The 249,591-nt window shown below is 50.1% G+C and overlaps 4 protein-coding genes, 2 long non-coding RNA genes and 2 pseudogenes across 6 annotated transcripts; 2 read left to right on the top strand and 6 right to left on the bottom strand.

The window, feature by feature from the left end:
• The first annotated feature begins 6,774 nt into the window (after window positions 1–6,774).
• LOC143695981 (uncharacterized) lies at window positions 6,775–7,923 on the top strand. The gene is made up of 2 exons (XR_013185450.1): window positions 6,775–6,867; window positions 7,590–7,923. It is a non-coding gene; the product is annotated as an uncharacterized LOC143695981 (long non-coding RNA).
• Window positions 7,924–19,363: 11,440 nt separating this feature from the next.
• Window positions 19,364–22,646, bottom strand: LOC143695890 (uncharacterized; annotated as a pseudogene).
• Window positions 22,647–36,203: 13,557 nt separating this feature from the next.
• LOC143691900 (uncharacterized) lies at window positions 36,204–185,684 on the bottom strand. Its single transcript, XM_077191095.1, is given in 8 exon segments — window positions 36,204–37,251; window positions 48,631–48,940; window positions 107,570–107,774; window positions 108,372–108,570; window positions 111,722–112,224; window positions 120,789–120,996; window positions 184,241–185,057; window positions 185,666–185,684. Coding segments are annotated over 8 exon segments (3,153 nt in total). The 3' UTR covers window positions 36,204–36,359.
• LOC129131998 (serine/threonine-protein kinase PAK 3-like) lies at window positions 132,164–149,066 on the bottom strand. The gene is made up of 11 exons (XM_077191048.1): window positions 148,950–149,066; window positions 139,071–139,108; window positions 138,486–138,667; window positions 137,755–137,818; window positions 136,876–136,924; window positions 135,727–135,836; window positions 134,853–134,970; window positions 134,360–134,459; window positions 133,746–133,942; window positions 132,701–132,838; window positions 132,164–132,253 (listed from the first exon to the last, which is right to left on the bottom strand). The coding sequence occupies exons 1-11, from the start codon at window positions 149,064–149,066 to the stop codon at window positions 132,164–132,166; spliced, it is 1,203 nt and encodes a 400-aa protein (XP_077047163.1).
• On the bottom strand, window positions 151,393–151,563 carry LOC143695995 (uncharacterized). Its single transcript, XR_013185466.1, has 2 exons — window positions 151,528–151,563; window positions 151,393–151,429 (listed from the first exon to the last, which is right to left on the bottom strand). It is a non-coding gene; the product is annotated as an uncharacterized LOC143695995 (long non-coding RNA).
• On the bottom strand, window positions 151,618–155,110 carry LOC143691888 (class I histocompatibility antigen, F10 alpha chain-like; the record flags this gene model as incomplete). The annotated part of the gene is made up of 5 exons (XM_077191049.1): window positions 155,014–155,110; window positions 153,929–154,124; window positions 153,858–153,868; window positions 152,246–152,521; window positions 151,618–151,967 (listed from the first exon to the last, which is right to left on the bottom strand). Coding segments are annotated over exons 1-5 (900 nt in total), but the record flags the coding sequence as incomplete, so codon positions are not given.
• A 10,423-nt stretch (window positions 185,685–196,107) lies between the features above and the next one.
• On the top strand, window positions 196,108–205,669 carry LOC129131993 (serine/threonine-protein kinase PAK 3-like). Its single transcript, XM_077191096.1, has 11 exons — window positions 196,108–196,116; window positions 198,756–198,793; window positions 199,197–199,378; window positions 200,046–200,109; window positions 200,940–200,988; window positions 201,995–202,104; window positions 202,862–202,979; window positions 203,373–203,472; window positions 203,890–204,086; window positions 204,996–205,133; window positions 205,580–205,669. Exons 1-11 carry the CDS (start codon window positions 196,108–196,110, stop codon window positions 205,667–205,669), a joined length of 1,095 nt encoding a protein of 364 aa, XP_077047211.1.
• A 29,100-nt stretch (window positions 205,670–234,769) lies between these two features.
• Window positions 234,770–239,278, bottom strand: LOC143695891 (uncharacterized; annotated as a pseudogene).
• Window positions 239,279–249,591: the final 10,313 nt, after the last annotated feature.

Genomic DNA, 249,591 nt, shown 5'->3' on the forward strand with positions numbered 1-249,591 from the left:
CGGCGGTGCTAGATGCAGAGATCCATGGGGATGCAGAGATCCCCCTGCAGATCCATGGGGATGCAGAGATCCCCCTGCAGCCCCCAGAGCAGCCACGCTGGAGCACGGAGGATATCCCGCCGAGGCTCGGTGGGAGTGTGGGCAGGGTCTGCTGCCGGAATCGCCAGAGGGGGATCTTCCCGTGGAGACCGAGCCGGAGCGTGGGCAGCCCCCACATGGCTTATGGCGGCTGATCCGGCAGCTCCCGGCAGAGAAAAGGCAGGTGGGAGACCCCGGCAGCAGCAGCGGCGGTGCCCAGCGCAGCTGGCACGGGCAGGGCAGCCGGGGATGGGATGGCTGGGACCCGCCCTCGGTGCGGTCGGCGCGGTGACCTCGGCCCACGCGGCAGGACAGAGCAACCCCCATCTTCCCCAGCATGGCCGGCAGAGCGGCCGCGGGCCGGGCAGTGGGAGCAGGGCACACAAATTCACCGCCAGCGCCGGGGCAGGTGGAGCTGCCCTGGGCAGTGAGCCCGCACCTGGGATGGAAACCGGGGCAGGCGGAGCTGAGGCGGGCAGCGAGCCGGGACCCGGGACAGGCGCCTCGGCCGCGAACGGAGGGGGCAAGAGCTGCAAAGGATCCCACTCTCTTTCTGACTTTTCCTCTTGTTCCCTTCCCTTTCATTTCCTCTTTTTCTTTTCTTGTTTTGTCTAGGGGCTTTCCGATACTTTAAAGATTTTTATTCTCCTAAAATCTACTGTCTAACCTATGGCATATTCTCTTTCTTCTAGATTAAATGGGTTTTTTTACAAATAAATCCAGAGCCTAACAAATCTAAACTTCTGCTTAGATACTTTGAAATGGTCGACGAGCTAACTCACAACCTCCTAATGTTGTTTTTCTCATCACCTTTTTATTTATCCTTTGGCAAATTAAGCATCTTTCAGTTTCTTGCTTTGCTACTCCAAAAATCCCAGTGCACCCATAGTTCCTTAAAAAATGATCACACAAAGCTTGAGTACCCCAGTGGGTTTTCTGATGCATGTCTTCTAATATTTTCCTAGTAAGCACATTTTATTAAGTAATTGTCTTCCATCAAGAAGTTTCCATTTCCCTGATTTATCTTGTTCACTTCCTGTCTTGTTTAATTCTTTTTTCTCGGCTTCCCTAAACTTTGGAATTTCCAGTTTTTCCTCGTTTGGAGTTAATATTAACATAACTCACTCAGCTCCACTTTCTGCTGCATCCTTGGCTTCGTCATCTGCCAAATTATTTCCTCTTATTTCTGGGGCCTTTCCCTTTTGGGGTTCCTCAATATGTACTATAGCTATGTCTTTTAGGTAATTTTAATGCCTCTAAAACCTCTGAAATAAGTTCCTCATGTACTAAACCTTTTCCTCTTGAATTAAGTAATCTTTTTCCTTTCCAAATTTTTAAAGGTATGTACTACGCTAAAGGCATACCTTCAATCAGTAGATATGGTTCCTTTATTTTGTGTTAAATATTCTAGTGCTCTTTTTAAAGTATATAATTCCCGAGTTTGAGCTTACTAGTTTAAGGTTAATTTCCCTTTTTCCATAGTTTGCATGTTGTTCCCATCAACTACTACATACCCTGTACTTTCTCCTTTTGCAAGGAGTTGTATCTCTGTTAGCTAACATAAGTGCCAAAGGCCTATTTTGGGGTATCTCTGCTAGTATGCTTGTATTCCCTCTTTTTTTTTCTTTTTTTTTCCCTGTAATCCAACTTACTGGTTTTCTGTCTCATTTTTCAAGATCTTATCTATTCATTATCTGCCTCTGTTTTTCACTTTCACTAACAACCTAAATACCACTTTTCTTTCAACTACACACTTAAAAATAAAAAACCTTTTCTCACACTACTTTCAGTGCAATCCACCTCTCTCCAAGGAGATATAGTGAAGCTTAAAATGCACAATCTACATTACATATACTTTCATTTGTCTACATTCACTCGCTTCTATTTCTCATTCACTTCCACACATTCTTTCACACGCTCAGGACACAAAGTGGATCCCTGTTGACAGAGAATCGCGGGTCCCTGTGGCCCCCTCCCCTTGGCGTTGGCCTCTGGGTCTCAGTATCTCCCAGCCTCCTGGGAGGGCCCTGACTCTGCTGCCTCCGGTGCCCGTTCACCTGTGAGGCTGATTTGTGTCACTCACACTCTTCAGCTACGGCCCCCTCACAGGCCCGGGGGGACAATGGCCCGTTTGCAGTCACACACATGCTCTGCCACAGCCCCCACCCACCCAAGGGACAATGGCTTATTTGTGGGTCACACACACCTCTTTCCACAGCCCCTCCTTCCCACCTGCCCGGGAAGCTGAGACTGATTTTGTGTGTGACTCACTCTCACACACACAACAACAATAAGGTACCTTTTACTTTCACATCGCCTATTACAATTTTAGGTATTTCTGGCCAGTCCTGGTGCTATTGGATTTTCCTCAACCCAGCTGTGTTGGCCAACCCCAGATGCTCTTGGGTGTAGGAGCGTCGGGGGGTAGGACGGTCGGGACGGACGGAGACAAGAGATCTCTGCAGCCAGGCCCTGGAACTTGCGGTTTATTGCAAAGGGCCCGGGTGCAGGGCCCTGCTTGGAGCTGCCAGGCACAGCTCGGAGCAGGCCCGAGAGAAGAGAGGGGTAGAGAGGATGAGAGGGTAAGAGAGTAAGAGGGTAAAAGTGTAAGAGAGTGAGGTTCCCATTACAATTCAATAAATCTTCTGTGTTGAATATTCTATTTCTCACTAGCCAATCTAGTACAAGATGCACGTCCTATAGCATTTACATACAGCCTCTAAGAATCATTACATTACCACACTGTGTTACATTTTAAACCATAAAAACTCCTCTTTGGACCCCTTCTGCCAAGCTGGCAGGATCTGCTCTGACCCTTGGATCTGTCTGCAAGCAGAGGGAATTGTTCCATCAAAAGGGGATTACCTTCAGCCAGCCATACCATTGTTTTCCAGTTGTTCACTAACTGAGGTATCTCAAAGCTTGCTTTGATTTCAATCTTGCTTATAGTTTCTATATTGTCAAAATCTTTTGCCAGACAATCATATTTATAAGGCTTTCCTGTTTCATCTTCCCCAACACTTTTTTTATTTCTCAATCCACCTGTGTTGTCCAATCCCAGATGCTCTTGAGCATATTCTCAATCCGGCAGAATTTTGCTTTACCCTGAATGCTCTTGGAATATTAATCCCTCAACCCAGCAGGTTTTTAGGAGCCCCTTTTGTCCCATTTGCTAGTGGATTGGGCTAGGAAACTCCTCTGCTCCCTTCCTCCGAGGGGTCCAGCCCCTCTCTGAGACCCAGTCCCAGTTACCCCGGGGGATTCTCTCACTCCTTTTAACATTCACTTTGTCTCTTTACTGGCCACTTGTGACTGTAGTCACAAGGGTTTTCAGGATGAAGAAGAGACGAGAATGTTGACTCCATGATCAGAAGGCTTGATTTATTATTTTATGATATATGTTACATTAGACTATACTAAAAAGCAATAGAAAGGAAAAGGTTTCTTGAGAAGCTAGCTAAGCTAAGAATAGAAAAGAATGAATAACAAAGATCTGTGTCTCAGACAGAGAGCAAGAGCCAGCTCTGCCATGAGTGGTCAAGAAATCCAAACACCCACAGGAGACCAATCACGGGTCCACCTGTTGCATTCCACAGCAGCAGATAAACATTGTTTACTTTGGTTGCTGAAACTGCAGCTTCTCACAAGGAAAAATCCTAAGAAAGGATTTTTTATGAAAGATGTCTGCGACAGCCACTTACCGTGGAAAGTCAGAAACGCAGCATGGGAGACTCCAGCACTCACTTGGCAGGTCTGGCACAACCAGCCCGCCTCTCATTCACTCACATTCATCCCCCCTGAGAAATACTTACCAATCCCTTTTCCTTCCCATGTTCTTCGTACACATTACTACTCTTAGGGGGCCAATTGCCGTGGTTGTAGGGAGCCTTTTTCCATTGTCTTTGTTTTATTGTCTCCTTTTGTCCACCATAACCTGCGTCTGTCGGTCACCCCAGGGCAAACAGAGCGAGGCTGCTGAAGAGGGCAGGGGGCACCTTCCCCACTCTGACTCTCCTAAAGCACCGGCAGTGAGGTGTTGGTAACCATCCTCTGCTACCAAATTGTGAAAAACGCCAATCACTTGTTTTTAAAATTTTAAAAGTTTAATAGTAATAAAATAATTATCATAATAGTAATACAATTAGAGTAATAAAAATTTGGACAATTTGAATTAGGACAATATGAGACAACAAATACAAAGTGTTATGGAGTCCGGGTACCTTTTTCTGGGCAGCACAAGCCCTAAAAAGGACACCTGTTAACAAAGGATTAACCCTTAAAAACAATAGCCTGTTGCATATTCGTACACTTCATACATGATGCATAAATTCCATTCAAACATGGGATTCTGGTCAGTGCCACCTTCTTCCTCTGAATCCTAACAGTGCCTTTGAGGAGGGAAGAAGTTCATTTCTTCTGATAAGAGGGCAATAAATTCTTTTTCTCTGAATGATTTAGGTGTCCCGGGGCTGCTATCTCGCTGCAAGTCCTTTCTTTAAAGAAAGTCTCTTACCAAGCATAGTTTCTATTTTAACATTATGTTATAACCTAAAACTGTATTTAACCCACTTCTTAAGAGAATTAATACAGCATTAGTTTCTAACACAAGATGTATAATATTCATTTTCATATTTGCGAAAACCCAATCACAAAATATGCACTTTTCACAATTATAATCCCACTTACTTCCAGTCTCTCCCAGCATGGTCCCAGCTGCCGCCAGCATGGTTCCAGTTGCTTCCTCAATCAACTCAGTGAGTCCCAGTATGATGCCATTTGCTCCCAGTGGCTCCCAGTCAGGCCCAGTATGGGGGATGCTGTGCAGGGTGTGTTCACTGTGACACACAGTCACTCCCAGTATTAGTCCAGTCACTCCCAGTGTGATCCAGATATGAGCCCAGTGTGCTCCCAGTCTCTGCCAGAATAAACCAGTTTTGCTCTACATGGTTCCAGTTGCTCTCTTTCACCCTCACTTTCCTTCCAGTCGCTCCCAGTATATCCCAGTGTACCCCAGTTATCTCCAGCATCTTTCCAGTTCCTTCCAGTATGATCCCATTTGCTCCCAAGCACTCCCAGTCAGCCTCAGTGTAGTGGCACTCACTGCCAGTATGATCCCAGTCACCTCCAGCCATGATCCCAGTTCATCCCCGTGTAAGCCCAGCAGTTTCCAATCACCCCCAGTATGCACCCAGTTCCTTTCAGTTGGTCCTAGTATGTTCCCAGTTGCTCACAGTGACTCCCAGTCACTCCCAGTATATCCCATTTGCCCCTAACATGGTCTCAGTTGCCCCCTGCAGGCTCCTACTCACTCCCAGTACAATCCCAGTATGATCCCACTCTCCATTAGTGCAATCACAGTGTGCCCTGGCATGGCAGTATGATCCCAGTATGATGTCAGTACAAGCCCAGTACAGTCCCAGTCACTCCCAGTATGATCCCAGTATGATGTCAGTACAAGCCCAGTACAGTCCCAGTCACTCCCAGTATGATCCCAGTATGATGTCAGTACAAGCCCAGTACAGCCCCAGTCACTCCCAGTACGGTCCCAGTGCAGCCCAGTCCCTGGCAGTGCTGCCACTGCTGGGATCCCCCAGCCCTGTGTGAGTTCCCCCCTGGCGGATGTGCCGGGAGGAGCCCCAGGGGCTGGCAGTGGCCAGGCAGGGTCCCCAGCAAGGCCCAGTTTGGATGTGCAGCCCCCAGTTTGCCCAGTTTGCCTCTCCTTTGGCCCGGGCCGGGTTCCCCCCGCCCGCAGCGGCTGGGAGCAGCCGAGAGCCCCGCGCTGCCCATCCCGACCCGTCCCGGCTCCATCCCCGCTCCTGCCGCGGGCTGCGAGGGCTGCGGGAACGGGCACCGAGGGTGTGGCTGCTGCTGGGGGAGGAGGAGGAGGCAGGGAAGGGCAGGGATGAAGGGGGAAAAGGAGGTGGGGCTAGGGGGGAGGAGCAGGCGGAGGAGGGATGGAAGAGGAGGAACAAAAGCGGATCGAGGCTGAACTGAGGGAACCACGCCTTCGATCCCTGCCTGAATTCGCAGCCCCCACCTGTGGGATCATCGCCCCCCCCATGGCTCCGGTGAGTGGGGAGGCGGAGCTCGGCCCAGATATCCAGAGGGTCCCTGGGTTGGGTTTTTGGGGGGATTTTGGAGAATGAAGAAGTCCAAGGCTGAGTGGAAAAGGCCCCTTGGGGGGACATCGGGGGGTGGCGGTGGCGGCTGCCGGCAGAGGCAGCCTGGAGGAGCAGAGCCCTGTGTGCCCCAGGAGCCCAAAGTGGGGAGCTCAGAGAGGGGGGAGCGCCGCCATTGGCGGGAGCCTCAAGAGCCTGGAGAGGGGCAGGGGGGACTCCTTGGAGCCGCTGCAGCCCAGAGCAGAGAATGAGGGGAGAAGGGAGCCTGGGAGCCCAAAAAGCCCCGGCATCCCGAAATGGGGAGAGCGAAGCGGGGGGAGCTTCTGGGATTGCTGGGACTGCCAGCAGCCTGGGCAGGGCGGGCACCGAGGAGAAGGGGGACCCCCAATCCAAGCGTGACCCCAGCAGCTGGGACAGGGGGGAACCCCCGAACACCAGAGGGGAGGGACCAGGGACAGGGAACTCCTGGGTGGCTTTTTCAGGGCTGAATCTTGGTGTTTGGGAGGTTTTTCTGGAGCCCAGATGGCCTCTGACTTGTAGAGATGGACTCGGGCAGAGGAACCATCAAACTCAACGTGCTCATCCCTTGTTTTCCCCAAACCAGGATTTCCCATTGCCAACACTTGGGAGGCTGCGAGGAAGAGGAAGATGCCCTGGGACACTGAGGCAGGTGAGGGGGAAATCAGTGTCTGTTGAATGCTTAAAATCACAGGGTTTTGGAAAAGCTTCAAAAGACAAGCCTCAGAGACAGTAGAACTGATTAGAGCTTTGCAGTAACCATAAGATTGGTCAGCAGAAAAGTTATATAAGAAGTAGAAAGTAGGGAGAGATAGAACAATGATCTGTGCATTAACACTTATCTAGAATAACTCCCGAACCTGCAGAAAAGTGTATCTAGAAAGATATTAGGAAGTTCCAAGCTTAATAATGGAGCTCTGTGCATTGTGTTTTAAGGCTTACAAGCAGGTATTGTATTTGAAATAAGGGAGCATTGTTTTAACCGTCAATGTGCTTATAGTGCTTGGATAGAACTACTGTCAGTATGGCTTTGCTTTGCGTGATTGGTCAAAAACCTTTTAAAGTAAGTTTGAACATGAAGTTCTTTGTCTGCTACCTGTGATGTGAGCTACTGGCAACTTACCATTGTCATAACCAAGTAATGAGACAGATGCTGGGAAATAAAACAGCTCAAGACACGTTCCTAGCAGTCCAGTCCTGTTTGTGATTTGTGCACAGCCCCGAGCTGGCAATGAGTGCCCCTTTCCCCTCTGTGCTGCTCCATCTCCCAGCCCAGCAGGGCCCCCGGCTGCAGCTCAGCCCTGGGGGGATCTCCTTGCCCTTGCCTGTGGCACGGAGGCAAATCCCATGCTGTCCTTGTCCTTCCTCCCCCAGAGCAGGAGCTGAGCATGGAGAGCCGGGAGGACAAATGCCCGCGGCAGAACCTGGTGGCAGAGGCCGTTTTGAGCGGCTCCACGGCGCAGGAAGCCAACGGGGAGGAAAAGCCCCGGAGCTGCCGCACGAGGAGGGGCTGCAAACGCAGATGGCGGGGATGTGAGGGGGAAAGAGCCAGCCTGGGCTGGGAAGGCGGCCGGAGATGGAGCCAGAGCTCGGAGCTGGTGCTCCATGAGCAGCTCCATGATGGGGAGAAGCCCCACACATGCGTGGAGATTGGGAAGAGCTTCAGGTGGAACTGCGACCTGATTGTGCACCAGAGGATCCACACTGGGGAACGGCCCTACGAGTGTGGGGAGTGTGGGAAGAGATTCAGACCAGCTCCCATCTCCTCCTGCACTATCGGATTCACACAGAGGAGAGGCCCTTCCAGTGCCCTGACTGTGGGAAGGGATTCAAGCACAACTCCACCCTCGTCACCCACCAGCGCATCCACACCGGGGAGAGGCCCTACGAGTGTCCCCAGTGTGGGAAGAGCTTCTCCAGGAGCTCTAACTTGACCCAACACCAACGGAGGCACCGGTAAGGGAAGCGCTGCGAGTGACCCGAGTGCGGGCAGAGCTTCGTGTGCTGCTCCAGCTCCATCCCCCACTGGAGGAGGCACTTTGGGCACAGCCCTGGTCACGCACATTCCCTGTGATCCATGTTGGGAACACACCTGGCTGCTTAGCCCTTTGGTTTGGCCTTAATTTTCCTCTGCTTTACCTTCATCCTTGAAAAACTCTCCAAACTGGGTTAGATGAAGGAAATTGATCGAATATATCTGCAGTTCCATAATTTCTCAGTTGTTTTAGAGGAAATTTAGGATTTAGGGACACGTTCTGTGTGGAATGCTGCTGTTGCTAAGAGGCAGGAATTTGATCTCATCCTTCTTGTGTTGCTAAGAACTCCTCCCCTGACCCAAACCCCAACTCCACCCTTGGGATACCCTATAAAAACCCCACTGCCCTGCCTTTGCCCTGTCTTTGGGGGGTAAGAAATGGATTCCCAGAGGATCAGCCATTTTCCCACTGGATTCCCAAAATTTCAGCTTTTCTTCTCCTTCTCCTTCTCCTTCTTCTTCTTCTTTTCTTCTTCTTCTTCTTCGTCTTCTAAGGGAGGAGGTTTACATTTTCCATTTCAGTGGAGGCTCCTGAAATGGGGAGACACTCCCAAAGACGGGACATGTAAAATAGTTCCTGAAATATGTAGATGAGTTTGTCGATATGCATGAGGGTCTATGAATATGCAACAGACTGATGGAATTAAAACCAGATTAATTAAGGGGTGTCCCCGGAAATAACTCGGAGGTCTCAGTGGCCATAACAACCTTTGCTGGATGGTCCTTGTCTCCCATGACATCAGCCTGTTGCATATTCATAGACTTTTTGCATATCCATAAACTATTTTACATATTCCAGGAGCAAAATTGGCTTCATCCTGTTTGGGGGTCCCACCCCCCTTCCAGCTCAATTTAGGGTGTCCCATCCCCTTCTCAGCTCAATTTGGGGGTCCCACCCCCCTCTTTTCCCCTCTCTCCTTCCCCTTTCCAATCGTTCCCCCAGTCCCCTCCCCTGTGTTTGGTTTTGGGGGCTCCAGGCCCCTCCTGCTCCGTTTTGGGGTCCCGACCCCGTTTTGGATTAATTTGGGGCCCCCAGCCCATCCTCAGGGTCACCTTCCCCCGCTCCCCAAATCCGCTCCTCGCAACTGATGAGTCATCAGCGAGACACGCTCTGATTGGCTGGAAATTACCCCGCGCAGTCTCTGATTATTGAACGCAGTGAGAGGCCTTGACTGTGCCTGGCAACTGATGAGTCAGAGTCGGGCCGGGCGCGGATTCGCTGAAAATCGCTGAGCGCGGCCAGTGCTCTGAGTTTCTGCCCAGCAACTGGATCGTCATCAGTGCCGCGCGTTCTGATTGGTCGGGATCTGTTATGGCGTGGGGACGGGAGGAACTGGGCTTACTTGGGGTTTGTTTGGGTTTATTTAGGGTTTGTTTGGGGTTTATTTATAGTATTTATGGACTATTTGGGGTTTATCTTGGGTTTTACTTGGTTTATTTCTATTTATTTGGGGTTCTTTGGAATTATTTTGGGTTATTTGGGTTAATTTGGGCTTATTTGGAATTATTTGGGGTTCTTGGGGTTTATGTTGGTGTATATGTTTTTTTTTTTGGTGTAATTGAAATCATTTGGGGGTTTTTATGTTTAATTTGAGGGGGTTTTTTTGTTTGTTTTTTGGGGTTATTTGGATTTGTTTAGGGTTATTTGGCAGACTTTTAGGTATTGTTTGGGGTTTTTTAGGGTTATTTGGGGTTTATTTCGAGTGTTTCGGGGTTATTTGGGTTATTTGGGGTCATGTGGCGTCAAAAAATTAGGGAATGTTTCTCCTTCAAAAAACGGGAATTTTTCCTTAATAATCTGAGAGGTTTTCCCCAGAAAACCGGGAATGTTCTCTTAAAAATCCCGGACTTTTCCCAGCCAATAGCGGACGCCCCGCCCCAAACCATCCAATCACCTCCCCTCAGGAACACCGGCCTCCCCATGCGCCAATCCAACCAATCACCGCACACCTCCCATCAGATACGCCCGCCTCTGATGTGCCGAACCAACCAATCACCGCAGGTCTCCCCTCAGCAATGCCCGCCTCTCTCGAGCTGAACTAACCAATCACCGCGCACCTCTCCTCGGCAAAGCCCACCTCTCCCGCCCCTCTCCTGTCAATCACCACGCCCTCTATGAAAACAACCAATCACCGGGCGTCTTTCCATTGCAACTCCTGCCTCCCCGCGCTGCTCCAGCCAATCAGAGCCGAGCCTGAAGCGGCGCCCCCTGACCCCGGGGCCGGGCATGGAGCGGTCGCCCCCCTTCCACCTCCTCCGCCCCCCGGGACCCCCTCGGGGACCCCCGGGAGCCACCCCGGGCTCGGGCGGGTCCTGCGGGAGGCGCTGGAGAGAGCAGGGGAGGCGCTGGGAGAGGACGGGGGGCTCCGGGAGCTGCTGAGGAGGCGCAGGAACAGGTGAGGGGTCCTGGAGGGGTCGTAAGGGGAATTTGGGGAGGGGTCTTGAGGACGTTTGGAGGGATTTGGGGAGGGTCTGGGGGGAACTTGAGGGGGTTTTAGCGGGGTCTGGGGGTGCTGGGGGGGCTTTGGGGGGGAATTTGGGGAGGGTTCTTCGGGGGGTGTCACGATCCGTCCTAACAGACGGGTTTCGTGATGGTTCGTGGATTTGATCTCAGGGTGCAAAAAGAACCAACACGGTACAAGGGGGTTTGCAATGATAATTGAAACAAATGCACCTTTATTGAATGACCACTGCAAAATGTGAGAGAGGGATTAAGGGAGAGAAAAAGATAGAGGAAGAGAGAGACAAAAGAGAGAGAGAGAGAAAGAGGGGGATAGAGCTACCAAACATAGAGACGAAGTCCTTTGGTCCAGTCCAGTCGAGGATCCGCCTGTTATGTCGGGGAGATCTTGAAATCTCTGGCTAACTCAGAGGTTTTATTATGATAACTCTATTGGAAATTGTGAGGGAGGGGGGGAAACAGATACAATAAAGAATAGATGTAACAGGTAGTCCATGTTCTCAGCAGTAAATGAGAGCCATTGTCTTCTTGGTCCAGCGGTCACAACCTGCAGGCAAACATCTCGCTTTGGTCAGCTTGCCTCCCCCACACACCTGCCCCGGGCTGGGGGTTTCAGTCCCAGTCCTTGGAAGGAGCAGAGGGGCCTTTTCACATGGGGGTTTCATGTCTCACTCCTTGATGGAGAGGCTCCTTACATCTCAGTCTGTCTGTCACGGTGGTTGTAAAACAGGTGAGGGTCTTCTGTGGGGGGACCACCCAGAACTCAGGAGAATCCAGCCAGGCCGAGAGGTGGGACAGCTTCCAAGGCTGTTGTTGCACAAAGGGCACGGTGCTTCCTTCTTCTTCTCATTGGGCTCAGTGTAGCATACAGCAAACAACACCTGTGAAAACAATAACCTAACATTGTGCTCTCAGGTCTCGAAGCCTTTGGCTTGTGTAACTTTCTCCTACAAAGCCCGAGATTTTCAGTGGTCCCCAATGACGACCGTGAGGCAGATGAGGGATATTTCAGACAGACTCTCACACGACCCCGTGACTCACAATTGTCTTGAAGGGATCGTCATCAGCAGGGCTCTGGAGTGTCGCTGATAGGTCTTCATGACTCGCTGTACGTTGGTAGTAGAACCCGGAAAAATAGGGACAGCATGACAGAGAGAGAGAGAGAGAAAGGAGGAAAAGAAAGGATAGGAAGAAGAGGGGAAAAAAAAGAGAGACAATAAACAAACATAATTAATATTGATCACAACAGTATCAATTTTATAACTATTTTCAAATGGTTAATTAATTAAAATAGTATTATTTTTATAACCATTCTCAAATGGTCAAAACAAATCACAAATATCAAAAGCAAAAGCAATAAACAAATCATAATATAAGCACTAACTTTAAAATGATTTTCTAAACCAATTCACTAAAAATCAAAAGTAATTCCCACAAAATCATAAATGGAAATTAGGATTATTCCAAAACACATATGCTTCATTCATAATTGCCTTGTGTCAAAGTCTTGGGGATGTTCACAGTGCATAGGACATCAGCCAAGTTGTGTGCATGAACTATAGATGTCAATCTTGTCAGCTGTTTCCTGCTCCAATTCATAACGAATGGGACTGCTGATAAAATAAAACCAAACAGATTTGGTATCAAAAGGATAACAATGGGATGACACAGACTGCTCAGGACACCCGTGGCAGTAGGAGACCACCTAAAAGAGTATCCCACCCCCTGTGCTGGGCATCTTTCTCCACCCTTTCCATGACACGGGGTATCTGTCTCACATTGTGATGAACAGTCACCAGGGCTTTCTGTGCGTTTTTCTCAATCTTCTCAAGGATTTCAACTAAGTCTCGATGGAGCAGCAGTTGTCTTACCAAAGTGAGATCCATCCCAATAGGAGTAGGCATCAGTTTGTGAATCAGTGGGTAGTTGGATTGCAATGGGTAGTGAGAGGTAACTGGAGCTTCATAAAAGAAATCACATCCTGTAATCTTGGTAAAGTTACAAGCACAAAAATTTGAATAATTTTTAGTATCTACTACAACATTCTCTACAAATACAAAATCACAAGCAGGTCTGAAGCATGCACATCTATTGCCTATATATATAAGGACTGTTTCAGAAGTCGCATTAGGATGAATTTCAAAATGACAGATATTTTGCTCTGTGTCTAAACAAATGTCTTGAGCTATGATTGCATTGCTTTCACAGATGAACCCTTGTTGTTCTCGGACAAGACAAGATTCTAAATTAACAGTTTGCCATTTCTCACCCATTTGACGTGCCCATTCCCAATGCTCATAAGGATAGAGAACAGCTCCATCATGATTCAGCCCTAATGCAATCATAGGAAATATCAAATGCACTGAGGCATTACGTATGGTTAACACAAAAGCCATGGCTATGTTTGTAATGGGATTGTAAGTAAAATTCACCAGGTTCCACCAGGATTGGAATTCTCTTTCAAAATCAGTGGCACTGTCCCTAATTATTTTCCCAATTTCAGTAGGAAAAGTGCCTTCTTCACCTTCTCTTATCATTGAGGCAGCAACTGACTGCATCCACAATTGTGCCTGGATACAGCTGAGAGCCAAAGAAATGTTGTTTTGTGTAGCACCGAGTGCATCATTTACCAATTTGTGGTCATTTACATTTACCTTTTCCCAATTTGTCAAAATGTTTGATAGCAGCCACTGGTGTGTTCCTAAAGCCAATGACTGTAGTGGTTGTTGTAACTTGGTCAAATCTCTAGTTGTAGCAGCCAATTCTATTCATTAATACTTCTGAATCAATACTCTTTAGAATTCCCAATCCTGTTCCCACAACACCGGTTATGTCTCTTAGCGTCCGTCTTTTAAAAGAGTTCCGCTTTTGCAACCAGGTCATCCAACCCTCAAAGGAAGTTTGCAAAAAAGGCGAACAGGCCGGCTGAATTTCTGAGACATTACTTTGCATCAGCAATTTGACTTGTTTAAGAGAACCATGCTGGATTGAACAGTATTTGTTGTTGTCCTGTTTTCCTAATTATATCTGGTCCATTTTCAAAAATTCTTGGGCTAAGCATAAGCGGTAGTTGGGCTGGAGTGGTGGTGGTGTAAATTGTAACCAGTTGGGCTATAGCATTTACTATAAACTTAAAATGTAGGCCCTACAGGCCTACATTTTTTGGACCAAAGACAAACCACTTCTATGGTTTGTGCTAATGTAAAATTGTGCCAACAATCCTGTAAGCTTGGGTGCGTACAAACCTTTTCATGCTTATTTGTTTGATCTGTCAAAACACCGATTGAGGTTGCGTTACTATGGGTAGTTCCGTTAATCATTTGGATCCCATACTAATTTTTTTCCCCACTATCCCTTGAAGCTGCCAGGCTTTTTGGTTTTCCCATCCCTGCCTAGTGTATATCTGATTTTCATGCATAATGACAGTTGATAGGTTTAAATCCCTCACGTTTCCTGTGGATCTGGAAAAATGAACAAAAGCCTGGGACCAAGGCCATTCAGTATCAAGCTGACTAAGGGTGCTCTCAGTCCTTTCTACCCACTGGGGTGTGACTACTGTACTCAGTGTGGACTTTGTTATAGCGTTTATCTTAAGTTTGTAAACTAGGCCTTTTAAAATTAATGGATTTGTCAAGTTATTTTGCCAACAGCGTGTCACATAAGTTGGTTTGGCTAAAGTAAAATTATGCCAGCAATCAGCTGATTAATTTCTACAATCCTTTGTAATTGCATTGTTGGTTCTGGGGCCTAAAGTGTAGTTACCAACGTACTCCTGCCAGCAGCACAGAGTGAGGGGAATTTGTTTGGTACACTCCCACTTTGTCGTAGGACACAGTTCTGTTGTAGGGATGTGCAAATAGTTTTTTCCATCTGGTGCTAAAACATTTCCAGCACCTGCAATGGAGGTGGCTTTCTCATAGAGAGATCCTTCCACTTTTCTGCACGCTACCACAATCGACTCACCAATTGTTCCAGTTAGGGCTCTAGTCCAGTCCTTCTGATCCCATCCCCACTCACTTGGGCGATATATCTCAGAGTCATGCAGCACTATAGGCTCTAGGTTCAGGTGGTGACCCTTGGGATATGATCCTAGAACATTAGTGTGATGGATGGTAGCTTCAGACCACGGCCACTCAGCAGGATTCTGTCCACGGAATTGTGGTAGGATGCAGAAAAGTATCACCAGTGTTATCATGGTTCAGATGATCCTCATGTCCCTCAGGGTTCTTCTGTAAAAGTAAACACAACAGAATCCTGCCACTAAGGGACAGAAAAAGTTAGAATGATGGAATTATCCAGTGTGTATTTATCCGATGCTCTCTCCCTAGAGCATCAGAGGCTACCCATGCATGTTTATTCAGAGGGGTTTTTAGCACTAGTGGTAGTTCCCCTACAGTAGGGAGGTCCACCAGAACAGGTTGTCCAGGGTAATATGCTGGAATCTTGAAATCATCTGGTCTCCCTAGAGAGGCAATTATGCTTGGAGCTCTGGGGCAAAAAACAGTGATTTTGGGACACCCATTTACCCCCCCATCTGTCATTCACACTTTTCACAGCTTCCCATAACTGAACATCCCAATTTCCCTCCTCTGGTTTCAAAAGTCATTCCAAAAGACCATTGGTCCTTTCCACGATCCCGTTAGCCTGAGGGTAGTAAGGGGTGTGAAAAGTCCATTTAATTCCTTCATTTTTTGCCTAATCCTGTACAATTCTAGCAGTGAATTGGGACCCATAATCAGATTGAATTTCCTGTGGTTTTGGGAAAATTCCAAACCATCCCTGCAATGCTTTAACAGTATTATCACCTGTAGGTCTTTTAAAAGCATTGGCCTGGACCATCCCAGATACAATTTCTACTCCTACTAGCACAAAGTGTTTAACTCCTGACTTCTTAAAGGGTCCAATATAGTCTACCTGCCACGCGTCCCATAAGCCTTTACCCTTTCTGAAATGCAGAGGGTCATCTTCCAAAGGATGTCTCTCCAGTCTCCAGTCTGCGATTGCTCACAGGTTGATACGCATGTTTTACACCTTTCCTTGGTGACAGGCCAACGCTGGGCAAGAGCTTCCTTGTACAAATCTTTCACACCTGTGTGCTGTCTTTTTACATGCAGCTATTCTAATAGTTTGTGGGAACTCAGCACATCGCTCCCGATGTCCAGAGATGCCAGGAGAACCCTTGGGGGGTCTCGGAAATCCTGGAATGTTGCCAAGAGTGTTTGGTGGCTTGATTTTGATCCATCCACAGAAGTGACAGCAGTTTGAGGACATGAGAATCACTTTAGAGTGAAGGGTGTAAAAGGGACACATTTATAGGGTGAAATATAAACTTTAAGGTTTTTGGTACAGGGGGGTTATGGAGACAAGATGGGGGGATCAGGGCGTGTCTCGTCCTTCTTCTTTCTTCTTCTTGTCTTCCATCTCCTGTGGTGATGTTGGCACTTGGGGATTGGTTTATGGTGAAGGTGTACTTGCTAATATGGGTGAAAAGTATTGGAAAATAAAAGTAAATATCATGTACGTAGATTTTAGTATAAAAAGACATGACCGCCCCATGGGTGGTCACGAGTGCCCTTGGCTGCCTTGCAGATCAGACCTCTGTTGGGCAGACAGAAAATTTTGTAGATAAGAAACAATAAACAATCTGAAGATCGAAAAGCTGAAGAGTCCAGACTCGTCCTTTGAAGTGCGTGCCACCCAAGAACCACCCTACCCGTGTCGGGGCAGAGACAGAGAGCCAAACCTGACAATAGTTGATCCCAGTCCTCTGTAATTTGTTCTTTTTCAGGGGACTTAGTCTTGCTAAATCATCAGCTTTATTGTTCCACTCTCCTGCTGGATTTCCATCTGTCTGGTGAAAGGCTGCCCACCCCAACAAAGTTCCCTTGGCTTGTGATGTTGAAAATTTCTTGCCACTTTTCCTTTTGCCATACTGGAATTCTGTTAACTTCCCAATCATTTTGCTGCCAAAAAGGAAGCCACTCAGTACATCCTTTATACACAGCATAGGAGTCCGTGTAGATGCAGACAGGAGAGGTATTCTGTACCTCATGTTGGAAAGCACTCCAAACAGCTCTCAGCTCCCCAACCTGGGCACTGCCTTCTCCCTCGGTAATGATTCGTTCACCAGAGGAAATGTGGAGGGCTGCTGCCCTGTATCTCCACACCTTCCCCTCCTGTTTAGCAGAGGCATCAGGGAACCAAGAATTTGCTGATCTTTTGGTGGAGAAAGGAGGGGATACTTTAATTACAGAGGCAGGTTTGTCATGGCTGCTGCCCAAGTTCTCAGTTTCTTGTAGCACTAAATTTTTTACAGCTCCTTCTGTTATTGAGAAAATGTTACAGTAATGTTCAGTCTGAGCATACCAGTTTGCAACTGAGGCCCTTTGGCCCACCCTGTCGGCGGGGGTGGGGTGGGGGGTCCCAGTAGTGACTGTCTTAATAACTTTGAAAGGGCCTCTCAAGACAACTGGTTGTTGTTGTGCAATTTTTCCCACTTCTATGAGAGCTAAGCTAACCACAAACAATCCTTTTTCCCAGGTAGTGTATCTTTTCTCAGCATCTTTGAAACCACAGGAATAGAAACCAACAGGCCTCCTCGGTGTTGCCACCACTTGGGGCGTGGCGTCCCGGGTCAAGGACGGCTCGGTGGCAGCACCTTTGCCACACAGACCAAGTACACACACTCACCAATGTGGTGGATGGTGAAATGGTAACTATTTCTAACTGGTTTTTAATAAACAATGCTAACTTCTTTGAAATATAAGGTCCAAGATCAATAATAGGGCCTAATAAGGTAGAACCAAGGGCAATCAGTCATGGGGGCTGACTGAACCATGACTTAGGATATCTTTGCAGGACTTCCTCAGTTTTTTGGCTGATAGTTGTTAACACAGTTGACGATTTGAAATCATACATTTACCACAGCACCGAACTATCCTCCCAGAGTCTGCGACAGCTGACCTTAAAAGAAGAGTGATGTTGAGAACTCATGTCTGGATTCACGTTTCTCCAAAACTCCCTTTGAACCTTTTGACGCAGAAAAACTCTGGGCTGATTGGCGGTCATTCCATTCAAGTAGAGCCAGAACCTGGCCAGAGTTGGAACTCTACTTGATGGATACCACTTAAAACAAGACTTTCAAAAACATTTATGTGAACCATGACTGATAACATTTTTGTTGAGCTTTTTTCCCCCAGTACTTCTCTGCGCCGGCCTCTCCTTTGGTTTGGTCACTGAGTTTTTCACGACCCCAGTATGGTCTGCCATCGGGCTGCTTGATGATTCGTCACAGCCTTTAGGAAGCGGAGTATACGGGCCATGGGGGCGTCTGAGGATTCAGTCCTGCAAAACAAGCTTTACAAATTTCATTAGTTTTTGCCCTGAAGGTCCAGTTTTATCGACTTAAGCGGGCACCATTTAATTTTACTATTTTTCTTGACGGCTGTGTACCCTCGCCCTGTGAGTACCAGCCTCCAACCCGTTTCCCATTCTCCTAACTAATTTTTAATCATGACTTGTGGGCCTTCCTCTAGTGCCCGGGTGGCCCAGTGCCTCTGGGCAGGACTTTTTGTTTTGTCTCCCCTGGGGAACTGATTTAAAGCCAGCAGGGCGGTTGCTAGGATGCGCACTTGATCTTTTGGCCGGATGGAATTGGTAAAACCCTCTGTCAGGCTTCGACCTCGCCCCTTTGTCTTAGCATTGGGCCGCTCCCTCCCTCTAGGCTTGCCCCGCCTCCTGCTGGGGGAGGCCAGTGCCTTGTAATGAGATTTCCACCCCATGCTTCAAGCGGCGTCAGCTCCCCCTCCGTGTCTTTTCCTTCCTTTTTGCCTGCGCGTGTCTGCGCTGTCCTGCAGACCTTCTCTGTCTCTGCCGATCACGCCCGTGTCCGCATCCCCCCCTTCTGGCGCCCACCACCCCGTGGCGCGTAAGGCGGAGGCCCCGCCCAGGCTCCCTCGGACTCTGAGTCAATGGCAGCGCCCCGCGCGTCCGAGTTAATGGCAGCGCCCCGTGCCTCTGAGTCAATGGCAGCACCCCATGTCTCTAAGTTAACGGCTGCACCTCGCGCTTGCTCTAGCAGCCCGTCCCAAATGACCACTTTTTCCCCTCAGCCAGCGTGCCTGAGCTTGGGAACTGCGAAGAGCGTCCCCGCGGCTGTAAATCCCCACACTCGGCAGACTCACGATCACCCGCAGTCTGTGCGGCCGCCCCCACACCCTGCCGGGGCCCCGCCTGCAAACAGTCCTGTGTGGTTTTCCACATTTCCTGCTCCTGCTGAACTTTTCACAGAGCCTGCGTGACTCTGCCCCATAATTTAAGATTTCGCCCCGAGCCTGAGGACAAAGCCTCCTCTGCTAGGGCCCCGGTACAACTATCCCACACTTCAAGGTGGAAAATATCCACCAGCTGCCCAATAACCCCAATCCGCAGGAGCCTCGACACTACGAGGATAAAATCTCCTGGCTCGCAGTCTACGCCCCACTGCCTATGAATTTTAAAAATGACCTTTGGGAGGTACTCCATTTTCTCCTTCGCCGGTCCTCGGCGCCAGACTTCCTCCTTTGCCGGTCCTAAGCGCGAGACTTTCCCCTCTCGCCGGTCCTCTGGGAGCGTCCTCCCTGCCGGGGACAGTCCTGCTGCTCCGGCTGCCGTTCACTCGCCCAGGCGGTTCCCACTTCCCAGATTGTCCCGGGTTCTGGCACCACATGTTGCCGACACTTGGGGCGTGGGGTCCTGGGTCAAGAACGGCTTGGTGGCAGCACCTTTGCCACACAGACCAAGTACACGCACACACCAATGTGGTGGACGGTAAAATGGCCTTGATTAACAGTTGAACCCGGTCATTTATAACCGGGGTTAACGGTAAAAGGTAACAGTAAAAGGGGAGGGGTTCTGCCTGACCGTAACATCGCAATATCTTAACCTCCCACACATCGGACCCTCAGGACCCTGCTGCCGTAGCTGTACTGACAGCCCTGAGGAGCCAAATCCCCATTCCACCTGAAAGGGATCTGTGGGATGGACAGGGTCCAGTGCTTGGTGAGCTGTTGCTTCAAAAAACAGCAATTGCAATGCTTCCTCCTGAGAAGGAGTCCAATCCCATTTCACCCCATTTGCTTAGCAAGTCATGAAGGGGCCTAGCAATTATTGAAAGATCTGGAATGTGTTTTCTCCAGAACACGAATAATCCTAGAGCTTGCTGGAGATCTTTCCTGGATTCAGGCATTTTGATCTGATCTAAAGAGGTTAGGATATCAGGTGGAATACATGTCATACCTCCTTTCCAGCAAATTCCCAAAAACTTCTCTTCCTGAGAAGATTTCTCAATTTTCTCTGGGGGCATCTGCAAATCAAGACTTTCTAAGTGAGAGATTATTTTCTGCTGATGTTTCCCTACTACCTCTATTTCACACACACACACCCCCCCCCAGCCCAGAATGTCATCAATGTATTGATAAACAGCTACGTTGTCAGGTTTGGGTATTTTTTCTAATTCCTGGGCTAAAGTAGGGTGGGCCAAAGTGGGGGAGTGTTTGTAGCCTTGGGGAAGCCTAGTGAAAGTGTATTGCTGTCCTTTCCATGTGAAGGAAAAACAGTCCATATCTTCTGGTTGTATGGGTATCATAAAAAACATGTCTTTGACATCTATAGTTCCCATGATTGAGTGAGCTTTTTCTTGAATTGATGTCATTAATTCAGCCAAATTTGGGACTGCTGCTGTAAGAGGGTCTGTGTTGGCATTAAGCCTGCAGAAGTCTACTGTCAGCCTCCACTTCTCATTGGGTTTCCAAACTGGCCACACTGGCAAGTTGAAAAGAGAATGGGTATTGACTATTATTCCTTGGTCTCACAAGTCCTGTATAACCAGTTGATGCCCTCTTTGGCACCAGAAGGTAGAGGGTATTGTTTTACATGAGTAATTTTGCTAGACAGTGAGGAGGATGCAGCTTGGAGTCTAATGTTAAGACGTGGCACGCCAAATGACCACAGGAATCCCTCAGAATCTTCCCACTGCCTCCCAGCAATAACATCCATCCCTAATAAATTGTTTGGAATATCCCCCATTTTGACAACTAATTGATTCTCCTCTCCATGGAGCATGAGTTTTACTAAGGCCACATTCATAGATTCTGTAGTTCCTAGGGCATTTAAAGCACAACATGGTTTCTTTGTAGGAACAATTCTACACTTCTGGGCATCCTTTTTGTTAGTGCAGAGATTTGTGCCCCAGTGTCAATCAGAAAGGTTACAAGTGCCTGTTTGAGGCCTGTGATAGCTGTGATCAATAAATCTCCTGATTTATGTTTAGTGAGCATTCTCAGATACATCCATGCTCCAGCCCTTCACTCACCTATAAGGGATGGAGAGCCTAGTTTCTCTGGTTCTGTGTTTGCTTTGGCTCACATCCTAAATTCTGAGGGAGAGGCTGGGAGAGGGTTTCTTTTGGCTCACTGGCTGGATTCTGAGAAGGGAGGGGTGCACTGGGTTGAACTGAAAAATTCGGTTTTCGATAGTGCCAATTCGTTATTATTTTCTGTAATTTATCAAGGGACAAACCATCCATCACCTCTCTGGGGACCCCCCTTTTAACTTCCAACAACCACCAACGGTGGCGGTTAGAGATCTGTTTTCCCTTCCCTAAATTTTCACCGTGAGGAGCCCTGATAAACCAAACGCTGTTTTTTTTTTCTGATTTCTCCTCCAGGGTTTTTACAGGTCCATATCATCTACTGTAATTAATCAAATCTACTGCAACCTCGCTCCATGTCCAAACTTTACGGCTACTGGCAGGTGAATCAGACTGAGAAGCTGGGGGCTGTGAGGGGATGGAGTATGGAGTGAAACCAGGATCAGTAGATCCAGTTTGGTCAGTGGGGTTACCAAGGAATCTATCTAGTCTCTCTACGGGACCCAAGGCCATTATGGTTTTCTGTAAAGTAATTGCTGTAGGTTTAGGCAGCCATCAAATTAAAGGAGTCATAATTTCAGGCTTTACAGGTAATTGCATTGGTGACTGAAAACCAGGAATCAACCTTTTTCATGAATCATTTGCAGGCAGGTGGCTTTGTGGGCGCCTTCCAAAAGCTGGTCGGGGGCACTGACTATAGCTAAAGGGTCTCCCCTTTCCAAAGGATTAATTCCCCTGGCCCAGAAAGGCACACATTGTGTCAGGGACCACGTGTCACGCTTATCTCCTGTTGTTAGGAAAACTCCATGTCCCCAGTACCCACTGGCCACCTGTTCAGTTAATTTAATTTGATCTTCACCAGTGAGGGACACTTGGAAGACATATTCTGTCTCCGATTCTTGTGGGAGGCGCCCAAATTCTTTCTTCACCTCAGCCAATTTGGTAGTGCTGAATGGTATTTGTTTAGTTGTGATATGTGGTTCAAAATCTTCATCATTAATATAATTATATTCTGTTTTAACCAGGGGTCTCAAATGAGGGCAGCAGTTTTCTCCACAGTTTTTTTACTGCCTCTAGTTCCTTATGGGGATAAATCTGTTTAATGTGAGGAGTTTCTTTTCCTCTTCCTGTGTTGAGGAATCAGCATTCAGTGAATTCTTAACATGTTCCTCTCTAAGGGCAGCTTGTAACAGATGGATCTCATTCCTTTCTTCATTTAATTTTTTTCCAAATTTCAACTAGGTTTTGAAGGGAGTCCATTATAGCTTTTTCCTCACTTCTTCACTTTAAGAGAGTTTTTATAGCTGCTGTGAGACAAGCTCCCAAAACTGAGCAGAGAATAGTTTTATTTTTACCCAGTTTAAATTTTGTTTCATGTTGTAAAGAACATACTCTATCAATAACATTTTCCAAATTAAATCAGTTACTTTGTGCCCGTTCTTCTCCTCCGGGAGAAGGTTTGGCATTGTGTTTGGCTAGTAGAGCATAAAATTCAGCTTTAACTTTTGCGCTGAGGTTTTCCGTCATTTTGTGAAGGGACCAAAACCATGACAGGGAGGTGTAGACTTAAGGCACACAACCACACAGCCTCTGCTGTGTTTCCCTTGCTTTCCTGGGTGGGTGAAGAGACTAAGTGTGCCTGGGAGGTTCTACTCAGTTACTTCAAATAGTCCCTTCACTTCCCAGACAGTCCAGATTCACACAAACACAAAAACAGTTTCCCTTTTTGCACTAAGAGATCTTTTGTGAAATTCTGAAGACAGAACCCTCAATTGAGTATGGGGGTGCTTTTCACCTAGGCATGTGCAGTTTGTGGGAAATTTGAGTCACTCCCTTTCCTTTTTAGACAACCGCTCACCCCTTTCAGGGTATCGGGCTCGGTGCGGCTGGAGAGAAACATCCTTCCCCTGTTACAGACTACACACAACCCTGCAAACCCCTCTGTCTGTCAGAATCCTGTCCATGACGCCAATTTAATGTCACGATCCGCTCGTACAAGTGGGGTTGTGATGGTTCATTAACTGATCTCAGAGTGCAAAAACAACAGAGAGGGGATTTCAGTCTTGATCAAAACAAATGCACCTTTTATTGAGTGCCCAGAGCAGAAGCAATAGAAGGATTAGAAAGGAGATAAAGGATAGAGGGAGAGAGAAGAAGACAGGGGTGGGAATAGCTACCAACGGAGAGACAAAATCCTCGTGGTCCAGCCAATAGATCCATCTTGTCACATTGGGGAGAATCTCAAATTCTTTGCATAACTCAGGGGTTTTGTATAGTCATCCACCAAGGGTAGAACAGATAAAAGACAATGGAGAATAAGTCTATTGAAAATGAGTAAGACAGTCCACGTTCCAAAACAGAACAAATCAATCTCAGCGGTGAGCGAGACCCATTGTTTTCAGGATTGGTGTCTATGAGAAACCAGTCTTGGTGCAGCAAACACACCTGCAGGCAACACTTGGCAAACATCCCACTTCAGTCAGGCCCACGCCCCTGTGTTAGAATTTTAAGGGTCTCAGTCTCAGTCCTTGGGAGGAGGCTTCCCTTACAGCACTTGTGAGGCAGATGAGGGATCTTCTATGGGGGGATCACCAGAGTTACCCCAGAAAGTTCATCTGGCCAAGAGGTGGGGAAATTCATGGGCCATTGTGATGAGCAGGGATGGTGAAGCAGGTGTAAGTGTACAGAGCAAGCCGCTCCCTGTCAGCCCCTGCTCAAAGCAGTTGTAACGTGGGGGCACAGCAAGCACAGCTGCAAACAATCACTTGGCGAGCATCCACCCCAACCAGGCCAGAACTCCAGCCAGGGTCCTCAGGGTCTTCCTCTCTGTCCTTGTGACGGTTGTGAGGCAAATGAGGGGAACTTCAGACCATCTCTTACAGCAGTTTACTTTATCTCTTCCTCAACAATCCCCCCCTCTGGGAGATATCTTCTGTTATTGGGCCATTGAGTGTCACTGCATGACTGATGAAAAATTCATCATCCCATTGTGAGATGCTCCGGCCAGAGGGAGGAGCCAAGCATTCCTACCTGGATATAATTTGACATTTGGAAGAAGAGAGACAGCCTTTTCCCACTGGATTCCCAGAGAAGCAGCTTTCTTTTCCACTGCATTCCCAGAGGAAGTCCAGGCCCATCTACGCCACCACTGGACCTTGAGAGGAAAACTCCACCCTTCTACAGGATCACTGCTTCAACAGAACCCCACCTGTCACTGCAGGAGCACTGCAGCCTCCATTTAATAGGACTGCTACCACCACTGTGACCCACAGGGTGTCAGGTCATATTCTGACTCTGCCAGTGGGGTTTTTTTGTTTGTACTGTGGCATTTGTATTTTTAGTTTTCCTTGTAAATAACTGTTATTCTTATTCCCATATCTTTGCTCGAGAGCTTTTTAATTTCAAAATTATAATAATTCAGAGGGAGGGGGTTTACATTTTCCATTTCACAGGAAGCTCCTGCCTTCCTTAGCAGACACCTGTCTTCAAACCAAGACAGAATGCCATCCATATAATGTAGGATAATGGCATCTGGGAGAGTCCTTTGGATGGGAGATAGGACAAGGGCCATGTACCACTGGCATATATAGGGGAGTTTTTCTCACTTTGGGGGAGGACTCACCGGTGGTACCGCTTCAGAGGTGCCTGTCTGTTCAGGGAGGGGATGGAAAAGGTGAATCTGGGAGCATCTTGAGGATGGAGGGGGATGTTGAAAAAGCAGTCTTTGATATCAACGACCACCAGTCTCGAGTCACAAGGAAGCAAGGACGGAGAAGGAAGGCTGCAAGGGACCCATGTCCTCAATGACCTTGTTAATTTTACAAAGGTCATGGAGGAGTGTCCACCTGTCCTTGCCAGGTTTTTTGAGAACAAAGACAGGGGAGTTCCAAGGGCTGTTGGTAGGTACAATGTGGCCCTTGGAGAGCTGCTCCTCCACAAGAAGCTCGAGGGTATGTAATTTCTCTGTTGAGAGGGGCCACTGATCCACCCACGGTGGGGTGTCAGTCTTCCAGGTGATGGTGGGGTGGTGCACTCTGCAGTGGCCCCAAATAGAAATCCCGGGACAGAGGTGGAATATCAAGTCAAGCTCCCCACTGGGACAACAGGTCCCTGGCCCACAGGGTGGTGGGTGCCCTGACTACAAATGGCCTGATGGTGGCAGTTTGGCCCTCCAGTCCCTCTGTTGTGATAATACGCTCGCTCCTCATGGAGATGGCAGCTCCTCCAATCACTGAGGTGACTCCAGTGACAGGAGTCAGCTCCTGGTTCAGGGGCCATTGAGGTTGTGTAATGATAGTAACATTGGCCCCTGTGTCCACCATCCCTTGTAGGTGGATGTCATTACCTTTATTCAACTGACTGCACTTTATAAGGGGCTTGTCTTGGCCCATGATTTCAACCCAGAATGCCATTGGGTGCTCTGGGATATTGTCTATGCTTAATGGCAATAAAAAGGCTTGGGCGATCACAGTCTCTCTGTGCAGGAAGTGTGGTGGTTTTGTGCAGCAGAAAGTGACTGTGATTTCGTCACTTGGCCCAACAGTTTGTACTTCCACTATAATATGTATTTCATTTGGTCCATGAATACATTACCTATTACCAGCACATCCCTCAGGCCCTCTAGGGGTCCATATTTTCTGGTGGGAATACGATAGAAAGCAGAGTCATCAAATTGTATAGACAAAGCACTCACCAGTTGGTGTCACGTCCTGACCTGAACTTGCTGGAAAGCCTTGGTCACTCTGGTCTGTTGTTCGGAGTATGAAGAGCTCCGCGGGAATTTCCCACGTATTGGACCTCCAGAATAGTGGGGAGGGTACAGTGAAACAGCTTTCCATTTGCTGTCTTCACACGGGGCCACCCTGCAGTCTGTTGGAAGTTTTTTGGCTGATAATGCTGCTGGTGGTGGTGAGGTTACTGGTGATAACACAACTGAGAACAGTTGTTAGAATGTCTGTTGCAATCCATACAGTGTGATGAATGGCACCTCTTTGGTGGCTGCTGGTCTTTAGGCATTTTGTATTCTGGACAGTCCTTCAAAAAAAGGCCCAGTTCCTCACAATTAAAACATTTTGCAGTGTCTTGGGATGTTAAAAAGGCCCTCTCCCGTAGAGATTGCCCTTGCCACGGTGTGTTCAGTGGAAGATAATTTGGTGCAGGACTCGTCCATCTGGTTGATTGTAGGTTCTGGGTCTTAATATTGTTTTGCACTCCTTGTTTGCCTTTGCCAAGGCCATTTTATTTAGCACTTCCTTCTTGGCCTCTGGGCCTTCTATTTGTCACTCAAATGCAACTTTAAGTCTGTCTACAAATTTCATGAAAATTTCACTTGCCCTTGTTTAATGTTAGTGAAGCTCTGTGTATGTAGGGTGTCGTCGAGAGTGAGGAGCAGGGATGTCTTTGCAGCAGTGGTGATGCCACTGAGTGCAGCTTCTTGTAAATCCTTTGCTTGGTCTTGTGGCTTCTGGAAGTCACCTTCTCCTGCCATTTATTCAAGGGTTAAATTTGGTTTGTTGGCATCTTTTGAATATGTGTCCGCCAGTGATTTGAGATGCCTTTTTTACTGCCTCTCCCACAGCATGTACTCGACCGGGGTGTGAGACTCTGTCCAAAGTTTCTCTCATCTGCCTCACAATCGTCATTGGGGACCACTGAAGAAAAGACCCTTGTCTGAAGTTTCTGGCCCTGTTGGAGAAAGTTACGTGCCAACGGCTCCGAGACCTGAGCACAGTGCTAAGCTATTGTTCACAGGTGTTGTTTGCTGTATGCTGCACTGAGCCCAATGAAAGAAGAAGGGGGCATCTTGCCTTTTTGCAGCAATAGCCTTGGAAGCTGTCCCACCTCTCAGCCTGGCTGGACTTCTTCTGAGTCTTGAGTGGTCCCCCCACAGAAGACCCTCACCTGTTTTACAACCACCGTGACAGACAGACTGAGATGTAAGGAGCCTCTCCATCAAGGAGTGAGACATGAAACCCCCATGTGAAAAGGCCCCTCTGCTCCTTCCAAGGACTGGGACTGAAACCCCCAGCCCGGGGCAGGTGTGTGGGGGAGGCAAGCTGACCAAAGCGAGATGTTTGCCTGCAGGTTGTGACCGCTGGACCAAGAAGACAATGGCTCTCGTTTGCTGCTGAGAACATGGACTACCTGTTACATCTATTCTTTATTGTATCTGTTTCCCCCCCTCCCTCACAATTTTCAATAGAGTTATCATAATAAAAGCTCTGAGTTAGCGAGAGATTTCAAGATCTCCCCAGACGTGACCTGGTGAACTCCATCGGCTGGACATCAAAGGACTTGGCTGTTCTATGTTTGGTAGCTATATACCTTCCTTTCTCTTCCTCCCTCTTTTCCTTATTTTTCCCTTTTTTCCCCAATTCCTCCCCAATGCATTTGGTTATTCAATAAAGGTGCATTTGTTTTGATTATCACTGCAAACCCCCCTGTGCCGTGTTGGTTTTTTGCACCCTGAGATCAAATCCACGAACAATCACAAAACCTGTTCGTAAGGATGGATTGTGACATGGGGAGAGTAGGCAATTCATGATATTTTTATTTTCATGCACGACCAAGACACGGTCAGAGAAGGTGGCTTCCAGAAATTTTTTTAAGAAATGCAACCCCCAACCATATTCCTTAGCCACTTTGCAGAGCTCCTTCAATTCCCCATAGGGGATCGGCTCCCAGGAATTGATTGCAGTCACCCTTCTGCTGTGTTTACATATAATTGGCAAGCCCACAATCTTTTTGGTGAGCTCTGAACCCTCCCAGTGGCTTCCCTCTGCAGCTTGGCCCAGTGATCCTCAGACTCAGGACCGGAATCCAAGTCTGGGAATCCCTACTCTCATCCTCCGAGGAGGATGGAGGGCACTTGATGCCTGCATGGAGCCTCTTGGGGCAGCCAGAATCTGCCTGTTTGTGGGCAGCTGTGGAAGCCAATATGGGCTCCTTCTGGTCGCTGTAATCACCACTTCTGGCTCCAATGTTGTGGGAATGGGAATGGGAGGGACCATCAGGAGGAGTCAAGAGAGGAAGGGGTAGGGTTGGTGTGCACAATGGGGAGGGGATTCCCAATAGAGAGGGGAAGTCCCAACATGGACACACTTCCTGACACAGAAGGGAGGGGCAGGGCGCGATTACAGGAATAGAGAAAGTGGGAGGAGGGTCAGAGGTGTCATTTTTGGCAGAACAGGGAGGTGACAAAATGGCCATTGCCTTTGTGGGGTCAGCACCATTTTGTGGAGAAAGGGCAGAAAAACTTGGAGAGGGAGAAGACAAGATGGCGGGGCTGGCCACATTCCTGGTACCGTCTGGGAGAACAACTGGGGGTGGTAGAACTGAGTACATGGGCATTGGTAAGAGGGTTAGGAGAGAGCCCAAGGCAGCATGGCCAGTGCTGCCCTGGAGAGGGGACAGAGGACACTGGGAGATGTCAGGGTGACGGTAGCAACCCTGCGCCTGCTGGCAGGATCCATCTCCCAATCCTCCCTGAGGCAGGGAAGAGAGTTTAGGGATGTGAGGGGAGGAACGGGGAGAAGGGGTGTTAAACTGGGGTCCCGAATGTTTCCCAACATTTTCTACAGACTTCGCAATAAGGCCAAAGGATAAAATTTCCCCACTGAAAGATCCCCTTTAATTCTAAGAACATAGAACCATTATCCTATATGGTCCCAGAACTCATTAGAATGAATTCCCTCTTAACATCAGGAAAATACTTGAACAACCAATGAAGAAAACATTTTAAATCTCCCTTTGAAAAATGAAAATTTTCTCCAACAAGGATTCCTCTAACTTGGGTATAAACTTCCCTGTGTGGGGGGATCAGTTTGGCTCCCATCCCCACACTTTCTCCCAACATCCAAGAGGAAAAGAAGGCAAAGGAAAGACAAAAAAGGGTGACCCCCAAATATAGTACTCACATGACAGTGGGTCAACAAAACCTCTCCAGGTTGTCTGTCAGCTTCAACCAATCTTCTCGCCTCAAGAAGGTTGCTGGTCGCCTGTATGATTCCCCCAATAAAACTTAGGAGTCTCCTCTGGGAATTGGCTGCTCCGAACACGGCTTAACTTCAGTAGTCAAAAAGCTACTGAAGACACCTCCAGGAATGCTCCGGACAGGTCCCTGTTCAGGCTGCCAGCTGTCACAAGCCGCAAGCCTGTTGGTGGTGGAGAGAGAGGCAGCGGAGCCGTGACCTTCCAGAAGTGTCTCCAGTAATGAAGCCGCTCGGTGGCACAGGCACACACACACACACACACACACACACACACACAATCACTGCAGCACACACTTCTCTTGTAGAATCACCAACGACAAAGAAACGGGAAGGGTCTTTGTATGGATGCCAGAGAAGGAGGTTTATTCCAGCCACGCACAAAGGGGTTCAGGGACAAAGACAAAAAGAACAGTGGAAGGTCTGGGTTTAAATACAGGGGACATGGGGGGGCAGAGCAGAGCATCAGGGCCAATGGGCTGAGGGCTCAGGGCAGTACAGAGGAGAGACAAGGGGTGGCAGCCAATAGGGTAAAGAGGGTGGGACACTGAGGCAATATGGGGCCAATGGATAAGCAGGGAAGGGAGAACATTCAAGGACATAAATATAAGGAAAAAGGGAGGGAGAGGCCAACAGTCCAACCAGGGAAGTAGAACTGGGTACATTTGCATATACAACAAAGCATCCTGGAAGAGGGTCTGCTCAATTGCCCTGAACAGGGGAGATTTCTCCAACATGGGGTCTGTCTGTCTGTCCAAAGGCCTATAATGGCCTTTGTTCTGTAGGCCCACCGGCCTCCACAGACACTCAGTGGAAAAAGGGGTTAGAAGCTTTGCTTGTGAAATTTGTGAGACATGCAAACCAGAATATTGCAGCCCTCATGACTGACCACCTGGCCAGAGAAGGAAGCCACTCAGACCCTGTTGGGCAAACCCACATTCCTAGTGAGGCCCTTGAGGGTATTACTGAAGCTGTGCATAGCACATTTTTAAAGGTTCCTGATGCTGTGAGACCCCAAAAAGTATTTACTTATGTAAAGCAAGGACTGGTGGAGCCTTATATGCAATTCAATGGCTGCTTGAAACAAGCTCTTAAAAGACAAATTGAGAATGACATTGCCAGACAGGTGTTGCTTTCAAAATTAGCTGCTGAAAATGCTAATGAGAATTGTAAAAAACTTCTGAAGTCCTTGTCTAAGGAGGAGCCCACCCTGCTGTAAATGATAGAGGCATGTAACTACCTGTGTGCCTTCAGCATAGGGCAACCGTTACTAATGAACCTTACTGTGGGGGCTGGTATAGCAAATGCCTTTGTGTGGAAGGGGCCAACAGCGGGCCTGTTAGCTAAAGGAGTGAGAAGAAAGGTAAGAAACAAGAAGTTGATAAGGATTCTCTCCAAGGCTGTAACTGAGGAGACCAAGAAAAGTAAGGAATTGAAGAAAGATAAGAAGAGAACTTTGCAGCTGGATGAAGTATTTTTAGAAAGTCAGTTGAAGTCACTGTAACTTATTACCAATGATGTTATGTTGATTTATGGTGCCCAATCGTTAGGGTAGAAGAAGTATAAACAATTAGAAAGTGTATAAAAGGTCAGCCATGTTCGATAATAAAGAGTTGCCATCTGAGACTGCTTGTGGTCTCTGCCTTGTGTCATGACTGGCCTGACAGTGACATCTGGTGACCCTGATGTGATTCAACACCCTTAAGAACATACTTGATCTGGACCCATACGGGCTCCTAGAGACTGGCAGCCATGACTCACTGGGACGTAGTGGGGGAGGCGGCGTTGGTGCAGCTGAGAATGGCGGGTGGAAGCCACAGGGAAGCCCAGACCTGATTTTCTCCTATCAAGACAACTGGAAGTAGGTGAGCCACCAACTAGTAATAATGGGAAATAATTTATCTAATGAAGAAGAGACTGTTTTGGCTACATGGAAAGTTTTGTTAAGAAATAAGGGAATTAATACTTCAGACTATGCCCTTCGTAGTATATTGCTGTGGGCTAAATCACAGGATTTTGGCACTGATCCCGACACAGCATTTAGTGTGAAAGCATGGGAAAAAGTCGGGGACAGACTGTAGGAAGTCATCTGAGTGGGAGATAAAACTGTTGTTGACCTAGCTGTTACCTGGGGATTGCTTTTTGAGGCATTAAAGGAATGGAAAACAGAGCGAGAACAAACAGAGCTGGATGTGGATGAAGAATCGGGGTTGATAACAGAAACTGATGAAGGGGATGAGGCAGAGGGGGCCTCTGATGGGGAACTTGGTGAATCTATCCTTGAAGAAGGTGCAGGTGCCATGCAAGTTACCAGGCAGGCTACCAAAGCTTCCAGGAAAGCTGCCAGAGCTTCTGGGCTGGATGCCAAAGCTTCTGGGAAAGCTGCCAAAGCTTCTGGGAAAACTGCCATAGTATCTCCTTCTCAGACTCCTAAACCTCTTTATGTCACAGCTGCACAGCAGCTCCTGATGGTGCCTGTATACACCACACCACTGCACCAGGTAGCTGAAATGTCTTTAGCAGAGAGAGAAACCCAGTCTTCTGCCCCCCTGCTTCCCTCTGCTCTAGCCCAGCCATCTGCCCCTTCGCTCCCCTCTGAGCTGCATGAACAATCTCCAAGGTCGTATCCTCCATTACCTGACAGTGACAGTGACAGCGAATCAAGTGATGAGTCGCCCGCAGTAACATCGGAGTTGGGGCAGGGAACTGTTGACAGTTCACCTTCTAATAGCTGTAGCCCTACTGCCCCATGGACTTTGCCCCCACGTCAAGTAACTGGGCTTCCTTGAGAGCCTCAGTGTCCTGGGTTGACTATATGATGCTTTTATCCCCAATTATGTTATGTTGAATAATAAGTTTTGCACCTTATATTATGTTGAATAATAAGTTTTGCACCTTTAAGAGTGTTCCAGAGAGTGAAGCAGCGGGAGAGAAGAAGCAGCAGGTTTTTTTCAGACACCGTACTCACTCCTCCACATTTCTGCCCCTGGACTGTTGTTGTCTGCGGATGGACTGACAGTGGGACAGAGCTCTCTTTTGCTTTTAGTTAGTTTTAGCTAGCTAAGGCAAAGAAGTTCCCTACTGTGGGGACTTTTGTTTTTTTCCCTTTTCCTTGGAGCTCTTGAAACCCGCTCTGGACTGAACACCCAGGGGAGCACGGGCAGCTGCATCTGTGGCCCACCAGGCCGGGCCTGGCCTGCAACATTTCCAGCACCGGAGGGACTGATCAGAGACAGAGTGAGCTGAGCCGCAACCCAGGGAGGGACTTTCTCAGTTTGTCATTTCTTTTGGAGTGGCAAGAGATTTTATTGTTTGATATTGTTAAGGTTTTGTTGTTTAATAGACAGGTTTTTTCCACCTTTCTCCAAGGAGGTATTTTCTCCCAGACCAGTTGGGGGGAGAAGAGCAGATTGGATCTGCTTTCCTACTGGAGCTCCTTTGGGGGATTCTCTCCCAAATTTGCTCTAAACCTGGACACTCAGGAGTTTTGGGAATTTGTTAGGAAGAAAGCAGCTGAAGAAAAGAATTGGGACCTGATAGAAAGATTAGGTGCTCCAAGAGTACCTCAGGAGAACAGTGCTAATGCAAATGTTGCCTGTGATAACCCTATGGCTTTTCCAGGTTTTAAAGCAGCTCCTGGAACAGGGCAGGATGACAGTCATCACGTCTTTGTCTGGAAGGTTGTGCAAGATCTCCAATCGAAAGTGGCTCAGTATGGCATTAATTCCTCAGAAGTAATGCAATTAATATGTGTAATTAATGCAGATATGCTTGCACCTTATGACATCATGCATATTGCTACTATTTCATTCCAGCCAGTACAATACGGTGTATTTCAAGAAACTTGGAGGCAAGTGGCTGAGCATACAGCTGTAACAAATATGCAGTTGCCTCAACACGACCCTCATCATGCTGTGGGTGTTGATGCCCTACTGGGCACTGGGCCTTTTGCTAACACAGATTCACAGGCAAGGTGGGATCCTTCAATTTTGGCACAAGCTCAGCAAATTGGCACGAGTGCTTTAATTAAATCAATGGAAATGGCAGCTCCAAAACAGAGATATGATACTATACAACAAGAGATGAGAGAACCATTTTTGCAATTTGTGGAAGAGCTTGCTGCAGCCATTGAAAAACAGGTAGATGATGAATCTTTGCGACACAAATTCTGTATACATTTGGCTAAAGAAAATGCAAACTCAGGCTGCAGAAAGATTATTGACACTTTACCTGGAGAACCCACATTGCCTCAAATGATTACTGCTTGCTTGAAAGTTGGTTCAGTAGACCATAAAATAGCAGCTCTTGCTGCAGTTCTAAGACCTTCATCGAAATGCTATAATTGTGGACAGCAAGGGCAAGTAATGGCACAGTGTAATACCCAGAAAATAACATCTAAATCAAATGCAAGCAGCAACGTTATGTGCAACCATTGTGCTAAATTTGGGCACTATGCTAAACAATGCAGGAGTAAATATCATGCAAATGGTCAGCTGTTGCAGGGAAACAGGAAGAAGAGCGCAAAGGGGCATGTGGGAAAACAAATACCCCAAGAACCACAGCAGCAAATGCGGGCCTCCCCAGCACTGCAAAGCTAAACATTTGTGAACAATACTCAGGCGCAACAAGTGGGTCTGCAGGGATTGATATACCCACCACTGACACAGTAACCATTCTGACAAAAGAAATGTGCAAAGTGCCCCTCGATGCCTATGGTCCAATAGGATGGGGATTGAGTGCGTTTTTGATGGGAAGATCAAGAACTACACTTAGAGGTATTCATGTGCATCTAGGACTTATTGATGCTAATTATTTAGGACAGATTCATGCTATGGTATCCATTGATGACCCTCCTGTCACTATTCAGAAAGGAACTTGCATTGCTCAACTCGTACCTATTGTGAGTTCTGTTCCAAATACAGTGGACCGAAGTCGTGGCACAGGAAGTTTTGGATCAACAGGGATACCTCAAGTGTTCTGGGCTGAGAAAGTTACGGAGAACCATTCAGAAAAGACATGCATCCTCACTGCCAGTGGATGTCATCCAGGAACCATATCAGTAACAGCCTTGATTGATACTGGAGCAGATGTCACAATACTCTCATGACTTTGCTGGCCTCAATCGTGGCCTCTCACTCATGCAAGTTTTGGACTTCTGGGGTTGGGTGGTGCTACAACAGGTGGCCTGTCAGCCATTGTAATTAATGTGAAACATCCTGATGGCCCACAAGCTAACATCAGACCCTATGTTGCCGATGCTCCTCAAAGTTTGTGGGGATGACATTGTTTATCTCAATGGGGTGTCAAAATTACTACGGATTTTTAATGGGGGCCACTGTGATGCAGGGCAATGAACGTCCAGTTGTAGCCTTGATATGCTTGACAGATAAACCTGTCTGGGTTGACCAGTGGCCCCTTTCTAGCGAAAAGCTTACTGCCCTGCAAGAATTAGTCACAGAACAATTTCAAGCAGGAAATATTGAAATATTCCTGGAATACCCCTGTTTTTGTAATAAAAAAGAAATCGGGAAAATGGAGACTTTTACATGATTTACGGCAGATAAATGCTGTAATGGCAACAATGGGAGCTTTACAACCAGGCCTTCCTACACCTACAATGATTCCACAGGAATGGCAAATAGTTGTCATTGATCTGAAAGATTGTTTCTTCACTATTCCATTGGCTGGGCAAGACAAAGAAAAATGTGCTTTTACTGTGCCTTCCATAATCATGCTGAACCCTGAACCCAATAAAAGATATCAATGGAGGGTACTTCCCCAAGACATGAAAAATTCGCCAACTATTTGTTAATGGTTTGTGGCACAGGTCTTGTCAAAAGTGCAGGAGCAATTTAATAACTGCTGCTGTTATCATTACATGGATGATATCTTGTTGGCATCTGATAACAAACAACAGTTATCAGCTCTTAAACAATGTGCTGTAACAAATTTGAAAGCTTTTGGTCTGATCATTGCCCCAGAGAAAGTGCAGGAACACATGCCTTGGAAATACTGGTATGTTAGTGACTAACACTCAAGTTATGCCTCAACCTGTGAAGTTAGACATTGATGTTAAAACTGCTACTGATGTACAGAAATTGGTTGGTTTAATAGGTTGGATTAGATCATATTTAGGCATAACTAATCATCAGATGCAACTATTGCATGATTTGCTGTCAGGCACCACCTCCTCTACTGATGAGAGGCAACTGACCCCAGCGGCAAAGACCCTAGAAGAAATTGAATTAGCCTTACCACACACATTTGTTAACAGATTAGATACCTATGTTGGTGTTCAAGTGTTTATTTTGAAGGATCATTAAATACCGTGTGGAATACCGTGTCAATGAAGTGATAACTGGGAAGATCAACTGCATATTCTGGAATGGATATTTTTATCTTTCAATAAAGATAACAAAACAGTAAAACCTCTTGCTGCTCTAAAAGAGAGACAAACTCACCAAGTCCCTCTGTGGGCTGTAGCTCACCTCACTCAGTCCCTTATCAGTCCCTCTGGTGCTGGAAATACCGCGGCCCAGGCCCGGCCCGGTGGGCCACAGGTGTGAGCTGCCCGTGCTCTTCTGGTGTTCAGGCCAGAGCAGGTTTAAACAGGTCCAAAGAAAAGGGAAAAAAACACCACAGTTCAGGAACTTGTTTGGCTCAGCTAGCTAAAACTAACTAAAAGCAAAGGAGAGCTCTGTCCCGCTGTCTGTCCATCCGCAGACAACACAGTCCCAGAGCAGGAATGTGGAGGAGCAAGTGCAGTTTCTGAAAACAAACTGCATGCTGCTTCTCTACCCCTTCACTCTCAGGACAGGTCTTGAAGGTGTAAAACTTATTATTCAGCATAAACAGAACAGACTGGGGATACAAGCACCAAATAGTCAACCCAGAATATACCTCAGGGACCATTCAGTACTCCTTGATGTCACCAGAAGATAGGATTGAATGCAAAAGATTTTATGGGGTTGAAATTCGACAAATCTGCTCTTCCCAAGGAATTCCCATTGTAGGCCTGCATCCTGATGGAGGTTCCTGCCTCTGGGTTTATCTAGGTATCCTCAGAGAACCAGGAAGATGTGGAGCCCCCCAGCCAGATGCCTTCCAACTTGGATCACCAGGACCACGGATCATCAGGGCTCTGCCCAATGGGGGTCACTGGGGATCATCCGATGCGGATCCTCTCATGGGGGATGGAGCTGGAGCAGCGCACAAAGCTCTTCCCACATTTGGGGCACTCACAGGGCTTCCCTTAGTGGCGCCTCCGTTGGTGTCGGGTGAAAGTTGAGCTCAATGAGAATCTCATCCCACACTCCCCACACTCGTAGGGCCTCTCCCCAGTGTGGATGCGCCGGTGCAGGGTGAGGGTGGAGTTTTGCTTGAAGCCCTTCCCACAGTCGGGGCAGCAGAAGGGCCTCTCCTCGGTGTGACTCCGCTGATGTTTGAGAAGATCGGAGCTCCTGTGAAACCTCTTCCCACATTGGGGACACTTGTAGGGCCTCTCCCCAGTGTGGGTGCCCTGGTGTTTTCTCAGGTCAAAGTGCCACCCATAGCTCTTCCCACATTCCAAGCAGGTGTAGGGCCGTTCCCCCGTGTGGATGACCTGGTGCCGAATCAATGCTGAGCTTCCTCTGAAGCTCCTCCCACATCCCCCACACTTGTAGGGCTTTTCCCCAGTGTGGATCTTCTGGTGTTCCGTCAGCTGGCACTTGATGCTGAAGCTCTTCCCACACTCCCCACACTCCCCACACTCATAGGGTTTTTCCCCAGTGTGGATCCTCTCATGTTTCCTCAGGCCAGAGCTGTATCTAAAGCTCTTCCCACATTCCACACACTCATAGGCCTTTCCCCCAGTGTGGATCCTGTGGTGTTGCATCAGGCTCCCCTTCTGGCAGAAGCTCATCCCACATTCCCCACACTCATAAGGCTGGTCTCCAGTGTGGATCATCTTGTGTTGCATCAGCTGGCCCCTCTGCCTGAAGCTCTTCCCACATTCCCCACACTCAAAGGGCCTCTCCCCAGTGTGGATCACCTGGTGCTGCCTCAAGCTGGAGCTCCAGCTGAAACGCTTCCCACATTCCTCACACTCATAGGGCTGCTCCCCAGTGTGGATCACCTGGTGCTGGATCAGATCTAAGCTCCGACTAAAACCCTTCCCACATTCCAAGCACTTATGGGGCTTCTCCCTGCCATGAGGCTTCTCCACCAACTCTGAGCTCTGGCTGGATCTCTGGCCGCCTTCCTGGCTCAGGGGGGCTCTTTCCTCCCTGCAGCTCCCTGGGCTGGGTTTGCAGCCCCTCCTCGTGCGGAATCTCCAGGGCTTTTCCTCCTCCTCCATCCAGACACGCCCTAGGAATGAAAAATCCTGGTTTGGAGAAAAAAACAAGATGAGAGTGCCTTGGACTGGGAGTTCCTCCTTGCCCAAGTTCATCTCATTAGGTCATTGGGCATCTTGTGTCTCTAAGAACCTCCAAAACACCACAATTCAGCACAAAAGTCCTCCAAACATCAAGACACAGATCAATAACTTCCAAAACATCAACATTCAGCAAAAGCCCCCTCCAAATATAAAGATTCAGCCCCCACAAAAAAACAAAGCACCAACAATTAGCCCAAGAAAGGTCAGAAACACCAAGATTCACCCCCGGGAAAATTGTGGATCCTAATCCCCGGTCACCTGCTGCATGTGGGGGGGGCAACGCTCCTGGGGCTGGGGTCAGAGGCTGCAGATACAGGGAGAGGTGGAACCTTGTGCTGCTTCCTCTTCCTGTTCCTCCTCCGGTGTCCCCACTCTTCCTCACACTCCTCTTCCTCCTGCTATTCCTCCTTCTCCTGCACAATCCCACCTTCTCCTCCCACGGGCATCGTTTGGCCCTTTTGTTCCTCAACCCTGCTTCTCCTTCCCTTCTCCTCCTGCCCCAGGCCCAGCACCCGCTGCCGGCTCCCTCTTGCCCCCAGACCCACAGCATCCCACGGCAGGGGCAGGGATGGAGCTGGGGCAGGTCGGGCTGGGGCAGCGCTGGGCTCCCGGCCGCTCCCGCCCGCACTCGGTCCCCACTGCAGCCGCTCCCGCCAGGACAGCGCGGGGGGGCCCGGCCTTGGCGCTGCCCCACTCCCACCTCCCCAAATTCCCCTCGCATTTGGAGAACAGGGCATGGATGGTGTTGGTGTGCTGCAAAGGGACTGGGTGAGGGGGAGTGTGCAGCAATATGCTTAAGGCAAAAAGCCGCAGGAGGAATCTTTGTGGGAAGGAAAAGGATGATGGAAAAGAGAAGGAAGAGAAAAATACTGAGGACTGGGATGTTTTTCAGCAGGGTCTTATCCTCAACATTTGCCAGCTGATCATTTGTATCCCCGGTTTCCAGGAGAGGAAAACAAGGAGGTCAGGGTTTCAGGGGGTTTCTCTGTGGGGGGCAGCGGCAGCACCGGGCGCAGAGGTGCGGGACCGGGAGCACGGGCTGGGGGCCTGGGGGGAGCTGCGGGGCCGGGCCGGGGCTGTGGGGCAGCCGGGGCTCAGCGCCGGGCGCTGCCTGACCCCACCAGCCCCGGGCAGGGCCGGCAGTGGCCCCCGGCCCCCAGGAGGCTGCGGGACGCCCCGGCCGCTGCCCGGCCCCGTGGAGCTGCCGGCCCTGCCCGCCGGGGGGCGCCTTTGGACACTGCGGCAGGACAGGGACCGGCTCTGGGATACGGGCTGGGGAGGGCACCCTGAGCACAGGGACGAGGAGCAAGGAACACCTGGGAAATACAGATTGTACATGGAAGGATCCAGATTTTCTTCTAAGGATTTGGTTTGGGTCCTTGGAGAAATTAATGATTTTGCAGAAAACTTAGCAGCTGTCAGAAGGTTAGGGTTAGGGTTGAGTTGCTGATGAGAGCTGATTGCTGGGTGCTTGGGACCTCTGTTTTTTTGGGAGTTTTCCCAGGAGCGGGGGAGGGGGGGGACGGGGGAAGGGTGCAGAGATGCCGGAGGATTCAGGCTGGGGGTAGGGGCTGGGCGCAGTTGCTGGCCCTCTCTCAGTTTTTTGTCCCTCTCTCAGGTTTTTGGAGGAAGGCAATTGGAGCTGCTGCTCTTAGGCTGCTCTTTCCACTGCTGCTGACAGAGCCCGTGTGAAAAATGTCTATGATTGGCTTTTCACAAACATTAAAATGAGTATTATACATGTTATGTTAGGAAGTTATGCTGTAACAATTTTTTTAAGTAGTGTGTTAAATGTAGTTTTAGGTTATAACATAATGTTAAAATAGAAACTTATGTATGTGGGATAGTTTTTTAAAAAAGGAATGAGGACTCACACCAGATAGCAGCCACAGGACACCTAAATCTTTCAGAGAAGAATATTTTATTGCTCAATTATCAGAAGAAATGAACTTGTTCCTGCCTTGCTCAGCCCTGAAGATGCCATCAGGATGAAGAGGAAGAAGCTGACACTGACCAGACAGAATCCTTTGTTGGAATGGAATTTATGTATCACGTATGAGATGTACAAATATGTAATGGGCTATGGTTTTTCACAGTTAATCCTCTATTAACGTGTGTCCTTTTTTGGGCTTACTTTGCCCAGGAAAAGGTACCCGAGCCGTTTGTAACTCTTTGTTTCCATTGTCTTGTATTGTCCTAAATCCTAATTGTCCAAATTTTTATTACTCTAATTGTATTACTATTTTTATAACCATTTTATTACTATTAAACCTTAAAAAGTTTAAAAACAAGTGATTGGCGTTTTTCACAATTATGATAGCAGAGGATGGTTACCAACACCTCACTGCCGGTGCTTTAGGAGAGTCAGAGTGGGGAAGGTGCCCCCTGCCCTCTTCAGCAGCCTCGCTCTGTTTGCCCTGGGGTGACCGACAGACGCAGGTTATGGTGGACAAAAGGAGACAATAAAACAAAGACAAGGGAAAAAGGCTCCCTACAACCATGGCAATTGGCCCCCTAAGAGTAGTAATGTACACGAAGAACATGGGAAGGAAAAGGGATTGGTAAGTATTTCTCAGGGGGGATGAATGTGAGTGAATGAGAGGCGGGCTGGTTGTGCCAGACCTGCCAAGTGAGTGCTGGAGTCTCCCATGCTGCGTTTCTGACTTTCCACGGTAAGTGGCCAGTAAAGAGACAAAGTGAATGTTAAAAGGAGTGAGAGAATCCCCCGGGGTAACTGGGACTGGGTCTCAGAGAGGGGCTGGACCCCTCGGAGGAAGGGAGCAGAGGAGTTTCCTAGCCCAATCCACTAGCAAATGGGACAAAAGGGGCTCCTAAAAACCTGCTGGGTTGAGGGATAAGAGTGCCCAAGATCATCCAGAATTGAAACCTGCTGGGCTGAGGGATTAATATTCCAAGAGCATTCAGGGTTAAGCAAAATTCTGCTGGATTGAGGATATGCTCAAGAGCATCTGGGATTGGACAACACAGGTGGATTGAGAAATAAAAAAATGCCCAAGTGTTGGGGAAGATGAAACAGGAAAGCCTTATAAATATGATTGTCTGGCAAAAGATTTTGACAATATAGAAACTATAAGCAAGATTGAAATCAAAGCAAGCTTTGAGATACCTCAGTTAGTGAACAACTGGAAAACAATGGTGTGGCCCAACTGAAGGTAATCCCCTTTTAATGAAACAATACCCTCTGCTTGCAGACAGATCCGAGGGTCAGAGCAGATCCTGCCAGCTTGGCAGAAGGGGTCCAAAGAGGAGTTTTTACGGTTTAAAATGTAACACAGTGTGGTAATGTAATGATTCTTACAGGCTGTATGTAAATGCTATAGGACGTGCATCTTGTACTAGATTGGCTAGTGAGAAATAGAACATTCGACACAAAAGAAGATGTATTGTGTTGTAATGGGAACCTTACTCTCTTACGCTTTTGCTCTCTTACGTTTTACTCTCTCACCCTCTCATCCTCTCTACCCCTCTCTTCTCTCGGGCCTGCTCCGAGCTGTGCCTGGCAGCTCCAAGCAGGGCCCTGCACCCGGGCCCTTTGCAATAAACCGCAAGTTCCAGGGCCTGGCTGCAGAGATCTCTCGTCTCCGTCCATCCTGACCGTCCTACCCCCCGACGCTCCTACACCCAAGAGCATCTGGGGTTGGACAACACAGCTGGGTTGAGGGATATCCAAGAGCACCGGGACTGACCAGAAACACCTAAACTTGTAATAGGTGATGTGAATGTAAAAGGTACCTTATTGTTGTCTTGTTTGTGTGTGAGAGTGAGTCACACACAAAATCAGCCTCAGCTTCCCGGGCAGGTGGGAAGGGGGGGCTGTGGAAAGAGGTGTGTGTGACCCACAAATAAGCCATTGTCCCTTGGGTGGGTGGGGGCTGTGGCAGAGCATGTGTGTGACTGCAAACGGGCCATTGTCCCCCCGGGCCTGTGAGGGGGCCGTAGCTGAAGAGTGTGAGTGACACAAATCAGCCTCACAGGTGAACGGGCACCGGAGGCAGCAGAGTCAGGGCCCTCCCAGGAGGCCGGGAGATACTGAGACCCAGAGGCCAACGCCAAGGGGAGGGGGCCACAGGGACCCGCGATTCTCTGTCAACAGGGATCCACTTTGTGTCCTGAGCGTGTGAAAGAATGTGTGGAAGTGAATGAGAAATAGAAGCGAGTGAATGTAGACAAATGAAAGTATATGTAATGTAGATTGTGTATTTTAAGCTTCACTATATCTCCTTGGAGGGAGGTGTATTGCACTGAAAGTAGTGTGAGAAAAAGGTTTTTTATTTTTAAGTGTGTAGTTGAAAGAAAAGTGGTATTTAGGTTGTTAGTGAAAGTGAAAAACAGAGGCAGATGATGAATAGATAAGATCTTGAAAAATGAGACAGAAAACCAGTAAGTTGGATTACAGGGGGAAAAAAAGAAAAAAAAATAGCCCTTTGGGAGTTATGTTAGGTAACAGAGATACAACTCCTTGCAAAAGGAGAAAGTACAGGGTATGTAGTAGTTGATGGGAACAACATGCAAACTATGGAAAAAGGGAAATTAACCTTAAACTAGTAAGCTCAAACTCGTGAATTATATACTTTAAAAAGAGCACTAGAATATTTAACACAAAATAAAGGAACCATATATACTGATTGAAGGTATGTCTTTAGCGTAGTACATACCTTTAAAAATTTGGAAAGGAAAAAGATTACTTAATTCAAGAGGAAAAGGTTTAGTACATGAGGAACTTATTTCAGAGGTTTTAGAGGCATTAAAATTACCTAAAAGACATAGCTATAGTACATATTAAGGAACCCCAAAAGGGAAAGACCCCAGAAATAAGAGGAAATAATTTGGCAGATGACGAAGCCAAGGATACAGCAGAAAGTGGAGCTGAGTGAGTTATGTTAATATTAACTCCAAACGAGGAAAAACTGGAAATTCCTAAGTTTAGGGAAGCCGAGAAAAAAGAATTAAACAAGACAGGAAGTGAACAAGATAAATCAGGGAAATGGAAACTTCTTGATGGAAGACAATTACTTAATAAAATGTGCTTACTAGGAAAATATTAGAAGACATGCATCAGAAAACCCACTGGGGTACTCAAGCTTTGTGTGATCATTTTTTAAGGAACTATGGGTGCACTGGGATTTTTGGAGTAGCAAAGCAAGAAACTGAAAGATGCTTAATTTGCCAAAGGATAAATTAAAAGGTGATGAGAAAAACAACATTAGGAGGTCGTGAGTTAGCTCGTCGACCATTTCAAAGTATCTAAGCAGAAGTTTAGATTTGTTAGGCTCTGGATTTATTTGTAAAAAAACCCATTTAATCTAGAAGAAAGAGAATATGCCATAGGTTAGACAGGAGATTTTAGGAGAATAAAAATCTTTAAAGCATGAGAAACACCCGAGACAAAACAGGAAGAGAACAAGGGGAAATGAAAGGGAGGGGAACAAGAGGAAAAGTCAGAAAGAGAGTGGGATCCTCTGCAGCTCTTGCCCCCTCCGTTCGCAGCCGAGGCGCCTGTCCCGGGTCCCGGCTCGCTGCCCGCCTCAGCTCCGCCTGCCCCGGTTTCCATCCCAGGTGCGGGCTCACTGCCCAGGGCAGCTCCACCTGCCCCGGCGCTGGCGGTGAATTTGTGTGCCCTGCTCCCACTGCCCGGCCCGCGGCCGCTCTGCCGGCCATGCTGGGGAAGATGGGGGTTGCTCTGTCCTGCCGCGTGGGCCGAGGTCACCGCGCCGACCGCACCGAGGGCGGGTCCCAGCCATCCCATCCCCGGCTGCCCTGCCCGTGCCAGCTGCGCTGGGCACCGCCGCTGCTGCTGCCGGGGTCTCCCACCTGCCTTTTCTCTGCCGGGAGCTGCCGGATCAGCCGCCATAAGTCATGTGGGGGCTGCCCACGCTCCGGCTCGGTCTCCACGGGAAGATCCCCCTCTGCCGATTCCGGCAGCAGACCCTGCCCACACTCCCACCAAGCCTCGCCGGGATATCCTCCCCTGACCCCGGCCTGCTCCGAGTTACATCCCCTTGGTAACCACAGCTCCAGCTGTTCAGGGAAACTCTCTCTCTACAGGAAGCACCTTATCTAAACACTAGGAGCTCTCTTAAAAGGCAGCCCTCTCCAAATTCTTTCTCAAAACACAGGAGAAAGGCTATAGAAGGTAAAAAAGTGAAAGAGTTAGATGAAGGGATTGCTCTATTTCCATTAAGAGAGGTTCCCATGGCAGGGATGCGCTGCCCTGCCCCGCGGGAGCCACCAGCGCCCCTGCCGGCCCTGCCCGGAACTGCACCCAACGGGAAAGCGCCGCTGCCGAAAGGCCGGGACTGGCTCCGGGCTCTGTTTGTTTGCACTGCCGGAGCTGTGGTTGTTTGTTTGCTTTATTATGCACACTAGTAAAGAACTGGTATTCCTATTCCCATAGCTTTGCCTGAGAGACCCTTGATTTCACTATTGTAAAAATTAAGAGGGAGGGGGTTTGCATTCTCCATTCCTAGAGAGGCTTTTTCTGCCTTCCCAAGCAGACACCTGTCTTGTAAAGCAAGACAAGCACCCACAGGCACTGAGGGGGGCTGCAGGAGGGGCAGAAGAAGGCCCTGCAGCACTTGGGCACAAAGGCCCAGCAGGTGAATGCAAGAAGGGAGCAGCAAAAGGCCAAGCTGAAGGCAAAGGCCAGGGCAGAGCTCCTACAGCCCCTGAGGGATCAACCCCAGGGCCCAAGGGGGCCCCAGCACCCAGGGCACGGGCTCGGCCACAAGCACCCGGCAGAGGCATTGCCCTCCTCGGCAGGGGACAGCCCACCCAAACAGCCCCTGGCAAGGAATCAGGGCTCCAGCTGCAGGGCACAAGGACACTGCAAGCACAGACAGCAGCACCCGCAGGACGAGCAAGTCCACCCCGTGATGGACATGGATTGGCAGGGCTGTCACAGCTCCCATCACACCAGGGACCCTCCTGGAGGGAGGAGCCCTTGAGAACATTCAGGTGGGTCTGCATTGAGAGGAGGCATTTTCAGATGGACACAGGGGCCTCTCAATCCACTCTGAATCTTAGGCCTAAGGGAGGGAAAAAAGGCCAAAATGTCTTTGATTATTCATGGCATAAGTGGGAAAGCTGTATGGTTTTATTCAACCACTATTAGTAGATCTGGGAGATGGATTTGAAATGCATGAAGTTTTATTTGCTCCTAATTGCTATCATGATTTACTGGGAAGGGATTTGATCGCTAAATTTGGAACACAAATTAATATTATAAAAGGTGATACAGAGGCCAGTTCTGTTGTACCTCTGTGTCAAATGTCTGGCCAGGCCTATGCTGAAGTGAACCCTGAAGTGTGGGCAGCCCCAGGGAAATAGGGAAAATTAGATATGGAGCCTCTCCAAAGTACTCTGAAGCAACCAGGACAAGTGGTGTCTAAAAGCAACAGCCTGTTCCAGGGGAGGGAAGGAAGGGGAATCAGACAAAGCGCAGGTCACCGCCCCATGCTCAGCTCAACCCAAGGAGCTCTGGGTGCTTGTAAGAGCCTGGCACTGAAATGCCCTGGGCAGGAAGGCTTCAATATCTTCTGCTGACGCCATGGCACCTAACAGGGCGGCAAAAGCAATTCTGACTGCTTCAGCAAGCACTGGATCAGAGATCAAGGTATATTCTCCCCCAGGAAGCTGGGCTGGCACAGAGCCTGCCCTGGGACTTTGCTGTTGCCAACACCCAGCCAGGACATCGGCTCCTGCCTAAGGAGTGCAAAGCAGCACCACTGGTGGCCAAGGGGCCCATGCCAAGTGTCCCTGAGGCCAGAAACAGCCGCCAGCACAGCTGAACACGGGGGGACCCCTCAGCCTGGCCTCAGGGGCTCTGAAGCCCCGGAGATTTGCACTTCCCGCCTGCAGCAGGACCATGGGAGCCGCCCCTGAGCCTGCCCTGAAGGCAACGCAGCAGCAGCCAGGGCTCCACAGCGGGCCAAGCCCCTGGGCCTGCCCACAGATCCTCTGCTCAAACCCTCGGAAATCCTGGCCACCCTCCTCTGGCACCTCCAGCCACTGCGGCCAAGCCTCGCTGCCACTGCTGCAGCTTCAGCGCTGGCTGGGCCTGCACTGCCACAGCTGCTGGGGAGCACCACGGCACAATTCCACTCTGGGGCTCACTCACACCCACACTCTGGGCTGCCTAGAATAAGATTACACCATGAGAATGTTTTTTCTAAATAATCCTACTTTCATATTGTCAGTTAGGTTTGGGGGTGAGAATCAGTTTTTATTCTCGGCAGAAGAAGTAGAAAATATCTTTATTGCTTTGGATTCTTTTTCAGTGTGTGTTTGCCTGGCTGGTGGAGATGGCAAAATTTTGGTCCGCGTTTTCTGGTGTTTACCTCCAGGCTGCGTTTAGAAGAGCTTTAAAGGTGACCCTTTAACTCACAAACCGTTAATAGAACACTCTTCAAAAAAACCCCCAAAAATTAAAAATACCCCAAACCCTGGCTTTTGGGGTGGGGCGCATGAGAGTCATGCTCTGGAAGAGAAGCTTCATTCCAGGCAGCCTGCAGAGGAGCTTTAGAAATGCAAATGAACACTGCTGGGCAAAGCCTGGACAATGGACCTGGGTCTCTTGCCTGGGGCAGGAATTGGGCTGATTCCCTCTGCCCCTCAGCCCAAGCTCTGCCTGCTTGCCCTGATGGAATTTGCACAGCTCAAGGCAGAGCCCAGGGTGAGGATATCTGACCCTGCAACAGAAACGGGTGAAGCTGCAAAGGGAAACAGCAAATGAAGAATGTTGGGAAAACTTCACTATAAATAAATGGGGGGGAATCATCCCTCTGCCCACTCCAACATGTGCTGTCGCTGTCAGTGTTATATAGGGTGTATTAGAGCACTGAAATGTTCTTGCTACCACAAGTTCAGGGAAATCAGTTGGGAATCCAAGTATTTGATGATTTAAGTAGAGAAAAGCATCAATTGATGCAGTCCTTGCTGGAGAGCGCGGCCAAAAATGGAGAAAAGATGAACGGCCAGCAGAACAAATCATATAACACCATGGACCAGCCCCTGGGAACCCAAACCAATTCATGTCAGGAGCCACAGAACCTATTTCTCATTTCAATGGCATCATTAGATTACAAGCTGCCCTGGGAATAACCAACCAGACAGCTCCAGCTCCTGACCTTCCTGCTGAGCAGTCCCTGAAATGAGGAACATTTCAGTGGATTGGTCAGCCGTCCGCGACTGACGGCACCGTCGCCCAATCGCAGCCAGGGGCGGGCTCTGCACACGGCACAGCCTCGCCCCGCGCTCTCAGGGCCCCCCGGGCTGCGTGAGGGCAGAGCCGGAGATGAGGAACAGCCCTGGAACGGGCCCGGGCCCGAGGGGATTGAGCTGAAAACACAAACAAACTTCTACGCACCTCCCTCCACGGCTTTCCCGAAGCACTGCGGCTTCTCTGGCTCCGGTCAGCGAGAAGCCCCGGAGACTCACTACTGCTACCTCTAATTAGGAGCATCAAGGAATGGCTTTGATTTCCCCCAAAAAGGGAAAATTGCCCCAACCCTGTGGATGAGTAGGCGAGGGGAGAGATTTCTGACAGAGAACTCCAAAAACTCAGAGCAGGATAATGAGAAGTGAGTGAAGACCCTTAAATCCAGCCTTCCCCCACGCCTCCCTCCTTCCAGCTGCACCTCCTACCCCGGCAGTGCCGGAGACAGGGAATGGGGCCGTGCTCACTTCATGCCCCGGGGCTTCTCCCTCTGCTCAGGGACAGGAGTCGTTCCCCTGCTGCACCCTGGGCTCTCTCCCACCGGAGACTTCTCAAGGAACTTCTCCAAGCTGAGTCCATCCTATGGGGCACAGCCCCCCTCCAAGTGCTGCAGCGTGGGTCACTGTGCCCCGGGGTCAGTCCTGCCAGGACAGGCTGCTCCAGCGGGGCCCCTCTGGCCACGGGGTCACAGCCTCCTCTCAGGCATCCCCGTGCTCCAGCGTGGCTGCTCCGGGACCTGCAGGGGGATCTCTGCATCCCCATGGATCTGCAGGGGGATCTCTGCATCCCCATGGATCTGCAGGGGGATCTCTGCATCCCCATGGATCTCTGCATGGAGCACCACCGTCTTTGGAGGCACCAGGAATAGGCTGAGCTCTGCCTGAAGCTCTTCTCACATTCCCCACACCCTTCCCGGCACAGGGAGGCTTTTACCTCCTCACAGCTCCCCAGGCTGGGTTGGCAGCCCCTCCTCATGTGGGATCTCTGGGGCTTTTCCTCCCCATTGGATTCCTGCGCCGTGGAGCTGTTCCAAATGGCCTCTTCCACGAGGTTCTGTGGCAGGGATTTGTTCTCCCTGGTCTCTGTCCGCAGCTCAGTGCGTGAGGGAGGAAGGACAAGGAGAGGAAGAGACAGGGAGAAGGGAAAAGGAAAAGGCAGGAGGAGAGGAAGGAGATGGGAAAGGAACATAGATGGATGTAGGACAGAATGAGGAGAAGAAGGAGGGTGGACAAGGAGAAGATGGGATTTGCCTCCATGCCAGAGGGAAGGGGAAGGAGATCCCCCCAGTCCATCCCTGGCAGGATGGCGTTGGCAGTGAGGCTGTCCTGCAGCAATGCTGGGCTGGGAGATGGAGCAGCAGGGAGGGGAAAGGGGCAGTGATTCCTCCTGCCCTGCCTGGCTGTCCCAGTCTGGAGCGTCCTGGCGCTGCCGAGGCCCTTGGAGCGTCCGGCACTCAGGAGCCCGGAGCTCATGGCTGCTTTATAAAGCTGACAAAGTCGGCAGGATGAGTCTGTGTATGCTCTGCAGCAAACTGGGTTTATTGGTACAGGAACAGGGGACAGGTAAGGTTCATCTACAACCGGCAACTGTTCATGCACTTTAACAATGACGTGGGTCAGTACAAGGACCGGGAGAGATCCCTCAGCAAATCCGGCACGGGCACAACAGACCCGGCCTGGGCACAGGGAGGGAATTTATTACCAACCAAATCACAGCAGCACAAGGAGAAGGGAAAGAAATCTCTCCAGCACCTTCCCCCTACCCAACGGGGATCACCCAGAACAGGGGTCACCAGGGCTCTGCCCAACGGGGGTCACTGGGGATCATCCAGCACAGATCCTCCCATGGGGGATGGAGCTGGAGCAGCACACGAAGCTCTTCCCACACTCGGGACACTCACAGGGCCTCTCCCTGGTGTGGAAGTGCTGGTGAGTGACGATCTCTGAATCCCATTTGAAGCTCTTCTGACATTCCAAGCACTCCTAGGGCCATTCCCCAGTGTGGATCTTGTGGTGCTTGCTGAGGTTGGAGGTCCCACTGAAGCTCTTCCCACATTCCCCACACTCCCAGGGCCTCTCCCCAGGGTGGATGTTCAGGTGTTCCATCAGGGTGGAGCTGTAGCTGAAACCCTTCCCACATTCCAAGCATTTGTGGGGCTTCTCCCTGCCATGAGGCTTCTCCACCAGCTCTGAGCTCTGCCTGGATCTCCGGCCGCCTTCCTGGCTCAGGGGGGCTCTTTCCTCCCTGCAGCTCCCTGGGCTGGGTTTGCAGCCCCTCCTTGTGCGGAATGTCTGGGCCTTTTCCTCCTCTGCCATCTGGCCACAGCTTGGGAATGACAGACCCTGGTTTGGGGAAACCAAGGTGGGAACGCCTTGGAGTAGAGGCTCCTCCTGGCCAGGTCCATCTCTAGAAGTCAGCAGGAGTCTTGTGTCCATGAAAATCCCCACAATGTCAAGATTCAGCCCCAAAAAACTCTCCCAGCAGTTCCCTATTGCTGATCTCTCCACTCTTGGGGTTCTAGAGGTTTCCTTTCCTTAGGATCATGGGGGTCCAATGGTTCCAGGGCTTCTCCATTCTCTGGCGTCCTGCTCAGGGATGATCCAGGGCCTTTTGGGGGTCCATGGGGGCCCTTCTCCCCTGATGCTCTGCTCTGAGATCCCAGGGGTCCCAGGGGTCTCTCCTCTCCTCTCCAGGCTCCCCCCCTTTCCAGTCTGCCGGGGTCCCCCAGCTCTAGGATTGCCCCTCTCTGCTCTCCCCACTCTGGGGGTCCCAGGGGTTCCCCTCCTCTGCTCTCCCGGGGGTCCCCAGGACCAATGTCCTCCCCTGCCCATACTGGGCAATGGCCACGTGGGCCCCCAAAGATCCCCCCCAAGGGGCTCAGCTTTGGGCTCCTGCAAGATCCAAACCTACACACACAGAGAAAACAAAACCTGCCAGAGACACCAGATGATATTTGGGGTCAATTCCACAATCTGCGAGCTCCAAACACACCCCAATAAAAAACCCTCTCAGGGACTCCCCGACAGATTTGGGACGACCTCCCCCTCCCCGCTCACCTGCAAGACGAGCTGGGGGCGATGGTCCCGTGGCTGCGGCCACAGGGGGCACTGGAACCTCCTGTTCCTCCTGTTCCTGCTCCTGCTCCTCCTCTTCCTGCTCCTCCTTTTCCTCTCTCCCTCCTCCTCCTCCTCCTTCTTCCTAATCCCACCTCCTCCCCAGTTCCTGCCTTCTGTGTATTTAGACTGGAGACCCTTGCTTGTTTTTAGGACTAGAACAAAGATCCCAGATGGAGCAAGGCTTGCTGCTTTTAGTCAGAACTATCAGTGACTAAAGGTCACGTTTCCTTTGCTTTGGTCCTGTCCTTGTTCTCCTCAGTGTTCATGCTGGGCTATGGGGTGTCCTTGTTTGCTGCATTTTGAGTTCCTCTTGCATCCTTTGGGCCATGGGCTGTGCCCTGGGAGGGTTCTTTGTGCTCCTTTGTGACATAGGAGAACCTTCCAGGCGGCTTCTGCGTGAGCTGCTGCTGGGATGTCACAGGAACAGCGCCACGTCCCCGTGGTGTTCCCGTTGCTGTGGGACACGGAGGCCTCAGTGCCCAGAGTGGCTCTGGGCTCGCTGCCGGAGGATCTTCCTGCCCGAGGCATTCTCAGCAGCCAGCCCAGCCCTGTCCTTCTGTGCTTGCAGGGCTACAGGCTGCAGGCGTGTGCAGCGCAGCCAAAATGATCCAGCACGTGGCTGCTGCAGTTTGCACTCTGTACTCTGTGGCTTATTCGGGGTATTTTTTAACCCACTTGGCACGTAAGTTGAGGTTTTCCCTCGGTGCAGCATCTGTGGCTTTGGGCTTGCTGTGTGCTTTCTGTTCTTCCTCTGGAGCTGAGTTGACTTTGGAATCAAATTGCCATGAAGACACCATTGCTTTGGGAGAGCTCCTGCCAGCAGCTGCAGCTGAAAAAGGGGGTGTCTGCAGCCAGCGGGGCGTGCACAGCACCTGCAATGAGCCCTGGGGGGTTCTGTTCCCTCAAGCAGGGAGTCTGTGCCAGTTCCATCTGAGCCTGGAACTGCCTCCGTTTGCTGCTCAAGCCAAGAACTGACCCAGCCCAGTATTTTGTGCTGTTCTCTTGCTTGCTGTGGGAAGGGATTGTGGCTCCTGGAGGGATGCAATGAAAGCAAAATGCTCTCTTGGGGTTGCCTTGCTCCGTGGCATTTCCCAGCACTGGCAGTTTTTCTCCTAACAGCATCTGGTTCATGTTCCCTCTCCCACTGCAGGGCACCTCATGTCTGGATTCCGAGCAGCTCCTCCTTCGGTGAGTGGGAAAGGAACCTTTGGTGTTTGGAATTGTGCAGCAAGTTGTGAGCTCGGCATGTGGCAGTCGAGGGCCAGCCTGGGAGGCTGAAGGAAAGTTCCTGTCAGTGTCTTTGCAGCAGCAGCAGCAGCAAAGGGATCCCTGGCAGTTTTCTCCTTTTCTGCTGAAGAGCTTTTGAAGAGCTGCAGGTCTGGTTTTACAGGCAGAGGATTGCTTGCTGGCTTTAGCCATGGTGGAATATCGAATTCCCAACAATAAGTGGCAATGTTGACTGTAGCCCATTGTTAGTTGGAACAGCTCCAAACCCCATTTCTGCGTAGTGCAGCTGGATGTGCAGCTGAGGATAAATAAGGTGATAACTGAGATAGAACTTCCTGTCCCTCACACTACTGTCTGTCCACAGGGCACAGAAGCAGCACCAGCACCTCCTGGGGCTCCCTCTGCTTCCGAAGAGGAGGCCCAAGAGGAGGAAGAGAGCAGTGAGCTTCCCGCTGCTCTGGGGGACGATGGTGAACTTCCCTCAGCGCCGGGAGATGACAGTGAACTTCCCGCTGCTCTGGGAGACGAGGGCGAACATCCCGCGGGGTGGGAATGCAACGGCGAGGCTCCCGCGGGGTGGGACAAGGACAGGGGACATCTCCCGGCCTGGGACGAGGACGGTGGATGTCCCCTGGTGTGGGACCAGAGTGGCCAAGCTCCCACGGAGTGGGATGAGGACAATGGATATCTCCCAGTGTGGGATGAGGATGGAGGATATCCTGTGGCATGGGAAGAGGAGAGTGAACATCTCCCAGCATGGGAAGTGGACAGCGAACATCCCCTGGCTTGGGAAGAGGATGGCGAACCTCCAGCATTTTGGGAAGAGGATGGAGAAGCTGCAGCATTTTGGGAAGAGGATGGAGAAGCTCCCTCTGCTTGGGAAGAGGACAATGAACCTCTCTCCGCTGTGGGATCCTGGGCTGAACATTCTGACAGCAGCACAGCCGGGCAGCCAGAGGGGAGAGGGGAGTGGTGCCTGATGCAGCTGAGTACGTCTGCTCTGTTCCTGGGTGCCCGAGCAGGTGTTGTGTGTGTGTCTGGGCATCAGCTGCACCCAGTGTTGCTCTGCAGCTGAATGTCACCGAGCCATTTATTGTCCTTCCCCGGCTGACACCAAGGGGCTCACGGCCCCAGGGAGTGGGGCTGGTTGTGGCTCTGCTGCAAGGCGGGGTCTCACTCTGGGAGGGAGCGTCTTCCACGTGGTTTCTTTCAGGGAACACCGTGAGCGAGGAGGAGCCTGCCGAGAAATACCTGGAAGTGGAGCAGATTGGCCAAGGGTAAGTGCACGGCAGCTACTGTTGCACAAGCAGGGCCGGGTGTTGTGCTGGTGCAGGATCAAGTGAGAAGTCAGGAGAGCTCCAAGCACCTTCAGACACTGGGCTACCATCCTGCTGTCTCTCAGTCCTGATCAGAATTGATAACTGTGGTCAGAAGGTGCCGTCAAAGGCCCCTGAGGCTGGCAGTGTCCTGCCTGCAGCAAGGAGCAGGACCTGGAAGATCTTCTGTCCCTGGAACTGGATTGCCTAAAAGAGCAACTCACCATCTGGTGACTGTCAGAAAACAGTTCTCAAGAAGATTTCTTTCAAATATTTTCCTTCAAAAAAGATCCACTGGTCAGGGTTATCAACCTAATGGTTTAGAAACAGAAACCAGAGATGAACTAATAAGTGCTCTATTCTAGCACAGGTAGCAGACCCCATCCATTCAGTAACAGACACAGAGCTGATGCACTCTGGGGGAAAAAGCATCACCTGCCTGATGGCAGGGCCCTTGTAGAACCTGCAGATCTTAGGCAGGAAATGGAAAAGGATGAAATGCATTCTTTTCCAGTTCTTTAGACACCCATTTCTCACCTCAGGTTTTGAACTAAAGCAATTCAGGGTGGACATTGGGATTCGCTCCAGCCCAATTCCTTCATGTTGGGTCTCAGTTTTCTCCTGCACACCTTGCATGGCAGAGGGCTGGTGGCTGCTGTGCTCTTGTTGGAAGGGTCAATGCACCCAGGTGTTTGTGAACGCTGCAGGCAGCAGAGATCTCCTGTCTGGGCTGGCTTTCCCTGCCAGGGCCTAAAGCGCTGCTTCTTTCTTCTCTGCTGTTTTGTCTCCAGGGCTTTTGGAACCGTTTATAAAGGACTCGACAGGGCCACTGGAGGAGAGGTCAGTGCCAACACGCCCAGCACGCCTGGCAGCTCTCCAGGGCTTTCCCCTCTGCTGGGAGCTGTGGCTGCAGCTTTGGGGGCCAGCAGAGCTTTCCTGCCCAGGCTGCTCCTCTGAAGGCAGAGCAGTGTCAGCCTGCAGAGCACAGCTGGGACAGACTTGGTCCTTCTGAAGCGCCAAAGGAATGCAAGGAGGGCAGCGGTGTCTGTCAGAGCAGGACACGCTGGCTTGGCCTTCATATCTAAAAGTGTGAATGCATCAGCTGCTGGAGACTGAGGCCCAATTTATCTTCATCCCAACCTCAGACAGGAACATTATTTAGCTATTCTTAGCTCAAGTATAACATTATTATTATTTCCATCCTGCCTTTCATCTTCAAAGGATACCTCAAGGCCTAATTATGGAGAGATCCTGCTTGGGCTCAGTTTGGGGTTTTAGTCCTACTTCAGCTGTTCACAGAGAGAGAGGGAGAGAAATGAGGAGATGGATATCCAGAGCAAAGCTCTCTCCTAAACCCTGAAGTTGTGTTTGGTCTGGTGTCAGTGACAGCCTGTGACAGGGATCACCTGAGCAATGGGTGTGCGTGTCTGCTTTGTTCTGCAATCCCAAACAGAGCAGTTGCATCTGAAATCATGACCAAATCCCATAGAATTGCTAAGGGGTTCCTGGCTGTTTTGCTCTGTTTTCACAGAACCAGAATTACCTCCTGCTTGCAAAATGGGTTTGAATAATAATAGTAGGAGTGTTGAGGCCATTTGAGAAGACTGTAGGTGCAGAGAATGTTGTTAGAGCTTTGAGGCTGACAGCTGAGGGACCATTTCTGCAGAGCTTGCAAGGCCAAATGTCTCTGGCCATGTGTCCTGTAAGCAGCCCCCAGCTGGCAGAGCAATGGGCTGTGGGAATGGCCCTTGCTGAGCTCTGGTGTCCCATCCCAAGGCAGTTTGGCACAGCCTGGCTCCGTCGCTCCACAAAGACTCGCTCCGTGTTTGCTGTGGCCTCCTGCCACAGACTCCTCCAGTTCAAGGCTGCAATGTCCCTTCAGGTGGCCATCAAGAAAATGAGTCTCAGAGGGCAGAACAGGGAACGAGCTGTGAATGAGATCCTGCTCCTGAAGGACAAGAAGAACCCCAACATTGTCAACTCTTTGGACAGGTGAGTGCTTCAGCTCTGATCCCGAGCCCGGGCCCTGCGTTAACCTTTCCTGGCATCCGGAGTCTGTAGCCTGTTTTGAAAATGCCTGACCCAGCCACATCTTCCCAAAATAACAGCCTGGCAGTTCACTCCCTCCACGTGCTTTTGTTGCTTTGCTTTGGTTTTTCCTTCAAGTTGATCCCGTTTGCTGTGTCTCCCAGCAAGTGCTGATAAACCACAGCAGAAATTATTTCCCTTGGCTTCTTCTTCCCAGCCCTTTTCCATTGCTAAAGATGCCAGGAAGATCGGGTTCTTGTTTCCAGAAATGCCTCATTTGCCCATTTTTCACTGGCCTTGCCTGTTTCTGAAGGGACTTTCTGAAAGGTTTCCTGACTGCTTTTGTCCCAAGTGCTGCACGGCCTCCTCCCCTGGATAACCCTGGCAGTTGTGTTGCCTTGTTCTGGAGGGAATGGTGGAACTGATGAGTTCAGAAGCTGAACCAGCTGGGGCCAAGGGTTGTGGTTCCACATTGATCTGGGCTGTTGCTAAACTGCATTTTTCACCTGCTTGCCATCTAAGGCCTCTCCTTTCTCGCAGGTGTCTCCTTCCCCTTTAGACTGTGCAGATTCCAAGGACTGTGCAGCCTGGCAGGAATGTCTCTCCATCTGATTCTGTCCTCACTGACAAGTGACCTAGAAACAAAACTCCCCTCCAGGCTTTTCCATGGGGGAATTGAGCTCTGCACTTTCATCTCCATGCCATTGCTTTCCTCTTCCAGCTTCCTTGTGGATGGAGATCTCTGGCTGGTGATGGAATACATGGATGGAGGAACTTTGCGGGATGTTGTCAGACAGACACGCATGGCTGAAGGAGAGATGGCAGCTGTCAGTCGGGAGGTGAGGGATCCTGCTTGTCACTCCCATGGCTGGGACACGATGGTCCTTCCAAACAGGGTGTGAGAACAGGAGTGGCTCCATGCTCAGGGCTTTGTTTCTGAGTTGTTTTTATGAGCTGGAGAAGAAAGAGCCTCTGCAGTGAACGGCCTGCCAGCATCACTGCACTTCTACTCTGTTCTTGTTCTCTCTCCTGCTGTTGTGGTACTCTCTGTGTGCTTTGGATTTGATTTGCTGTTCTCAGCTTTGCCTTGAACCGTTTGCCTGGAGCTTGTGTGCACTGCACTCCTGGCCTGTCACAGCAAAGCTGCTGCTGGCAGAATTCTGAGCTGTCCCTTCTGGTGTGATATATTCCAGCCATTGGTTTTTGCCCTCGTGTTTCTTGTTCTCTCTCAGTGTCTGCAGGGCCTGGATTTCCTCCATTCCAACCGGGTGATCCACAGGGATCTGAAGAGCTCCAACATCCTCCTGGGCATGGACGGCTCTGTCAGGCTGGGTGGGTGTTCCTGGCCAGGCACGGCGCTCCCGGGCTGCGGGGCTGGGGCTGCTTCCCTGGGAGGGCCAGAGCCCCACAAGGGCTGCTGGGGGCACTGCCCGGCCCCTGCTGCCAGCTGAGAGCGGCTGCCCCTGCAGAGAGCTCAGGAGAGGAGCAGGGGGCCAGCAGTGCCTTTGCTCTGGCCATGGCCCTTCCAGAGGGGCAGCAGTGGGAATCTAAAGCTCCGAGGGAATCAGTAAAAGCCACTGCAGGAAAGCTGAGGGTTTCTTGAAGGGCCCAGTTCCATCTTTCCTTGGCTACAGCCCTGAGGGCTTTTCCAGCTGACTTCACTACTACACTCTCAGACTGAGTGTGGGGAATCTTTGTGCTTGGTTTCCTCATTGCAGCTGCCTTTGACAGGGTTTCTTTCTGTCCTCAGCTGATTTTGGCCTCTGCGCTCAGCTCAGCCCTGAGCAGGACCAGCGCAGCTCCATGGTGGGCACTGCTCACTGGATGGCCCCAGAAGTTGTGACCAGATCTCCTTATGGCCCCAAGGTGGACATCTGGTCCTTCGGCATTGTGACCATCGAGATGGTGGAAGGAGAACCTCCTTACTTCAGGGAAACGGCGGCCATGGTAAGAGGCAAATTCTCCAGTGGCTGCAGAGGCTGTGAGCACAGGGGGACCCTGCACTGGGAGCAGCAGCTGGAGGTTTCTGCACATGGGAAGGGAATTCCCAGAGGACTTGTGCCTCCACACAGACGAATGTTCTGCAGTCTCCAGCAACAATTTGCTTTGGGCTTTTCGTTGTTGCAGCTCTTCTAGCTGAGAGGATGACCTGGAAATATGAAGCAAGTGCATCAGCTCTAATGTTATCTTGCAAGAAAACCCCACACCATCCCCAAATCCCAGCCCCAAACCCAACAAGATTTCTGCAGGAGTTTCTAAAAGAGGTTTTGCAAGATGATCTCCCCTGATTCTTCTCACTGGGAAACTTGTTGAAAACAGGAAGATGATGGTTTAGCATCCCCATAGTCTAACATATTTCTTTCCTAGTCCAAGCTACTTTTTCCGTGTCACCAAGCCTGAGCTTTCAGCATCACAAACCTCCTGTTTCTTGCCTGGCAGTTTCTGGGATGGGGCATCAGGAATGCATTTACTTGAGTGTCAGTGGCACTGCAGAGATGCACTTGATGGAAGAATCCTCTGAAATAACACAGGCAGACCACAGTGACTCTGGAAAATGGCCTGTAAAGCTGGTGTCCATATTTGGAGAAGCAAAATGGGCTATTTCTGATGGAGGTTCCTACTAACAAAGCCAGCCAATGAAACTGGCTCTCAAGGCGAGATCATTTGGATGTTGCAGTGGCTGTGGCAGCCCCAGGGTTTGGGTTTTTTGCTTGGCATAGCAAAATGAGCTCTGAGCAGCATCTCTGGCAGGGAGGAAAGTGGCCCTGGAGCTGGGGCTGAGGCCCCGGGGTGGATGTGAGCCCGTGTGGGTGTGAAGGAAGCTGGCAGAGCGCTGAGTTTGCTTTCCCTGCAGGCTCGCGCTCTGATCCGGCAGAACGGGACCCCGCAGCTGCAGGAGCCCCGGCGCCTGTCGGCTCTGCTGCGGGACTTCCTCGAGTGCAGCCTGGAGCCGGACGAGGAGCGGCGCTGGGCTGCCCAGGAGCTGCTGCAGGTGAGAGCCAAGGGCTGCAGGGGAAGCAGCAGAGCCAGGGAGGGGTTTTCTTGTGGGGCCCCCTCCGATAGTCTCCAGTCTCGCTGCGTTCCACGCGCAGAGCAAGCAGAATCCTCGCCTGCTGTGGCCTGGCAGGCTCCTTTCGAGCTCATCTGGACCTGGTGCCCCACAGCGAGCAGGGACATCTTCAAGCAGCTCAGGGGCCTCAGAGCCCTGCCTGACCTGAGCTTGGATGTTTCCAGGCAGGAGGCACCTCCCAGATCTCTGGGCACCTCCTGTCAGTGTTTCCCCACTCTCCCGGTTAAAAAATTCTTCCTTAGATCTAATCTGAGCCTGCTTCCCTCGATTTTCAAACCATTTCCCTTTGTCCTGTTGCAACAGAGCCTGTGAGGAACTTGACTCTGGAAAGTAACAGTTCATTTCTTTCCTTTTTATCCTTTGGGCAGCACCCATTTTTATCATCAGCCAAGCCTCTCTCCAGCCTGACCCCTCTGATCACTGCAGCAAAGAACCTGAGGGAGCAGCAGAGCAGATGAAGCACTTGAGGACAGCTTCTTCTTACAGTAGTTAGGACAATTAGTTAGTCATGGTAGTTAGCACTGGTAGTTAGTTAGGGTAGTTAGCATTGCTAGTTAGTTATGGTAGTTAGAGCAGCCTGTTTGTTATGAAAGTTTTATGAATAAAAACTCTCTTAAACCTCAACTCCCCTGACATGTCCCTTCCTTCTCCCGCTGTGACTCAGCTGCCCGGAGCAATGTGAGGGGAGGGCGGGCCCAGCCTGGCCCAGAGCTGAGCCCCAGCAGAGCCCTGGCAGAGCCCAGAGCAGCCTCGGCACCTGCAGAGTCAGCCTGGAAGGAGGCGCTTGGAGCCTTCTCGGCTGCACCCGGCTCTTGGCTACAAACTGTGTGTGCTGGAAAATGCCACCGGCTCTGCAGGAGGGCAGAAGGGGCCCGGGGAAGGCCCAGGTGCTCCATGTGGTAGGCCAGGGACAGGCGCTCGGAAGATTTCGGGCTGTAACGGAAAGTTACAGGAATCCTTCTACCCCCCTCCCCATAGATAAGGATCACCCTTGGAATGTAGCCAGACGTGTAGCCCCCCTAACCTATGCATGCCAGTAACTTTCCACTCCATACTAACCCTAGAAAGTATAGCCAAACCCCTGTCTGACGTAGAGAGACCCCTTAGTCCATAAATACCCTTAAGACCCCTCAATAAAGGCCTTTTTAACCATCCACCACATTGGTGTCAGCGTCCGTTATTGGCCACAAGGGATCCCACAAAGGAGATCGAAGTGCTGGACCCTGAAACCAGGTCATCGCGGCCTTCACAAGAAGGCAACATAGTGGTGCCGAAACCCGGGATCGGGACGAAGGGACGAGTCCGGGCGACGGGGGTACTCCTGGCCAGGGGACAGCACTCAACGCTGGAACGGCTGTAGCGAAGAAGGGGGACGCCCCAGAGACCCGCGATTCGTATGGAAGCGATAGCGAAGGTCGTAAGTTTGATACATATGCAATGGGGAATCAAATGTGAACTCAGGAATTTTAATCTCGCATTGACGAGACTCCTAGAGATTGGGGTCATTTCTCGACCCATAGATATATTACACCCTGGGGTGTGGCAGAAATGTACTGTCGCGCTAGCAGAGGACACAAAAGCCACAGGCAGCAGCAAAAGCCTGAAAGCGTGGGGGAAGGCAGAAGCCGCCCTACGCAAAGCATTAGAAGAACAGGAGACGTGGAATGCTGCGCGCTCCTGTTTGTTAATCGCGCCACAGCCGGGGGAGGGGGCGGTAACGCGAAACCCCCCTGGTGGCGACCCGATTGAGAGCGGGGAGACGGGGGGGCCGGGCGCGACCCATCCCTCCTCCAGCCCAAAGCCCCCGGAGCCCTCGGAGCCCCCGGGGGACCCCCTGACCCCTTCGGGGGACCCGCCGGGGCCCAGACCACCTCCGGAGCCCCCCAGGGTGCCCGCGGACCCCTCGCCCAACCCTTCCCCGCCGCTAGCCGACTTAGCGCAAGAAGCGGAGGGACTCGCACGGTCCTTTTGGGAGGGGCTGGCGGCAGAAGCCCGAAATATCGAGAGGGCAAGCGCGCGGGCGAGCGGCGGAGGGGATCCGCCGCCCTACCCGTTTGAATATGGCGCGGATGGCCGGGAAGAGGGGTGGAGCCCGCCGGTCCGCGGCAGGACGAACCCAGAACCGCGGCCAGCCGCGAACACGCATGCGCGGGAAACCAGCGCTGAGCCCATGCCCGGCCGAGAGCCAAGGGTCCCAGCAGACGCGCATGCGTGGGGGTGCGACAGAGGGCAGGCACTCACTCGGGAACCGCGCCCACTGATGCCACCATATATGGGAGAGATCCCTCCCTGCGGGAGGCAGGGCGAGCCCAGGGGGCGACACCGCCAGCAACATCAGCACCGCCCCCGAGGGGAGGAGCGGGGCCGTAGCCGGACAAAACGGCAGCAGAGACCGGAAGTATATTGGCAGTCGACTTCTGACTCTGAAGGGAGCCACAGCTCCCCAGATCGCTCTGCGGAGCCGACCGAGTCCAGCAGCGACTCGGAAGCAGAGAAAACAGAATCAATGCGGTTTCGGACGAAACCAATTAAAACTTTTAACACAGTCGGGAACCAGCCCCAATACGAACTCACCGACTGGGGTAAAATCAAAATCGAATGCGCGGAATGGGCACCCGCAGCATCAGTGCATGCCTTCCCGGTGAGAATTACGGGACCCCAGGGGAACCAGCAAAGAACGTATACTCCCGTTAATTCCAAAGACGTTCAAACAATAGTAAAAGCCATTTCAGAAAAAGGAATTAACTCAGGGGTGGTTTCCACTCTCGTGGATGGTCCTTTTAGCAATGATGATTTACTCCCTTTTCATATAGTGCAAATAAGCCGTATGCTTTTTGAGAGGGAGGGGACGTGCGGGATTCAGCCCCCTCCCGCTATGGATGCGAGACGGCCCATCTATGCCAACCCATAGTGGGGCAGGGGATCTTCATACCCTATGCTCCCACAGGCAAAAGCACACAGAAAGAGAGAAACATGACCTACCCCAAAGCCCTACCCACAAGGGTCACCGACGTCCCGACTGGCGATGAGGAAGCCTTCCAGATAGGCCGCTCAGCCAGGTCAGGCTCGGACCCAATCCTTCGCATGTTAGAAGCTACCTTTTTATCCCTGAATGAATCTAACCCTAACCTAACCAATTCCTGCTGGCTTTGTTACGATGTTAAACCCCCCTTTTACGAAGGAGTCGCTTTAGATACCCCTTTCAGCTATTCCACAGCCGACGCCCCTCGCCAGTGCAGATGGGACACACCCCGCAAAGGAATTACCCTGAGTCAAGTCACAGGTCAGGGCAGATGCTTCGGCAATGCAACCCTAGCTAAGCGGAAAGGCGACGTCTGCACCGAAGTAGTTGAGCCCGACAGGAAGAATAATAAGTGGGTAGTCCCATCCACATCTGGGATGTGGGTTTGCCAGAGATCTGGAGTAAGTCCCTGCGTGTCTCTTGCCAAATTCGATAACTCTAACGACTTTTGTGTTCAAGTTCTGATCATCCCTAGGATCCTGTACCACTCAGACGAAGAGGTGTACCACCTTTTCGAAGAAAACAGCCGGCTCCACAAGAGAGAAATATTAACAGGCATAACTATCGCAATGCTGCTCGGCCTAGGAGCGGCTGGAACGGCAACAGGTGTCTCAGCCCTAGCAACTCAACACCAAGGACTGTCCCAGCTGCAGATGACCATCGATGAGGACCTGCAGAGGATCGAGAAATCCATTTCCTTTCTAGAAAAGTCAGTCTCTTCACTCTCAGAAGTGGTCCTGCAGAACAGGCGAGGACTGGATCTCCTGTTCATGCAGCAAGGGGGCCTGTGTGCTGCCTTGAAAGAGGAATGCTGTTTCTACGCTGACCATACAGGAGTCGTTAGAGACTCCATGGCAGAACTCCGAAACAGACTGGCTCAGAGACAGAAAGACAGGGAAGCCCAACAGAACGGGTTCGAATCCTGGTTCAATCAATCACCATGGCTAACCACCCTAATTTCTACCCTAATAGGTCCATTGGCAATGCTGCTTTTAGCTATTACCTTCGGACCATGCCTGCTGAACAAGCTAGTCTCATTCGTTCAGGCCCGCCTAGAACGGGCTAACATCCTGTTCCTGGGACAGCCACAATTCCTGTGAATTCAACAGGGAACACTGCCAGTCACGAGAGACTTGCCTGGCAGAAACTTACTCAGGTTTCCCAAGACCCTTTTCCCTAATCAGATCTCAACTTCCTACCTCATTTTAGGGCCTATATATAAGACTACCTCGTTCATTTGTGAAAGAGGGGGGGGAAGTGTGGTAGGCCAGGGACAGGCGCTCGGAAGATTTCGGGCTGTAACGGAAAATTACAGGAATCCTTCTACCCCCCTCCCCATAGATAAGGATCACCCTTGGAATGTAGCCAGACGTGTAGCCCCCCTAACCTATGCATGCCAGTAACTTTCCACTCCATACTAACCCTAGAAAGTATAGCCAAACCCCTGTCTGATGTAGAGAGACCCCTTAGTCCATAAATACCCTTAAGACCCCTCAATAAAGGCCTTTTTAACCGTCCACCACATTGGTGTCAGCGTCCGTTATTGGCCACAAGGGATCCCACAAAGGAGATCGAAGTGCTGGACCCTGAAACCAGGTCATCGCGGCCTTCACAAGAAGGCAACAGCTCCATGCAAGGGAAAAACCTGCCCTGGGTTTGTTATAAATAACTAGGTAGTGCTGGCTTTTGCTATTAGGTATTGACTTCTGCAAAACATTCTTAATCACAATGAGTTTGATATAGTACAGTTTGTAATCACTTTTCACTGCTTTTGCTATAGTATAATTTGTCAGCTCTTTGTGGCCAATGCCCTGGCCCCTGTGTAGCTCATATCCTCAGAACATCATTTATGGATGATATTTTAGTTAGTGGACAGTGTGAAAAACATACATTATAGTTTTGGCTTTTGCAAAATATTAAAGTGGATGCCATGTGTTGTGCATTAGAATGTTAACTTTTACAGAAGTAGCCGTAGTTGTGAAATAATAACTAATGCTTTTATTTTTGTAACTAACTGACAATAACAACTCAGAGATATTTGTGAAATAGCTAATGTTCATTTAAAGTACTTGTGGAAGTAGCTAAAAGCGTCTGCATGGTCAGATAACATCTAAGGAAGGGATGTGATGAGGCCCCTGCCACTGACCCTTCCACTGTCAATAACTGTCACCTGCTGAAACCACAGAACAGGGGCCCTTGTGAGGCAGTGACACACAACCCTCAAAACAGCAATCCACGATTCCTGCACGTGCTCTAAAAAGGCAAGTTGGGGGTCAAACCAACCTAAAGAATTCCTGGAACATGTAAATGAGTTCCAGGAAATGTTTGAATATGTACAATCATTATGAATATGTATTTGAACAATACAATGGAAAAAGTAGACAAGAAGAGTTGCTGTGGTTAACCGGTGTGCCTCTGGCCATTGCCAACACCCAGCGCTGTTACTGATTTGTCCCTTATTATTCCTTATTAAACTTTCAAAAATTCTAAAGAGTGAGGCTCATTTCTCACAAAACCCAAGGTGCTCACCCCTTGTTCTTCCCCCAAAGCCAGGATTTGTCAATCCTAAATTTTGTCTGGACGGAGGAGAAGGAGGCTGCGAGGAAAAGGAAGATGCACTGGTGTGGAGGCCCATGGGAGTCTCAATCTCCCACCCGTGTAGGACTGGTCCCCAATAAGAAGAATAGATTTCAAGGTTATGGTGACAAGCTTGCTTCTCCTATAGATCTTTGCCGGCACATGCTGATTTTTGGAAAGTTATGTTACCCCATTGGCCTGTTGGCCTAATTACCCTCGTTCACCCCTATTACCCATCTTTGATTAGTCCCTAGCTCTCTGTCCCTCCATTGGCCCCAGTTTACTGCATTCCTCTGCCCCTGTTTCCCTATTAGCTGGCCCGACCCTTAACCCCTCCTTTGCACATTTTCCCCATATCCATTGGACCCTGACCCTCAGCTCCACCCTCACTACCCCATATAAAAACCCCCTGTGCCCTCAGCTTGCACCCTGTCTTTGTGCCTGGACCCTGTTCAGCTCTGTCCCCTGTTCCTGTACCAATAAACCCAGTTTGCTGAGATCATACCCAGACCCATCCTGCCGACTTTGTCAGCTTTATAAAGCAGCCGTGAGCTCCGGGCTCCTGAGTGCCGGACGCTCCAAGGGCCTCGGCAGCGCCAGGACGCTCCAGACTGGGACAGCCAGGCAGGGCAGGAGGAATCACTGCCCCTTTCCCCTCCCTGCTGCTCCATCTCCCAGCCCAGCATCGCTGCAGGACAGCCTCACTGCCAACGCCATCCTGCCAGGGATGGACTGGGGGGATCTCCTTCCCCTTCCCTCTGGCATGGAGGCAAATCCCATCTTCTCCTTCTCTGCCCTCCTTCCTCTCCTCATTCTGTCCTACATCCATCTATGTTCCTTTCCCATCTCCTTCCTCCCTTGTTCCTTCTTGTTCCTTCCTCTCCTCCTGCCTTTTCCTTTTCCCTTCTCCCTGTCTCTTCCTCTCCTTGTCCTTCCTCCCTCATGCACTGAGCTGCAGACAGAGAACAGGGAGAACAAATCCCTGCCACAGAACCTCGTGGAAGAGGCCATTTGGAACAGCTCCACGGCGCAGGAATCCAATGGGGAGGAAAAGCCCCAGAGATCCCACACGAGGAGGGGCTGCCAACCCAGCCTGGGGAGCTGTGAGGAGGTAAAAGCCTCCCTGTGCCGGGAAGGGTGTGGGGATTGTGAGAAGAGCTTCAGGCAGAGCTCAGCCTATTCCTGGTGCCTCCAAAAACGGCGGTGCCAGATGCAGAGATCCATGGGGATGCAGAGATCCCCCTGCAGATCCATGGGGATGCAGAGATCCCCCTGCAGCCCCCAGAGCAGCCACGCTGGAGCACGGAGGATATCCCGCCGAGGCTCGGTCGGAGTGTGGGCAGGGTCTGCTGCCGGAATCGGCAGAGGGGGATCTTCCCGTGGAGACCGAGCCGGAGCGTGGGCAGCCCCCACATGGCTTATGGCGGCTGATCCGGCAGCTCCCGGCAGAGAAAAGGCAGGTGGGAGACCCCGGCAGCAGCGGCGGCGGTGCCCAGCGCAGCTGGCACGGGCAGGGCAGCCGGGGATGGGATGGCTGGGACCCGCCCTCGGTGCGGTCGGCGCGGTGACCTCGGCCCACGCGGCAGGACAGAGCAACCCCCATCTTCCCCAGCATGGCCGGCAGAGCGGCCGCGGGCCGGGCAGTGGGAGCAGGGCACACAAATTCACCGCCAGCGCCGGGGCAGGTGGAGCTGCCCTGGGCAGTGAGCCCGCACCTGGGATGGAAACCGGGGCAGGCGGAGCTGAGGCGGGCAGCGAGCCGGGACCCGGGACAGGCGCCTCGGCCGCGAACGGAGGGGGCAAGAGCTGCAGAGGATCCCACTCTCTTTCTGACTTTTCCTCTTGTTCCCCTCCCTTTCATTTCCCCTTGTTCTCTTCCTGTTTTGTCTCGGGTGTTTCTCATGCTTTAAAGATTTTTATTCTCCTAAAATCACCTGTCTAACCTATGGCATATTCTCTTTCTTCTAGATTAAATGGGTTTTTTTACAAATAAATCCAGAGCCTAACAAATCTAAACTTCTGCTTAGATACTTTGAAATGGTCGACGAGCTAACTCACGACCTCCTAATGTTGTTTTTCTCATCACCTTTTTATTTATTCTTTGGCAAATTAAGCATCTTTCAGTTTCTTGCTTTGCTACTCCAAAAATCCCAGTGCACCCATAGTTCCTTAAAAAATGATCACACAAAGCTTGAGTACCCCAGTGGGTTTTCTGATGCATGTCTTCTAATATTTTCCTAGTAAGCACATTTTATTAAGTAATTGTCTTCCATCAAGAAGTTTCCATTTCCCTGATTTATCTTGTTCACTTCCTGTCTTGTTTAATTCTTTTTTCTCGGCTTCCCTAAACTTAGGAATTTCCAGTTTTTCCTCGTTTGGAGTTAATATTAACATAACTCACTCAGCTCCACTTTCTGCTGTATCCTTGGCTTCGTCATCTGCCAAATTATTTCCTCTTATTTCTGGGGTCTTTCCCTTTTGGGGTTCCTTAATATGTACTATAGCTATGTCTTTTAGGTAATTTTAATGCCTCTAAAACCTCTGAAATAAGTTCCTCATGTACTAAACCTTTTCCTCTTGAATTAAGTAATCTTTTTCCTTTCCAAATTTTTAAAGGTATGTACTACGCTAAAGGCATACCTTCAATCAGTATATATGGTTCCTTTATTTTGTGTTAAATATTCTAGTGCTCTTTTTAAAGTATATAATTCACAAGTTTGAGCTTACTAGTTTAAGGTTAATTTCCCTTTTTCCACAGTTTGCATGTTGTTCCCATCAACTACTACATACCCTGTACTTTCTCCTTTTGCAAGGAGTTGTATCTCTGTTACCTAACATAACTCCCAAAGGGCTATTTTTTTTTCTTTTTTTCCCCCTGTAATCCAACTTACTGGTTTTCTGTCTCATTTTTCAAGATCTTATCTATTCATCATCTGCCTCTGTTTTTCACTTTCACTAACAACCTAAATACCACTTTTCTTTCAACTACACACTTAAAAATAAAAAACCTTTTTCTCACACTACTTTCAGTGCAATCCACCTCTCTCCAAGGAGATATAGTGAAGCTTAAAATACACAATCTACATTACATATACTTTCATTTGTCTACATTCACTCGCTTCTATTTCTCATTCACTTCCACACATTCTTTCACACGCTCAGGACACAAAGTGGATCCCTGTTGACAGAGAATCGCGGCTCCCTGTGGCCCCCTCCCCTTGGCGTTGGCCTCTGGGTCTCAGTATCTCCCGGCCTCCTGGGAGGGCCCTGACTCTGCTGCCTCCGGTGCCCGTTCACCTGTGAGGTTGATTTGTGTCACTCACACTCTTCAGCTACGGCCCCCTCACAGGCCCGGGGGGACAATGGCCCGTTTGCAGTCACACAGATGCTCTGTCACAGCCCCCACCCACCCAAGGGACAATGGCTTATTTGTGGGTCACACACACCTCTTTCCACAGCCCCCCCTTCCCACCTGCCCGGGAAGCTGAGGCTGATTTTGTGTGTGACTCACTCTCACACACAAACAAGACAACAATAAGGTACCTTTTACTTTCACATCACCTATTACAAGTTTAGGTATTTCTGGCCAGTCCTGGTGCTATTGGATTTTCCTCAACCCAGCTGTGTTGGCCAATCCCAGATGCTCTTGGGTGTAGGAGTGTCAGGGGGTAGGACGGTCGGGACGGACGGAGACGAGAGATCTCTGCAGCCAGGCCCTGGAACTCGCGGTTTATTGCAAAGGGCCCGGGTGCAGGGCCCTGCTTGGAGCTGCCAGGCACAGCTGGAGCAGGCCCGAGAGAAGAGAGGGGTAGAGAGGATGAGAGGGTGAGAGAGTAAGAGGGTAAAAGTGTAAGAGAGTGAGGTTCCCATTCAACACAATACATCTTCTTTTGTGTCGAATGTTCTATTTCTCAACAGCCAATCTAGTACAAGATGCACGTCCTATAGCATTTACATACAGCCTATAAGAATCATTACATTACCACACTGTGTTACATTTTAAACCGTAAAAACTCCTCTTTGGACCCCTTCTGCCAAGCTGGCAGGATCTGCTCTGACCCTTGGATCTGTCTGCAAGCAGTGGGAATTGTTCCATCAAAAGGGGATTACCTTCAGCCAGCCACACCACTGTTTTCCAGTTGTTCAGTAACTGAGGTATCTCAAAGCTTGCTTTGATTTCAATCTTGCTTATAGTTTCTATATTGTCAAAATCTTTTGCCAGACAATCATATTTATAAGGCTTTCCTGTTTCATCTTCCCCAACACTTGGGCATTTTTTTATTTCTCAATCCACCTGTGTTGTCCAATCCCAAATGCTCTTGAGCATATCCTCAATCCGGCAGAATTTTGCTTAACCCTGAATGCTCTTGGAATATTAATCCCTCAACCCAGCAGGTTTTTAGGAGCCCCTTTTGTCCCATTTCCTAGTGGATTGGGCTAGGAAACTCCTCTGCTCCCTTCCTCCGAGGGGTCCAGCCCCTCTCTGAGACCCAGTCCCAGTTACCCCGGGGGATTCTCTCACTCCTTTTAACATTCACTTTGTCTCTTTACTGGCCACTTGTGACTGTGGTCACAAGGGTTTTCAGGATGAAGAAGAGACGAGAATGTTGACTCCATGATCAGAAGGCTTGATTTATTATTTTATGATATATGTTACATTAGACTATACTAAAAAGCAATAGAAAGGAAAAGGTTTCTTGAGAAGCTAGCTAAGCTAAGAATAGAAAAGAACGAATAACAAAGATCTGTGTCTCAGACAGAGAGCAAGAGCCAGCTCTGCCATGAGTGGTCAAGAAATCCAAACACCCACAGGAGACCAATCACGGGTCCACCTGTTGCATTCCACAGCAGCAGATAACCATTGTTTACTTTGGTTACTGAAACTGCAGCTTCTCACAAGGAAAAATCCTAAGAAAGGATTTTTTATGAAAGATGTCTGCGACAGCCACTTACCGTGGAAAGTCAGAAACGCAGCATGGGAGACTCCAGCACTCACTTGGCAGGTCTGGCACAACCAGCCCGCCTCTCATTCACTCACATTCATCCCCCCTGAGAAATACTTACCAATCCCTTTTCCTTCCCATGTTCTTCGTGTACATTAATACTCTTAGGGGCCCAATTGCCATGGTTGTAGGGAGCCTTTTTCCCTTGTCTTTGTTTTATTGTCTCCTTTTGTCCACCATAACCTGCGTCTGTCGGTCACCCCAGGGCAAACAGAGCGAGGCTGCTGAAGAGGGCAGGGGGCACCTTCCCCACTCTGACTCTCCTGAAGCACCGGCAGTGAGGTGTTGGTAACCATCCTCTGCTACCAAATTGTGAAAAACGCCAATCACTTGTTTTTAAAATTTTAAAAGTTTAATAGTAATAAAATAATTATCATAATAGTAATACAATTAGAGTAATAAAAATTTGGACAATTTGAATTAGGACAATATGAGACAACAAATACAAAGTGTTATGGAGTCCGGGTACCTTTTTCTGGGCAGCACAAGCCCTAAAAAGGACACCTGTTAACAAAGGATTAACCCTTAAAAACAATAGCCTGTTGCATATTCGTACACTTCATACATGATGCATAAATTCCATTCAAACATGGGATTCTGGTCAGTGCCACCTTCTTCCTCTGAATCCTAACAGCGCCTTCGAGGCGGGAAGAAGTTCATTTCTTCTGATAAGAGGGCAATAAATTCTTTTTCTCTGAATGATTTAGGTGTCCTGGGGCTGCTATCTCGCTGCAAGTCCTTTCTTTAAAGAAAGTCTCTTACCAAGCATAGTTTCTATTTTAATATTTTGTAATAACTAAAAACTGTATTTAACCCACTTCTTAAGAGAATTAATAGAGCATTAGTTTCTAACACAAGATGTATAATATTCATTTTCATATTTGCGAAAACCCAATCACAAAATATGCACTTTTCACAATTATAATCCCACTTACTTCCAGTCTCTCCCAGTATTGTCCCAGCTGCCGCCAGCATGGTTCCAGTTGCTTCCTCAATCAACTCAGTGAGTCCCAGTATGATGCCATTTGCTCCCAGTGGCTCCCAGTCAGGCCCAGTATGGGGGATGCTGTGCAGGGTGTGCTCACTGTGACACTCAGTCACTCCCAGTATTAGTCCAGTCACTCCCGGTATGATCCAGATATGAGCCCAGTGTGCTCCCAGTCTCTGCCAGAATAAACCAGTTTTGCGCTACATGGTTCCAGTTGCTCTCTTTCACCCTCACTTTCCTTCCAGTCGCTCCCAGTATATCCCAGTGTACCCCAGTTATCTCTAGCATCTTTCCAGTTCCTTCCAGTATGATCCCATTTGCTCCCAAGCACTCGCAGTCAGCCTCAGTGTAGTGGCACTCACTGCCAGTATGATCCCAGTCACCTCCAGCCATGATCCCAGTTCATCCCCGTGTAAGCCCAGCAGTTTCCAATCACCCCCAGTATGCACCCAGTTCCTTTCAGTTGGTCCTAGTATGTTCCCAGTTGCTCACAGTGACTCCCAGTCACTCCCAGTATATCCCATTTGCCCCTAACATGGTCTCAGTTGCCCCCTGCAGGCTCCTACTCACTCCCAGTACAATCCCAGTATGATCCCAGTATGATCCCACTCTCCATTAGTGCAATCACAGTGTGCCCTGGCATGGCAGTATGATCCCAGTATGATGTCAGTACAAGCCCAGTACAGTCCCAGTCACTCCCAGTATGATCCCAGTATGATGTCAGTACAAGCCCAGTACAGTCCCAGTCACTCCCAGTATGATCCCAGTATGATGTCAGTACAAGCCCAGTACAGCCCCAGTCACTCCCAGTACGGTCCCAGTGCAGCCCAGTCCCTGGCAGTGCTGCCACTGCTGGGATCCCCCAGCCCTGTGTGAGTTCCCCCCTGGCGGATGTGCCGGGAGGAGCCCCAAGGGCTGGCAGTGGCCAGGCAGGGTCCCCAGCAAGGCCCAGTTTGGATGTGCAGCCCCCAGTTTGCCCAGTTTGCCTCTCCTTTGGCCCGGGCCGGGTTCCCCCCGCCCGCAGCGGCTGGGAGCAGCCGAGAGCCCCGCGCTGCCCATCCCGACCCGTCCCGGCTCCATCCCCGCTCCTGCCGTGGGCTGCGAGGGCTGCGGGAACGGGCACCGAGGGTGTGGCTGCTGCTGGGGGAGGAGGAAGGAGGGAAGGGCAGGGATGAAGGGGGAAAAGGAGGTGGGGCTAGGGGGGAGGAGCAGGCGGAGGAGGGATGGAAGAGGAGGGACAAAAGCGGATCAAGGCTGAACTGAGGGAACCACGCCTTCGATCCCTGCCTGAATTCGCAGCCCCCACCTGTGGGATCATCGCCCCCCCCATGGCTCCGGTGAGCGGGGAGGGGGAGCTCGGCCCAGATATCCAGAGGGTCCCTGGGTTGGGTTTTTGGGGGGATTTTGGAGAATGAAGAAGTCCAAGGCTGAGTGGAAAAGGCCCCTTGGGGGGACATCGGGGGGTGGCGGTGGCGGCTGCCGGCAGAGGCAGCCTGGAGGAGCAGAGCCCTGTGTGCCCCAGGAGCCCAAAGTGGGGAGCCCAGAGAGGGGGGAGCGCCGCCATTGGCAGGAGCCTCAAGAGCCTGGAGAGGGGCAGGGGGGACTCCTTGGAGCTGCTGCAGCCCAGAGCAGAGAATGAGGGGAGAAGGGAGCCCGGGAGCCCAAACAGCCCCGGCATCCCGAAATGGGGAGAGCGAAGTGGGGGGAGCTTTTGGGATTGCTGGGACTGCCAGCAGCCTGGGCAGGGCGGGCACCGAGGAGAAAGGGGATCCCCAATCCAAGCGTGACCCCCAGTAGCTGGGACAGGGTGGAACCCCCGAACACCAGAGGGGAGGGACCAGGGACAGGGAACTCCTGGGTGGCTTTTTCAGGGCTGAATCTTGGTGTTTGGGAGGTTTTTCTGGAGCCCAGATGGCCGCTGACTTGTAGAGATGGACTCGGGCAGAGGAACCATCAAACTCAACGTGCTCCTCCCTTGTTTTCCCCAAACCAGGATTTCCCATTGCCAACACTTGGGAGGCTGCGAGGAAGAGGAAGATGCCCTGGGTCACTGAGGCAGGTGAGGGGGAAATCAGTGTCTGTGGAATGCTTAAAATCACAGGGTTTTGGAAAAGCTTCAAAAGACAAGCCTCAGAGACAGTAGAACTGATTAGAGCTTTGCAGTAACCGTAAGATTGGTCAGCAGAAAAGTTATATAAGTAGAAAGTAGGGAGAAATAGAACAATGGTCTGTGCATTAACACTTATCTAGAATAACTCCCTAACCTTCAGAAAAGTGTATCTAGAAAGATATTAGGAAGTTCCAAGCTTAATAATGGAGCTCTGTGCATTGTGTTTTAAGGCTTACAAGCAGGTATTGTATTTGAAATAAGGGAGCATTGTTTTAACCGTCAATGTGCTTATAGTGCTTGGATAGAACTACTGTCAGTATGGCTTTGCTTTGCGTGATTGGTCAAAAACCTTTTAAAGTAAGTTTGAACATGAAGTTCTTTGTCTGCTACCTGTGATGTGAGCTACTGGCATCTTCCCATTGTCATAACCAAGTAATGAGACAAATGCTGGGAAATAAAACAGCTCAAGACACGTTCCTAGCAGTCCCGTCCTGTTTGTGATTTGTGCACAGCCCCGAGCTGGCGATGAGTGCCCCTTTCCCCTCTGTGCTGCTCCATCTCCCAGCCCAGCAGGGCCCCCGGCTGCAGCTCAGCCCTGGGGGGATCTCCTTGCCCTTGCCTGTGGCACGGAGGCAAATCCCATGCTGTCCTTGTCCTTCCTCCCCCAGAGCAGGAGCTGAGCATGGAGAGCAGGGAGGACAAATCTCCGCGGCAGAACCTGGTGGCAGAGGCTGTTTTGAGCGGCTCCACGGCGCAGGAAGCCAACGGGGAGGAAAAGGCCCGGAGCTGCCGCACGAGGAGGGGCTGCAAACGCAGATGGCGGGGATGTGAGGGGGAAAGAGCCAGCCTGGGCCGGGAAGGCGGCCGGAGATGGAACCAGAGCTCGGAGCTGGTGCTCCATGAGCAGCTCCATGATGGGGAGAAGCCTCACACGTGCGTGGAGATTGGGAAGAGCTTCAGGTGGAACTGCGACCTGATCAAGCACCAGAGGATCCACACTGGGGAACGGCCCTACGAGTGTGGGGAGTGTGGGAAGAGATTCAGACCAGCTCCCATCTCCTCCTGCACTATCGGATTCACACAGAGGAGAGGCCCTTCCAGTGCCCTGACTGTGGGAAGGGATTCAAGCACAACTCCACCCTCATCACCCACCAGCGCATCCACACAGGGGAGAGGCCCTACGAGTGTCCCCAGTGTGGGAAGAGCTTCTCCAGCAGCTCTAACTTGACCCAACACCAACGGAGGCACCGGTAAGGGAAGCCCTGCGAGTGACCCGAGTGCGGGCAGAGCTTCGTGTGCTGCTCCGGCTCCATCCCCCACTGGAGGAGGCACTTTGGGCACAGCCCTGGTCACGCACATTCCCTGTGATCCATGTTGGGAACACACCTGGCTGCTTAGCCCTTTGGTTTGGCCTTAATTTTCCTCTGCTTCACCTTCATCCTTGAAAAACTCTCCAAACTGGGTTAGATGAAGGAAATTGATCGAATATATCTGCAGTTCCATAATTTCTCAGTTGTTTTAGAGGAAATTTAGGATTTGGGGACACGTTCTGTGTGGAATGCTGCTGTTGCTAAGAGGCAGGAATTTGATCTCATCCTTCTTGTGTTGCTAAGAACTCCTCCCCTGACCCAAACCCCAACTCCACCCTTGGGATACCCTATAAAAACCCCACCGCCCTGCCTTTGCCCTGTCTTTGGGGGGCAAGAAATGGATTCCCAGAGGATCAGCCATTTTCCCACTGGATTCCCAAAATTTCAGCTTTTCTTCTCCTTCTCCTTCTCCTTCTCCTTCTCCTTCTCCTTCTCCTTCTTCTTCTTCTTTTCTTCTTCTTCTTCTTCGTCTTCTAAGGGAGGAGGTTTACATTTTCCATTTCAGTAGAGGCTCCTGAAATGGGGAGACACTCCCAAAGACGGGACATGTAAAATAGTTCCTGAAATATGTAGATGAGTTTGTCGATATGCATGAGGGTCTATGACTATGTAACAGACTGATGGAATTAAAACCAGATTAATTAAGGGGTGTCCCCGGAAATAACTCGGAGGTCTCAGTGGCCATAACAACCTTTGCTGGATGGTCCTTGTCTCCCATGACATCAGCCTGTTGCATATTCATAGACTTTTTGCATATCCATAAACTACTTTACATATTCCAGGAGCAAAATTGGCTTCATCCTGTTTGGGGGTCCCACCCCCCTTCCAGCTCAATTTAGGGTGTCCCATCCCCTTCTCAGCTCAATTTGGGGGTCCCACCCCCCTCTTTTCCCCTCTCTCCTTCCCCTTTCCAATCGTTCCCCCAGTCCCCTCCCCTGTGTTTGGTTTTGGGGGCTCCAGGCCCCTCCTGCTCCGTTTTGGGGTCCCGACCCCGTTTTGGATTAATTTGGGGCCCCCAGCCCATCCTCAGGGTCACCTTCCCCCGGTCCCCAAATTCCGCTCCTCGCAACTGATGAGTCATCAGCGAGACACGCTCTGATTGGCTGGAAATTACCCCGCGCAGTCTCTGATTATTGAACGCAGTGAGAGGCCTTGACTTTGCCTGGCAACTGATGAGTCAGAGTCGGGCCGGGCGCGGATTCGCTGAAAATCGCTGAGCGGGGCCGGTGCTCTGAGTTTCTGCCCAGCAACTGGATCGTCATCAGTACTGCGCGTTCTGATTGGTCGGGATCTGTTATGGCGTGGGGACGGGAGGAACTGGGCTTACTTGGGGTTTATTTGGGTTTATTTAGGGTTTGTTTGGGGTTTATTTATGGTATTTATGGACTATTTGGGGTTTATCTTGGGTTTTACTTGGTTTATTTCTATTTATTTGGGGTTCTTTGGAATTATTTGGGGTTATTTGGGTTAATTTGGGCTTATTTGGAATTATTTGGGGTTCTTGGGGTTTATGTTGGTGTATATGTTTTTTTTTAGGTGTACTTGAAATCATTTGGGGGTTTTTATTTTAATTTGAGGGGAGTTTTTTTTGTTTGTTTTTTGGGGTTATTTGGATTTGTTTAGGGTTATTTGGCAGACTTTTAGGTATTGTTTGGGTTTTTTTAGGGTTATTTGGGGTTTATTTCGAGTGTTTCGGGGTTCTTTGGGTTATTTGGGGTCATGTGGCGTCAAAAAATCAGGGAATGTTTCTCCTTCAAAAAACGGGAATTTTTCCTTAATAATCTGAGAGGTTTTCCCCAGAAAACCGGGAATGTTCTCTTAAAAATCCGGGACTTTTCCCAGCCAATAGCAGACGCCCCGCCCCAAACCATCCAATCACCTCCCCTCAGGAACACCGGCCTCCCCGTGCGCCAATCCAACCAATCACCGCACACCTCCCGTCAGATACGCCCGCCTCTGATGTGCCGAACCAACCAATCACCGCAGGTCTCCCCTCAGCAATGCCCGCCTCTCTCGAGCTGAACTAACCAATCACCGCGCACCTCCCCTCAGCAAAGCCCGCCTCTCCCGCCCCTCTCCTGTCAATCACCACGCCCTCTATGAAAACAACCAATCACCGGGCGTCTTTCCATTGCAACTCCTGCCCTCCCCGCGCCGCTCCAGCCAATCAGAGCCGAGCCTGAAGCGGCGCCCCCTGACCCCGGGGCCGGGCATGGAGCGGGCGCCCCCCTTCCACCTCCTCCGCCCCCCGGGACCCCCTCGGGGACCCCCGGGAGCCGCCCCGGGCTCGGGCGGGTCCTGCGGGAGGCGCTGGAGAGAGCGGGGGAGGCGCTGGGAGAGGACGGGGGGCTCCGGGAGCTGCTGAGGAGGCGCAGGAACAGGTGAGGGGTCCTGGAGGGGTCGTAAGGGGAATTTGGGGAGGGGTCTTGAGGACGTTTGGGGGGATTTGGGGAGGGTCTGGGGGGAACTTGAGGGGGTTTTAGCGGGGTCTGGAGGTGCTGGGGGGGCTTTGGGGGGGAATTTGGGGAGGGTTCTTCGGGGGGTGTCACGATCCGTCCTAACAGACGGGTTTCGTGATGGTTCGTGGATTTGATCTCAGGGTGCAAAAAGAACCAACACGGTACAAGGGGGTTTGCAATGATAATCGAAACAAATGCACCTTTATTGAATGACCACTGCAAAATGTGAGAGAGGGATTAAGGGAGAGAAAAAGATAGAGGAAGAGAGAGACAAAAGAGAGAGAGAGAAAGAGGGGGATAGAGCTACCAAACATAGAGACGAAGTCCTTTGGTCCAGTCCAGTCGAAGATCCGCCTGTTATGTCGGGGAGATCTTGAAATCTCTCGCTAACTCAGAGCTTTTATTATGATAACTCTATTGGAAATTGTGAGGGAGGGGGGAAAACAGATACAATAAAGAATAGATGTAACAGGTAGTCCATGTTCTCAGCAGTAAACGAAAGCCATTGTCTTCTTGGTCCAGCGGTCACAACCTGCAGGCAAACATCTCGCTTTGGTCAGCTTGCCTCCCCCACACACCTGCCCCGGGCTGGGGGTTTCAGTGCCAGTCCTTGGAAGGAGCAGAGGGGCCTTTTCACATGGGGGTTTCATGTCTCAGTCCTTGATGGAGAGGTTCCTTACATCTCAGTCTGTCTGTCACAGTGGTTGTAAAACAGGTGAGGGTCTTCTGTGGGGGACCACCCAGAACTCAGGAGAATCCAGCCAGGCCGAGAGGTGGGACAGCTCCCAAGGCTGTTGTTGCAAAAAGGGCACGGTGCTTCCTTCTTCTTCTCATTGGGCTCAGTGTAGCATACAGCAAACAACACCTGTGAAAACAATAACCTAACATTGTGCTCTCAGGTCTCAAAGCCTTTGGCTTGTGTAACTTTCTCCTACAAAGCCCGAGATTTTCAGTGGTCCCCAATGACGATCGTGAGGCAGATGAGGGATATTTCAGACAGACTCTTACACGACCCTGTGACTCACAATTGTCTTGAAGGGATCGTCATCAGCAGGGCTCTGGAGTGTCGCTGATAGGTCTTCATGACTCGCTGTACGTTGGTAGTAGAACCCGGAAAAATAGGGACAGCATGACAGAGAGAGAGAGAGAGAAAGGAGGAAAAGAAAGGATAGGAAGAAGAGGGAAAAAAAAAAGAGAGACAATAAACAAACATAATTAATATTGATCACAACAGTATCAATTTTATAACTATTTTCAAATGGTTAATTAATTAAAATAGTATTATTTTTATAACCATTCTCAAATGGTCAAAACAAATCACAAATATCAAAAGCAAAAGCAATAAACAAATCATAATATAAGCACTAACTTTAAAATGATTTTCTAAACCAATTCACTAAAAATCAAAAGTAATTCCCACAAAATCATAAATGGAAATTAGGATTATTCCAAAACACATATGCTTCATTCATAATTGCCTTGTGTCAAAGTCTTGGGGATGTTCACAGTGCACAGGACATCAGCCAAGTTGTGTGCATGAACTATAGACGTCAATCTTGTCAGCTGTTTCATGCTCCAATTCATAACGAATGGGACTGCTGATAAAATAAAACCAAACAGATTTGGTATCAAAAGGATAACAATGGGATGACACAGACTGCTCAGGACACCCGTGGCAGTAGGAGACCACCTAAAAGAGTATCCCACCCCCTGTGCTGGGCATCTTTCTCCACCCTTTCCATGACACGGGGTATCTGTCTCACATTGTGATGAACAGTCACCAGGGCTTTCTGTGCGTTTTTCTCAATCTTCTCAAGGATTTCAACTAAGTCTCGATGGAGCAGCAGTTGTCTTACCAAAGTGAGATCCATCCCAATAGGAGTAGGCATCAGTTTGTGAATCAGTGTGTAGTTGGATTGCAATAGGTAGTGAGAGGTAACTGGAGCTTCATAAAAGAAATCCCATCCTGTAATCTTGGTAAAGTTACAAGCACAAAAATTTGAATAATTTTTAGTATCTACTACAACATTCTCTACAAATACAAAATCACAAGCAGGTCTGAAGCATGCACATCTATTGCCTATATATATAAGGACTGTTTCAGAAGTCTCATTAGGATGAATTTCAAAATGACAGATATTTTGCTCTGTGTCTAAACAAATGTCTTGAGCTATGATTGCATTGCTTTCACAGATGAGCCCTTGTTGTTCTCGGACAAGACAAGATTCTAAATTAACATTTTGCCATTTCTCACCAATTTGACGGGCCCATTCCCAATGCTCATAAGGATAGAGAACAGCTCCATCATGATTCAGCCCTAATGCAATCATAGGAAATATCAAATGCACTGAGGCATTACGTATGGTTAACACAAAAGCCATGGCTATGTTTGTAATGGGATTGTAAGTAAAATTCACCAGGTTCCACCAGGATTGGAATTCTCTTTCAAAATCAGTGGCACTGTCCCTAATTATTTTCCCAATTTCAGTAGGAAAAGTGCCTTCTTCACCTTCTCTTATCATTGAGGCAGCAACTGACTGCATCCACAATTGTGCCTGGATACAGCTGAGAGCCAAAGAAATGTTGTTTTGTGTAGCACCGAGTGCATCATTTACCAATTTGTGGTCATTTACATTTACCTTTTCCCAATTTGGCAAAATGTTTGATAGCAGCCACTGGTGTGTTCCTAAAGCCAATGACTGCAGTGGTTGTTGTAATTTGGTCAAATCTCTAGTTGTAGCAGCCAATTTTATTCATTAATACTTCTGAATCAATACTCTTTAGAATTCCCAATCCTGTTCCCACAACACCGGTTATGTCTCTTAGCGTCCGTCTTTTAAAAGAGTTCCGCTTTTGCAACCAGGTCATCCAACCCTCAAAGGAAGTTTGCAAAAAAGGCGAACAGGCCGGCTGAATTTCTGAGACATTACTTTGCATCAGCAATTTGACTTGTTTAAGAGAACCATGCTGGATTGAACAGTATTTGTTGTTGTCCTGTTTTCCTAATTATATCTGGTCCATTTTCAAAAATTCTTGGGCTAAGCATAAGCGGTAGTTGGGCTGGAGTGGTGGTGGTGTAAATTGTAACCAGTTGGGCTATAGCATTTACTATAAACTTAAAATGTAGGCCCTACAGGCCTACATTTTTTGGACCAAAGACAAACCACTTCTATGGTTTGTGCTAATGTAAAATTGTGCCAACAATCCTGTAAGCTTGGGTGCGTACAAACCTTTTCATGCTTATTTGTTTGATCTGTCAAAACACCGATTGAGGTTGCGTTTCTATGGGTAGTTCCGTTAATCATTCGGATCCTATACTAATTTTTTTCCCCACTATCCCTTGAAGCTGCCAGGTTTTTTGGTTTTCCCATTCCTGCCTAGTGTATATCTGATTTTCATGCATAATGACAGTTGATAGGTTTAAATCCCTCACGTTTCCCATGGATCTGGAAAAATGAACAAAAGCCTGGGACCAAGGCCATTCAGTATCAAGTTGACTAAGGGTGCTCGCAGTCCTTTCTACCCACTGGGGTGTGACTACTGTACTCAGTGTGGGCTTTGTTATAGCATTTATCTTAAGTTTGTAAACTAGGCCTTTTAAAATTAATGGATTTGTCAAGTTATTTTGCCAACAGCGTGTCACATAAGTTGGTTTGGCTAAAGTAAAATTATGCCAGCAATCAGCTGATTAATTTCTACAATCCTTTGTAATTGCATTGTTGGTTCTGGGGCCTAAAGTGTAGTTACCAACGTACTCCTGCCAGCAGCACAGAGTGAGGGGAATTTGTTTGGTACACTCCCACTTTGTCATAGGACACAGTTCTGTTGTAGGGATGTGCAAATAGTTTTTTCCATCTGGTTCTAAAAAATTTCCAGCACCTGCAATGGAGGTGGCTTTCTCATAGAGAGATCCTTCCACTTTTCTGCACGCTACCACAATCGACTCACCAATTGTTCCACTTAGGGCTCTAGTCCAGTCCTTCTGATCCCATCCCCACTCACTTGGGCGATATATCTCAGAGTCATGCAGCACTATAGGCTCTAGGTTCAGGTGGTGACCCTTGGGATATGATCCTAGAACATTAGTGTGATGGATGGTAGCTTCAGACCACGGCCACTCAGCAGGATTCTGTCCACGGAATTGTGGTAGGATGCAGAAAAGTATCACCAGTGTTATCATGGTTCAGATGATCCTCATGTCCCTCAGGGTTCTTCTGTAAAAGTAAACACAACAGAATCCTGCCACTAAGGGACAGAAAAAGTTAGAATGATGGAATTATCCAGTGTGTATTTATCCGATGCTCTCTCCCTAGAGCATCAGAGGCTACCCATGCATGTTTATTCAGAGGGGTTTTTAGCACTAGTGGTAGTTCCCCTACAGTAGGGAGGTCCACCAGAACAGGTTGTCCAGGGTAATATGCTGGAATCTTGAAATCATCTGGTCTCCCTAGAGAGGCAATTATGCTTGGAGCTATGGGGCAAAAAACAGTGATTTTGGGACACCCATTTACCCCCCCATCTGTCATTCACACTTTTCACAGCTTCCCATAACCGAACATCCCAATTTCCCTCCTCTGGTTTCAAAAGTCATTCCAAAAGACCATTGGTCCTTTCCACGATCCCGTTAGCCTGAGGGTAGTAAGGGGTATGAAAAGTCCATTTAATTCCTTCATTTTTTGCCAAATCCTGTACAATTCTAGCAGTGAAGTGGGACCCATTATCAGATTGAATTTCCTGTGGTTTTGGGAAAATTCCAAACCATCCCTGCAATGCTTTAACAGTATTATCTCCTGTAGCTCTTTTAAAAGCATTGGCCTGGACCATCCCAGATACAATTTCTACTCCTACCAGCACAAAGTGTTTAACTCCTGACTTCTTAAAGGGTCCAATATAGTCTACCTGCCACGCGTCCCATAAGCCTTTACCCTTTCTGAAATGCAGAGGGTCATCTTCCAAAGGATGTCTCTCCAGTCTCCAGTCTGCGATTGCTCACAGGCTGATACGCATGTTTTACACCTTTCCTTGGTGACAGGCCAACGCTGGGCCAGAGCTTCCTTGTACAAATCTTTCACACCTGTGTGCTGTCTTTTTACATGCAGCTATTCTAATAGTTTGTGGGAACTCAGCACATCGCTCCCGATGTCCAGAGATGCCAGGAGAACCCTTGGGGGTCTCGGAAATCCTGGAATGTTGCCAAGAGTGCTTGGTGGCTTGATTTTGATCCATCCACAGAAGTGACAGCAGTTTGAGGACATGAGAATCACTTTAGAGTGAAGGGTGTAAAAGGGACACATTTATAGGGTGAAATATAAACTTTAAGGTTTTTGGTACAGGGGGCTTATGGAGACAAGATGGAGGGATCAGGGCGTGTCTCGTCCTTCTTCTTTCTTCTTCTTGTCTTCCATCTCCTGTGGTGATGTTGGCACTTGGGGATTGGTTTATGGTGAAGGTGTACTTGCTAATATGGGTGAAAAGTATTGGAAAATAAAAGTAAATATCATGTACGTAGATTTTAGTATAAAAAGACATGACCGCCCCGTGGGTGGTCACGAGTGCCCTTGGCTGCCTTGCAGATCAGACCTCTGTTGGGCAGACAGAAAATTTTGTAGATAAGAAACAATAAACAATCTGAAGATCGAAAAGCTGAAGAGTCCAGACTCGTCCTTTGAAGTGCGTGCCACCCAAGAACCACCCTACCCGTGTCGGGGCAGAGACAGAGAGCCGAACCCGACAATAGTTGATCCCAGTCCTCTGTAATTTGTTCTTTTTCAGGGGACTTAGTCTTGCTAAATCATCAGCTTTATTGTTCTCCTGCTGGATTTCCATCTGTCTGGTGAAAGGCTGCCCACCCCAACAAAGTTCCCTTGGCTTGTGATGTTGAAAATTTCTTGCCACTTTTCCTTTTGCCATACTGGAATTCTGTTAACTTCCCAATCATTTTGCTGCCAAAAAGGAAGCCACTCAGTACATCCTTTATACACAGCATAGGAGTCCATGTAGATGCAGACAGGAGAGGTATTCTGTACCTCATGTTGGAAAGCACTCCAAACAGCTCTCAGCTCCCCAACCTGAGCACTGCCTTCTCCCTCAGTAATGATTCGTTCACCAGAGGAAATGTGGAGGGCTGCTGCCCTGTATCTCCACACCTTCCCCTCCTGTTTAGCAGAGGCATCAGGGAACCAAGAATTTGCTGATCTTTTGGTGGAGAAAGGAGGGGATACTTTAATTACAGAGGCAGGTTTGTCATGGCTGCTGCCCAAGTTCTCAGTTTCTTGTAGCACTAAATTTTTTACAGCTCCTTCTGTTATTGAGAAAATGTTACAGTAATGTTCAATCTGAGCATACCAGTTTGCAACTGAGGCCCTTTGGGCCACCCTGTCGGCGGGGGTGGGGTGGGGGGTCCCAGTAGTGACTGTCTTAATAACTTTGAAAGGGCCTCTCAAGACAACTGGTTGTTGTTGTGCAATTTTTCCCACTTCTATGAGAGCTAAGCTAACCACAAACAATCCTTTTTCCCAGGTAGTGTATCTTTTCTCAGCATCTTTGAAACCACAGGAATAGAAACCAACAGGCCTCCTCGGTGTTGCCACCACTTGGGGCGTGGCGTCCCGGGTCAAGGACGGCTCGGTGGCAGCACCTTTGCCACACAGACCAAGTACACGCACTCACCAATGTGGTGGATGGTGAAATGGTAACTATTTCTAACTCGTTTTTAATAAACAATGCTAACTTTGAAATATAAGGTCCAAGATCAATAATAGGGCCTAATAAGGTAGAACCAAGGGCAATCAGTCATGGAGGCTGACTGAACCATGACTTAGGATATCTTTGCAGGACTTCCTCAGTTTTTTGGCTGATAGTTGTTAACACAGTTGACGATTTGAAATCATACATTTACCACAGCACTGAACTATCCTCCCAGAGTCTGCGACAGCTGACCTTAAAAGAAGAGTGATGTTGAGAACTCATGTCCGGATTCACGTTTCTCCAAAACTCCCTTTGAACCTTTTGACGCAGAAAAACTCTGGGCTGATTGGCGGTCATTCCATTCAAGTAGAGCCAGAACCTGGCCAGAGTTGGAACTCTACTTGATGGATACCACTTAAAACAAGACTTTCAAAAACATTTATGTGAACCATGACTGATAACATTTTTGTTGAGCTTTTTTCCCCCAGTCCTTCTCTGCACCGGCCTTTCCTTTAGTTTGGTCACTGAGTTTTTCACGACCCCGGTATGGTCTGCCATCAGGCTGCTTGATGATTCGTCACAGCCTTTAGGAAGCGGGGTATACGGGCCATGGGGGCGTCTGAGGATTCAGTCCTGCAAAACAAGCTTTACAAATTTCATTAGTTTTTGCCCTGAAGGTCCAGTTTTATCGACTTAAGCGGGCACCATTTAATTTTACTATTTTTCTTGACGGCTGTGTACCCTCACCCTGTGAGTACCAGCCTCCAACCCGTTTCCCATTCTCCTAACTAATTTTTAATCATGACTTGTGGGCCTTCCTCTAGTGCCCGGGTGGCCCAGTGCCTCTGGGCAGGACTTTTTGTTTTGTCTCCCCTGGGGAACTGATTTAAAGCCAGCAGGGCGGTTGCTAGGATGCGCGCTTGATCTTTTGGCCGGATGGAATTGGTAAAACCCTCTGTCAGGCTTCGACCTCGCCCCTTTGTCTTAGCATTGGGCCGCTCCCTCCCTCTAGGCTTGCCCCGCCTCCTGCTGGGGGAGGCCAGTGCCTTGTAATGAGATTTCCAACCCATGCTTCAAGCGGCATCAGCTCCCCCTCCGTGTCTTTTCCTTCCTTTTTGCCTGCGCGTGTCTGCGCTGTCCTGCAGACCTTCTCCGTCTCTGCCGATCACGCCCGTGTCCGCATCCCCCCCTTCTGGCGCCCACCACCCCGTGGCGCGTAAGGCGGAGGCCCTGCCCAGGCTCCCTCGGACTCTGAGTCAATGGCAGCGCCCCGCGCCTCCGAGTTAATGGCGGTTCCCCGCGCCTCCAAGTCAATGGCAGCGCCCCACGCCTCCGAGTTAATGGCGGTGCCCCGCGCCTCTGAGTCAATGGCAGCGCCCCGCGCCTCCGAGTCAATGGCAGCACCCCATGTCTCTAAGTTAACGGCTGGGCTCTGCACCTCTGAGCTAACGCCTGCACCTCACGCTTCCTCTAGCAGCCCATCCCAAATGACCGCTTTTTCCCCTCAGCCAGCGTGCCTGAGCTTGGGAGCTGTGAAGAGCATCCCCGCGGCTGTAAATCCCCACACTCGGCAGACTCACGATCACCCGCAGTCTGTGCGGCCGTCCCCACACCCTGCCGGGGCCCTGCCTGCAAACAGTCCTGTGTGGTTTTCCACATTTCCTGCTCCTGCTGAACTTTTTGCAGAGCCTGCGTGACTCTGCCCCATAATTTAAGATTTCGCCCCGAGCCTGAGGACAAAGCCTCCTCTGCTAGGGCCCCGGTACAACTATCCCACACTTCGAGGTGGAAAATATCCACCAGCTGCCCAATAACCCCAATCCGCAGGAGCCTCAACACTACGAGGATAAAATCTCCTGGCTCGCAGTCTACGCCCCACTGCCTATGAATTTTAAAAATGACCTTTGGGAGGTACTCCATTTTCTCCTTCGCCGGTCCTCGGCGCCAGACTTCCTCCTTTGCCGGTCCTAAGCGCGAGACTTTCCCCTCTCGCCGGTCCTCTGGGAGCGTCCTCCCTGCCGGGGACAGTCCTGCTGCTCCGGCTGCCGTTCACTCGCCCAGGCGGTTCCTGCTTCCCGGATTGTCCCGGGTTTTGGCACCACATGTTGCCGACACTTGGGGCGTGGGGTCCCGGGTCGAGAACGGCTTGGTGGCAGCACCTTTGCCACACGGACCAAGTACACGCACACACCAATGTGGTGGACGGTCAAATGGCCTTGATTAACAGTTGAACCAGGTCATTTATAACAGGGGTTAACGGTAAAAGGTAACAGTAAAAGGGGAGGGGTTCTGCCTGATCGTAACATCGCAATATCTTAACCTCCCACACATCGGACCCTCAGGACCCTGCTGCCGTAGCTGTACTGACAGCCCTGAGGAGCCAAATCCCCATTCCACCTGAAAGGGATCTGTGGGATGGACAGGGTCCAGTGCTTGGTGAGCTGTTGCTTCAAAAAACAGCAATTGCAATGCTTCCTCCTGAGAAGGAGTCCAATCCCATTTCACCCCGTTTGCTCAGCAAGTCATGAAGGGGCCTGGCAATTATTGAAAGATCTGGAATGTGTTTTCTCCAGAACACTAATAATCCTAGAGCTTGCTGGAGATCTTTCCTGGATTCAGGCATTTTGATCTGATCTAAAGAGGTTAGGATATCAGGTGGAATACATGTCATACCTCCTTTCCAGCAAATTCCCAAAAACTTCACTTCCTGAGAAGACTTCTGAATTTTCTCTGGGGGCATCTGCAAATCAAGACTTTCTAAGTGAGAGATTATTTTCTGCTGATGTTTCCCTACTACCTCTATTTCACACCCCCCCCCCAGCCCAGAATGTCATCAATGTATTGATAAACAGCTACAGGATCAGGTTTGGGTGTTTTTTCTAATTCCTGGGCTAAAGTAGGGTGGGCCAAAGTGGGGGAGTGTTTGTAGCCTTGGGGAAGCCTAGTGAAAGTGTATTGCTGTCCTTCCCATGTGAAGGAAAAACGGTCCATATCTCCTGGCTGTATGGGTATCATAAAAAACATGTCTTTGACATCTATAGTTCCCATGACTGAGTGAGCTTTTTCTTGAATTGATGTCATTAATTCAGCCAAATTTGGGACTGCTGCTGTAAGAGGGTCTGTGTTGGCATTAAGCCTGCAGAAGTCTACTGTCAGCCTCCACTTCTCATTGGGTTTCCAAACTGGCCACACTGGCAAGTTGAAAAGAGAATGGGTATTGACTATCACTCCTTGGTCTCACAAGTCCTGTATAACTGGTTTGATGCCCTCTTTGGCACCAGAAGGTAGAGGGTATTGTTTTACATGAGTAATTTTGCTAGACAGTGAGGAGGATGCAGCTTGGAGCAGTCTAATGTTAAGACGTGGCATGCCAAATGACCACAGGAATCCCTCAGAATCTTCCCACTGCCTCCCAGCAATAACATCCATCCCTAATAAATTGTTTGGAATATCCCCCATTTTGACAACTAATTGATTCTCCTCTCCATGGAGCATGAGTTTTACTAAGGCCACATTCATAGATTCTGTAGTTCCTAGGGCATTTAAAGCACAACATTGTTTCTTTGTTGGAACAATTCTACACTTCTGGGCTTCCTTTTTGTTAGTGCAGAGATTTGTGCCCCAGTGTCAATCAGAAAGGTTACAAGTGCCTGTTTGAGGCCTGTGATAGCTGTGATCAATATGTCTCCTGATTTATGTTTAGTGAGCATTCTCAGATACATCCATGCTCCAGCCCTTCGCTCACCTATAAGGGATGGAGAGCCTAGTTTCTCTGGTTCTGTGTTTGCTTTGGCTCACATCCTAAATTCTGAGGGAGAGGCTGGGAGAGGGTTTCTTTTGGCTCACTGGCTGGATTCTGAGAAGGGAGGGGTGAACTGGGTTGAACTGATAAATTCGGTTTCTGATAGTGCCAATTAGTTATTATTTTCTGTAATTTATCAAGGGGCAAACCATCCATCACCTCTCTGGGGACCCCCCTTTTAACTTCCAACAACCACCAATGGTGGTGGTTAGAGATCTGTTTTCCCTTCCCTAAATTTTCACCGTGAGGAGCCGTGATAAACCAAACACCGTTTGTTTTTTCTGATTTCTCCTCCAGGGTTTTTACAGGTCCATATCATCTACTGTAATTAATCAAATCTACTGCAACCTCACTCCATGTCCAAACTTTACGGCTACTGGCAGGTGAATCAGATTGAGAAGCTGGGGGCTGTGAGGGGATGGAGTATGGAGTGAAACCAGGATCAGTAGATCCAGTTTGGTCAGTGGGGTTACCAAGGAATCTATCTAGTCTCTCTACGGGACCCAAGGCCATTATGGTTTTCTGTAAAATAATTGCTGTAGGTTTAGGAAGCCCTCAAATTAAAGGAGTCATAATTTCAGGCTTTACAGGTAATTGCATTGGTGACTGAAAACCAGGAATCAACCTTTTTCATGAATCATTTGCAGGCAGGTGGCTTTGTGGGCGCCTTCCAAAAGCTGGTCGGGGGCACTGACTATAGCTAAAGGGTCTCCCCTTTCCAAAGGATTAATTCCCCCGGCCCAGAAAGGCACACATTGTGTCAGGGACCACGTGTCACGCTTATCTCCTGTTGTTAGGAAAACTCCATGTCCCCAGTACCTACTGGCCTCCTGTTCAGTTAATTTAATTTGATCTCCACCAGTGAGGGACACTTGGAAGACATATTCTGTCTCCAATTCTTGTGGAAGGCACCCAAATTCTTTCTTCAGCTTAGTCAATTTGGTAGTACTGAATGGTATTTGTTTAGTTGTGATATGTGGTTCAAAATCTTCATCATTAATATAATTATATTCTGTTTTAACCAAGGGTCTCAAATGAGGGCAGCAGTTTTCTCCACAGTTTTTTTACTGCTTCTAGTTCCTTATAGGGATAAATCTGTTTAATGTGAGGAGTTTCTTTTCCTCTGCCTGTGTTGAGGAATCAGCATTCAGTGAATTCTTAACATGTTCCTCTCTAAGGGCAGCTCGTAACAGATGGATCTCATTTCTTTCTTCATTTAATTGTTTTTTCCAAATTTCAACTAGGTTTTGAAGGGAGTCCATTATAGCTTTTTCCTCACTTCTTCACTTTAAGAGAGTTTTTATAGCTTCTGTGAGACAAGCTCCCAAAACTGAGCAGAGAATAGTTTTATTTTTACCCAGTTTAAATTTTGTTTCATGTTGTAAAGAACATACTCTATCAATAACATTTTTCAAATTAAATCAGTTACTTTGTGCCCGTTCTTCTTCTCCGGGAGAAGGTTTGGCATTGTGTTTGGCTAGTAGAGCATAAAATTCAGCTTTAACTTTTGCGCTGAGGTTTTCCGTCATTTTGTGAAGGGACCAAAACCATGACAGGGAGGTGTAGACTTAAGGTACACAACCACACAGTGTCTGCTATGTTGCCTTCTTGGGAAGGCAGCGGCGACCTGGTTTTGGAGTTCAGCACGGTGATCCCCTCCCGGGACCTCTCGGGCCAGTAACGAACACTAACACCAATGTGGTGGACGGTTAAAGGCGATTTATTCTTCTGTCTCAAGGGGTTTTATGGACTAAGGGGTTTCTCTACGTCAGAAAGGGGTTTGGCTATACTTTCTAGGGTTAGTATGGAGTGGAAAGTTACTGGCATCTATAGGTTAGGGGGGCTACATATTTGGCTACATTCCAAGGGTGATCCTTATCTCTGGGGAGAGGGGCAGAAGGAGTCCTGTAATTTTCCATCACAGCCCGAAATCTTCCGAACGCCTGTCCCTTACCTACCACACTTCCCCCCCCTCTTTCACAAATGAATGAGGTAGTCCTATACATAGGCACTGTAATGAGGTAGGAGGTTGAGCTCTGACTAGGGAAAAGGGTCTTGGGAAACCTGAGTAAGTTTCTGCCAGGCAAGTCTCTCGTGACTGGCATCAGTGCTCTGTCCATGGTGACCTGGCAGATAACAGGACTGTCCACTAGGTCCTGTGGAAGCACCCTCCATTGGAAACGGAGGTTAGGCCGATTACCGTTTGGAAACGCAACGGAAAAGGCGAAGCGTTCTCTGTCGTCCAGATGCAGGGGTATCGAGAAGAAACAGTCTTTGATGTCCAGCACTGCGCACAGCTGTCCTTCAGGGATAGCTGAATTCATGGGTAGCAGTGTCTGGACTGGACCCATGGGTCGAATCATCTTGTTCACTTCTCTCAGGTCGTGGACGAGACGATAACCCTCTCCGGACCTTTTGGGGATTACAAACACAGGGGTGTTCCATGGGCTGGTGGAGGGTTCTGTGTGACCCTTTTGCAGTTCGCGGTCGACCAGTTCCAGCAAAGCTGCCACTCGAGGCTCTGACAAAGGCCACTGCTCCCTCCAAATAGGATCTGATGATTTCCAAGTCAATTTGATCGGCAGCTGAGGGTGTACAGCAGTGGCCTTTATGATAAATTTGTAATCCTGACTCCTAGCATAGCAAGGACGTCCCTTCCTATTAGTGGCGGAGAGTTTTGCAAAATGTGGGGGTAAATCGCTACTGTCTGTTCTGGTCCCTTGTTTGTGTGAAGTGTTATAGCCACCAGCTGGGTGCTTTTCCACACCCGGGTTTGTCCCCCCACCCCGTTCACTGGAGGGACTTCCTAAAACTGCCAATGCCTGGGCCAATGCGACTGGGGGAGAATCGTGCAGTCTGATCCCGTGTCTGCCCAAAACTGAAGCCCTACGATGTGGGGGTCCTGACTGCCATAGAGGCGGCATGTCCCCCATATCATCAGGGGTTCCTTCCCTATTTTCATGGCCAGGGCCACCCAGGGGTCCCGGTCTGGGACATCCCCTGCTGGCCCTGTAGCGCTTGCGCGGCTTGTGGTGGTGGGGGGTGCGAGGGTACGGTTGGTGGTGCTGCATAGCCCTGCCATTGTATCGCTGGCGGGGGTGCAATACTGACTGCCTCGTGTGGGAGCATAGGGTATGAGGATCCCCTGCCCCATTGTGGGTTGGCATAGATGGGCCGTCTCGCATCCAGAGCGGGAGGGGGCTGAATATGGCCCGCACGCCCCCTCCCTCTCCCGTTTCCCCGGGGCCAGGATCTACAGTCCCTAGCGAGGTGACCTCTCCTCTCACAGTTCCAGCAGACCCCTCTGGGACGCTGTTGGGGCGAGGGTGTTGCCTGGGGAAGCTGTGCCGGCTGGGGACAGCTTGCCGCGACATGACCTGACTGTCCACATTTGAAGCAGGCCATCACACTGGTTAGGGTGTGGACAGCTGCTTGAAGTGGGGTCAGCTGCTCTTCCCTCACAACATGCTTAATCATGTCAGCCAGGCTGGCCCTGGCTGGCAGGGAACGCAATATATCTTTGGTTACGGTGTTACATTGCTGCCGAAGGCAGTCGGCTACCACCGGGCCTTTTGCGACAGCGGGTAAATTAGAAGAGTCCACCGCAGCCTGAAGGCGGTCGACAAATTGTGTAAAGCCTTCACTCTCCCCCTGTTTGATGGTCGACCGTGGTGTCGGTTTGGCCACCACCCTGGATGCGGCGCGTATAGCTTCTCTGGCCGCCCGGGAAGTCGCCCTGACTTCCTCAATCCAAAGCTGCGCAGCTTGTTGCTGGGGCGTGGCTACTTCGTCATGCTTCCCCAACAACCTAGATAAACTCGACCCGTGGAGTGGCTGCCCTTCCCCCGCTGTCTGAGCGAGCATGGTTGCACATTGGTCCGTCCATTCCTGTTTAAATATTATCAAACCCGCCCCATCAAAAAGCATACGGCTTATTTGCACGATATCAAAAGGGAGTAAATCATCATTGCTAAAAAGACCATCCACGAGAGTGGAAACCACCCCTGAGTTAATTCCTTTTTCTGAGATAGCTTTTACTATTGTCTGAATGTCTTTAGTATTAACGGGAGCATACGTTCTTTGCTGGTTCCCCTGGGGTCCTGTAATTCTCACCGGGAAGGCATACACGGACGCCGCGGGCGCCCATCCCGCGCATTCGATTTTGATTTTACCCCAGTCGGTGAGTTCGTATTGGGGCTGGTTCCCGACTGTGTTAAAAGTTTTATTTGGTTTCGTCCGAAACCGCATTGATTCTGTTTTCTCTGCTTCCGAGTCGCTGCTGGACTCGGTCGGCTCCGCAGGGCGGTCTGGGGAGCTGTGGTTCCCTTCAGAGTTGGAAGTCGACTGCCAATAAACTTCCGGTCTCCCCTGCCGTTTTGTTCGGCTTCGGCCCCGCTCCTCCCCTCGGAGGCGGTGCCGCTCCCGCCCCCTGGGCTCGCCCTGCCTCCCGCAGGGAGGGATCTCTCCCATATATGGTGGCAGCAGTGGGCGCGGCTCCTGAGCGAGTGCCCGCCTTCTGTCGCACCCCCACACGTGTCTGCTGGGATCCACAGCTCCCGGCCGGGCATGGGCTCAGCGCTGGTTTCACGCGCATGCGTGTCCGCGGCTGGCCGCGTTTCCGGGTTCTTCCCGCCGCGGGCCGATGGGCTCCACCCCCCTTCCCGGCCACCCGCGCCGTGTTCGAACGGGTAAGGCGGCAGATCCCCTCCGCCGCCCGCCCGCGCGCTTGCCTTCTCGATATTTCGGGCTTCTGCCGCCAATCCCTCCCAAAAGGACCGCGCGCGTCCCTCCGCCCCCTGCGCTAAGTCGGCCATCGGCAGGGAAGGGATGGCCGGGGGGCCCGCGGGCATTCTGGGGGGTTCCGGAGGGGGTTTGGGCCCCGGCGGGTCCCTTGAAAGGGTCAGGGGGTCCCCTGGGGGCTCTGGGGGTTCTGGGCTCGGGGAGGGATGGGATGCGCCCGGCCCCCCCGTCTCCCCACTTTCAATCGGGTCGCTATCGGGGGGGTTCGCGTTATCGCCCCCTCCCCCAGCTGTGGCGTGATTAACAAACAGGAACGCGCAGCGTTCCACGTCTCCCGTTCTTCTAATGCTTTGTGTAGGGCTGCTTCTGCCTTCCCCCACGCTTTCAGACTTTTGCTGCTGCCCGTGGCTTTTGTGTCTTCTGCTAACGCGACAGTGCATTTCTGCCACACCTCAGAATGCAATATATCTATGGGTCGATCAATGACCCCGAGCTCGAGGAGTCTCGTTAAGGCGAGATTAAAATTCCTGAGCTCACATTTGATTCCCCATTGCATATGTATCGAACTTACGACCTTCGCTATCGCTTCCATACGAATCGCGGGTCCCGGGGCGTCCCCCTGCTCCGCCACAGTCGTTCCCGCCGCTGTGGCCGCTGTCCCCTGGCCAGGAGTACCCCCGTCGCTCGGACCTGCGTCGCTCCCGGGTTTTGGCACCACTATGTTGCCTTCTTGGGAAGGCAGCGGCGACCTGGTTTCGGAGTTCAGCACTGCGATCTCTTCCCAGGACCTCTCGGGCCAGTAACGAACACTAACACCAATGTGGTGGACGGTTAAAGGCGTTTATTGAGGGGTCTCGGGGGCATTTATGGACTAAGGGGTTTCTCTACGTCAGAAAGGGGTTTGGCTATACTTTCTAGGGTTAGTATGGAGTGGAAAGTTACTGGCATCTATAGGTTAGGGGGGCTACATATTTGGCTACATTCCAAGGGTGATCCTTATCTCTGGGGAGAGGGGCAGAAGGAGTCCTGTAATTTTCCGTCACAGCCCGAAATCTTCCGAACCCCTGTCCCTTACCTACCACATTGCTGTGTTTCCCTTGCTTCCCTGGGTGGGTGAAGAGACTAAAAGTGCCTGAGAGGTTCTACTCAGTTACTTCAAGTAGTCCCTTCACTTCCCAGACAGTCCAGATTCACACATACACAAAAACAGTTTCCCTTTTTGCACTAAGAGATCTTTTGTGAAATTCTGAAGGCAGAGCCCTCAATTGAGTATGGGGGTGCTTTTCACCTAGGCATGTGCAATTTGTGGGAAATTTGAGTCACTCCCTTTCCTTTTTAGACAACCACTCACCCCTTTAGGGGTATCGGGCTCGGTGCGGCTGGAGAGAAACATCCTTCCCCTGTTACAGACTACACACAACCCTGCAAACCCCTCTGTCTGTCAGAATCCTGTCCATGACGCCAATTTAATGTCACGATCCACTCATACAAGTGGGGTTGTGATGGTTCATTAACTGATCTCAGAGTGCAAAAACAACAGAGAGGGGATTTCAGTCTTGATCAAAACAAATGCACCTTTTATTGAGTGCCCACAGCAGAAGCAATAGAAGGATTAGAAAGGAGATAAAGGATAGAGGGAGAGAGAAGAAGACAGGGGTGGGAATAGCTACCAATGGAGAGACAAAATCCTCGTGGTCCAGCCAATAGATCCATCTTGTCACGTTGGGGAGAATCTCAAATTCTTTGGTTAACTCAGGGGTCTTTTATAGTCATCCACCAAGGGGAGAACAGATAAAAGACAATGGAGAATAAGTCTATTGAAAATGAGTAAGACAGTCCATGTTCCAAAACAGGACAAATCAATCTCAGCGGTGAGCGAGACCCATTGTTTTCAGGATTGGTGTCTATGAGAAACCAGTCTTGGTGCAGCAAACACACCTGCAGGCAACACTTGGCAAACATCCCACTTCAGTCAGGCCAGTGCCCCTGTGTTAGAATTTTAAGGGTCTCAGTCTCAGTCCTTGGGAGGAGGCTTCCCTTACAGCGGTTGTGAGGCATATGAGGGATCTTCTATGGGGGGATCACCAGAGTTACTCCAGAAAGTTCATCTGGCCAAGAGGTGGGGAAATTCATGGGCCATTGTGATGAGCAGGGATCGTGAAGCAGGTGTAAGTGTACAGAGCAAGCCGCTCCCTGTCAGCCCCTGCTCAAAGCAGTTGTAACGTGGGGGCACAGCAAGCACAGCTGCAAACAATCACTTGGCGAGCATCCACCCCAACCAGGCCAGAACTCCAGCCAGGGTCTTCAGGGTCTTCCTCTCTGTCCTTGTGATGGTCGTGAGGCAAATGAGGGAAACTTTGGACCGTCTCTTACAACAGTTTACTTTATCTCTTCCTCAACAATCCCCCCTCTGGGAGATATCTTCTGTTATTGGGCCCTTGAGTGTCACTGCATGACTGATAACAATTTCATCATCTCATTGTGAGATGCTCCGGCCAGAGGGAGGAGCCAAGCATTCCTACCTGGATATAATTTGACATTTGGAAGAAGAGAGACAGCCTTTTCCCACTGGATTCCCAGAAGAGCAGCTTTCTTTTCCACTGCATTCCCACGAGAAGTCCAGGCCCATCTACGCCACCACTGGACCTTGAGAGGAAAACTCCACCCTTCTACAGGATCACTGCTTCAACAGAACCCCACCTGTCACTGCAGGAGCACTGCAGCCTCCATTTAATAGGACTGCTACCACCACTGTGACCTACAGGGTGTCAGGTCATATTCTGACTCTGCCAGTGGGGTTTTTTGTTTGTACTATTGCATTTGTATTTTTAGTTTTCCTCGTAAATAACTGTTATTCTTATTCCCATATCTTTGCTCGAGAGCTTTTTAATTTCAAAATTATAATAATTCAGAGGGAGGGGGTTTACATTTTCCATTTCACAGGAAGCTCCTGCCTTCCTTAGCAGACACCTGTCTTCAAACCAAGAGAGAATGCCATCCATATAATGTAGGCTAATGGCATCTGGGAGAGTCCTTTGGATGGGAGATAGGACAAGGGCCATGTACCACTGGCATATATAGGGGAGTTTTTCTCACTTTGGGGGAGGACTCACCGGTGGTACCGCTTCAGAGGTGCCTGTCTGTTCAGGGAGGGGATGGAAAAGGTGAATCTGGGAGCATCTTGAGGATGGAGGGGGATGTTGAAAAAGCAGTCTTTGATATCAACGACCACCAGTCTCGAGTCACAAGGAAGCAAGGACGGAGAAGGAAGGCTGCAAGGGACCCATGTCCTCAATGACCTCGTTAATTTTACAAAGGTCATGGAGGAGCGTCCACCTGTCCTTGCCAGGTTTTTTGAGAACAAAGACAGAGGAGTTCCAAGGGCTGTTGGAAGGTACAATGTGGCCCTTGGAGAGCTGCTCCTCCACTAGAAGCTCGAGGGTATGTAATTTCTCTGTTGAGAGGGGCCACTGATCCACCCACGGTGGGGTGTCAGTCTTCCAGGTGATTGTGGGGTGGTGCACTCTGCAGTGGCCCCAAATAGAAATCCCGGGACAGAGATGGAATATCAAGTCAAGCTCCCCACTGGGACAACAGGTCCCTGGCCCACAGGGTGGTGAGTGCCCTGACTACAAATGGCCTGATGGTGGCAGTTTGGCCCTCCAGTCCCTCTGTTGTGATAATACGCTCGCTCCTCATGGAGATGGCGGCTCCTCCAATCACTGAGGTGACTCCAGTGACAGGAGTCAGCTCCTGGTTCAGGGGCCATTGAGGTTGTGTAATGATAGTAACGTTGGCCCCTGTGTCCACCATCCCTTGTAGGTGGATGTCATTACCTTTATTCAACTGACTGCACTTTATAAGGGGCTTGTCTTGGCCCATGATTTCAACCCAGAATGCCATTGGGTGCTCTGGGATATTGTCTATGCTTAATGGCAATAAAAAGGCTTGGGCAATCACAGTCTCTCTGTGCAGGAAGTGTGGTGGTTTTGTGCAGCAGAAAGTCACTGTGATTTCGTCACTTGGCCCAACAGTTTGCACTTCCACTATAATATGTATTTCATTTGGTCCATGAATACAATTACCTATTACCAGCACATCCCTCAGGCCCTCTAGGAGTCCATATTTTCTGGTGGGAATACGATAGAAAGCAGAGTCATCAAATTGTATAGACAAAGCACTCACCAGTTGGTGTCAGGTCCTGACCTGAACTTGCTGGAAAGCCTTGGTGACTCTGGTCTGTTGTTCGGAGTATGAAGAGCTCCGCAGGAATTTCCCACGTATTGGACCTCCAGAATAGTGGGGAGGGTACAGTGAAACAGCTTTCCATTTGCTGTCTTCAGACGGGGCCACCCTGCAGTCTGTTGGAAGTTTTTTGGCTGATAATGGTGCTGGTGGTGGTGAGGTTACTGGTGATAACAAAACTGAGAACAGTTGTTAGAATGTCTGTTGCAATCCATACAGTGTGATGAATGGCACCTCTTTGGTGGCTGCTGGTCTTTAGGCATTTTGTATTCTGGACAGTCCTTCAAAAAAAGGCCCAGTTCCCCACAATTAAAACATTTTGCAGCGTCTTGGGATGTTAAAAAGGCCCTCTCCCGTAGAGATTGCCCTTGCCACGGTGTGTTCAGTGGAAGATAATTTGTTGCAGGCCTCGTCCATCTGGTTGATTGTAGGTTCTGGGTCCAAGGCGAGAGCTCTTAATATTGTTTTGCAGTCATTGTTTGCCTTTGCCAAGGCCATTTTATTTAGCACTTCCTTCTTGGCCTCTGGGCCTTCTATTTGTCACTCAAGTGGAACTTTAAGTCTGTCTACAAATTTCATGAAAATTTCACTTACCCTTGTTTAATGTTAGTGAAGCTCTGTGTATGTAGGGTGTCGTCGAGAGTGAGGAGCAGGGATGTCTTTGCAGCAGTGGTGATGTCACCGAGTGCAGCTTCTTGTAAGTCCTTTGCTTGGTCTTGTGGCTTCTGGAAGTCACCTTCTCTTGCCATTTATTCAAGGGTTAAATTTGGTTTGTTGGCATCTTTTGAATATGTGTCCGCCAGTGATTTGAGATGCCTTTTTTACTGCCTCTCCCACAGCATGTACTCGACTGGGGTGTGAGACTCTGTCCAAAGTTTCTCTCATCTGCCTCATGATCGCCATTGGGGACCACTGAAGAAAAGACCCTTGTCTGAAGTTTCTGGCCCTGTTGGAGAAAGTTACGTGCCAACGGCTCCGAGACCTGAGCACAGTGCTAAGCTATTGTTCACAGGTGTTGTTTCCTGTATGCTACACTGAGCCCAATGAAAGAAGAAGGGGGCATCTTGCCTTTTTGCAGCAATAGCCTTGGAAGCTGTCCCACCTCTCAGCCTGGCTGGACTTCTTCTGAGTCTTGGGTGGTCCCCCCACAGAAGACCCTCACCTGTTTTACAACCACCGTGACAGACAGACTGAGATGTAAGGAGCCTCTCCATCAAGGAGTGAGACATGAAACCCCCATGTGAAAAGGCCCCTCTGCTCCTTCCAAGGACTGGCACTGAAACCCCCAGCCCGGGGCAGGTGTGTGGGGGAGGCAAGCTGACCAAAGCGAGATGTTTGCCTGCAGGTTGTGACCGCTGGACCAAGAAGACAATGGCTCTCATTTACTGCTGAGAACATGGACTACCTGTTACATCTACTCCTTATTGTATCTGTTTCCCCCCCTCCCTCACAATTTTCAATAGAGTTATCATAATAAAAACCTCTGAGTTAGCGAGAGACTTCGAGATCTCCCCAGACGTGACCTGGTGAACTCCATCGGCTGGACATCAAAGGACTTGGCTGTTCTATGTTTGGTAGCTATATACCTTCCTTTCTCTTCCTCCCTCTTTTCCTTATTTTTCCCTTTTTTCCCCAATTCCTCCCCAACACATTTGGCTGTGGTTATTCAATAAAGGTGCATTTGTTTTGATTATCACTGCAAACCCCCCTGTGCCATGTCGGTTTTTTGCACCCTGAGATCAAATCCACGAACAATCACAAAACCCGTTCGTAAGGATGGATTGTGACACGGGGAGAGTAGGCAGTTCATGATATTTTTATTTTCATGCACGACCAAGACACGGTCAGAGAAGGTGGCTTCCAGAAAGTTTTTTAAGAAATGCAACCCCCAACCATATTCCTTAGCCACTTTGCAGAGCTCCTTCAATTCCCCATAGGGGATCGGCTCCCAGGAATTGATTGCAGTCACCCTTCTGCTGTGTTTACATATAATCTGCAAGCCCACAATCTTTTTGGTGAGTTCTGAGCCCTCCCAGTGGCTTCCCTCTGCAGCTTGGCCCAGTGATCCTCAAACTCAGGACTGAAATCCAAGTCTGGGAATCCCTACTCTCATCCTCCGAGGAGGATGGAGGGCACTTGATGACTGCATGGAGCCTCTTGGGGCAGCCAGAATCTGCCTGTTTGTGGGCAGCTGTGGAAGCCAATATGGGCTCCTTCTGGTCGCTGTCATCACTACTTCTGACTCCAGTGTTGTGGGAATGGGAATGGGAGGGACTATCAGGAGGAGTCAAGAGAGGAAGGGGTAGGGTTGGTGCGCACAATGGGGAGGGATTCCCAATAGAGAGGGGAAGTCCCAACATGGACACACTTCCTGACACAGAAGGGAGGGGCAGGGTGTGATTACAGGAATAGAGAAAGTGGGAGGAGGGTCAGAGGCGTCGTTTTTGGCAGGACAGGGAGGTGACAAAATGGCCATTGCCTTTGTGGGGTCAGCACCATTTTGTGGAGAAAGGGCAGAAAAACTTGGAGAGGGAGAAGACAAGATGGCGGGGCTGGCCACATTCCTGGTACCATCTAGGAGAACAACTGGGGGTAGTAGAACTGGGTATGTGGGCATTGGTAAGAGGGTTAGGAGAGAGCCCAAGGCAGCATGGCCAGTGCTGCCCTGGAGAGGGGACAGAGGACACTGGGAGATGTCAGGGTGATGGTAGCAACCCTGTGCCTGCTGGCAGGATCCATCTTCCGATCCTCCCTGAGGCAGGGAAGAGGGTTTAGGGATGCGAGGGGAGGAACGGGGAGAAGGGGTGTTAAACTGGGGTCCCGAATGTTTCCCAATGTTTTCTACAGACTTCGCAATAAGGCCAAAGGATAAAATTTCCCCACTGAAAGATCCCCTTTAATTCAAAGAATGTAGAACCTTTTTCCTATATGGTCCCGGAACTCGTTAGAACGGATTCCCTCATAACATCAGGAAAATACTTGAACAACCAATGAATAAAACATTTTAAATCTCCCTTTGAAAAATGAAAACTTTCCCCAACAAGGATTCCTTTAACTTGGGTATAAACTTCCCTGTGTGGGTGGGTCAGTTTGGCTCCCATCCCCACACTTTCTCCCAACATCCAAGAGGAAAAGAAGGCAAAGGAAAGACAAAAAAGGGTGACCCCCAAATATAGTACTCACATGACAGTGGGTCAACAAAACCTCTCCAGGTTGTCCGTCAGCTTCAACCAATCTTCTCGCCTCAAGAACATTGCCGGTCGCCTGTGCGATTCCCCAATAAAACTTAGGAGTCTCCTCTGGGAATTGGCTGCTCCGAACACGGCTTAACTTCAGTAGTCAAAAAGCTACTGAAGACACCTCCAGGAATGCTCCAAACAGGTCCCTGTTCAGGCTGCCAGCTGTCACAAGCCACAAGCCCGTTGGTGGTGGAGAGAGAGGCAGCGGAGCCGTGACCTTCCAGAAGTGTCTCCAGTAATGAAGCCGCTCGGTGGCACAGGTACACACACACACACACACACACACACAATCACTGCAGCACACACTTCTCTCGTAGAATCACCAACGACAAAGAAATGGGAAGGGTCTATGTACGGATGCCAGAGAAGGAGGTTTATTCCAGCCATGCACAAAGGGGTCCAGAGACAAAAAGAACAGTGGAAGGTCTGGGTTTAAATACAGGGGAAAAGACGGGGGCGGAGGAGAGCATCAGGGCCAATGGGCTGAGGGCTCAGGGCAGTACAGAGGGGAGACAAGGGGTGGCAGCCAATAGGGTAAAGAGGGTGGGACACGGAGGCAATATGGGGCCAATGGATAAGCAGGGAAGGGAGAACATTCAAGGACATATAAATATAAAGAAAAAGGGAGGGAGAGGCCAACAGTCCAACCAGGGAGGTAGAACTGGGTACATTTGCATATACAACAAAGCATCCTGGAAGAGGGTCTGCTCAATTGCCCTGAACAGGGGAGATTTCTCCACTTGGGGTCTGTCTGTCCAAAGGCCTATAATGGCCTTTGTTCTGTAGGCCCACCGGCCTCCACAGATGCTCAGTGGAAAAAGGGGTTAGAAGCTTTGCTTGTGAAATTTGTGGGACATGCAAACCAGAATATTGCAGCCCTCATGACTGACCACCTGGCCGGAGAAGGAAACCACTCAGACCCTGTTGGGCAAACCCACATTCCTAGTGAGGCCCTTGAGGGTATTACTGAAGCTGTGCATAGCACATTTTTAAAGGTTCCTGATGCTGTGAGCCCCCCAAAAAATATTTACTTATGTAAAGCAAGGACTGGTGGAGCCTTATATGCAATTCAATGGCTGCTTGAAACAAGCTCTTAAAAGACAAATTGAGAATGACATTGCCAGAGAGGTATTGCTTTCAAAATTAGCTGTTGAAAATGCTAATGAGAATTGTAAAAAACTTCTGAAGTCCTTGTCTAAGGAGGAGCCCACCCTGCTGTAAATGATAGAGGCATGTAACCACCTGTGTGCCTTCAGCATAGGGCAACCGTTACTAATGAAGCTTACTGTGGGGGCTGGTATAGCAAATGCCTTTGTGTGGAAGGGGCCAACAGCGGGCCTGTTAGCTAAAGGAGTGAGAAGAAAGGTAAGAAACAAGAAGTTGATAAGGATTCTCTCCAAGGCTGTAACTGAGGAGACCAAGAAAAGTAAGGAATTGAAGAAAGATAAGAAGAGAACTTTGCAGCTGGATGAAGTATTTTTAGAAAGTTAGTTGAAGTCACTGTAACTTATCCCAAATGATATTATGTTGATTTATTGTGGCCAATAGTTAGGGTAGAAGAAATACAAACAATTAGAAAGGGTATAAAAGGTCAGCCATGTTCGATAATAAAGAGTTGCCATCTGAGACTGCTTGTGGTCTCTGCCTTGTGTCATGACTGGCCTGACAGTGACATCTGGTGACCCTGATGTGATTCAACACCCTTAAGAACATACTTGGTCTGGACCCATACGGGCTCCTAGAGACTGGCAGCCATGACTCACTGGGACAAAGTGGGGGAGGCGGCGTTGGTGCAGCTGAGAATGGCGGGTGGAAGCCACAGGGAAGTCCAGACCTGATTTTCTCCTATCAAGACAACTGGAAGTAGGTGAGCCACCAACTAGTAATAATGGGAAATAATTTATCTAATGAAGAAGAGACTGTTTTGGCTACATGGAAAGTTTTGTTAAGAAATAAGGGAATTAATACTTCAGACTATGCCCTTCGTAGTATATTGCTGTGAGCTAAATCACAGGATTTTGGCACTGATCCTGACACAGCATTTAGTGTGAAAGCATGGGAAAAAGTCGGGGACAGACTGTGGGAAGTCATCTGAGTGGGAGATAAAACTGTTGTTGATCTAGCTGTTACCTGGGGATTGCTTTTTGAGGCATTAAAGGAATGGAAAACAGAGCGAGAACAAACAGAGCAGGACGCAGATGAAGAATCAGTGTTGATAACAGAAATTGACAAGGGGGATGAGGCAGAGGGGGCCTCTGATGGGGAACTTGGCGAATCTATCCTTGAAGAAGGTGCAGGTGCCATGCAAGTTACCAGGCAGGCTACCAAAGCTTCCAGGAAAGCTGCCAGAGCTTCTGGGCTGGATGCCAAAGCTTCTGGGAAAGCTGCCAAAGCTTCTGGGAAAACTGCCATAGTATCTCCTTCTCAGACTCCTAAACCTCTTTATGTCACAGCTGCGCAGCAGCTCCTGATGGTGCCTGTATACACCACACCACTGCACCAGGTAGCTGAAATGTCTTTAGCAGAGAGAGAAACCCAGTCTTCTGCCCCCCTGCTTCCCTCTGCTCTAGCCCAGCCATCTGCCCCTTCGCTCCCCTCTGAGCTGCCTGAACAATCTGCAAGGTCGTATCCTCCATTACCTGACAGTGACAGTGACAGCGAATCAAGTGATGAGTTGCCCGCAGTAACATCTGAGTTGGGGCAGGGAACTATTGACAGTTCACCTTCTAATAGCTGTAGCCCTACTGCCCCATGGACTTTGCCCCCACATCAAGTAACTGGGCTTCCTTGAGAGCCTCAGTGTCCTGGGTTGACTATATGATGCTTTTATCCCCAATTATGTTATGTTGAATAATAAGTTTTGCACCTTATATTATGTTGAATAATAAGTTTTGCACCTTTAAGAGTGTTCCAGAGAGTGAAGCAGCGGGAGAGAAGAAGCAGCAGGTTTTTTTCAGACACCGTACTCACTCCTCCACATTTCTGCCCCTGGACTGTTGTTGTCTGCGGATGGACTGACAGTGGGACAGAGCTCTCTTTTGCTTTTAGTTAGTTTTAGCTAGCTAAGGCAAAGAAGTTCCCTACTGTGGGGACTTTTGTTTTTTTCCCTTTTCCTTGGAGCTCTTGAAACCTGCTCTGGACTGAACACCCAGGGGAGCACGGGCAGCTGCATCTGTGGCCCACCAGGCCGGGCCTGGCCTGCAACATTTCCAGCACCGGAGGGACTGATCAGAGACAGAGTGAGCTGAGCCACAACCCGGGGAGGGACTTTCTCAGTTTGTCATTTCTTTTGGAGTGGCAAGAGATTTTATTGTTTGATATTGTTAAGGTTTTATTGTTTAATAGACAGGTTTTTTCCACCTTTCTCCAAGGAGGTATTTTCTCCCAGACCAGTTGGGGGGAGAAGAGCAGATTGGATCTGCTTTCCTACTGGAGCTCCTTTGGGGGATTCTCTCCCAAATTTGCCCTAAACCTGGACACTCAGGAGTTTTGGGAATTTGTTAGGAAGAAAGCAGCTGAAGAAAAGAATTGGGACCTGATAGAAAGATTAGGTGCTCCAAGAGTACCTCAGGAGAACAGTGCTAATGCAAATGTTGCCTGTGATAACCCTATGGCTTTTCCAGGTTTTAAAGCAGCTCCTGGAAGAGGGCAGGATGACAGTCATCACGTCTTTGTCTGGAAGGTTGTGCAAGATCTCCAATCGAAAGTGGCTCAGTATGGCATTAATTCCTCAGAGGTAATGCAATTAATATGTGTAATTAATGCAGTTATGCTTGCACCTTATGACATCATGCATATTGCTACTATTTCATTCCAGCCAGTACAATACAGTGTATTTCAAGACACTTGGAGGCGAGCGGCTGAACGCACAGCTCTAACAAATATGCAGTTGCCTCAACACGACCCTCATCATGCTGTGGGTGTTGATGCCCTACTGGGCACTGGGCCTTTTGCTAGCCCAGATTCACCGGCAAGGTGGGATCCTTCAATTTTGGCACAAGCTCAGCAAATTGGCACGAGTGCTTTAATTAAATCAATGGAAATGGCAGCTCCAAAACAGAGATATGATACTATACAACAAGGGATGAGAAAACCATTTTTGCAATTTGTGGAAGAGCTTGCTGCAGCTATTGAAAAACAGGCAGATGATGAATCTTTGCGACACAAATTCTGTACACATTTGGCTAAAGAAAATGCAAACTCAGGCTGCAGAAAGATTATTGACACTTTACCTGGGGAACCCACATTGCCTCAAATGATGACTGCTTGCTTGAAAGTTGGTTCAGTAGACCATAAAATAGCAGCTCTTGCTGCAGTTCTAAGACCTTCATCGAAATGCTATAATTGTGGACAGCAAGGGCAAGTAATGGCACAGTGTAATACCCAGAAAATAACATCTAAATCAAATGCAAGCAGCAATGTTATGTGCAACCATTCTGCTAAATTTGGGCACTATGCTAAACAATGCAGGAGTAAATATCATGCAAATGGTCAGCTGTTGCAGGGAAACAGGAAGAGGAGCGCAAAGGGGCATGTGGGAAAACAAATACCCCAACAACTACAGCAGCAAATATGGGCCTACCCAGGACTGCAAAGCTAAACATTTGTGAACAATACTCAGGGGCAACAAGTGGGTCTGCAGGGATTGATATACCCACCGCTGACACAGTAACCATTCTGACAAAAGAAATGTGCAAAGTGCCCCTCGATGCCTATGGTTGAATAGGACAGGGATTGAGTGCATTTTTGATGGGAAGATCAAGTACTACAATTAAAAGGTATTCATGTGCATTTAGGACTTATTGATGCTGATTATTTAGGACAGATTCATGCTATGGTATCCATTGATGACCCTCCTGTCACTATTCAGAAAGGAACTTGCATTGCTCAAATTGTACCTTTTGTGAGTTCTGTTCTGAATACAGTGGACCGAAGTCACGGCACAGGAAGTTTTGGATCAACAGGGGTACCTCAAGTGTTCTGGGCTGAGAAAGTTACGGAGAACCGTCCAGAAAAGACGTGCATCCTCACCACCAGTGGATGTCATCCAGGAACCATATCAGTAACAGGCTTGATTGACACTGGAGCAGATGTCACAATACTCTCGTGACTTTGCTGGCCTCAATCGTGGCCTCTCACTCATGCAAGTTTTGGACTTCTGGGGTTGGGTGGTGCTACAACAGGTGGCCTGTCAGCCATTGTAATTAATGTGAAGCATCCTGATGACCAACAAGCTAACATCAGGCCCTATGTTGCCGATGCTCCTCAAAGTTTGTGGGGATGACATTGTTTATCTCAATGGGGTGTCAAAATACGGATTTTTAATGGGGGCCACTGTGATGCAGGGCAATGAATGTCCAGTTGTAGCCTTGATATGGTTGACAGATGAACCTGTCTGGGTTGGCAACCTCCATCACATTAACATTACTTAAGTCATCAGTTCATTTGCTTCCCACAGGAGTTTTAGGACCATCCAGGCAGTGTATGCATACATTGTTTTTAGGTTGGTCATCCATCTCTTTGATGGGACTTTTTGTTCTCCTTGGGGTTATAGACTCTGATAATGAGATTATGATCATGGCCTGGACACTCCAACTGCCTTTCACTGTTCCCCAAGGAACTTGAATAGCTCAACTGATTTTATTGCCCCAAACCATGAGCATACCTTTTACAGACGTAATATGAAAAAGGGGATTTGGGTCTACTGGAACACCCCAAATATGTTGGGTACAACCTATACTAGAACAATACCCCACATGCTGGTGTACCCTGACATTAAAAGGGCAAAAGATAACACTTGACAGCCTCATAGACACAGGGGTTGAAGTTAGTTATCTCTCAAGACAAATGGCCCTCACAGTGGTCCCTTGCTAAAGTGCTCCAGGCACTTTCAGGCATTGGAGGAAGCAGCCGCAGCTGTCAAACCCACCACTGGATACAGATCAAAGGGCCCGAGGGACACCGTGCCTCAATCATACTGTTTGTATTACCAGTACCAATGGTACCGTGGTGGGGGATGTTCTCTCCCAATGGGGCTTTAGGATTCAATCAGCTTTTTAAAGGGGGCCGTTGGAGAGCGACACTTTAAAACTAACCTGGAAAACAGGGAAAATGGTTTGGGTGGATCAATGGCCCCTACCATTGCAAAAACTTTGTGTATTAACAGAGTTGCTCCAACAACAACTCCAGAAAGAGCATTTTGTCTTTCTAACCGTCCTTGGAATTCTCACATGTTTGTTATCAAAAAACAAACTGGCAAATGGCGCTTACTCCATGATCTTTGAAAAATAATGCAGCTATGGAGGACACAGAGGCCTTACAGCCAGGTCTCCCATCTCCTACCATGATTCCCAAAAATTGGCACTTGACTGTTACTGATTTAAAAGATTGGTTTTTTGATATTCCTTTACATCCTGATGATGGTCCTAAATTTTCCTTTTCAGCACAAAAATGCAGGCACCCTTAGAGCGATATCACTGGATAGTTTTACCTAAGGGCATGAAAAACAGCTGTACTATTTGCCAGTGGTATATTGCTAGGTCCTCTGTTCATTCTGTTCATCAACAAATGCCTAATGTTCTTTTGCACCATTCTATGGATGATATTTTTGTAACAGCTGAACAACAGGAAGTCATGGAGAAAGCCTTAGTTAGCCCTTGTCACCAAAGCTGTAACTCAGGCAGGGCTTTGCATAGCTCCCAAAAGGTACAAAAACATCCTTCGTGGAGGTATTTGGGGTGGTGCATTGGAGTCTCTTCAATTTCTCCCCAAGCTCTTCAAATTCAGACAAATATTTGCACCTTACATGATGCAGAAAAATGTTTGAGAACAATCAACTGGGTGCACTCCTTGTTAGGGAATTCAAATACAAAGCTAAAAGTCCTTTGTTTGAATGATTAAAAGGAGATTCAGACCTTTTATCACCTAGAAAACTTACATTTCAAGTTCAGCAGGTGCTGCAATGCCCAGCTGATGTCATAATAAACCAACAAGCTGCACACTGGGCACCTGAGCTGCTTTTCTTTTTAATAATCTTGCATCCAGCAAAACAGCCTCATGCCTTGATGTTTCAATGGGACCCCAATGCACCAGACTCTTTGTTTATCACTGAATGGATTTACTTACACCCCAAATTACTAAAACCATCAGTACCCAACATGAAATGATGGCCCAACTGGTTGTTAAGGCCTGACAGAGACTCGTTTCTCTTGCAGGAGGGGAATTTTCCACTATTTTCCTACCTTTAACCACCTTTTATTTGAATTGGATAGTTCAGGGATCAAGGCTCTTCAGATGGCCTTTCCTGAATTCAGTGGACAAATCTCAATACATCCTCCAAAACATGAGTTGTTTTAACAGCTTTTAAAAGCTTTTTTTAAGCTTTTTCTTTTTTTTCAATTGACAGAGAAACCCAAGAGGAGTGAGGTTCCACTTCAAGCCTTAACAGTATTCACAGATGGTTCTGGTCACTCTCAGAAATCTGTGGTAGTATGGAGAGACCCCTCTTCTAGTGGGTCTAATGGAGAGCAGATTTATCCATATCTGAGTGGTCCCCCCCAATTGTTGAACTTGCTGCTGTTGTCACAGCTTTTCAAAAATTTTCTGTTCCTTTTAATCTGCTTACAGATTCAGCTTATGTTGCAGGAATAGTGATGAGAGCCAAAGCATCAGTTTAGAAAGAGTTGAAAATTCACAACAATTTTATTGGTTGCAGCTCCTTGTTTTTTCCTTAGAAAATTGAACATTTCCTTACTTTGTTATGCATATTTGTTCACATACAGACCATCCCAGATTTTTAGCTAATGGGGAACAGGCAAGCTGACCTTTTAACAATGCCTGTACAACAATCTGTTCTGCCTAATAAGATAGAACAGCCTAAATTGATCCATTTGTTTTTTCACCAAAATGGTGTCACTTTGATTTGGCACTTTGGCATTAGTAAAGCCCAAGCTTCAAGAATTATTGCTGTTTGTCCTGGCTGCCAATGGTGCTGTTTTCTCTCTATTGCAGGAAGTATTAATCCCAGAGGGCTTCAGAGCCTTAAAGTCTGGCATCAGACGTTACCCATTTTTACTGAATTTGGTCATTTAAAATACATTCATTCCTCTATTGATACCTTTTCTGGTGCTCTTTTTGCATCTGCCCATTCAGGGAAAACAGCTTACGATGTCTCTAGACACTTCACTGCTGCTTTTGCCACTCTTGGTATACATCTGAAGTAAAGACAATGGCCCAGTTTATATTTCCCATCGAGTTGCTAACTCTTTTGCCTTCTGGGGAATTATGCACAAAACAGGTATTGCTCATTCCCCAACAGGCCAATCTGTCACAGGCTCATGGCTCCCTCAAACATCTCTTGGTACAACAGAAAGGGGGGCCAGAGATGGCAACCCTGCCAAGAGACTGCAGAAAGCCCTTTATGTGATCAACTTTTTGAATTGTTCTTTGATGGACCCCAACCCACCGATTGTTCGACATTTTAATCATGATTCACAATTGCAACAAAAGGAAAGAAACCCCTGCATTAGTGAAGGATCCAGAATCTGGTAAGATATTGGGGCCTTATCCTTAGGCCACCTGGGGTAGAGGTTTTGCTTGTGTCTCCACAGAGAATGGTCCCGAGTGGATTCCAGCAAAGAATGTGAAGCCGTTTTTAAGAATCTTTGAGTGCATCACCTGAAGATTCACCTTGAACACCAACATTGGCGGAGAACCCTTGTGAATAGGACCTCACCACCACACCAGCGCCTGTTTAACCTCTAACAGACTTATGTCCTTGGGAAAATGGTTAAGATTACCCAGTGGTATCAGGGTTTACAGGGCTAGGAAAACTTCTGGGGGATTGGAGACTTGGTGGATGGATAAAAAATTTAGTTAAAATAGGCTTCTATGTATTAGGCATTGTATTATGTATTGTTATGGTTATTCCTTGTATTTTACAGTGCGTGAAAAAATTAATAGACAAGTCACTTAAGAGTGTATTTTTGTTAAAATGGATACGGGGAGGTATGGGGAATAAAACAAAAAGTACAGTGGAACTGATGAAGGGGCCTGATATCTTAGGCCTGATTGAGCAGAAACTGTGGGAGGGACAGACACAGATTAAGGCTCCCTGGGCAAGAGGGGACCAAGAAACAAGATGTGAAACTTAGTAACTTAGCGATAAGATAATGTTACCAGGTGACCTGATGTCCTCAAGAATGTGTAACCAATGGGAAATTGTTACAAAAAATGGAGCCCTATATAACTACCATACAAGTAAAACCCCATATAAATCCCTGGCATACTCAATAAAATTGGCTTCTGATCTAAACTCAGATGTCCCCTTCTCTCCATCATCATTAACCCCCCTAGGTGGGGGGAAGATGTTGGAGAGATTCCTTTCCCTTCTCTTTGTCCTGATGTGATTTGGTCGGTACATAAATTCACTCCCTGTGCCCAGGTTGGGTCTGTTCTCCCTGTGCCAGTGCTCGGGGTGGGATCTCTCCCATTCCATCTCTCAACTCCCAGGCCTCTCCACAGGCAACAAGAGAATGCAATGAACAAGAATCAGCCAATCAGAGAGAGCAGTTCTGATGACTCACCAGTTGCTGGGCAGACCCACAGCACCCAGTGTTCCCTGGACCCCACCCTCCCTGCTCAGTCACAGCCCCAATCCTCCCTGCGCAATCACAGGAGGTCCCAGTCAGGTGCAAGGCCACGGGAAGGGGCTGCAGCTGCCACTGGCTCAGGAGCTCTGAGGGCAGAAAAAAGGGGGTGACACCGGGATGGGGGACACTGGCAGGACTTCCCTTAATGGTGCCTCCATTTGTGTTGGCCCAAGTGAGAGCTTCTGGAGAATCTCTTCCCACACACAGGACACTCATTGGGCCTCTCCCCAGTGTGGATGTGCCTGTGGGTGACGAGGGTGGAGTTGCGCCTGAAGCCCTTCCCGCAGTCGGGGCAGTGGAAGGGCCTCTCCTCTGTGTGAATCTGCTGATGTACTGAAGCACAGACAGACAACTCTTCAACTAATTAAAGTTGAAAAGAAGGGTATTTTATCGCAGTGCTGGACATATAAGGAATCATTTCCAAATGGATGTGCAAGGAGTTGCAGACTCCTGCTCTCTATTTATACAGAAAAGGTTTTACATATCCAAGCGGTTTCTAAGGATGCATAATACAGAATCATTATCTGCCCACTTTGTATTATAATCAGCTGAATACCTAATATGTCTGCACAATTGCACTGCCTTAATTGGGTCTGTGGGATTTTGAAATAAGGGAGTGGGCGTATGTGAAGAAGAAAGCTGTCTTCCTCATGGTAAACTCTTCACCCATGGCGAGTTTGCAGGACTTTTTGATCTGCTGGTCATGGTCCAAGCCTCTCCAAACTGATTATTCTTAAGGCAAGATATTTCTATGGTCTCTGCTCCTCCACAATTGCTACATCTATCCCTGTCACTCCGAGCTTTACTTTCTAATATATTTGTTACTCTTTCACTAACCTATGTGATTTTTGCTTAGCTAACATACCTTCTTAACTAATTTTAAAATCTTAACTAAAATACGTAATCTTCTACTATCTCAGTTATACTCCCAGCTGGCCCCTTGACTCAACCACAGTTTTCAATTATCGTAAATACATTTCCAGCTGATCCCTTGACTCATTATGATGAGATTGGAGCTGCTCAGAAACCACTTCCTACACTCAGGACACTCACAGGTTCTCTCCCCAGTGTGGATCTTGCAGTGATTGATGAGGTTGGAGCTCCACCCAAAGCCCTTCCCACACTCCCCACACTTGTAGGGCCGTTTCCCCATGTGAATCACCTGGAGCCAGATCACATCTGAGCTCCAGAGCTCCAGCTGAAGCCCTTCCCACATTCCAAGCACTTGTGGGGTTTCTGCCAGCCACGAGTTGTCTCTACCACCTCTGAGTTCTGAATGAATCTCTGGCTGCCTTCTGGACACAGGGGGCATCTTTCCTCCTCACAGCTGCCAGGGCTGGGTTTGCAACCCCTCCTTGTGTGGGATCTCCAGGGCTTATCCTCCCCATTGGATTCCCATGCCATGGAGCTGCTCAAAACGGCCTTTTCCATGAGGTTCTGCAGCAGGGATTTGCTCTCCCTGGTCTCTGTCTGCAGCTCAGTGCCTGGGGAAGGAAAGGAAAGAAAAGGAGAGGAAGGAATGAGGAAGGAAGAAGGACAGAATGAGAAGGGGAAGGAGCTGTGGACAAGGACAGGATGGGATTTGCCTCTGTGCCAGAGGGAAGGGGAAGGAGATCCCCCCTGGCAGGATGGCATTGGTAGCGGGGTTGTCCTGCAGCCAGAGGAAATGTTGGGCTGAGACATGAAACAGAGGAGAGGGAGAAAGGGGCAGTGACTTCCTCCTTGCCTGCCTCAGTGTCCCAGGCCATCTTCCTTTTCCTCGCAGCCTCCTCCAGCTCCATCCAGACAAAGATTGGGATTGACAAATCCTGGCTTGGGGGAAAAACAACAGGTGAGGCCCTTGGTCCTGCTTCCCAAGTCCAGCTCAAAAAGTAACTGCCCTGTTCACAGTTGGATGGGCCCAGACCCTGCTCATCTCCAGCCTCCCCCACCCCTCCAGGCTGACAGGATCCCCCAGCTCCAGGATTGGCCTTTGTTGCTCTCCCCACTCTGATGCCAATCAGAGTCCCAACACCAATGTCCTCCCCAACTGGTACCACTGCCCCAGCCAGTACAGACAGTTTGCCACAGGAACCTTCCACAGTTCTCCAAAGGGGCATCTGTGTCTCACCCTTGGGGCCCTGCAAGATCCAAACATCCCCTCCCCTGAAACAAACCCTCCCAGAGATCCTCCAATGGATTTGGGGTGAGTTCCCCCTCCCTACTCACCTGTGAGATCTGGGGGGATAGATGCTGCCAGGGCCAGGGGAGCTGCAGACTCAGTGGGCGAGTGGGAAAACAGCGTGGTTCTGCTGCAGCTCCTCCTCTTTCTATTCTTCTTCCTGCTCTTCCTTTTCCCATCCTCCGCTTCTTCTCTCCCTCCTCTTCCTATTGCTCCTCCTCTGTGCCCAATCCAGATCCTCCTTTCACACCCTTCTCTCTCCCATGGCTGCAGCATTTGGGTGGAAGGAACCAGGGAACATCCCATGAGCTCCCCAGGGATGGGCAGGGGGCTTGGGAATCCACCCAGTGCAGATCCATTCCCCTCCAGAGCCCCAGGGAATCACTCCGGGGATCAAGCGATGGGGACACAGTGGGATCCCCACGGAACCACCCTTTTTCTATCCCATCCCAAACTTTCCCTCCCCTCTCCTATCATTCCCCCAACCCAAGGACCCCTCCCAACTCAATCTGGGGATCCCATCCCTCTCCCACTCTGAATCCTCTTTTTCCCTGCACTCCCACCCCTTTCCCATCGTGCCTTCAGCTCCACCTCTCGTCCCTATTTGGTTTTGGGGGATGCAGGTCCCTCCTGCTCAGTCTGGGGGGTCACATCCCCCCTTTCCCTCAATTCATGCATCTCCTGGCTGCTTTTTCCTGGGAGCAATCCCTCAGTTTTGGGACTTTTGGGGTGTAGTTTAAGAGTGTGACAGCTCTGTCTGGCTTTCCCCTCCTGTTGTGGCCTCTCAGCTGCCCCTGACACCCTGGGGGTGCTGGGATTTTCTTCCTGGGGACAAGGATGTTCATCCCCTTCCAGGAGCCCAATGCTTGGCTGGGGCTCCAGTTCAGGGGGTCCTTGAGCAGCTGCCCCAGAACCTCCCCCATGGTCTCCCAGCACAGCCAGAGCCACTTGGCCTGGGGTCCCCAAAGGCCTCAGCAAGCCCCAAATCCCTCCCAAGAACCCTCAACTCCCTCAAACCCAGCATCCCCCACATCCCCTGCAATGGCACCAGCCATGGCCATGTCCCCACATGTCACTGCCCATGTCCCACCATGTCATCACCCACGGCTGTCTCCCCACCATGTTTCCATCCCTGTCATTGTTCCCCACATCTCCATCCATGCCTGTGTCCACCCACATCCCCATGAATGGCTATGTCCCCCTCCATGTCCATGTGTCCCCCAACTGGTTCAGGAAAAATAAAATAACTCTTTGAAGAAAAGTGGAAAAAACTGTTTATTACACAATAAAACCTAAACAATATTAAACAATAAAACCTCTTGCTGCTCTAAAAGAGAGACAAACTCACAAAGTCCCTCTGTGGGCTGTAGCTCAGCTCACTCAGTCCCTTATCAGTCCCTCTGGTGCTGGAAATGCCACGGCCCAGGCCCGGCCTGGTGGGCCACAGGTGTGAGCTGCCCATGCTCTTCTGGTGTTCAGGCCAGAGCAGGTTTAAACAGGTCCAAAGAAAAGGGAAAAAACCCCACAGTAGGGAACTACTTTGCCTCAGCTAGCTAAAACTAACTAAAAGCAAAGGAGAGCTCTGTCCCGCTGTCTGTCCATCTGCAGACAACACAGTGCAGGAGCAGGAATGTGGAGGAGTGAGTGCAGTTTCTGAAAACAAATTCTGCATTTCTTCTCTCCCTCTTCACTCTCAGGAAAAGTCTTAAAGGTACTTTAAAGCTTTAAAGCATAAACAGAACAGACTGGGGATACAAACATCATATAGTCCACCCTGAACATACCTTCAACACCATTCAGTACTCCCTGATGTCACCAGAAGATAGGATTGAATGCAAAAGATTTTATGGGGTTGAAAGTCAACAAATCTGCCCTCCCCAAGGAATTCCCATTGTAGGTCTGTGTCCCAATGGATGTTCCTGCTGCTGGGTTTATCTAGCTACCCATAGGGAACCAGGAAGATGTGGAGCCTCCAAGCCAGGTGTCTTCCCAAAACAGATCACCAGGACCATGGATCACCAGGGCTCTGCCCAACAACGCTCACTGAGGATCATCCAATGTAGATCGTCTCATGGGGGACAGAGCTGGAGCAGCACACAAAGCTTTTCCTACACTTGGGGCATTCACAGGGCTTCCCTTAGTGGCGCCTCCGTTGGTGTTCTGTCAAGTGAGAGTTCTGTGAGAAGCTCATCCCACACTCCCCACACTCGTAGGGCCTCTCCCCAGTGTGGATGCGCCGGTGGATGGTGAGTTTGGCGTTTTCCTTGAAGCCCTTCCCACAGTCGGGGCAGCGGAAGGGCCTCTCCTCTGTGTGAATCCGCTCATGTTTGAGGAGATCGGAGCTCCTGTGAAACCTCTTCCCACACTCAGGACACTCGTAGGGCCTCTCCCCAGTGTGGGTGCGCTGGTGTTTTCTCAGGTCAGAGTTCCACCTATAGCTCTTCCCACATTCCAAGCAGGTGTAAGGCCGTTCCCCCGTGTGGATGACCTGGTGCCGAATCAATGCTGAGCTTCCTCTGAAGCTCCTCCCACATTCCCCACACTCAAAGGGCTTTTCCCCAGTGTTGTAGTGCGTTCTTATATCTTGTAATACTTTGATGTAGTTGGTCTTGTATTCCCATGTTTTTCCCAAATGGTTTATCCCAGAGTGTACCCCCCCCCCCTCCTTTTCCCTCTACTTGTGTTATCCCTTTCCTGGGATAAGATCTCCAAAACCCCCACCTTGGCTCTCTGCCAGTCACCTCGACATCCCAGCCCCCTACCTAGAAGTTTCGGTCCAAGTTGTCGAGTGATTAGCCAGGGGCCAAGGGTCAACCCCCCAAGTCCTGCCCCATACGCTGTTTTGTATGTCTGTCCCCCCAGCACCCATCCCCCAGAGATACCTATTGGTCAGTAGGATTTTATCTATGTTAGTTTCCTCCCCCCTTTAAATGTGAGCCCCGAACATCCCCCAGCGCTCTCGGCAGGAGGAACCCCCTGAGGTAGAGGAGCTCCCTCGGGACTCCTTAATAAAACCTTGGAATACCCCCTGCTGGGAGTCGGCCCCTTTCCTCTTCCACCGACGTCTCGGTCGTCTCTGCTGCAACGAAGGCAACCAGCCTGAGTGCCCTCAGTACCCTCGGGGCACAGAGAGTGTCTCCCTGCAGTCGGCCGTGGTGGGGCTACCCCCCCCACTCTCTGCCGACCCGGGTAAGGCCCAGGGACTTGAGAGGCTTGCAGAGAAACTGGGACAGCTTGGCGCCCAGCCGTGGGGCTCTGGGACCATTCCAGGAGCCCACGGAAAGGGGCTCGGACATACTTTCAGTCTGTTCGATAAGCCTTCGGCCGGCAAGCTACCTCAGGAAAGAAAAAACTCCGTTTTAGTGAGTTGCTCTCCTGTGGACGAAGCTGGGAGCTTCTTATGTACCCTAAGAAGTCAGCTTTAGGTGGAAATCAACATCCCAGGCTTTTTCGTTCCCCTCTCCTGCAGCTGGATTGGTAAGTTTTACCCTTCTCTTGTTTCTCCCCTCTTTGGGAGGGGGTGTTTCCCTGCCCTTTGTTCTCAGCCCCGCCGCGGAGGGCTGAAGTTTTTTTTTTTCTCTCTATTGTGGGCAGACTGCCAGCTGTAGGCTTTTTTCTCCTCCCCCCCCCCACCTGGGTTGCTGAAATTTGAGATACAAATTTAAAATCAGAGCCAAAATGGGTGCTAGGCTTTCTGTATCTCACAAGGGTGTCTATTATCATCTCTTAAACATTCTTAAGAGTGAAAAAATCCGATTTTCAAAAACAGATGTTAAACAGTTCGTCAGATGGCTTTTCCTTCACTTCCCCAACGTGTCCACTGAAAATCTCAGTGATTTGGCTTTTTGGGACAAAATTGGTAGTGAATTATTGAAGGCAGGGAAAGCAGGAGACATATCTCCGTCAAAATTTGCTTTTTTAGCCCTGCAGATAAGAAATGTTGTAAAATTTAATTTAAAGATGCAAGAACAGCCATCCGGCAACAGTTTCAATATCTCTGTTTCCCAAAAACCTGATCTACCCCCCTCCGAGTTCAGTTCTCCTTCCCCCACTCACCTCCCCCCACTCCCAGCCCCTGCACAAACCCCTGCTCCCCCCCCGAGGCCCCCTGTCTCCAACCCGGACACTTCTACCCTGAATTCCCGAAATCCCACCCTCCCCCCTGCTTCCCCAAGTTATAATACCGTGTCTCACAACCTTTGTGCCCGCCTTGGTACCCCTGAGACGCGTCCGGTAACTTCCCCGGACCATAATGGCGGACACCACGTGGCAAGGGTGGTTTCCTCGCCTTCCCAGAATCCCTTTCGCTCTCCCAACAACCCATTCTGCTCGGAGCACCCCGCCCCCGAAACCCGCCCTCCCGCCCTTCCCCCGTCTCCTCCTCCGGCCCCTCCGGCCCCTCCTCCGGCTCCTCCCGCCCCGGCCGCCCCTCCCGCCCTGGCCCCGGCCGCCCCCGCCCCCTCAGAGCTCTGCCCGCCCGCCGCGGGCTCCCTCCGCCCCCCCCACGGCCCGCCCTCCGGCCCTCAGACCAGTGTAATAAGAGACGCTGTTGCTGGGAGACCGAACCCGGAAACAGGACAGTCCTTTTCTGCTGCCCCTGTCTCATATATCCCTGATTTAAACGGGGCATTCCAGCCAAATTATAGCCCCCTTTCTGTTGATTCTGTTAAAGAACTAGCCAAAGCCCAGAAAGATTTTGGGAGATCAAGTGAATATTTTAGAGGGCTCCTTAAAGCTACATTATTCGCTCACATTTTAACCCCTGCTGATATAAAACACCTTTTTTCCTGCCTGTTATCCTCTTCTGAATATCTCTTGTGGGAAGTTGCATGGCAAAAAGGATTGAGAGCAATTTTACCAGCTCTGTGGGCTGATGAAGCTACTGCTCGTGATGTTTATGGTAATATGTTATCCCTCGATCATCTCTGTGGACAGGGGGGTTGGGAAAACGCCGTGACCCAGGCAGAAAGCATTCCCACAAGGGCTTTCAGAGAAGGTGCTAGAGCAGCTGAGAAAGCTTTCTTTGGGCTCCGTCCTAGTATTCCAATTGAAAATTATTTGAAAATAACACAATCTCCATTTGAGTCCTTTTTGAGTTTTGTGGAAAGGTTGAGAAAAGCTGTTGAATTGCAAGTTCAGAATGAAGGAGCCAGGATGGAAATCCTCACCGAGATTGCTAAAGAAAATGCCAATGAGAAGTGCAAAGCTGCTATCCTCAGCCTGCCTCTTGACCCAACACCTACGCTGCAGGCCATGCTTGAAGTGTGTGAGAAGAAAGTAACCATTACCCTCGCTGACCACGACGAGAGACCAAAACCACAGAGAAGGATTGCTGCAGTGGAAACCCCTGAGCCATCATTCACCAGCCAGCTCCAGCATGTCACGATGCCACAAGAGAGAATCTCCAGCTCTAATAGACCTTGCCATCTTTGTGGGAAGTTGGGGCATTGGATGCCTGGCTGTCCTCTGAAAAAGCAGTTTTTAGATTTTAAATACAATATGCTTAAAAACCAGAATTCCCCAAAGGACCACCTCTCAAAAAACTGAGTAAAGAGCGCTCCTTTCCCCAGCGCTATGACAAAAATAGGGTGGGCTCAATTCAAGTACGGGGGAGGGAAAAGAAATCTAGTGTAAAAGATGTACAGGTGCCAAGCGAGGCACTGGCTTTGAACAAAACAGAACATTCAGTTCATTGGAATAATCCCAGACCAATTTTAACCACTGACTCTTCCCATAATCCTTACAGGCTGGCGTTGACCGAACCTCTCCATCTCAGAGACACTAACTGGCATTTCATATCTGTTAACCCTGAACAACCAGGTACTTGGACACAGCTTTGCCAGAAGCGTCACAGTAAGTATGTCGTCCTTGGGGACACAAAACACACACCCCAAGAAATTATTATTCCTCCGGGTCTCATATCATCAGACCCGAAACAATTTGTCATATGGCTTCACTGTACTCATCCACCCGTGTACTTGCCCAAAGGCCAAATCATAGCCCAAGCCATCCCAGTACCTGAGCCTCCATGGGACCAGGAGCAAGCAAACACCCTCAGAGGTAAACTCCATCCCAATGTCTGCTGGACTCAGGTATTGGGAAGAGAAAAACCCAAGCTATCATGTGGGTTGCACCGTGGTGGCGAGTACAAGTCCATACAAGGACTTCTAGATACTGGAGCAGATGTCACGATTATTCCATCTAAAGAGTGGCCATCACACTGGGAATTGCAAAACGTAGCAGGACACGTGCAAGGTGTAGGGGGAATTCAATTGGCAAGACAGTCAAAAAACGTTGTTCAAATTGAGGGACCCAATGGCAAAATAGCTTCCATTCGCCCGTTTGTTTTAGATTACACAGAGCCCCTCTGGGGCAGAGATTTAATGGTTCAATGGGGAACCACAATTGACATCCCAGAAAACCCGCAGGTTTTTCGGGGAGCGGTCGCTGAGGTGCGCCATGCCCAAAAATTGATTTGGAAAACTGATACTCCAATAAGGGTAGTTCAGTGGCCGCTCAACAAAACCAAATTAAAGGCGCTTGAAGAACTTGTACAAGAGCAGTTAGAAAAAGGTCACATTGTGGAGACCACGTCGCCGTGGAATTCGCCTGTCTTTGTCATTAAAAAACCAAACAAAGACAAGTGGAGACTACTCCATGACCTCCGTCAAATCAACAACGTTGAGGACATGGGCTCCGTACAACCAGGAATGCCCTCACCCAGCATGCTTCCACAAAATTGGTCTTTAGCTGTAATTGACATCAAAGATTGTTTTTTTCACATTCCCCTACATCCTGACGATGCTCCGCGTTTTGCCTTCTCGGTTCCCACCATTAACCTGGAGGCCCCAATGAAGAGATACCATTGGACGACCCTCCCTCAGGGACTTAAAGTCAGTCCTGTGATTTGCCAGAGGTATGTCTCTTCCTTGTTGTCTCCAGTCCGTGAAGCTGCAGGAGACTCCATCATCCTGCACTACATGGATGACATCCTGGTGTGTGCCCCAAGTGATGACATGCTTACTCACACACTTGACCTGACAATCAATGCATTGGTTGCTGCAGGGTTCGAGCTCCAAGAAGAAAAGATTCAAAAGATGCCACCTTGGAAGTACCTGGGCCTTGAAATTGGAAAGCGGACCATTGTGCCGCAAAAATTGACTATCAAACATGATATCAAAACCTTAGCGGATCTCCATCAACTTTGTGGATCCTTAAATTGGGTGAGACCTTGGCTAGGCATTTCCACCGAAGACCTAGCCCCCCTTTTCAATTTGTTAAAAGGAGGAGATGACCTTAGTGCTCCTAGGACCCTCACCCAGGAAGCGAAAACCGCACTGGAGAAAGTTCAGGAAATCATGTCTACTAGGCAGGCCCACAGGTGCCAGCAGGGTCTCCCCTTCAAATTTATCATCTTAGGCAAACTGCCACATCTCCATGGTATGATTTTTCAGTGGGAAACTGTCCAGGCAAAGAAAAAGGACCAGGTCAAGAAAGATCCCCTCTTAATTATAGAGTGGGTTTTTCTCAGTCACAACAGGTCAAAAAGGATGACAATGCCACAAGAGCTGATGGCAGAATTGATCCGGAAAGCAAGGATACGGATCAGAGAATTGGCAGGGTGTGACTTTGACTGCATTTACATTTCCTTAAACCTGAAATCAGGCCATTTGTCTCAAGCAATGCTAGAGCAATTTTATCAAGAGAATGAAGCCTTGCAATTAGCCCTAGATAGCTACACAGGCCAAATTTCAATTCACAGACCGGCCCACAAAATTTTCAACTCAGATGTTCAGTTTTCATTATCACTGACAAGTATTCAGAGCAGGACACCTCTAAAAGCACTGACAGTTTTTACTGACGCGTCTGGTGCATCTCACAAGTCAGTGGTAACTTGGAAAGATCCCCAAACTCAACAGTGGGAGGCAGATATTGCTAAGGTGGAAGGATCACCCCAAATTGCTGAGTTGGCCGCTGTAGTCAGAGCTTTTGAGAAGTTTCCTGAGCCTTTAAATGTAGTTACTGATTCAGCTTATGTTGCAGGTGTAGTGTCTAGGGCAGAGAATGCTGTGTTGCAAGAAGTTTCCAACATTCCTTTATATGAATTACTTTCTAAGTTAGTAAGAATTATTTCTGGCCGAGAACACCCATTTTATGTGATGCATGTTAGGTCACACACAGACCTGCCGGGGTTCATTGCAGAAGGTAACCGGAAAGCTGATGCCCTTGCGGCTACAGCCAAGATGGCCCCGCTCCCAGAGGTATTCCAACAAGCAAAGATCAGTCATCAATTTTTTCATCAGAATGCACCTGCCTTGGTCCGACAATTCCATCTGAAGCACAAACAAGCCCAAGCCATCGTAGCCACCTGCCCTTCTTGTCAAAATCAGTCACTACCTACCTTAAGTGCAGGTGCAAACCCTAGGGGCTTGCAGAGCTGCGAAGTGTGGCAGACAGATGTAACCCACATCCCATCATTTGGCAGATTTAAATATGTCCACGTCTCTGTGGATACCTTTTCTGGTGCCATCTATGCTTCTGCCCACACAGGGGAGAAAGCCAGTGAGGTAAAGAAGCATTTCATGCAAGCCTTTTCCACATTAGGAATCCCTAAGGTCATCAAAACAGACAATGGCCCAGCGTACAAGTCCAAAGACCTTCAGAGCTTCCTGCAGCAATGGGGAATAGAACACAAAACAGGCATCCCCTATTCCCCGACAGGTCAAGCTGTGGTGGAGAGAGCCCATCAGAACCTAAAAAAGGTTCTTCACTGACAACGTGAAGTGATGAAAACAGAGACCCCTCAAATCCAGCTGTCCAAAGCGCTGTTCACACTGAACTTTTTGAACTGTACCTTTGAAAACCTTAACCCACCTATTGTAAGACATTTTAACGAGAACAGTCAGCACAAATTAAAAGTCCGTCCGCCAGTCCTCATAAAGGACCCTGAAACTTGGAAAATAGAGGGGCCCCATGAGCTCGTAGTCTGGGGTAGGGGGTATGCGTGCGTATCCACTCCCTCAGGCTTGAGATGGATCCCCTCCAGGTGGGTGAGACCATACATTCCTAAGGTGTCAAAGGACAAAGCTGCAACACAGGTAGCCAGTGCCTGCTGGAGGAGGAAGCGCCGTCAGACTCTTTAAAGTTAAATCGTTGTTACCTGGACCTCATCCCTAACATTTTTTATTTTCAGTTTTAGTGTTTTCCTTTGATCTGAACTCAGCCCTGGTGTCATCAGAATGAGCCCCATCCTTCCGTTGCTTCTGTTGACAGCCGTCCATCCAGGTCAGATGTGGATCGTTCCACAACCCCAAGCAAATGTGTGGACCACTCTCGCCAGAGTCCTCAACCAAGACCACATTTGCCTGTCAGCCTCTTCTGTGTCTGACCCAATGTCCACTTGCCTTGTGGGGATCCCATCTAAATATGATGAATTTCCGCCAACATTAGCTGCTCCCCTTCCCCCAGTATATAATCCATTATCCCCTTGGTCAAAATTAATTGATAGACAAGCAGTAGCAGAAAAAGAACCCCAAGAATTTGAACTCCTTGGTTCTGCCAAGGCATTCTATTGTGTTCAGTTTACGTTTACACCAAAAGATCAAGTAGATTTGTACCATGAAGTCAGACAGTTTAAAGTGAATTATACAGCAAAAATTTGGTGTAAGAAAATTTCCCAAGTAGGAATACCTTCTACCCCTGATAATAAGCCCCGTGCCCTTCCTAAGGGGTTTTTCCTCATTTGCGGGGACAGGGCATGGGCAGGCATCCCCTCTCGTCTAATCGGAGGTCCATGCACCATTGGAAAGCTGAGCCTGTTTACACCCAACAAAACCCAAATCATGGATTGGCGAACCAAAACCAGCGCCCGCAATTCGGCCCGCAAAAAGAGAGATTTAAGGAATCTGGACCCAAATTGCGATTCTGAAATTGTACATTGGTCCAAACCAAAAGGAGTTGCGATCACCGTGTTTTTGCCATGGGTGTCTGCAGCTAAAGCTCTGGGCGAATTATCACATCTAGAGTGTTGGGTTGCTAAACAGGCCAATATTACATCAGCTGCACTTTCAGACCTCCTGGCAGACGATGAAACAACAAGGCAAGCCACCCTACAAAATCGGGCTGCAATTGATTTTCTCCTCTTGCTACATAATCATCGTTGTGAGGAGTTTGAAGGTCTCTGTTGCCTGAATCTGTCATCTAAAGCTGAAAATGTCCACAAAATCATCGGGAAGATGCAACAAATGGTCCAAGACATCAAGCAAGAAACAGCGGACTGGATGGATGGACTCTTTCAGGGATGGGGACTCTCGGGCTGGGTCAAATCCATTTTGAAATCTGTATTTTTAGTTTTGCTTGTTCTTCTTGTTATTTTGATCAGTTTTGGGATCATCAAGAGCATCGTGACCAAACTGATCTCAAAAGCTATTTCCCCTTTAGAGGTCAATCAGGTGACTGTCCCCACCTCTTCTGAGGAAGGGACAGAAACCTCTGCAGAATTTACAAAACAGCCTTGGTTTGCTGATGCTTGATAGCACTCCGAGCTGAAACTTAATGTTTAGGTGCCTCTTCCCTTTTTATTTAAACGAAAAGAGGGAGATGTTGTAGTGCGTTCTTATATCTTGTAATACTTTGAAGTAGTTGGTCTTGTATTCCCATGTTTTTCCCAAATGGTTTATCCCAGAGTGTACCCCCCCCCCCTCCTTTTCCCTCTACTTGTGTTATCCCTTTCCTGGGATAAGATCTCCAAAACCCCCACCCTGGCTCTCTGCCAGTCACCTCGACATCCCAGCCCCCTACCTAGAAGTTTCGGTCCAAGTTGTCGAGTGATTAGCCAGGGGCCAAGGGTCAACCCCCCAAGTCCTGCCCCATACGCTGTTTTGTATGTCTGTCCCCCCAGCACCCATCCCCCAGAGATACCTATTGGTCAGTAGGATTTTATCTATGTTAGTTTCCTCCCCCCTTTAAATGTGAGCCCCGAACATCCCCCAGTGCTCTCGGCAGGAGGAACCCCCTGAGGTAGAGGAGCTCCCTCGGGACTCCTTAATAAAACCTTGGAATACCCCCTGCTGGGAGTCGGCCCCTTTCCTCTTCCACCGACGTCTCGGTCGTCTCTGCTGCAACGAAGGCAACCAGCCTGAGTGCCCTCAGCACCCTCGGGGCACAGAGAGTGTCTCCCTGCAGTCGGCCGTGGTGGGGCTACCCCCCCCACTCTCTGCCGACCCGGGTAAGGCCCAGGGACTTGAGAGGCTTGCAGAGAAACTGGGACACCCCAGTGTGGATCCTCTGGTGTTGGATCAGGATGGAGTTGTGGCTGAAACTCCTCCCACACTCCCCACACTCAAAGGGCCTCTCCCCAGGGTGGATCACCTGGTGCTGCCTCAGGCTGGAGCTCCAGCTGAAACATTTCCCACATTCCAAGCACCTGTGTGGCTTCTCCCTGCCATGAGGTTTCTCCACCAGCTCCAAGCTCTGGCTGGATCACAGGATGCATTCCTGGCTCATGGGGGCTCTTTCCTCCCCAGAATTCCCTGGGCAGGGTTTGCAGCCCCTCTTCATGAGGTACATTTGGGGCTTTTCCTCCTCCTCCATCAGGCCACACCCTGAGAATTAAAAATCCTGGTTTGCAGAAAAAATCAAGAGGAGAGCAGCTTGGACTGGGAAAACCTCCATGCCCAAGTTCATCTGGGAAAGTCATTGGGCAGCTTGTGTCTGAAAGAACCTCCAAAATACCATGATTCAGCACAAAAATCCTCTAAACATCAAGATGCAGATCAAAAACTTCCCAAACGTCAATATTCAGCAAAAACCTCCTTCAAAATACAGAGATTCAGCCCTCACAAAGCACAAAAGCACCAACATTTGCCCAGTAAAGCTCAGAAACCCCAAGATTCAGCCTCTGTGAAAATCATGGATTCCCCCTCCCCTGGTCACCTGCTGCATACGGACAAAGCTCCTGGGGCTGGGGGGGAGGCTGCAGATACAGGGAGGAGTAGAACCGTGTGGTGCCGCCTCTTTCTGCTCCTCCTCCTCCTCCTCTGTTCCTGCTCTTCCTCACACTCTTCTTCCTCCTGCTATTCCTCCTTCTCCTGCACAATCCCACCTTCTCCTCCCACGTCCAGGGTTTCACCACTTTGTTCCTCAACCCTGCTTCTCCTTCCCTTCTCCTCCTGCCCCAGGCCCAGCACCCGCTGCCGGCTCCCTCTTGCCCCCAAACCCACAGCATCCCACGGCAGGGGCAGGGATGGAGCTGGGGCAGGTCGGGCTGGGGCAGCGCTGGGCTCCCGGCCGCTCCCGCCCGCACTCGGTCCCCACTGCAGCCGCTCCCGCCAGGACAGCGCGGGGGGGCCCGGCCTTGGCGCTGCCCCACTCCCACCTCCCCAAATTCCACTCGCGGGGGGCGCTGGGGCCGAGGGGGGCGCTGGGCGCAGGTGGGGAACGCTGAGAGCTGCGGGTCTGCCTGGCAACTGCTGAGTCATCAGAGCCGCGTGCTCTGATTGGCTGAGCGCTGCCTGAGGGCTGGGGCTGCAGCAAGGGGGGACACCCTGCTCCAGGGGGGGATGTCCCACAAACGGGGGACCCCCATGAAAGGAAGAAGAGGAAAGTGTCTTTACAATCAGATGCTGTGAATCTGATGAGAGATAGACCCAGGAACTTGTATGTAAGGAAGCGACAGGAGAAGCCATCAGTTTAAGAAAATGTTGTTAACTGATGACACAGACTGCTGCTCAGCCAAGGTCCTGCCACATTCATGAACTTCGAGAAGAACAACAAAGACTTCACAGAGCCATGAATATCGGTTGCTACACAAAAGTAGGGAGCATATCAAGGGGATATGTAGTAAGTGGATTGGGAAGTCTCTTCCTCTCAAGTACACCACCCAATGAGGAAAGGAAGAGGGAGATGCAGCTGGGAAAATTAGGATGAACAGGAGGCTGTGTCCTCCACCAACTGGAAAGACCCTGTAGGAAATGTCCCATGGCCTCTCCCTTTCTTTAGGAATGAAATTACTTTTACAGGACTCCTCTGTCTGCATTGTGGACAGAATCCTCTGGTGACGTCAATTTTTCCACACACCTTGGGACTCGTCCGGAATTCTATCCACCGTCTGGGGCAGCGGGCAGTGAGTGCAGCTGAAGGTGCCTCACCCAGTTTGGGTGATCGGCCCCCTTGGGGGCGGCAGCACCGGGGACTGATTGGGTACCTGAGAGTGACCAGGAGACAGACGAGTGACACATCAGGGGGGGCTGTGAAGAGTCAGCAGGGAGAGAGCACTGAAAATCTCATCAGTGAGTGCACTGGGATCTTTGGGGAGTGAGCACGGCAGGGCACCCATGGAGACAGAAAAGGGAAAGCCAGGAAGGGGTCCTGTGCCAAAGGGATGATGATCCCAAAATATCTCTGAAGGGTCCCTTGGGAGAAGGGTGAGGTAGATTGCACACTCCCTCAGAGGCAATTAAGGACTTGGACACCCAGGGGGGCAATAAGAGAAGTGGAGAAGGGATTAGGACAACAGGGGATGGATGGCATTGGTGTGCTGGGAAGAGACTGGGTGAAGGGGAGTGTGCAGGAATATGGTTAAGGCAGGAAGCAGCAGGAGGAATCTATGTGGTGAGAAAAAGAAAAGAGAAGGAAGAGAAAAATACTGAGGACTGGGATGTTTTTCAGCAGGGTCTTATCCTCAACATTTGCCAGCTGATCATTTGCATCCCCGGTTTCCAGGAGAGGAAAACAAGGAGGTCAGGGTTTCAGGGGGTTTCTCTGTGGGGGGCAGCGGCAGCACCGGGCGCAGAGGTGCGGGACCGGGAGCATGGGCTGGGGGCCTGGGGGGAGCTGCGGGGCCGGGCCGGGGCTGTGGGGCAGCCGGGGCTCAGCGCCGGGCGCTGCCTGACCCCACCAGCCCCGGGCAGGGCCGGCAGTGGCCCCCGGCCCCCAGGAGGCTGCGGGACGCCCCGGCCGCTGCCCGGCCCCGTGGAGCTGCCGGCCCTGCCCGCCGGGGGGCGCCTTTGGACACTGCGGCAGGACAGGGACCGGCTCTGGGATACGGGCTGGGGAGGGCACCCTGAGCACAGGGACGAGGAGCAAGGAACACCTGGGAAATGTGGATTATACATGGAAGGACTGAGATTTTCTTTTCTTTTCTTTTCTTGGGATCACCACAGAAACGAAGGATTTTGCAGAAATCTCAGCAGCTCTCAGAGGATGAGCACCCACAGGCACCGAGGGGGGCTGCAGGAGGGGCAGAAGAAGGCCCTGCAGCACTTGGGCACAAAGGCCCAGCAGGTGAATGCAAGAAGGGAGCAGCAAAAGGCCAAGCTGAAGGCAAAGGCCAGGGCAGAGTTCCTACAGCCCCTGAGGGATCAACCCCAGGGCCCAAGGGGGCCCCAGCACCCAGGGCACGGGCTCGGCCACAAGCACCCGGCAGAGGCATTGCCCTCCTCGGCAGGGGACAGCCCACCCAAACAGCCCCTGGCAAGGAATCAGGGCTCCAACTGCAGGGCACAAGGACACTGCAAGCACAGACAGCAGCACCCTCAGGACCAGCAAGTCCACCCCGTGATGGACATGGATTGGCAGGGCTGTCACAGCTCCCATCACACCAGGGACCCTCCACACTGGAGCCCTTGAGAACATTCAGGTGGGTCTGCATTGAGAGGAGGCCTCTCCTGATGGACACAGGGGCCTCTCAATCCACTCTGAATCTTAGACCTAATGGGCAAAATAGGAAAGGCATGGTTTAATTATTAAGGGAATAAGTGGGAAAGATGAGCAGGTATGATTTCATCAACCACTACTAGGAGATGTAGGGGATACGCTTGAAATACATTAATTTCTTTTTCTTCCTACTGTGATTGCAATTTACTGGGAAGGAATTTGGTGGCTGGATTTTTATATTGTAAAAGGTGATACAGAGGCTTATGATGTTGTACTTATGTGTCAAATGTCTGGCAAGGCCTATGCTGAAGTGAACCCACAAATGTGGACAGTCCAGGGAAAGAGGGAAAATTAGATATGGAGCCTCACCAAATTACTTTGAAGCAACAAGGACAAGAGGTTGCTTGTATTGATTTAAAATCAATACCCTATTCCAAGAGAGGGAAGGAAGGGCTTACAGCTTATTACTGACTCTCTCTTAAAGGCAGGGTTTTGGAGCCAGGGATCTCTCCCTACAACACTCCAGTCAAGAAACTGGATGGATGGACACAAGGAGGAATCACAGAATTTTCAAGTGTTAAAAAGCAGATTAACTGAGGCTCCTGCCCTGGCCCTCCTAGACAGGGAGAAAGAATTTGAATTATAGGTGGATGTTAAACAGGGCCATGCCGAAGAATTCTTGTGTTAAAATGTTTAACCCAGTGGCCAGAGTGGCCTCAATCTGTCTGCAGAATTGTGCAGACACAACTCACATGGGAACTGAGGCCTGAAAACTGATGACAACAGGAGGATCTCCTAGAGTTCAAGTCTGGCAGCAAGTTAAAGCTCTGACAACCAAAAGAGCCTCTAAATGAATGAGCAGGGCTCGGTTATTACAGTATGAAACTTGTTCAGTGGCACAGGAGGATTCAGAACTGAGGACAGGGCAAGGGTTTAACCCAGCCTCCTGTTTGAACAGCCTGGAGAGGGGCTGGCAAGAAACCCAGGACTGCACTCAAGGGACAGAGCTCCAGACCCAGGCTGGGAGAGATTGATGGGACATTCCCTGGCCTGAGGGACAAAATGTGTTTGTGGATGGCTCTGCAAGGGCAGCAGAAGGGAAAAGAGCTACAAGACAGGCTGTTATTAAGGAAGGGGAATCAGACAAAGCGCAGGTCACCGCCCCATGCTCAGCTCAACCCAAGGAGCTGTGGGTGCTTGTAAGAGCCTGACACTGAAATGCCCTGAGCAGGAAGGCTTCAATATCTTCTGCTGACACCATGGCACCTAACAGGGGGCAAAAGCAATTCTGACTGCTTCAATCTGACTGATGCAATCACTGCATCACTTATTAGGGTATTTCTGAAATAATTAATTCATAGAGAAGGGACTGTGGAAGCAATAGACTCAGAAAGAAGAACTCATTTTAGTCGAAAGATCCTTCAGGGGGTTATGGCAGCTTTAGGAATACAATGGGACCTCCATAACCCCTGGCACCCCCAGAGCTCAGGTCAGGAGAAATAAAAAAACACTTTTGGAAGCTGGTGATAAAAACCAAGATGCCGTGGGTACAGCTTTTGCCATTGGCTATGGCAAGAAGAAGAACCAAACCCAGGGCAGATATTCAATTATCTCCCTTGGAATTGATGTCTGGAATTCCTTACCCTTGAAATTCTCCACCTTGTGCAGGGTGGAGATAAGGGATGTATGTTTCAAGCAGTCTGTGGCCAGAATCCTGTCTCTTGTGAAATCTCTCCCCCAGGAAGCTGGGCTGGCACAGAGCCTGCCCTGGCACTTTGCTGTTGCCAACACCCAGCCAGGACATCGGCTCCTGCCTAAGGAGTGCAAAGCAGCACCACTGGTGGCCAAGGGGCCCATGCCAAGTGTCCCTGAGGCCAGAAACAGCCACCAGCACAGCTGAACACGGGGGGACCCCTCAGCCTGGCCTCAGGGGCTCTGAAGCCCCGGAGATTTGCACTTCCCGCCTGCAGCAGGACCATGGCAGCCGCCCCTGAGCCTGCCCTGAAGGCAACGCAGCAGCAGCCAGGGCTCCACAGCGGGCCAAGCCCCTGGGCCTGCCCACAGATCCTCTGCTCAAACCCTCGGAAATCCTGGCCACCCTCCTCTGGCACCTCCAGCCACTGCGGCCAAGCCTTGCTGCCACTGCTGCAGCTTCAGCGCTGGCTGGGCCTGCACTGCCACAGCTGCTGGGGAGCACCACGGCACAATTCCACTCTGGGGCTCACTCACACCCACACTCTGGGCTGACTGCGACTGCATTGCTGCAAAATGTACCCATTTTGGTTCTTTTAAATCTTCTTTCTCTCAGGCTCGTTTGTCTTTGCCTTGGGGAAAGGAATTTTAAAGGTTTTATTTAAAGGATGTTACACCACTCAACAGAGATGAGTTCAACATCTCCACAGACTGGGAATAGCCCAAAAGACACCCACAGAGATAACGACCAGCAACAAAACATCAACGCCCAGCAGCAAACAGCAACCAACAGCTACCCCAGACACTGCCCCCGGCACAGCTGGAGACACCTGGTCTGGAAAAGGCTGAGCAGGAAATCCAGGAGTGTGGAGCTAATTAACTCCAGAGGGGAAGGAATCCGGATCTAACAGGAAACCAAATACTAAAAACTACACCACTTGGAAGCAATGAACATTAAACCAGTGGATTTAGATTGGTTCAGACTGTAGAAAGTTTAGGAAAAAACTAATAAATCTCACGTGTCATGGAATGATCTTCTCCGCACACTCGGGCTATGTGTGGATGGAATGATGTGTGCTGCATATCTTTGCCAAAACCAAGTAATGCCTTGACTCTCTAACACTAAAGATATTGTTGGAGGGTTTTTGTTTTCCCCGCAGTTTCAGTGACAAGAATACAACATGAGAATCGTTTTTCAAAATAATCCTACTTTATATGGTTAGGTAGGTTTGGGACAGAAGTGTGAGAATCAAGTTTTGCTATGGGTTTTTCAACGTTCACCTAGAACTGCTTTAAAGGTGACCATTTAACTCAGAAACAGTTAATAGTTTGTTTAAATATTGTTTAAAAAACAAACAAAAAACCCTCCCCCCACCTAAAACCATAACAAAACAAAAAAACAACCAACCAAATAAATAAAAAACAAACAAAACCCACCAAAAACAACAACAACTAAAAAGCAGATTCTGGGGGGGGTGGGGTGGGCTGCATGGCTGCTCCGGAAGAGAAGCTTCATTCCAGGTAGCCCGGAGAGGAGCTTTAGAAATGCAAATTAACACTGCTGGGGCAAAGCCTGGACAATGTACCTGGGTCTTCCTACCCGGGGCAGGAATTGGGCTGATTCCCTCTGCCTGCTTGCACTGATGGAATTTGCACAGCTAAAGGCAGAGCCCATGGTGAGGATATCTGACTCTGCAACAGAAATTGGTACAGCTGCAAAAGGAAACAGCAAATGGAGAGTGTTGTGGATGCAGCTCATTCAGCAGGTGAGCGAGGGGATGCAGGGGGCAGCCAGGCCTCCTGATCCAGGATTGCCTAGAGAAGGACAGGGAATGAGGGCACTCAGAATAATTCCAAAACCAAAGAAGACTCAGTAAGAAAAAAAACAGAGTCAATGAGTCAATCTGCTTGGAGATAGGGCCAGGGACTTGTAGAGAAGGAAGTAACGGGAAAAACCATCAGTTTCAGAAAATAGAACAAACTGACACGGACTGCTGCTCAAAATTCCTCTAAATTCATGAACTTTGAGAAAAAGAACAAAGACTTAAGAGAGCCAGGAATATCGGCTGTTCTACAAAAGTGGGGGTGCACATTAACAAGGACATGCAGTTGGCGGATCGGGAGGTCTGAACCGTCCAAATACCTCAGCCAGTGGGCAAAGGGAGAGAGAGAATGGGCCAGGAAAATGAAGATAAAAAGGAGGCTGCGAACTACAATGGCAGAGAGCGCACGGCAAATGCCCCACGGCCTCTCCCTCTGCTCAGCAATAAAGTCACTTGTACAGGACTCCTCTGTCTCCTCGGGGCACAGAAACCTCCGGCCACGTCAATTTCCCCGCACAGCCCCGGGCACGGGGCAGCCGCCTCTGTCCCAGCCACAGGAACCGGGCCGAGCCAGCGCTGCTCCGGCAGCGGCTCCTGCCGAGGCAGCGGCCGCAAGGAGACCGCGGGCAGCCGCTCCCGCAGCGCCCTCACGCCAGCGGCAACACGCGCCGGACACGGCACAACGAACCCGCCTGAGCCCCCTGCCGCCCCCGAGGCCCGCAGCGAGCCCCGAGCCCCCGCACAACCCAGCGCGCCTCCCACCTCCGCTGCGGCCGCCTCCCAGCTCCGCCGCCGCCGCCTCACCGCGCTCCGGCCGCTGCCGCCGCTCCCGGGCCCGCACAGACGCTCCGCCAATGGCGACGCTGCCGAGCCACGGCCGCTCTCAGGCCGCCACCGGGGCGGTCCCACCGGTCCCCGCCCCGATCCCACCAATCAGCGCGCCAGAACCACGACTGACGGCACCGTCGCCCAATCGCAGCCGGGGGCGGGCTCTGCGCGCGGCACAGCCTCGCCCTGCGCTCTCAGGGACCCCCGGGCTGCGTGAGGGCAGAGCCGGAGATGAGGAACAGCCCTGGAACGGGCCCGGGCCCGAGGGGGATTGAGCTGAAAACACAAACAAACTTCTCCGCGCCTCCCGCCACGGCTTTCCCGGCACTGCGGCTCCGGTGGCTCCGGCTCAGCGGGAAGCCAGGAGCCTCACTTCTCATACCCCTGATTAGGAGCATCAGTGCATCGCTTTGATTTCCCTCAAATAGGGAAAACTGCCCCAAACCCCTGTGGATGAGTGGGGGAGGGGAGAGATTTCTGACAGAGAACTCCAAAAATTGAGAGCAGGATAATGAAGAGTAAGTGAAGAGCCTTAAATCCAGCCTTCCCCCACGCCTCCCTCCTTCCAGCTGCACCTCCTACCCCGGCAGTGCCGGAGACAGGGAATGGGGCCGTGCTCACTTCATGCCCCGGGGCTTCTCCCTCTGCTCAGGGACAGGAGTCGTTCCCCTGCTGCGCCCTGGGCTCTCTCCCACCGGAGACTTCTCCAGGAACTTCTCCAAGCTGAGTCCATCCCACGGGGCACAGCCCCCCTCCAAGTGCTGCAGCGTGGGTCACTGTGCCCCGGGGTCAGTCCTGCCAGGACAGGCTGCTCCAGCGGGGCCCCTCTGGCCACGGGGGCACAGCCTCCTCTCAGGCATCCCCGTGCTCCAGCGTGGCTGCTCCGGGACCTGCAGGGGGATCTCTGCATCCCCATGGATCTGCAGGGGGACCTCTGCATCCCCATGGATCTGCAGGGGGATCTCTGCATCCCCATGGATCTCTGCATGGGGCACCACCGTCTTTGGAGGCACCAGGAATAGGCTGAGCTCTGCCTGAAGCTCTTCTCACATTCCCCACACCCTTCCCGGCACAGGGAGGCTTTTACCTCCTCACAGCTCCCCAGGCTGGGTTTGCAGCCCCTCCTCGTGTGGGGTCTCTGGGGCTTTTCCCCCCCGTTGGATTCCTGCCCTGTGGAGCAGTTCCAAATGGCCTCTTCCACGAGGTTCTGTGGCAGGGATTTGTTCTCCCTGGTCTCTGTCCACAGCTCAGTGCCTGGGGGAGGAAGACAAGGAGAGGAAGAGACAGGGAGAAGGGAAAAGGCAGGAGGAGAGGAAGGAAGAAGGAACAAGGGAGGAAGGAGATGGAAAAGGAACGTGGATGGATAAAGGACAGAATGAGGAGAGGAAGGAGGGCAGAGAAGGAGAAGATGGGATTTGCCTCCATGCCAGAGGGAAGGGGAAGGAGATCCCCCCAGTCCATCCCTGGCAGGATGGCGTTGGCAGTGAGGCTGTCCTGCAGCGATGCTGGGCTGGGAGATGGAGCAGCAGGGAGGGGAAAGGGGCAGTGATTCCTCCTGCCCTGCCTGGCTGTCCCAGTCTGGAGCGTCCTGGCGCTGCCGAGGCCCTTGGAGCGTCCGGCACTCAGGAGCCCGGAGCTCACGGCTGCTTTATAAAGCTGACAAAGTCGGCAGGATGGGTCTGGGTATGATCTCAGCAAACTGGGTTTATTGGTACAGGAACAGGGGACAGAGCTGAACAGGGTCCAGGCACAAAGACAGGGTGCAAGCTGAGGGCACAGGGGGTTTTTATATGGGGTAGTGAGGGTGGAGCTGAGGGTCAGGGTCCAATGGATATGGGGGAAAATGTGCAAAGGAGGGGTTAAGGGTCGGGACAGCTAATAGGGAAACAGGGGCAGAGGAATGCAGTAAACTGGGGCCAATGGAGGGACAGAGAGGGAGAACATTCTAGGGACTAACCAGAGATGGGTAATAGGGGTGAACTAGGGTAATTAGGCCAACAGGCCAATGGGGTAACATAACTTTCCATAAATCAGCATGTGACAGCAAGATCTGTGAGAGAAGCAAGCTTCTCACCATAACCTTGAAATCTATTCTTCTTATTGGGGACCAGTCCTCCATAGCTGTGGAATTGAGACTCTGATGGTAGAGTCCTCGGCCTCCACACCAGTACATCTTTCTTTTCCTTGCAGCCTCCTCCTCCGCCACCCAGACAAAATTTAGGATTGACAAATCTGGCTTAGGAGAGCAACAAGGGGTGAGCACCTTGGGTTTTGTGATAAAGGAACCTCACTCTTTAGAATTTTTAAAAGTTTAATAAGGAATAATAAGGGACAAATCAGTAACAGCGCTGGGTGTTGGCAATGGCCAGAGGCACACCGGTTAACCACAGCAACTCTTCTTGTCTAGTTTTTCCATTGTATTGTTCAAATACATATTCATAATGATTATACATATTCAAACATTTCTTTGAACACATTTACATGTTCCAGGAATTCTTTAGGTTGGTTTGACCCCCAACTCGCCTTTTTAGAGCACGTGCAGGAATCGTGGATTGCTGTTTTGAGGGTTGTGTGTCACTGCCTCACAAGGGCCCCTGTTCTGTGGTTTCAGCAGGTGACAGTTATTGACAGTGGAAGGGTCAGTGGCAGGGGCCTCATCACATCCCTTCCTTAGATGTTATCTGACCATGCAGATGCTTTTAGCTATTTCCACAAGTACTTTAAATGAACATTAGCTATTTCACAAATATCTCTGAGTCATTCTCAGTATTGTCAGTTAGTAACAAAAAAAAAGCATCAGTTCTTATTTCACAATTATGGCTACTTCTGCAAAAGTTAACATTATAATGCACAACATCTGGCATGCACTTCAATATTTTGCAAAAGCCAAAACTATAATGTATGTTTTTCACACTGTCCACTAACTAAAATATCATCCATAAATGATGTTCTGAGGATATGAGCTACACACGGGCCAGGCATTGGCCACAAAGAGCTGACAAATTGTACTATAGCAAAAGCAGTGAAAAGTGATTACAAACTGTACTATATCAAGCTCATTGTGATTAAGAATATTTTGCAGAAGTCAATACATAATAGCAAAAGCCAGCACTACCTAGTTATTTATAACAAACCCAGGGCAGGTTTTTCCCTTGCATGGAGCACCTGGGCCTTCCCCGGGCCCCTTCTGCCCTCCTGCAGAGCCGGTGGCATTTTCCAGCACACACAGTTTGTAGCCAAGAGCCGGGTGCAGCCGAGAAGGCTCCAAGCGCCTCCTTCCAGGCTGACTCTGCAGGTGCCGAGGCTGCTCTGGGCTCTGCCAGGGCTCTGCTGGGGCTCAGCTCTGGGCCAGGCTGGGCCCGCCCTCCCCTCACATTGCTCCGGGCAGCTGAGTCACAGCGGGAGAGGGAAGGGACACATCAGGGGAGTTGAGGTTTAAGAGCGTTTTTATTCATAAAACTTTCATAACAATCAGGCTGCTCTAACTACCATAACTAACTAGCAATGCTAACTACCCTAACTAACTACCAGTGCTAACTACCATGACTAACTAATTGTCCTAACTACTGTAAGAAGAAGCTGTCCTCAAGTGCTTCATCTGCTCTGCTGCTCCCTCAGGTCCTTTGCTGCAGTGATCAGAGGGGTCAGGCTGGAGAGAGGCTTGGCTGATGATAAAAATGGGTGCTGCCCAAAGGATAAAAAGGAAAGAAATGAACTGTTACTTTCCAGAGTCAAGTTCCTCACAGGCTCTGTTCCAGGAGAGGGACAGGGAAATGGTTTGAAAATCGAGGGAAGCAGGCTCAGATTAGATCTAAGGAAGAATTTTTTAACCAGGAGAGTGGGGAAACACTGACAGGAGGTGCCCAGAGATGTGGGAGGTACCTCCTGCCTGGAAACATCCAAGCTCAGGTCAGGCAGGGCTCTGAGGCCCCTGAGCTGCTTGAAGATGTCCCTGCTCGCTGTGGGGCACCAGGTCCAGATGAGCTCGAAAGGAGCCTGCCAGGCCACAGCGGGCGAGGATTCTGCTTGCTCTGCGCGTGGAACGCAGCGAGACTGGAGACTATCGGAGGGGGCCCCACAAGAAAACCCCTCCCTGGCGCTGCTGCTTCCCCTGCAGCCCTTGGCTCTCACCTGCAGCAGCTCCTGGGCAGCCCAGCGCCGCTCCTCGTCCGGCTCCAGGCTGCACTCGAGGAAGTCCCGCAGCAGAGCCGACAGGCGCCGGGGCTCCTGCAGCTGCGGGGTCCCGTTCTGCCGGATCAGAGCGCGAGCCTGCAGGGAAAGCAAACTCAGCGCTCTGCCAGCTTCCTTCACACCCACACGGGCTCACATCCACCCCGGGGCCTCAGCCCCAGCTCCAGGGCCACTTTCCTCCCTGCCAGAGATGCTGCTCAGAGCTCATTTTGCTATGCCAAGCAAAAAACCCAAACCCTGGGGCTGCCACAGCCACTGCAACATCCAAATGATCTCGCCTTGAGAGCCAGTTTCATTGGCTGGCTTTGTTAGTAGGAACCTCCATCAGAAATAGCCCATTTTGCTTCTCCAAATATGGACACCAGCTTTACAGGCCATTTTCCAGAGTCACTGTGGTCTGCCTGTGTTATTTCAGAGGATTCTTCCATCAAGTGCATCTCTGCAGTGCCACTGACACTCAAGTAAATGCATTCCTGATGCCCCATCCCAGAAACTGCCAGGCAAGAAACAGGAGGTTTGTGATGCTGAAAGCTCAGGCTTGGTGACATGGAAAAAGTAGCTTGGACTAGGAAAGAAATACATTAGACTATGAGGATGTTAAACCATCATCTTCCTGTTTTCAACAAGTTTCCCAGTGAGAAGAATCAGGGGAGATCATCTTGCAAAACCTCTTTTAGAAACTCCTGCAGAAATCTTGTTGGGTTTGGGGCTGGGATTTGGGGATGGTGTGGGGTTTTCTTGCAAGATAACATTAGAGCTGATGCACTTGCTTCATATTTCCAGGTCATCCTCTCAGCTAGAAGAGCTGCAACAATGAAAAGCCCAAAGCAAATTGTTGCTGGAGACTGCAGAACATTCATCTGTGTGGAGGCACAAGTCCTCTGGGAATTCCCTTCCCATGTGCAGAAACCTCCAGCTGCTGCTCCCAGTGCAGGGTCCCCCTGTGCTCGCAGTCTCTGCAGGCACTGGAGAATTTGCCTCTTACCATGGCCGCCGTTTCCCTGAAGTAAGGAGGTTCTCCTTCCACCATCTCGATGGTCACAATGCCGAAGGACCAGATGTCCACCTTGGGGCCATAAGGAGATCTGGTCACAACTTCTGGGGCCATCCAGTGAGCAGTGCCCACCATGGAGCTGCGCTGGTCCTGCTCAGGGCTGAGCTGAGCGCAGAGGCCAAAATCAGCTGAGGACAGAAAGAAACCCTGTCAAAGGCAGCTGCAATGAGGAAACCAAGCACAAGATTCCCCACGCTCAGTCTGAGAATGCAGTAGTGAAGTCAGCTGGAAAAGCCCTCAGGGCTGTAGCCAAGGAAAGATGGAACTGGGCCCTTCAAGAAACCCTCAGCTTTCCTGCAGTGGCTTTTACTGATTCCCTTGGAGCTTTAGATTCCCACTGCTGCCCCTCTGGAAGGGCCATGGCCAGAGCAAAGGCACTGCTGGCCCCCTGCTCCTCTCCTGAGCTCTCTGCAGGGGCAGCCGCTCTCAGCTGGCAGCAGGGGCCGGGCAGTGCCCCCAGCAGCCCTTGTGGGACTCTGGCCCTCCCTGGGAAGCAGCCCCAGCCCCGCAGCCCGGGAGCGCCGTGCCTGGCCAGGAACACCCACCCAGCCTGACAGAGCCGTCCATGCCCAGGAGGATGTTGGAGCTCTTCAGATCCCTGTGGATCACCCGGTTGGAATGGAGGAAATCCAGGCCCTGCAGACACTGAGAGAGAACAAGAAACACAAGGGCAAAAACCAATGGCTGGAATATATCACACCAGAAGGGACAGCTCAGAATTCTGCCAGCAGCAGCTTTGCTGTGACAGGCCAGGAGTGCAGTGCACACAAGCTCCAGGCAAACGGTTCAAGGCAAAGCTGAGAACAGCAAATCAAATCCAAACCAGAAAGAGAGTACCACAACAGCAGGAGAGAGAACAAGAACAGAGTAGAAGTGCAGTGATGCTGGCAGGCCGTTCACTGCAGAGGCTCTTTCTTCTCCAGCTCATGAAAACAACACAGAAACAAAGCCCTGAGCATGGAGCCACTCCTGTTCTCACACCCTGTTTGGAAGGACCATCGTGTCCCAGCCATGGGAGTGACAAGCAGGATCCCTCACCTCCCGACTGACAGCTGCCATCTCTCCTTCAGCCATGCGTGTCTGTCTGACAACGTCCTGCAAAGTTCCCCCATCCATGTATTCCATCACCAGCCAGAGATCTCCATCCACAAGGAAGCTGGAAGAGGAAAGCAATGGCATGGAGATGAAAGTGCAGAGCTCAATTCCCCCATGGAAAAGCCTGGAGGGGAGTTTTGTTTCCAGGTCACTTGTCAGTGAGGACAGAATCAGATGGAGAGACATTCCTGCCAGGCTGCACAGCCCTTGGAATCTGCACAGTCTAAAGGGGAAGGAGACACCTGTGAGAAAGGAGAGGCCTTGGATGGCAAGCAGGTGAAAAATGCAGTTTAGCAACAGCCCAGATCAATGTAGAACCACAACCCTTGGCCCCAGCTGGTTCAGCTTCTGAACTCATCAGTTCCACCATTCCCTCCAGAACAAGGCAACACAACTGCCAGGGTTATCCAGGGGAGGAGGCCGTGCAGCACTTGGGACAAAAGCAGTCAGAAAACCTTTCAGAAAGTCCCTTCAGAAACAGGCAAGGCCAGTGAAAAATGGGCAAATGAGGCATTTCTGGAAACAAGAACCCGATCTTCCTGGCATCTGTAGCAATGGAAAAGGGCTGGGAAGAAGAAGCCAAGGGAAATAATTTCTGCTGTGGTTTATCAGCACTTGCTGGGAGACACAGGAAACGGGGTCAACTTGAAGGAAAAACCAAAGCAAAGCAACAAAAGCACGTGGAGGGAGTGAACTGCCAGGCTGTTATTTTGGGAAGATGTGGCTGGGTCAGGCATTTTCAAAACAGGCTACAGACTCCTGATGCCAGGAAAGGTTAACGCAGGGCCTGGGCTCGGGATAGAGCTGAAGCACTCACCTGTCCAAAGAGTTGACAATGTTGGGGTTCTTCTTGTCCTTCAGGAGCAGGATCTCATTCACAGCTCGTTCCCTGTTCTGCCCTCTGAGACTCATTTTCTTGATGGCCACCTGAAGGGACATTGCAGCCTTGAACTGGAGGAGTCTGTGGCAGGAGGCCACAGCAAACACGGAGCGAGTCTTTGTGGAGCAATGGAGCCAGGCTGTGCCAAACTGCCTTGGGATGGGACACCAGAGCTCAGCAAGGGCCATTCCCACAGCCCATTCCTCTGCCAGCTGGGGGCTGCTTACAGGACACATGGCCAGGGACATTTGGCCTTGCAAGCTCTGCAGAAATGGTCCCTCAGCTGTCAGCCTCAAAGCTCTAACAACATTCTCTGCACCTACAGTCTTCTCAAATGGCCTCAACACTCCTACTATTATTATTCAAACCCATTTTGCAAGCAGGAGGTAATTCTGGTTCTCTGAAAACAGAGCAAAACAGCCAGGAACCCCTTAGCAATTCTATGGGATTTGGTCATGATTTCAGATCCAGCTGCTCTGTTTGGGATTGCACAACAAAGCAGACACGCACACCCATTGCTCAGGTGATCCCTGTCACAGGCTGTCACTGACACCAGACCTAAACACAACTGCAGGATTAGGAGAGAGCTTTGCTCTGGACATTCATCTTCTCATTTCTCTCCCTCACTCTCTGTGAACAGCTGAAGTAGGACTAAAACCCCAAATTGAGCCCAAGCAGGATCTCTCCCTAATCAGACCTTGAGGTATCCTTTGAAGATAAAAGGCAGGATGGAAATAATAGTGTTATAGTTCAGCTAAGAATAGCTAAATAATGTTCCTGTCTAAGGTTGGGATGAAGATAAAATGGGCCTCAGTCTCCAGCAGCTGATGCATTCACACTTTTAGATATGAAGGCCAAGCCAGCGTGTCCTGCTCTGACAGACACCGCTGCCCTCCTTGCATTCCTTTGGCGCTTCAGAAGGACCAAGTCTGTCCCAGCTGTGCTCTGCAGGCTGACACTGCTCTGCCTTCAGAGGAGCAGCCTGGGCAGGAAAGCTCTGCTGGCCCCCAAAGCTGCAGCCACAGCTCCCAGCAGAGGGGAAAGCCCTGGAGAGCTGCCAGACGTGCTGGGCGTGTTGGCACTGACCTCTCCTCCAGTGGCCCTGTCGAGTCCTTTATAAACGGTTCCAAAAGCCCTGGAGACAAAACAGCAGAGAAGAAAGAAGCAGCGCTTTAGGCCCTGGCAGGGAAAGCCAGCCCAGACAGGAGATCTCTGCTGCCTGCAGCGTTCACAAACACCTGGGTGCATTGACCCTTCCAACAAGAGCACAGCAGCCACCAGCCCTCTGCCATGCAAGGTGTGCAGGAGAAAACTGAGACCCAACATGAAGGAATTGGGCTGGAGCAAATCCCAATGTCCACCCTGAATTGCTTTAGTTCAAAACCTGAGGTGAGAGATGGCTGTCTAAAGACCTGGAAAAGAATGCATTTCATCCTTTTCCATTTCCTGCCTAAGACCTGCAGGTTCCACAAGGGCCCTGCCATCAGGCAGGTGATGCTTTTTCCCCCAGAGTGCATCAGCTCTGTGCCTGTTACTGAATGAATGGGGTCTGCTACCTGTGTTAGAATAGAGCACTTATTAGTTCATCTCTGGTTTCTGTTTCTAAACCATTAGGTTGATAATCCTGGCCAGTGGATATTTTTTGAAGGAAAATATTTGAAAGAAATCTTCTTGAGAACTGTTTTCTGACAGTCACCAGATGGTGAGTTGCTCTTTTAGGCAATCCAGTTCCAGGGACAGAAGATCTTCCAGGTCCTGCTCCTTGCTGCAGGCAGGACACTGCCAGCCTCAGGGGCCTTTGACGGCGCCTTCTGACCACAATTATCAATTCTGATCAGGACTGAGAGACAGCAGGATGGTAGCCCAGTGTCTGAAGGTGCTTGGAGCTCTCCTGACTTCTCACTTGATCCTGCACCAGCACAACACCCGGCCCTGCTTGTGCAGCAGCAGCTGCCGTGCACTTACCCTTGGCCAATCTGCTCCACTTCCAGGTATTTCTCGGCAGGCTCCTCCTCGCTCACGGTGTTCCCTGAAAGAAACCACGTGGAAGACGCTCCCTCCCAGAGTGAGACCCCACCTTGCAGCAGAGCCACAACCAGCCCCACTCCCTGGGGCCGTGAGCCCCTTGGTGTCAGCCGGGGAAGGACAATAAATGGCTCGGTGACATTCAGCTGCAGAGCAACACTGGGTGCAGCTGATGCTGAGACACACACACAGCACCTGCTCGGGCACCCAGGAACAGAGCAGACGTACTCAGCTGCATCAGGCACCACTCCCCTCTCCCCTCTGGCTGCCCAGCTGTGCTGCTGTCAGAATGTTCAGCCCAGGATCCCACAGCGGAGGGAGGTTCATTGTCCTCTTCCCAAGCAGAGGGAGCTTCTCCATCCTCTTCCCAAAATGCTGCAGCTTCTCCATCCTCATCCCAAAACGCTGCAGGTTTGTCATCATCTTTCCAAGCCAGGGGATGTTTGCTGTCCACTTCCCATGCTGGGAGATGTTCACTCTCCTCTTCCCATGCCACAGGATATCCTCCATCCTCATCCCACACTGGGAGATGTCCATTGTCCTCATCCCACTCCGTGGGAGCTTGGCCACTCTGGTCCCACACCAGGGGACATCCACCGTCCTCGTCCCAGGCCGGGAGATGTCCCCTGTCCTTGTCCCACCCCGCGGGAGCCTCGCCGTTGCATTCCCACCCCGCGGGATGTTCGCCCTCGTCTCCCAGAGCAGCGGGAAGTTCACTGTCATCTCCCGGCGCTGAGGGAAGTTCACCATTGTCCCCCAGAGCAGCGGGAAGCTCACTGCTGTCTTCTTCCTCTTTGGCCTCCTCTTCGTAAGCAGAGGGAGCCCCAGGAGGTTCTGGTGCTGCTTCTGTGCCCTGTGGACAGACGGCAGCGTGAGGGACGGGAAGTTCTATCTCAGTTATCACCTTATTTATCCTCAGCTGCACATCCAGCTGCACTACGCAGAAATGGGGTTTGGAGCTGTTCCAACTAACAATGGGCTAAAGTCGACATTGCCACTTATTGTTGGGAATTCGATATTCCACCATGGCTAAAGCCAGCAAGCAATCCTCTGCCTGCAAAACCAGACCTGCAGCTCTTCAAAAGCTCTTCAGCAGAAAAGGAGAAAACTGCCAGGGATCCCTTTGCTGCTGCTGCTGCTGCAAAGACACTGACAGGACCTTTCCTTCAGCCTCCCAGGCTGGCCCTCGACTGCCACATGCCGAGCTCACAACTTGCTGCACAATTCCAAACACCAAAGGTTCCTTTCCCACTCACCAAAGGAGGAGCTGCTCGGAATCCAGACATGAGGTGCCCTGCAATGGGAGAGGGAACATGAACCAGATGCTGTTAGGAGAAAAACTGCCAATGCTGGGAAATGCCACGGAGCAAGGCAACCCCAAAAGAGCATTTTGCTTTCACTGCATCCCTCCAGGAGCCACAGTCCCTTCCCACAGCAAGCAAGAGAACAAGCACAAAACACTGGGCTGGGTCAGTTCTTGGCTGGAGCAGCAAAGGGAGGCAGTTCCAGGCTCTGCTGGCACAGACTCCCTGCTTGAGGGAACAGAACCCCCCAGGGCTCATTGCAGGTGCTGTGCACGTCCCGCTGGCTGCAGACACCCCCTTTTTCAGCTGCAGCTGCTGGCAGGAGCTCTCCCAAAGCAATGGTGTCTTCATGGCCATTTGGTTCCAAAGCCAACTCAGCTCCAGAGGAAGAACAGAAAGCACACAGCAAGCCCAAAGGCACAGATGCTGCACCGAGGGAAAACCTCAACTTACGTGCCAAGTGGGTTAAAAAATACCCCGAATAAGCCACAGAGTACAGAGTGCAAACTGCAGCAGCCACGTGCTGGATCATTTTGGCTGCGCTGCACACGCCTGCAGCCTGTAGCCCTGCAAGCACAGAAGGACAGGGCTGGGCTGGCTGCTGAGAATGCCTTGGGCAGGAGGATCCTCCGGCAGCGAGTCCAGAGCCACTCTGGGCACTGAGGCCTCCGTGTCCCACAGCAACGGGAACACCACGGGGACGTGGCGCTGTTCCTGTGACATCCCAGCAGCAGCTCACGCAGAAACCGCCTGGAAGGTTCTCCTGTGTCACAAAGGAGCACAAAGAACCCTCCCAGGGCACAGCCCATGGCCCAAAGGATGCAAGAGGAACTCGGAAAATGCAGCAAACAAGGACACCCCATAGCCCAGCCTGAACACTGAGGAGAACAAGGACAGGACCAAAGCAAAGGAAACTAAAGTGACCTTTAGTCACTGATAGTTCTGACTAAAAGCAGCAAGCCTTGCTCCATCTGGGATCTTTGTTCTAGTTCTAAAAACAAGCAAGGTTCTCCAGTCTAAATACACAGAAGGCAGGAACTGGGGAGGAGGTGGGATTAGGAAGGAGGACGAGGAGGAGGGAGAGAGGAAAACGGGGAGCAGGAAGAGGAGGAGCAGGAGCAGGAACAGGAGGAACAGGAGGTTCCAGTGCCCCCTGTGGCCGCAGCCACGGGACCATCGCCCCCACCTCGTCTTGCAGCTCAGTGGGGAGGGGGAGCTCGTCCCAAATTTATCCAGGAGTCCCTGAGAGGGTTTTTTATTGGGGGCGTATTTGGAGCTCGCAGATTGTGGACTTGACCCCAAATATCATCTGGTGTCTCTGGGAGGTTTTTTTTTCTCTGTGTGTGTAGGTTTGGATCTTGCAGGAGCCCAAAGCTGAGCCCCTTGGGGGATCTTTGGGGGCCCACGTGGCCATTGCCCAGTATGGGCAGGGGAGGACATTGGTCCTGGGGACCGCCGGGAGAGCAGAGGAGGGGAACCCCTGGGACCCCCAGAGTGGGGAGAGCAGAGAGGGGCAATCCCAGAGCTGGGGGACCCCAGCAGACTGGAAAGGGGGGGAGCCTGGAGAGGAGAGACCCCTGGGATCCCTGGGATCTCAAAGTAGAGCATCAGGGGAGAAGGGCCCCCATGGACCCCCAAAAGCCCCTGGATCATCCCTGAGCAGGACGCCGGAGAATGGAGACCCCCTGGAACCATTGGACCCCCATGATCCCAAGGAAAGGAAATCAGGAAACCTCTGGAACACCAGAAGTGGAGAGATGAGTGATAGGGAAATCCTGGGAGAGCTTTTTGGGCTGAACCTTGACATTGTGGAGATTTTCATGGACACAAGACTCCTGCTGACTTCTACAGATGGAATTGGGCAGGAGGAGCCTCTACTCCAAGGTGTTCCCACCTTGGTTTCCCCCAAACCAGGATCTGTCATTCCCAAGCTGTGGCCAGATGGCAGAGGAGGAAAAGCCCCAGAGATCCCGCATGAGGAGGGGCTGCAAACCCAGCCCAGGGAGCTGCAGGGAGGAAAGAGCCCCCCTGAGCCAGGAAGGCGGCCGGAGATCCAGGCAGAGCTCAGAGCTGGTGGAGAAGCCTCATGGCAGGGAGAAGCCCCACAAGTGCTTGTAATGTGGGAAGGGTTTCAGCTACAGCTCCACCCTGATGGAACACCTGAACATCCACTCTGGGGAGAGGCCCTGGGAGTGTGAGGAATGTGGGAAGAGCTTCAGTGGGACCTCCGGCCTCACCAAGCACCACAAGATCCACACTGGGGAATGGCCCTGTATGAGTGCTTGGAATGTCAGAAGAGCTTCAAATGGGATTCAGAGATCGTCACTCACCAGCACTTGCACACCAGGGAGAGGCCCTGCGAGTGTCCCGAGAGTGGGAAGAGCTTCGTGCGCTGCTGCAGCTCCATCCCCCATGGGAGGATCCGTGCTGGATGATCCCCAGTGACCCCCGTTGGGCAGAGCCCTGGTGACCCCTGTTCTGGGTGATCCCCGTTGGGTGGGGGGAAGGTGTTGGAGAGATTTCTTTCCCTTCTCCTTGTGCTGCTGTGATTTGGTTGGTAATAAATTCCCTCCGTGTGCCCAGGCTGGGTCTGATGTGCCCGTGCGGGATTTGCTGAGGGATCTCTCCCGGTCCTTGTCCCCAGCCAGGAACCCTCGGTTCCATTTTCTGTCCCTGTGCGGCTGCGGGGGCAGGGACAGAGCGGCTCTGGGGGTGCCTGGCATCGGGCCAGCGTCACCGCTCGCCACGGGCACCGCTGAGATCCCGTGCCCCTGGGCACGCATTGCTGGGCTCACCTGAGCTCCCACCCGCCCAGCGCCCCAAGGTTCCCCCTCCCCAAAACACTCCCATCCCGGGGCTGCAGCGGCCCGGAAAGGCCTCAGCCAATCAAAACACAGCCAAACGCGCCGCAGCCAATGAGAACGCGGGGCGTTGAAGAGTCATCAGTTGTGTGGCGGAGCCTCTGAGATCGGGTCCCCAAAAGTGGTGGCAGCCAATGAGAGCGCGCGGCGCTGCCGAGCCCGCCCTGCTCCGGACTGGTGCTGCCAGCGCAGCGCGGCTGCTTTGGGGCTGCTGCTCCCTGCCCGGCCCCGGCCATGGGGCGAGGGGCGGCAGCTGGGGCCCTACTGGTGGCACTGGTGGTGCTGGGAGCCCCCCCGGCTGCGGGCGCGGAGCTCTCGGGTGAGCGGGGTCGGGAGGCGCCGGGACAGGGGGAGAGAAGGGGAAAAGGGAGCGAAGGGGGGAGCCCGGAATGGAGGGGGAGGAGGAGAGGACCCCCCAAAGGCCGAGCGGGAGGGGCTGAGGATTGGGGGGAGGTGAGGAAGGGGTGGGAGACGGTGGGAAAGTGGGGAAAAGGGGAGAGTGGGACCCCAAAACAGGAACCCAGCACCCCCCACCCGGACCCCACCTGCGTCCCCCGCCGGGGCTGTTTGGGGAGGGGGCGCGTGGGGGGCGCCCAGGTCGGGCCCAGATCCCAGCGCTGCCCCAGCCCGACCTGCCTCGCCTCTATCCCCGAGCTCCCCCCTCTTCAATCATCGCCAGATCCCCACTGGGGAAAAGCCCTGTGAGGGTGGGGAGTGTGAGAAGAGCTTCAGCAACAGCTCCGACATAAGGGCACGCTTCCACATCCACTCTGGGAGAGGCCCTGCGAGTGCCCTGATTGCAGGAAGAGCTTTATACGCTGTTCCAGCTCCATCTTTAGTGCAATACAACAATCCCCCATGGGAGGATCCCCATTGGATGATCCCCAGTGACCCCCGTTGGGCAGAGCCCTGGTTATGCCCATTCTGGGTGACCCTTGTTGGGTGGGGGGAAGGTGTTGGAGAAATTTATTTCCCCTCTCCTTGTGCTGCTGTGATTTGGTTGGTAATAAATTCCCTCCGTGTGCCCAGGCTGGGCCTGTGATGCCCATTTTGGTGTTTGATGAGGGATCTCTCCCTGTCTTATCCCAACCCAGGAACTCTTGGTTAAATTTTCTCTGCCCTGTGCAGCTGTGGGAGGCAGGGACAGAGTGGCTTTGGTGGGTGGCTGACATCAGGCAGCATCACCCAGGCCATGGGCATCCCTGAGATCCCAGTGTGGTGGTGCATTGCCCCCTCCTCCTTTCCAGGCTGCGGTGTGATCTGAGAAATGCTTGTTAGGTCTTGTCCTTGGAAACGGCACCTGGGTTTTGCTCTTTCCAAACTTATCAGAAACACTGTCTGCTCCCAGGAACTGCTAAAAGGTTCCTGTTTTCCTTATGACCAGTCTTGGAAAATATTCCTGTCTTGGTTTGGAAAGACAGGTATCTGCTTAAGGAAGGCAGGAGCCTCCCCTGAAATGGAAAATGTAAACCTCCTCCCTCTGAATTGTTATGAAATTGAAATTAAGGGGGCTCGCAGGCAAATATATGGGAGCAGGGATAAGAGTTCTTTATTAGGGAAAAAAATACAAGGACAAAATAAACAATGCAGTAAATCCAACCAACAGTGCCAGAGTCAGAACACAACCTGACATCCTGTTGTTCAGGGTGTTGGTAGCAGTCCAAGTGGAAATGTGCCTGCAGTCCTCCTGGAGTAGCAGATACGGTTTTGTTGGAGCAGTGGTCCTGTAGAAAGGGTGAAGTCTTCCTCTGAATATCCAGTGGAAGAGGCAGCTGTTTCCTCTGGGGATCCAGTGGAGAAAGCCATGCTGGTGTTCCAGAATCTCAAGATTATATCTGGGTAGCAATGCTTGGCTCCTCTCTCTGGGCTCACATCTCCCAGTGGGATGCTGTAGATCTTATCAGCCATGCAGTGACATTCAACAGCCTATTAACAACAGATGTCTCCCCTGAGGGAGGATTGGTTGTGGAAAAGGTAAGGAAAACAGAAGACAACTGCCATTCAGATGGCAAATAGAAAGCATCTTGCTTGGCAGTCAGGACATTACCCACCCCTTATTCTATTTCCACCTGCATCACAATGAAACCTTACACAGAGTTCTCACTTAAGACTAGGTTTCCCTGTGGTCCACAATGGCTTTCTCCATCTTTCTGCATTACCCATCAAGTGTAACCAGGTCCTTGAGCAAAAACAATTCCACGGATGGGTTTGTCTTTGCCTGAGGTGGGATTAATCCAAACAGTCTTCCCTAAAATGCCTTTCATATGTACCACAGGAACTTTATCTCCCTCCACTGTGTGCAGGGGTTCAGACTGGGCAGGACCAGCTCGATTTATGGACCCTCTGGTGTTGACCATCCAGGTGGCTTTTGCTAAGTTCATTTCCCAATTTCTAAAAGTCCCCCCACTGAGTGCCTTAAGGGTAGTTTTAAGTAGTCCATTGCACCCATCAACTTTCCCAGCAGTTGGTGCATGATAGAGGATATGGTATATCCATTCAATACTATGTTCCCTGGCCCAGGTGTTAAAGCCATTCTTGAAATGGGTCCCGTTGTCTGACTCAATCCTCTCAGGGCTACCATGCCTCCAAAGGACCTGGTTTTCAAGGCCCAGGATGGTGTTCCAGGCATTAGCATGAGACACAGGGTAGGTTTCCAACCATCCAGTCATGGCTTCCACCATGGTCAGCAGGTAGCGCTTGCCCTGGCGTGTCTGGGGCAGTGTGATGGAGTCGATCTGCCAGGCCTCCCCATACTTGTACTTGGACCATCACCCACCGTACCATAGGGGCTTCACTCGCTTGGCCTGCTTGAGGGCAGCACACGTCTCACAGTCATGGATAACCTGTGAAATACTGTCCATGGTTAAATTCACCCCTCAGTCTTGTGCCCACTTATAGGTGGCATCTCTGCCCTGATGGCCTGAGGCAGCATGGGCCCATCGAGCTAGGAACAACTCCCCCTTATGTTGCCAATCTAAGTCTATCTTCGACACCTCTATTTTTGCAGCCTGGTCTACCTGCTCATTGTTTCAGTGTTCCTCATTACCTCTACTCTTGGGAACATGAGCATCTACATGGTGAACTTTCATAGGTAGCCTCCCTACCCTGGTAGCAATGTCTTTCCACTCATCAGCAGCCCAAATTGGTTTTCCTCTATGCTGCCAGTTGGACTCTTTCCACCTCTCCAGCCATCCCCACAGAGCATTGGCTACCATCCATGAATCAGTATAAAGGTAGAGTTTTGGCCACTTCTCTCTTTCAGCAATGTCCAGGGCCAGCTGAACAGCTTTGAGTTCAGCAAGTTGACTTGATCCACCTTCTCCTTCAGTGGCCTCTGCAACCTGTCGTGTGGGGCTCCATACGGCTGCTTTCCACTTCCAGTTCATCCCTACGATGCGACAGGAACCGTCAGTGAAAAGAGCGTAGCGCGTTTCCTCTGGGGGCAGTTGGTCATAGGGAGGAGCTTCTTCAGCACGTCACTGGTTCTTGTTCCTCTTCATCAGTGAGACCAAAATTCTCACCTTCTGGCCAGTTTGTAGTTATTGCCAAAATCCCAGGGTGATTCAGTTTCCAATATGGGCGCACTGTGTGATGAGAGCAATCCATTTACTCCATGTGGTGTCAGTGGCGTGGTGGGAGGTGGGAACCTTTCCTTTAAACATCCACCCCAGTACTGGTAGTTGGAGTGCCAGGAGGAGTTGCGCTTTTGTGCCAATCACCTCTGAGGCAGCCGGGACTCCTTCATAGGCAGCCAAGATTTTCCTCTCTGTGGAAGTGTAGTTGGCTTTGGATCTTCTGTAACTTCTGCTCTAGAAGTTGGTTGGCCTCGAGTCTCCCCGGGCATCTTCTGCCAAAGGCTCCAGGACACACCATTGTTCCCGGCTACAGAGCAGAGCACGTTCTGCACCTCTGGTCCTGTCCTGACTGGGCCAAGGGCTACAGCATGAGTGATCTTCTGCTTGATCTGTACAAAGGCTTGTTGCTGCTCAGGGCCCCAGGGGAAATTGTTCTTCTTGCGGGTGACCAGGTAGAGAGGGCTCTCTGACTGTACTCGGGAATGTGCATTCTCCAAAAACCTATCGCGTCTAGGAGAGCTTGTGTTTCCTTCTTGCTGGTTGGTGGAGACATTGCTGTGATCTTGTTGATGACCTCAGTGGGAATCTGACACCATCCATCTTGCCACTTTACTCCAGGAACTGGATCTTTTGGGTGGGTCCCTTGATTTTGCTCTTCTTGATAGCGAAGCCGGCTTCCAGCAGAATCTGGATGATCCTCTCTCCTTTCTCAAACACTTCCATTGCTGTGTTCCCCCACACAATGATGCCATTGATGTACTGCAAGTTCTCTGGAGCCTCACCCTTTTCCAGTGCACTCTGGATCAGTTCATGGCAGATGATGGGGCTGTGCTTCCACCCCTGGGGCAGTCGGTTCCAGGTGTACTGCACGCCCCTCCAGGTGAAAGCAAACTGAGGCCTGCATTCTGCTGCCAGAGGAATGGAGAAGAGCACCTTAGCATTGTCAGTGGTGGCGTACCCCTTTGCTGCCTTGGACTCCAGCTCGTACTGGAGTTCCAGCATGTCCAGCACAGCAGCACTCAGTGGTGGAGTCACTTCATTCAAGCCACGATAGTCCACAGTCAATCTCCATTCTCTGTCAGACTTGCACACAGGCCAGATGGGACTGTTGAAGGGTGAGTGGGTTTTGCTGACCACCCCTTGGCTCTCCAGCTCACGGATCATTTTGTGGATGGGGATCACAGCATCCCAATTTGTCCGATACTGCCGGTGGTGCACTGTCGAGGTGGCAATTGCACTCGTTGCTCTTCCACCTTCAGAAGTCCTATTGCAGATGGGTTTTCTGATAGTCCAGGCAAGGTATTCAACTGCTTCATGTTCTCTGCCTCTACAGCAGCTATTCCAAAAGCTCACTTGAGTCTTTCTGGGTCTTTGTAAAGCCATTCCAGAGGAAGTCTATGCCCAGAACACACAGGGCCTCTGGGCCAGTCACAATAGGATGTTTCTGCCCCTCTTTCCCAGTCAGGCTCACCTCGGCTTCCAACACAGTCAATCCCCGTCACCCTGGCAATGGAAACAGGTTCCGCCCCAATGTGTCCCGATGGTATTAGAGTACACTGCACACCAGTATCAACTAAGGCATCATATTTTTGTGGCTTTGATGTGCCAGGCCATCAGATCCACACCATCTAAAAGATCCAGTTTTCCCATGCCTCTTCCTGGCTACAGGCAGGGGCCCCCTAATCCTGGTTATTATTTCTTTCCTGGGCACGCATGCTAGAGGTTCTCTCCTTCACGGAGATCTGATAGATCATACCCAGCAGCTCAGTCATGGGAGGTTGAGGCTACCTTCACTTTACTGGAGTTCCCTTGATTAGTGTTTCCCTCGGTGAGTTGATGCACCCATGCTGCCAGGACAGAAGTGGGTTTTCCATCCCACCTTCCCATGTCTTCCCCATGGTCATGCAGGGAGAACCACACGTCAGCCCCTGGGGTGTACCCTCTCTGTCTAGCTGGGGAATATTGGGCTCTGACTTTGGGGCTGTGACTTGCACTGGTGCCATATGGGAACTGTTGCTCCTCACTGTGGTGGTGCTCACAGGGGTCCCAGGATGAGGGAAGAGATGAGAATGCTGACTCCACAGAAGTCAGAAGGCTTGATTTATTATTTTATGATATATATTATATTAAAACTATACTAAAAGAATAGAAGAAAGGATTTCATCAGAAGGCTAGCTAAGAATAGAAAAAGAATGAGTAACAAAGGCTTGTGACTGACCAAGACAGTCCAGACAGCTGGACTGTGATTGGCCAGTAATTAGAAATAACCACATGAGACCAATCACAGATCCACCTGTTAATTCCACAGCAGCAGATAATTATTTGTGGAGAGCTTTGTGGATAATTGGCTAGCTGAGAAAGGCCACTTCGATGTGATACCGTTGGATAAGGATAGGGGAAACAAGCTGGGGATTAAGTAACCAGTGTCCAATCACTGACAGAGGTCATGGTGATCTTCGCTGAAACAGGAAGATGGGGGAGAAAATCGCTTGCCAGAAAATGAAGATAGCCTAGGTAGAGTAGTTATAAGAATGTAAACATAGAAACAAAATAATCATTAGAGCATAGAAGTAGGTGTGGTTGATCTAAGTGTGCTTTAACCAATAATGAGCTCAGCTTTTGCAATATGTATAAGCTTCATTAACACCAATATAAATATGTGTGAGCTATCAATAAAATTTGGGATTTGCGGTTCATGCATATTGTGTGAGGCAATTCTTCCACCGTTCACGACAATTATTGTTTACATTTTGTTCCTGAGGCCTCTCGGCTTCTCAGGAGGAAAAAATCCTAAGGAAAGGATTTTTCATAAAATATGTCTGTGACACCTCACCCCTCCCTCATCTCCTTTATCTCCTCTTTGAGATTTTTAATCACAGCAGAGACATGAGCCAGCATTGGGCCATTGATCATACTCTCATCTTTCTAAGCTTGTTGGCGACAGAGCCCACTGTCTCTTGGTTGGTATCTGCATTAATCGTTGCAATGAAGGTGGTGTATTGAGATGGCCCCAGATTTGCCAGGCTCCACAACATTTACCCTGTGCACCTGACCTTGTCGGGGTCATTTTCATGCTGTCCATCCCTCCCAAAGAGTCCCTCCAATACTGCTACTTCTCTCAGCTGTTGGATCCCTTCCTCAAGGGTCTTCCAGCACATTCTATGGTGGTGCTCCTGCATGCTCTCCCTGTGGACAAACCTCTCTCTGACACTCATTAAAAGCCGCTCCTAGAGGGAAGGGGACCCTGGCTCCCTTACAAAAATCTGATTGATACCTGAGTCCTGGGTTGAGGGTCCCAAATTTCTTGCCTCACCACCATCCAGTTGCACACCTGTACTTATAAGGTCCCAGACCCAAAGTAGCCAGGTTGTATAAGTCCCATATTCCCATCATACAATGTCTTTGTGCAGATTTTGGAGATTTTCGTACGTCAGGGACTCGGTGACGATCTCAACCTCTGGGTCTCCTGAGGGTTGTGGGGGCCCTCCCTTATCTGGGTGCCCTGCTTTCATCTTAGATCTCCTTGTTTCCACAGGAGCAACTGCTGCTGGCTGTGTCTGCCTTTGCAGTTCAGCTGGAACCTGGACAGTTGTAACATCTGTGGGTTCCACTGCTGCACTATTAGATTCTCCCTCTTCGAGGCACTGGGAGGGCTTCTCATGAGCTTGGGAAATGTGCTCCTTCAGCATTTGGCTCACCTCGTTTATCTCCTTCACCAGAACCCCCATCCAATCTGGGTAGTTTATAGCTGAGGTGGGCTGTGGGGCAGGGCCAGGCTCTGGGGCAGCATCCCTTGTCTTTGGGGTAGGTGTCAGGGTGGTTATCCAAGTTAATCTTCTCTTATCTCTAAATGCTAAACAGAACAAGCCTTCCAGCAACACCAGCCACTGTTTGATATCATTAGTATTTAGAGTGGATCTGAACCCTTCAAAAACTGGTAGAGCAGACCCAAAGAGATGGCTAAAGGGTTGGGAGAAGATTTCCCCTGGTGTCATTTCCTCACAGCAGGTGCTAATATTAAAGTAACCCCAAAAACATACAGTTAGTGTGTGATAGCTGTGAATCCATGTGCCTGCTTTCCAGAGGAAGTTAAAAAGCCATTAATTCCTCCCCTTATTCACCCATAAAACAAACTGGATAACAGCCACAGTAGCCTTGGTTATAGGACCCATGTTTAGATAAGGGCCTGCAAATGGGAGAAATGTAGCCACAACCACATGCCACCCAAACCAAGGTAAGCTGGACCACATGATGACAGCTTAACAAGGTTTCTGTAGCAGCGTACAAAAATTAGATTACTCAAGAACTGTTATTTCCTTTTTATTTCTGTGCCCTCGAGCCTCACGTTAAGCACCAAAATCTGTCTTGGTTTGGAAAGACAGGAGTCTCCTAAGGAAGGCAGGAGCCTCCCCTGAAATGGAGAATGTAAACCCCCTCCTTCCAAATTGCTATAAATTTTAAATTAAGGGGCCCTCAGGCAAAAAATATGGGAGCAGGGATAACAGTTCTTTAGTAGGGAAGAAAATAAAAGGATAAAATAAACAATGCAGTAAACTAAAACAACACTGACAGAGTCAGAACACAACCTGACACCCTGTGGGTCAGGGTATTGGTAGCAGTCCAATTGGAATCGTGGCTGCAGCCCTCCTAGAGTGTCAGGTGGGTTCTGTTGGAGCAGGGATCCTGTAGAAGAGTGTAGTCTTCCTCTGAAGATCTAGGGGAAGAGAGCAGCTGTTTCCTCTGGGGATCCAGTGGAGAAAGCCATGCTGGTGTTCCAGAAACTCAAGATTATATCCAGGTAGGAATGCTTGGCTCTCCCCTCTGGGTTGAGCATCTCACACTGGGATGCTGTCGTTCTTATCAGTTGTGCAGTGACATTCAATAGCCTGTTATCAACGGATGTCTCCCCAGTTGTGGAAGAGATAAGGAAAACTGCCTACTTAACAGAAGACAACTGCCATACAGGTGGCAAATAGAATACAATTTGCTTGACAATCCAGGACATTGCCCCAAGCCGAATTTATTGCCCCAAGCAGGATAATTTCACACCAGAACTGAAGCATTGTGAATATTTGTGGTTATTGGCTTTAAAACACTGGGACATGGAAAAGGGGAAATGGATCTGTTACCAAGAGCTGTGGGGTGGGTGGGAGCAGTGGGATGAGCTCTGCTGGCAGCTCTCAGCCTTCCCAGGAAGAGGGAAGGGGCCGGATCCAGCCCCATGGATCCCTCAGGTAGTGATTACTACCAGGATGAGAGAGGGTCACGGTGTCACCCTGTCCCTGTCCCCATTCCACAGCATGGACCTGGCTGGATCCCCTTGGGAGAGGGAGCTGCTCCAGAATCCTACCTGACCCCACCCCAATCCTGCTCCATCCATCTATCCCACTTGATCCTGCCCCAGTCCTGTCCCAGTCCTGCTCCATCAATCCCACCTGATCCTGCTCCATCCATTCTACCCTATCCTGCACTGGAATCCCTCCCTGATCCCACTCCATCACTCCTGCCCCAATCCTGCTCCATCCATCCCTTCTGATACTGCTCCAGAATCCAGCTCCAATCCCACTTTACAATTCCACCTGATCCCACTCTAGACCCCTGCCCTGATCCAAAATCCCTCCCCAATCCCAGTCTGTCCATCCTGCCCCAATCTCCCTCTGGAATCCCACCCTGATCCCATGCTGTATCTGCAGTGGAGCCATTCATTCCCATGTCTTTTCCTGCAGAGAGAGAAGATCCATGAGATTCCAGCATGGATCACACACTGGGATTAACCCCAGGATCCATCCTGGGATCCGCACAGAGGGGATCCAGAGCTGGATCCGCCATTGGAACTCACCGGCTGCTGGGTTGTATCCATTCCTGTCCCTCCTCCCTGTGGAAACAAAGTGGGATCAGCATCGGTGGCACAGGATTCCCAGAACGGTGCTGGGTGGATCCGTGTCCCTTCCCGACCCCCATCCCGTGTGTTACCAGATTGGAGCTTCCAGACACTGAATCTGATGAGGACAACGATGAGGATGAGGATGGCAGCGATGACAGACACAGCGACCACCACGGAGAGATGGGATAGTGAGGAGGGGGAGGGGAATCCCCATTTAGGAATTCCAAATTCCCAATCCCCACATTCCCAGCCTCACCCCAAGCGAAGATCCCGGGCTCTGGCATTCCGGGATGCTCCACCCTGCACCGGTACTGCTCCCGCTCCTCCGGCAGCGCCTCGATCCTGGCCCAGGTGTGGAAGGTGCCGTCGCTGTTGGGAACGATCCCGCCCCACTCCGTCTCCTGATCCAAGGTTTCACCCCCCTTCATCCAGCTGACTGCGATGGTGTTGGGGTAGAATCCGTACACGTGGCAGGACAGGATCAGCGTCCTGTGTTCCTCTCTTCCGGACACATGGACATCAGGGGGCTCTGGAATGGGATAATGGTGAGGGACATCCATGGAATGGTGAGGGACATCCCATTGGAACGGGACTGGGGTGAGTTCTACCTATGGAATTCCCACTGGAATAGGATGAGAGTGACATCTGCCCATGGAATTCCCAGTGGAATGGGATTGGGGTGAGATCTGACCATGGAATTCACACTGCAATGGGATTGGGATGAGATCTGACCATAGAATTCCCACTGGAAATACTGTGTTCCCAAGTCCTCCATTCCCAAATCCCTCACAGGAATTCTGCTCCCACCTTTGCGCTCCAGCTCCTTCTGCCCATATCTGATGTGCCTCTGGAGCCATTTTGGGCAGATGTGGTTCAGATAATTTGTCCACATCTCAACCCCGTTCAATTCCTGTTCCCAGCGTCTCCTGGTGATCTCAGCAGCGCTGTCGGCCGGCACGAATCTCCTGAATCCCAGGTCAAAGGAGATATGATCCCGCCCATTGTAGCCAATCTGGTGGGATCCACGGACACTCCCATCGGACAGGAAGTCACAGCCATAAACTGTCAACCTTGTGTGGAGACCTCAACCTTGTGTGGAGACCTGGGGGGATTGTACCCACAGAGACCCCTGGAACTGTGTCCCAGCCCCACAGAGCCCCATTCCAGCCCTTTGGAGCCGCAGAGTCTGATGGAGACCCACAGAGCCTCATCCCAGCCCCTTGGAGCCCCATGGATCCACATCCCAACCCCATGGAAGTCAACCCAACAGATCCCATCCCAGCCCCACAGATCCCAGCCCCATGGATCCAATCCCAGCCCCATGGATCACAAGATATTCCATCCCAGTCTAATGGATCCCCATTGCAGCCCCTTGGAGCCCTATGAATCCACATCTGACACCTATAGATCCCATCCCAGCCCCATGGATGCTCACCCCAGCCCTACAGACCCCACTCCAGCCCCACAGATCCCATCCCAGCCCCACGGATCCCCATCCTAACCCCACGGATCCCCATCTCAGCCCTACAGTTCTTATCCTAGCCCCACAGATCCCATCCCAGCCCTACAGTTCCCATTCCAGCCCCATAGATCCCATTCCAGCCCTATGGATCACAAGCTATCCTATCTCAGTCTAATGGATCTCCATTTTCAGCCCCTTGGAGCCCTTTGAATCCACATCCAAGATCTACAGATCCCATCCCAGCCCCATAGATCTGTACCCAAGTCCCACAGATCCCATCCCAGCCCCACAGATCCCATCCCAGCCCCATGGATTCATATCCCAGCCCCATGGATCCCATCCCAGCTCAACAGATCCCATCCCAGCCCCATGGATCCATATCCCAACCCATGGATCACAAAATATCCCATCACAGCTTAATGGATCCCCACTTCAGTCCCTTGGAGTCCTGTGAATCCACATTGGGGATCTACAGTTCCCATCCCAGCCCCACGAATCCACATCCCACCCCCATGGATTCCAACCCAAGTGCACAGATCCCATCCCAGCTCCATGAATGACAAGCTATCCCATCCCAGTCTAATGGATCCCCATCTCAGCCCCATCGATCCCCATCTCAGCCCTACAGTTCCCATTCCAGCCCCACAGATCCCATCCCAATGCCATGGATCCCAACCCAGCCCCATGGATCTCATCCCAGCCCCATGGATCCATATCCCAACCCATGGATCACAAAATATCCCATTCCAACCTAATAGATCCCCATTTCAGCCACTTAGAGCCCTGTGAATCCACATCTGAGACCTATAGATCCCATTCCAGCCCTATGGATCCAATCCCCAGCCCTACAGTTCCCATTCAAGCCCCAGAGATCCCATCCCAGCCCCATGGATCCCAGCCCTACAGATCCCATTCCAGCCCTATGGATCCCCATTCCAGTCCCACAGCTCCCCTCACTCATCGCCGCTCTGGTTGTACCGCTCACGCAGTATCTTCAGGTTCCTGACATCACTGTGCTGGTTCCTCACATTGGTCTGGGTCCCCATATCCAATATTCTGGCTTGACTCCATCCTTTATCCACTGCATCAGCGGCTCCACCCGGCCCCGCTCGCTGTCGTAGCGCACGAAGGGGATCCCATCCAGGTACCCAATATCCATGAACTGGGGGATCCCCAGGCTGGGCTCTGACACCACCACGTGCAGGTAACGCAGGGAGTGGAGAACTGGGGGGACACAGAGATTTGGGGGGATTGAGGAGATCATGGATCAATGAAAGGGGAACTGGGAGAGCTGGGAAGGGGTTTGGGGATCCTGGGGCCAAGGAAAGGGTGTGCAGGGTGGGAGAGGTGGGATGGACAGGAAAAGGCCTGCAGGGGGTCCTGGTGTCCAGGAATGGGGGCTCAGGGGGTTCCAGGGTTATGGAAAGGGGGAGAGGAGGGACTGGGAAAGTGGCATGGGGGTTCCAGGGGATGCATGTGCCCAGGAAAGGGGATCCAGGGGTCCCCAGTGCCAAGGAATGAGGGGTCACAGGGTGGGGAGACCTGGGAATAGGAATCTGGGGGTCCTTGATGCAGAGAAATGGGGGGGGCTGGGGACTGAGAAAAGAAGGAATGGAAGTCCAGGGGTCTCAGGATCAAGGAAAAGAGGGGTCTGGGGACTGGGGAAGGCAGGATGGATGGGAAAGGGGTTGCAGGGGGGAATTGGTACTGGATAAGGGGGTGCAGGGGGGTCCCAGTGCCCAGAACTGAAAATTCAGGGGGGTCCTGGGGCCCAGAATCCCCCAGGGACCCTCCTGGACATCCTGAGACACCTCCCCCCACAGGACGAGCAGGTCCCGGTGCCGGGGAAGAGGGTACAGGGGGGTCTCGGTGCCCGGACATGGGCGCCCAGGAATGGGGGCTCAGTGGATTCTGATGCCTGGGAATGGCGGTTCGGGAGGGTTTTCCTGTCCAGGAATGGGGTTCAGGGGCTGGCGAAGGGGGTTGAGAGGGGTCAGTAGACTCAAAATTGGGGTACAGGGGGGTTCCCCTGTCCAGGAATGGAAGTCTAGGGCGTTCCCGGTGGCCGGAAATGGAACTTCAGGAGTTTCCCCGTTTCGGGGTTCCCACTCACCTTTGGTCGCGCCCCCCGGGTCCCCCAGGAGCCCCAAGAGCAGCCCCAGAGCCAGCGCTGGAGCCATGGCGCTGCTCCGCTGCGGCCCCGCCCACAGCCCTGGCCCCGCCCCAAGGAAAAGCGGGGGCTGGGGTGTCTGAGATGGGGGAGGGCCAGGAAAGGGGGTGCAGGGGGGCTTTGGTGCCGGATGAGGGGGTGCAGGGGGGTCCCTGTGCCTGAGAATGGAGGGTTTGGGAGGGTTCCAGTCCTGGATATGGGGGTGCACGGGGGTCCTGGTGCAGCAGAATGGGGGGGTCAAGGACTCCCAGTGCTGTATAAGGGGATGCAGTGGGGTCCCGGTGCCCAGAAATGGGGGTTCAGGGGGGTTTCCATGCCCGGGATTTGGGGTTCAGGGGGTTCCAGGCTCCAGATAAGGGGGTGCAGGGGTTATTGGGGCTGGGGAAGGGGGTACAGGGAGGCTCCCAGTGCCCCGAAATGAACGTTCAAGGCGGTCTCTGTGCCCAGGAAGGGGGGTTCGCCTGGAAATGGAAGTTTGGGGGGTCCCCGTGCCCAGGAATTGCTGTTCAGGGGGGTCCCGGTGCCGGAGCAGTCCCCGGTCCCCGGGCGGGTCCCGGTGCCGCAGCTTGGGAGACGCGAAAGTGACCAGGGCAGCGCAGGGAGGGAGAGGGGACAGAGCAAACCCTGGGAATTCCCCTGAACCCCCCCGGGACCTGCCAGGACCCCCCCGCAGGACGCGCAGGGGGTGGAGAACTGGGGGCACGCAGAGATTGGGCGGTCTGGGGGCGTCCAAGGGCTGGGAAGCAGAACCGGGAGAGCCGGGAAGGGTCCAAGGTTCCAGGAAGGGACTGTGAGAGGCGGGCTGGGGGATCCAGGGGGTCCCTGAACCCAGAAAAGGGGTCCAGGAGTCTCCATTGTTCAGGGAAGTGGGGTCTGGGAGCTGGGAAAGGCAGAAAAGGGGGTTCAGGGGGTCCCTGGGTCACGGAAAGGGGGCTCTGGGGCTGGGAGAGGCGGGCGGATCCCGGGGACGCAGCTTGGGTGTGTCACGATCCGTCCTTATGAATGGGTTTCGTGATGGTTCGTGGATTGATCTCAGGGTGCAAAAGAACTGACACGGTACAAGGGGGTTTGCAGTGATAATCAAAACAAATGCACCTTTATTGAAATAACCACAGCAAAAATGCCTTGGGAAGGAATCAGGGGAAAAAGGAAAAAATAAGGGAAAAGAGGGAGGAAAAAGAATGGGTATATAGCTACCAAACGTCAAACTGCCAAGTCCCTCCATGTCCAGCCCATGGAGTTCACCAGGCTGCGTCCAGGGAGATCTCAGAGGCACAGTTCATCTGGACCCCAATTACACTCTTTTTTGATGGGGGAAGGGGGGATGGATTTTGCAACCAAATCAAAGGTAGTTTACTGTATCTTCAGGGGGAAAGAATGGTGTTTGGAAAGGGGTACACACAGTCCATGTTTGGCAGTAGGTGAGAGCCATTGTTTTCGTGGTTGACTGCCTGCACCTGCAACATCCATCTTGCTTTGGGCAGCTTTCCTTCCCCCGCCACTGCACACCTCTCCCGGGTTGGGGTTTCAGTCCCAGTCTCTGGAAGAAGGTGAGAGGGGGCCTTCTCACATGGGGATTTCATGTCTCGGTCTCTTGATGAAGAGGCTTCTTACATCTCGGTTTGTCTGTCATGGTGGTTATGAACGAGCAAGAGGCACCTTCTTTGGGGGGAACCACCCTAAAGCCTAGGAGAAGTTCAGCCAGGCCAAGAGGCGGGGAGAATTCCAGAGCTATTGTGCAAAAGGGCAAAATGCCCTTTGAGCTCAGTGTAGCATATAGCAAATGCACCTGTGAAAACAATAATTGAGCAACACTCTCAGGTCTCAGGCATATGACTTTCCCCTACAGGATCAGAAACTTCAGACAGGAGGGGTCTGTTTTTCAGTGCTCCTCCGCAATGACGATCGTGAGGTGGATGAGGGATATTTCAGACAGACTCTCACACGACCCCGTGACTCACAATTGTCTTGAGGGATCTTTATCAGCAGCGCTCTGGAGTATCATTGATGAGTCTTCAGGACTGGCTGTACGTTGGTAGTATAACCCGGAAAAATAGGGACAGTATGACAGAGAGAAGAAAGAGAGAGAGAGAGAGAAAAAGGAGGAAAAGAAAGGATAGGAAAAAGAGGGGGAAAAGGGAGACAATAAACAAACATAATTAATATTGATTATAACAGTATTATTTTTCATAACAATTTTCAAAATGGTTAATTGTTGCAGTGTGATGTAATACTCTGTTTCAGCTATCCCAGTTCCTCCCTCAGGTGGTGCCAACAACCTCTCCCTTCCCCTTCCCCTTGCCCCCTTGCTAAGTGCTGTCCGTCAATCTTAACATTCCAGCAAGGGCATCATCTGATTGGCAAAGTTCAAAAGATGCTTCTCAGCCCTGGCAACATTGGGCTATCCAGGTGTCACTTGTCCCCTGAGACTTCCCCCCTCCCACCTGGTTGGTGCCATACCTACCCCTTCCCTCCCCCTCTCCCCAGGCTTAAAATACCCAGCGACCACGTGGTTCTGAGTTCTGTTGGAGCTGTTGCAACAGTCAGAGGTCTGTGACTTAGGAATAAAGCTCTGGATCAAAACCTCCAGCAGCGTCTCCTTTTACCTTCACCATCGCCTAAAGTCTTTCCACCAGAGGTAAACCTGAGTTCCTGCTTGCCTGGACTTGTCCCAAGCGCCAGCTTCAATACCCAGTTAGCCAGGGGTGTCTCTGGGGTGAGACCACCACAGCTGCCACCTTTGGTCCAGCAGCAAGGCCAGACGACCCCAGGCACGTTCCATCCGGTAATATTGGGAATTAACTCTAATAGTTAATTAATTAAAATAGTATTATTTTTGTAACAATTTTCAAATGGTTGAAACAAATAACAAATAATCAAAAGCAAAACAATAAACAAATCATAATATAAGCATTAACTTTAAAATTATTTTCTAAAACAATTCACTAAAAATTGAAAGTAATTCTCACAAAATCATAAATGGGAATCCAGGATTGCTCTAAAACACAAATGCTTAATTCATAATTGCCTTGTGTCAATTGACTTGGGGATGTCCACAGTGTAGAGGACATCAGCCAAGTTGTGTGCATTGACTATAGACATCAATCTTGTCAGCCGTTTCATCATCCTCCAATTCATAACAAATGGGACTGATGACAAGATAAAACCAAGCACAATTAGAATCAAAAGGGCATCGATGGGTTGACACACACTGTTCAGGACACCCGTGGCAGTAGGTGACCACCCAAAGAGGGTATCCCACCACCTGTGCTTGGCATCTTTCTTTACCCTCTCCATAACACGGTGTATCTGTCTCACATTATGATGAACAGTCACCAGGGCTTCTGTCCGTTTTTCTTTATCTTTTTGAGGATTTCTACCAAGTCTTGATGGAGCAGCAGTTGTCTTACCAAAGTGAGGTTCATCCTGATAGGAGTAGGCATCAGTTTGTGAATCAGTGTGTAGTTGGATTGCAATGGGTAGTGAGAGGTAACTGGAGCTTCATAAAAGAAATCACATCCTGTAATCTTGGTAAAGTTACAAGCACAAACATTTGAATAATTTTTAGTATCTACTACAATATTCTCTATGAATACAAAATCACAAGCAGTTCTGAAGCATGCACACCTGTTGCCTATATATATAAGGACTGTTTCAGAAGCCTCATTAGGCTGAATTTCAAAATTACAGATATTTTTCTCTGTGTCTGAAAAAATGTCTTGAGCTATGATTGCATTGCTTTCACAGATGAGCCCTTGTTGTTCTCGGACAAGACAAGATTCTAAATTAACATTTTGCCATTTCTCACCCATTTGACGGGCCCATTCCCAATGCTCATAAGGATAGAGAACAGCTCCATCATCATTCAGCCCTAATGCAATCATAGGAAATATCAAACGCACTGAGGCATTACGTATGGTTAACACAAAAGCCATGGCTGTGTTTGTAATGGGATTGTAAGTAAAATTCACCAGGTTCCACCAGGATTGGAATTCTCTTTCAAAATCAGTGGCACTGCCCCAAATTATTTTCCCAATTTCAGTAGGAAAAGTGCCTTCTTCACCTTCTCTTATCATTGAGGCAGCAACTGACTGCATCCACAATTGTGCCTGGATACAGCTGAGAGCCAAAGAAATGTTGTTTTGTGTAGCACCGAGTGCATCAATTACCAATTTGTGGTCATTTACATTTACCTTTTCCCAATTTGTCAAAATGTTTGATAGCAGCCACTGGTGTGTTCCTAAAGCCAATGACTGCAGTGGTTGTTGTAACTTGGTCAAATCTCTAGTTGTAGCAGCCAATTCTATTCATTAATACTTCTGAATCAATACTCTTTAGAATTCCCAATCCTGTTCCCACAACACCGGTTATGTCTCTTAGCGTCCGTCTTTTAAAAGAGTTCCGCTTTTGCAACCAGGTCATCCAACCCTCAAAGGAAGTTTGCAAAAAAGGTGAACAGGCCGGCTGAATTTCTGAGACATTACTTTGCATCAGCAATTTGACTTGTTTAAGAGAACCATGCTGGATTGAACAGCATGGATTTATTGTTGTCCTGTTTTCCTAATTATATCTGGTCCATTTTCAAAAATTCTTGGGCTAAGCATAAGCGGTGGTTGGGCTGGAGTGGTGGTGGTGAAAATTGTAACAAGTTGGGCTATAGCATTTACTATAAACTTAAAATGTAGGCCCTACAGGCCTACATTTTTTGGACCAAAGACAAACCACTTCTATGGTTTGTGCCAATGTAAAATTGTGCCAACAATCCTGTAAGCTTGGGTGCGTACAAGCCTTTTCATGCTTATTTGTTTGATCTGTCAAAACACTGATTGACGTTGCCTTACTTTGGGTAGTTCTGTTAATCATTCAGCATCCCATAGTAATTTTTTCCCCACTATCCCTTGAAGCTGCCAGGTTTTTTGGTTTTCCCATTCCTGCCTAGTGTATATCTGATTTTCATGCGTAACAACAGTTGATAGTTTTAAATCCTTCATATTTCCTGAGGATCCGGAAAAATGAACAAAAGCCTGGGACCAAGGCCATTCAGTATCAAGTTGACTAAGGGTGCTCTCAGTCCTTTCTACCCACTGGGGTGTGACTACTATACTCAATGTGGACTTTGTTATAGCATTTATCTTAAATTTGTAAACCAGGCCTTTTAAACTTTATGGATTTGTCAAGTTATTTTGCCAACAGCGTGTCACATAAGTTGGTTTGGCTAAAGTAAAATTATGCCAGCAAGCAGTAGATTTATTTCTACAATCCTTTGTAATTGCATTGTTGGTTCTGGGGCCTAAAGTGTAGTTACCAACGTACTCCTGCCAGCAGCACAGAGTGAGGGGAATTTGTTTGGTACACTCCCACTTTGTCGTAGGACACAGTTCTGTTGTAGGGATGTGCAAATAGTTTTTTCCATCTGGTGCTAAAAAATTTCCAGCACCTGCAATGGAGGTGGCTTTCTCATAGAGAGATCCTTCCACTTTTCTGCACGCTACCACAATCGACTCACCAATTGTTCCAGTTAGGGCTCTAGTCCAGTCCTTCTGATCCCATCCCCACTCACTTGGGCGATATATCTCAGAGTCATGCAGCACTATAGGCTCTAGGTTCAGGTGGTGACCCTTGGGATATGATTCTAGAACATTAGTGTGATGGATGGTAGCTTCAGACCACGACCACTCAGCAGGATTCTGTCCACAGAATTGTGGTAGGATGCAGAAAAGTATCACCAGTGTTATCATGGTTCAGATGATCCTCATGTCCCTCAGGGTTCTTCTGTAAAAGTAAACACAACAGAATCCTGCCACTAAGGGACAGAAAAAGTTAGAATGATGGAATTATCCAGTGTGTATTTATCCGATGCTCTCTCCCTAGAGCATCAGAGGCTACCCATGCATGTTTATTCAGAGGGGTTTTTAGCACTAGTGGTAGTTCTCCTACAGTAGGGAGGTCCACCAGAACAGGTTGTCCAGGGTAATGTGCTGGAATCTTGAAATCATCTGGTCTCCCTAGAGAGGCAATTATGCTTGGAGCTATGGGGCAAAAAACAGTGATTTTGGGACACCCATTTACCCCCCCATCTGGCATTCACACTTTTCACAGCTTCCCATAACCGAACATCCCAATTTCCCTCCTCTGGTTCCAAAAGTCATTCCAAAAGACCATTGGTCCTTTCCATGATCCCGTTAGCTTGAGGGTAGTAAGGGGTGTGAAAAGTCCATTTAATTCCTTCATTTTTTGCCTAATCCTGTACAATTCTAGCAGTGAAGTGGGACCCATTATCAGATTGAATTTCCTGTGGTTTTGGGAAAATTCCAAACCATCCCTGCAATGCTTTAACAGTATTATCTCCTGTAGGTCTTTTAAAAGCATTGGCCTGGACCATCCCAGATACAATTTCTACTCCTACCAGCTCAAAGTGTTTAACTCCTGACTTCTTAAAGGGGCCAATATAGTCTACCTGCCATGCATCCCATAAGCCTTTACTCTTTCTGAAATGCAGAGGGTCATCTTCCAAAGGATGTCTCTCCAGTCTCCAGTCTGCGATTGCTCACAGGTTGATACGCATGTTTTACACCTTTCCTTGGTGACAGGCCAACGCTGGGCAAGAGCTTCCTTGTACAAATCTTTCACACCTGTGTGCTGTCTTTTTACATGCAGCCATTCTAATAGTTGATCCCAGTCCTCTGTAATTTGTTCCTTTTCAGGGGACTTAGTCTTGCTAAACCAACAGCTTTATTGTTCCGCTCTCCTGCTGGATTTCCATCTGTCTGGTGAAAGGCTGCCCACCCTAACAAAATTTCCTTGGCTTGCGATGTTGAAAATTTCTTGCCACTTTTCCTTTTGCCATACTGGAATTCTGTTAACTTCCCAATCATTTTGCTGCCAAAAAGGAAGCCACTCAGTACATCCTTTATACACAGCATAAAGGAGAGATGCAGACAGGAGAGGTATTCTGTACCTCATGTTGGAAAGCACTCCAAACAGCTCTCAGCTCCCCAAACTGGGCACTGCCTTCTCCCTCGGTAATGATTCATTCACCAGAGGAAATGTGGAGGGCTGCTGCCCTGTATCTCCACACCTTCCCCTCCTGTTTAGCAGAGGCATCAGGGAACCAAGAATTTGCTGATCGTTTGGGGGAGAAAGGAGGGGCTACTTTAATTATAGAGGCAGGTTTGTCATGGCTGCTGCCCAAATTCTCAGTTTCTTGTAGCGCTAAATTTTTTACAGCATTTTCTGTTATTGAGAGAATGTTACAGTAATGTTCAATCTGAGCATACCAGTTTGCAACTGAGGCCCTTTGGGCCACCCTGTTGGGGACGGGGAGGGAGGTCCCAGTAGTGACTGTGTTAATAACTTTGAAAGGGCCTCTCAAGGCAACTGGTTGTTGTCGTGCAATTTTTTCCACTTCAATGAGAGCTAAGCTAACCACAAACAATCCTTTTTCCCAGGTAGTGTATCTTTTCTCAGCATCTTTGAAACCACGGGAATAGAAACCAACAGGACTTGTTGGACCCTCAGGACCCTGCTGCCAAATGTGTACTGACAGCCCTGAGGAGCCAAATCCCCATTCCAGCTGAAAGGGATCTGTGGGATGGACAGGGTCCAGTGCTTGGTGAGCTGTTGCTTCAAAAAACAGCAATTGCAATGCTTCCTCCTGAGAAGGAGTCCAATCCCATTTCACCCCATTTGCTCAGCAAGTCATGAAGGGGCCTAGCAATTATTGAAAGATCTGGAATGTGTTTTCTCCAGAACACTAATAATCCTAGAGCTTGCTGGAGATCTTTCCTGGATTCAGGCATTTTGATCTGATCTAAAGAGGTTAGGATATCAGGTGGAATACATGTCATACCTCCTTTCCAGCAAATTCCCAAAAACTTCACTTCCTGAGAAGACTTCTGAATTTTCTCTGGGGGCATCTGCAAATCAAGACTTTCTAAGTGAGAGATTATTTTCTGCTGATGTTTCCCTACTACCTCTATTTCACACACCCCCCCCCCCCCAGAATGTCATCAATGTATTGATAAACAGCTACGTTGTCAGGTTTGGGTATTTTTTCTAATTCCTGGGCTAAAGTAGGGTGGGCCAAAGTGGGGGAGTGTTTGTAGCCTTGGGGAAGCCTAGTGAAAGTGTATTGCTGTCCTTCCCATGTGAAGGAAAAACGGTCCATATCTTCTGGCTGTATGGGTATCATAAAAAACATGTCTTTGACATCTATAGTTGCCATGACTGAGTGAACTTTTTCTTGAATTGATGTCATTAATTCAGCCAAATTTGGGACTGCTGCTGTAAGAGGGTCTGTGTTGGCATTAAGCCTGCAGAAGTCTACTGTCAGCCTCCACTTCTCATTGGGTTTCCAAACTGGCCACACTGGCAAGTTGAAAAGAGAATGGGTATTGACTATTACTCCTTGGTCTCACAAGTCCTGTATAACCAGTTGATGCCCTCTTTGGCACCAGAAGGTAGAGGGTATTGTTTTACATGAGTAATTTTGCTAGACAGTGAGGAGGATGCAGCTTGGAGCAGTCTAATGTTAAGACGTGGCACGCCAAATGACCACAGGAATCCCTCAGAATCTTCCCACTGCCTCCCAGCAATAACATCCATCCCTAATAAATTGTTTGGAATATCCCCAATTTTGACAACTAATTGATTCTGCTCTCCATGGAGTGTGAGTTTTACTAAGGCCACATTCATAGATTCTGTAGTTCCTAGGGCATTTAAAGCACATCATTGTTTCTTTGTTGGAACAATTCTACACTTCTGGGCTTCCTTTTTGTTAGTGCAGAGATTTGTGCCCCAGTGTCAATCAGAAAGGTTACAAGTGCCTGTTTGAAGCCTGTGATAGCTGTGATCAGTATATCTCCTGATTTATGTTTAGTGAGCATTCTCAGATCCATCCATGCTCCAGCCCTTCGCTCACCTATAAGGGATGGAGAGCCTAGTTTCTCTGGTTCTGTGTTTGCTTTGGCTCACATCCTAAATTCTGAGGGAGAGGCTGGGAGAGGGTTTCTTTTGGCTCACTGGCTGGATTCTGAGAAGGGAGGGGTGCACTGGGTTGAACTGATAAATTCGGTTTCTGATAGTGCCAATTCGTTATTATTTTCTGTAATTTATCAAGGGGCAAACCATCCATCACCTCTCTGGGGACCCCCCTTTTAACTTCCAACAACCACCAATGGTGGTGGTTAGAGATCTGTTTTACCTTCCCTAAATTTTCACCGTGAGGAGCCGTGATAAACCAAACACCGTTTGTTTTTTCTGATTTCTCCTCCAGGGTTTTTACAGGTCCATATCATCTACTGTAATTAATCAAATCTACTGCAACCTCACTCCATGTCCAAACTTTATGGCTAGTGGCAGGTGAATCAGATTGAGAAGCTGGGGGCTGTGAGGGGATGGAGTATGGAGTGAAACCAGGATCAGTAGATCCAGTTTGGTCAGTGGGGTTACCAAGGAATCTATCTAGTCTCTCTATGGGACCCAAGGCCATTATGGTTTTCTGTAAAGTAATTGCTGTAGGTTTAGGAAGCCATCAAATTAAAGGAGTCATAATTTCAGGCTTTACAGGTAATTGCATTGGTGACTGAAAACCAGGAATCAACCTTTTTCATGAATCATTTGCAGGCAGGTGGCTTTGTGGGCGCCTTCCAAAAGCTGGTCGGGGGCACTGACTATAGCTAAAGGGTCTCCCCTTTCCAAAGGATTAATTCCCCTGGCCCAGAAAGGCACACATTGTGTCAGGGACCACGTGTCACGCTTATCTCCTGTTGTTAGGAAAACTCCATGTCCCCAGTACCCACTGGCCTCCTGTTCAGTTAATTTAATTTGATCTCCACCAGTGAGGGACACTTGGAAGACATATTCTGTCTCCGATTCTTGTGGAAGGCACCCAAATTCTTTCTTCAGCTCAGCCAATTTGGTAGTGCTGAATGGTATTTGTTTAGTTGTGATATGTGGTTCAAAATCTTCATCATTAATATAATTATATTCTGTTTTAACCAGGGGTCTCAAATGAGGGCAGCAGTTTTCTCCACAGTTTTTTTACTGCTTCTAGTTCCTTATAGGGATAAATCTGTTTAATGTGAGGAGTTTCTTTTCCTCTGCCTGTGTTGAAGAATCAGCATTCAGTGAATTCTTAACATGTTCCTCTCTAAGGGCAGCTCGTAACAGATGGATCTCATTTCTTTCTTCATTTAATTGTTTTTTCCAAATTTCAACTAGGTTTTGAAGGGAGTCCATTATAGCTTTTTCCTCACTTCTTCACTTTAAGAGAGTTTTTATAGCTTCTGTGAGACAAGCTCCCAAAACTGAGCAGAGAATAGTTTTATTTTTGCCCAGTTTAAATTTTGTTTCATGTTGTAAAGAACATACTCTATCAATAACATTTTTCAAATTAAATCAGTTACTTTGTGCCCGTTCTTTTCCTCCGGGAGAAGGTTTGGCATTGTGTTTGGCTAGTAGAGCATAAAATTCAGCTTTAACTTTTGCGCTGAGGTTTTCCGTCATTTTGTGAAGGGACCAAAACCATGACAGGGAGGTGTAGACTTAAGGTACACAACCACACAGCGTCTGCTATGTTGCCTTCTTGGGAAGGCAGCGACGACCTGGTTTCGGAGTTCAGCACGGTGATCCCCTCCCGGGACCTCTCGGGCCAGTAACGGACGCTAACACCAATGTGGTGGACGGTTAAAGGCGATTTATTCTTCTGTCTCAAGGGGTTTTATGGACTAAGGGGTTTCTCTACGTCAGAAAGGGGTTTGGCTATACTTTCTAGGGTTAGTATGGAGTGGAAAGTTACTGGCATCTATAGGTTAGGGGGGCTACATGTTTGGCTACATTCCAAGGGTGATCCTTATCTCTGGGGAGAGGGGCAGAAGGAGTCCTGTAATTTTCCGTCACAGCCCGAAATCTTCCGAACGCCTGTCCCTTACCTACCACACTTCCCCCCCCCTTTCACAAATGAATGAGGTAGTCCTATACATAGGCACTGTAATGAGGTAGGAGGTTGAGCTCTGACTAGGGAAAAGGGTCTTGGGAAACCTGAGTAAGTTTCTGCCAGGCAAGTCTCTCGTGACTGGCATCAGTGCTCTGTCCATGGTGACCTGGCAGATAACAGGACTGTCCACTAGGTCCTGTGGAAGTACCCTCCATTGGAAATGGAGGTTAGGCCGATTACCGTTTGGAAACGCAACGGAAAAGGCGAAGCGTTCTCTGTCGTCCAGATGCAGGGGTATTGAGAAGAAACAGTCTTTGATGTCCAGCACTGCGCACAGCTGTCCTTCAGGGATAGCTGAATTCATGGGTAGCAGTGTCTGGACTGGACCCATGGGTCGAATCATCTTGTTCACTTCTCTCAGGTCGTGGACGAGACGATAACCCTCTCCGGACCTTTTGGGGATTACAAACACAGGGGTGTTCCATGGGCTGGTGGAGGGTTCTGTGTGACCCTTTTGCAGTTCGCGGTCGACCAGTTCCAGCAAAGCTGCCACTCGAGGCTCTGACAAAGGCCACTGCTCCCTCCAAATAGGATCTGATGATTTCCAAGTCAATTTGATCGGCAGCTGAGGGTGTACAGCAGTGGCCTTTATGATAAATTTGTAATCCTGACTCCTAGCATAGCAAGGACGTCCCTTCCTATTAGTGGCGGAGAGTTTTGCAAAATGTAGGGGTAAATCGCTACTGTCTGTTCTGGTCCCTTGTTTGTGTGAAGTGTTATAGCCACCAGCTGGGTGCTTTTCCACGCCCGGGTTTGTCCCCCCACCCCGTTCACTGGAGGGACTTCCTAAAACTGCCAATGCCTGGGCCAATGCGACTGGGGGAGAATCGTGCAGTCTGATCCCGTGTCTGCCCAAAACTGAAGCCCTACGATGTGGGGGTCCTGACTGCCATAGAGGCGGCATGTCCCCCATATCATCAGGGGTTCCTTCCGTATTTTCATGGCCAGGGCCACCCAGGGGTCCCGGTTTGGGGCGTCCCCTGCTGGTCCTGTAGCGCTTGCGCGGCTTGTGGTGGTGGGGGGTGCGAGGGTACGGTTGGTGGTGCTGCATAGCTCTGCCATTGTATCGCTGGCGGGGGTGCAATACTGACTGCCTCGTGTGGGAGCATAGGGTATGAGGATCCCCTGCCCCATTGTGGGTTGGCATAGATGGGCCGTCTCGCATCCAGAGCGGGAGGGGGCTGAATATGGCCCGCACGCCCCCTCCCTCTCCCGTTTCCCCGGGGCCGGGATCTACAGTCCCTAGCGAGGTGACCTCTCTTCCCACAGTTCCAGCAGATCCCTCTGGGGCGCTGCTGGGGCGGGGGTGCTGCCTGGGGAAGCTGTGCCGGCTGGGGACAGCTTGCCGCGACATGACCTGACTGTCCACATTTGAAGCAGGCCATCACACTGGTTAGGGTGTGGACGGCTGCTTGAAGTGGGGTCAGCTGCTCTTCCCTCACAACATGCTTAATCATGTCAGCCAGGCTGGCCCCGGCTGGCAGGGAACGCAATATATCTTTGGTTACGGTGTTACATTGCTGCCGAAGGCAGTCAGTTACCACCGGGCCTTTTGCGACAGCGGGTAAATTAGAAGAGTCCACCGCAGCCTGAAGGCGGTCGACAAATTGTGTAAAGCCTTCACTCTCCCCCTGTTTGATGGTCGACCGTGGTGTCGGTTTGGCCACCACCCTGGATGCGGCGCGTATAGCTTCTCTGGCCGCCCGGGAAGTCGCCCTGACTTCCTCAATCCAAAGCTGCGCAGCTTGTTGCTGGGGCGTGGCTACTTCGTCATGCTTCCCCAACAACCTAGATAAACTCGACCCGTGGAGTGGCTGCCCTTCCCCCGCTGTCTGAGCGAGCATGGTTGCACATTGGTCCGTCCATTCCTGTTTAAATATTATCAAACCCGCCCCATCAAAAAGCATACGGCTATTTGCACTATATCAAAAGGGAGTAAATCATCATTGCTAAAAAGACCATCCACGAGAGTGGAAACCACCCCTGAGTTAATTCCTTTTTCTGAAATAGCTTTTACTATTGTCTGAATGTCTTTAGTATTAACGGGAGCATACGTTCTTTGCTGGTTCCCCTGGGGTCCTGTAATTCTCACCGGGAAGGCATACACGGACGCCGCGGGCGCCCATCCCGCACATTCGATTTTGATTTTACCCCAGTCGGTGAGTTCGTATTGGGGCTGGTTCCCGACTGTGTTAAAAGTTTTATTTGGTTTCGTCCGAAACCGCATTGATTCTGTTTTCTCTGCTTCCGAGTCGCTGCTGGACTCGGTCGGCTCCGCAGGGCGGTCTGGGGAGCTGTGGTTCCCTTCAGAGTTGGAAGTCGACTGCCAATAAACTTCCGGTCTCCCCTGCCGTTTTGTTCGGCTTCGGCCCCGCTCCTCCCCTCGGAGGCGGTGCCGCTCCCGCCCCCTGGGCTCGCCCTGCCTCCCGCAGGGAGGGATCTCTCCCATATATGGTGGCATCAGTGGGCGCGGCTCCCGAGCGAGTGCCCGCCCTCTGTCGCACCCCCATGCATGCGTGTCTGCTGGGATCCACAGCTCCCGGCCGGGCATGGGCTCAGCGCTGGTTTCACGCGCATGCGTGTCCGCGGCTGGCCGTGTTTCTGGGTTCTTCCCGCCGCGGGCCGATGGGCTCCACCCCCCTTCCCGGCCACCCGCGCCGTGTTCGAACGGGTAAGGCGGCGGATCCCCTCCGCCGCTCGCCCGCGCGCTTGCCTTCTCGATATTTCGGGCTTCTGCCGCCAATCCCTCCCAAAAGGACCGCGCGCGTCCCTCCGCCCCCTGCGCTAAGTCGGCCATCGGCAGGGAAGGGATGGCAGGGGGGCCCGCGGGCATTCTGGGGGGTTCCGGAGGGGGTTTGGGCCCTGGCGGGTCCCTTGAAAGGGTCAGGGGGTCCCCCGGGGGCTCTGGGGGTTCTGGGCTCGGGGAGGGATGGGATGCGCCCGGCCCCCCCGTCTCCCCACTTTCAATCGGGTCGCTATCGGGGGGGTTCGCGTTATCGCCCCCTCCCCCAGCTGTGGCGTGATTAACAAACAGGAACGCGCAGCGTTCCACGTCTCCCGTTCTTCTAATGCTTTGTGTAGGGCTGCTTCTGCCTTCCCCCACGCTTTCAGACTTTTGCTGCTGCCCGTGGCTTTTGTGTCTTCTGCTAACGCGACAGTGCATTTCTGCCACACCTCAGAATGCAATATATCTATGGGTCGATCAATGACCCCGAGCTCGAGGAGTCTCGTTAAGGCGAGATTAAAATTCCTGAGCTCACATTTGATTCCCCATTGCATATGTATCGAACTTACGACCTTCGCTATCGCTTCCATACGAATCACGGGTCCCAGGGCGTCCCCCTGCTCCGCCACAGTCGTTCCCGCCGCTGTGGCCGCTGTCCCCTGGCCAGGAGTACCCCCGTCGCTCGGACCTGCGTCGCTCCCGGGTTTTGGCACCACTATGTTGCCTTCTTGGGAAGGCAGCGGCGACCTGGTTTCGGAGTTCAGCACGGTGATCCCCTCCCAGGACCTCTCGGGCCAGTAACGGACGCTAACACCAATGTGGTGGACAGTTAAAGGCTTTTATTGAGGGGTCTCGGGGGCATTTATGGACTAAGGGGTTTCTCTACGTCAGAAAGGGGTTTGGCTATACTTTCTAGGGTTAGTATGGAGTGGAAAGTTACTGGCATCTATAGGTTAGGGGGGCTACATGTTTGGCTACATTCCAAGGGTGATCCTTATCTCTGGGGAGAGGGGCAGAAGGAGTCCTGTAATTTTCCGTCACAGCCCGAAATCTTCTGAATGCCTGTCCCTTACCTACCACACTGCTGTGTTTCCCTTGCTTCCCTGGGTGGGTGAAGAGACTAAATGTGCCTGGGAGGTTCTACTCAGTTACTTCAAGTAGTCCCTTCACTTCCCAGACAGTCCAGATTCACACATACACAAAAACAGTTTCCCTTTTTGCACTAAGAGATCTTTTGTGAAATTCTGAAGGCAGAGCCCTCAATTGAGTATGGGGGTGCTTTTCACCTAGGCATGTGCAATTTGTGGGAAATTTGAGTCACTCCCTTTCCTTTTTAGACAACCACTCACCCCTTTAGGGGTATCGGGCTCGGTGTGGCTGGAGTGAAACATCCTTCCCCTGTTACAGACTACACACAACCCTGCAAACCCCTCTGTCTGTCAGAATCCTGTCCATGACGCCAATTTAATGTCACGATCCGCTCGTACAAGTGGGGTTGTGATGGTTCATTAACTGATCTCAGAGTGCAAAAACAACATGGAGGGGATTTCAGTCTTGATCAAAACAAATGCACCTTTTATTGAGTGCCCACAGCAGAAGCAATAGAAGAATTAGAGAGGAGATAAAGGATAGAGGGAGAGAGAAGAAGACAGGGGTGGGAATAGCTACCAATGGAGAGACAAAATCCTCGTGGTCCAGCCAATAGATCCATCTTGTCACGTTGGGGAGAATCTCAAATTCTTTGGTTAACTCAGGGGTCTTTTATAGTCATCCACCAAGGGGAGAACAGATAAAAGACAATGGAGAATTAGTCTATTGAAAATGAGTAAGACAGTCCATGTTCCAAAACAGGACAAATCAATCTCAGCGGTGAGCGAGACCCATTGTTTTCAGGATTGGTGTCTATGAGAAACCAGTCTTGGTGCAGCAAACACACCTGCAGGCAACACTTGGCAAACATCCCACTTCAGTCAGGCCAGTGCCCCTGTGTTAGAATTTTAAGGGTCTCAGTCTCAGTCCTTGGGAGGAGGCTTCCCTTACAGCACTTGTGAGGCAGATGAGGGATCTTCTATGGGGGCATCACCAGAGTTACCCCAGAAAGTTCATCTGGCCAAGAGGTGGGGAAATTCATGGGCCATTGTGATGAGCATGGATCGTGAAGCAGGTGTAAGTGTACAGAGCAAGCCACTCCCTGTCAGCCCCTGCTCGAAGCAGTTGTAACGTGGGGGCACAGCAAGCACAGCTGCAAACAATCACTTGGCGAGCATCCACCCCAACCAGGCCAGAACTCCAGCCAGGGTCCTCAGGGTCTTCCTCTCTGTCCTTGTGATGGTCATGAGGCAAATGAGGGAAACTTCAGACCATCTCTTACAGCAGTTTACTTTATCTCTTCCTCAACAATCCCCCCCTCTGGGAGATATCTTCTGTTATTGGGCCATTGAGTGTCACTGCATGACTGATGAAAAATTCATCATCCCATTGTGAGATGCTCCGGCCAGAGGGAGGAGCCAAGCATTCCTACCTGGATATAATTTGACATTTGGAAGAAGAGAGACAGCCTTTTCCCGCTGGATTCCCAGAGGAGCAGCTTTCTTTTCCACTGCATTCCCAGAGGAAGTCCAGGCCCATCTACGCCACCACTGGACCTTGAGAGGAAAACTCCACCCTTCTACAGGATCACTGCTTCAACAAAACCCCACCTGTCACTGCAGGAGCACTGCAGCCACCATTTAATAGGACTGCTACCACCACTGTGACCCACAGGGTGTCAGGTCATATTCTGACTCTGCCAGTGGGGTTTTTTTGTTTGTACTATTGCGTTTGTATTTTTAGTTTTCCTCGTAAATAACTGTTATTCTTATTCCCATATCTTTGCTTGAGAGCTTTTTAATTTCAAAATTATAATAATTCAGAGGGAGGGGGTTTACATTTTCCATTTCACAGGAAGCTCCTGCCTTCCTTAGCAGACATCTGTCTTCAAACCAAGACAGAATGCCATCCATATAATGTAGGATAATGGCATCTGGGAGAGTCCTTTGGATGGGAGATAGGACAAGGGCCATGTACCACTGGCATATATAGGGGAGTTTTTCTCACTTTGGGGGAGGACTCACCGGTGGTACCGCTTCAGAGGTGCCTGTCTGTTCAGGGAGGGGATGGAAAAGGTGAATATGGGAGCATCTTGAGGATGGAGGGGGATGTTGAAAAAGCAGTCTTTGATATCAACGACCACCAGTCTCAAGTCACAAGGAAGCAAGGACGGAGAAGGAAGGCTGCAAGGGACCCATGTCCTCAATGACCTTGTTAATTTTACAAAGGTCATGGAGGAGCGTCCACACTGTCCTTGCCAGGTTTTTTGAGAACAAAGACAGGGGAGTTCCAAGGGCTGTTGGTAGGTACAATGTGGCCCTTGGAGAGCTGCTCCTCCACAAGAAGCTCGAGGGTATGTAATTTCTCTGTTGAGAGGGGCCACTGATCCACCCACGGTGGGGTGTCAGTCTTCCAGGTGATTGTGGGGTGGTGCACTCTGCAGTGGCCCCAAATAGAAATCCCAGGACAGAGATGGAATATCAAGTCAAGCTCCCCACTGGGACAACAGGTCCCTGGCCCACAGGGTGGTGAGTGCCCTGACTACAAATGGCCTGATGGTGGCAGTTTGGCCCTCCAGTCCCTCTGTTGTGATAATACGCTTGCTCCTCATGGAGATGGCAGCTCCTCCAATCACTGAGGTGACTCCAGTGACAGGAGTCAGCTCCTGGTTCAGGGGCCATTGAGGTTGTGTAATGATAGTAACGTTGGCCCCTGTGTCCACCATCCCTTGTAGGTGGATGTCATTACCTTTATTCAACTGACTGCACTTTATAAGGGGCTTGTCTTGGCCCATGATTTCAACCCAGAATGCCATTGGGTGCTCTGGGATATTGTCTATGCTTAATGGCAATAAAAAGGCTTGGGCGATCACAGTCTCTCTGTGCAGGAAGTGTGGTGGTTTTGTGCAGCAGAAAGTCACTGTGATTTCGTCACTTGGCCCAACAGTTTGTACTTCCACTATAATATGTATTTCATTTGGTCCATGAATACATTACCTATTACCAGCACATCCCTCAGGCCCTCTAGGGGTCCATATTTTCTGGTGGGAATACGATAGAAAGCAGAGTCATCAAATTGTATAGACAAAGCACTCACCAGTTGGTGTCACGTCCTGACCTGAACTTGCTGGAAAGCCTTGGTCACTCTGGTCTGTTGTTCGGAGTATGAAGAGCTCCGCGGGAATTTCCCACGTATTGGACCTCCAGAATAGTGGGGAGGGTACAGTGAAACAGCTTTCCATTTGCTGTCTTCACACGGGGCCACCCTGCAGTCTGTTGGAAGTTTTTTGGCTGATAATGCTGCTGGTGGTGGTGAGGTTACTGGTGATAACAAAACTGAGAACAGTTGTTAGAATGTCTGTTGCAATGCATACAGTGTGATGAATGGCACCTCTTTGGTGGCTGCTGGTCTTTAGGCATTTTGTATTCTGGACAGTCCTTCAAAAAAAGGCCCAGTTCCCCACAATTAAAACATTTTGCAGCGTCTTGGGATGTTAAAAAGGCCCTCTCCCTTAGAGATTGCCCTTGCCACGGTGTGTTCAGTGGAAGATAATTTGTTGCAGGACTCGTCCATCTGGTTGATTGTAGGTTCTGGGTCTTAATATTGTTTTGCACTCGTTGTTTGCCTTTGCCAAGGCCATTTTATTTAGCACTTCCTTCTTGGCCTCTGGGCTTTCTATTTGTCACTCAAGTGCAACTTTAAGTCTGTCTACAAATTTCATGAAAATTTCACTTGCCCTTGTTTAATGTTAGTGAAGCTCTGTGTATGTAGGGTGTCGTCGAGAGTGAGGAGCAGGGATGTCTTTGCAGCAGTGGTGATGCCACTGAGTGCAGCTTCTTGTAAGTCCTTTGCTTGGTCTTGTGGCTTCTGGAAGTCACCCTCTCCTGCCATTTATTCAAGGGTTAAATTTGGTTTGTTGGCATCTTTTGAATATGTGTCCGCCAGTGATTTGAGATGCCTTTTTTACTGCCTCTCCCACAGCATGTACTCGACCGGGGTGTGAGACTCTGTCCAAAGTTTCTCTCATCTGCCTCATGATCGCCATTGGGGACCACTGAAGAAAAGACCCTTGTCTGAAGTTTCTGGCCCTGTTGGAGAAAGTTACGTGCCAACGGCTCCGAGACCTGAGCACAGTGCTAAGCTATTGTTCACAGGTGTTATTTGCTGTATGCTACACTGAGCCCAATGAAAGAAGAAGGGGGCATCTTGCCTTTTTGCAGCAATAGCCTTGGAAGCTGTCCCACCTCTCAGCCTGGCTGGACTTCTTCTGAGTCTTGGGTGGTCCCCCACAGAAGACCCTCACCTGTTTTACAACCACCGTGAGAGACAGACTGAGATGTAAGGAGCCTCTCCATCAAGGACTGAGACATGAAACCCCCATGTGAAAAGGCCCCTCTGCTCCTTCCAAGGACTGGCACTGAAACCCCCAGCCCGGGGCAGGTGTGTGGGGGAGGCAAGCTGACCAAAGCGAGATGTTTGCCTGCAGGTTGTGACCGCTGGACCAAGAAGACAACGGCTCTCGTTTACTGCTGAGAACATGGACTACCTGTTACATCTATTCCTTATTGTATCTGTTTCCCCCCCTCCCTCACAATTTTCAATAGAGTTATCATAAAAAAACCTCTGAGTTAGCGAGAGATTTCAAGATCTCCCCAGACGTGACCTGGTGAACTCCATCGGCTGGACATCAAAGGACTTGGCTGTTCTATGTTTGGTAGCTATATACCTTCCTTTCTCTTCCTCCCTCTTTTCCTTATTTTTCCCTTTTTCCCCCAATTCCTCCCCAATGCATTTGGTTATTCAATAAAGGTGCATTTGTTTTGATTATCATTGCAAACCCCCCTGTGCCGTGTCGGTTTTTTGCACCCTGAGATCAAATCCACGAACAATCACGAAACCCGTTCGTAAGGATGGATTGTGACACAGGGAGAGTAGGCAATTCATGATATTTTTATTTTCATGCACGACCAAGACACGGTCAGAGAAGGTGGCTTCCAGAAATTTTTTTAAGAAATGCAACCCCCAACCATATTCCTTAGCCACTTTGCAGAGCTCCTTCAATTCCCCATAGGGGATCGGCTCCCAGGAATTGATTGCAGTCACTCTTCTGCTGTGTTTACATATAATTGGCAAGCCCACAATCTTTTTGGTGAGCTCTGAGCCCTCCCAGTGGCTTCCCTCTGCAGCTTGGCCCAGTGATCCTCAGACTCAGGACTGGAATCCGGGTGTGCAGAATCCCTATTTTCATCCTCCGAGGAGGATGGAGGGCACTTGATGACTGCATGGAGCCTCTTGGGGCAGCCAGAATCTGCCTGTTTGTGGGCAGCTGTGGAAGCCAATATGGGCTCCTTCTGGTTGCTGTCATCACCACTTCTGACTCCAGTGTTGTGGGAATGGGAATGGGAGGGACCATCAGGAGGAGTCAAGAGAGGAAGGGGTAGGGTTGGTGTGCACAATGGGGAGGGATTCCCGATAGAGAGGGGAAGTCCCAACATGGACACACTTCCTGACACAGAAGGGAGGGGCAAGGCGCGATTACAGGAATAGAGAAAGTGGGAGGAGGGTCAGAGGTGTCATTTTTGGCAGAACAGGGAGGTGACAAAATGGCCATTGCCTTTGTGGGGTCAGCACCATTTTGTGGAGAAAGGGCAGAAAAACTTGGAGAGGGAGAAGACAAGATGGCGGGGCTGGCCACATTCCTGGCACCATCTGGGAGAACAACTGGGGGTGGTAGAACTGGGTACATGGGCATTGGTAAGAGGGTTAGGAGAGAGCCCAAGGCAGCATGGCCAGTGCTGCCCTGGAGAGGGGACAGAGGACACTGGGAGATGTCAGGGTGACGGTAGCAACCCTGTGCCTGCTGGCAGGATCCATCTCCCGATCCTGCCTGAGGCAGGGAAGAGAGTTTAGGGATGTGAGGGGAGGAACGGGGAGAAGGGGTGTTAAACTGGGGTCCCGAATGTTTCCCAATGTTTTCTACAGACTTAAAAATAAGGCCAAAGGATAAAATTTCCCCACTGAAAGATCCCCTTTAACTCAAAGAACATAGAATCTTTTCCCTATATGGTCCCAGAACTCATTAGAATGAATTCCCTCATAATATCAGGAAAATATTTGAACAACCAATGAAGAAAACATTTTAAATCTCCCTTTGAAAAATGAAAATTTTCTCCAATAAGGATTCCTCTAACTTGGGTATAAACTTCCCTGTGTGGGTGGATCACTTTGGCTCCCATCCCCACACTTCCTCCCAACATCCAAGAGGAAAAGAAGGCAAAGGAAAGACAAAAAAGGGTGACCCCCAAATATAGTACTCACATGACAGTGGGTCAACAAAACCTCTCCAGGTTGTCTGTCAGCTTCAACCAATCTTCTTGCCTCAAGAAGGTTGCCGGTCGCCTGTGCGATTCCCCCCATAAAACTTAGGAGTCTCCTCTGGGAATTGGCTGCTCCGAACATGGCTTAACTTCAGTAGTCAAAAAGCTACTGAAGACACCTCCAGGAATGCTCCGGACAGGTCCCTGTTCAGGCTGCCAGCTGTCACAAGCCACAAGCCCGTTGGTGGTGGAGAGAGAGGCAGCGGAGCCGTGACCTTCCAGAAGTGTCTCCAGTAATGAAGCCGCTCGGTGGCACAGGCACACACACACACACACACACACACAATCACTGCAGCACACACTTCTCTTGTAGAATCACCAACGACAAAGAAACGGGAAGGGTCTTTGTATGGATGCCAGAGAAGGAGGTTTATTCCAGCCATGCACAAAGGGGTTCAGGGACAAAGACAAAAAGAACAGTGGAAGGTCTGGGTTTAAATACAGGGGACATGGGGGGGCAGAGCAGAGCATTAGGGCCAATGGGCTGAGGGCTCAGGGCAGTAAAGAGGGGAGATGAGGGGTGGCAACCAATAGGGTAAAGAGGGTGGGACACTGAGGCAATATGGGGCCAATGAATAAGCAGGGAAGGGAGAACATTCAAGGACATAAATATAAGGAAAAAGGGAGGGAGAGGCCAACAGTCCAACCAGGGAAGTAGAACTGGGTACATTTGCATATACAACAAAGCATCCTGGAAGAGGGTCTGCTCAATTGCCCTGAACAGGGGAGATTTCTCCAACTTGGGGTCTGTCTGTCTGTCCAAAGGCCTATAATGGCCTTTGTTCTGTAGGCCCACCGGCCTCCACAGATGCTCAGTGGAAAAAGGGGTTAGAAGCTTTGCTTGTGAAATTTGTGAGACATGCAAACCAGAATATTGCAGCCCTCATGACTGACCACCAGGCCGGAGAAGGAAGCCACTCAGACCCTGTTAGGCAAACCCACATTCCTAGTGAGGCCCTTGAGGGTATTACTGAAGCTGTGCATAGCACAGTTTTAAAGGTTCCTGATGCTGTGAGCCCCCCAAAAAGTATTTACTTATGTAAAGCAAGGACTGGCGGAGCCTTATATGCAATTCAATGGCTGCTTGAAACAAGCTCTTAAAAGACAAATTGAGAATGACATTGCCAGACAGGTGTTGCTTTCAAAATTAGCTGCTGAAAATGCTAATGAGAATTGTAAAAAACTTCTGAAGTCCTTGTCTAAGGAGGAGCCCACCCTGCTGTAAATGATAGAGGCATGTAACCACCTGTGTTCCTTCAGCATAGGGCAACCGTTACTAATGAACCTTACTGCGGGGGCTGGTATAGCAAATGCCTTTGTGTGGAAGGGGCCAACAGCGGGCCTGTTAGCTAAAGGAGTGAGAAGAAAGCAAACAAGCAAGAAGTTGATAAGGATTCTCTCCAAGGCTGTAACTAAGGAGACCAAGAGAAGTGAGGAATTGAAGAAAGATGAGAACTTTGCAGCTGGATGAAGTATTTTTAGAAAGTCAGTTGAAGTCACTGTAACTTATTACCAATGATGTTATGTTGATTTATGGTGGCCAATAGTTAGGGTAGAAGAAGTATAAACAATTAGAAAGTGTATAAAAGGTCAGCCATGTTCGATAATAAAGAGTTGCCATCTGAGACTGCTTGTGGTCTCTGCCTTGTGTCATGCCTGACAGTGACATCGGTAACCCCAACGTGATTCAACACCCTTAAGAACATACTTGATCTGGACCCATACGGGCTCCTAGAGACTGGCAGCCATGACTCACTGGGACGTAGTGGGGGAGGCGGCGTTAGTGCAGCTGAGAATGGCGGGTGGAAGCCACAGGGAAGCCCAGACCTGATTTTCTCCTATCAAGACACCTGGAAGTAGGTGAGCCACCAACTAGTAATAATGGAAAATAATTTATCTAATGAAGAAGAGACTGTTTTGGCTACATGGAAAGTTTTGTTAAGAAATAAGGGAATTAATACTTCAGACCATGCCCTTCGTAGTATATTGCTGTGGGCTAAATCACAGGATTTTGGCACTGATCCCGACACAGCATTTAGTGTTAAAGCATGGGAAAAAGTTGGGGACAGACTGTGGGAAGTCATCTGAGTGGGAGATAAAACTGTTGTTGACCTAGCTGTTACCTGGGGATTGCTTTTTGAGGCATTAAAGGAATGGAAAACCGAGCGAGAACAAACAGAGCAGGACATGGATGAAGAATCGGGGTTGATAACAGAAATTGACAAGGGGGATGAGGCAGAGGGGGCCTCTGATGGGGAACTTGGTGAATCTATCCTTGAAGAAGGTGCAGGTGCCATGCAAGTTACCAGGCAGGCTACCAAAGCTTCCAGGAAAGCTGCCAGAGCTTCTGGGCTGGATGCCAAAGCTTCTGGGAAAGCTGCCAAAGCTTCTGGGAAAACTGCCATGTTATCTCCTTCTCAGACTCCTAAACCTCTTTATGTCACAGCTGCGCAGCAGCTCCTGATGGTGCCTGTATACACCACACCACTGCACCAGGTAGCTGAAATGTCTTTAGCAGAGAGAGAAACCCAGTCTTCTGCCCCCCTGCTTCCCTCTGCTCTAGCCCAGCCATCTGCCCCCTTGCTCCCCTCTGAGCTGCCTGAACAATCTGCAAGGTCGTGTCCTCCATTACCTGACAGTGACAGCGACAGCGAATCAAGTGATGAGTCGCCCACAGTAACATCGGAGTTGGGGCAGGGAACTATTGACAGTTCACCTTCTAATAGCTGTAGCCCTACTGCCCCATGGACTTTGCCCCCACGTCAAGTAACTGGGCTTCCTTGAGAGCCTCAGTGTCCTGGGTTGACTATATGATGCTTTTATCCCCAATTATGTTATGTTGAATAATAAGTTTTGCACCTTATATTATGTTGAATAATAAGTTTTGCACCTTTAAGAGTGTTCCAGAGAGTGAAGCAGCGGGAGAGAAGAAGCAGCAGGTTTTTTTCAGACACCGTACTCACTCCTCCACATTTCTGCCCCTGGACTGTTGTTGTCTGCGGATGGACTGACAGTGGGACAGAGCTCTCTTTTGCTTTTAGTTAGTTTTAGCTAGCTGAGGCAAAGAAGTTCCCTACTGTGGGGACTTTTGTTTTTTGCCCTTTTCCTTGGAGCTCTTGAAACCCGCTCCGGACTGAACACCCAGGGGAGCACGGGCAGCTGCATCTGTGGCCCACCAGGCCGGGCCTGGCCTGCAACATTTCCAGCACCGGAGGGACTGATCAGAGACAGAGTGAGCTGAGCCGCAACCCGGGGAGTGACTTTCTCAGTTTGTCATTTCTTTTGGAGTGGCAAGAGATTTTATTGTTTGATATTGTTAAGGTTTTGTTGTTTAATAGACAGGTTTTTTCCACCTTTCTCCAAGGAGGTATTTTCTCCCAGACCAGTTGGGGGGAGAAGAGCAGATTGGATCTGCTTTCCTACTGGAGCTCCTTTGGGGGATTCTCTCCCAAATTTGCTCTAAACCTGGACACTCAGGAGTTTTGGGAATTTGTTAGGAAGAAAGCAGCTGAAGAAAAGAATTGGGACATGATAGAAAGATTAGGTGCTCCAAGAGTACCTCAGGAGAACAGTGCTAATGCAAATGTTGCCTGTGATAACCCTATGGCTTTTCCAGGTTTTAAAGCAGCTCCTGGAACAGGGCAGGATGACAGTCATCACGTCTTTGTCTGGAAGGTTGTGCAAGATCTCCAATCGAAAGTGGCTCAGTATGGCATTAATTCCTCAGAGGTAATGCAATTAATATGTGTAATTAATGCAGATATGCTTGCACCTTATGACATCATGCATCTTGCTACTATTTCATTCCAGCCAGTACACTACGGTGTAGTTCAAGAAACTTGGAGGCGAGTGGCTGAGCAGACAGCTTTAACAAATATGCAGTTGCCTCAACACGACCCTCATCATGCTGTGGGTGTTGATGCCCTACTGGGCACTGGGCCTTTTGCTAGCCCAGATTCACAGGCAAGGTGGGATCCTTCAATTTTGGCACAAGCTCAGCAAATTGGCACGAGTGCTTTAATTAAATCAATGGAAATGGCAGCTCCAAAACAGAGATATGATACTATACAATAAGGGATGAGAAAACCATTTTTGCAATTTGTGGAAGAGCTTGCTGCAGCCATTGAAAAACAGGTAGATGATGAATCTTTGCGACACAAATTCTGTATACATTTGGCTAAAGAAAATGCAAACTCAGGCTGCAGAAAGATTATTGACACTTTACCTGGGGAACCCACATTGCCTCAAATGATGACTGCTTGCTTGAAAGTTGGTTCAGTAGACCATAAAATAGCAGCTCTTGCTGCAGTTCTAAGACCTTCATCGAAATGCTATAATTGTGGACAGCAAGGGCAAGTAATGGCACAGTGTAATACCCAGAAAATAACATCTAAATCAAATGCAAGCAGCAACGTTATGTGCAACCATTCTGCTAAATTTGGGCACTATGCTAAACAATGCAGGAGTAAATATCGTGCAAATGGTCAGCTGTTGCAGGGAAACAGGAAGAAGAGCGCGAATGGGCATGTGGGAAAACAAATACCCCAAGAACCACAGCAGCAAATGCGGGCCTCCCCAGCACTGCAAAGCTAAACATTTGTGAACAATACTCAGGGGCAACAAGTGGGTCTGCAGGGATTGATATACCCACCGCTGACACAGTAACCATTCTGACAAAAGAAATGTGCAAAGTGCCCCTCGATGCCTATGGTCCAACAGGACGGGGATTGAGTGCGTTTTTGATGGGAAGATCAAGAACTACACTTAGAGGTATTCATGTGCATTTAGGACTTATTGATGCTAATTATTTAGGACAGATTCATGCTATGGTACCCATTTGTGACCCTCCTGTCACTATTCAGAAAGGAACTTGCATTGCTAAAATTGTACCTTTTGTGAGTTCTGTTCTGAATACAGTGGACCAAAGTCGTGGCACAGGAAGTTTTGGATCAACAGGAGTACCTCAAGTGTTCTGGGCTGAGAAAGTTACGGAGAACCATTCAGAAAAGACATGCATCCTCACCACCAGTGGATGTCATCCAGGAACCATATCAGTAACAGCCTTGATTGATACTGGAGCAGATGTCACAATACTCTCGTGACTTTGCTGGCCTCAATCGTGGCCTCTCACTCATGCAAGTTTTGGACTTCTGGGGTTGGGTGGTGCTACAACAGGTGGCCTGTCAGCCATTGTAATTAATGTGAAACATCCTGATGGCCAACAAGCTAACATCAGACCCTATGTTGCCGATGCTCCTCAAAGTTTGTGGGGACGACATTGTTTATCTCAATGGGGTGTCAAAATTACTACGGATTTTTAATGGGGGCCACTGTGATGCAGGGCAATGAACGTCCAGTTGTAGCCTTGATATGCTTGACAGATAAACCTGTCTGGGTTGACCAGTGGCCCCTTACTAGCGAAAAGCTTACTGCTCTGCAAGAATTAGTCACAGAACAATTGCAAGCAGGAAATATTGAAATATTCCTGGAATACCCCTGTTTTTGTAATAAAAAAGAAATCGGGAAAATGGAGACTTTTACATGATTTACGGCAGATAAATGCTGTAATGGCAACAATGGGAGCTTTACAACCAGGCCTTCCTACACCTACAATGATTCCACAGGAATGGCAAATAGTTGTCATTGATCTGAGAGATTGTTTCTTCACTATTCCATTGGCTGAGCAAGACAAAGAAAAATGTGCTTTTACTGTGCCTTCCATAATCATGCTGAACCCTGAACCCAATAAAAGATATCAATGGAGGGTACTTCCCCAAGACATGAAAAATTCGCCAACTATTTGTTAATGGTTTGTGGCACAGGTCTTGTCAAAAGTGCAGGAGCAATTTAATAACTGCTACTGTTATCATTACATGGATGATATCTTGTTGGCATCTGATAACAAACAACAGTTATCAGCTCTTAAACAATGTGCTGTAACAAATTTGAAAGCTTTTGGTCTGATCATTGCCCCAGAGAAAGTGCAGGAACACATGCCTTGGAAATACTGGTATGTTAGTGACTAACACTCAAGTTATGCCTCAACCTGTGAAGTTAGACATTGATGTTAAAACTGCTACTGATGTACAGAAATTGGTTGGTTTAATAGGTTGGATTAGATCATATTTAGGCATAACTAATCATCAGATGCAACTATTGCATGATTTGCTGTCAGGCACCACCTCCTCTACTGATGAGAGGCAATTGACCCCAGCAGCAAAGACCCTAGAAGAAATTGAATTAGCCTTACCACACACATTTGTTAACAGATTAGATACCTATGTTGGTGTTCAAGTGTTTATTTTGAAGGACCATTAAATACCGTGTGGAATACCGTGTCAATGAAGTGATAACTGGGAAGATCAACTGCATATTCTGGAATGGATATTTTTATCTTTCAATAAAGATAACAAAATGTTGTAGTGTGTTTTTATATTTTGTAATACTTTGAAGTAGTTTGTTTTGTATTCCCATATTTTTCCCAAATGGTTTATCCCAGACTGTACCCCCCTCCCTTTACTTGTGTTATCCCTTTCCCAGGATGAGATCATCTCCAAACCCCCACCCTGGCTCTCTGTCAATCACTCAGCATCCCATCCCCCTATCCAGAAGTTTCGGTCCAAGTTATCGAGTGATTAGCCAGAGGCTAGGGGTCAGCCCCCCAAGTCCTGCCCCATACGCTGTTCTGTGTGTCTATTCCCCCAGCACCCATCCTCCAGAGATACCCATTGGTTAGTAAAATGTTATATACTTTTGGTTTCCACCTCCCTTTAAATGTAACCTTGGGACAGCCCCCGGGGCTCTCGGCAGGAAGCCCCCTGAGGTGCAGGAGCTCCTTCGGGACTCCTTAATAAAAACCTTGGATTAACCTCTGCTGGGAGTCGGCCCTTTCTCTTCTACCGATGTCTCTGCCGTCTCTGCTGCAGCGAAGGCAACCAGCCGTAGTGCCCTCAGTACCCGCGGGGCACAGAGAGTGTCTCCCCGCTGTTGGCCGTGTTGGGGCTGCTCCCCGCAGTGTCTGCCAACTCGGGTCCGGCCCAGGGGCTCCTGAGAGGCTTGCAGAGAGACTGAGACAACAAAACAGTAAAACCTCTTGCTGCTCTAAAAGAGAGACAAACTCACAAAGTCCCTCTGTGGGCTGTAGCTCAGCTCACTCAGTCCCTTATCAGTCCCTCTGGTGCTGGAAATGCCACGGCCCAGGCCCGGCCCGGTGGGCCACAGGTGTGAGCTGCCTGTGCTCTTCTGGTGTTCAGGCCAGAGCAGGTTTAAACAGGTCCAAAGAAAAGGGAAAAAAACACCACAGTTCAGGAACTTGTTTGGTTCAGCTAGCTAAAACTAACTAAAAGCAAAGGAGAGCTCTGTCCCGCTGTCTGTCCATCCGCAGACAACACAGTCCCAGAGCAGGAATGTGGAGGAGCAAGTGCAGTTTCTGAAAACAAACTGCATGCTGCTTCTCTACCCCTTCACTCTCAGGACAGGTCTTGAAGGTGTAAAACTTATTATTCAGCATAAACAGAACAGACTGGGGATACAAGCACCAAATAGTCAACCCAGAATATACCTCAGGGACCATTCAGTACTCCTTGATGTCACCAGAAGATAGGATTGAATGCAGAAGATTTTATGGGGTTGAAATTTGACAAATCTGCTCTTCCCAAGGAATTCCCATTGTAGGCCTGCGTCCTGATGGAGGTTCCTGCCTCTGGGTTTATCTAGGTACCCTCAGAGAACCAGGAAGATGTGGAGCCCCCCAGCCAGATGCCTTCCAACTTGGATCACCAGGACCACGGATCATCAGAGCTCTGCCCAATGGGGGTCACTGGGGATCATCCAATGCGGATCCTCTCATGGGGGATGGAGCTGGAGCAGTGCACAAAGCTCTTCCCACACTCGGGGCACTCACAGGGCTTCCCTTAGTGGCGCCTCCGTTGGTGTTGGGTGAAAGTTGAGCTCAATGAGAATCTCATCCCACACTCCCCACACTCGTAGGGCCTCTCCCCGGTGTGGATGCGCTGGTGCAGGGTGAGGGTGGAGTTTTGCTTGAAGCCCTTCCCACAGTCGGGGCAGCGGAAGGGCCTCTCCTCGGTGTGACTCCGCTGATGTTTGAGAAGATCGGAGCTCCTGTGAAACCTCTTCCCACATTGGGGACACTTGTAGGGCCTCTCCCCAGAGTGGGTGCCCTGGTGTTTTCTCAGGTCAAAGTGCCACCCATAGCTCTTCCCACATTCCAAGCAGGTGTAAGGCCGTTCCCCCGTGTGGATGACCTGGTGCCAAATCAATGCTGAGCTTCCTCTGAAGCTCCTCCCACATTCCCCACACTCAAAGGGCGTTTCCCCAGTATGGATCTTCTGGTGTTCCGTCAGCTGGCACTTGATGCTGAAGCTCTTCCCACACTCCCCACACTCATAGGGCTTTTCCCCAGTGTGGATCCTCTCATGTTTCCTCAGGCCAGAGCTGTATCTAAAGCTCTTCCCACATTCCACACACTCATAGGGCTTTCCCCCAGTGTGGATCCTGTGGTGTTGGATCAGGATGGAGCTCTGGCTGAAGCTCTTCCCACACTCCTCACACTCAAAGGGCCTCTCCCCAGTGTGGATCACCTGGTGCTGCCTGAGGCTGGAGCTCCAGCTGAAACGCTTCCCACATTCCTCATAGGGCTGCTCCCCAGTGTGGATCACGTGGTGCTGGATCAGGTCTAAGCTCCGACTAAAACCCTTCCCACATTCCAAGCACTTGTGGGGCTTCTCCCTGCCATGAGGCTTCTCCACCAACTCTGAGCTCTGGCTGGATCTCTGGCCGCCTTCCTGGCTCAGGGGGGCTCTTTCCTCCCTGCAGCTCCCTGGGCTGGGTTTGCAGCCCCTCCTCGTGCGGAATCTCCAGGGCTTTTCCTCCTCCTCCATCCAGACACGCCCTAGGAATGAAAAATCCTGGTTTGGAGAAAAAAACAAGATGAGAGTGCCTTGGACTGGGAGTTCCTCCTTGCCCAAGTTCATCTCATTAGGTCATTGGGCATCTTGTGTCTCTAAGAACCTCCAAAACACCACAATTCAGCACAAAAGTCCTCCAAACATCAAGACACAGATCAATAACTTCCAAAACATCAACATTCAGCAAAAGCCCCCTCCAAATATAAAGATTCAGCCCCCACAAAAAAACAAAGCACCAACAATTAGCCCAAGAAAGCTCAGAAACACCAAGATTCACCCCCGGGAAAATTGTGGATCCCAATCCCCTGTCACCTGCTGCATGTGGGGGGGGCAACGCTCCTGGGGCTGGGGTCAGAGGCTGCAGATACAGGGAGAGGTGGAACCTTGTGCTGCTTCCTCTTCCTGTTCCTCCTCTGGTGTCCCCACTCTTCCTCACACTCCTCTTCCTCCTGCTATTCCTCCTTCTCCTGCACAATCCCACCTTCTCCTCCCACGGGCATCGTTTGACCCTTTTGTTCCTCAACCCTGCTTCTCCTTCCCTTCTCCTCCTGCCCCAGGCCCAGCACCCGCTGCCGGCTCCCTCTTGCCCCCAGACCCACAGCATCCCACGGCAGGGGCAGGGATGGAGCTGGGGCAGGTCGGGCTGGGGCAGCGCTGGGCTCTCGGCCGCTCCCGCCCGCACTCGGTCCCCACTGCAGCCGCTCCCGCCAGGACAGCGCGGGGGGGCCCGGCCTTGGCGCTGCCCCACTCCCACCTCCCCAAATTCCCCTCGGTTTTGGAGAACAGGGCATGGATGGTGTTGGTGTGCTGCAAAGGGACTGGGTGAGGGGGAGTGTGCAGCAATATGCTTAAGGCAAAAAGCCGCAGGAGGAATCTTTGTGGGAAGGAAAAGGATGATGGAAAAGAGAAGGAAGAGAAAAATACTGAGGACTGGGATGTTTTTCAGCAGGGTCTTATCCTCAACATTTGCCAGCTGATCATTTGTATCCCCGGTTTCCAGGAGAGGAAAACAAGGAGGTCAGGGTTTCAGGGGGTTTCTCTGTGGGGGGCAGCGGCAGCAGCGGGCGCAGAGGTGCGGGACCGGGAGCACGGGCTGGGGGCCTGGGGGGAGCTGCGGGGCCGGGCCGGGGCTGTGGGGCAGCCGGGGCTCAGCGCCGGGCGCTGCCTGACCCCACCAGCCCCGGGCAGGGCCGGCAGTGGCCCCCGGCCCCCAGGAGGCTGCGGGACGCCCCGGCCGCTGCCCGGCCCCGTGGAGCTGCCGGCCCTGCCCGCCGGGGGGCGCCTTTGGACACTGCGGCAGGACAGGGACCGGCTCTGGGATACGGGCTGGGGAGGGCACCCTGAGCACAGGGACGAGGAGCAAGGAACATCTGGGAAATACAGATTGTACATGGAAGGATCCAGATTTTCTTCTAAGGATTTGGTTTGGGTCCTTGGAGAAATGAATGATTTTGCAGAAAACTTAGCAGCTGTCAGAAGGTTAGGGTTAGGGTTGAGTTGCTGATGAGAGCTGATTGCTGGGTGCTTGGGACCTCTGTTTTTTTGGGAGTTTTCCCAGGAGCGGGGGAGGGGGGGGACGGGGGAAGGGTGCAGAGATGCCGGAGGATTCAGGCTGGGGGTAGGGGCTGGGCGCAGTTGCTGGCCCTCTCTCAGTTTTCTGTCCCTCTCTCACGTTTTTGGAGGAAGGCAATTGGAGCCGCTGCTCTTAGGCTGCTCTTTCCACTGCTGCTGACAGAGCCCGTGTGAAAAATGTCTATGATTGGCTTATCACAAACATTAAAATGAGTATTATACATGTTATGTTAGGAAGTTATGCTGTAACAATTTTTTTAAGTAGTGTGTTAAATGTAGTTTTAGGTTGTAACATAATGTTAAAATAGAAACTATGTATGTGGGATAGTTTTTTAAAAAAGGAATGAGGACTCACACCAGATAGCAGCCACAGGACACCTAAATCTTTCAGAGAAGAATATTTTATTGCTCAATTATCAGAAGAAATGAACTTGTTCCTGCCTTGCTCAGCCCTGAAGATGCCATCAGGATGAAGAGGAAGAAGCTGACACTGACCAGACAGAATCCTGTGTTGGAATGGAATTTATGTATCACGGATGAGATGTACAAATATGCAATGGGCTATGGTTTTTCACAGTTAATCCTCTATTAACGTGTGTCCTTTTTTGGGCTTACTTTGCCCAGGAAAAGGTACCCCAGCCCTTTGTAACTCTTTGTTTCCATTGTCTTGTATTGTCCTAAATCCTAATTGTCCAAATTTTTATTACTCTAATTGTATTACTATTTTTATAACCATTTTATTGCTATTAAACCTTAAAAAGTTTAAAAACAAGTGATTGGCGTTTTTCACAATTTGGTAGCAGAGGATGGTTACCAACACCTCACTGCCGGTGCTTCAGGAGAGTCAGAGTGGGGAAGGTGCCCCCTGCCCTCTTCAGCAGCCTCGCTCTGTTTGCCCTGGGGTGACCGACAGACGCAGGTTATGGTGGACAAAAGGAGACAATAAAACAAAGATAAGGGAAAAAGGCTCCCTACAACCATGGCAATTGGCCCCCTAAGTGTAGTAATGTACACGAAGAACATGGGAAGGAAAAGGGATTGGTAAGTATTTCTCAGGGGGGATGAATGTGAGTGAATGAGAGGCGGGCTGGTTGTGCCAGACCTGCCAAGTGAGTGCTGGAGTCTCCCATGCTGCGTTTCTGACTTTCCGCGGTAAGTGGCCAGTAAAGAGACAAAGTGAATGTTAAAAGGAGTGAGAGAATCCCCCGGGGTAACTGGGACTGGGTCTCAGAGAGGGGCTGGACCCCTCGGAGGAAGGGAGCAGAGGAGTTTCCTAGCCCAATCCACTAGGAAATGGGACAAAAGGGGCTCCTAAAAACCTGCTGGGTTGAGGGATAAGAGTGCCCAAGAGCATCCAGAATTAAAAACTGCTGGGTTGAGGGATTAATATTCCAAGAGCATTCAGGGTTAAGCAAAATTCTGCCGGATTGAGAATATGCTCAAGAGCATCTGGGATTGGACAACACAGGTGGATTGAGAAATAAAAAAATGCCCAAGTGTTGGGGAAGATGAAACAGGAAAGCCTTATAAATATGATTGTCTGGCAAAAGATTTTGACAATATAGAAACTATAAGCAAGATTGAAATCAAAGCAACCTTTGAGATACCTCAGTTAGTGAACAACTGGAAAACAATGGTGTGGCCCAACTGAAGGTAATCCCCTTTTAATGAAACAATACCCTCTGCTTGCAGACAGATCCAAGGGTCAGAGCAGATCCTGCCAGCTTGGCAGAAGGGGTCCAAAGAGGAGTTTTTACGGTTTAAAATGTAACACAGTGTGGTAATGTAATGATTCTTAGAGGCTGTATGTAAATGCTATAGGACGTGCATCTTGTACTAGATTGGCTAGTGAGAAATAGAATATTCGACACAAAAGAAGATTTATTGTGTTGTAATGGGAACCTCACTCTCTTACACTTTTACCCTCTTACTCTCTTACCCTCTCATCCTCTCTACCCCTCTCTTCTCTCGGGCCTGCTCCGAGCTGTGCCTGGCAGCTCCAAGCAGGGCCCTGCACCCGGGCCCTTTGCAATAAACCGCAAGTTCCAGGGCCTGGCTGCAGAGATCTCTCGTCTCCGTCCGTCCCAACCGTCCTACCCCCTGACACTCAAGAGCACCCAAGAGAACCTGGGGTTGGCCAACACAGCTGGGTTGAGGGATATCCAAGAGCACCGGGACTGGCCAGAAACACCTAAACTTGTAATAGGTGATGTGAAAGTAAAAGGTACCTTATTGTTGTCTTGTTTGTGTGTGAGAGAGAGTCACACACAAAATCAGTCTCAGCTTCCCGGGCAGGTGGGAAGGAGGGGCTGTAGAAAGAGGTGTGTGTGTGACCCACAAATAAGCCATTGTCCCTTGGGTGGGTGGGGGCTGTGACAGAGCATCTGTGTGACTGCAAACGGGCCATTGTCCCCCCGGGCCTGTGAGGGGGCCGTAGCTGAAGAGTGTGAGTGACACAAATCAGCCTCACAGGTGAACGGGCACCGGAGGCAGCAGAGTCAGGGCCCTCCCAGGAGGCCGGGAGATACTGAGACCCAGAGGCCAACGCCAAGGGGAGGGGGCCACAGGGACCCGCGATTCTCTGTCAACAGGGATCCACTTTGTGTCCTGAGCGTGTGAAAGAATGTGTGGAAGTGAATGAGAAATAGAAGCGAGTGAATGTAGACAAATGAAAGTATATGTAATGTAGATTGTGTATTTTAAGCTTCACTATATCTCCTTGGAGGGAGGTGGATTGCACAGAAAGTAGTGTGAGAAAAAGGTTTTTTATTTTTAAGTGTGTAGTTGAAAGAAAAGTGGTATTTAGGTTGTTAGTGAAAGTGAAAAACAGAGGCAGAAGATGAATAGATGAGATCTTGAAAAATGAGACAGAAAACCAGTAAGTTGGATTACAGGGAAAAAAAAAAGAAAAAAAAAGAGGGAATACAAGCATACTAGCAGAGATACCCCAAAATAGGCCTTTGGCAGTTATGTTAGCTAACAGAGATACAACTCCTTGCAAAAGGAGAAAGTACAGGGTATGTAGTAGTTGATGGGAAAAACATGCAAACTATGGAAAAAGGGAAATTAACCTTAAACTAGTAAGCTCAAACTCGTGAATTATATACTTTAAAAAGAGCACTAGAATATTTAACACAAAATAAAGGAACCATATATACTGATTGAAGGTATGCCTTTAGCGTAGTACATACCTTTAAAAATTTGGAAAGGAAAAAGATTACTTAATTCAAGAGGAAAAGGTTTAGTACATGAGGAACTTATTTCAGAGGTTTTAGAGGCATTAAAATTACCTAAAAGACATAGCTATAGTACATATTAAGGAACCCCAAAAGGGAAAGACCCCAGAAATAAGAGGAAATAATTTGGCAGATCACAAAGCCAAGGATACAGCAGAAAGTGGAGCTGAGTGAGTTATGTTAATATTAACTCCAAACGAGGAAAAACTGGAAATTCCTAAGTTTAGGGAAGCCGAGAAAAAAGAATTAAACAAGACAGGAAGTGAACAAGATAAACCAGGGAAATGGAAACTTCTTGATGGAAGACAATTACTTAATAAAATGTGCTTACTAGGAAAATATTAGAAGACATGCATCAGAAAACCCACTGGGGTACTCAAGCTTTGTGTGATCATTTTTTAAGGAACTATGGGTGCACTGGGATTTTTGGAGTAGCAAAGCAAGAAACTGAAAGATGCTTAATTTGCCAAAGGATAAATAAAAAGGTGATGAGAAAAACAACATTAGGAGGTCGTGAGTTAGCTCGTCAACCATTTCAAAGCATCCAAGCAGAAGTTTAGATTTGTTAGGCTCTGGATTTATTTGTAAAAAAACCCGTTTAATCTAGAAGAAAGAGAATATGCCATAAGTTAGATAGTAGATTTTAGGAGAATAAAAATCTTTAAAGTATCTGAAGGCCCCTAGACAAAACAAGAAAAGAAAAAGAGGAAATGAAAGGGAGGGGAACAAGAGGAAAAGTCAGAAAGAGAGTGGGATCCTCTGCAGCTCTTGCCCCCTCCGTTCGCGGCCGAGGCGCCTGTCCCGGGTCCCGGCTCGCTGCCCGCCTCAGCTCCGCCTGCCCCGGTTTCCATCCCAGGTGCGGGCTCACTGCCCAGGGCAGCTCCACCTGCCCCGGCGCTGGCGGTGAATTTGTGCGCCCTGCTCCCACTGCCCGGCCCGCGGCCGCTCTGCCGGCCATGCTGGGGAAGATGGGGGTTGCTCTGTCCTGCCGCGTGGGCCGAGGTCACCGCGCCGACCGCACCGAGGGCGGGTCCCAGCCATCCCATCCCCGGCTGCCCTGCCCGTGCCAGCTGCGCTGGGCACCGCCGCCGCTGCTGCCGGGGTCTCCCACCTGCCTTTTCTCTGCCGGGAGCTGCCGGATCAGCCGCCATAAGCCATGTGGGGGCTGCCCACGCTCCGGCTCGGTCTCCACGGGAAGATCCCCCTCTGGCGATTCCGGTAGCAGACCCTGCCCACACTCCCACCGAGCCTCGGCAGGATATCCTCCCCTGACCCCGGCCTGCTCTGAGTGACATCCCCTTGGTAATCACAGCTCCACCTGTTCAGGAAAACTCTCTCTCTACAGGAAGTGCCTTATCTAAACACTAGGAGCTCAGTTAAAAGGCAGCCCTCTCCAAATTCTTTCTCAAAACACGGGAGAAAGGCTATAGAAGGTAAAAAAGTGAAAGAGTTAGATGAAGGGATTGCTCTATTTCCATTAAGAGAGGTTCCCATGGCAGGGATGCGCTGCCCTGCCCCGCGGGAGCCACCAGCGCCCCTGCCGGCCGTGCCCGGAACTGCACCCAACGGGAAAGCGCCGCAGCCGAAAGGCCGGGACTGGCTCCGGGCTCTGTTTGTTGGCACTGCCGGAGCTGTGGTTGTTTGTTTGCTTCATTTACACACTAGTAAAGAACTGGTATTCCTATTCACATAGCTTTGCCTGAGAGACCCTTGATTTCACTATTGTAAAAGTTAAGAGGGAGGGGGTTTGCATTCTCCATTCCAATAGAGGCTTTTTCTGCCTTCCCAAGCAGACACCTGTCTTGTAAAGCAAGAAAAACACCCACAGGCACTGAGGGGGGCTGCAGGAGGGGAAGAAGAAGGCCCTGCAGCACATGGGCACAAAGGCCCAGCAGGTGGATGCAAGAAGGAAGCAGAAAAAGGCCAAGCTGAAGGCAAAGGCCAGGGCAGAGCTCCTACAGCCCCTGAGGGATCAACCCCAGGGCCCAAGGGGGCCCCAGCACCCAGGGCACGGGCTCGGCCACAAGCACCCGGCAGAGGCATTGCCCTCCTCACCAGGGGACAGCCCACCCAAACAGCCCCTGGCAAGGAATCAGGGCTCCAGCTGCAGGGCACAAGGACACTGCAAGCACAGACAGCAGCACCCTCAGGACCAGCAAGTCCACCCCTTGATGGACATGGATTGGCAGGGCTGACACAGCTCCCATCACACCAGGGACCCTCCACACTGGAGCCCTTGAGAACATTCAGGTGGGTCTGCATTGAGAGGAGGCATTTTCAGATAGATGGACACAGGGGCCTCTCAATCCACTCTGAATCTTAGACCTAAGGGAGGGAGAAATGCCAAAAATGTCTTTGATTATTCATGGCATAAGTGGGAAAGCTGTATGGTTTTATTCAACCACTATTAGTAGATGTGGGAGATGGATTTGAAATGCATGAAGTTTTATTTGCTCCTAATTGCTATCATGATTTACTGGGAAGGGATTTGATCGCTAAATTTGGAACGCAAATTAATATTATAAAAGGTGATACAGAGGCCAGTTCTGTTGTACCTCTGTGTCAAATGTCTGGCCAGGCCTATGCTGAAGTGAACCCTGAAGTGTGGGCAGCCCCAGGGAAATAGGGAAGATCAGATATGGAGCCTCTCCAAAGTACTCTGAAGCAACCAGGACAAGTGGTGTCTAAAAGCAACAGCCTGTTCCAGGGGAGGGAAAGAAGGGGAATCAGACAAAGCGCAGGTCACCGCCCCATGCTCAGCTCAACCCGCGGAGCTCTGGGTGCTTGTAAGAGCCTGGCACTGAAATGCCCTGAGCAGGAAGGCTTCAATATCTTCTGCTGACACCATGGCACCTAACAGGGGGGCAAAAGCAATTCTGACTGCTTCAGCAAGCACTGGATCAGAGATCAAGGTATATTCTCCCACAGGAAGCTGGGCTGGCACAGAGCCTGCCCTGGGACTTTGCTGTTGCCAACACCCAGCCAGGACATCGGCTCCTGCCTAAGGAGTGCAAAGCAGCACCACTGGTGGCCAAGGGGCCCATGCCAAGTGTCCCTGAGGCCAGAAACAGCCGCCAGCACAGCTGAACACGGGGGGACCCCTCAGCCTGGCCTCAGGGGCTCTGAAGCCCCGGAGATTTGCACTTCCCGCCTGCAGCAGGACCATGGCAGCCGCCCCTGAGCCTGCCCTGAAGGCAACGCAGCAGCAGCCAGGGCTCCACAGCGGGCCAAGCCCCTGGGCCTGCCCACAGATCCTCTGCTCAAACCCTCGGAAATCCTGGCCACCCTCCTCTGGCACCTCCAGCCACTGCGGCCAAGCCTTGCTGCCACTGCTGCAGCTTCAGCGCTGGCTGGGCCTGCACTGCCACAGCTGCTGGGGAGCACCACGGCACAATTCCACTCTGGGGCTCACTCACACCCACACTCTGGGCTGCCTAGAATAAGATTACACCATGAGAATGTTTTTTCTAAATAATCCTACTTTCATATTGTCAGTTAGGTTTGGGGGTGAGAATCAGTTTTTATTCTCGGCAGAAGAAGTAGAAAATATCGTTATTGCTTTGGATTCTTTTTCAGTGTGTGTTTGCCTGGCTGGTGGAGATGGCAAAATTTTGGTCCGCGTTTTCTGGTGTTTACCTCCAGGCTGCGTTTAGAAGAGCTTTAAAGGTGACCCTTTAACTCACAAACCGTTAATAGAACACTCTTCAAAAAAACCCCCAAAAATTAAAAATACCCCAAACCCTGGCTTTTGGGGTGGGGCGCATGAGAGTCATGCTCTGGAAGAGAAGCTTCATTCCAGGCAGCCTGCAGAGGAGCTTTAGAAATGCAAATGAACACTGCTGGGCAAAGCCTGGACAATGTACCTGGGTCTCTTGCCTGGGGCAGGAATTGGGCTCATTCCCTCTGCCCCTCAGCCCAAGCTCTGCCTGCTTGCACTGATGGAATTTGCACAGCTCAAGGCAGAGCCCAGGGTGAGGATATCTGACCCTGCAACAGAAACGGGTGAAGCTGCAAAGGGAAACAGCAAATGAAGACTGTTGGGAAAACTTCACTATAAATAAATGGGGGGGAATCATCCCTCTGCCCACTCCAACATGTGCTGTCACTGTCAGTGTTATATAGGGTGTATTAGAGCACTGAAATGTTCTTGCTACCACAAGTTCAGGGAAATCAGTTGGGAATCCAAGTATTTGATGATTTAAGTAGAGAAAAGCATCAATTGATGCAGTCCTTGCTGGAGAGCGCGGCCAAAAATGGAGAAAAGATGAACGGGCAGCAGAACAAATCCTATAACACCATGGACCAGCCCCTGGGAACCCAAACCAATGCACGTCAGGAGCCACAGAGCCTATTTCTCATTTCAATGGCATCATTAGATTACAAGCTGCCCTGGGAATAACCAACCAGACAGCTCCAGCTCCTGACCTTCCTGCTGAGCAATCCCTGAAATGAGGAACATTTCAGTGGATTGGTCAGCCGTCCGCGACTGACGGCACCGTCGCCCAATCGCAGCCAGGGGCGGGCTCTGCACACGGCACAGCCTCGCCCCGCGCTCTCAGGGCCCCCCGGGCTGCGTGAGGGCAGAGCCGGAGATGAGGAACAGCCCTGGAACGGGCCCGGGCCCGAGGGGATTGAGCTGGAAACACAAACAAACTTCTACGCACCTCCCGCCACGGCTTTCCCGAAGCACTGCGGCTTCTGGGGCTCCGGTCAGCGAGAAGCCCCGGAGCCTCACTACTGCTACCTCTAATTAGGAGCATCAAGGAATCGCTTTGATTTCCCCCAAAAAGGGAAAACTGCCCCAACCCTGTGGATGAGTGGGCGAGGGGAGAGATTTCTGACAGAAAACTCCAAAAACTCAGAGCAGGATAATGAGAAGTAAGTGAAGAGCCTTAAATGCAGCCTTCCCCCACGCCTCCCTCCTTCCAGCTGCACCTCCTACCCCGGCAGTGCCGGAGACAGGGAATGGGGCCGTGCTCACTTCATGCCCCGGGGCTTCTCCCTCTGCTCAGGGACAGGAGTCGTTCCCCTGCTGCACCCTGGGCTCTCTCCCACCGGAGACTTCTCCAGGAACTTCTCCAAGCTGAGTCCATCCCACGGGGCACAGCCCCCCTCCAAGTGCTGCAGCGTGGGTCACTGTGCCCCGGGGTCAGTCCTGCCAGGACAGGCTGCTCCAGCGGGGCCCCTCTGGCCACGGGGGCACAGCCTCCTCTCAGGCATCCCCGTGCTCCAGCGTGGCTGCTCCGGGGGCTGCAGGGGGATCTCTGCATCCCCATGGATCTGCAGGGGGATCTCTGCATCCCCATGGATCTCTGCATCTGGCACCGCCGTTTTTGGAGGCACCAGGAATAGGCTGAGCTCTGCCTGAAGCTCTTCTCACATTCCCCACACCCTTCCCGGCACAGGGAAGCTTTTACCTCCTCACAGCTCCCCAGGCTGGGTTGGCAGCCCCTCCTCATGTGGGATCTCTGGGGCTTTTCCTCCCCATTGGATTCCTGCGCCGTGGAGCCGTTCCAAATGGCCTCTTCCACGAGGTTCTGTGGCAGGGATTTGTTCTCCCTGGTCTCTGTCCGCAGCTCAGTGCGTGAGGGAGGAAGGACAAGGAGAGGAAGAGACAGGGAGAAGGGAAAAGGAAAAGGCAGGAGGAGAGGAAGGAACAAGAAGGAACAAGGGAGGAAGGAGATGGGAAAGGAACATAGATGGATGTAGGACAGAATGAGGAGAAGAAGGAGGGTGGACAAGGAGAAGATGGGATTTGCCTCCATGCCAGAGGGAAGGGGAAGGAGATCCCCCCCAGTCCATCCCTGGCAGGATGGCGTTGGCAGTGAGGCTGTCCTGCAGCGATGCTGGGCTGGGAGATGGAGCAGCAGGGAGGGGAAAGGGGCAGTGATTCCTCCTGCCCTGCCTGGCTTTCCCAGTCTGGAGCGTCCTGGCGCTGCCGAGGCCCTTGGAGCATCCGGCACTCAGGAGCCCGGAGCTCACGGCTGCTTTATAAAGCTGACAAAGTCGGCAGGATGAGTCTGTGTATGCTCTGCAGCAAACTGGGTTTATTGGTACAGGAACAGGGGACAGGTAAGGTTCATCTACAACCGGCAACTGTTCATGCACTTCGACAATGACGTGGGTCAGTACAAGGACCGGGAGACATCCCTCAGCAAATCCGGCACGGGCACAACAGACCCGGCCTGGACACAGGGAGGGAATTTATTACCAACCAAATCACAGCAGCACAAGGAGAAGGGAAAGAAATCTCTCCAGCACCTTCCCCCTACCCAACGGGGATCACCCAGAACAGGGGTCACCAGGGCTCTGCCCAACAGGGGTCACTGGGGATCATCCAGCACAGATCCTCCCATGGGGGATGGAGCTGGAGCAGCACACGAAGCTCTTCCCACTCTCGGGACACTCACAGGGCTCTCCCTGGTGTGCAAGTGCTGGTGAGTGACGATCTCTGAATCCCATTTGAAGCTCTTCTGACATTCCAAGCACTCCTAGGGCCATTCCCCAGTGTGGATCTTGTGGTGCTTGCTGAGGTCGGAGGTCCCACTGAAGCTCTTCCCACATTCCCCACACTCCCAGGGCCTCTCCCCAGGGTGGATGTTCAGGTGTTCCATCAGGGTGGAGCTGTAGCTGAAACCCTTCCCACATTACAAGCATTTGTGGGGCTTCTCCCTGCCATGAGGCTTCTCCACCAGCTCTGAGCTCTGGCTGGATCTCAGGCCGCCTTCCTGGCTCAGGGGGGCTCTTTCCTCCCTGCAGCTCCCTGGGCTGGGTTTGCAGCCCCTCCTCGTGCGGAATGTCTGGGCCTTTTCCTCTTCCTCCCTCTGGCCACAGCTTGGGAATGACAGACCCTGGTTTGGGGAAACCAAGGTGGGAGCGCCTTGGAGTAGAGGCTCCTCCTGGCCAGGTCCATCTCTAGAACTCAGCAGGAGTCTTGTGTCCATGAAAATCCCCACAATGTCAAGATTCAGCCCCAAAAAACTCTCCCAGCAGTTCCCTATTGCTGATCTCTCCACTTTTGGGTTTCTAGAGGTTTCCTTTCCTTAGGATCATGGGGGTCCAATGGTTCCAGGGCTTCTCCATTCTCTGGCGTCCTGCTCAGGGATGATCCAGGGCCTTTTGGGGGTCCATGGGGGCCCTTCTCCCCTGATGCTCTACTCTGAGATCCCAGGGGTCCCATGGGTCTCTCCTCTCCAGGCTCCCCCCCTTTCCAGTCTGCCGGGGTCCCCCAGCTCTGGGATCGCCCCTCTCTGCTCTCCCCACTCTGGGGGTCCCAGGGGTTCCCCTCCTCTGCTCTCCCGGCGGTCCCCAGGACCAATGTCCTCCCCTGCCCATACTGGGCAATGGCCACGTGGGCCCCCAAAGATCCCCCCAAGGGGCTCAGCTTTGGGCTCCTGCAAGATCCAAACCTACACACAGAGAGAAAACAAAACCTCCCAGAGACACCAGATGATATTTGGGGTCAATTCCACAATCTGCGAGCTCCAAACACACCCCAATAAAAAACCCTCTCAGGGACCCCCCAACAGATTTGGGACGACCACCCCCTCCCCGCTCACCTGCAAGACGAGCTGGGGGCGATGGTCCCGTGGCTGCGGCCACAGGGGGCACTGGAACCTCCTGTTCCTCCTGTTCCTGCTCCTGCTCCTCCTCTTCCTGCTCCTCCTTTTCCTCTCTCCCTCCTCCTCGTCCTCCTTCCTAATCCCACCTCCTCCCCAGTTCCTGCCTTCTGTGTATTTAGAGTGGAGGACCTTGCTTGTTTTTAGAACTAGAACAAAGATCCCAGATGGAACAAGGCTTGCTGCTTTTAGTCAGAACTATCAGTGACTAAAGGTCACGTTTCCTTTGCTTTGGTCCTGTCCTTGTTCTCCTCAGTGTTCAGGCTGGGCTATGGGGTGTCCTTGTTTGCTGCATTTTCCGAGTTCCTCTTGCATCCTTTGGGCCATGGGCTGTGCCCTGGGAGGGTTCTTTGTGCTCCTTTGTGACACAGGAGAACCTTCCAGGCGGTTTCTGCGTGAGCTGCTGCTGGGATGTCACAGGAACAGCGCCACGTCCCCGTGGTGTTCCCGTTGCTGTGGGACACGGAGGCCTCAGTGCCCAGAGTGGCTCTGGGCTCGCTGCCGGAGGATCCTCCTGCCCGAGGCATTCTCAGCAGCCAGCCCAGCCCTGTCCTTCTGTGCTTGCAGGGCTACAGGCTGCAGGCGTGTGCAGCGCAGCCAAAATGATCCAGCACGTGGCTGCTGCAGTTTGCACTCTGTACTCTGTGGCTTATTCGGGGTATTTTTTAACCCACTTGGCACGTAAGTTGAGGTTTTCCCTCAGTGCAGCATCTGTGCCTTTGGGCTTGCTGTGTGCTTTCTGTTCTTCCTCTGGAGCTGAGTTGACTTTGGAACCAAATGGCCATGAAGACACCATTGCTTTGGGAGAGCTCCTGCCAGCAGCTGCAGCTGAAAAAGGGGGTGTCTGCAGCCAGCGGGGCGTGCACAGCATCTGCAATGAGCCCTGGGGGGTTCTGTTCCCTCAAGCAGGGAGTCTGTGCCAGCAGAGCCTGGAACTGCCTCCGTTTGCTGCTCCAGCCAAGAACTGACCCAGCCCAGTGTTTTGTGCTTGTTCTCTTGCTTGCTGTGGGAAGGGACTGTGGCTCCTGGAGGGATGCAGTGAAAGCAAAATGCTCTCTTGGGGTTGCCTTGCTCCGTGGCATTTCCCAGCACTGGCAGTTTTTCTCCTAACAGCATCTGGTTCATGTTCCCTCTCCCATTGCAGGGCACCTCATGTCTGGATTCCGAGCAGCTCCTCCTTCGGTGAGTGGGAAAGGAACCTTTGGTGTTTGGAATTGTGCAGCAAGTTGTGAGCTCGGCATGTGGCAGTCGAGGGCCAGCCTGGGAGGCTGAAGGAAAGGTCCTGTCAGTGTCTTTGCAGCAGCAGCAGCAGCAAAGGAATTCCCATCAGTTTTCTCCTTTTCTGCTGAAGAGTTTTTGAAGAGCTGCAGGTCTGGTTTTGCAGGCAGAGGATTGCTTGCTGGCTTTAGCCATGGTGGAACATCGAATTCCCAACAATAAGTGGCAATGTCGACTGTAGCCCATTGTTAGTTGGAACAGCTCCAAACCAAATTTCTGCGTAGTGCAGCTGGATGTGCAGCTGAGGATAAATAAGGTGATAACTGAGATAGAACTTCCCGTCCCTCACGCTGCCGTCTGTCCACAGGGCACAGAAGCAGCACCAGCACCTCCTGGGGCTCCCTCTGCTTCCAAAGAGGAGGCCCAAGAGGAGGAAGACAGCAGTGAGCTTCCCGCTGCTCTGGGGGACGATGGTGAACTTCCCTCAGTGCCGGGAGATGACAGTGAACTTCCCGCTGCTCTGGGAGACGAGGGCGAACATCCCGCGGGGTGGGAATGCAACGGCGAGGCTCCCGCGGGGTGGGACAAGGACAGGGGACATCTCCCGGCCTGGGACGAGGACGGTGGATGTCCCCTGGTGTGGGACCAGAGTGGCCAAGCTCCCACGGAGTGGGATGAGGACAATGGACATCTCCCAGTGTGGGATGAGGATGGAGGACATCCTGTGGCTTGGGAAGAGGAGAGTGAACATCTCCCAGCATGGGAAGTGGACAGCAAACATCCCCTGGCTTGGAAAGAGGATGGCGAACCTCCAGGATTTTGGGAAGAGGATGGAGAAGCTGCAGCATTTTGGGAAGAGGATGGAGAAGCTCCCTCTGCTTGGGAAGAGGACAATGAACCTCCCTCCGCTGTGGGATCCTGGGCTGAACATTCTGACAGCAGCACAGCCGGGCAGCCAGAGGGGAGAGGGGAGTGGTGCCTGATGCAGCTGAGTACGTCTGCTCTGTTCCTGGGTGCCCGAGCAGGTGCTGTGTGTGTGTCTGGGCATCAGCTGCACCCAGTGTTGCTCTGCAGCTGAATGTCACCGAGCCATTTATTGTCCTTCCCCGGCTGACACCAAGGGGCTCACGGCCCCAGGGAGTGGGGCTGCTTCTGGCTCTGCTGCAAGGCGGGGTCTCACTCTGGGAGGGAGCATCTTCCACGTAGTTTCTTTCAGGGAACACCGTGAGCGAGGCGGAGCCTGCCGAGAAATACCTGGAAGTGGAGCAGATTGGCCAAGGGTAAGTGCACGGCAGCTACTGCTGCACAAGCAGGGCTGGGTGTTGTGCTGGTGCAGGATCAAGTGAGAAGTCAGGAGAGCTCCAAGCACCTTCAGACACTGGGCTACCATCCTGGTGTCTCTCAGTCCTGATCAGAATTGATAACTGTGGTCAGAAGGTGCCGTCAAAGGCCCCTGAGGCTGGCAGTGCCCTGCCTGCATCAAGGAGCAGGACCTGGAAGATCTTCTGTCTCTGGAACTGGATTGCCTAAAAGAGCAACTCACCATCTGGTGACTGTCAGAAAACAGTTCTCAAGAAGATTTCTTTCAAATATTTTCCTTCAAAAAATATCCACTGGTCAGGATTATCAACCTAATGGTTTAGAAACAGAAACCAGAGATGAATTAATAAGTGCTCTATTCTAGCACAGGTAGCAGACCCCATCCATTCAGTAACAGACACAGAGCTGATGCACTCTGGGGGAAAAAGCATCACCTGCCTGATGGCAGGGCCCTTGTAGAACCTGCAGATCTTAGGCAGGAAATGGAAAAGGATGAAATGCATTCTTTTCCAGTTCTTTAGACAGCCATCTCTCACCTCAGGTTTTGAACTAAAGCAATTCAGGGTGGACATTGGGATTCGCTCCAGCCCAATTCCTTCATGTTGGGTCTCAGTTTTCTCCTGCACACCTTGCATGGCAGAGGGCTGGTGGCTGCTGTGCTGTTGTTGGAAGGGTCGATGCACCCAGGTGTTTGTGAACGCTGCAGGCAGCAGAGATCTCCTGTCTGGGCTGGCTTTCCCTGCCAGGGCCTAAAGCGCTGCTTCTTTCTTCTCTGCTGTTTTGTCTCCAGGGCTTTTGGAACCGTTTATAAAGGACTCGACAGGGCCACTGGAGGAGAGGTCAGTGCCAACACGCCCAGCACGCCTGGCAGCTCTCCAGGGCTTTCCCCTCTGCTGGGAGCTGTGGCTGCAGCTTTGGGGGCCAGCAGAGCTTTCCTGCCCAGGCTGCTCCTCTGAAGGCAGAGCAGTGTCAGCCTGCAGAGCACAGCTGGGACAGACTTGGTCCTTCTGAAGCGCCAAAGGAATGCAAGGAGGGCAGCGGTGTCTGTCAGAGCAGGACACGCTGGCTTGGCCTTCATATCTAAAAGTGTGAATGCATCAGCTGCTGGAGACTGAGGCCCAATTTATCTTCATCCCAACCTCAGACAGGAACATTATTTAGCTATTCTTAGCTAAAGTATAACATTATTATTATTTCCATCCTGCCTTTCATCTTCAAAGGATACCTCAAGGCCTAATTATGGAGAGATCCTGCTTGGGCTCAGTTTGGGGTTTTAGTCCTACTTCAGCTGTTCACAGAGAGAGAGGGAGAGAAATGAGGAGATGGATATCCAGAGCAAAGCTCTCTCCTAAACCCTGAAGTTGTGTTTGGGTCTGGTGTCAGTGACAGCCTGTGACAGGGATCACCTGAGCAATGGGTGTGCGTGTCTGCTTTGTTGTGCAATCCCAAACAGAGCAGTTGCATCTGAAATCATGACCAAATCCCATAGAATTGCTAAGGGGTTCCTGGCTGTTTTGCTCTGTTTTCAGAGAACCAGAATTACCTCCTGCTTGCAAAATGGGTTTGAATAATAATAGTAGGAGTGTTGTTAGAGCTTTGAGACTGACAGCTGAGGGACCATTTCTGCAGAGCTTGCAAGGCCAAATGTCTCTGGCCATGTGTCCTGTAAGCAGCCCCCAGCTGGCAGAGCAATGGGCTGTGGGAATGGCCCTTGCTGAGCTCTGGTGTCCCATCCCAAGGCAGTTTGGCACAGCCCGGCTCCGTCGCTCCACAAAGACTCGCTCCGTGTTTGCTGTGGCCTCCTGCCACAGACTCCTCCAGTTCAAGGCTGCAATGTCCCTTCAGGTGGCCATCAAGAAAATGAGTCTCAGAGGGCAGAACAGGGAACGAGCTGTGAATGAGATCCTGCTCCTGAAGGACAAGAAGAACCCCAACATTGTCAACTCTTTGGACAGGTGAGTGCTTCAGCTCTGATCCCGAGCCCGGGCCCTGCGTTAACCTTTCCTGGCATCCGGAGTCTGTAGCCTGTTTTGAAAATGCCTGACCCAGCCACATCTTCCCAAACCAACAGCCTGGCAGTTCACTCCCTCCATGTGCTTTGGTTGCTTTGCTTTGGTTTTTCCTTCAAGTTGACCCCGTTTGCTGTGTCTCCCAGCAAGTGCTGATAAACCACAGCAGAAATTATTTCCCTTGGCTTCTTCTTCCCAGCCCTTTTCCATTGCTACAGATGCCAGGAAGATCGGGTTCTTGTTTCCAGAAATGCCTCATTTGCCCATTTTTCACTGGCCTTGCCTGTTTCTGAAGGGACTTTCTGAAAGGTTTTCTGACTGCTTTTGTCCCAAGTGCTGCATGGCCTCCTCCCCTGGATAACCCTGGCAGTTGTGTTGCCTTGTTCTGGAGGGAATGGTGGAACTGATGAGTTCAGAAGCTGAACCAGCTGGGGCCAAGGGTTGTGGTTCCACATTGATCTGGGCTGTTGCTAAACTGCATTTTTCACCTGCTTGCCATCTAAGGCCTCTCCTTTCTCACAGGTGTCTCCTTCCCCTTTAGACTGTGCAGATTCCAAGGGCTGTGCAGCCTGGCAGGAATGTCTCTCCATCTGATTCTGTCCTCACTGACAAGTGACCTGGAAACAAAACTCCCCTCCAGGCTTTTCCATGGGGGAATTGAGCTCTGCACTTTCATCTCCATGCCATTGCTTTCCTCTTCCAGCTTCCTTGTGGATGGAGATCTCTGGCTGGTGATGGAATACATGGATGGAGGAACTTTGCGGGACGTTGTCAGACAGACGTGCATGGCTGAAGGAGAGATGGCAGCTGTCAGTCGGGAGGTGAGGGATCCTGCTGTTCACTCCCATGGCTGGGACATGATGGTCCTTCCAAACAGGGTGTGAGAACAGGAGTGGCTCCATGCTCAGGGCTTTGTTTCTGAGTTGTTTTCATGAGCTGGAGAAGAAAGAGCCTCTGCAGTGAACGGCCTGCCAGCATCACTGCACTTCTACTCTGTTCTTGTTCTCTCTCCTGCTGTTGTGGTACTCTCTTTCTGGTTTGGATTTGATTTGCTGTTCTCAGCTTTGCCTTGAACCATTTGCCTGGAGCTTGTGTGCACTGCACTCCTGGCCTGTCACAGCAAAGCTGCTGCTGGCAGAATTCTGAGCTGTCCTTTCTGGTGTGATATATTCCGGCCATTGGTTTTTGCCCTTGTGTTTCTTGTTCTCTCTCAGTGTCTGCAGGGCCTGGATTTCCTCCATTCCAACCGGGTGATCCACAGGGATCTGAAGAGCTCCAACATCCTCCTGGGCATGGACAGCTCTGTCAGGCTGGGTGGGTGTTCCTGGCCAGGCACGGCGCTCCCGGGCTGCGGGGCTGGGGCTGCTTCCCAGGGAGGGCCAGAGCCCCACAAGGGCTGCTGGGGGCACTGCCCGGCCCCTGCTGCCAGCTGAGAGCGGCTGCCCCTGCAGAGAGCTCAGGAGAGGAGCAGGGGGCCAGCAGTGCCTTTGCTCTGGCCATGGCCCTTCCAGAGGGGCAGCAGTGGGAATCTAAAGCTCCAAGGGAATCAGTAAAAGCCACTGCAGGAAAGCTGAGGGTTTCTTGAAGGGCCCAGTTCCATCTTTCCTTGGCTACAGCCCTGAGGGCTTTCCAGCTGACTTCACTACTACACTCTCAGACTGAGAGGGGGGAATCTTTGTGCTTGGTTTCCTCATTGCAGCTGCCTTTGACAGGGTTTCTTTCTGTCCTCAGCTGATTTTGGCCTCTGCGCTCAGCTCAGCCCTGAGCAGGACCAGCGCAGCTCCATGGTGGGCACTGCTCACTGGATGGCCCCAGAAGTTGTGACCAGATCTCCTTATGGCCCCAAGGTGGACATCTGGTCCTTCGGCATTGTGACCATCGAGATGGTGGAAGGAGAACCTCCTTACTTCAGGGAAACGGCGGCCATGGTAAGAGGCAAATTCTCCAGTGGCTGCAGAGGCTGCGAGCACAGGGGGACCCTGCACTGGGAGCAGCAGCTGGAGGTTTCTGCACATGGGAAGGGAATTCCCAGAGGACTTGTGCCTCCACACAGACGAATGTTCTGCAGTCTCCAGCAACAATTTGCTTTGGGCTTTTCGTTGTTGCAGCTCTTCTAGCTGAGAGGATGACCTGGAAATATGAAGCAAGTGCATCAGCTCTAATGTTATCTTGCAAGAAAACCCCACACCATCCCCAAATCCCAGCCCCAAACCCAACAAGATTTCTGCAGGAGTTTCTAAAAGAGGTTTTGCAAGATGACCACCCCCCTGATTCTTCTCACTGGGAAACTTGTCTAAAACCTGAAGATGATGGTTTAACATCCTCATAGTCTAATGTATTTCTTTCCTAGTCCAAGCTACTTTTTCCGTGTCACCAAGCCTGAGCTTTCAGCATCACAAACCTCCTGTTTCTTGCCTGGCAGTTTCTGGGATGGGGCATCAGGAATGCATTTACTTGAGTGTCAGTGGCACTGCAGAGATGCGCTTGATGGAAGAATCCTCTGAAATAACACAGGCAGACCACAGTGACTCTGGAAAATGGCCTGTAAAGCTGGTGTCCATATTTGGAGAAGCAAAATGGGCTATTTCTGATGGAGGTTCCTACTAACAAAGCCGGCCAATGAAACTGGCTCTCAAGGCGAGATCATTTGGATGTTGCAGTGGCTGTGGCAGCCCCAGGGTTTGGGTTTTTTGGTTTGCATAGCAAAATGAGCTCTGAGCAGCATTTCTGGCAGGGAGGAAAGTGGCCCTGGAGCTGGGGCTGAGGCCCCGGGGTGGATGTGAGCCCGTGTGGGTGTGAAGGGAGCTGGCAGAGCGCTGAGTTTGCTTTCCCTGCAGGCTCGCGCTCTGATCCGGCAGAACGGGACCCCGCAGCTGCAGGAGCCCCGGCGCCTGTCGGCTCTGCTGCGGGACTTCCTCGAGTGCAGCCTGGAGCCGGACGAGGAGCGGCGCTGGGCTGCCCAGGAGCTGCTGCAGGTGAGAGCCAAGGGCTGCAGGGGAAGCAGCAGCGCCAGGGAGGGGTTTTCTTGTGGGGCCCCCTCCGATAGTCTCCAGTCTCGCTGCGTTCCACGCGCAGAGCGAGCAGAATCCTCGCCCGCTGTGGCCTGGCAGGCTCCTTCCGAGCTCATCTGGACCTGGTGCCCCACAGCGAGCAGGGACATCTTCAAGCAGCTCAGGGGCCTCAGAGCCCTGCCTGACCTGAGCTTGGATGTTTCCAGGCAGGAGGCACCTCCCACATCTCTGGGCACCTCCTGTCAGTGTTTCCCCACTCTCCCAGTTAAAAAATTCTTCCTTAGATCTAATCTGAGCCTGCTTCCCTCGATTTTCAAACCATTTCCCTTTGTCCTGTTGCAACAGAGCCTGTGAGGAACTTGACTCTGGAAAGTAACAGTTCATTTCTTTATTTTTTATCCTTTGGGCAGCACCCATTTTTATCATCAGCCAAGCCTCTCTCCAGCCTGACACCTCTGATCACAGCAGCAAAGAACCTGAGGGAGCAGCAGAGCAGATGAAGCACTTGAGGACAGCTTCTTCTTACAGTAGTTAGGACAATTAGTTAGTCATGGTAGTTAGCACTGGTAGTTAGTTAGGGTAGTTAGCATTGCTAGTTAGTTATGGTAGTTAGAGTAGCCTGTTTGTTATGAAAGTTTTATGAATAAAAACGCTCTTAAACCTCAACTCCCTCGACGTGTCCCTTCCTTCTCCCGCCGTGACTCAGCTGCCCGGAGCAATGTGAGGGGAGGGCGGGCCCAGCCTGGCCCAGAGCTGAGCCCCAGCAGAGCCCTGGCAGAGCCCAGAGCAGCCTCGGCACCTGCAGAGTCAGCCTGGAAGGAGGCGCTTGGAGCCTTCTCGGCTGCACCCGGCTCTTGGCTACAAACTGTGTGTGCTGGAAAATGCCACCGGCTCTGCAGGAGGGCAGAAGGGGCCCGGGGAAGGCCCAGGTGCTCCATGCAAGGGAAAAACCTGCCCTGGGTTTGTTATAAATAACTAGGTAGTGTTGGCTTTTGCTATTATGTATTGACTTCTGCAAAACATTCTTAATCACAATGAGTTTGATATAGTACAGTTTGTAATCACTTTTCACTGCTTTTGCTATAGTATAATTTGTCAGCTCTTTGTGGCCAATGCATGGCCCGTGTGTAGCTCATATCCTCAGAACATCATTTATGGATGATATTCTAGTTAGTGGACAGTGTGAAAAACATACATTATAGTTTTGGCTTTTGCAAAATATTAAAGTGGATGCCATGTGTTGTGCATTAGAATGTTAACTTTTACAGAAGTAGCCGTAGTTGTGAAATAAGAACTAATGCTTTTATTTTTGTAACTAACTGACAATAACAACTCAGAGATATTTGTGAAATAGCTAATGTTCATTTAAAGTACTTGTGGAAGTAGCTAAAAGCGTCTGCATGGTCAGATAACATCTAAGGAAGGGATGTGATGAGGCCCCTGCCACTGACCCTTCCACTGTCAATAACTGTCACCTGCTGAAACCACAGAACAGGGGCCCTTGTGAGGCAGTGACACACAACCCTCAAAACAGCAATCCACGATTCCTGCACGTGCTCTAAAAAGGAAAGTTGGGGGTCAAACCAACCTAAAGAATTCCTGGAACATGTAAATGAGTTCCAGGAAATGTTTGAATATGTATAATCATTATGAATATGTATTTGAACAATACAATGGAGAAACTAGACAAGAAGAGTTGCTGTGGTTAACTGGTGTGCCTCTGGCCATTGCCAACACCCAGCGCTGTTACTGATTTGTCCCTTATTATTCCTTATTAAACTTTCAAAAATTCTAAAGAGTGAGGCTCATTTCTCACAAAACCCAAGGTGCTCACCCCTTGTTCTTCCCCAAAAGCCAGGATTTGTCAACCCTAAACTTTGTCTGGATGGAGGAGAAGGAGGCTGCGAGGAAAACGAAGATGCACTGGTGTGGAGGCCCATGGGAGTCTCAATCTCCCACCCGTGTAGGACTGGTCCCTAATAAGAAGAATAGATTTCAAGGTTATGGTGATAAGCTTGCTTCTCCTATAGATCTTTGCCGGCACATGCTGATTTTTGGAAAGTTATGTTACCCCATTGGCCTGTTGGCCTAATTACCCTAGTTCACCCCTATTACCCATCTTTGATTAGTCCCTAGCTCTCTGTCCCTCCATTGGCCCCAGTTTACTGCATTCCTCTGCCCCTGTTTCCCTATTAGCTGGCCCGACCCTTAACCCCTCCTTTGCACATTTTCCCCCATATCCATTGGACCCTGACCCTCAGCTCCACCCTCACTACCCCATATAAAAACCCCCTGTGCCCTCAGCTTGCACCCTGTCTTTGTGCCCGGACCCTGTTCAGCTCTGTCCCCTGCTCCTGTACCAATAAACCCAGTTTTCTGAGATCATACCCAGACCCATCCTGCCGACTTTGTCAGCTTTATAAAGCAGCCGTGAGCTCCGGGCTCCTGAGTGCCGGATGCTCCAAGGGCTTCGGCAGCGCCAGGACGCTCCAGACTGGGAAAGCCAGGCAGGGCAGGAGGAATCACTGCCCCTTTCCCCTCCCTGCTGCTCCATCTCCCAGCCCAGCATCGCTGCAGGACAGCCTCACTGCCAACGCCATCCTGCCAGGGATGGACTGGGGGGATCTCCTTCCCCTTCCCTCTGGCATGGAGGCAAATCCCATCTTCTCCTTGTCCACCCTCCTTCTTCTCCTCATTCTGTCCTACATCCATCTATGTTCCTTTCCCATCTCCTTCCTCCCTTGTTCCTTCTTGTTCCTTCCTCTCCTCCTGCCTTTTCCTTTTCCCTTCTCCCTGTCTCTTCCTCTCCATGTCCTTCCTCCCTCACGCACTGAGCTGCGGACAGAGACCAGGGAGAACAAATCCCTGCCACAGAACCTCGTGGAAGAGGCCATTTGGAACAGCTCCACGGCGCAGGAATCCAATGGGGAGGAAAAGCCCCAGAGATCCCACATGAGGAGGGGCTGCCAACCCAGCCTGGGGAGCTGTGAGGAGGTAAAAGCCTCCCTGTGCCGGGAAGGGTGTGGGGATTGTGAGAAGAGCTTCAGGCAGAGCTCAGCCTATTCCTGGTGCCTCCAAAAACGGCGGTGCCAGATGCAGAGATCCATGGGGATGCAGAGATCCCCCTGCAGATCCATGGGGATGCAGAGATCCCCCTGCAGCCCCCAGAGCAGCCACGCTGGAGCACGGAGGATATCCCGCCGAGGCTCGGTGGGAGTGTGGGCAGGGTCTGCTGCCGGAATCGGCAGAGGGGGATCTTCCCGTGGAGACCGAGCCGGAGCGTGGGCAGCCCCCACATGGCTTATGGCGGCTGATCCGGCAGCTCCCGGCAGAGAAAAGGCGGGAGACCCCGGCAGCAGCGGCGGCGGTGCCCAGCGCAGCTGGCACGGGCAGGGCAGCCGGGGATGGGATGGCTGGGACCCGCCCTCGGTGCGGTCGGCGCGGTGACCTCGGCCCACGCGGCAGGACAGAGCAACCCCCATCTTCCCCAGCATGGCCGGCAGAGCGGCCGCGGGCCGGGCAGTGGGAGCAGGGCACACAAATTCACCGCCAGCGCCGGGGCAGGTGGAGCTGCCCTGGGCAGTGAGCCCGCACCTGGGATGGAAACCGGGGCAGGCGGAGCTGAGGCGGGCAGCGAGCCGGGACCCGGGACAGGAGCCACGGCCGCGAACGGAGGGGGCAAGAGCTGCAGAGGATCCCACTCTCTTTCTGACTTTTCCTCTTGTTCCCCTCCCTTTCATTTCCCCTTGTTCTCTTCCTGTTTTGTCTCGGGTGTTTCTCATGCTTTAAAGATTTTTATTCTCCTAAACTCTCCTGTCTAACCTATGGCATATTCTCTTTCTTCTAGATTAAATGGGTTTTTTTACAAATAAATCCAGAGCCTAACAAATCTAAACTTCTGCTTAGATACTTTGATATGGTCGACGAGCTAACTCACAACCTCCTAATGTTGTTTTTCTCATCACCTTTTTATTTATCCTTTGGCAAATTAAGCATCTTTCAGTTTCTTGCTTTGCTACTCCAAAAATCCCAGTGCACCCATAGTTCCTTAAAAAATGATCACACAAAGCTTGAGTACCCCAGTGGGTTTTCTGATGCATGTCTTCTAATATTTTCCTAGTAAGCATATTTTACTAAGTAATTGTCTTCCATCAAGAAGTTTCCATTTCCCTGGTTTATCTTGTTCACTTCCTGTCTTGTTTAATTCTTTTTTCTCGGCTTCCCTAAACTTTGGAATTTCCAGTTTTTCCTCGTTTGGAGTTAATATTAACATAACTCACTCAGCTCCACTTTCTGCTGTATCCTTGGCTTTGTGATCTGCCAAATTATTTCCTCTTATTTCTGGGGTCTTTCCCTTTTGGGGTTCCTTAATATGTACTATAGCTATGTCTTTTAGGTAATTTTAATGCCTCTAAAACCTCTGAAATAAGTTCCTCATGTACTAAACCTTTTCCTCTTGAATTAAGTAATCTTTTTCCTTTCCAAATTTTTAAAGGTATGTACTACGCTAAAGGCATACCTTCAATCAGTAGATATGGTTCCTTTATTTTGTGTTAAATATTCTAGTGCTCTTTTTAAAGTATATAATTCACGAGTTTTGTCGTAGCGGCGGGAGAGATGCGACACACCATATGCGATGAATAGCAAATCCCGAAGTTTATTGAAACTCCACACATATTTATATTAGTGTTAATGAAGCTTATACATATTGCAAAAGCCAAGCTCATTATTGGTTAAAGCACACTTAGATCAAACACACCTACTTCTATCTTCTAACAATTATTTTGCTTCTATATTTGCATTCTTCTAACTTTTCTACCTAAGATAACTACATTTTCTGGCAAGCGATTTTCTCCCCCGTCTTCCCGTTTCGGAGAAGGTCACTGTGACCTTCGTCAGTAATTGGGCACTGGTTGCTCAGTTCCCAGCTTGTTTCCCCTATCCTTATCCATTGGTATCACATCGAAATGTCCTTTCTCAGCTAACCAATTATCCAAAAAGCTCTCTACATCTCCCCTGTTTTTCTGTTGAACAAGCATGGTTTGATTAAATGCGGTAGTTATCATCTTTCGCACCATATTCTGTAAGCATATACAAAAACAAGGCAAAACTAATATTAACAGCAAAGCTACAATAGCTACTACAATGCTAATCTTGACAATAAAACGTAACCATAATCCTAAGTTTAAAGATTTGAGCCATCCATCAATACCAAGGCCTGATTCCACCTGTAAGTTCCCAGTTAACCTTCGTAACTCGGAGAGCTGTGAGTGTACAGATTGTGCATGATCAGAAAGATTCATGCAACACATGCCCTCAAATTCATCACAACCATGGCCTTGTGCAAGTAAGAGAAAATCAATTGCAGCTCTATTTTAAAGCGTCGCATGGCGAATAGAATCTACATCAAGCAAAAGACTGGAAATTGCTAAAGAAGTTGCATTTGTTTGTTTAACAAGCTAACACTCTAACCTATTTAAAATAGCATGAGCACCTGCAGCTGATAACCCTGGAGTTAAGAAAGATGCTGCAACTATGGCCGCTGGGGACCAAAACTTTACATCGTCCCGGCAATCAGCTGCAAATGCATGAGCCATTCGTTTGCCTCTACGATGGCAGCGGCTCATGTTCAGTATCATGGACATGTTAGGTGTAAGTAGAGACAGCCGTCCAAGTGTACATGGTCCCCCGCGCAGCATTGATGGGATACCAGCCCAAGCACGGTCTCCACATATCAGGAAATATCCTGCTGGCAATTGAATAGGGTCATTTGATGAGACTGACACTCTCTTTGTTGTATAACTGCACCAGGCCGATGCATTACGGTAGACAGCCATGCTGGAAGTTACAACATTAGAATGGTTCTTGGTTGACAGCAGGCTTCTATGGTTAAAGTGAATGCATGCATCTGCCATCACTGACCCTAACAACTCTAACTCTTGGGGCTCCTGTGGTGCTAGAGGAAAGCGGGAAATCCATTGATCCCAATTGTCCACACTCACCCTAGCATTGCTGACCTTACAAGTTGGCACATGTAAAGGGCACGGCCAGGGATCTGCTGGCAATCCAACCAAGCAAGTTGTGAAAGGATTGCCAGGAGAAGACAACGACAGGCAAATAGTCTCCTGTTTAGTTAGGTTTGCCAGGTCTCATTTGTGCTCAGCCCTCTTGGGTTAACTCCCAGACCTAGTCCACAGCCTCCATTATGATGACTGCATATAGGACAGGCTTTGACTATTGCCCGTGCCTCCTCCATAGATATTTGAAATTCTCTATGAAGGCCTTTTGCATTCTGGTGGAACATGGAGTGTGCCTCTCTGGCTATGGTCTGTTTGGGAATCGGAGTTGCTTGTGTGACTGAGACTAACTTATCTGCTCGCATGTTACCTTCTCCCAGACCAATATCCCATTTGTGACTTCTGATATGGATAACACAAAAGGAATGCTTTCTTAGCCTAATTGCTCTCTGCAGTTGCATAAACAGCTCGTGTAACCTCCTGTTTTGAACCTCTTTTATGGAGGCATTCTCTATTCTCTCACACACTCCTGCAACATACAAAGAATCTGTTACAATGTTAAGAGGTCCAGAGAAATGCATCATGGCCCATACAACAGCCAAAAGCTCCATCGTTTGTAAAGTGTCCACCTCAGTAGCTCGGAGTATGTGATGATGCCATTGTCCCTTTTCTCGCCAGGTCACTGCAGCAGTTTTAGATTTTCTTCCTGCATCAGTGTAGGCAGTTGTAGCATCCGATAAGGGCTTCAGTGATTTTTTGGGCATTGAATCCAACCCCATTGTCCTACCCACTTCAATGGTACATTGGGAATATCATCAGTGGCAGTCACGCTACTGGCTCCCAGCAGGGCCTCTTGTAACTCCATACTGTTTGCCAGATACCAGGTCAATGTATCCTTTTTCATTGGTATCTGTATCTGATCAGGTTCCTTTCCCATAATCTGTATTGTCCGTTCACGACCCTTTTTAAGCAGATCAGCTAGACTTTCAATTTTCTGAAGAAGGGTTTTCTGTTGTTGAAGTGGAGGAGATATCCATTCCAAGGCCCATGTCTCCCCCGTTGTTCTGTTATGCTGAGTAAGTGCACCCAGTAAAAATTTTGGCCCGCACCAAACCGTCAGCTGTATAGGAAGGTCGAGATCACGTCTCCGAACACTGCCTTGTGTGACACAGTCCAATATCTGCTGCAGTGTCTCAGCCTGTTCAGGGGCTATACGAACAGGCTGTGCCGGATCAGTCCCCTTCAGTAAAGGTCGAAGCTCGTCCAAGAGGTCATTAGGGATACCAACAATGGGGCGTAGCCACTGTAGATCCCCCAGTAATTTCTGAACATCATGCAATGTATGTAATTTGATGTTTAATTGCAATTTCTGAGGGGTAACAATTTGATCAGTAAGTGTCCACCCCAAATATTTCCACAGTGCAGACAACTGAATTTTTTCAGGAGCTACAGTCAGTCCATGGAGCTTCAGAGCATCATGTATTGCCGGAATTTGTTGATGCGCAAAAGGTTCTGGTTGTGCAAATAGAATGTCATCCATATAATGATAAATAATTGTGTCAGGCCAGGCATGTCGCAAGGGCTGTAGAGCCGCAGCGACATAAAGTTGACACAAGGTGGCGCTGTTCCGCATTCCCTGGGGAAGAGAAACCCATTCGAATCTCGTGTCCGGCTCCGCTCTGTTTAAAGACAGCAAAGTGAATGCAAACCTCCGAGTATCTCGAGGATGCAGAGCAATAGTAAAAAAGCAGTCCTTCAGATCAATAATCAAAAGTGGCCAGTCCCTTGGTAGCATGGCCAGGTTAGGTAAACCAGGTTGTAGGGCTCCCATTGGCTCCATCTGTTCATTCACAGCTCGCAAATCATGTATTAAGCGATACTTTCCCGACTTCTTCTTAATTACAAAGATGGGCGTGTTCCATGGACTTGTTGACAGCTGTAAATGTCCTTGTTTATATTGTTCGTATACCAGCATGTGAACCTGCTCGAGACTTTCCCTTTTTAAAGGCCACTGCTTAACCCATACCGGAGTGTTCGTGGTCCAGGTCAATGGGATTGGGAAAGTCCATGCAATGGCCCTTAGCCTAAAGGGTGCTCATTTGTCAAAACCACACCCATCTGAGCCAGAATGTCCTGACCGATAAGGCACTGCACCGTAGGAGGCAAAGGTACAACTGACAAAACACCTCGTACCGTTTTATCCTCAACCGTCACAGATAGCATGGGTGTCTTCCTTGCAAGTGTCAGGCCTCCAACTCCGGTTACTGGCATAGTAGTTGACTGCAATGGCCAATTGTGGGGCCAAAAATCTGGACTCACAATGCTGGAGTCTGCGCCAGTGTCTAACAGTCCTTCCAAGGTTTGCCTTTTGCCCTGATAGTCCAAAATGATAGTGCGCTTTGGCCGTTCATTTAAGTTCATCGTCAAAAGGGCAAGGCCCCCCCCGTGGATCCGAATCCATGCTCTCCTCTGGACTGTGCCTGACGAGGGGGTACAGTCTTAGCCAACTGCTGCAGAGGAATCAATTGAGCTATCCTTTGTCCCTTTTCTATCCGCATCGGTGGAAAAAGAGTATGCACCATAATAGAAATCTCTCCTGTGTAATCAGCATCTATTACTCCAGCTAAAACAAATAATCCCATCATCGTAGCCGAGGAACGCCCTAAAAGCAGAGCCCCCATAGGTAAGCCGTCAATAATGAGTGGCCCTTTTACCCCAGTTGGAATCTTTTCCGGGCGAGTAGTCATCAAAGTCACGGCTGCTGCTGCTTCGAGGTCTAGTCCAAGGCTCCCGGCAGTTGCGGGCTGGGGGCAGGTTGAGTCGAAGTTGTGACAGCTGCTATTTGTGTCTGGGCGCGGCGGCTGGCGGGCGCGCTGGCTCTGCCGTTTCCCGAGCGGCGTCTGCAGATTCCGGTATTGTGGGTGTCCAGGCGGCAACGGCTACACCAAACACTGACGGCGGGACAGTCCCGTCGCGCATGTCCCGTTCCTCCACATCGGTAGCACCTGCATCGGCTAGTGGATGGAGCTCGTGGAGCATTTATTGCAGCTGCTTGGAGCGGGGCGAGGGCTGCCAGTACTTGGTTTTGAGAGGACTCTGCCTGCTTCTGCAACCCGGCCCCTAGCTCTTTAATAGCATCTACTAACATTGCCTGTGATCCCAGCGGGACATTAGCTAATCGCTCTAAAGCTTTCTCTATAGACCAATTAGCCCCCAGGGTATTTATCACATTCTTGGTAAGCTGATTGCCGTTTTGAAGTGCGCATTGTTTGAGCATGGACCCTTTCATGAATTCAGGGACTCCTGCTCGTTCAATAGCACTGGCTACCCTGTCTATAAAAGCTCCGAAAGACTCTTCCGTACCTTGCTTCATTCCCATGTAAGAAGGAATTCCTCCCGGGTCCTTAATTCTGTCGATAGCTAAACGTGCTAACCGCATAGCCTCCCTGCACTTTTCGGGCCCAGTCAATGCTTGTGCCTCCGTTCTAAGAAACGGCCCGAACCCCATTAACTCCTCCAGGGTCACCCCATATAACGGGTCTCCTGGCTGCCGTACCACTGCGACACATTGCTGACAAATCGCCTGCCAATGGGCATTAAATAAAAGCTGTTGGTGTTGAGTAAAAATGAGCCGCGCTACCGTCCTGCAATCTGCCGGCAGCAAAACCTGAGTGCCCCAGATGTAATCCAGCATTTGTTTTGTGGGTTCACTAGTTACTCCAAATTGACTAACTGTGGATCGTAACTGCGATAACAGTTTCCAGTCCAGGGCAGTTATTGTGGCTTGAAACCCTCCCCCCGGCTGGGGAGAATAGATCACCGGGCAGGCCATTTCCATAGCAGCCGATCTTGCCTCCTCATCCCCCGTGTCCATAAATTCTTTAGCTACCGCCGCCCATGCCTCCCTTCGCTGCTGAGCAACGGCCCTTGCAAGGTCACCGTCCGACCCGGGGACGGTCGAACCGCTAAGCGGAGGAGGTGTAGGGCTTAACACCGGGACAGGCGGCGCGGACGGCACGGCTGGAGGACACGCGGGGGGGGCTGCTGCCCGAAAGAGGAACTGGTAGCGGCGGGGAGCCGTTGTCTGGAGCGGGGGCTGGGGTTGGCGGGGAGCCGCCGCTTATTGCAGATGCCGGTGCCGGCAGCAGACCGCCACCCGAGGCAGGAACCGAAATCGGTGAGGGGGTGCCCGTCAAAACAGGCGCCGAAGCTGGCGGGGCCGTGCTGCTTAAAGCAGGCACCGATGGGGGTGGGGAACTGCCGTTTAAGGTAGAAGGCAATGCCGGCGGCAGATTGACTGTGGACGTAACAGGAGGCAGCGGGGAACCAAACCAGTCCCCATAACTCCTGTTCCTTTCATGAGCTGCACTGGCCTGCCGGGCAGCTCTTTCCTCTGCCTGGTATTTTAGCAATTCATCATGAACGACTCGCCATAACTTCCCCCACTTTTTCGCGGTCTTATCGTCATCTATGACTGCGTGCCACAGCTTATCCCCGAATATACGCCACTCCGACAATTCATGCACTGTATGTGGATTACGAAAAAGCCCCTGTGCACACCCATAAGCTAACAACCCAGGAAGTTCTTTCTGTAAATCTATTCCTCTAATCTGACGCCCTCGTAAAAAGTCAGTAAATAAATCATATGCTGCTTGCCTGTCTTTATCCATTTTAACGACGATAGCGCGCTTCTTGCGGCTCTATTCAGGTCCGGCAGCACGTAGCAGCCGGGCACTCCTCTGAGCTCACCCGGGGCACTTGACACCTTCTTTTTTCAGCAGTGTTTTTTGCCGTCCCCAGCCGCGAAAGGACCTGCACTTGACTTTTACGCCTCTGACCGTGGCTAGTCCCGAAGGAACGCGTCCGGGGTCACCATTTGTCGTAGCGGCGGGAGAGATGCGACACACCATATGCGATGAATAGCAAATCCCGAAGTTTATTGAAACTCCACACATATTTATATTAGTGTTAATGAAGCTTATACATATTGCAAAAGCCAAGCTCATTATTGGTTAAAGCACACTTAGATCAAACACACCTACTTCTATCTTCTAACAATTATTTTGCTTCTATATTTGCATTCTTCTAACTTTTCTACCTAAGATAACTACATTTTCTGGCAAGCGATTTTCTCCCCCGTCTTCCCGTTTCGGAGAAGGTCACTGTGACCTTCGTCAGTAATTGGGCACTGGTTGCTCAGTTCCCAGCTTGTTTCCCCTATCCTTATCCATTGGTATCACATCGAAATGTCCTTTCTCAGCTAACCAATTATCCAAAAAGCTCTCTACAGAGTTTGAGCTTACTAGTTTAAGGTTAATTTCCCTTTTTCCATAGTTTGCATGTTGTTCCCATCAACTACTACATACCCTGTACTTTCTCCTTTTGCAAGGAGTTGTATCTCTGTTACCTAACATAACTCCCAAAGGGCTATTTTTTTTTTCTTTTTTTTTCCCTGTAATCCAACTTACTGGTTTTCTGTCTCATTTTTCAAGATCTTATCTATTCATCATCTGCCTCTGTTTTTCACTTTCACTAACAACCTAAATACCACTTTTCTTTCAACTACACACTTAAAAATAAAAAACCTTTTTCTCACACTACTTTCAGTGCAATCCACCTCCCTCCAAGGAGATATAGTGAAGTTTAAAATACACAATCTACATTACATATACTTTCATTTGTCTACATTCACTCGCTTCTATTTCTCATTCACTTCCACACATTCTTTCACACGCTCAGGACACAAAGTGGATCCCTGTTGACAGAGAATCGCGGGTCCCTGTGGCCCCCTCCCCTTGGCGTTGGCCTCTGGGTCTCAGTATCTCCCGGCCTCCTGGGAGGGCCCTGACTCTGCTGCCTCCGGTGCCCGTTCACCTGTGAGGCTGATTTGTGTCACTCACACTCTTCAGCTACGGCCCCCTCACAGGCCCGGGGGGACAATGGCCCGTTTGCAGTCACACACATGCTCTGTCACAGCCCCCACCCACCCAAGGGACAATGGCTTATTTGTGGGTCACACACACACCTCTTTCCACAGCCCCCCCTTCCCACCTGCCCAGGAAGCTGAGGCTGATTTTGTGTGTGACTCACTCTCACACACACAACAACAATAAGGTACCTTTTACTTTCACATCACCTATTACAATTTTAGGTATTTCTGGCCAGTCCTGGTGCTATTGGATTTTCCTCAACCCAGCTGTGTTGGCCAACCCCAGATGCTCTTGGGTGTAGGAGCGTTGGGGGGTAGGACGGTCGGGACGGACGGAGACGAGAGATCTCTGCAGCCAGGCCCTGGAACTTGCGGTTTATTGCAAAGGGCCCAGGTGCAGGGCCCTGCTTGGAGCTGCCAGGCAAAGCTCGGAGCAGGCCCGAGAGAAGAGAGGGGTAGAGAGGATGAGAGGGTAAGAGAGTAAGAGGGTAAAAGTGTAAGAGAGTGAGGTTCCCATTGCAATTCAATAAATCTTCTGTGTTGAATATTCTATTTCTCACTAGCCAATCTAGTACAAGATGCACGTCCTATAGCATTTACATACAGCCTCTAAGAATCATTACATTACCACACTGTGTTACATTTTAAACCGTAAAAACTCCTCTTTGGACCCCTTCTGCCAAGCTGGCAGGATCTGCTCTGACCCTTGGATCTGTCTGCAAGCAGAGGGAATTGTTCCATCAAAAGGGGATTACCTTCAGCCAGCCATACCATTGTTTTCCAGTTGTTCACTAACTGAGGTATCTCAAAGCTTGCTTTGATTTCAATCTTGCTTATAGTTTCTATATTGTCAAAATCTTTTGCCAGACAATCATATTTATAAGGCTTTCCTGTTTCATCTTCCCCAACACTTGGGCATTTTTTTATTTCTCAATCCACCTGTGTTGTCCAATCCCAAATGCTCTTGAGCATATCCTCAATCCAGCAGAATTTTGCTTTACCCTGAATGCTCTTGGAATATTAATCCCTCAACCCAGCAGGTTTTTAGGAGCCTCTTTTGTCCCATTTCCTAGTGGATTGGGCTAGGAAACTCCTCTGCTCCCTTCCTCCGAGGGGTCCAGCCCCTCTCTGAGACCCAGTCCCAGTTACCCCGGGGGATTCTCTCACTCCTTTTAACATTCACTTTGTCTCTTTACTGGCCACTTACCGCGGAAAGTCAGAAACGCAGCATGGGAGAGTCCAGCACTCAGCAGGTCTGGCACAACCAGCCCGCCTCTCATTCACTCACATTCATCCCCCCTGAGAAATACTTACCAATCCCTTTTCCTTCCCATGTTCTTCGTGCACATTACTACTCTTAGGGGGCCAATTGCCATGGTTGTAGGGAGCCTTTTTCCACTGTCTTTGTTTTATTGTCTCCTTTTGTCCACCATAACCTGCGTCTGTCGGTCACCCCAGGGCAAACAGAGCGAGGCTGCCGAAGAGGGCAGGGGGCACCTTCCCCACTCTGACTCTCCTAAAGCACCGGCAGTGAGGTGTTGGTAACCATCCTCTGCTACCAAATTGTGAAAAACGCCAATCACTTGTTTTTAAAATTTTAAAAGTTTAATAGTAATAAAATAATTATCATAATAGTAATACAATTAGAGTAATAAAAATTTGGACAATTTGAATTAGGACAATATGAGACAACAAATACAAAGTGTTATGGAGTCCGGGTACCTTTTTCTGGGCAGCACAAGCCCTAAAAAGGACACCTGTTAACAAAGGATTAACCCTTAAAAACAATAGCCTGTTGCATATTCGTACACTTCATACATGATGCATAAATTCCATTCAAACATGGGATTCTGGTCAGTGCCACCTTCTTCCTCTGAATCCTAACAGCGCCTTCGAGGAGGGAAGAAGTTCATTTCTTCTGATAAGAGGGCAGTAAATTCTTTTTCTCTGAATGATTTAGGTGTCCTGGGGCTGCTATCTCGCTGCAAGTCCTTTCTTTAAAGAAAGTCTCTTACCAAGCATAGTTTCTATTTTAATATTTTGTAATAACCTAAAACTGTATTTAACCCACTTCTTAAGAGAATTAATACAGCATTAGTTTCTAACACAAGATGTATAATATTCATTTTCATATTTGCGAAAACCCAATCACAAAATATGCACTTTTCACAATTATAATCCCACTTACTTCCAGTCTCTCCCAGCATGGTCCCAGCTGCCGCCAGCATGGTTCCAGTTGCTTCCTCAATCAACTCAGTGAGTCCCAGTATGATGCCATTTGCTCCCAGTGGCTCCCAGTCAGGCCCAGTATGGGGGATGCTGTGCAGGGTGTGCTCACTGTGACACTCAGTCACTCCCAGTAGTAGTCCAGTCACTCCCAGTATGATCCAGATATGAGCCCAGTGTGCTCCCAGTCTCTGCCAGAATAAACCAGTTTTGCGCTACATGGTTCCAGCTGCTCTCTTTCACCCTCACTTTCCTTCCAGTTGCTCCCAGTATATCCCAGTGTACCCCAGTTATCTCTAGCATCTTTCCAGTTCCTTCCAGTATGATCCCATTTGCTCACAAGCACTCGCAGTCAGCCTCAGTGTAGTGGCACTCACTGCCAGTATGATCCCAGTCACCTCCAGCCATGATCCCAGTTCATCCCCGTGTAAGCCCAGCAGTTTCCAATCACCCCCAGTATGCACCCAGTTCCATTCAGTTGGTCCTAGTATGTTCCCAGTTGCTCACAGGGACTCCCAGTCACTCCCAGTATATCCCATTTGCCCCTAACATGGTCTCAGTTGCCCCCTGCAGGCTCCTACTCACTCCCAGTACAATCCCAGTATGATCCCAGTATGATCCCACTCTCCATTAGTGCAATCACAGTGTGCCCTGGCATGGCAGTATGATCCCAGTATGATGTCAGTACAAGCCCAGTACAGCCCCAGTCACTCCCAGTACGGTCCCAGTGCAGCCCAGTCCCTGGCACTGCTGACACTGCTGGGATCCCCCAGCCCTGTGTGAGTTCCCCCCTGGCGGATGTGCCGGGAGGAGCCCCAAGGGCTGGCAGTGGCCAGGCAGGGTCCCCAGCAAGGCCCAGTTTGGATGTGCAGCCCCCAGTTTGCCCAGTTTGCCTCTCCTTTGGCCCGGGCCGGGTTCCCCCCGCCCGCAGTGGCTGGGAGCAGCCGAGAGCCCCGCGCTGCCCATCCCGACCTGTCCCGGCTCCATCCCCGCTCCTGCCGTGGGCTGCGAGGGCTGCGGGAACGGGCACCGAGGGTGTGGCTGCTGCTGGGGGAGGAGGAGGAGGGAAGGGCAGGGATGAAGGGGGAAAAGGAGGTGGGGCTAGGGGGGAGGAGCAGGGGGAGGAGGGATGGAAGAGGAGGGACAAAAGCGGATCAAGGCTGAACTGAGGGAACCACGCCTTTGATCCCTGCCTGAATTCGCAGCCCCCACCTGTGGGATCATCGCCCCCCCCATGGCTCCGGTGAGCGGGGAGGGGGAGCTCGGCCCAGATATCCAGAGGGTCCCTGGGTTGGGTTTTTGGGGGGATTTTGGAGAATGAAGAAGTCCAAGGCTGAGCGGAAAAGGCCCCTTGGGGGGACATCGGGGGGTGGCGGTGGCGGCTGCCGGCAGAGGCAGCCTGGAGGAGCAGAGCCCTGTGTGCCCCAGGAGCCCAAAGTGGGGAGCCCAGAGAGGGGGGAGCGCCACCATTGGCGGGAGCCTCAAGAGCCTGGAGAGGGGCAGGGGGGACTCCTTGGAGCTGCTGCAGCCCAGAGCAGAGAATGAGGGGAGAAGGGAGCCCGGGAGCCCAAAAAGCCCCGGCATCCCGAAATGGGGAGAGCGAAGCGGGGGGAGCTTTTGGGATTGCTGGGACTGCCAGCAGCCTGGGCAGGGCAGGCACCGAGGAGAAGGGGGACCCCCAATCCAAGCGTGACCCCCAGCAGCTCGGACAGGGTGGAACCCCCGAACACCAGAGGGGAGGGACCAGGGACAGGGAACTCCTGGGTGGCTTTTTCAGGGCTGAATCTTGGTGTTTGGGAGGTTTTTCTGGAGCCCAGATGGCCTCTGCCTTGTAGAGATGGACTCGGGCAGAGGAACCTTCAAACTCAACGTGCTCATCCCTTGTTTTCCCCAAACCAGGATTTCCCATTGCCAACACTTGGGAGGCTGCGAGGAAGACGAAGATGCCCTGGGTCACTGAGGCAGGTGAGGGGGAAATCAGTGTCTGTTGAATGCTTAAAATCACGGGGTTTTGGAAAAGCTTCAAAAGACAGCCCTCAGAGACAGTAGAACTGATTAGAGCTTTGCAGTAACCGTAAGATTGGTCAGCAGAAAAGTTATATAAGAAGTAGAAAGTAGGGAGAAATAGAACAATGGTCTGTGCATTAACACTTATCTAGAATAACTCCCTAACCTGCAGAAAAGTGTATCTAGAAAGATATTAGGAAGTTCCAAGCTTAATAATGGAGCTCTGTGCATTGTGTTTTAAGGCTTACAAGCAGGTATTGTATTTGAAATAAGGGAGCATTGTTTTAACCGTCAATGTGCTTATAGTGCTTGGATAGAACTTCTGTCAGTATGGCTTTGCTTTGCGTGATTGGTCAAAAACCTTTTAAAGTAAGTTTGAACATGAAGTTCTTTGTCTGCTACCTGTGATGTGAGCTACTGGCATCTTCCCATTGTCATAACCAAGTAATGAGACAAATGCTGGGAAATAAAACAGCTCAGGACACGTTCCTAGCAGTCCAGTCCTGTTTGTGATTTGTGCACAGCCCCGAGCTGGCGATGAGTGCCCCTTTCCCCTCTGTGCTGCTCCATCTCCCAGCCCAGCAGGGCCCCCGGCTGCAGCTCAGCCCTGGGGGGATCTCCTTGCCCTTGCCTGTGGCACGGAGGCAAATCCCATCCTTTCCTTGTCCTTCCTCCCCCAGAGCAGGAGCTGAGCATGGAGAGCAGGGAGGACAAATGCCCGCGGCAGAACCTGGTGGCAGAGGCCGTTTTGAGCGGCTCCACGGCGCAGGAAGCCAACGGGGAGGAAAAGCCCCGGAGCTGCCGCACGAGGAGGGGCTGCAAACGCAGATGGCGGGGATGTGAGGGGGAAAGAGCCAGCCTGGGCCGGGAAGGCGGCCGGAGATGGAACCAGAGCTCAGAGCTGGTGCTCCATGAGCAGCTCCATGATGGGGAGAAGCCTCACACATGCGTGGAGATTGGGAAGAGCTTCAGGTGGAACTGCGACCTGATTGTGCACCAGAGGATCCACAATGGGGAACGGCCCTACGAGTGTGGGGAGTGTGGGAAGAGATTCAGACCAGCTCCTGTCTCCTCCAGCACTATTGGATTCACTCAGAGGAGAGGCCCTTCCAGTGCCCTGACTGTGGGAAGGGATTCAAGCACAACTCCACCCTCATCACCCACCAGCGCATCCACACAGGGGAGAGGCCCTACGAGTGTCCCCAGTGTGGGAAGAGCTTCTCCAGCAGCTCTAACTTGACCCAACACCAACGGAGGCACCGGTAAGGGAAGCCCTGCGAGTGACCCGAGTGCGGGCAGAGCTTCGTGCGCTGCTCCAGCTCCATCCCCCACTGGAGGAGGCACTTTGGGCACAGCCCAGGTGAACCACATTCCCTGTGATCCATGTTGGGAGCACACCTGGCTGCTTAGCCCTTTGGTTTGGCCTTAATTTTCCTCTGCTTCACCTTCATCCTTGAAAAACTCTCCAAACTGGGTTAGATGAAGGAAATTGATCGAATATATCTGCAGTTCCATAATTTCTCAGTTGTTTTAGAGGAAATTTAGGATTTAGGGACACGTTCTGTGTGGAATGCTGCTGTTGCTAAGAGGCAGGAATTTGATCTCATCCTTCTTGTGTTGCTAAGAACTCCTCCCCTGACCCAAACCCCAACTCCACCCTTGGGATACCCTATAAAAACCCCACCGCCCTGCCTTTGCCCTGTCTTTGGGGGGTAAGAAATGGATTCCCAGAGGATCAGCCATTTTCCCACTGGATTCCCAAAATTTCAGCTTTTCTTCTCCTTCTCCTTCTCCTTCTCCTTCTCCCTCTTCTTCTTCTTCTTCTTTTCTTCTTCTTCTTCTTTGTCTTCTAAGGGAGGAGGTTTACATTTTCCATTTCAGTGGAGGCTCCTGAAATGGGGAGACACTCCCGAAGACGGGACATGTAAAATAGGTCCTGAAATATGTAAATGAGTTTGTCGATATGCATGAGGGTCTATGAATATGCAACAGACTGATGGAATTAAAACCAGATTAATTAAGGGGTGTCCCCGGAAATAACTCGGAGGTCTCAGTGGCCATAAAAACCTTTGCTGGATGGTCCTTGTCTCCCATGACATCAGCCTGTTGCATATTCATAGACTTTTTGCATATCCATAAACTACTTTACATATTCCAGGAGCAAAATTGGCTTCATCCTGTTTGGGGGTCCTACCCCCCTTCCAGCTCAATTTGGGGTGTCCCATCCCCTTCTCAGCTCAATTTGGGGGTCCCACCCCCCTCTTTTCCCCTCTCTCCTTCCCCTTTCCAATCGTTCCCCCAGTCCCCTCCCCTGTGTTTGGTTTTGGGGGCTCCAGGCCCCTCCTGCTCCGTTTTGGGGTCCCGACCCCGTTTTGGATTAATTTGGGGCCCCCAGCCCATCCTCAGGGTCACCTTCCCCCGGTCCCCAAATTCCGCTCCTCGCAACTGATGAGTCATCAGCGAGACACGCTCTGATTGGCTGGAAATTACCCCGCGCAGTCTCTGATTATTGAACGCAGTGAGAGGCCTTGACTGTGCCTGGCAACTGATGAGTCAGAGTCGGGCCGGGCGCTGATTGGCTGAAAATCGCTGAGCGGGGCCAGTGCTCTGAGTTTCTGCCCAGCAACTGAATCGTCATCAGTACTGCGCGTTCTGATTGGTCGGGATCTGTTATGGCGTGGGGAGGGGAGGAACTGGGCTTACTTGGGGTTTCTTTGGGTTTATTTAGGGTTTGTTTGGGGTTTATTTATGGTTATTTATGGACTATTTGGGGTTTATCTTGGGTTTTACTTGCTTTATTTCTATTTATTTGGGGTTCTTTGGAATTATTTTGGGTTATTTGGGTTAATTTGGGCTTATTTGGAATTATTTGGGTTCTTGGGGTTTATGTTGGTGTATATGTTTGTTTTTTTTTAGGTGTACTTGAAATCATTTGGGGGTTTTTATGTTTAATTTGAGGGGCTTTTTTTTGTTTTATGGGGTTATTTGGATTTGTTTGGGGTTATTTGGCAGACTTTTAGGTATTGTTTGGGTTTTTTTAGGGTTATTTGGGGTTTATTTCGAGTGTTTCGGGGTTCTTTGGGTTATTTGGGGTCATGTGGCGTCAAAAAATCAGGGAATGTTTCTCCTTCAAAAAATGGGAATTTTTCCTTAATAATCTGAGAGGTTTTCCCCAGAAAACCGGGAATGTTCTCTTAAAAATCCCGGACTTTTCCCAGCCAATAGCGGACGCCCCGCCCCAAACCATCCAATCACCTCCCCTCAGGAACACCGGCCTCCCCATGCGCCAATCCAACCAATCACCGCACACCTCCCGTCAGATACGCCCGCCTCTGATGTGCCAAACCAACCAATCACCGCAGGTATCCCCTCAGCAATGCCCGCCTCTCTCGAGCTGAACTAACCAATCACCGCGCACCTCCCCTCAGCAAAGCCCGCCTCTCCCGCCCCTCTCCTGTCAATCACCACGCCCTCTACGAAAACAACCAATCACCGGGCGTCTTCATTGAAACTCCTGCCCTCCCCGCGCCGCTCCAGCCAATCAGAGCCGAGCCTGAAGCGGCGCCCCCTGACCCCGGGGCCAGGCATGGAGCAGGCGCCCCCCTTCCACCTCCTCCGCCCCCCGGGACCCCCTCGGGGACCCCCGGGAGCCACCCCGGGCTCGGGCGGGTCCTGCGGGAGGCGCTGGAGAGAGCGGGGGAGGCGCTGGGAGAGGACGGGGGGCTCCGGGAGCTGCTGAGGAGGTGCAGGAACAGGTGAGGGGTCCTGGAGGGATCGTAAGGGGAATTTGGGGAGGGGTCTTGAGGACGTTTGGGGGGATTTGGGGAGGGTCTGGGGGGAACTTGAGGGGGTTTTAGCGGGGTCTGGAGGTGCTGGGGGGGCTTTGGGGGGGAATTTGGGGAGGGTTCTTCGGGGGGTGTCACGATCCGTCCTAACAGACGGGTTTCGTGATGGTTCGTGGATTTGATCTCAGGGTGCAAAAAGAACCAACACGGTACAAGGGGGTTTGCAATGATAATCGAAACAAATGCACCTTTATTGAATGACCACTGCAAAATGTGAGAGAGGGATTAAGGGAGAGAAAAAGATAGAGGAAGAGAGAGACAAAAGAGAGAGAGAGAGAAAGAGGGGGATAGAGCTACCAAACATAGAGACGAAGTCCTTTGGTCCAGTCCAGTCGAGGATCCGCCTGTTATGTCGGGGAGATCTTGAAATCTCTGGCTAAGTCAGAGGTTTTTATTAGGATAACTATTGGAAATTGTGAGGGAGGGGGGAAACAGATACAATAAGGAATAGATGTAACAGGTAGTCCATGTTCTCAGCAGTAAACGAGAGCCATTGTCTTCTTGGTCCAGCGGTCACAACCTGCAGGCAAACATCTCGCTTTGGTCAGCTTGCCTCCCCCACACACCTGCCCCGGGCTGGGGGTTTCAGTGCCAGTCCTTGGAAGGAGCAGAGGGGCCTTTTCACATGGGGGTTTCATGTCTCGGTCTTTGATGGAGAGGCTCCTTACATCTCAGTCTGTCTCTCACGGTGGTTGTAAAACAGGTGAGGGTCTTCTGTGGGGGACCACCCAGAACTCAGGAGAATCCAGCCAGGCCGAGAGGTGGGACAGCTCCCAAGGCTGTTGTTGCAAAAAGGGCACGGTGCTTCCTTCTTCTTCTCATTGGGCTCAGTGTAGCATACAGCAAACAACACCTGTGAAAACAATAACCTAACATTGTGCTCTCAGGTCTCGAAGCCTTTGGCTTGTGTAACTTTCTCCTACAAAGCCCGAGATTTTCAGTGGTCCCCAATGACGACCGTGAGGCAGATGAGGGATATTTCAGACAGACTCTCACACGACCCCGTGACTCACAATTGTCTTGAAGGGATCGTCATCAGCAGGGCTCTGGAGTGTCGCTGATAGGTCTTCATGACTCGCTGTACGTTGGTAGTAGAACCCGGAAAAATAGGGACAGCATGACAGAGAGAGATAGAGAGAAAGGAGGAAAAGAAAGGATAGGAAGAAGAGGGAAAAAAAAAAGAGAGACAATAAACAAACATAATTAATATTGATCACAACAGTATCAATTTTATAACTATTTTCAAATGGTGAATTAATTAAAATAGTATTATTTTTATAACCATTCTCAAATGGTCAAAACAAATCACAAATATCAAAAGCAAAAGCAATAAACAAATCATAATATAAGCACTAACTTTAAAATGATTTTCTAAACCAATTCACTAAAAATCAAAAGTAATTCCCACAAAATCATAAATGGAAATTAGGATTATTCCAAAACACATATGCTTCATTCATAATTGCCTTGTGTCAAAGTCTTGGGGATGTTCACAGTGCATAGGACATCAGCCAAGTTGTGTGCATGAACTATAGACGTCAATCTTGTCAGCTGTTTCATGCTCCAATTCATAACGAATGGGACTGCTGATAAAATAAAACCAAACAGATTTGGTATCAAAAGGATAACAATGGGATGACACAGACTGCTCAGGACACCCGTGGCAGTAGGAGACCACCTAAAAGAGTATCCCACCCCCTGTGCTCGGCATCTTTCTCCACCCTTTCCATGACACGGGGTATCTGTCTCACATTGTGATGAACAGTCACCAGGGCTTTCTGTGCGTTTTTCTCAATCTTCTCAAGGATTTCAACTAAGTCTCGATGGAGCAGCAGTTGTCTTACCAAAGTGAGATCCATCCCAATAGGAGTAGGCATCAGTTTGTGAATCAGTGTGTAGTTGGATTGCAATGGGTAGTGAGAGGTAACTGGAGCTTCATAAGAGAAATCACATCCTGTAATCTTGGTAAAGTTACAAGCACAAAAATTTGAATAATTTTTAGTATCTACTACAACATTCTCTACAAATACAAAATCACAAGCAGGTCTGAAGCATGCACATCTATTGCCTATATATATAAGGACTGTTTCAGAAGTCTCATTAGGATGAATTTCAAAATGACAGATATTTTGCTCTGTGTCTAAACAAATGTCTTGAGCTATGATTGCATTGCTTTCACAGATGAGCCCTTGTTGTTCTCGGACAAGACAAGATTCTAAATTAACATTTTGCCATTTCTCACCCATTTGACGGGCCCATTCCCAATGCTCATAAGGATAGAGAACAGCTCCATCATGATTCAGCCCTAATGCAATCATAGGAAATATCAAATGCACTGAGGCATTACGTATGGTTAACACAAAAGCCATGGCTATGTTTGTAATGGGATTGTAAGTAAAATTCACCAGGTTCCACCAGGATTGGAATTCTCTTTCAAAATCAGTGGCACTGTCCCAAATTATTTTCCCAATTTCAGTAGGAAAAGTGCCTTCTTCACCTTCTCTTATCATTGAGGCAGCAACTGACTGCATCCACAATTGTGCCTGGATACAGCTGAGAGCCAAAGAAATGTTGTTTTGTGTAGCACCGAGTGCATCAATTACCAATTTGTGGTCATTTACATTTACCTTTTCCCAATTTGTCAAAATGTTTGATAGCAGCCACTGGTGTGTTCCTAAAGCCAATGACTGTAGTGGTTGTTGTAACTTGGTCAAATCTCTAGTTGTCGCAGCCAATTTTATTCATTAATACTTCTGAATCAATACTCTTTAGAATTCCCAATCCTGTTCCCACAACACCGGTTATGTCTCTTAGCGTCCGTCTTTTAAAAGAGTTCCGCTTTTGCAACCAGGTCATCCAACCCTCAAAGGAAGTTTGCAAAAAAGGTGAACAGGCCGGCTGAATTTCTGAGACATTACTTTGCATCAGCAATTTGACTTGTTTAAGAGAACCATGCTGGATTGAACAGTATTTGTTGTTGTCCTGTTTTCCTAATTATATCTGGTCCATTTTCAAAAATTCTTGGGCTAAGCATAAGCGGTAGTTGGGCTGGAGTGGTGGTGGTGTAAATTGTAACCAGTTGGGCTATAGCATTTACTATAAACTTAAAATGTAGGCCCTACAGGCCTACATTTTTTGGACCAAAGACAAACCACTTCTATGGTTTGTGCCAATGTAAAATTGTGTCAACAATCCTGTAAGCTTGGGTGCGTACAAACCTTTTCATGCTTATTTGTTTGATCTGTCAAAACACCGATTGAGGTTGCGTTACTAAGGGTAGTTCCGTTAATCATTCAGATCCTATACTAATTTTTTTCCCCACTATCCATTGAAGCTGCCAGGCTTTTTGGTTTTCCCATCCCTGCCTAGTGTATATCTGATTTTCATGCATAATGACAGTTGATAGGTTTAAATCCCTCACGTTTCCTGTGGATCTGGAAAAATGAACAAAAGCCTGGGACCAAGGCCATTCAGTATCAGGTTGACTAAGGGTGCTCTCAGTCCTTTCTACCCACTGGGGTGTGACTACTGTACTCAGTGTGGGCTTTGTTATAGCATTTATCTTAAGTTTGTAAACTAGGCCTTTTAAACTTTATGGATTTGTCAAGTTATTTTGCCAACGGCGGGTCACATAAGTTGGTTTGGCTAAAGTAAAATTATGCCAGCAGTCAGTTGATTAATTTCTACAATCCTTTGTAATTGCATTGTTGGTTCTGGGGCCTAAAGTGTAGTTACCAACGTACTCCTGCCAGCAGCACAGAGTGAGGGGAATTTGTTTGGTACACTCCCACTTTGTCGTAGGACACAGTTCTGTTGTAGGGATGTGCAAATAGTTTTTTCCATCTGGTTCTAAAAAATTTCCAGCACCTGCAATGGAGGTGGCTTTCTCATAGAGAGATCCTTCCACTTTTCTGCACGCTACCACAATCGACTCACCAATTGTTCCAGTTAGGGCTCTAGTCCAGTCCTTCTGATCCCATCCCCACTCACTTGGGTGATATATCTCAGAGTCATGCAGCACTATAGGCTCTAGGTTCAGGTGGCGACCCTTGGGATATGATCCTAGAACATTAGTGTGATGGATGGTAGCTTCAGACCACGACCACTCAGCAGGATTCTGTCCACGGAATTGTGGTAGGATGCAGAAAAGTATCACCAGTGTTATCATGGTTCAGATGATCCTCATGTCCCTCAGGGTTCTTCTGTAAAAGTAAACACAACAGAATCCTGCCACTAAGGGACAGAAAAAGTTAGAATGATGGAATTATCCAGTGTGTATTTATCCGATGCTCTCTCCCTAGAGCATCAGAGGCTACCCATGCATGTTTATTCAGAGGGGTTTTTAGCACTAGTGGTAGTTCCCCTACAGTAGGGAGGTCCACCAGAACAGGTTGTCCAGGGTAATATGCTGGAATCTTGAAATCAGCTGGTCTCCCTAGAGAGGCAATTATGCTTGGAGCTCTGGGGCAAAAACCAGTGATTTTGTTACACCCATTTACCCCCCCATCTGTCATTCACACTTTTCACAGCTTCCCATAACTGAACATCCCAATTTCCCTCCTCTGGTTTCAAAAGTCATTCCAAAAGACCATTGGTCCTTTCCACGATCCCGTTAGCCTGAGGGTAGTAAGGCGTATGAAAAGTCCATTTAATTCCTTCATTTTTTGCCTAATCCTGTACAATTCTAGCAGTGAATTGGGACCCATAATCAGATTGAATTTCCTGTGGTTTTGGGAAAATTCCAAACCATCCCTGCAATGCTTTAACAGTATTATCACCTGTAGGTCTTTTAAAAGCATTGGCCTGGACCATCCCAGATACAATTTCTCCTCCTACTAGCACAAAGTGTTTAACTCCTGACTTCTTAAAGGGGCCAATATAGTCTACCTGCCACGTGTCCCATAAGCCTTTACCCTTTCTGAAATGCAGAGGGTCATCTTCCAAAGGATGTCTCTCCAGTCTCCAGTCTGCAATTGCTCACAGGTTGATACGCATGTTTTACACCTTTCCTTGGTGACAGGCCAACGCTGGGCCAGAGCTTCCTTGTACAAATCTTTCACACCTGTGTGCTGTCTTTTTACATGCAGCTATTCTAATAGTTTGTGGGAACTCAGCACATCGCTCCCGATGTCCAGAGATGCCAGGAGAACCCTTGGGGGTCTCGGAAATCCTGGAATGTTGCCAAGAGTGCTTGGTGGCTTGATTTTGATCCATCCACAGAAGTGACAGCAGTTTGAGGACATGAGAATCACTTTAGAGTGAAGGGTGTAAAAGGGACACATTTATAGGGTGAAATATAAACTTTAAGGTTTTTGGTACAGGGAGGTTATGGAGACAAGATGGGGGGATCAGGGCGTGTCTCGTCCTTCTTCTTTCTTCTTCTTGTCTTCCATCTCCTGTGGTGATGTTGGCACTTGGGGATTGGTTTATGGTGAAGGTGTACTTGCTAATATGGGTGAAAAGTATTGGAAAATAAAAGTAAATATCATGTACGTAGATTTTAGTATAAAAAGACATGACTGCCCCGTGGGTGGTCACGAGTGCCCTTGGCTGCCTTGCAGATCAGACCTCTGTTGGGCAGACAGAAAATTTTGTAGATAAGAAACAATAAACAATCTGAAGATCGAAAAGCTGAAGAGCCCAGACTCGTCCTTTGAAGTGCGTGCCACCCAAGAACCACCCTACCCGTGTCCGGGCAGAGACAGAGAGCCGAACCCGACAATAGTTGATCCCAGTCCTCTGTAATTTGTTCTTTTTCAGGGGACTTAGTCTTGCTAAATCATCAGCTTTATTGTTCCACTCTCCTGCTGGATTTCCATCTGTCTGGTGAAAGGCTGCCCACCCCAACAAAGTTCCCTTGGCTTGTGATGTTGAAAATTTCTTGCCACTTTTCCTTTTGCCATACTGGAATTCTGTTACCTTCCTAATCATTTTGCTGCCAAAAAGGAAGCCACTCAGTACATCCTTTATACACAGCATAGGAGTCCGTGTAGATGCAGACAGGAGAGGTATTCTGTACCTCATGTTGGAAAGCACTCCAAACAGCTCTCAGCTCCCCAACCTGAGCACTGCCTTCTCCCTCGGTAATGATTCATTCACCAGAGGAAATGTGGAGGGCTGCTGCCCTGTATCTCCACACCTTCCCCTCCTGTTTAGCAGAGGCATCAGGGAACCAAGAATTTGCTGATCGTTTGGTGGAGAAAGGAGGGGATGTTTTAATTACAGAGGCAGGTTTGTCATGGCTGCTGCCCAAATTCTCAGTTTCTTGTAGCGCTAAATTTTTTACAGCTCCTTCTGTTATTGAGAAAATGTTACAGTAATGTTCAATCTGAGCATACCAGTTTGCAACTGAGGCCCTTTGGGCCACCCTGTCGGCGGGGGTGGGGTGGGGGGCCCCAGTAGTGACTGTCTTAATAACTTTGAAAGGGCCTCTCAAGACAACTGGTTGTTGTTGTGCAATTTTTCCCACTTCTATGAGAGCTAAGCTAACCACAAACAATCCTTTTTCCCAGGTAGTGTATCTTTTCTCAGCATCTTTGAAACCACAGGAATAGAAACCAACAGGCCTCCTCGGTGTTGCCACCACTTGGGGCGTGGTGTCCCGGGTCAAGGACGGCTCGGTGGCAGCACCTTTGCCACACAGACCAAGTACACGCACTCACCAATGTGGTGGATGGTGAAATGGTAACTATTTCTAACTGGTTTTTAATAAACAATGCTAACTTCTTTGAAATATAAGGTCCAAGATCAATAATAGGGCCCAATAAGGTAGAACCAAGGGCAATCAGTCATAAGGGCTGACTGAACCATGACTTAGGATATCTTTGCAGGACTTCCTCAGTTTTTTGGCTGATAGTTGTTAACACAGTTGACGATTTGAAATCATACATTTACCACAGCACCGAACTATCCTCCCAGAGTCTGTGACAGCTGACCTTAAAAGAAGAGTGATGTTGAGAACTCATATCTGGATTCACGTTTCTCCAAAACTCCCTTTGAACCTTTTGACGCAGAAAAACTCTGGGCTGATTGGCGATCATTCCATTCAAGTAGAGCTAGAACCTGGCCAGAGTTGGAACTCTACTTGATGGATACCACTTAAAACAAGACTTTCAAAAACATTTATGTGAACCATGACTGATAACATTTTTGTTGAGCTTTTTTCCCCCAGTCCTTCTCTGCGCCGGCCTCTCCTTTAGTTTGGTCCCTGAGTTTTTCACGACCCCGGTATGGTCTGCCATCGGGCTGCTTGATGATTCGTCACAGCCTTTAGGAAGCGGGGTATACGGGCCATGGGGGCGTCTGAGGATTCAGTCCTGCAAAACAAGCTTTACAAATTTCATTAGTTTTTGCCCTGAAGGTCCAGTTTTATCGACTTAAGTGGGCACCATTTAATTTTACTATTTTTCTTGACGGCTGTGTACCCTCGCCCTGTGAGTACCAGCCTCCAACCCATTTCCCATTCTCCTAACTAATTTTTAATCATGACTTGTGGGCCTTCCTCTAGTGCCCGGGTGGCCCAGTGCCTCTGGGCAGGACTTTTTGTTTCGTCTCCCCTAGGGAACTGATTTAAAGCCAGCAGGGCGGTTGCTAGGATGCGCGCTTGATCTTTTGGCCGGATGGAATTGGTAAAACCCTCTGTCAGGCTTCGACCTCGCCCCTTTGTCTTAGCATTGGGCCGCTCCCTCCCTCTAGGCTTGCCCTGCCTCCTGCTGGGGGAGGCCAGTGCCTTGTAATGAGATTTCCAACCCATGCTTCAAGTGGCATCAGCTCCCCCTCCGTGTCTTTTCCTTCCTTTTTGCCTGCGTGTGTCTGCGCTGTCCTGCAGACCTTCTCTGTCTCTGCCGATCACGCCCGTGTCCGCATCCCCCCCTTCTGGCGCCCACCACCCCGTGGCGCGTAAGGCGGAGGCCCTGCCCAGGCTCCCTCGGACTCTGAGTCAATGGCAGCGCCCCGCGCCTCCGAGTTAATGGCGGTGCCCCGTGCCTCCGAGTCAATGGCAGCGCCCCGCGCCTCCGAGTTAATGGCAGCACCCCATGCCTCTAAGTTAACGTCTGCACCTCGCGCTTCCTCTAGCAGCCCGTCCCAAATGACCGCTTTTTCCCCTCAGCCAGCATGCCTGAGCTTGGGAGCTGCGAAGAGCGTCCCCGCGGCTGTAAATCCCCACACTCGGCAGACTCACGATCACCCGCAGTCTGTGCGGCTGCCCCCACACCCTGCCGGGGCCCCGCCTGCACACAGTCCTGTGTGGTTTTCCACATTTCCTGCTCCTGCTGAACTTTTTGCAGAGCCTGCGTGACTCTGCCCCATAATTTAAGATTTCGCCCCGAGCCTGAGGACAAAGCCTCCTCTGCTAGGGCCCCGGTACAACTATCCCACACTTCGAGGTGGAAAATATCCACCAGCTGCCCAATAACCCCAATCCGCAGGAGCCTCAACACTACGAGGATAAAATCTCCTGGCTCGCAGTCTACGCCCCACTGCTATGAATTTTAAAAATGACCTTTGGGAGGTACTCCATTTTCTCCTTCGCCGGTCCTCGGCGCCAGACTTCCTCCTTTGCCGGTCCTAAGTGAGAGATTATTTTCTGCTGATGTTTCCCTACTACCTCTATTTCACACACACCCCCCCCCCCCCCAGAATGTCATCAATGTATTGATAAACAGCTACGTTGTCAGGTTTGGGTGTTTTTTCTAATTCCTGGGCTAAAGTAGGGTGGGCCAAAGTGGGGGAGTGTTTGTAGCCTTGGGGAAGCCTAGTGAAAGTGTATTGCTGTCCTTCCCATGTGAAGGCAAATAGGTCCATATCTTCTGGCTGTATGGGTATCATAAAAAAACATATCTTTGACATCTATAGTTGCCATGATTGAATGAGCTTTTTCTTGAATTGATGTCATTAATTCAGCCAAATTTGGGACTGCTGTTGTAAGACGGTCTGTGTTGGCATTAAGCCTGCAGAAGTCTACTGTCAGCCTCCACTTCTCATTGGGTTTCCAAACTGGCCACACTGGCAAGTTGAAAAGAGAATGGGTATTGACTATTACTCCTTGGTCTCACAAGTCCTGTATAACCAGTTGATGCCCTCTTTGGCACCAGAAGGTAGAGGGTATTGTTTTACATGAGTAATTTTGCTAGACAGTGAGGAGGATGCAGCTTGGAGCAGTCTAATGTTAAGACATGGCACACCAAATGACCACAGGAATCCCTCAGAATCTTCCCACTGCCTCCCAGCAATAACATCCATCCCTAATAAATTGTTTGGAATATCCCCAATTTTGACAACTAATTGATTCTCCTCTCCATGGAGCATGAGTTTTACTAAGGCCACATTCATAGATTCTGTAGTTCCTAGGGCATTTAAAGCACATCATTGTTTCTTTGTTGGAACAATTCTACACTTCTGGGCGTCCTTTTTGTTAGTGCAGAGATTTGTGCCCCAGTGTCAATCAGAAAGGTTACAAGTGCCTGTTTGAGGCCTGTGATAGCTGTGATCAATATATCTCCTGATTTATGTTTAGTGAGCATTCTCAGATACATCCATGCTCCAGTCCTTTGCTCACCTATAAGGGATGGAGAGCTAGTTTCTCTGGTTCTGTGTTTGCTTTGGCTCACATCCTAAATTCTGAGGGAGAGGCTGGGAGAGGGTTTCTTTTGGCTCACTGGCTGGATTCTGAGAAGGGAGGGGTGCACTGGGTTGAACTGATAAATTCGGTTTCTGATAGTGCCAATTAGTTATTATTTTCTGTAATTTATCAAGGGGCAAACCATCCATCACCTCTCTGGGGACCCCCCTTTTAACTTCCAACAACCACCAACGTTGGCAGTTAGAGATCTGTTTTCCCTTCCCTAAATTTTCACCGTGAGGAGCCGTGATAAACCAAACACCGTTTGTTTTTTCTGATTTCTCCTCCAGGGTTTTTACAGGTCCATATCATCTACTGTAATTAATCAAATCTACTGCAACCTCACTCCATGTCCAAATTTTACGGCTACTGGCAGGTGAATCAGATTGAGAAGCTGGGGGCTGTGAGGGGATGGAGTATGGAGTGAAACCAGGATCAGTAGATTCCAGTTTGGTCAGTGGGGTTACCAAGGAATCTATCTAGTCTCTCTATGGGACCCAAGGCCATTATGGTTTTCTGTAAAGTAATTGCTGTAGGTTTAGGAAGCCCTCAAATTAAAGGAGTCATAATTTCAGGCTTTACAGGTAATTGCATTGGTGACTGAAAACCAGGAATCAACCTTTTTCATGAATCATTTGCAGGCAGGTGGCTTTGTGGGCGCCTTCCAAAAGCTGGTCGGGGGTACTGACTATAGCTAAAGGGTCTCCCCTTTCCAAAGGATTAATTCCCCCGGCCCAGAAAGGCACACATTGTGTCAGGGACCACGTGTCACGCTTATCTCCTGTTGTTAGGAAAACTCCATGTCCCCAGTACCCACTGGCCTCCTGCTCAGTTAATTTAATTTGATCTCCACCAGTGAGGGACACTTGGAAGACATATTCTGTCTCCGATTCTTGTGGAAGGCACCCAAATTCTTTCTTCAGCTTAGTCAATTTGGTAGTTCTGAATGGTATTTGTTTAGTTGTGATATGTGGTTCAAAATCTTCATCATTCATATAATTATATTCTGTTTTAACCAAGGGTCTCAAATGAGGGCAGCAGTTTTCTCCACAGTTTTTTTACTGCTTCTAGTTCCTTATAGGGATAAATCTGTTTAATGTGAGGAGTTTCTTTTCCTCTGCCTGTGTTGAGGAATCAGCATTCAGTGAATTCTTAACATGTTCCTCTCTAAGGGCAGCTCGTAACAGATGGATCTCATTTCTTTCTTCATTTAATTGTTTTTTCCAAATTTCAACTAGGTTTTGAAGGGAGTCCATTATAGCTTTTTCCTCACTTCTTCACTTTAAGAGAGTTTTTATAGCTTCTGTGAGACAAGCTCCCAAAACGGAGCAGAGAATAGTTTTATTTTTACCCAGTTTAAATTTTGTTTCATGTTGTAAAGAACATACTCTATCAATAACATTTTTCAAATTAAATCAGTTACTTTGTGCCCATTCTTCTTCTCCGGGAGAAGGTTTGGCATTGTGTTTGGCTAGTAGAGCATAAAATTCAGCTTTAACTTTTGCGCTGAGGTTTTCTGTCATTTTGTGAAAGGACCAAAACCATGACAGGGAGGTGTAGACTTAAGGTACACAACCACACAGCGTCTGCTATGTTGCCTTCTTGGGAAGGCAGCGGCGACCTGGTTTCAGAGTTCAGCACGGTGATCCCCTCCCGGGACCTCTCGGGCCAGTAACGAACACTAACACCAATGTGGTGGACGGTTAAAGGCGATTTATTCTTCTGTCTCAAGGGGTTTTATGGACTAAGGGGTTTCTCTACGTCAGAAAGGGGTTTGGCTGTACTTTCTAGGGTTAGTATGGAGTGGAAAGTTGCTGGCATCTATAGGTTAGGGGGGCTACATGTTTGGCTACATTCCAAGGGTGATCCTTATCTCTGGGGAGAGGGGCAGAAGGAGTCCTGTAATTTTCCGTCACAGCCCGAAATCTTCCGAACGCCTGTCCCTTACCTACCACACTTCCCCCCCTCTTTCACAAATGAATGAGGTAGTCCTATACATAGGCACTGTAATGAGGTAGGAGGTTGAGCTCTGACTAGGGAAAAGGGTCTTGGGAAACCTGAGTAAGTTTCTGCCAGGCAAGTCTCTCGTGACTGGCATCAGTGCTCTGTCCATGGTGACCTGGCAGATAACAGGACTGTCCACTAGGTCCTGTGGAAGCACCCTCCATTGGAAACGGAGGTTAGGCCGATTACCGTTTGGAAACGCAACGGAAAAGGCGAAGTGTTCTCTGTCGTCCGGATGCAGGGGTATCGAGAAGAAACAGTCTTTGATGTCCAGCACTGCGCACGGCTGTCCTTCAGGGATAGCTGAATTCATGGGTAGCAGTGTCTGGACTGGACCCATGGGTCGAATCATCTTGTTCACTTCTCTCAGGTCGTGGACGAGACGATAACCCTCTCCGGACCTTTTGGGGATTACAAACACAGGGGTGTTCCATGGGCTGGTGGAGGGTTCTGTGTGACCCTTTTGCAGTTCGCGGTCGACCAGTTCCAGCAAAGCTGCCACTCGAGGCTCTGACAAAGGCCACTGCTCCCTCCAAACAGGATCTGATGATTTCCAAGTCAATTTGATCGGCAGCTGAGGGTGTACAGCAGTGGCCTTTATGATAAATTTGTAATCCTGACTCCTAGCATAGCAAGGACGTCCCTTCCTATTAGTGGCGGAGAGTTTTGCAAAATGTGGGGGTAAATCGCTACTGTCTGTTCTGGTCCCTTGTTCGTGTGAAGTGTTATAGCCACCAGCTGGGTGCTTTTCCACGCCCGGGTTTGTCCCCCCACCCCGTTCACTGGAGGGACTTCCTAAAACTGCCAATGCCTGGGCCAATGCGACTGGGGGAGAATCGTGCAGTCTGATCCCGTGTCTGCCCAAAACTGAAGCCCTACAATGTGGGGGTCCTGACTGCCATAGAGGCGGCATGTCCCCCATATCATCAGGGGTTCCTTCCGTATTTTCATGGCCAGGGCCACCCAGGGGTCCCGGTTTGGGGCGTCCCCTGCTGGTCCTGTAGCACTTGCGTGGCTTGTGGTGGTGGGGGGTGCGAGGGTACGGTTGGTGGTGCTGCATAGCCCTGCCATTGTATCGCTGGCGGGGGTGCAATACTGACTGCCTCGTGTGGGAGCATAGGGTATGAGGATCCCCTGCCCCACTGTGGGTTGGCATAGATGGGCCGTCTCGCATCCAGAGCGGGATGGGGCTGAATATGGCCCGCACGCCCCCTCCCTCTCCCGTTTCCCCGGGGCCGGGATCTACAGTCCCTAGCGAGGTGACCTCTCTTCCCACAGTTCCAGCAGATCCCTCTGGGGCGCTGCTGGGGCGGGGGTGCTGCTTGGGGAAGCTGTGCCGGCTGGGGACAGCTTGCCGCGACATGACCTGACTGTCCACATTTGAAGCAGGCCATCACACTGGTTAGGGTGTGGACGGCTGCTTGAAGTGGGGTCAGCTGCTCTTCCCTCACAACATGCTTAATCATGTCAGCCAGGCTGGCCCCGGCTGGCAGGGAACGCAATATATCTTTGGTTACGGTGTTACATTGCTGCCGAAGGCAGTCGGCTACCACCGGGCCTTTTGCGACAGCGGGTAAATTAGAAGAGTCCACCGCAGCCTGAAGGCGGTCGACAAATTGTGTAAAGCCTTCACTCTCCCCCTGTTTGATGGTCGACCATGGTGTCGGTCTGGCCACCACCCTGGATGCGGCGCGTATAGCTTCTCTGGCCGCCCGGGAAGTCGCCCTGACTTCCTCGATCCAAAGCTGCGCAGCTTGTTGCTGGGGCGTGGCTACTTCGTCATGCTTCCCCAACAACCTAGATAAACTCGACCCGTGGAGTGGCTGCCCTTCCCCCGCCGTCTGAGCGAGCATGGTTGCACATTGGTCCGTCCATTCCTGTTTAAATATTATCAAACCCGCCCCATCAAAAAGCATACGGCTTATTTGCACGATATCAAAAGGGAGTAAATCATCATTGCTAAAAAGACCATCCACGAGAGTGGAAACCACCCCTGAGTTAATTCCTTTTTCTGAGATAGCTTTTACTATTGTCTGAATATCTTTAGTATTAACGGGAGCATACGTTCTTTGCTGGTTCCCCTGGGGTCCTGTAATTCTCACCGGGAAGGCATACATGGACGCCGCGGGCGCCCATCCCGCACATTCGATTTTGATTTTACCCCAGTCGGTGAGTTCGTATTGGGGCTGGTTCCCGACTGTGTTAAAAGTTTTATTTGGTTTCGTCCGAAACCGCATTGATTCTGTTTTCTCTGCTTCCGAGTCGCTGCTGGACTCGGTCGGCTCCGCAGAGCGGTCTGGGGAGCTGTGGTTCCCTTCAGATTTGGAAGTCGACTGCCAATAAACTTCCGGTCTCCCCTGCCGTTTTGTCCGGCTACGGCCCCGCTCCTCCCCTCGGAGGCGGTGCCGCTCCCGCCCCCTGGGCTCGCCCTGCCTCCCGCAGGAAGGGATCTCTCCCATATATGGTGGCAGCAGTGGGCGCGGCTCCCGAGTGAGTGCCCGCCCTCTGTCGCACCCCCACGCGTGTCTGCTGGGATCCACAGCTCCCGGCCGGGCATGGGCTCAGCGCTGGTTTCACGCGCATGCGTGTCCGCGGCTGGCCGCGTTTCCGGGTTCTTCCCGCCGCGGGCCGATGGGCTCAACCCCCCTTCCCGGCCACCCGCGCCGTGTTCGAACGGGTAAGGCGGCGGATCCCCTCCGCCGCTCGCCCGCGCGCTTGCCTTCTCGATATTTCGGGCTTCTGCCGCCAATCCCTTCCAAAAGGACCGCGCGCGTCCCTCCGCCCCCTGCGCTAAGTCAGCCATCGGCAGGGAAGGGATGGCCGGGGGGCCCGCGGGCATTCCGGGGGGTTCCGGAGGGGGTTTGGGCCCCGGCGGGTCCCTTGAAAGGGTCAGGGGGTCCCCCGGGGGCTCTGGGGGTTCTGGGCTCGGGGAGGGATGGGATGCGCCCGGCCCCCCCGTCTCCCCACTTTCAATCGGGTCGCTATCGGGGGCGTTCGCGTTATCGCCCCCTCCCCCAGCTGTGGCATGATTAACAAACAGGAACGCGCAGCGTTCCACGTCTCCCGTTCTTCTAATGCTTTGTGTAGGGCTGCTTCTGCCTTCCCCCACGCTTTCAGACTTTTGCTGCTGCCCGTGGCTTTTGTGTCTTCTGCTAACGCGACAGTGCATTTCTGCCACACTTCAGAATGCAATATATCTATGGGTCGATCAATGACCCCGAGCTCGAGGAGTCTCGTTAAGGCGAGATTAAAATTCCTGAGCTCACATTTGATTCCCCATTGCATATGTATCGAACTTACGACCTTCGCTATCGCTTCCATACAAATCGCGGGTCCTGGGGCGTCCCCCTGCTCCGCCACAGTTGTTCCCGCCACTGTGGCCGCTGTCCCCTGGCCAGGAGTAACCCGTCGCTCGGACCTGCGTTGCTCCCGGGTTTTGGCACCACTATGTTGCCTTCTTGGGAAGGCAGCGGCGACCTGGTTTCGGAGTTCAGCACGGTGATCCCCTCCCGGGACCTCTCGGGCCAGTAACGGACGCTGACACCAATGTGGTGGACGGTTAAAGGCTTTTATTGAGGGGTCTCAGGGGCATTTATGGACTAAGGGGTTTCTCTACGTCAGAAAGGGGTTTGGCTATACTTTCTAGGGTTAGTATGGAGTGGAAAGTTACTGGCATCTATAGGTTAGGGGGGCTACATGTTTGGCTACATTCCAAGGGTGATCCTTATCTCTGGAGAGAGGGGCAGAAGGAGTCCTGTAATTTTCCGTCACAGCCCGAAATCTTCTGAACGCCTGTCCCTTACCTACCACATTGCTGTGTTTCCCTTGCTTCCCTGGGTGGGTGAAGAGACTAAATGTGCCTGGGAGGTTCTACTCAGTTACTTCAAGTAGTCCCTTCACTTCCCAGACAGTCCAGATTCACACATACACAAAAACAGTTTCCCTTTTTGCACTAAGAGATCTTTTGTAAAATTCTGAAGACAGAGCCCTCAATTGAGTATGGGGGTGCTTTTCACCTAGGCATGTGCAATTTGTGGGAAATTTGAGTCACTCCCTTTCCTTTTTAGACAACCGCTCACCCCTTTCAGGGTATCGGGCTCGGTGCGGCTGGAGAGAAACATCCTTCCCCTGTTACAGACTACACACAACCCTGCAAACCCCTCTGTCTGTCAGAATCCTGTCCATGACGCCAATTTAATGTCATGATCCACTCATACAAGTGGGGTTGTGATGGTTCATGAACTGATCTCAGAGTGCAAAAACAACAGAGAGGGGATTTCAGTCTTGATCAAAACAAATGCACCTTTTATTGAGTGCCCACAGCAGAAGCAATAGAAGGATTAGAAAGGAGATAAAGGATAGAGGGAGAGAGAAGAAGACAGGGGTGGGAATAGCTACCAACGGAGAGACAAAATCCTCATGGTCCAGCCAATAGATCCATCTTGTCACGTGGGGGAGAATCTCAAATTCTTTGCATAACTCAGGGGTTTCGTATAGTCATCCACCAAGGGGAGAACAGATAAAAGACAATGGAGAATAAGTCTATTGAAAATGAGTAAGACAGTCCATGTTCCAAAACAGGACAAATCAATCTCAGCGGTGAGTGAGACCCATTGTTTTCAGGATTGGTGTCTATGAGAAACCAGTCTTGGTGCAGCAAACACACCTGCAGGCAACACTTGGCAAACATCCCACTTCAGTCAGGCCAGTGCCCCTGTGTTAGAATTTTAAGGGTCTCAGTCTCAGTCCTTGGGAGGGGGCTTCCCTTACAGCGCTTGTGAGGCAGATGAGGGATCTTCTATGGGGGGATCACCAGAGTTACTCCAGAAAGTTCATCTGGCCAAGTGGTGAGGAAATTCATGGGCCATTGTGATGAGCAGGGATGGTGAAGCAGGTGTAAGTGTACAGAGCAAGCCGCTCCCTGTCAGCCCCTGCTCAAAGCAGTTGTAACGTGGGGGCACAGCAAGCACAGCTGCAAACAATCACTTGGCGAGCATCCACCCCAACCAGGCCAGAACTCCAGCCAGGGTCTTCAGGGTCTTCCTCTCTGTCCTTGTGACGGTCGTGAGGCAAATGAGGGAAACTTTGGACCGTCCCTTACAACAGTTTACTTTATCTCTTCCTCAACAATCCCCCCCTCTGGGAGATATCTTCTGTTATTGGGCCCTTGAGTGTCACTGCATGACTGATAACAATTTCATCATCTCATTGTGAGATGCTCCGGCCAGAGGGAGGAGCCAAGCATTCCTACCTGGATATAATTTGACATTGGGAAGAAGAGAGACAGCCTTTTCCCACTGGATTCCCAGAGGAGCAGCTTTCTTTTCCACTGCATTCCCAGAGGAAGTCCAGGCCCATCTACGCCACCACTGGACCTTGAGAGGAAAACTCCACCCTTCTACAGGATCACTGCTTCAACAGAACCCCACCTGTCACTGCAGGAGCACTGCAGCCTCCATTTAATAGGACTGCTACCACCACTGTGACCCACAGGGTGTCAGGTCATATTCTGACTCTGCCAGTGGGGTTTTTTTGTTTGTACTATTGCGTTTGTATTTTTAGTTTTCCTCGTAAATAACTGTTATTCTTATTCCCATATCTTTGCTCGAGAGCTTTTTATTTTCAAAATTATAATAATTCAGAGGGAGGGGGTTTACATTTTCCATTTCACAGGAAGCTCCTGCCTTCCTTAGCAGACACCTGTCTTCAAACCAAGACAGAATGCCATCCATATAATGTAGGATAATGGCATCTGGGAGAGTCCTTTGGATGGGAGATAGGACAAGGGCCATGTACCACTGGCATATATAGGGGAGTTTTTCTCACTTTGGGGGAGGACTCACCGGTGGTACCGCTTCAGAGGTGCCTGTCTGTTCAGGGAGGGGATGGAAAAGGTGAATATGGGAGCATCTTGAGGATGGAGGGGGATGTTGAAAAAGCAGTCTTTGATATCAACGACCACCAGTCTCGAGTCACAAGGAAGCAAGGACGGAGAAGGAAGGCTGCAAGGGACCCATGTCCTCAATGACCTTGTTAATTTTACAAAGGTCATGGAGGAGCGTCCACCTGTCCTTGCCAGGTGTTTTGAGAACAAAGACAGAGGAGTTCCAAGGGCTGTTGGAAGGTACAATGTGGCCCTTGGAGAGCTGCTCCTCCACTAGAAGCTCGAGGGTATGTAATTTCTCTGTTGAGAGGGGCCACTGATGCACCCACGGTGGGGTGTCAGTCTTCCAGGTGATGGTGGGGTGGTGCACTCTGCAGTGGCCCCAAATAGAAATCCCGGGACAGAGGTGGAATATCAAGTCAAGCTCCCCACTGGGACAACAGGTCCCTGGCCCACAGGGTGGTGGGTGCCCTGACTACAAATGGCCTGATGGTGGCAGTTTGGCCCTCCAGTCCCTCTGTTGTGATAATACGCTCGCTCCTCATGGAGATGGCAGCTCCTCCAATCGCTGAGGTGACTCCAGTGACAGGAGTCAGCTCCTGGTTCAGGGGCCATTGAGGTTGTGTAATGATAGTAACGTTGGCCCCTGTGTCCACCATCCCTTGTAGGTGGATGTCATTACCTTTATTCAACTGACTGCACTTTATAAGGGGCTTATCTTGGCCCATGATTTCAACCCAGAATGCCATTGGGTGCTCTGGGATATTGTCTATGCTTAATGGCAATAAAAAGGCTTGGGCGATCACAGTCTCTCTGTGCAGGAAGTGTGGTGGTTTTGTGCAGCAGAAAGTGACTGTGATTTCGTCACTTGGCCCAACAGTTTGCACTTCCACTATAATATGTATTTCATTTGGTCCATGAATACATTACCTATTACCAGCACATCCCTCAGGCCCTCTAGGGGTCCATATTTTCTGGTGGGAATACGATAGAAAGCAGAGTCATCAAATTGTATAGACAAAGCACTCACCAGTTGGTGTCACGTCCTGACCTGAACTTGCTGGAAAGCCTTGGTCACTCTGGTCTGTTGTTCGGAGTATGAAGAGCTCCGCGGGAATTTCCCACGTATTGGACCTCCAGAACAGTGGGGAGGGTACAGTGAAACAGCTTTCCATTTGCTGTCTTCACACGGGGCCACCCTGCAGTCTGTTGGAAGTTTTTTGGCTGATAATGCTGCTGGTGGTGGTGAGGTTACTGGTGATAACAAAACTGAGAACAGTTGTTAGAATGTCTGTTGCAATCCATACAGTGTGATGAATGGCACCCCTTTGGTGGCTGCTGGTCTTTAGGCATTTTGTATTCTGGACAGTCCTTCAAAAAAAGGCCCAGTTCCCCACAATTAAAACATTTTGCAGCATCTTGGGATGTTAAAAAGGCCCTCTCCCTTAGAGATTGCCCTTTCCACGGTGTGTTCAGTGGAAGATAATTTGGTGCAGGCCTCGTCCATCTGGTTGATTGTAGGTTCTGGGTCTTAATATTGTTTTGCACTCATTGTTTGCCTTTGCCAAGGCCATTTTATTTAGCACTTCCTTCTTGGCCTCTGGGCTTTCTATTTGTCACTCAAGTGCAACTTTAAGTCTGTCTACAAATTTCATGAAAATTTCACTTGCCCTTGTTTAATGTCAGTGAAGCTCTGTGTATGTAGGGTGTCGTCGAGAGTGAGGAGCAGGGATGTCTTTGCAGCAGTGGTGATGCCACTGAGTGCAGCTTCTTGTAAGTCCTTTGCTTGGTCTTGTGGCTTCTGGAAGTCACCTTCTCCTGCCATTTGTTCAAGGGTTAAATTTGGTTTGTTGGCATCTTTTGAATATGTGTCCGCCAGTGATTTGAGATGCCTTTTTTACTGCCTCTCCCACAGCATGTACTCGACTGGGGTGTGAGACTCTGTCCAAAGTTTCTCTCATCTGCCTCATGATCGCCATTGGGGACCACTGAAGAAAAGACCCTTGTCTGAAGTTTCTGGCCCTGTTGGAGAAAGTTACGTGCCAATGGCTCCGAGACCTGAGCACAGTGCTAAGCTATTGTTCACAGGTGTTGTTTGCTGTATGCTGCACTGAGCCCAATGAAAAAAGAAGGGGGCATCTTGCCTTTTTGCAGCAATAGCCTTGGAAGCTGTCCCACCTCTCAGCCTGGCTGGACTTCTTCTGAGTCTTGGGTGGTCCCCCACAGAAGACCCTCACCTGTTTTACAACCACCGTGAGAGACAGACTGAGATGTAAGGAGCCTCTCCATCAAGGACTGAGACATGAAACCCCCATGTGAAAAGGCCCCTCTGCTCCTTCCAAGGACTGGGACTGAAACCCCCAGCCCGGGGCAGATGTGTGGGGGAGGCAAGCTGACCAAAGCGAGATGTTTGCCTGCAGGTTGTGACCGCTGGACCAAGAACACAATGGCTCTCGTTTACTGCTGAGAACATGGACTACCTGTTACATCTATTCTTTATTGTATCTGTTTCCCCCCCTCCCTCACAATTTTCAATAGAGTTATCATAAAAAAAACCTCTGAATTAGCGAGAGATTTCAAGATCTCCCCAGACGTGACCTGGTGAGCTCCATTGGCTGGACATCAAAGGACTTGGCTGTTCTATGTTTGGTAGCTATATACCTTCCTTTCTCTTCCTCCCTCTTTTCCTTATTTTTCCTTTTTTTCCCCAAATCCTCCCCAATGCATTTGGTTATTCAATAAAGGTGCATTTGTTTTGATTATCACTGCAAACCCCCCTGTGCCGTGTCGGTTTTTTGCACCCTGAGATCAAATCCACGAACAATCACAAAACCCGTTTGTAAGGATGGATTGTGACACAGGGAGAGTAGGCAATTCATGATATTTTTATTTTCATGCACGACCAAGAGACGGTCAGAGAAGGTGGCTTCCAGAAATTTTTTTAAGAAATGCAACCCCCAACCATATTCCTTAGCCACTTTGCAGAGCTCCTTCAATTCCCCATAGGGGATCGGCTCCCAGGAATTGATTGCAGTCACCCTTCTGCTGTGTTTACATATAATTGGCAAGCCCACAATCTTTTTGGTGAGCTCTGAGCCCTCCCAGTGGCTTCCCTCTGCAGCTTGGCCCAGTGATCCTCAGACTCAGGACTGGAATCCGGGTCTGCAGAATCCCTACTCTCATCCTCCGAGGAGGATGGAGAGCACTTGATGACTGCATGGAGCCTCTTGGGGCAGCCAGAATCTGCCTGTTTGTGGGCAGCTGTGGAAGCCAATATGGGCTCCTTCTGGTCACTGTCATCACCACTTCTGGCTCCAGTGTTGTGGGAATGGGAATGGGAGGGACCATCAGGAGGAGTCAAGAGAGGAAGGGGTAGGGTTGGTGTGCACAATGGGGAGGGGATTCCCAATAGAGAGGGGAAGTCCCAACATGGACACACTTCCTGACACAGAAGGGAGGGGCAGGGCGCGATTACAGGAATAGAGAAAGTGGGAGGAGGGTCAGAGGTGTCGTTTTTGGCAGAACAGGGAGGTGACAAAATGGCCATTGCCTTTGTGGGATCAGCACCATTTTGTGGAGAAAGGGCAGAAAAACTTGGAGAGGGAGAAGACAAGATGGTGGGGCTGGCCACATTCCTGGCACCATCTGGGAGAACAGCTGGGGGTAGTAGAACTGGGTATGTGGGCATTGGTAAGAGGGTTAGGAGAGAGCCCAAGGCAGCATGGCCAGTGCTGCCCTGGAGAGGGGACAGAGGACACTGGGAGATGTCAGGGTGACGGTAGCAACCCTGTGCCTGCTGGCAGGATCCATCTCCCGATCCTCCCTGAGGCAGGGAAGAGAGTTTAGGGATGTGAGGGGAGGAACGGGGAGAAGGGGTGTTAAACTGGGGTCCCGAATGTTTCCCAACATTTTCTACAGACTTATCAATAAGGCCAAAGGATAAAATTTCCCCACTGAAAGATCCCCTTTAACTCAAAGAACAGAGAATCCTTTCCCTATATGGTCCCAGAACTCGTTAGAACGGATTCCCTCATAACATCAGGAAAATACTTGAACAACCAATGAAGAAAACATTTTAAATCTCCCTTTGAAAAATGAAAATTTTCCCCAATAAGGATTCCTCTAACTTGGGTATAAACTTCCCTGTGTGGGTGGGTCAGTTTGGCTCCCATCCCCACACTTCCTCCCAACATCCAAGAGGAAAAGAAGGCAAAGGAAAGAAAAAAAAGGGTGACCCCCAAATATAGTACTCATATGACAGTGGGTCAACAAAACCTCTCCAGGTTGTCTGTCAGCTTCAACCGATCTTCTCGCCTCAAGAACGTTGCCGGTCGCCTGTGCGATTCCCCAATAAAACTTAGGAGTCTCCTCTGGGAATTGGCTGCTCCGAACATGGCTTAACTTCAGTAGCCAAAAAGCTACTGAAGACGCCTCCAGGAATGCTCCGAACAGGTCCCTGTTCAGGCTGCCAGCTGTCACAAGCCACAAGCCCGTTGGTGGTGGAGAGAGAGGCAGCGGAGCCGTGACCTTCCAGAAGTGTCTCCAGTAATGAAGCCGCTCGGTGGCACAGGCACACACACACACACACAATCACTGCAGCACACACTTCTCTTGTAGAATCACCAACGACAAAGAAATGGGAAGGGTCTTTGTATGGATGCCAGAGAAGGAGGTTTATTCCAGCCATGCACAAAGGGGTCCAGAGACAAAGACAAAAAGAACAGTGGAGGGTGCGGGTTTAAATACAGGGGACAAGGGGGGGCGGAACAGAGCATTGGGGCCAATGGGCTGAGGGCTCAGGGCAGTACAGAGGGGAGATGAGGGGTGGCAACCAATAGGGTAAAGAGGGTGGGACACTGAGGCAATATGGGGCCAATGGATAAGCAGGGAAGGGAAAACATTCAAGGACATAAATATAAGGAAAAAGGGAGGGAGAGGCCAACAGTCCAACCAGGGAAGTAGAACTGGGTACATTTGCATATACAACAAAGCATCCTGGAAGAGGGTCTGCTCAATTGCCCTGAACAGGGGAGATTTCTCCAAGTTGGGGTCTGTCTGTCTGTCCAAAGGTCTATAATGGCCTTTGTTCTGTAGGCCCACCGGCCTCCACAGACACTCAGTAGAAAAAGGGGTTAGAAGCTTTGCTTGTGAAATTTGTGGGACATGCAAACCTGAATATTGCAGCCCTCATGACTGACCACCTGGCCGGAGAAGGAAGCCACTCAGACCCTGTTGGGCAAACCCACATTCCTAGTGAGGCCCTTGAGGGTATTACTGAAGCTGCGCATAGCACATTTTTAAAGGTTCCTGATGCTGTGAGCCCCCCCAAAAGTATTTACTTATGTAAAGCAGGGACTGGCGGAGCCTTATATGCAATTCAATGGCTGCTTGAAACAAGCTCTTAAAAGACAAATTGAGAATGACATTGCCAGACAGGTGTTGCTTTCAAAATTAGCTGCTGAAAATGCTAATGAGAATTGTAAAAAACTTCTGAAGTCCTTGTCTAAGGAGGAGCCCACCCTGCTGTAAATGATAGAGGCATGTAACTACCTGTGTGCCTTCAGCATAGGGCAACCGTTACTAATGAACCTTACTGTGGGGGCTGGTATAGCAAATGCCTTTGTGTGGAAGGGGCCAACAGCGGGCCTGTTAGCTAAAGGAGTGAGAAGAAAGGAAACAAGCAAGAAGTTGATAAGGATTCTCTCCAAGGCTGTAACTGAGGAGACCAAGAAAAGTAAGGAATTGAAGAAAGATAAGAAGAGAACTTTGCAGCTGGATGAAGTATTTTTAGAAAGTTAGTTGAAGTCACTGTAACTTATCCCCAATGATATTATGTTGACTTATTGTGGCCAATAGTTAGGGTAGAAGAAGTATAAACAATTAGAAAGTGTATAAAAGGTCAGCCATGTTCGATAATAAAGAGTTGCCATCTGAGACTGCTTGTGGTCTCTGCCTTGTATCATGACTGCCTTGAAAGCGACATCTGGTGACCCTGATGTGATTCAACACCCTTAAGAACATACTTGATCTGGACCCAAACGGGCTCCTAGAGACTGGCAGCCATGACTCACTGGGACGTAGTGGGGGAGGCGGCGTTGGTGCAGCTGAGAATGGCGGGTGGAAGCCACAAGGAAGCCCAGACCTGATTTTCTCCTATCAAGACACCTGGAAGTAGGTGAGCCACCAACTAGTAATAATGGGAAATTATTTATCTAATGAAGAAGAGACTGTTTTGGCTACATGGAAAGTTTTGTTAAGAAATAAGGGAATTAATACTTCAGACTATGCCCTTCGTAGTATATTGCTGTGGGCTAAATCACAGGATTTTGGCACTGATCCTGACACAGCATTTAGTGTGAAAGCATGGGAAAAAGTCGGGGACAGACTGTGGGAAGTCATCTGAGTGGGAGATAAAACTGTTGTTGATCTAGCTGTTACCTGGGGATTGCTTTTTGAGGCATTAAAGGAATGGAAAACCGAGCGAGAACAGAGCAGGATGTGGATGAAGAATCGGGGTTGATAACAGAAACTGATGAAGGGGATGAGGCAGAGGGGGCCTCTGATGGGGAACTTGGTGAATCTATCCTTGAAGAAGGTGCAGGTGCCATGCAAGTTACCAGGCAGGCTACCAAAGCTTCCAGGAAAGTTGCCAGAGCTTCTGGGCTGGATGCCAAAGCTTCTGGGACAGCTGCCAAAGCTTCTGGGAAAACTGCCATAGTATCTCCTTCTCAGACTCCTAAACCTCTTTATGTCACAGCTGCACAGCAGCTCCTGATGGTGCCTGTATACACCACACCACTGCACCAGGTAGCTGAAATGTCTTTAGCAGAGAGAGAAACCCAGTCTTCTGCCCCCCTGCTTCCCTCTGCTCTAGCCCAGCCATCTGCC

This window comes from Agelaius phoeniceus, chromosome 27 (assembly GCF_051311805.1).
Source record: "Agelaius phoeniceus isolate bAgePho1 chromosome 27, bAgePho1.hap1, whole genome shotgun sequence".
Classification (NCBI taxonomy): Eukaryota; Metazoa; Chordata; class Aves; order Passeriformes; family Icteridae; genus Agelaius; species Agelaius phoeniceus.

Bases quoted from the DNA above. Each gene is read 5' to 3' on its own strand.
- LOC129131998 (XM_077191048.1), bottom strand. From the start codon at position 149,066: ATGAAAGCAGGGCACCCAGATAAGGGAGGGCCCCCACAACCCTCAGGA. The intron at 134,460-134,852 runs GTGAGGGATCCT...GTTCTCTCTCAG, and splicing joins TGGCAGCTGTCAGTCGGGAG to TGTCTGCAGGGCCTGGATTT. The intron at 133,943-134,359 runs GTGGGTGTTCCT...TTCTGTCCTCAG, and splicing joins GGACGGCTCTGTCAGGCTGG to CTGATTTTGGCCTCTGCGCT.
- LOC129131993 (XM_077191096.1), top strand. The intron at 199,379-200,045 runs GTGGGAATGCAA...AGTTTCTTTCAG, and splicing joins GAGGGCGAACATCCCGCGGG to GGAACACCGTGAGCGAGGCG. The intron at 202,105-202,861 runs GTGAGTGCTTCA...TTCCTCTTCCAG, and splicing joins ATTGTCAACTCTTTGGACAG to CTTCCTTGTGGATGGAGATC.